The sequence below is a fragment of the Enoplosus armatus genome, chromosome 1 (genome assembly GCF_043641665.1).
Source record: "Enoplosus armatus isolate fEnoArm2 chromosome 1, fEnoArm2.hap1, whole genome shotgun sequence".
NCBI lineage: Eukaryota > Metazoa > Chordata > Actinopteri > Centrarchiformes > Enoplosidae > Enoplosus > Enoplosus armatus.
This window is the reverse complement of record NC_092180.1, coordinates 21,822,855-22,111,212: the sequence shown is the minus strand read 5'-3', so window position 1 is coordinate 22,111,212 and position 288,358 is coordinate 21,822,855. Positions and strand designations below refer to the sequence as shown.

Here is a 288,358-nt window from a genome sequence, read left to right as displayed (position 1 = left end):
TGCCAAGTGAACCAAAACCTGGCACATGCAGAGAAGCGCCTCTCCAAATGAATGTTTCACTTTCCTCCCCAAATTGAGTCTGTGAGTTGTAGAGGGAAACACATGGCCTTCCTGTTGACAGAGTCAGAGAGGGCTACACATGAACGATAAGGAAGGAGAGTTTACATCTCTGAGGAGCTCATCAGGAAGGAAGGGCATGTCCCTCATTACAGCTGTTTGGAGAGAGGTCTCGTTTTGCCAGCACACTCTCCTCTGCGTCCTCCACCTGCAGCAGGTCAGGGAGGGAGGGAGAAGTCTCTGACATGACCTCCAGTGAAGTGAGCATGTCGGGAACCGCTGGAGATTGGGGGCGGAACCAATGCCGAAGAGGGAGAAACACATGCCTCGCAATCAGCCATGAAATGCAACCTGGCACCAATTGGACTGGGCCTGCAGGGAGCCTCAATAGACCTAAGCCTGCCGAACAACAGGGGGGAGGGAGGGACGGGTAGAGGGTGAGGGATGCGGAGGGTATGGAGAGGGTTGTGGGGTGTGAGGTCATTCTACCTCACAGGGTGTTTTATTAATGTAATTAAACATGGGCGAGCTCTCTGGCTCTGCATCATACCTGACCTCCACAGCAGAGGGAAGGGAGGAAAAAGAGGGAGAGGCGGACAGGGAAAGGGAGGGCAAGGGAGGAAGGGGGAGAGAGGGAGGGAGTGTGCCGGGGAGAGAGGTAGGGATAACAAGGACATGAGATTGGCAGGATAAGGCAAGATGAAACAAGAGAGGACAGGGCTAAGCAAGAGGGATAAAAAGAGATAGATGCAGCATGATGCATGAGTGGGAGGGGAAGATGTGAATTTAGTCGGAGAATTAGTGCATGGGACAAGGCAACTGAGCCATGGAGGAGTCAAGGCCAGGGCATCTGAGGAAAGACAGGTCAACATGAGGGCAAACTAAGGCCTCTGGGCCTAGTGCAAAATGTGAGGAATGTCATGTAATCATATTAGACACAGTTCACTGCTCTGTCTAAACACAGGGCTGTGCTCTCTCTCGCTGCATAATGATAATATTGTATAATATCTTTTTTAAGCAGTTTTTTCATTTTCAGAAAATGTGTCCCTTTTTTTCTTATTATACATGTTTTTATTTCTTATTAAACACACTATAAAGGGGTGGACTGAATCATCAGAATAGATAGGGGCTTTAAAGTCTTAAGTATTTGTTTCACTGGATTCAACACTGGATATACATGACTAAATAAGCACCAATCAAAAAAAAACATTATTATATATTGCTAATGAATAGCTAAACTGCTTCATTAGGACTGGGGTGGTGTGGTTTGATCCATTTTGCGACTGTGGCAACATAAGCAAACAACACCACAACCGTCATCACATTTTGATTCAAATGTTTCTAAACTCTGACTTATTGTTTTGTTTGTTTCTATGTTCACATTGCAAAAGCCAAGTAGCTTTAACTATACATTGGCCATACTTAAGTTACAACATAACAATATTATACATTTTTACCTTACCTTTGCAGGTAAATAAAACACTGTAAAATACCATTAGAAAATGTTAATACAGTATCTTTCCGCCAAAACATGAGCTATTGTAGATGTATTCAATCGCATACAGCACACAGGCAGATAGAGGGACGTATGCCTCAAAATACTAACTTGAAGGATGGAGCTCTGTAATAGGTCGGTGAGAATTCACCACTGTATGAGACAGCTTGAAGCACACCCCGTCACAATCCATTTCTCATATCCGCGGCCTGCATTAGACTCCTTGTCACAATAATTACATTTCTCTGTATTAATTGATGACTTATAATGGAAATAAAAGCTGTCGGGGAATGTATCAAACTACAGCAACAATAATAGCAAAGGCAATAACCAAACAAATATCAAATGGACAAGTGAGGGAGAGTATTAGACGTGATTGATGAGGAGAGCGAGCCCAACCACACACTGTGTATGTGGTGAGGAACTTCTGCTGCTGTACATTTGACAGGCTTGTTTGGCTGTGTGTGAGTGTGTGTGAGTGTGTGTGTGTGTGTGTGTGTATATTAAAAACAGAGTTTGGGTGTACTTTATTCATGTGTGTGTGTGTGTCCTTGCATGCATCTGGTATTCACTTTTAATATCGGCCAGAGACTCTGCTTGCAGGGAAATTATAACAACTAATAGAGCAGGAATGGGGAATTTGTAATCCGTGTCAGAATTGAATTACTGTCCAATAATGCTTATTTCAATACACAAAAAGACATAATCCCATTCATCTGTACGCTTTCCTATTGTCATCAGCGTTTACACAGCAGAATATCAATGCAGAAACACACAATCATTACATTATTGATATGAAAGCTCATTCGTCCTTCGCCCTCTAAGTTCAACATAGCTAAATGAGGTATATCTGTTTTTTTCAGGTATAAATATTTACAACTGCTGCATAATGGTTATGCGCAAAATGTCATTAGAATGTATGCTTTCCTCAAGTGTAATGAACTGAGAAACCATCACACATAGTTAACGATGCAAGCACAAAGTGTGGCCATGTATACAATTAGTAATGCTACGATGTACTGTGATCGTTTTGACTTGGCCATTTATCTTTTTTTTTTGTCTTTCTGGGAAATGTCTTGCTACTGACATGAAATGAAGGAGAGAGAGACGTTCTAGTGGTGCAATAGACTGAGAATGAACCAAACACGTTTTATTTATGAAAGCACGTTGACCTTTTGTCATCAGCCACACACCATCCTCCCATATACCTTCTCTTTTCATACTATATTTTCTAAGAAAGCTTGTAACTATGTGAAAAGGCATATGGCATAACATGAAATATTACAGATCCCACAATCATCATGTCAACTATTTAGTGTTCACTAAACTCTGTACCAGTTTTGTTGTTTTCTATGTATTAACACTTGCATTTATTTATCTTTTTTGGACATGTAACTGGAAGATGAATATGTTTACAAATTGACTGAAATTGTGCTGATGATCATCCATGAAATTATATTCTCAATCAAATCAAAAAGTCCCTTGATTTTAACATTGACTCTGGAATAGCCATGAGACCTAAACTGGTAGACCTAAGTTGCCAATGAGGACAGCAAAACTCACTGATATAATCCGGCACCAGGCCATGTAAAGCCTTGTATGTTATAAGTAATACTATAAAAGGGATTATGAAAGAAATTGACAAACAATGCAAAGAAGCTAAAATAAGCGTGATCTGGAAATAGAGGGTTTTGTAAATAGCCTGGCTTTAGAACTCTGCAACATTACTTAAAGTCCAACTGTGTGCAAGAATATAAGATCATAGGATTCAATGTTACTAAAAGACAAAATTGCTCACAAAAATCAGTAAAAGGATGGCTTTTTGTATGCTCTCCAATGGTAAAGGGGGACTGACCAAGCCATGGCAGCATTTGTTTGGAGAAGAGTTAAAAGCCTCTCGTGTCGCACAGACATGGCTTTATTTAACTCTGCATATTTCAGCATCCAAATGCTATCCTATTACCTCACAAAAATGTCCTTGTGGTTAGCACCGTAGCACCACAGCATATCGAAAGAGTCAAAAGTTTTCACCATATATGACAACTTGCTGTGTTTTATGTTACTTTAGCAAATCTGTCTACAGAAGAGTGCAACTTTTCAAACCAAACAAAATAACTTTCCCTAAATAGGTTTCCCATACAGTATACAGAAATGTCTGTAATCAAACGTCACTATTTGTAAGAAAAGATTTTCCAAGAAAAATGTCCATAGACTTTTAACTGTACTTTTTGGTGGACCCTGCTGGAACAAAACTATGCCAGATTAACCTTATCACATGTTGCAAAATAAATCGTTAACTACCCCCTAAAGATGTGCAAACATAAAATGTGTTCATTCGGTCCCTATCTGCCGTGGATGGCATGTGTAGAGGTGGCAACAGTACTGTCTTACCACTGCCTCTTACTGTGTGTTGATGCAGTAAAATATAGTGAAACCACTGCTGGTGTGGACCATCTTTTCTTGGTCTAGTTTCTTGAGGACTGTATTTCCCTGTGTCTGGCGTCTAGCAAAGATAGTTTTTGTCTCTGAATGACTTGTCCGCTGGGACATGGTGAAAGGAGTAAAACATCCAGGATCCTGGGGTAGCCCGATAGATCTGCAGGTAGTTGTCGTGGTTGTGCAGGTTGACTGCAGTTTTCCTCTAGTGAATGATTAAATCGAGTGATGTTCAAATAATGATAGCAGCACCGACTACAAGGGAGCCTATTGTTGTTTTAGTTCTGATCAATCAGAATCCAGTATCAATTCAAGAACTGTTCGTGTTATCCATCCATACTGATACTGAAACTGATATCCGAGATGAACCATAAATGATCTCTGTAGCTGATAAAACAGAACCACCCGTTAAGACAAAGCAAAGAAATTCATATTCGACCAAAATAAGGTGAATCAATTCAAGGTAATCGCAGAAGTACTCACCCACTGTCTTAATCAGTTGATTAGAGTGGCATGATCAATAATGTCAAAGGTTTTGCTGAGGTCATATGGTGCACTCTCCTGAATCAACAACCATCAATAAATCATTGATAACCCTCAGAACAACATGAGAGTACAAAAACAGACTCTGCTATTCAGCACTTCTAAAAGTGTTTCAAAAACAAGCATTTGTCCAGAATTGTAGGAATATAATCTCATTTCAAAATTGGTCTAATTGTTCTTTTTACTAACTGTAAATTTAAAGGCCAGACCATTTCAGACATCATCCTGAAATATCTGGAACACATCCAGATGAAAGCTGTTTTAAATAGAAAGCAAACCAGGGCCTACAGCCCTCATAACCTCTCTGAATAAATTTGTGGGAATACTATCAAGGGGACTGGAGCCTCATATGTGACACAATCTCAGAGAGAGTGTGCAAAGAAATCGGCCCAAAGCGATTCAACAAATTAGGGAATGGGTGAGGGAGGTCCGCAGCAGAAATTAGAGGAGTTGGAGCAGCGATATTAGTCCTTCCTCAGACTGAGCAAACCTGGGGAAAATATTTCAAGACTCTTTTCAACTCCATCAGATAATGCAAACATTTGGAAGCCATTTCAGGGTCCCAGTGATACAGCCAATATTCTGCACTCTCCCTTCTAGGAAATTAAGCTCCATGTGTCATATGTTGGTGGGAACTACAGCTTCCTCTTGGGGTGAGTCTCTACCTCCTCTCAAACTAAAGTAGATAGTGGTGTGAGTTGTTGTAGTGATATCAATTCATGACAATAGCTTAGGCTAAGTATCCTGTGGAGAGACATTTATCTCAGCAAGCCAACAGCTTGTCAGACGCAAATTAATGGCATCAAAAAGGCCAGTTAAACCTTTTAAACCATTTTAAACTTCACTATCCGAAAAGGCAAAAATACCATCTGCAGCTATGCTACAAGAGCACTGATATACATTAACATTTAGAGATCAGCAACTTTGTGGTTTCAGTGTTCAGTTTGAAGACAAATTCTTGTTGTCACACACAAGACCCTCTGTATTTCTGTCCGCAAAGTATCTTGAGGATTTACTGTCCGGTCATATTGGATGAAGCTGCAGAGTACAGTGCAGGTACTTTACTTCAAAACCACTTACATCTGACTTGGATAAAACACGAAATGTATCTTCACTCGTTGCGCCAACATGAGTTCAGCAGCATTTCAGAGACACTGAGACACCATTATGGATACTAGCAACAGTACAGTGCATTATTGTTATTAGGATATACAGAGATGATGTGGCCATTTTTTTTATGTTAGCTGTGCTTGATAGTGGTATGGAACGTTTCTTACAGGTTTTCATAAACTCATTTTATAAATACAAATTAAAGTGCTTTGGAGCAAGGGAGTTAGGTACACATTTTTGACATCTTTAGGAGCACAAACACTATAAACATATTTAAACACAATAATGGCTAATTTGTCAATGCTAATTTGATTTGATTAGAGATTAGCTTGGTGGAAGTCAAGCACAATGTAAACCACTATGACAAGTTGTTATTCATGCTCTTTTTTTTCAGGAGCGGTGGACATGTCATTGAGCAAATATTGGCTAATTCTCATTGGAACACTTAATAGTACGTGTGCTTTTCTTTACTATTGTAATTAAATGTTGATGCCACAGTCTGTGAAACATAAGTCAGTGCCCAACTAGCAATGCATGAAACCCCTACCCTCCTCCTTGCAGGTGGTGAGTTCCATAATAATAAAATGTGCATTGTATAATGTATATTGCTCCATTATTTAATCATCATTCTTACCTTCCCCGCCACATGTCGTTTTCTAAAATTGTTACTGCCTACAGTGCTGCTTAAGTATAAGACTGTTTCATTGCATAAATGTAGTTGTCTGAGTTACCAGGTTGTTGAATGCTTGGATTTCCAGGTTATCAGTACACATGTAATGAATTTTAATAGATGGTGTTGTATTAAAAAAAAGTGACAAACCCACAACCTGTTATTACTGAAATTCTTTAAAGGGGACTTATCATGCTTTTCCTTATTTATTGTTGGATTTGGGCTAAGAATAAGATAAGTATTTTTTTAAATGTGAATCATGCAAAGCTACTCTAGTGGAATCCCAGAATGAAAATATGGAGCCGGAAATGGGCATAATAGGTCACCTTTAAGTCTGCTGTTGTAAATGTATTGTAAGTCAATGATAAATGTACATTTTTCACTCTAAAAGAAGTCATCAAGCCTAGTGAGTCTTTGTTTAGTAGTTTGTGCCCCAAACAAGCGATGGGAGGGTCCTTTGTGATTAATTAAAGATCTACCAAAAGTAACATGGCAAACTATGTTGACAGAGAATATAAACCCTCTCTTAAATCTGGGCTTACAAATTGACAAAGTTTTTCTTTTATTTATACATTAAAAAAGCTTGACACTAGAGCATAAATAAATGATTTATTAACCATCAATTGATGCTAAGTTTTAAAGCCCTGTATGAGTATGTTTTACAGTGGTGTTGAATACATTTGATGCATTGATGTGTTATTTACAACACTATCCTCAATGTACTGTATATTATGAGATGTGTGATGATCAAATGTCTTTTGATTTTGGCACTGTTTCAGATACCTGAGATGGCGGGTTGTCAGGTTACCGGCATGAAAAATTAAGTAGCACAAAACCCCACCATACAATTGGGAGACTGTAAGAATCAATATTTACATCAAGAAAATCAATTCAAAAAGAAAGCAAGACGTTGGCAGGGGATACATAAACCCTCTATTTGTTGTACAGTACAGCAAGTTCACCACAATACAAGAAGGATGTTTATTACAAGGCACTTATTTATATTTCTTTTCTAAATATGAAATCCTAAGTACTGTATCTTTGCCTCTGGTGTTAACTCTGGCCTTGTTTTCCGTCTTGCCAGTTGTATCTGCACATTGCTGGAATGTGAGTTGAAAATATGTTGAGAAAATAACACATTTGAATGGGCTGCATGAATTTCCTCTTGAGACTGTAGGCCAGTACTCCACATAGAAATGGACGATGACAAGTTGAACATCTGGAAGGAGGAAGGTGACAAGGAGACACGTTAGGAGTTATAGGGACATCTGTTTGGCTCTCCTTCTTTCCCCAGCCTCTCTTGGAGCAGAATCTCTCCTTCTTCCTTGTTTCTGGCATCTTTATCCGAGAAAGACAGATGGATTCGCTTCTCCCTGGATACACACTCAATCACACACACACACTCTAGTGCCCATGCATGCATGTACTGTATATACACCCATATATCGAGTAACACACAAGCAAAGGCACAAATAACTTACAGAGCGAAGGCATAGTGACTTTGACAAACAAATAGACTCCAGCGGGCACATACTCATACACTCAGTGCTTGGGAGACGGACAGCTGCGCAAATATGCCCGGCCCTCATTCTTGGGATTTGAATGGAGCTCCAACCACAACAGCAAATATTTCCCCTGCTGTCATCTTCTCTATTTTCTCTCCCTTATTCATCCGAAGCGTGCCCAGGAAGTGGCAGGAGAGGTTCAGCAGCCTCACGGTACGGCCAAGGAACCACCGCATCCCTCTTTTTTTCCCATTCCCCTCTTCTTCCTCCAGGAGCCAGATGCTGATTGGGGGGAAAAGTGGTGGCGAGGTGGGACCCTACCTGTCCCCCGGGGAAGATGAAATGTAAATTTTGCGACGTGGGCTCATTTGCTGCAGTCTGGAGCTGTCTGATAGGACCTGACTGGAGGCTTATTTGATTAGCTTAATTCCATCCTCGTGTGGACCACCGCAGCAATATTCCTGGAACATTTGTTAGAGCATTAGGCCCACAGTTAATGAACAATTTGTTCCGTTGAGCAACGAACCACACGAGCAACCATGAGTCGTCCGCAGTAGTTGTGACACCTGTCCAAGAAATTAGATTGGAGAACTTGTGACTGCCTTATTAATTTTTCTGTGTTCAGATGACATGAAAAAAACAGCTTTGTTAATTTCTCTGTGCTTGGATGATGCCTTAATTTGATAGCTTGCACAGGTTTTGTATTATCCCAGGGCTCTACTGTGAATGTTGTCAACTTGTGAATGTATTACATGTTTTCCACTGCTGTGCATACAAACTGGATTTCCTCCTGGGACAATAAATTGTATTTCATCTTACTGTATTTGTTGCATATAAGGAAGTTTGTTGAAAGATTGAGGCCTCAAAGCTTCTTAGCATGAGCTCTGACATATCTTGTGGCAAAGTCATTACACACTCACCTTACATGGTGCGTCTTTCACACCTCTCTCCATATGTTACATTACAGCGTACATCTCCGTGTGAGAAATAGCAGGAGTCATAATATTATATAAACTGTAGCAAGAACAGTGAATCATGGCTGAGGGAATAGTACATGTCACAGTCCCACACGGATTATGGTGATTAAGTATTTGAAGAAAAAATAGACAAAATATTTAATTTTGTGTTAAGTTTTAAACCTTGTTTTATTTTATCTCAAAATAAGTGCAAACACAGACAAGCAGCAGAATTCTCTTTGCAAAAGGAAGTGACAACCTTTAATGTAAAACAATTAGCACTAATGTCAGAACTGGTATAGGACAATAGACACAATATATGTGTACAGCAATTGTGAGTGTTATAGTGATGACATCTTTTAGGAGGTCATCATACAGTGGATATTTACAGCTAATTTTCAACAGAATATTCACGTTTGGTTTATGATACATAAAAACAAACAAGCTTTGTTGTGAACAAGGCTTATATTCACACATTGTATTCAATAGGTAAAGATTTGTTAAAAGATATAAAGATAACTACAACTATCCTGGGGGGGGCGGTATCCGTTAGAAGAAAGGCACTCCCCAAGTCTTAGTCCAAGTTGCACCTTGCAGGTAATACAAGCCATAGTATTGTCTCATCTTGATTACTGCTAAGTAATCTGGTAAAGTGCTGCCAAAAAAGCTGGAAAAGCTTCAGTTAGTGCAGAATAGAGCAGCACAATTAGCACTCCGCCGTTCAGTAAGAGCAAGTATAGATAAAATGCACGCGGATCTCACGTGGCTGAAGCTTGAGGATAGGTTTAGATATAGTTTATTAACTTAAGAAATATAATAGTTTTGAAACAACCAAATTGTTTATATTCAAAAATAAGATTTTCTGGAAATGCACACAGTTATTTCAGTTACAACCAAAGACAAATGCTATGAAAAAACAGTAATCTATAGAGCCATATCTCTGCTTTATATCTCAAGAATCTGCAATATGAGATTTTAAGAAGCAGCTAGAGAGGTTCTTAAAGACAGGCCTGCAAAATAAATAAACAACAACAAACAATACAATAAACAACAACAGCTGCGTTACAGAATACTCCTACAGAATAACACGCGTGTTAACTACAGGCCTTGTTTTCAAAAATGCTCAAACCAGTAGCTCAAATAGTAATACTCTATTACTTTAATTGAACAGGATTTTGTATGTTTAAAGTTGCAGCATGTATCACTCTTAAGCCAGTGCATTGCTGCATGTAGTCCTGATTCTGCTTTGTTGGCCCTGGAAAAAAGGACAGGGACGCTTTGCAAGGAAAAGAAATCCAATGATATGATGATGATTGTAATGTATATTGCTTGAATTTTCTGAGTGGGAGGCTACATTAATAGTAAAATATGTGGCTAGCTGTTCAGATAATGAATGAAATATGATCCCGAAGGTCCAGGTTGAATAATACATCCATGAATTTGTAGGCTTTTGAGAAGCCAAAACACTGTGATTTCTTACAGTAGAATTGCCTCATTTTATTATTGTCTGTTCCCCTCCAGTGTAAGAAAGCAGAACTCCAGCAAATTGCTTTGTTGATCATCCTATACCCCTTAATATTAGAAATGATACCCTGTAGTTAAAAATACCTACAGTATAAACTCTTGAAGTTCCCAGATTGTTTCCCCCTTATTCCCTAACTTCACACCTTGTTCCCTTGTACCTATATGTATGTATCAGTACGTGCTGTATTGGTACACCCTTACAATGTTAAATACATTGTAAATGGGCAATTATGCTGTACATTGTGGGCTGTAATCTGAATCATTACCCAAACTTTAAATGATAATGTCAATTGCTAGATTTTTATGTTGGCCTTCGCTGCACCGAAACCATACCCAAACCTAAACGTATATAAGTATTTGTGAGATACACTAATTTGCTTTCTTACCAAGAATTACGTTAGAAGATTGATACTACTTGATAACCTGCCACCCATAGTAGCAGAGAGAGTGCAGGGGCAGAGGGGTTGTTTAGTTGAATATGTTTGTCTCTGCCACCACTCATTGATCCTTTATCTCGCTGAGGTTTGTGCAAGTTAGAATCTATGGCCCCGACCATGGCTCCGAAATATCAGTAGAGTGTGCTGTGTATTGATAAATCCATGGCACTGTCCGTGGTGCTGAAGTAGCACATGGATTTGTAATTGCGCCTTTTTCTCTCAGTCCCTCCCTTCTGTCAGTTTCGTCTTTGATCTTTATTATTCTCCAGACTATATACTATGTGTACTCAATTCTATACTATATTGTAGCCTATATACTCTATAGAGTGGTGTCACTTTCATGATCAAAGTGACATGCAACATGTAGTCACAGGAACACATCACCATTACTATTTCCTTACAAAATCAAATAAAACATGTGTCTAATTATTTGATACCTTCCTTGCTTCATCACACAAGCATTCAGTCATATGTATCAACCTTGCCATACCATAACACCATGGTATCTAGCACCAACTAAAAATAAACCTTTCTTTCTCACTCCTGTGCCTTCCTCTCTTTTTGTCCCTCTCTCTCCACCATCTCTGCAACTCCTCCTCCGCTCTCCCTATGCATGTGTGCCTTGCTCTCTCTCTCCTCTTTCTCTCTCTGTCCTTCCTCCTCCGGCCTGCCACGCTCTCATTTGTCACATTTACAATGGAAACATCCAAATTTACAGATGCTATCAATTAATCACCTCCGCTCTAATTACAATCCAATTAACCTCTGTTTCCATGCGCCATGCTGCAGGACAGCCAGCACCCCTCCCTACTCAATCACACTGCTCAGAGAGAGACAGACAGAGAGACGGAGCGGGAGGGAGATTTAATGGAAGAAAAACTAAGTCAGAAGGGGAGAGAGATACCCTAGATAGACAGATAGATATAATATGTGGCCAGAAGTATGTGGACACCTTGTTGGTCTTGGTCTTAGCTGTTTTCGCAGTTTGGGCCAGATCCCTTTTTTACAATTAAAGGAAGTCGTAATGACACAGCATATAAAGACATTTTAGACAACAGTATGACATTAACTTGGTGGCCACAGCTTGGGCACAAAGCGAGATCCATGAAGAAATGGTGTTGCAAGTGAAGTGAACTGGAACACCAACTGTGAGCGCATGATACACATATGTACATACATAGATGGACCAAAAATGAGAGAGAGGGAGATAAGAGAGGAGACAGACAGTCATGGAAAAAATGAGAAATAATGGGAGTGGAAGGAAAAAAATGAAGCTCAACTCAAGAGCTGATGTCTCAGCGGAGGATCACAGGTGTGACTTGTGCGGAGACAAAGGAAGAAGAGAAAGCTAGAGAGAGAGGGAGGGAGAGAGACGGAGGGAAGGAGGGATGAAGAGCTGTTGCTGCTGTTGTCAGGAGGATTGAAGAAAGAGGAAGGATGTGTCCATTACAGACGAGACTGTTCTCCTGGAGCCGTGGGAGACCAGACTGTCACCATGAACCACCTGTATATGAGTGTGTGTAAGTGTGTGTGCGTGTGGTGTCTATGTGCACATGCACACAAACACAAACACGTAATATGCCAATGTATCCACTCGAACACGTACACACTTTTAAATGCATGTGATTATACATACATCCATACAAAAACAGCAGATACACAGAGAGACACGCAGTTCAGGTGTGTTCAAACGCATACACACATTAAGATGCACACACACGTACCATATACATCATGTACGTGTGCACACATACAACAGAACAAGCACATACACATGGACACACACACACACACACACACACACACACACACACACACACACACACACTCATCCAGCTCTAACACAGATGGACATACACCACCACTATTAGCAGCTCTGGATTTACAGTGGCACGTCAGCCTTCAGCTTTTAATGCCACGTGGGGCCTGTTTTACAGCTCTGCCCCAGGGCCCCAATCGGCTTTCAATTAGCAGGTGAGCTGCAGCCCTGTTCCCAATCAATAGCCCAGTACAGGCAGGCTGCAGGCACCCTGGGGCCCCCAGCTTGGAGGGAGGAGAGAGGAGGAGGAGGAGGAGGGGGGAGGGAGGGAGGGGAGCTGGCAAGAAAGGCTGAGGTGGAATCATGCCATGCTACCGGGCCAGAGGGCCGTTTGAAGGGGTTGGATTGTCACTTCCTCTCTTTCTACACACACACACAAACACACAGCAAGAAATGCATCAAGGCACAATTTGTCTGCAAATTCAATCTTCAAATCTTGCTTTCCTTACAAAGTAAAGCGGGCAAATAAAATCGACACACCAAGAGAAGAGTGTTAACGTTGGCAACCTTGGAGGAGGAAGCTGGCCTCCAGTCCAACTTGGGAAATAAAATAATAAAGAAAATTCACTACATACAAGTTAAATTCCATAACTTGGGTTACATAAGTTGGACAAATAGAATACAATTTAAACACTAGTTTTGCTGTCAATAATCTCTCTTTGCTCAGATAGGTTCTAGTACAGAGATAGTTTCACATGTTTCTTCTGCAGTTTTCCCTGGTTGAAGGGTTTTCCTCAAAACAAGTGGCAGTATCTTCAAAGATGGCGATTACTCTGCACTTCTCAAGAAAATGTCAGTTAATTCAAGACGGCACTTAAAAATGACTGGTTTGGAATAGACACAATGAATTTGTCTCACAAAAGCTAGACTGTTTCACTGTGTAAGATGACTGATTTAAAGACAGATAATAGGACGAAATAATACAAGATGGACATTTTTGGCAGTATATCTTTCATCAAGGGGTCTGGGAAATCAGTCTCATGCTTCTTTCCAGGAACATCAATAAAACCAACATCAAGTCAAGTCAAACTCAGCTGATAAACTGCCTGACAAGAGCACCACAATTTCTACACTTTGTGGTCAGGACGTTTTAATGCTCCTGCGTTCGAAGTTAAATTATTTATGACTATAGGACTGAATACAAATTAAGTGACTTATTAAAATTTTTGCAGTGCACACACACACACACACACACACACACACACAAATATGCATCCGCATGCATGCATAGCTGTCAAATCCGCACTCTCATCAAGGCTCAGCTCAGTCCAACTCCACAGAGAGGAGGAACCAAGCGAAACAAAATTAAGTGTTTCAATTCTCATCCACCTCTCTGAGACACCATCGCATGGCAAAATAGCCAAGTCATTTTAATTAGACTCACAGAGCACCACATGCTTTGGTCCCTACCTCCAACACATGAAAAAGAAAAATCCCATTCCCCTTAGTGACAGCAGAGAGAGGGGGGAATCTGCCAAAGCAGGCAGCTTGGCACAGAACTGGCATTCACTGAATAACGGAACAGAGTACCATTTTTACATCATGCTGTACTGATTGTCAGAAGAGCAACCCCCATCAAGTAATTTCCTGTCTCTATTTCTTTTTTATGTATTTATCATTTTCTCCTCTGTGTTTTGTAACCTTGTGAGAAGCTGGCAACAAAGGGAATGTGGTGCACGGAGGAGAGGTGAGAGTAGATTGGAAGGCATTGAGGAAGAAGAGGAGGAGGAGGAGTAGAGGAGCTACAGGGTTACTGGAGTGACATGGGTGCCTTTGAAGACCCTGCAGCAGTGGGGGTAGGAGGGGGTAGATAGGGGAGAGGTGGGAGAGATAACTGGGCCTCCTCCAACACCCTGCTCCTCTGTCTTTCTCCCTGCGCCAGTTTTATCGGAGCGGGGCAATGAGGGTCTTTGAAGGCCTCACAGCAGGAGGTGTATGATTGTGTGTGCATGTGTTTTTCACCTACATGTGCGTAGATTCATGCGTACAGATGTGTGTGTGTGTGAGAACATGAATGAGTGCACATGAGCAATGAGCGCCTGAATAAATGAGGCTAAGTGAATGAGTTCTGGTGTGTGTATACGTACAATTCTGTTCATGTATGTGCATGTGTGCCTGAACGTGTGATGGAAGAGCAGTCCGCTACAGTATACATCTCACTCTGAGTGGTGGAGAGGCAGAGCTAGAGCTGCTGGAAGGCGGAGAGGCAGGCTCTTCCCTCCACACATCTCTGTTCAAAGGCACCATCAAAGTCTGGCAGAAATGTCAGTGCTGCAGGCAGGGGACCGGCCTCTGAATGTCAGTCCTTCTCAGGTCAACACCGAGAGCCAGCCTGCCTCGCACAGACAGAAAGAGAGAGAGTATGGTGGGGGGGGGTGTGGACAGACACGGGGAGTAGATGAAGATAAAAAGAGAAAACACAGGGACAGTGATTAGGGGAACATGATAAAATGGTGGAGAAAGAGAGAGCGAGATGAAGTTATGGAGGGAAGAGAGTGATAAGGAAGGAGAGGTAGATTACCGGGCAAAATAATAAAAGGGAGGATAAGAGAACAAAATGTTGACTTTGGCCGTTTGTGGCAATGCTTAGTTTCTTTCATTCTGTCAGTGTGTGTTTCTGCGGGTGCAGCAAGATGTCAAGTGACTTCAGGCCAGAGATCTAGGGGAGACTTTGAGTGAGAGAAGTAATAAGGAAAGAAACAAGAAAGAAAAGCAAAGCAGACAATGCAAAAAACGTCCTTGCTTCGGCGTGCATCTGAAAAGCAGGAACATACTCGCAGAGACACACATAATGGCAGACAGACAGACAGAAATGGACAGAGAGAAAGAGGGATGTGCACTCATATAGTAGACATTCACACACACACACACACACACACACACACACTAGTGATTGTCCCAGTGCAGGGCATGAGGAGCCTGTCAGATTACAGGAGGGTAATTGAATGGTAAGGGAGCAGACAACACATCTAGCACAGCCGGACTCCAGAGGCGGCCGCCACCATACCAGAGCTCAGGGGAAATTCAGGGCCCACTTAATAGTGAATTGGAGATGGGACATTGCGCGTGTGTGTGTCTGGGTATGAGTGTGAGTGTGAGTGCTTGGTAGGTGTGGGACAAAAGAGAGCGCCAATGGCAGCAACGAAAATGGTCACTAAAAATCTGAAGAAGGCTGATTTGAGAAACTACTTGACATGAGTGGGGGGAAAAAACACCCTCAAAAAACATAGAGAGGCATCGCAAAGCAGAGAGAATGAGACACGGAAAGAAAAAAGGAAAAAAGAAAAACAAAGAAAGAAGAGAGTCAGATGCATACAGAGGCAGAAAGAAAGGCAGAGAAACAGAACGATGCAGATGAATAGAAAAGCACAGAGGGAGATGCAGAGGGGAGAGAGATAAGGCAAGAGAGGAGAGGATGTGAGAAGGGGAGTGAAATGCAGAGGCAGAAAAACATGAAGGGGATGGAGGACAGCGGGGGGAAAAGAAAGGAAAAGCTAGAGAAGCAAGAAATGAAGGCGAAGGAGAGCTGCTATATGATGAGCCCGAGAGTCCATCTGCCAATGAGCATCTAATAGCAGAGGAAAATGACAAGTGAGTGTTGTGCAGGAAGTCAAAGAAAAGCACTGTGGAGGCTACACGAGGAGAGGAAGACAAGTGACAAATTAATGTAGATTTTGTTTTCAGTGGCACTTTAATGCCAATGAACACTCAGTGTCATTTCATTCCCATATGAATAGATCGAGATGAGCAGACATGACATGCACAGTACATATGCACACACATTATGATATAGATTGGATGAGGTGGGAAGATGTGTGTGTGAGACAGGCAGCCGACTTCTGTTGGGTGTCTGTCTTTATAGACGGGAGCCCAGCGGCTGGGTAGAAACTAACAAGTAACTTCACTCTGGTGAGACAGACCAAGTGGGGAGAATGTAGAGAAATTGATAGAAAGAGAGAAAAAAGGGAAAGTGAGAGACATAGGAAAAGCACAGAGAAAGAGAGAGAGAGAAAATGAAGGGAGGCTGTAAGTGAGAAAGGAGGAGGGAGACAGGAAAAGAGAGGAGAAAACAAGAAGGTCTGCTGGGTGTAAAGTTTCCCCTGGATATGATATGTGGATATGGGGATGTCATGAAGCCTGTGAAGTGGAAATAATAAAGAATTAGGATTGTCTCTGAAGACAGGGGAATTAATCCAAAATGAATTACGAAGGGGGAGAGGAGGAGAGGAAAAAAGAAATCAACATCAGCTATTTCCTTTTCCTCTGCTTCGAGGCAGATAGGGGGCGGTTTGTGCGAGTGCTGTGAATCCCATAAAAATTAAATTAATAACAAAGGGAAAACACACACACACACACACACACACACACACACAAATAGAAGCGGAAAAATTAGTAATACGGGGGTGGAGAGATAGTCGTACACAGAGCAAGGGTACAGATGGAAAAAAAAAAAAGAGAAGACAAGAGAGAGATTTGAGGGAACTGAGGGTGGGCACTGTTGCTGCCAGATTGCACTGCTCTTTTGTTCCCCCTCGTCTTTCTGGAAAGGGCTGCCGGTGTTAAAGAGGAGATGCTGCGGAGGCCATTGTAATAAATGCCACTTGTAAATTGCGGAGTGGAATTATACAGCGTGCAGATGGATCCATACGCCTGAGCAAAACGTGGCCAAAAAACCGGGAGCGATAATTAAGACTTAGGGGGTGAATGACAGAGCCATTTGTGACGACGGAATATGGCGTCTCCTAGCTCTCTGGGAAACAGAAGGGCTCGGAGAGGCTCGGTGTCACAAAACATTACCCACACAGCTGTTGGCTTTATGAGCAGCAATGGTGTACTCCCTTCCTCCCTCCCTCTCCCTCTCATCCTCTTCTACACTCTATCTCTTTCTAGCCTCTTCTTCTCCACCCCCAACAACCACCCACCCACACCCGCCTCCCCCTGGTCACCACACAGTGGTGCTGTTCTTTCCCAGTCACCCCCCAACTACCCCCTTCCTCTCCCCCCAAACACTGCCACCATCAGCTCTTCCATCCGTCGCCAACCCCATTCGCCTTCTTCGCCTCACACCACCATCCTTGCCATCTCTGAGGGACTAGACAAGGACTTGTACTCCATCATTCATATCCAGGGAGTAGGAGGAGGAGGAGGAGGCACTCCGCATGCACACAAATATAGAGTAACACCCGGGCTGAAAATTCAATAAAAAGCACTGACACTGACAGTGCTTGGTACTGTTTTGAATGGGAGTTTGGGCTTACTGGGGCTCTGGGCTGACTGTAAAGTAGGAAAATCGAATTCTGTTGTTTTTCTTCTCTCTCTTTGTTAAAAAAAAAACAACATTTTTGTATGCCATCCCTGCTCTCACAATGTCCACACAAGTCCATGCATGCTACACTGCTTGTAAGGTTCAGGAATCATGACTGTGCCTTTGTTCATACTGTAGCTTATTTCCAGCATTTCTCTCTAAAAATCACTAGACACTGGCTCCGTTGCACTCCTGGGAATTCACCACACCTCGTGCTCAACAAGTGCAACTGTCATATACCTGAATACCTCTTTTGTTTTGACTCACTGCATAAATTGCCGTCCTAACTCTGTGCAAACACAACTGAGAGAAACTCCTGCACATTTACCCTCCTTGGCGAATAAAGTGATTCTGATTCTGATGTGTCCCCCAAACTCTGCCCTTTAGTCTCCGTCTCTCTGTTAAGTCCATCTATCTCTCTGCCTGGCTGGCCAGGCTGTCTTCTGGTCTCGTCTACCTCTTTGTCTCTGTCCCGGGGGCCTCCGCAGCGTGCAGAGTAGCCTGCGAAGTCTTAACTCAAACGAGACCCCTTCGCGCCCCGTTAAACCACCGACCTTCTCTGTCACTCCTGTCGCCCGCTGCTGCCGACGACGGGGGCCTGAGCTGCAAGCTAAGAGACCCCAAGCTCAATAAAAGTGTGGGTGATTAAACAACTCCCTGTAATTGCTCCTTTTGTGCAGAAATCAAACGGTCACACTTATTACGGAGGCAGGAGAGAGGGAGGTTGGGAGCAGTTGCTTCCGCCGAGGGCCAGACACCCTCAGTGACCCTGTGCCCTCCCGTCACTACTCCTTTATCTGACCAAACAACCACTGTGTAGTGTGTGTGTGTGTGTGTGTGTGTGTGTGTGTGTGTGTGTGTGTGTTTACCTGCATGTGTGTGTGTGTGTGCTAATACCAAGTGCGTGTGTGCTAAGTATGCAAAGAAAGCAGTTGAAACAGGGCAAAGTAGAATAACACCAGAGCTCCCCTCAGTGGTGGATGATTGAACTACACAAGGAGAAGCCTCGGTAGGATCTAAGCGATGTGCAGTTGTGTGCCACCAGCCAGCTGGCTTTGGTAATGGGGGACAAAGCCAAACCAGGGGACCGTGTCCAACATGAGGGCCAGGTATCAGAGATCATAGTAACACATGAACCATACACATCATCTGCTAGTCACACACACATATACAGATATCAGTACAAGGGCCCAGCCACAGGCCCTGTCAGATGGGTCAGCTCACAAAGGGAGGGGCCCAATTATCAGTAGCCACAAATACACACATAAAAGTGCCTTTCAAGGGTCCAGGAGTGCTTCAGCTTCCCCATGATTAGGCCCACTCTCTACACACCCAGCACTTGTCATACACATACAGGGCCTCCTCTGCCAAAACAGCCATCGGACTGGACTTTTGCAGGGGAGCAGCGATGAGATGTGTTCGGTGGATTTGAAAGAGTAGAGCTTTCTGTGGTCAGAGAGAGAAAGTCAGACAGTGAGAGAGAGGGAGGGCAGACTGAGCAATTGGCTGGTCAACAACTATTAGTGATCTGCTCTTTTTGAGGTGAAAGCATACCCTGCCATATTTAACCAGGAGAGATTAGATTTGAAGAAATCGATGTGAACTTGAATGAATTTGTGATGCAATAGATTGAAAACATTTAGATGTAGTTTTAGCAAGCCTGTAGCTACTGCAGTACATGCCAATGTAATGGTTTGCCCTGCACCACTTCCTCCAGAACCAAATCAATAACTTTTGAAAGGACAATCTGTTTGAATGGGGATGTCATGCTTAAGGACTGTGGTGTTATGTTTCTATAATTTACTTATATTGTTTTAATAGTTTAGTATGATGGGGTGTATAGATAGTATTACCATTTATCTGAACAATTCATAGGTTATATCCCTTTTTCAGGTATCACTAGACCTCTCCTTAAAATTCCCATTTGCACAGTATGTATATTAACAATGTATGTGGTAATAGAATGACATGAGATATTTTGTTTATCATTTTCTATCTTTGTCTTTCTTCAGGGGTAGCATTGAGGTACAGTATTTTCACGAGAATCACGTAAGGAGCATATTTAGTTATGTGTAACCAACACACACAAACCACTCAAATTATATTTATACCAAGCATGTTTCAGTTTTTTATAATGCAGGATATAATGGCTCTATGAATAGAGGTGCTGATTGCAGATAATTGATTTACGTCACCACATGAACTTAAGAGGAAATTTGATTCATATGGAAACCGCAAACTGTAATTACACAAAGCATTATACTTCACCCATTATTACATGAACTTTTTCAAGTAATTATACATGTGAAAGTTATGAATATGAAATAAGTCTGGTTTGATCTTAAGACTAGACTTCAAATAGAATATAGGACTCTGGTGGTCTGCGAATATGTTGGTGGAGTAATGGTGCCCCCATCTGCCCAAAAATGCTAGCACAAAGCCTCAGCCACAAAAGCTGATTCTACATTTAATGGTCACACTATTATCCACAGAGACATCAAAGAAAAGGAGACTGTGTGTAAAACTGTGCAAAATCAGGCTTTATTCTTTTTTTTTTCCTGCATCGTCGCCTTTCATCATCATAATCACCATCATTGTCGTCAACATCATCTTTGAAAACATGACTCACCAGAGACAGACAGCCAGAGAAAAGATTCTCAAAGAGACTCGCAGCTCAAACCTCTTGGCAAAAACAGGCATCAGCTATTAGCACAGTCCCACAACACAATGAGTAAGCTGTACATGTCCACTTCTTTCTGGGCAATACAATTCATCAAGGTCTCCAATGTCCTTATTTACAATTTGCTCTCTTTCGGTGCCTCAAAGTCCATTCAGTAGTCAGAATTTTTTTTAGTTCCTGGAGACACTGAAAGCCCCAGTACAGACATGGTTAGGATGTTGGATATTATAGTCTTGCTGACTCCATAAATACTTTTTTCCCCTTTTTCCTCCATTACCCGTCTACTGCAGGTCCGAGGACAGTCCATTTCTCCAGTTTAGGCAAACGTTGAATAAGTGCAATGTCTAGTATAATGTCAAGAAAATACAAACCCACACGTACGTACATACATACATACATACAGTACATGACTAACTGATAAACTTGATTAGCTATACAAGGTTGCCATTCTCCAAGGTGAAACCATAGAATTGCACATTAATGCAGATCTATAACATCCAGTGTCCATTAGGTAGGGGCGCGCAGGATGTGAACTCCCCTGGACTGGACACTGTCAGTAGATAGTTTGGTAAAATTGTTCATGATTTTCTGTACAGTGGATTTTGTAGGTTGTGGATCCAATGGGGAGTGTAGTTCATACACAAAGAGTGGTAGTTTTTTTGAACATAGAACATAGGCAACACATATAACATGTCCACAGATTAAATCCAATCCACTGTTTTTTATTTCAGCAAGAGAGAGAGGATGGTGATATATGTATAATTAATTGCGATACTGCATCTGTATTGCTGTTGTGAGGGGTAAACCTCACAGCTTCAATTTGAGTTTAAGGTTTTACCCTGATATATCTTCCATTAAGCAATTTTTGACACCTAGGGAGCAGAGAGACATCAAACCAAACTCGCTGCAGATGGGCCTTGATACACTATTAGCAATTATTTTGTTAGCGGTCAAGAAATACATCTCTCATGAGTCTTTAACATAGATGTAGAATCAAAACCTTATTAGCACTGAAGCTGATGAATATGACATATTTGTTTTATCCTCATCAGAACGTCAAGCTGCTCAAGTATAGTGGTAGATACCCATTTTTCTTATATGAACAATTTACTCCAGCACCATATTTCAGCTTTTCAGACAGGCAGATGTAAGAAATATTCAAAAATAATTGTGGAGCGAAGGCTAGAGGAACAGAAGCTAGCCCAAAAAAAAAACCCCACAAACAATGAACTAAAAGCATCTGAAAGTGCAAAAAGCTTCAGACTATTAATTCTCAGAGGGATCCGTAGCAATACAAGCCCTTCTGCATAACAGAGCATCATTTCATTAAATGTCAAAACCAAGAATATCGTTAAACGGAGCTGTAAGGAAATTGTGTGACTCTTGTTGTTGACCCCCCGTTTTTATTCCTGTTGGTTTGACATTTGGGGGCTGTGAGGTTTTGAAAGTGCATCATCAATCAGAACTGTTTTAATACTATTAATGTCTGGATTTTCACATTTCATAAAAACAAAGTGCCTATAGTGTATGCAACTTGAGTTCAAACCACATCTCGCTTATTGGATTCTGGGAGCATCATCCAGGGAACAAGGACAAAATGACAAAGCAGTGCTTGCCCCTCATATAACCATGTCACAGACCTCAATTCATGTCTTTAGTCAATGAATATTAAATAAACAGATCAGAGATAATACCTTTGCAAACACGATAAGAGAACAAACTTCTATTTGCATGTAAATCCATCACTTATTTGCCACAAAGGATTATCATTTGGAATGATTTTTTTTTTACTGTATATTCACAAAGAGAAATGATATATGGAGATAATTAGTCTAAAGGATCAGTAAAAGTGCAGCAAAAAGGAGAAAGCCCAGTCGACCCTGGGTCTGAAAGTGTGTGTATGTGAGTAGAGCCATACCAGTGACTACTTCCTTTTCTCATCAGTGTGTTACGGTTCTGTTGGAAAGTGACATGAACTGAGAAAAGCAGACTGACTTTAACCAGGTTTAACTTAACTGAATGAACATGTAATGTGTAACCACTCAGAGATGAGGAACAAAGGAGACAGAGGAAAATGAGAGGACCAGAACAAAACGACTTTAGAAATAATGTGCTCAAGAGCTCCCTCAGCCTTCAATACCAGGCCTGAGGTCAGCTCGCCCAAACATTCGCTGTCTGCCTGCCTGTGTGCCTCCGCCAGAGAGACGTATGGAGAACCTCCATTAGCTGGAGTAGATCTGGGTCCCAATCACACGCATGATCTCCTTCTGCACCTTAGGCTCCTGGGTGTTGATGTTGGCATCTCCTACTTGGCCATCCTCATACCTGCACATATACATAGATTAGTTCACATATGGTTTCTTTTCATCCTTTCATCAACAGCTGCTTAAGTTTTAATCGTCCTCTCTTGCTCAATCCCTCAATTTTTCTGTTGTACTGTATGCTGCTATGACTTGGTGGTATAAGGGCCCAGTTTAAAGACAAATAGTTTCAGTTTATTCTTGACAAGGCATGATACAAATTATAGAAAAGTAACCTTTCCATAGAAAGATTAGCCTCTGTGAGTTGTTCTTGTCTAGGAAGCAAGTGGATTACAGTAATTTTAGAGGAGGCATTGTTCTGACACAACAAACCATCTTGTTTATATTCCAACAATATCAACCTTTTCTTCAAGCTGAAAAATACAACCATACACTCAGCACAAGTTCAGAATTGAATTACATTTAGCTGCAATTTAAATTTGATTGCAGGCCATCTCAGATCTAATTTCCAACTCAGAAGACAGCAGTGGACATGATAATAGACTTTTCCATCCGGTGAATGCGTGTGTCCAAAGCTTGAACTCGTGAACTCAAAGCGTGGACTCAAAGAAATAACATCAGCAGCCAGAGTGGATGCCATGTTTTATTTGCTGGGCTCCAAAACTTTGTTTTAAACATCATATTGAAAGGCTACAACCTGAGAGGAACCTACTTAACCTTAACCATCAGCACATTTATTCTGTTATTTTGTAATTCTGTGGAAATTAGTTAAAAGTGTTGGGAATACTTACACAAAAAAGAAGCGAGTACAGACGTGGTCGGATACTGGACACACCCAGATGTTACCGTGTTTCTGCAGATCCTTAGATGTGATAACTGTTTAAAAGAGAGAAGCATGTTTCACCAAAATTAATACATTTGTATTGGCAGTTTGTATTTACTGTACTTTCTTGATGTTCTATTATTATTGGTTGTAGTAATAGTGTTGGTGTTGCTTTTGGAATTACATACTGTAATACTACATAAGATATACTGCAGCTTAAGGGCTTAAACTCAGTTATTATCCTCACTAATGCACTTTATTTCTTGTTTATTTATTATGATAATTGCAATGACATTAATACACTAGTCACATTACCCAGGCTTATTTAGATTTTAATGGTCTGACTTTATTGCATTTTCTTCCTGTTCTGCTTTTCTTTTGTGAATGGTTTTCAAGTTGGATAAAGGACAGAATGCATTTACTAAAAAGTGTGTTTTAGGAAATTAATATACACTGTGTTATATTTGTTTTGTTGTTTTAAATGTGTATTTTTTTAGAGAGTTTATTAATCAAACTAATGCCACATATCCACCAATATCTTAGCTTTAACACGTAGTATACCTTCTGCTTGTTATTACCTTCACACAGAGCGATGCAGTTCAGATTTCGACTCTGAAGAAACCTTGATTGTATTGGACGGCTCTATTGAAAAAAGAGACAACAGTTAGGTCCCACCAAGCTGCTACAGTCAGTATCATGATCTAACTCAGCTAATGATGGTGTCCAGAGGACAGTTCAACATTTAATAATTACAAACACTGAAACAGCACAGAGTCTAATAGTCAGAATCAGGACGTAGTGATTGTATGAAACATCTGAAGCATAGAAATTCTAAAATACGTTCTGCCTCTTGAGCAACAGCCCTCATCTATGAATTCAATACATCTGTGAGGCCGTAACATGCCCAGCTCCTTCACCTGTGGTATGGTGTTCATGCGGTTGTAACGCTGCACCAGTTCATCTTTGGTGGGCATGCGGTGCTGTCCTTTCCCCATTCCTGCAAGAAACAGCACACAGAGAGCAAAAAAAGTCCTGAGTCAGAACGACCTTACCTCGAGTCACTCAAGCTGAGAAAAACCTTCCTCTAGTGGTCTTGAACAGAGAAATAATTTCCCACAGTGCTAACCTTCATATGAAGGTTATTGCTCAATAATGCTACTGAATATTTCTACACGAACTGCAACATTCAGTATCAACACAAAAAGATGATACAGCAAGTACCACTGTTATCATTTTTATTAGCAAAACTGTGTGCTTTAGATAGTATCATTAGTTCTGATCATTTGTGCCATCAACCGAAGTATTTTATTATTATTATAATAATATTATTTTATTCATATTTACTGGTTTTGATTGAGCAAAGACACAGTCAGCCAAATGAATATAACAAATGGAATAATGAATTCCATACCCATCCTTAAAACTGGGAAACCATTACTTAGGGGCTTGTTAATAGTAACAAATAACAGGTGGACCCATTTAGCAACCTGCTGTCCACATAACCAGCACCAAAACCAGACCACCATAGTATGGCCTCAAAACCAACCTCAGAAATTGTGTTTCAGCAGAAATACACAAGGGGAAGTAAGGTAAGGACTTATAGTTAAGTTTGAATGGCTCTAAACCCCCACCCTGTGAGAAGAAAACAATATAAAAAGCCAACAAAGTACAAGGTAACACATTCACTGACTGTCCCCGTTTACACAGCCACAGCATAATGTATGGTATGGTAGGCGGCACACAAGCTCAGAGAAAAGGCCCAAGGCCCAGCACCCAAAATGGATACACAACACAGAGCGGGACAACAAGATAGCATGGAAAGCTCCCACATGTGAAAATGAAGTGTTCAGGCCATATTACAAACACAGAGCATACTCAGTCAACGTGGTGGGAAAAAAAAGAGAGAGGGAGGGGGCACAGGGGGCTGGGGAGTGGTGAGGAATGAGCCGTTCCTACCTGAGTATCCAAAAGATATGCTGGAGATGGGGCTCAGATAGATGCCCTTTCCATACGCTGCCCCATGCAGCTTGGGTTTGAAAAGAGCAGGAAGGAAGGAAGGGTCACTGAGCAGTTGCACAGGACAGCCTCTCACTCACACACACACACACACACACACACACACACACACACACGGATGTACTCACACATACAGTGCAATACATACCAGTTCTACTGGAGTTAAATCACATGAAAGCATGTTTAAGTGTTTTATATGTTTCTGTGGCAGTTTACCTGGCAAACCCCACCAACCAAGCATACTAAATACACACACACACACACACACACACACACACACGCACACACACACACGCACACACACACGAAAGTCCAAAGACCGATGGCAAAGAGCCAAAGAAAGAAAAGATAGTTTTATTATTCCAGTGATCTGAGACATCTCCTATAATCCATACAGTGCCAACATATCTTTTTCTTTAACATAATGTAGTCCAGTGAAGATCAGGTGATGCTCTTGAATTTTTTGAATGAAATGTGTATAAAAAAAGTGTTCAGGTAATCAAGCAGTGCTGACATGAGAAATAAGACCATGTATGCTGACTTGAAGGTAAAGATGGTATGAGGATGACTGATGATGATGAGCCTCCACATAAGAATTTCCAGAATGAGAAAAACGAAAGGACCACAGGTGTAACATGGACAATAAGCCACAGTGATACCAAGGGGGAAACGAGAGGAAGAACAAAGAGCAACTTGAGAGTTTCGGAATAAAATGTGAGGGAGATGGAGGTCAGGACGTGGCACATTTGGAAGAAATCAAAAAGGAAGAATAGACGAGAGGTTTTGTGTGATGGCTGGAGCTGGAGGCAGACTCACTCCTGGCCCTCCTGTGAAACACAATGACAGAGGAAGGGGGAGGGTGTCAATGCTCAAGGTGAAAAGGAGAGGAGAAAGAGGAGGCGGGCGAGCACTGAGGCGAGATCAAAGATGGAGAGTTCAAAAAGTTGGAAGAACAAAAAAAGGCATAAATGAAACACATCAGCGTGATAGAGCAATCACGGGCGACGTGGAAGTTTCAAAGATCCTTGAGATTTCTGATTTAATTGTGTTTTATCTATTTTCAGGACATGCCGGTCTGTCTCAGAGCAGTCATTATCGTCCATATTGTGCAAATGAGACAATTATGCGCTCTCTAGTGCTCACTTCTTCTTTTCTTATATTATTATTTATTTATCTTTTGCAGACCTGGGTCACAAAGTGTAACACCAACCTTGGCAGAACAATATGAAGATGGAGATGGCTGCAGAGTAAAACAAGTGTGGTTTTCTGCTTTTGCCTTGAAACCATCTTTATGGTCCTGATTTAGTGAATTGTACCCATCTGGTATCAACTAGGTTTAAATGAACTCTTTAAATGATTTGACCCAAGTCTGAATAGATAATGAGTGGTGCCAGTTACTGACCTTTTATGGAAGCTCTCCTTAATCACCCACAGGAAGTCTATACTCACTACCATGAAGCTTGTCCTTTGCATCCTTCGGGGTCAGACCTAACCTACTCAGTGCTCTAGGTGGTTAACCCCACCAGGGCACACAGGCAGACTCCTGGCATCACAGCCGACACCACAGCCCCCTCCCTTTGTCCCACAACAGGAAGAGGCGTGCCGTCTGCTGCTGCCGGACGCAAAAAAAAGCAGCCGACATTGGCCAGGAAAAATCTCCCAGTGTGCTCTGCTCGCTAAAATGCCAATTGCAAAGCTGACGAAAGGGAAGCTGGCATCCATTAACTGCAAAAATGAATCAGCCGGACAGCGAGCCTGCTCTGTCTGAAAGCAGGTTTACTGTCCGAGAGGAGATGCATCGTAAATTCCAGCCAACTGCAAGGGTTTTACGTACCTGCAGTTTGGTATAAGAGGCATTGACTAGTCCATTTCTCAGAACAGAGTGCCAGTTCTCTATATGGGAACCACTAGAGCAAGTGTAGAGAGAGGGAGAGATAAGAAAGAAGAGATAAAACAAAAGTGCTGTGTGAATATTAACAGCGTGGATCTCAAGGTGCAATCGCTGACGTGTAGTGTCCAGATCCATGCCATGATAAAATAACACTGTGGCGCATTTTGTCTGAGTCCTTTGATTCATTAACAGGGAGTAACAAATTAAATTTTACTATTATATTATAATTATTTATTATTATATTATTTACTGTATTTGAAGATGTCATGAATTAATACAGTAAAAAGCTAGTATTAAAACTAGTATTTTGTAAAACCTACAAATTCATGAGATAAGATTCAAGCTGTCCTCTGCCAACCACAAAAGAGCTACTGTAGTCATCTATTTATACAATTTGTGCAAGGACATTTTGGGACAGTCTGTTACATCATCACAGTCCTCCAAATTTATATAATTGAATACTAAAAAAAATGTTGAAAGTATTGAAGATGAAGATCAAAGCTGACAAGCCATCACTGCTGTCTTTCAGTACAGGGTGGGTTGTATGAAAACATCTCCCATTGTAGGTATCTGGACTGTCTTAAAATAAAATACGACGGTCACAGGAGTGTCATAAGTGCAGTTATTTTTATCTAGTTTTGAAGTAGTACGGAGTTCTTCCCAAGGTCGAATAAATAAACAGGAAAAAGTTCTTACTTCAACTCATCAGCCGTTTATGGATTCCCTTTGAAATCTCATTAAACTGACTCTGAACATGTATTTATATTTTGTCTGTTTCTATTTATGTCAATATAAAACGATGGCAGCCAAGCTAACATACAAATTTGGCGTTTACTGTTGAGAATTATTAAATTTGTAGTACTAACCAGCCTAAAGAGAGACTGTTAGCAGTGCTCATGAGTCGGTTGTACCCTGCGAGTGCCCAGATGGGCCGTGTGTATCTTAAATATTCAGCAAAGCCCCATCTGCTACAGTACAAATCTCTATCTCACAGACGTTGCTGGCTCCATGTGCTGGCTTGGCAAGGTGGTTTCTCTGTCCAAGAGAACGGCCACTGCTCTGTGCTGTTGTTTGTTGTGGTTCCATAAAAATCTGCTAGAGTGGCTCCTCCATCCGCAACATAATGACCAGGTGTTACACTTACACGTGTTCATGTTTGACAGAGTACTGCTGTAATGCTAAATTATGCATGCATATTAGTGACTATGCTTGATTTGAGATCAATTATTTACAGTAAGTGATTTCTCACATTATATATGCCCAACAGCCACAAGCTTCACAATATAACTGCTAATTATTTTATACGTAACAGTCTACATGATTTGAACTCTTAAAAGCTATAAGCTAGTAATTCAGTGACTTTGATTGTATGACTACTGTGTCAGCTAATGGGAGGAACAAAGTGGACTCACTGGAAGGCAAAGGTGCTGCCGTATAGCTTCTTGGCAGTGCGAAAACGAGCCTCCTTGGCCGGGGGGCTGCTGAGCAGCAGGAACTGGTGGGAGGTGTGCATGAATTTCAGTTGCTATCACAATGAGATCATGAGGGACACGTGAGAGCAAGAGAGAGACAAACAGACAGATAGATAGAGAATGAGTATGAACCATGAAATTACATATTGTAGCATTTAAAAAACGAATTTGATATATAGGACACTTGACAGGATGTCACTCTGGTTCCCTACCCTACTCAGAGGCAGCTTGACAATATGAGACCTGTTACTGGAAATAATCCTGCAGGAAGACAGAGAGAGGACCGAAAAAGAAATAAAATAATGAGTAACAGAATTTGCACCCAACATAGTGCTACATTTTGCTTGAACCACAAAGCATACATTTTGACTTGTCAGTATGAAGAGCATAGGTGTTAACTAATAACATTAACGATGGCTCTGTTCTATTCAAGTGTTCCAGTAAGTCATGACAGTGAGCCAACTTGCACAATACCAGGACCCTGAAACCAAAGCAGCTAAATGGAATTCAGCCATCACTTTATTATTTACCGCTGTGCTTTTCCTACTGTGACATGTCAAAATGTCTTCCGTGAAAAAGGCCTATTGGCATAAACTGATAAGCATTATTGTGTTGTCCATGATCATATGATGATGTTTGATACTGCTCTCTACTGATGAGCAGTCCTGCATATTATTTTCTGAAATGAAATCCAACCCTGTTAACATGCAAAGTAAAGTCATTCTTCGAACAGACTGTCTCGACTCACCACTGTAGCAGGGGATGGGCCAAAGGGTCAAGTTTGTCCATCTGTTTCTTGATCTCTAGATATGAGCCCTGGAAGAACCAAACGAGCAAGTGTTAAGATACAGACTTTATGATGTGTTTTATACAAAGTACAGATGCAGTAAGGCCACAGTTGGTAAACAAGCAATAGAGAGAAGAAGAGTAAAAGATAAAAATGTAAAGTGTAACATTTTCAGTCATGGGGTGGACGGGAATAACAATCTGATATAAACTGAAACACTTTAGATTAGACTTTAGATATCGTAAACATTATACATCAAGCTTAACTGTAGCCTTAATCCACTGTGCCCCCCCCCCCACCTCCTTCTTGTACCTGGGTCATTTCCCGAATGGACATGACGCTGTCCAGTGCTTTCTGCAGTCTCTCATAATTCTTCTTCTGTGTTCATCGGTTGAGCCAAACATCCATTGTATGCAATGAGAGAGGGAACAACATACAGGCATCTCAAATCACTTGTACAGGTAGAAATTTGTTTAGTATTTCTAAATTCTTCCTATCCATGAAAAATAATGTTAACTGATACCCACTGCGCTATACTTCAACGATACAACTAATATTATAATCTTAAGCATTACTGTTACAGAACTTCATGCATTGAGTTTGTGAATAACTACAGTGATATTTCCTGGTTTTGTTCTGACAGCAGCAGTGGTTTTAACAGAGTAGGCGTCGTGTTTCACAGATTGATGTGTCATCTTGGAATGAAATTTGTGCATTGAGTTAGTCAGTGATCCTGATTCCAGCAGTGAGGATGCTGACCTTTGGGTTGAAGGCAAGAGTCTTGGGGTCATTGGGGTCGACGACTGATGGGTAGGGCTCAAAGATGATGCTTTTACGGGGAGACTCAAGAGCAGCTCGACACATAGCCACAAGCAGGTCCACCACCTGGGGAGAGAGGTAATCTACCTTTACATTTTATGCCTTTATCCGATGCTGTTATCATTATTATGATGCTTTTATTGAGTCAGTGTAACCTGCTCAATTCCAGTAACATATATATGTTTATATAACTTGTGTTTTTCTTTCATGTGTTTCATACTCTTTGATCTAGATTCCAATGGGATTTTTTGGGAAATAAGAATAAATCATTGCAGGAAAAAAATTATATCGTATATTATGTGTGGTGTTGTTGTCACCTCTGCTCCAGTGGCTACTTCCTCTGCAGCTCCGGACATCACACCCAGAGTGTAGAAGGAGAACACACACAGCTCCCTGGTGCACACAGCCGGCTATATAAACACACACACATGCACATAGACAGAGAGGGATGAAAATACACTTATTTCAATGTGTACTACATATCTACACACTCATGCACGCATATACTGACACACACTCTCTTCTTCACTCTTTGTCTTGCTCCCTCACAACAACCATTAACAGGATCATGATACTAATAGGGAGAGAAAATCTCACGTACATGCTGTTCATAACTTTTTCTTAACCAATATGGAATCATTCAATTATAAATCTATACTGTGTGTTTCTCTCTCTCGTCTCTGATACCTTCAGCATGGATCCGTTCTGAAAGACGTGCTGCTCATCACACACCACGCAGTACTCGTTGAGCGTGGGGATCCTCTGCTCTGAGTACTTCATTATCTGTTTTGGAGAAAAGTACAGTGGAAACCCCAGTTGTCACTCCCACCGCCAGCACTTCCATGTAAAGGAATAAAGACTAGTTTGGCAGCAGAATTGTTACAAAGCTATGATTTTGTACTGCAATTATGGCTGGCTTACCCTGTTACAAGGTCCTAGTACAACAATGCACCCCCTCCCTTGTCACTGTCAGCTACCAGCAGATACACAATCTACCACATAAATAGCTGATACGATAGGGCCCTCACATCCGAACAGATTGTAAGGTGGGCCTTTATTGTTGCTTACATACGAACAGTACGTACCTGAGCCGTTAGGGTTAGGGTTAGGTAAAAAAATATACTGTAAACTATTATATACTATTACATGCTGTGGAAGGACTCTCAAAGGACTGTTTGTAGGCGCCTTGTTAAGGAGACTCAGATCTCCTTGAGGTCTAACCTGCACTAAGAAGCCATACTCCAAGGTGGGGATGTTCTTGCAGTGGCCGCCCGCCTGGGATGAGAAAAACAATTCAATCAGCTGCCTCGTGGTAATCTGCGCTGGGGCCCTGGCCGCCGGGACAGCCACAGTCTGATGAGTCAAGTGAAGACAAAGCATTATGGGAAACCAGCCTCACCAGCCATGTTACGGTGGGGGTAAGGAAAAGGCTCAGGTGGGAACAGTGCAGGTGGTGGGTGACTGAGAAGAGGGTCAGAGTGGGTCACAGTGGATTGAAACAGAAAAGGAAAATACACAGTGCGCCTTTAAAAACAGCCTTCGTCATCAACATTTTGTGGAATTGTGAATGGTTTTGAACTCATTGTGAAAGAATTGTGAGTATAAGGTTTACAAGGACCACAACTTGATATGTGAGCGAGACACATTAAAGACATGTAAGTGGGAGGACAGTGGAAATTAATTTGTTAATTCTACAAATACAACTTTAAAATGAAAGGTATCTGACTCCAAATCTGAAAGATGTATTTGTCCAGACTGGTACTGACCTGGCTGTTTGGTGGGTAGCTGAAGAGCTCCCCTTTAGGGTTCTTCATGGTACATGAGATAGAGCGGTTCATCAGGCGGGTCACTCTCAGCTCAGGGACACTCAGCTTCCCTTTTAGAACTGTGTCTTGGATCAGAGGAAAACTTGGAGACCTAGAAAAAAAGAAAGACACAATTCATGCACGATGAGACAGTGCTAACGTTGTCATTGTCCACGTCTTTGTAAAAATGACTGGTGGAGGGCTTGGCTTCAAAGCTTCAAAGGCCTAATGAATACACTCTTAATTATCAATGACATCATTTGCAACATCTCCTCAGCTGTAATCTTGTATAATAAGACTGCCACGTGTTTACATGGTCAGTACCTGGGTGATGTTCACTCAGCTCTAGACACTTACAGCGTTATACTAGCTTAGACAACAGAAATCTGTTTGGGCAGTAGTTCAGTAAGTCACAAACTGTAAATATACAAGAACCAGTGTTCACTTCCACCATCCCTCTCAGTACATCATCCATGTACTCTCTTGACATGAGACTCCTGTCAAGTCTTGAGGATGTCAAGACAGCCTAGTAGTTAGTGAAGCTGACCTCCATCGAGTGGGCCGGGATTTAATCCCTGTGCACCCATAACTGTCAAAAGCATATCGGAGAAAGACAGAGGCTGAGAAGAGTATTTCCCCCTTGGGGAAATTGGTTGAGTGTGTCAAATTTGGAATTTCAGTCAATCTGCAAGATGCTGTGTCAGAGTTTCTTCTCCCCTGCTTGTCTTCTTTGCTACTGTTCTTTCACAGACAAACACTCATAAAGTATTTCCATCACTGTCTTAACAGCTCGCAGTTTGTTGGCCAGATGGATAGCATTTTAGCCTGATCCCCTCAGAAATCTCCTGATTCACAAAAGAATGAAGGTGGAAAACAAAAGAAAGACATAAAATAGAGATGCAACATAAAAGTAACACGTAAAATAGACATACTGTAGACATCATCCCTGTGAAACAGGATACTTCCTGGTGAAGACATCTCCACAATGAGGTATTAAGAATGTTTTGTGACCATGTACAGGTTGAATCACTAAAACGTAGGGGTGCATAGTGTACCCTACACCTTTATATGATTTATTCTTCAGAATTAAAAGTATATATTATTTATTATTCAATAATAAGCCATTCCAAAATTATAATTACCAACCAATTGTAAATCAATAAAGTTAATCTACAGCTATTTGTTTTTTCCTAAAAACCTTTGTGACAACTGAAATTTGCCCCTTTCTAATATTTATAAGAATTGCTTTCACTTGAGTTACAGGAGAAAGCATATCACAGTATAACAAATATCTACCTGCCGTGGAAACAATGCAAGAACAAACTGTAGATGTTACGCAAAAAAACCCCACTAAAATTGTTTTCTGTACTTGAGGTAAATTAATCTGTGCTCTTCGCTTTGAGTAATTGCACACACTTGGAAACAGTGAAGTGTTTAGAAATAAATCATAACAACAAAAACAGACATCATCATCCAAATCAAGCATCACAATCACAGAAGAATAGGTGAGCTGTACTACTGGAAACAACAGATGTGATGATTTTGCAATGAAATGAAACAATATCTGCAATAGCACTTATCAGATATTGTCAAAAATGTCAATACATGCACATTTGTTTGAAAATGTTGTGAATGATGATTTACAGCTTACATTTATTCTGGATTGGAGTGTCAGTTACTATCCTAAAATGTGCAGCATGCTGTATGTAAAACATGGCAACAAACCATGGTTGTGTAGATGAAAGTGATGCAGAGTGAGAGAGAGAGAGACCTACTTGGGTATGGGGGAGAAGATGCTGAGCCCGGCGCGGAACTTCTTGATGGTTCCTCCAGCTTTGAACCAGCTGTGCCTCTTCTCCTGTTGGGCCTTGAGGAACTCATTACTGAGGTGCTTCCACTGCTGTGAGGTGAACGTACTCAGGATCCTGCCATGTTACAAAAAAAAGGAGAGTCGAGCAGGAAGAAATGTGAGCGAACCTGGCTCTTGTACATTATTATTTTGTGTGAGCGGATTAGTCAACCAAAAGATTACAAACACTAAAGACTACAATGAAATGTTTATGCTTTATTCATCTATTTTGTAGGTCTATTGGTAACTTTAAATTGAAAAATACGGATTTTGTTACTTGTATTTCTGCTGCTGCACATTTGGCTGTGCAAAATGAGGTTAAATTATGAAATCTACAATACACAATTTCACTATAAAACATTATATATAATATAACATAACATAATACAACAGACCACATGACTTACTTTTTGAGTTGCAGGCCCAGGCTGAAGCCTTCTTTATTGGAGGGCTGGAACACTTCTACTGACGGCTCTGAGTAAAGATGACTAACATTATTACACAGATACACACACACTCTCTTTCTTTCACTCTCCCTCTTGTATAGCACATATTGTACTCACCTCCTACGCTCAGTGAGTGGCACAAATACCTAAAGTCCCTCCCAGAAAACCAACATCCACACTGACATCTTTACTCACCAGGCCCATCGAGGTACTGAGAAAGAGAAAAGCGCAGTCTCAGAATAATGGGCTCTGTTCTGATAACTTTCCAAGCTGTCGCAACCTCCTCCTGAGTCAGACACACACACACATACACACATACACACAAATATACAGAGTTAGCATCCTAATTAGGGCCATTTCTCATTACATGAATAAATTATGAGCATGCAATGTATTATAAATGATGTGTTACTTTGCAAAATGTCAACGCTGGAATAGTAATAGGCAAAGACGGAGGAGGTGTGTGCAGAGAGAGAAGAATGCTGACTCACATCTAAGAAACCGATGTTAATATGAAGATCAATGTCCACGTCATCGATGGTTCCATACTCCCTGTTCAGAGACACAACAACAGATTCAGTTCATTTACCATAAGTAATGGGATGCATTACACTCCAACCTTTTCAACTGATTATCCCTTAAGGGAGAAAAATAACAGTTATTTTTTTTCCTATTTTGCCAGACAGTGCCTTGTTATAATTAGTACATATTATCTTTGAATCGTGCCCGTGTACAGCATATGGCAAATTAAGAAGTGGAAGAAGCAAACTGAATCCTACCATCAATTGGTTATCTTGCTTGTTTCAAGATATTTCAAAACAGGTCTCAAACAGTTTGTGTGTGTGTGTGTGTGTGTGTGTGTGTGTGTGTGTGCGTGTGTGTGTGTGTGTGTGTGTGTGTGTGTGTGCGTGTGCGTGTGTGTGTGCTGTACCTAACAGAGACAGCGCTGTCAGTGTAGATATCTTTTACTGCCTCAATATCTGCATCCAGTTGAGGGTGGCGGTACAGGTCAGCAGCACAGCTCCCCTGTAACAAGCAGGGCATTAAGGCCGGTCACAATTACAGCACAGAACACGCTATATAACAGTGGTTCCCAACCTGTTTTGTCTGACGTACCCCCAAAGCCCTGTCAGGTGAATTCAATTACCCTTCCTTGACCCGTCATGATAATCTGAAGTTTAAAATGATTTTGAAGGGGTTGTTGTATAACACATTTGATTATATCAAAGGTACTGTTACAATCATGTTTGCACACAATTGAACTGTCAGTGTTTAGGTCGGTTTGGTCAAGTTTGTATTCATACTACATCCACTTGTAGTCGCAGAAGCTCAAGGTTTCAAGCATTTATCCATTATTTTTAGCTAACTATTTCAACTGTTTATCCATTACTTTTAGTTATCTGTTTAGACCTCTGTGCTCACTTGCTGACATGTTTTTCACACACTCTCAATCGCTACACATAGTGCTTTCAAATCAGCTGAGCTACTCAATCTTTTCAACCCCGCTCCAGACCAGGTTCTCACGGCATTGGCGTGTCATGAAATTAAATCCCAGCTGTAAAATATAAGAATTTGCCTTTAAGCAATTAGGAAGTCCAGTTCAACATGGCTTGTTCCATTTAGTCAGCTTTTCCAAGCTCTGATCCAACATCAAGCACATAAAATCAGACAGTTACATAACATGATGTTTGATAAAAAGGAAGGAACAAAACATTTTGTTCAGGCAATGACAATCTTTATGAATAAGATGTGTGCACCTTATCAAACATTGGTAATTAATTATTGCATTACAAGCAAAGTAAAATTATATATTTCTGGAATTTTTCACTGACCGTTTTATATCCTGTCATTTAATATGTTCTGTGGCTACCTCAGCACATTTGGTATCCTCCATAAATAGCATTTTCAAGTATTAATAATAATAGTTGACCTAAGTTTGTCATAAGTGTCCCTGGTGTCTAGACTTGAAATCAGACTCTCATATCCTTGGCTCTGAGTGTGTAGAACAGATCCAACACTTTCATCCTTATCTTCACTACGCCGCTTTCATGTTCTCAGACTGCATAGAAATGAGCTTTAAGTCCCAGACTGGATTTACATTTCAATCACAAGACTTGGAAGATAACGGTAAAAAAGGACGACTAACAGATTAAGATCGTATATGGAAGTGAAAGCATTGAAGTTTACGAGATGAGATTACATTACATTAAATGACGGCCACGGAAATGAATTTGACAGTGGTGCTTGAGATTGATGCTTAAGGTTGCATAGGGTGATAGTACTAAACCTGCATTGTACTTTAGTGGTAAATGTCATTGTCAGTTTGCAAAAACTCCTAGTGGAGACCAAGCCCAGAACCTTATGAAACATTGACACATGCCTTACATTTTAACAGAATATCTTGCTTCAGATGAATTTAAATGTTTGTTCTGCTAGCAGCGAGGCATTGGGATAAAAAAATTTCAGTCAGCCGGTCCGTCTGTTCTACACTACCAGGGCAAAATATCTCAACAACTATTCACCACATTGCTATGACATTTGGTCTAATCCACAAAAGAATGACTCCCTGACTTATTGTCTGGCGCCACCATCAGGTCAAACAATTGCCCTTGACAAACACCAACAGGTCTATGACAATATCTTGAAAAGTAAGGGCTAGTTTGCAGAGGTTATTCATGGTTAAATGGTCAAATTACTGTGTGTTTTTTACCCTGCCAACATATTACAGCAGTAGAACTTGTACGTCAGGAAAACACATCCTACCTAATTTGAAACAACTAGTTTGACTAGAGTAATTTTTTTTTTTTAAATAACAGTATGGTATTATTTTGATATTAAAAAGCTGGTAATACTGACGTGCATCAGTGTTGAAAACAAAATTTCAGCATCCTGACAAACATATAGATTTACTGTAGGAAGGGTAATGTACCTGAATGCCATACAGGAACTGCTCCGACTCGTTCTCCCCGTCCGACTCCTCGTCTGTCCAACACTGGCCTTTGATGTCCTGTGGGCCGACACATTGTGAAAAGGCCATTATAGTGGAGGGGAAAGAAGATGCAACCTCTTTCTATCATCCTTTCATCTCACATCCTTTCTCACATCTCCCTATTTAGCCTCCCGTTCAAGGGCTTCAAAACACTGCTTTATATAGCATGTCAAAGAGAGAGAAGAAAAAGAGGCGTGATTTATTTCTAAAAGACAGGATATTCTCTGAATTCAACTGACAATTAATACAAATATCTGTCTTTTTTGAGAAAAATAACTATGTCTCGTAATTTCCGGCAAAGCCTGAAACCTGGACGCCCTGTTGCACAAACCTACAGCATTTAATGTATTTAATGTACTTTGAAACTTGAGACTATGGAAAGTCTGGACGTCTGTGAGTAGCCACAGAAATGTCATTTTATTTAATTTACCACTTTCTAAATCTTAAACAAAACCATGAATGGGCGACACAGCTTAATCATATGCAGGGATTACACCAATAGGATTCTATCTGTCTTACCATTGGGTCTGCTGTTCATAGGGCTCACTCAGACAGGTTTAGGCCTTTGAATACTGCCAACCATTGCAGCCTATTTCCAGGTGGAAGGAACGAGAGCAGAAAACCGGAGAGCTTTGACTGACCACCTCTCTTTCTTCTGCACTCCTTGGAACTGCAAAACCTTAGAGAAATAGAAATTCAAATTCAGCACAGGAAGAAAACATGAAACAAAGAGGCCATCTCCAGTGATGCCATGCTTTGTAAATGGTGCCCTCCTCTTCTTTTCTTTAAATGGTCTGCACTTCACCTTGCCATGTATCCTAGCAACAGCCATCTCTGCCTCCTTTCAGAGTGGCATTAATCACTGTGGAGAGAATGTGTGGGAGATATGTGCTGTACGTTCAGTGCCCAGGATGTCTCAATTTCTTTATTTTGTTTGTTTGTTTTTTTGTTTTTTTACCAGGAACTTCATCTATTAATATTGAAGCAGCAAAAGGCTGGCACACTTATAGACACACAGCGGAAACAGCACATCTGCTGATGTTTAGACTGACGTTTTTGATTTGCCTGGCAAACAAAAGGGAGGACATTTTTGAAATGCCACGTAGTTTCCTGGGTTATCATAAGGACAGTACATTGTGGCCACAGGGTGTCAAGTAAAAAAAAATCAAAGACATTTCTTAATGATTTAACATAATAAAATAATAGTATAAAGGAATAGTCACAGCTGTCATGATGAGGAAAAAAAAGATCTTGAATTTTATATGGTCCAATTTTAAAGATAAATTATGATAAAATCAGAAGTAAACCTGCAAGGGTAAGCAACATGACTGATATAACACAGGCAGCTACAGCACACTGTGTCTCTTAGCGGCCCGTCACATTTTGTGTCGGACATGTAAACAATGAACATGGTGTCTTTTTAACAAGTCTTAAAGCTGCAGATGCAGAGTTGCATGTTTCACACTGCAGAATCAGAATACAAATTAAAATGCACATAGTCTAGTGCACATCTAACCAAAATAATAAAGAATTTCTTCTGTTTATTCGGACTGAATCATGAGACATTTGCAGACAAAGACTGGATGGCACTACAGGACAGACTGGCTTTACAAAACCATTAAGCATGACGGCATCTATGATGTATATAGGTCAATATAATTAAATTAACACCAATTGTTCATTTCCTTTTTGTTTGCTGCACCAACATAAGACACTAACCCCATCTCTACCATTATCTGGCTATTATCTACATGTCCACACAAAATAATCATAATACTGTGTTTTTCTCTTGCTGATTATGGATATCCGTCCTTTTTCCTGTTACAGTTTGGCTGCTTTCTTGTCTAAAACACCCTTGCAGACGTCAGCTACACCCCATTAAACACGGCACTCCCGTCATCACCACGTCTTCCACTTCAGATCTTCAGACCTTTTCTCTATGTGTCTGCTACCCTGCCATGTCCTCAACCCAGCTAGCATCTACAGTCCTCCACCGCCCCCACTCCCCGCCATTCCCACAGCCTCTGTCGTCTCACATACCAATAGAGTCACCGACGAACGAACCCCCCCCCACCCCCCACATCCACCACCACTGTCCCCATTCCTCCTTCTGATAATATTAAACACAAACACAGATGCAGTCAGGCGGATTTTCCCCTCCCCCCACCCCATCCATCCACACTTACCTCCACAGAGGATGGAGACTCGGATGCTGTCCTTGCCTCAGCTGCTCCCCCTCTTAAAGGGCACACCTGCCTCTATGTCTCGGCGGCTGTTTTCCACTGAAACGATAGATGACAATAAGCCCATTAAAATAAGATATTAGAGGGGCCAGAGACGCAATCCCCCGATTCTACAGCGTCTGTCTCTCTGCTTGTGGTGTGCGTCTGCGAGCAATCCAGCTGGTGTGTGTTAGTCTGTGTGTTTATCTATTGCAGATCTCTGCTCCTACTGCTGTCTTATATTTTGCCTGACAACACTGATGGGTCTGAGCATGCTCAGTGAGAGCAGGCAAGCTAGTCATGTGACCTGCAGCTGACTGCACTGCTGCTGAGAAATAAGAGGAAAAATGGAGGAAGACTGGCTCTGCTCGTGTATATGCGTCTGCCTGTGTGTTTGTGTGTTGTGTGTGTGGTTGCAAGTCAGTGTCTATTGCTGTGCAATCATACAATCAACATTTGTGCTCTGATCTAATTGAAAAATGTACCTAATATTTAAATTATTATTAACAATTGTAATAGCTATATTTCAGTAACATCTGCAAAAATGAATATAACATTAGAAAAAAATATTACATCTGCTGTATCTATGATAAACTGTGTCATTGTGTGCATGTGTGAGACAATGGCCATTAGGCCTTTGAGCTAATCAGTCTTTACCCTCATTACCTCAAAGTATCTATTTAAGAACTGACCTAAAGAATGGACGGATTAATGAACAGGTGTTAGGCCAACTGTCTGCTCAATGTCTGGCTGTAGTCAGGAGACAAAGAGAAAATGAAGATCTTCACACTTTTACTTGGCACACAATCAGGCTAACTAAAGGGCGCTGACCCCGATGGCACAATATAAATACATTGACATTATGCCATAGTTGCTACGACAACCAAGGTTATACTGCCTAGTATTTCTTTTATATGAGGGGTGGAAGGTATGAAGTGAGGTTATAGGTGTTGCAGGTTCAAATGAAGAGCTCACTATTGTAGTAATCCTAGAACAACCCCCCACCTTCCACTTACAGAGAAACTGTCACTTCACTGTACAACAATAACCAGTACATTATTTCTGAATGCAGCTGAAAATGCAAATTGCAACCAAATGAGAACTTTCTGAAATACAACATCTCTCTTCTTTTGTGAAAGAAATAAACTGTTAAGTCTCTCTTAAATATAAATAAGCTGCACTTATAGTATTTGGTCAGCTAAGAACACACTTTATCTACAGTACTTTAAAATAAAAATTCAATACTTGACAATCAGTAAAGCAAAATTGGTTCCCATTAGAGACATTTCACATCTATTGTGTCCTTTTTCTTTTTTTATCGTTTTATCATCATAAAATAATAAATATGGAATTGTGCTATTTTAGTTCTTCTAAGTGTGCCTTAAAGGAGTTGTGTTTATTTCACTTTTTTTGATTGATTGTTTTTCCCCTTTTATTCATATTCATGTATTCATGGGTAGCAGTTGCTGTACTCATGCAGTAACAATACATTCAGAAGCTTTGGGCATCATATCTGCTCATCTCTGAGATTTATCTGAGACTTTCCCACAGTGTCTTACTGTACCTCGTGGCCCAGGGGTTAGCAGCCATTAATACTGAGTGACAGCCAGGGGCTTGGCCAGTGTACAGGGTGACTGGTCAGCAGATCTGTCCCTCACCTGGACAGGTGTGTCCATTGGCCTCAGGTGGTGGAGTGGAGTGGATCCAGGCAGAGGCTGCCAGCAGCCAGTGAGGCAGCAACATGGGCAGTGGAAGCAGCAATGCTAACACCACCACAGCTGTGAACAGGTGAGGGCAAAATGGGACACAGGGGGAGGAGACATGAAAGTAAATAATAAATGGAAAAAATAATAATATGCTACTAAATAAGTAAATTGTACTTTGAGAAGTATCTTTACCCGGTTAATTTGTCTAATCTCTGTTACAGACTTTGAATGTTTGATTTGAATCTCAGTATGGCTGAGATATGGTTGGCAGTTGTGTCTGTGCCAAGGATTTAGTTTCTGTCTGCATTCTCCTTTGCAGAGCTGATTAACACAACAGTATTAATCATCCTGGGGAACATTTGCGACATAGCCCTCTGCACTGGACAAACAAACATTATATCTGTAGTAACTGTCGGCGACACAGGTAGACAGATACAGATATAACTATGGATGGTGATGGAATTACATGTATAGCAAAACAGTGATGTATTGTGTACCTCCAACAAAGTTTATCTTTCTATGTTCTGTGGATTCCAAATAACTATTATTATTTTTGAGTAGTTGCAGTAGTAGTAGATTTATTTGTATTATTTTATTTTGTATAATGGTATGGTATTAGTTTAGCAGCATTGGTTGTGTACTTAGAATATGTAATTTCGGATTGTGTAGTTAAAATGCTAAATCCATTATATAGAGTAAATTATGTGAAGAACTATTCCTAATATTTATGAAAAAGCATGTTTTTCCAATACTTAATATGATGTACCTAGAAATGTACCTAAATGCCTATAATTGAAAAAAAAATGTAAAAACTGTTATATACTTTTCCAACACTAGATGGAGGTATTGCCTCAAACAATGTACAGTTGTTATTAGCACATCACGAGGGTCCTTGATTCATCCATCAAACATCCATTGATTGGCAGTGAGCTACTAATGCATTTGCAATAAACAATATTTGGCTCTCATTAGTGCACCAGCTTTTAGAAATTAAATAGAGGGGGGCGAACAATATTTTGATAGCTTTCAAGAGAGTTACCGTATATTGCAACACGTTTGATGATGCTTCCCATGAGCCATTTCAGCAGGCGATGATTTGCACATCCGCACGATAATGGAGCCAAAAACATACAGACATAATGACAGATTACTTATTTGAATCTCATATGGGCCCATTTAAACGGGCATGACGGCCATGCTGAGCACTGCGCTTTTCAGGAAACTACAGCACGCCATCCACAGTCACATGTCAGACTCCATGCTGTACTGATGCATTCACACGCACCGATTGGCTCCCCAACTTTACCAAGCACGTACACCGTACGCGTATCTGCGTATCCTTCCGCATCGTTTTTAGTTTTGTATCATTTTCTGACTTTCCATAACAGTAATACTGACATAAAATATATTTTTGACTAGTCAGTTATGAGTGCGATTGGTATTAATGTGTCAAGACGGTGTATTTATTTTCATTTATCTATATTCTCTCGGATGGATATGTCTCAGCATCCCTAGAAAGTAGTACCGCAGAGTAAGTGAGTAGGGAGATCACCTTGAGCTGGTCTCAGTGAAAAGACAGCTACATCGGCCCAAGCAGTTGTCCAGCGAGATAAGGTGGGTGTCCTCAGCAGGGGCTGCAGCTTGGTCGCTTATCGATCCTATGAAGTGACCTGATAACTTGTGGGACACACTGGCTGTCACATGTGTTACCTTCTAAACCTTTTTTTGACTTTTATCGTAACGTTATCTGTAGCGAACTACATCCCGCGAGCTGGTATGTATGAGTAGGTTACTGGTGGCTTGTTTCCACTCTTTATTATGCCGTTTTTTTCGAAATCATGTTTTAAAATACCAATGCTATTAGACAAGCCATTTTTAGTCTCGCTGTGCTGGTTTGGTATTTGTTCAGCAACGTTGTGATCTTAAAATGTAGTTAGGAGATGGATAAACTGAGGGATTTGTCCACGCACTGCGTAAGTTAGATATTTCTATTGCTAACTGTTAACATGATGTAGTCTTGTTTCATCGCAAAACACAGTTATTACATATAAAAAGGTTAAAATTAAATGTGATGTGTGAAGTGTTGAGCGTTGAAGAATCGCTTCCTGTTGCCTCCTGTTGTGGGTGTGGCTGCTCCGTTTTCTCGGCCGCCCCATTGGTCAGTCTCCCGTGACGTCTCTAGATCAGGAAAATGTGACGCAGGATGAGAACGTGACCTTTAGCGCATCGTCTGCACTGTATTTAATCATATTACATTATAATACCGATGCGTTTTAACCAGTGACATAAATGTACCAAAGGTTATATAACCGGCATTATTAAAAGTCTTGTGTTATCGTCGTATTCCTTCACATGGAGGTTAGAGTCATTAGATAAATGAATCACGTTCATCCTTATATTCATCGATCTTTCATATAGTCATATTCACTAGACACACTTGAAACACACCTGAACCTCGTTCGTTATGTTGCAGGAAATAACAATCCTATGATAACTGTAGTTTGAAATGTGTACATTGCCTTAGCAGCTTCACTGCAGTAACTTACTGCAGTGGTGCCACAGGTAATAGGCCTTGTTGATACTGGATACATGGGCAGGAGGGCAGGTCTCACATTATCTGTCTGGGTTGTGTGTTGACTTTTAATTCTCTATATAACCCTTGGTATGTGATTATTATGCCCTGTTTTTCGGCCAGTTCCCATAACAGCAGAAATGATTTGACCGAGGCAGGGCTTTGTTTAAAGGTGCATTTTAAATTGTAATGTCATACTTTGTCCAATACATCCCCTGTGGCATGTGTAGGATACGCATAGGGCCAGTGGTATAGCCTGCGTATACGTTGTCATGTTAAGAGAAATTGTTGTTTTGTGTAGAACAAAATTCTGGAGACACTGTCATTGCTGTGTCCTTCCTGGCTGAAGGCCATGTTGACAAAATGGAGTCTTTATCCCTGGGAACCAGACAGGCCATAATGTCAAGTGACTAGGAGATCTGTTGAAGTTATGAGCTCAACAAAGGGATGTGCTCAGTGTCTGCCTGTTACTTAAATCTAAGCTACAGACTAGGAGCAGACTACTTAGGAAGATTTGTTTTTATTATAATATATATATTGCTCAGGTGGCCTTAAGTCTCAATTGTCATAAATGATCTGCTATATTCCAGTAAAATCACAGTTACTTAACAAATTCCATTGCACTCATGAGTCTATAAACTTTATCTAAAAGAATAACTCTGGGACTTATTCATCCACAGATATGAACTGTTGGTGAAATAAACAACAGCATCTAAGTATATACCGTTAAATTGTAATTTTAGCTGTGGCTGTTGATGTGTTTCTACTTTAAGAAGCACTTTGGCAGATAACTAGCCATTTGCAAAGATGATAATGAATTGTGCAGTGCCAGATACTGCAGTTAATGGATTGCAAAACTGTAATTTTCTGTTCTGGATGGTAGTGTCCTTGACCTGCTGTTGTGGTAAGGTAGTTCAGTTCCAGCTGAGCTGGTGGTCAGTGCAGTGGACAAGGCCTTTCGCAGCTGGCACTGCTCTCATGAAGTCCTTCCTCACCATAGCTGCATGTTTGCTGACTAATGCTACGTAGAGTGAAACACTACCAATTATGGAGATTCCTCTCCCACTGCAGACACACTTGATTATACTGATAAAACTCTATGCACCAAATTTGATTTAAGGTGCTTGGGTTAAAAAAATTGCCAAATGGTTCACATGTGCATTTGAAATGCATTGAATATGGACAGGATTCTGTACCATTCATGAACTTAAACCCATGCAGCACCCCATCTGAGGTTTGTTTTGGAGTTTACAGGCCTGCATAGTGTAAGTACCATTGTACATTCCTAGTATTAGATTTCTACAAACAGACTCTCCGTGCTGTGCGTTATTATTAGCCAAGCCTCTATTTTTAGGCCTGGGGCGTTGTTGTATGACATAGGCTGGTAGAAACATTGGTGTGACACTGCTCTGGTGTGTCGTAGTGGAAGTCTCATGTATGTCCGTTGTATCACGTCGTGGCGATTGCTAGGTCACAGCAGGCGCTCTCCATGTCCTTTATCCTCATTGAAGGGATTTACTCTTGAGCTCCTGAAAGTGTCGTACGTATGCAAGCGCAGTGCAGCGGTCAGTGCTTGGACTGCTGTTGCAGGGAGTAGCACGCTCATTTGTATTGGAAGCTCCAACACACTGGGGTTGTTCTGCAGGTCATTGGTAGTAACGTGTCTGCTTGTCCCCAGGAGGAACAGGAAGATCTACTGGGGGTATGTAGTGCAACCTGCAAATGGTGCCTTGGTTGAGTGAGTGTGACTGATAGAAACCATCTACTGTGTCTGTGAGCCAACTTGGATTAGCCCAGTGTTACGTCAAATCCATGATAGAGATGATACTCATGTCACCCTGACAGCAATGCTACTGTGGCTGATGATGATTGCCCAGGCGTGTTTCACAGATAACTAATAAGGAAATTATTTGGAAAGACTGGAGAAGATAATGACCGTCTAGTATGTTACAACGAGAGTGTATGTTACAAAGGTAGAAGTGGTGGGAAGGGATTGGAGGGGATTATTAGCAGCCAGCTCTAAAGTTAGCCCTGCATCTGTGTCACGGTTACTATGGCTGCTGTTGGCCTGTGGCTATCCTGGGGTCAGACACGCTATCCATGTCTGTCAGCTGGCTATGATGTAATTTTGTCTTTCCTTATCAACCAGGAGCTGACAAGCTGGATCAGACAGACCGAGACATTACTGCACTCGGTGAAGAATAGTCACTACCTGTTTTTTCATGAGGACATGAAGTTATATCATGAGGACATGTTTCATTTGCCAGTTGTATTCCCTCTGATAGGTCCAAAAATATCAGGCATAAGGCTATAATAACACATTTCTACATGTCACAGTTCTAAAACAATGGCATTCGAAGGACTAAACTTTTGATTAATTTCTACTACTGCTATTGGCCATAGCTATTTTTTGGACATGCATCTGATTTGTAGTCCACGTATGTGGTCAAGTAGCAAACGTCTTGTAAGGGGAGCTGCCTGAAACTTAATCTCAACCTTTCCCTCTAAGACAAATGTGCATCCCCTTTCAGTTTTGCAATCGCAACTGTCAGTGTTGCATTGTCTTTCGAATTACGTTAAACTGTGAAGTTGTGATTTCTATATTGGTCATGCTCCAGTAGCAGACCAGTTGAGAAAGATATTTCACCACATGCATGTCTACATAGTTCATTGTCCATTCTTATTCTTCAATGAAATCGTTTATGAAAAGCCCTTCATAAGTTACTATAACCCAAAGTGATTAATAATAAATATACGCAACAGGCCAGGGTAACAGCACATGCTCACTTTTGAGAAGCTTTAACCAACAAACATCTGATATTTAAATAAATAAAACAGGAAATTAAAAACACACAGCACTCTACAGTAACATTTCAGACTCTCTTCTCCCCTCTGTAGTCTTTCCCTGTGGTTCAGCCCACTCGGATGTCGGCTGCCAGCCTTTTCATGGCTGTGTGTGTTGCAGTATTGGGATGTGACTGTGCTCACGTACAGCGCTGGTCTGGCACTGCTCTGCCCCATTGACTTGAGTGTTACATCATCAGTCAGCGGTCTCCTGTTGGTATCGTGGCTCTGCCTGGAATCCCCCACCATGATGCATTTGCAATTAGGATGTGATGAGTAGTCAAACCACTAGTGTTACTTTGAATGCAGCAGATTTTCTTCTCAGTGACTAACTCTTAGAGGCCACCATGAATGTCTTCAGTTGCACCACCCACACTTGCAGCCATCAAAAAATTGCCATCCTCTGTCTATTTTCCAACCCATCCTTTATGAGCACACCATCAGCCTTTGTAGCCTGTTCTGTTACTAAATAGCCACTTTGTAATAGTAACGCAGAACCATCCTTCGTACCGTCAGTGGCTGATATGGAACAAACCTTTGTTTAGCTGGGTCTAGACATATTGTCCCGTGTTTCTACTAGGACCACGTGCTCAGGGTTACCAATTCAGGGCTGGTCTTGCTTCTGTGTAGAGGGGACCAGGAAAGGAGGAGGGGGCAATTCCCTTAAAGAGATCTCACTTTGTTATCTTGTTGTTCTGCCAAAGAAGCAACCAGTGAGTGTTCTTTATTGAAGTGCACTTCAATGTATAATTTACACAGAGGGAAATCTCTCCAGGGCTGGCATTATATTTTTAAGGTAATTGAGTAAAATATACACAGGGCTATGTGTATCGTCTATCAACTCTCTTGTACGTTACCTTTTTATATTATGAATGTTTACCTTTCATTAGCTTTCATCACATCTTGCTATATTTAACTTCAATTTTATTTAATCAGTTTTTTATTGTGGACAGTGTGCACATCCAGCCTCACGCGGGTACAGGTGCATAATCAGTATGGGGGGGGAAAGTAGGTAGTCGGTGGAATTAATTTGTATTTACTGAAACAGCATTTTGTCCAGAATGACCTTGAGGCTCATGTACTTGAATCACACAAATGTCTACTACTTATTATTTCTACTATGTACTGTCACCAGACTATTCAACCAAGCATTTCAGCCTCCGTCAGTTGTGCTGCAGTTATGTAACCACAGCTACCAGAGCCATAGTGGCAGACATTCCTCATCATTGTATTGTAGGGATGCTGCAACCTGCTCAAATACACCCACCTTGTTGGCTGTTTGTTGAAACATGCCTTTACTAGAATGCGTTTATGCAGTGGCTCTCATAATTCTGTCATGGATAGACTGATGAGGGAAAAAAGGAAGTGTCTCAGGCAAGGCTCGCGTCCATGCACCCTGTATGCACATGACCGTATTGAGTCATTCACCAGTGCACAGGATTTGATCTAATATATCTCTTCTGTGCTGCCATGTGCATTATACAGTATGTTTCCCCTGTTTCTGGCTAGAAATGAGTAATTGAAGTGTCAGAATGAAAGCTTGGTAATTCCAGCCCTTTAGAAGAGCTTCGTGATGGTGTCGTTGCCATGGGTGACTTAGGGAGAAGTGGGTGGGGTGAGAACAGAATGTATAATATGGTGTAGCTCCGCAATATGCTATACTACTCTACTGTCAGTGTGGAGTTTGGAGGCAGTGCAGTGCAAACGAATTAGCCTTAACATGTTCCTCAGGATTTCAACATGCCCATATCTGTTATCAAACTGTAAATAATTGCAAGCTACCTGGGTTTTTTTTTCTCCGTTGACATAAGCATACATCTATCCACTGCATAAGCTTGTGCAACACGAAAGGCAAATAGTAACGAAAGAAAAGACAGTCTTGTGCTAAGTAGCTCACAATACTCGGTTATTTAAACAGAATTGCAGTGGCGACGTTTCATAAGCCTAAACTTAGTCTTCATTGTCCTGTGGCTGAGATTAGTCGAAAATAGATGTGCTGTAGGTGAATAACAACAGTTATCAGTCTCTGTAGTATTACACCTGAACATCAGCAATCAGCATGATAAATTGATTCCCACTGGGACGTTCTACTTTCCTTTGACTCCACTACCACAAGGTTAGCTACACTGCAGGATTGGGTACACTGTGTTGCCAAGGACACTCAGCAGGGTGGATACAGTGCCATTAATGGCTGACCTCGGTGGTAAATAAATCCCTAACCCTAGATCTCTCAGCGCAATAAAACACACAGTGTGCAGTTTGTAGTAGCTACCAGCCAAATGCCATTAAGTTTTGACTTTTGGTGTTCTCTAACATCCACCTATTTTGAAAATCAGATTCAGCTTGTCAGTATTTAAAGTGGCTGGTAAAGAGTTGAGGAATCTTGATCCAACAGTGGTCAACCGAAAGAAAGCTGTCAGTTACCTTTGCTGTGTCCTCTGTATTAACCCCCCCCCCTCCCTGCAGGACTCCATTGATTGCCATGCCTCATCCAAAGTCTCTAGACATGGGCTCTGCCTTCATCCAGACACAGCAGCTCAACGCTGCCATGGCTGACACCTTCCTGGAACACATGTGCCTGCTGGACATTGACTCCGAGCCCACCACCGCACGCAACACTGGCATCATCTGCACCATTGGTTGGTTAACGTTTTAGTTGCTGAGATATATGGTTGCTACTAGATAGACACCAATTAGGGCTGCACCATTACGTCTGAATAGTCACAATTATTTCTTTTAAATTCTGAGATCGCAATTGTTAATTATTATCTTTGGGAAAACAGGCCAGTTTTATTGCATTTTATAAACATTTTGAACGGACAATAACCTGTGTTCACTTGCACACTTCATGAAATACTAAATAAAACCTGATTTAAAAAATATACTACTCATTAAATCAAATTGAGTCTTTCATCATCTAAAAACTGTGTCTTTTATAATGTAAATTAATCTGGACATGCATCTAACTGAATAAAGAGATTCCCTACTCGGAAAGTAACATATACCGTACTTGATCTAGTTTACTTAATTACCAGGAGAAGTAAATGAATTTAACATTTAAAAGGTTACGCTATGTCTTAATGCTTTCATTTCAATAACTGTACGCAGGGCCAGCCTCCCGTTCTGTGGATACGCTGAAGGAGATGATCAAGTCAGGAATGAACATTGCTCGCATGAACTTCTCCCATGGCTCACACGAGGTGGGTCTTTCCACACTTCTGTCTACTGTGCAAATGAGTTGGGCAGGTACAGCTAACCAGTCACATTGTCAAGAGTCACGTTTAAACTGCTGATAATTTCCATCAAACATGGTGCTGTGCTTTATCACAGACTGGTATTGGTTTGTATAAAATAACTATGGTGAAAGTAGATGGTCAACAGTGCTCACATTGAACAAGCACGTAATCCATTATGAACTGCAATCAGCTTGGCCCTTTAAGCAAGACTGGGCCAGCCAGCCTGAATTGAAAAAATAGTAGTGCTAACTTACTTAAGATTAGATCGTGGGCTAGCTAACCAAGTTCAGCTCCATAAGTGATGCAGCCTGATTAAGTCTGTGTGTCGCATAATGGCACATGCTCTGTAAAGTATTTATATGTTTGTACGTTTTTTGGGGAAGAGGTGAATAAAGTGTCTTATACCAGCTGAAGATCTCACTTGAACGCAACCAGTTGGTTATTATGTGTGCACAGTAAGAATTGAGCTAAAGTTAAATTAGTTACCATTTAAAAGCAAAAGTAAAAATCCAACAGGTTTCAAAGGTAAAGCGTCCCTCTTGACTATACCTATTTTATCTTAAAAACAGACAAACAAGAATTATCTAATGAATCTGTGATTACAAGTTCTCATCTAAGGCCAGATTATTATTAGGATTGTTATAATGGCACTAATAAAAAGCAAAAAGAAACAAAAAATATTATGGTACAGCAAACAGTAACCAAATAAAACTAAACCAAACAAACCCAAGAGGTGGAGAGAGACACCGACTGACTGCCACCAGGTTATATAGTAAAATCAAGCAAGTTCTATCATTATATAATAGCAGTATTTATCAGCAGGTTATCCAATCCAAATAGAGAATTATCCACTTATGAGTTGAATTCATTTGCACTATTCCATAGTGGCACTTTTGTGGTTGTCATTTGACATTATGGCAAATTTATATATATGACGACCCTGTAGATTAAGATTCTGCAAGATGCCCATAAAATTCTCCTAGCCTTTACATCCATTTCACTGCACTTACAGATGTGAAGCATAAGAAATGATTAATTCTGTCTGTGATATTTTGAAGTCCTCATCAGTGAAAAGTATCTATGGTTTGTGGGTCTAGTTGTTTCAGGAAGATTGAAGGTTAGTCTAGATTCAGAGAACACCAACAGAAACCAGAGCTTTGTTGGCTTGGGGTACTATAAATACGTCATCTGTAGCTTCCTGCCCTGCCTTTATCTCCTCAGCAGGCAGCACGCCTAGACTCTGTAAGTGTGTGTGTGCACAAAGCAAACCCAAGGTCAGTCCACTTTTAATTAAAGTGGGAAGTGAAAAGTAGATTATGTTCCAAATCCAGGAAGTCACATTTTTTACAACCAGTATTAGTAATATCAAATGAAATGAGAACTAATGGAACATTTACTGGAGTTTCACTTTACATTGTCTAAAAAATGAATTACAAATTTATGGACCCTGACCTGTACACACAGTCACCTGTGTCACCTGCTCTAAATTAACTGTGCAACATTGGTCATAAAACATTACACTCTCTACTTTGCCTCCGTCTCTTACTAAAATTCTGCAGCACACTGGAGGTTAACAGATGCCGACGTCACCCATATATTTGCATCTGTGACTATGTTAGACTAGACTTGATCTTAAGTGCAGGTGATAAGACCATCCAGGTTTTGTTTTAGTCACAGTGCTATGAGTGCAGCGTAGCTCAGTGTGTTGTCTGTGTGAAAGGTAGCCAATGTGATTACCTGCCACTTAAGTTATTACTGAAAGCTCTGGTCACCCAGGTGGGCAGCATAAGCCATGTGCAGCAGACACTGCTCTATGTGTTCATTAGCCTGCACCAATGGGCAAAGATGGCTGCATCAGTGATACAACTACTGAACTGAGATGATGGAAGTTCTCTGGGCAAAAGTGCACCTACCTTCATTGTTTCTCTCATCCTTTCAAATAGATTTTTAGTCTGTTTATGGTGTAAACAATATCAGACCACATGAGGAATGACTTTGTCTATTTGAAGTTTGTTTACATTCCTAATCGTAATAGGATTTATATTGTTGGGTTTTATTGTTTCTATTGTTCAACACTGACTTCACTGAGGAATTTCCTTCTGAGAAACACTGCCCTTCCTCAGCTGACTTCCTCATAACTTTGAGGCAAAAGACATTGCAATCCTTGTTTGAGGTTTCATCATAAGAAGGGGAGACGTGTGATCAAGGATACTTTGCTGTGACATTCTGTGTTAGTATATTGCTACGTAACGTGATACTGTATGATATGTAATCTCTTAATTTAAAGGCTCTTTAATTATTTTTTTATTTTACTTGGTGCACCCAGAATCCTCAGTGAAATTTAACATCTAAGTGAGGGTGGTAGAAAGAACTGTGTGACCCCGTAGTGATGCTGACAGTATGACTCATGTTTGTGACTGTGTAAGTTGTCAAACACACCTTATCTTTTAATTGCCCTGGCCTGATAAAACTTACATCTTACAGTAACTCTGATGCAAAAGCCTCTGCCAAACTGTGATTTCTTTTCATTTCAATGTGTATGATAGCAGCAGACATAGGCCAGAGGTCACATGTGTGATCAAAATCAATACCTGTGTAGTTCAGTATCTTGCCTAGTTTTTCCTCTGGAGATATTTTAACGTGTTACATTTCTCTTCCTCTCTGTAGTACCATGCAGAGACCATCAAGAACGTGCGTGAGGCATGTGAGAGCTTCGAGCCGGGCAGCATCCACTATAGGCCTATTGGCATTGCCCTGGACACCAAGGGCCCAGAGATCAGGACTGGCCTCATCCAGGGAGTGAGTTTAGCATCGCCACCAAAAACAGTAGTCTAGTCTTCATAATAGCTTTATTTGCTATTGTTGATGATCAAGAACATTTTGCATGAAAACAAACTTGTAAAAAAGTAAAACTATGTCTGTTATTGATTTGACAGAGCGGCACAGCAGAGGTGGAGCTGAAGAAGGGCAACATGATCAAGATTACCTTGGACGACGCTTACCAGGAGAACTGCAGTGATGAGGTCCTCTGGCTCGACTACAAGAACATTACCAGCGTGGTGGAAATTGGCAGCAAGATCTACATTGACGACGGACTCATATCCCTGCAGGTCAAGGAGATTGGTGAGTGGAGAAATGATCAACATAAATAAGTTATGTCCCCATATAATCTCTTGTATTAATACCCAGTGAAACAAATATATTTTTGTTTCTCCAGGATCTGATTTCCTCATGTGCGAGATTGAGAATGGTGGCACCCTGGGCAGCAAGAAGGGAGTGAACCTCCCCGGTGCTGCTGTAGACCTGCCTGCTGTTTCAGACAAGGACGTCAAAGACCTGCAGTTTGGTGTGCAGCAAGGAGTCGACATGGTCTTTGCCTCCTTCATCCGCAAAGCTGCAGATGTCCACGCTGTCCGAGCAGTGCTGGGAGAGAAAGGCAAAGACATTAAGATCATCAGCAAGCTCGAGAACCACGAGGGCGTACGCAGGTGTGTGTGTCAAGTGTTGTCATCTTATTTAGTGGTTTATGAACCCACCTCTTTCGTATTGCCTTAAAACACCCTATGATTATTTACAGTTACAGTACTTTGTGATTGAAGTGGTTGTAACTTTCTGTCTGCTGTGCAGATTTGATGAGATCATGGAGGCCAGCGATGGCATCATGGTTGCCCGTGGTGACCTGGGAATTGAGATCCCCACAGAAAAGGTCTTTCTAGCCCAGAAGATGATGATCGGTCGCTGCAACAGAGCTGGCAAGCCAATCACATGTGCCACTCAGGTTAGATAAAAGCAAAAACGAGGACATGCTGTATTTCTTCAGCTTCACGACTGTCAGATGACCGGCTGCACTGGGCAGCTTATATGTGTCACAATCTGCAGCTATGTGAATTCATTTGGTTTGCTCTCAGAAGGCTGTTATTTTGAGATTTGTGTATGTTACCTTCTAACACCTCACATGAACACCATTCAGATGTTGGAGAGCATGATCAAGAAGCCCAGACCCACCCGTGCTGAGGGCAGTGACGTAGCCAACGCCGTGTTGGACGGAGCCGACTGCATCATGCTCAGCGGAGAGACCGCCAAGGGAGATTACCCTCTGGAGGCAGTACGCACACAGCACATGGTGAGTTAAAAAATGTAACAACATTAGTGTTATCATTTAAAAAAGTAAGGTTTATTGATTGAGAAATTAATTCTGTTCATGGGATGATCTTGCATGATTTGTCATTTTTATCTTTAAGCACGTTTTAGTCCGACTGGGATATAACTCTTTTTCATTTCCTATTTTTGTGTTCTCGTGAACACATCTTTGACTTCCTCACTCAGCTGCCCCATGACACAGCGTCTTTTTCTCCACTTGGCCTAACAGCTGCTAAAGAAGCTGTCAGCAGGATTGTTAGGCCAACTGGAAGTACCTATCCTTTATTCATTTATCCATCCACGTATTTCTAGTTTAGATATTCACTGCTTCCTAGGTATGTTAATGAACGATTAATCATTATTACAAGCTTGATCAGTTAAAGATATATATATACATATTGATAGTGTTCAAAGTTGGCGCAACCTTATTTGTGCATCCCTGGGACATTAGTGCCAGCTGTGCAGATGTTTTAAATACCCCTGTGCTGTTCTGTATTCTATAAGCTTTTAATGATTAACCAATTATTGATTATTAACAAGGCTGATGATGGATTAAGAAATTTGCTTATAATGGGTATCTGTAATACCTACATTTGTGTTGTCTTTTATTAGGGTTGTCAGTCAGGGACAGACACAAGTTTAACACCTTTTTGAAGTCTTAGACCCAATACTGATAATAATTAATTAAGTCTTAATGAATTCTTACATCAAAATCACAATTGGTATCAATTGCATGGATGAATAATACAATTAATGCTGTCGTGCATGCCCTTTGTTGTTCACGCCTTTCTTGGCTAACCTCCACTGTTCTCGGCTGCATTGCACTTTTTGCACTGCTATGCAGCTGCAGGAGTGACTCAGCAGTACTGCAGCTCCCGCCTTTCAGCTTGCTGCCCTTGTGTTGAAGTTGCATGGTGTGCATCACAATCCAAAGTAAACGACAACTTCTGTTCACCTAAAACAGTACATTTATTGAGAAGACTTTTGAAATCACAATGACTAACTCTGCTTTTAAGCCACTTTTGCTGTCGGACATTGACTTTTTCTCTCTTACTTCAACCTTTCTCATACTCCTATTCTTGTTCATTCCTCCGGACTGTTTTTCACCATGTCTTCACATTTGTGTGCAGTGTGTAGCATTTTAACTCCCAGCTCCCTTTTTTAACTTCCAGTTGACTTTAATTCAGGTTTTTCAATAGTTTTTTCAATAGTCATTTATTTTGTAATTATATTTCATTAGGCTTAGCTCTGAGATTAACAGTGCAGTTGCCTTAACTCCAGACTAACGTGGGTTGTATTGTACTATTTTACATCTAATACCTCATGTAAATGCTTGGTAAACATTGTCTCTTGGATATGTTTTAACGTTGATGTTTCCCTGTTTCCCCCCATTAACTGAACCCCTAAACTCTTCTATTCACTGTCCCTGCTGTCCTTTCCTCCTGTCCCTTCTATTCTTTACTTCTTGTGTGCCTCTAACATTGTCCCCCTCTGTCTCCCATGTTTTCTGTCCTTTCTCTTTTTTTCATCATGTTACGTCTGCGTGTGCCTGGTGTGGGAATGCCTTTGCTTGATGCATCTTGCCCTCACTTGTGCCAGATTGCTCGTGAGGCCGAGGCAGCCATGTTCCACCGGCAGGTGTTTGAGGACCTGCGTCGCTCCACGCCGCACTGCAAAGACCCCGCTGAGGCTATTGCAATTGGCGCTGTTGAGGCCTCCTTTAAGAGCTTAGCCTCTGGGATCATTGTGCTCACTGGCTCTGGAAGGTAGGCAGGTTATCTGGTCCTGGCAGGTTGAGGAGGATAATGACGTTGATATTTGAGAGAGGGAGAGTAGGGCCAGACAGGGACTGACTGAGGAAGTGACTGGGAGAGCCTGGCAAACACCGTAAGTAGACTGCTGGTTGATTTTTTTTTTTTTACCTATGTGAACACATTTAAGCACTTCTCAAAACCCTGTAGCAAAAAGGCACAAATTTACACATTAGCCCAAAATTTTGACTGATGTCTTTTGGCCTCTTTCAATTGAATCATCAAATCATCAATATCAAACCAACAACTAGCGTTGTTTAACCAGGAGTCTAGATACGCATTTGCCCATCACTCCCAGTGGTAGTGTGTGTGTGATTGAGAGTAACCCACCCACCCCCACCCTTCCCTCGTGGTCCCTCTGGGCTCAGATAGCACGAGAGGCCGAGGCGGCCACCTTCCACAGGCAGCTGTTTGAGGAGCTGAGGAGACACTCCCACCTGACCAGAGACCCTTCAGAGGCTGTGGCTGTTGGAGCCGTTGAGGCATCCTTCAAATGCTGCGCTAGTGCCTTCATTGTTCTCACCAAGACTGGGAGGTAAGAAAGCGGGGGATAGAGGCGAAATGATCCTGGTCCTGATGGTAAGGTGTCGCCAAATAAATGACAACCTGTCCAACACAGCTCCTGATTCTCCCTCCAACGCCTGATATGCTCTTACAGATCCCATCTCCTTTGATTGTGTGTGTCTGATGTGTGCTGTTACAGAAGGTGGATGGAGATAGCAACAGATTGCAAGAGTGAGAGTGGGGGTTGTCATTAGCCCAGTCCCAATGTCCCTCCTTCACAGACTTGTTGAGTGCTTCTACATAGCTTCATGTATATGAAATCAAAATTAACTAATCAAATTTAGAAAACATTATTGGAAGTCATTAGTTGTACACACAGTGCTTACTGCTATGTACAGCACTTTTTTGGGATATTTTCTGGCCTTCTGTGTCACCCCTGTTTGTAATAGTATATACTATAATAATATATAATAATAGTCTGCTACAGTTCTGTCTCACAGCACTGAGCCCTCACTGGTTTAATGGGAATGTACATCAAAGTCTGAGTGTGTGAGAGAGGACATTTTGGATTTGGGCCACTGACCGTAACCTGAAGCCTCTGCACACCCATAATACACCATAAGTGTCATCATTTATTTTGGCTGATTAGACTTCTCAGGACTGTTTGGGTGTTTACAGCGTTCCTGACTATCCTGTTTGTCTTGTTGCACATGTGGAGTGCAGAGGAATCCATCTGCATGGAGTTAATTTACATGTACAAAGTATTAAGGCTTGTATAACAGCTAAACTTGTTATTCAACTTAAGGTTTTATACAATATTGATCTTCAAATTCTGTTTCTGAATCTGAATAATCTACGTAAATAATTCAACACACTGCCATGATAACTGAGTCTGTTTCTGACTTTTAAAACCAAGAGTAAACACATTTTGTGCACACTTGAAGTAAGCATAACCTAGTATTTTAGCAATTAACTTGTTCAGCCGTTTGCCTCTCTAATCCTCATTACATGGTCATGTAAAGTGAAGTAATCTTTTATACCTAGCTGTTTGCTTCTGTGTGTGTGTATGTGCAGGTCCGCCCACCTGATCTCCAGGTACAGGCCCCGTGCCCCCATCCTCTCTGTGACCCGTAACGCCCAGACAGCTCGCCAAGCCCACCTGTACCGCGGCATCTTCCCTGTCCTCTACACCAAGCCCGCCAACGACGTGTGGGCAGAGGATGTCGACATGCGTGTCAACTTTGCCATGGATATGGGTAAGTATCTATGTCACATCTTCAGTATGTTGCACAGCTATTTAACAGTGCAGGAAAATAAACATTTATACCTATTGGTGTGAAGCTTTGAGCCAAGACGCTGTGCTAAATACAATGTAAGTAAGGAAAGTTTAGTTAAACTTTTTATGTTTAATTTCCAGGCAAAGCCCGAGGCTTCTTCAAAGAGGGAGATGTTGTCATCGTCTTGACCGGCTGGCGTCCAGGCTCCGGTTACACCAACACCATGCGCGTGGTTCTGGTGGCCTGAACAGCCAACACGGCTGCTCTGCTTTCTCCCTCCACCTTCATCTATCTTTCATAGCTCTCCACTCCAACTCACAGCCCACATCCAACACCCAGGTTCACCGACTCGACCCCTGAACAATTTAGTGGTTTAATTTAGGCAATAATGCAAAGAAATTAATAATAAAAAAAAATTGAGTATAGCCCTACATAGCCAAAGAGCTGTTTTGGGTGGGAGTGGAGGCATGATCCATAAAAATTCCACTTTATGTCTCCATTCCTTTCACATCGATTCTCTCAATCAAACCAGTCTGCAGGGCCTCAGATTAACACACCCTGACCAGAAACTGCTGTATCTATTCACTCAAATACTTGTATTATTAAAAATCGAACCAGTCGGAGAGTGAATGCATCCTGGTCTTGTGTGCATGTGCGTACTGGTTCATGTTTAGGTGGAGTTAGTGGTGGGGGCAGGCTGATCTTTAAACAGAGCACCTTGAGTACGGTGCCAGTTTACCAATCACACTCCTCTGCCGATAGAACGAACAAACTTGTGGGCATCCTAAATCAAAGGGCTCCTTCTACAGCGCAGCCTCAGCTCCACCACTCCACCCAAACAGATCTTCTGTAGTGCTGTCTGTATGAAGTGTCCTCTCTTAACGCCAGCTTTCACTGTATTTAAGTGTATCTGTAAGTGTTGCACTCCTAATCTACTCCAGACAATGTTACATTTGATATTATACTTGACTTTTGTGAATGGTTCAGTTTTATTTAGGGACATCCAATACTACTTATATTTTGTCTGATTATAGAGAAATGTTAGTTTTGGATGTCCACTTCAGAGGTGTTTGAGCTAGTTACTGTATTTGTGTTATTAGATGTGTCATAAAGCCTTTACATTTATTTGCATTTGGATCATATTTGGCACTTGTGAATCATGTATGGTTCACTAAAGTTGACTGATATGAATGAGCACTTTTTAGGGTTTTTTCACAGGGGACCTGGTGTGGGGGATGAAGCCCTGTCCCTCTCAACCCCAGTGGGTGATGGGGTAGAACCCCTCTGCTTGTCTTTTTTCCTTCTATGTTGGTGACCCACTGTAGCTGTCTTCATATGTCTAACATGCTTTGGATTGTAATGCTAGAGTGTAAGAACTAACTACTGTAAATGTAAAGGGGTATTATAATGTTTAGCTGGTGTACTGAGCTGTCCTAAAAGACTGGGTTTCCATCAATAAAAGAGATGAGCACCTATCTTAACTCTGCCTCTCAAGTGTTTTGTTTGACAATGAATAATCATGAATTTAAGTTTTTGGGTGGTACTACAGTCATTTTAAAGTGAAGGAAGCAGTGAAAGATTCTGGAGACTTGAGAAAATGTCATTTTATAAATGATCAAAGGTTTTACAATGTAGTATCCAGTGAGGTTGTAAATAGGTTTGTGATGCATTTAAGAGCTTACAAATATGTCAAGCATCTTCATTAAAACACCTGGATCATACTGAAGCTAATCATGCCTTGCCAAATAAGAAAAAGATAAAAGTTGTCTCAAAAACAATCTTTCTTCATCCTCACAAAAGGTTCACATGTTCCTCATTGATAGTGTATTAATGTAAAGTCAAGTTAATATACAAAGAACAATGTTTTCTCCATCATAAACTTGTTCTATTCAACAAGGGAAAGCCTCCTGTTTAACATTTACTGGCAGTCCTGGCTGTACACCACCCCCACCTGCCTGCGAATCTCATCCTCCACCTCAGCCAGCAGAACAGAGTCAGCATGGGACATGACTGCACTCTCCTTCAGCCCTACATGGGAAAATCGTACTGTTAAGAACATATACAGTGTGCTGTTAAGTCTGCACGTGCAAACGTACTTAGTGGCCATTAAGGTTTCAGCGTTTCTGAGGCCACCTTGTGTTGAGTGTGTGTATAACACGTCTGAACATTCAGAGATCACTGATGATTTATTACCTACTGATGATGCACGTTTTAGTTATGATGTTAGTGCGTTACATCATTCTTATAGTAATATAGATACAGCGTAAAACATGCTGAATGTCACATTACCTTTGAGCAAACACTGTCGAACTTCCTCTGCTTCGTAACGCATCCCTGTGCTGTTCATGAAGTTGAGAGGCAAATAGGGTTCTGGCACTGGGTACTGAGTCTCCTTCCCGTTCACCACCAGTGATGTGGGGCACCACATATGGCCAGGGATCTAAAAGACAGGCAACGGGATATTTTCACAACAATAACAGCACATACACAATTACTGGATGTACAGCATAGTATGTGCAGTGAAAATACTTCCCCATCTTCGTGTTACACAACACACATGTGACTTCCCTCTTGACCTTGGTTCTCTTATGAACCTTTAAGTTTACATTCAACATGCACATGCAAATAGTGCAAATTCATACTGCATTTCAGACTAATCAAATTTTGGTGGTGACCTACCCTGATGGTTCCCTTGGTGCCCACAATAATGGCATCATTGGGCAGCAGCATACCCGAAGAGCAAGTAAATACCGCCATCCTGTTCTTGGAGAACTTCAGAGTGACGACTACAGTCTCGTCCACTCCTGCAACAACATACAAATATATGATTCACATTTGATGAAGAGACAATGAAGCTGAATACATGAATTGAATAACATGGTTTAGTGCAACAGAAATGATTGTTGAAGCGTCCATGTGTCCTCTGACAACAAAAAGTTGAATCAGTTCATTCTACTGTGTTTTATATTGAAGAGGAGTACTAGAAGAATGCAGGGCAACACTATCAAACCTTAACCTTTATTGTGCCAGTTAACACATAAAAAGAAATGACATAACAGAGATAAGAGGTGAAGTCTTATCAGACAGGAACACTCCCTTGGTTAGAAATTCTCAATTCACACACAGCAGGAGTCACATTGGCAATAAAAACTTCACAAACTCCAACTTAAAATCTCCCATCGGTTGTGATATGAGGAGCTGCAAACCGATATAACTGAGGTCGATAGGTAACGCAACCCTTCTCCACATGTTAATGAAGTGAAAAAGCTTCAGAGATCTGTGAGACTCTTTTGTTATTACCTGTCTCCATGCAGACCCCCATGGCCTGGATGCACTCTGGCTTCTCTCCATTATACACCATGCATATGAACTGCAGGCAGTAGATGCCAATATCTAGCATGGCTCCTCCGCCCAGCTCCTTCTGCACCGACCTCGGCACGTGCTTCACCGGCACACCAAACTCCGATCTCACCATCTTCACCTCGCCCACCTCGCCCTGGGCCAGCAGCCGTTTGATCTCCACTGAGGCCGGGAAGAATCGGGTCCAGACAGCCTTGGAGCAAAAGGACAGGAGGAAGTTCATACGGTTACATTTTAGGTGCTTGGTGTTCAAAATGAGCTGAATTTTATTACATTAACAAGCGTCTGCACGCTCACTTGGTTATCACATCATGTCATTTTCAAGGACTTCCAAGGTCTTGACTCATTTTTGACTTGTGATCTTGCCAACTGACAAAATCATGATGAAACCATTTGTTTTAAAATGTCTGCTGCTTTATATTAAGATAGATGATGCAGTAGAAGTCTAACTGGTGGATTCATTTGGATGTTGTATTTTGATTTTAAGAATTGTAATTAAATGCGTATTATTTTAAAAATTGCTGTACATATTTTGCATAGATGCAACATATGATCAACACTATTAATAATTTGTAGTGTGTCAGCTGAAACTCTTTTTCAGTGAATAACAAAGTTGAAGCTGTGGATGAACTCGCTCCGACATCCGGAGCTCAGAATGACTTTGCAGGTGAAAAGTGGAGAAGAAGAAATGAAAGCTATGAAGGTCCGCTTCATCCGTACCTCCATGAAGAAGACGTCATTCCTCTTGGCAGAGGCCAGGATCTCCTGCACCTCCTTGGTGTTCATGGCCAGCGGCTTCTCACACAGCACGTTCTTCTTGGCGTTCGTGAAGAGCAGACAAGTGCTCAGATGGTAGGGGTGGATAACTCCAACATACACCACATCTGCACACACACAAACACACAAACCAGAGAACATACTGTAGGAGGAGAGAGTATTTTTACAGTAAAATATCAACAGGGAATGAAAACAGTTGTGGGTCACACTGAGCTGGAGATTCGGACAGATATTTGGGGTTTGCTGTGTTGTTGAAGTGTCCTGAAGCAGCAGAACCCTTACATCTGGCGCTCAGAGTAATCCAAACAACGAATGCAAAAAGTCATCAGCCAATCAAATCTGACCCAGGCGTGACAGACACTCACCTACGTCTGGATCTCTGGCCAGCTCCTCATAACTGCCGTATGCTCGGGAGATGCTGTGCTTTTTGGCAAACTCCTGCGCATCCTCTGACTTGCGAGCTGCCACCGCCACAACCTGTGAATACAGTTTCAAAACATTTATTTATTGCAACACGGAGCTCCTGTTCCAACTTAATGAAAGGCGCCAAGTTACAGTCTAACTGCTGCTGAAGGCTGATGTTTAGGCAGTCTGACTACTGACGTTTTTTTTCTTCCCAATATGGACTCATATTGGCCATGTTACATTTTCTGCAAAGCTCAATTCATGAATGGCATCTCATGTTAGTATAGTACTCTGCTTTTCTCAGTGTTTGGTGAATGGATATAGAGCAGACGATTTGAGTTTGGAGTAAATATATTTACTCTTCAGTGCTGCACTTTGCTCTTGTTCTTAACTTTAGACAAAAGTTTTGCTCAATTTGATTCCGGCAATAAAAAAAAGGTACCGTAATTCTTGGTTTACAGAGTGCAAAACATTTAAGATGCCCATTTAGTGCGTATTTTACGGTACACAGAAAAGTATGCCAAAGTGCTCGAAACGCTGCAGCCATTAGTTTGCAGTGTATATAACCTCACTGCTGCCCGGTGCCAGTGGCGTTTAGCTCGTAAAAGCTGCAGGCTGCAAATCCACAACATTACATTAAGACCTGATTTAAACAACGTGAGTTTAGTACCGTCAGAGACATACAGAGACATACAGAGACAGTCTGCACGGAGCGACAAGCCTCGCACTGTCCTGACGAGACGTCTCGCATTTGAAACTAGAGCTGTCTTTGAGTCTGCGCATACTGTCATACTGATACCTGGTGGTCTTCGGGAGGAAGAGTCTTCAGGGCCACAGTGAAGTCATGGCTGATCTTCCCCGCGCTGCAGATTCCCCACCTGGTTGCCATATTGGACAGCTGACATCAACAGTGACAGCTCTCTGCCACAAGGTGGAGACACTGCATTAGTTTTGACTGTGTGACGTTGCACAAAATTAACATGAGGATGAGGATGATGATGATGGTGAGAGAACAAAAGCGTGACCTCCAGATAGCGATCATAGACAAGACAAATAACACCACAATAAACAAACGACTTATTTTATTTTTGTTTTGTATTATTTTATCTTCTTCTTTCTTCCCTGCCTCAGAATTTTATTTAGTTCTTTAAATTCTATTTTTAATCATTTTTCTAATCTACTATTAACTCTTTGACTTTTTGTCTTTTATTCTCTATTTCATTTTGTATTGTGCTTCATTGTCACTTCAATTTCCCCTGGGATTAACAAAATAGCTATCGTCTATCTATACATGATGATAATAATAATAATAATTATTATTATTAGATAGATAGATAGATAGATAGATAGATATTTTCACTCTCCAAAGCATCTTTTGTACTACTTTTCCTGAGATTTTTTTTTCTGTAATCACATTGAGTGGTCAGAGGTCAGCCACAAAACAGCCCTCTTAAGAGCTGACATGTACGGGGATATTTGATTTTGTTAGGGCTGATGTTTATCAATATATTGCTTGAGGCTGAGTGGTCCATTTCTTAAACCTCTTTATTAAGTTAGTGAATGTAACGTTGTGGCAAAGAAACAACACAAAAAATATGGAAAATGAGAAATACATATGTAATTGTTTATAATTTCCTCACAAATGATCTTTTTCTCTTCTTGAATAAATATCTGCAGCATTTCAGCCGCACACATCTACCAAGAAAAACAGCAGGCAAAACAATGTTATTGCATCAAAGTGTGCCTTTTTGCGTTCATGGACTGCATCCTGAATCAATGAGAAATCCTCCGATTTTTAGGAGTCCTACCAGCCCAAAAGGTTGGGAACAAGTATGAAATGAGCCATGCTCTTTGCTGACTCATAAAGGCCTTTCTCTGTCCTAACCTTGAAAAGCAGACAGTGCAACCTATTCTGTTCCGGAGAAGAGCACGAGTCTATTTGTACACGGCTGCGGGGGTCAGACATGACAGAACACTTTGATTCAAATGTGCCACTCGAAGTCTCTTCTCCTCTCCGGCGGATGATATTTGAAATGAAACAAGGCTTTCACAATCAGTCCTTTATTGGATTCATCAATCACACACCTCACAGTGACAGCTGGGTTTGTATTTAAAGGCCTGAGACTTGATTACAGGACATTTAGACACAAGACAGTTGCTCTATTTGTTTACATTGGGATTTATCTGCTTTAAGACATGTTTTCTATTTCTTTTTTTTAAACTGACTGTCCTGTACTGTATTATAAGGAACTACAAGTTGTTTACATGGTGACTCTGGGGTAGAAGGACAATGTTTGGTCTAATGGGTGTATAAGATGCAAAAAAAATATATATATATATGTGGAAAACAGACAGTAATAAATGCACCCAAAATTTACATGTTCCAATAATTTGTCGATTGTATTTTTAATTCAGTGGCAGCTCACTACGTTATCTGAGTCACAGTTGCCTCAGTGACACTGCGTCTGCTCAGGCTTTGTCACACGGTGCCATGAGTGATCTGCGTATACCAAAGATCCAAAGCCTGCCCCGAGCGGCTTCCTCTGTTCCATCTGAGTAGGTTTAGGTCAGGTGAAACAGCCCAGCTTTGGATGTGATGTCACTGGCTGTCCTGGCTGAAGGCAACTCCCACCTGTTTCCTGATTTCATCCATGATCTCTGTCAGTAAGACAGAGTCCGCCAGAGGCATCCGTGGGCTCTCCTTAAGTCCTGCGGATGAGGATGAGTTTAACAGGAGAATCAGGCCGACTGAAAGACACGGCTGTTCATAACGACGGTTAAATTATGCACATATGCACAACGAAGCATAAATTATGTCAAAGCAGGGATGTAAAGATTATGTAAATTAATATAGGAGGCAGAACCAATGGCAGTGTAATACTGTATAAGCTAGAGGACTTTCCAAGGACTGATAACATCATTGATTCTAAATCAATCTGATGAGTGCATTCGTGTATTCATCTAAATTCTCACGAGGAGCTCCAGGAAAAAAGCGACTGTTTCACTGAATTGCAGCGTCTTTCTTTCAAGCTCACCTTGCCTTTGAAACGGAGGTTTGACCTACCTTTAAGCAGGCACCGCCTCACTTCCTCCGCCTCGTAGCGAAGCCCAGTGCTGTTGGTGAAATTCAGAGGGAGGCAGGGCTCAGGCAGAGCGTACTCCATCTCCTTGCCATGCACCACGAGCGTGGTGGGGCAGTGCATGGGGCCAAGAACCTGGAGGGTAAGGAGGAAATGCACTTTTGCGTTAATCCAATCATTCAACTCGTAAATCATCAAATGCAGTGGGTCCTTGTCTGAATGCTTCAATTTAATTAAATGTGAAAGTAATTAGCAGTCAACTCAGTTTTCTGCGTGTCTCAATCATTTCTTAATTAAGTAAAATGTTCCTGTACAAGACTAGCATAGCATACTTTAATGGAGCCCTTAGTGCCGCTGATGACAGCGTCATTTGGAAGTTGAGCAGCGATTGAAAAGGCACAGAAGGCCATCCGGTTCCTGGAGAACTTCATCACCACAACCACTGACTCATCCACTCCTGCCAAACATTTCAAAAGTAAAATTAAGTGAGCAGCAAATGAATTTCAAGCTCTATTCAGTTCAGTATGTATATATTCTTCTTCGTATATTCATTAAATTGTAAGGGTGAGTAAAAGATAAGAAATGCTCATTACATGTACAGTGTGTTGGTGGTACATCGAAGGATATCTTGCTGTGAGACATGCAGCTACATATTCCCTTGCCAGTTTTACTGTATTACTGTATTCACCGTGGAGGATTTGGATTAGTCTGACATTTTAAAGATAAGTCTGGGATTTTCCGTGTGAAGAATTCTTCCCTGAGGTGTTTTTTATTTTTTGGACAGTTCATAAAAAAAGCGATTTTCTGCCTAAGTTTCTTCTGTGTTACACAAGGGGTTCTCATTTTCTTCTGCAGTTTCAATAGCCAGTTTGTGATCCGTGATGCATGCTGTGTGGTTGTTAATGATACTAATCTACATCCCACCTCTGCTGCATGACCCCATGTGCTGAATCATACCTGACTCAAGCAGCACCCCTGTGGCCTGGATGGACTCTGGCCTCTCTCCATTGAACACCATCAGCACAAACTGCAGGCAATACACTCCGATATCCAGCAGCGCGCCACCGCCCAGCTCCTTCTTCACCGAGCGGGGGATGTGGAGCTGAGGGGAGCCGAAGTAGGCCTTCACCAGCTTTAGCTCCCCTACTGCCTCCTCCGCCAGCAGCCTGCGCACCTCAGCGTGAACAGGGAAACAGCGGGACCAGATGGCCTGAGAGGGACGAGAGGGACAGAGCAGAAAACCTAGCACCACTGCAGCAGTAAACAGTTTATACTGGAGTTTTACCTGAGCAGCAGTTTATGAGCACAGCTCTCCACTTCCTCCACCTCCCATGCACTGTGGCAGATGTGCTGGTCAAACATGGCATGGCAAGATGTTCTCCTGTACCATGAGTCATACATACTCTCAGGACATTCAGGGTTTGCTGCCTATATAAATCTCCAGCAGCCGGTTAGCTTAGCTTAGTTTAGCTTAGTATGAAGACTGGAAACAGGAGGAAACAGCTAGCCCTATCCTGTCTGTAGGTAAAAAAAAATCCAAGTTGCGGTTTTATGGGGGGTTATGAGCCAGACTATTTCTTGGCAGTACTTCCTTGGATTTTGTCATCACTGAGATTAATACGAGATATAATGCGTTAATAAGTGAGCCTTAGACCTTTGAACAGGTCCAGGATAGCTGTTTCTCCCTGTTTGCAGTCTCTATGCTAAGCTAAGTTAACCGGCTGCTGGCTGTAGCTTCATATTTACCCTACAGACATGACTATGGTATTTTTATTCTCATCCAATTCTTGACAGGAAAGCAAATAACAATTTGCAATATACAGTTAAAATTTTTCTGCATTTGATACATTTGCATTTCACAAGCTACTATGGGGAAGATGGACATGTGTTGACATTATCATTTTATTATTACCAGGTTTCATCTCTAAACTCCTAATTTTTGTGTCTGGTGTTAACACCTAACCTGCAAGTGCAATGACCCCTACTGCCAGCCAGTGGGCCCTAGGAAAAGTTCCACATGATTGACTGTACCCCTTCAACCTTACCTCCATCAGGAACATGTTGTTTTTCTTGGCTGCGTCGACGAGGTCTTTCACCTGTCTGGAGTTCATAGCGAAAGGTTTCTCACACAACACGTTCTTCCCAGCCTCGAGGAACAGCAGACCGACTCGCCAGTGCTCTGTGTGCAGCACTCCCAGGTACACAACATCTGCGAGGACACAGATGCTCCAGGCTCAGCTTCAAAAGGCAACACCAACATGCCATTATCTCTGCCTGTGCAGCCAGGCTCATAGCTCTTAACTCACCAATGTCTGGGTCGTTGGCCAGCTCCTCATAGCTGCCGTAAGCCTTAGGAATACCATGCTTCTTGGCAAACTCTTTGGCATGCTCCAAGCTCCTCGATGCAATGACTGCTATCTGTACGAAAGAGAGAAAAACACACACATTCATCACAGTATTGTTCTGTCAGCAGCTCTGTTCAGTGCAGGGGAGGCATCCTGTGTGACAATGAAGCTTGCTGGGATAGAGTACCTGGTGATCTCCAGGAGGCAGAGTCTTCATGGCCACACTGAAGTCATGGCTGATCTTCCCCGCGCCACAGAGTCCCCATCGGGTTGCCATGTTGAATTGGATGGTAAGTGACAAATGAGCAGGGTGGTGCTTCTGAGATCTGAGCTGCTGGCGAGTTGTGACCTTGGAAAAGGGTGCACGTTCAGGGGAAGGAACGTACTAAACTATCATGCCTTGGAGCCAGCGGCACTTCAGCAAGAAGGCTCCTGCATTTATATGCTGGGGAGGCAGGATGTGTCACCTTCCTTCTGCTCCCACCCTGAGGTAGAGGGTGCGACACACACACACGTAAACACACACTGCTGTGTTGTTGCTGACATAGGCCTTTCAGTCCAGGCAGAAGTGGTTTGTACCAGTCTCTAACAATCTGTAACAGGACTATCAATGGGGCTCTCATCATTAACACGCTGAAGGGGAAAAAGTGCACAGTTTAATGTGCACAAGGCGAGGGCTCACCTTGCCCATAGATCAGCACTCTCCCCTTGCAGTACAGGTCAAGTATTGGATCCAGGAGCGGCTTTGTTTCCCACTGCGAGGGGCACTGATTAGCCTGCGATGGTTTGACAGCTGCACAGAAGCCAATGATTAAACCACAGTCTTGTGGGGGTTGCTGGGATAAATAGATATGCTGGCTTCACAGAATTCTCACGGAGAACCTCAGCAGGGCAATTTAACTGACCAGTAAGCTGAGCCAGGATGACTATGGAAAAGCATCAGCTCAGTTGCCCTTGAGCTAAATATTATCCGTTTAGCCAGACAGGCGGTTGTGTAAACTTCCTGCCACATGCTGCCAGTAGAGGACACTGTGTTGTCAGCGGAGTTTACTTTCTCTCTCAAGCTCTGAGGATTTGGCATGGCTCATTGCAAGAAATTATATAAAGGTTTGCAAAATCAGGTGAACCAAAAAAAGAGGACGGATGAACTTTGGAAAGTGTCTGCCAGAGGTCATACAGAACTTGATAACTTTGGGAAGAAAAAAAACAAGGATTTTCATGTCTGGAAGGTTATACCGACAAGAATTTACCAAGTGTTTTTCTGCAGTAGGGTAAAACATAATGTAGATACATACCCATTTAATATTGCAATCATTTCGACCTACATTCAAGTCATTATCTTGTCCAATAAGTCTTGAGTCTTGAGTTTATGATTTCTTTTTCTCATTTCCTGCAGGTACTGTATGGTGATTGGATTTACATGAGAACATAGTGTCAGTGTCAGCAACGTCTTCATTACAAAAGAAAAGGAATTTCATCAATGACTCCTCGCTGGCTGCTTTCCTTTTGTATTTCACTTCCAAATGAATTCTGGGAGCTGTGTGCCGTTGTCATAACAACAAGGTGCCAGCTGGGCAATTTGTATGCAAATGGCATTGGGCTTGGCCTGATATCCCTGCCTATACCACAGGACCTGGTTGCCATGGGAATGCCCAACTCTTCCTTGAGTAATTTGTACTTTTTTTTTCAGCATTTCTCTGGCAGGGCTACACAGTGACATCACCACAGGTGTTAAGAAAAAAGGTAGAAGTGTGAGGGAGGAGGTGTAACCTGACAGGGCAAGTGCAACTAGATTTTGAATTGGTGTGAAGCGGCCTAACTCGACTACCAGCAGACAGGCACACAGCGCAGAGGCTCAGGTGGTCGTAGAAGGGTGTTTCTGGACAGGACGTGGACAGGGTCGCCTGTCAGCCATGCAATGAGACCCCACCGCTCTCCCCCTCCAGGGTTTCTGAGACTGGCCCAGGGATGGATGGTAAAGAAGGCTCCAAAATGTGAGCAGTGATGAGCCGAGTCATTCAGAAACCTGGCATGCGGAAGGAAGCCGTCGCCTCATTAATTCAGCATGGCCAGGACGATTGCCTTCCACTCCTTTCACTTCTCACTGTCCTTATTTGATTAAGAATTCATGCATCATCTCTAGTCCGCGTCCCTACTCCACCAGGACAGGGAGGAATGGCATCCGATGGGTCACGTGACCGGTCACAACTGTTTCCTTCAAGGGGGTGGATCGTATTTGCCTGTGTAGACGGTTGATCACAGCAGACAGTTTTGTTTCACACATTGTCACGTCATTTCATCTGTGTATCTTGCTGTCAGAAAGACTTTGCCCCCCGATGTCATTGACAATGGCAATGCACCAGTGTTACAATGAAGCCTCCAAACTCATTCTGTTAATGATCATGCCAGTGGCCAAATCGTAAAAACTATTTTGTGGAAGGGCATACAACAACCCAAACAATCAAAACTTGTATAAGCTAGTAGGATTTTTACAAAGCTAGCCTGTTTTTTGGAAAAAGTATTGATGTTGTTGTTTGTCTTTTTAAATGTAATGTATGTATTGAAGATAGTAAAAGCTACACTGTGGCTCTGTAACCCCAGTTACCATTTAACAGCTCCATATTTCATCAGCAACTTCAAGTTAATGGGAAATAAAAAGGACCAGAGAGAGGCAACCTAATCCTATTTTGATTGATGCGGATATGCAGAGGGTTTTTTCCCTCCTCCTCCAGCTGTCAGTGTAAGTGAGAGCCATCTTGCTGCTGTGTATTTTTTTTTTGTGGGGGGAGAGAGGAACTGTATTGCAGCAGTTATGGGAGCACCATCACTCCTTCATCTCTGTCTCAAGGTCACTGCAGAAGAAGGGTGACAGGCTAGACAAGCGCCAGGAGGTGCCAGCCATTTTGAGGTAAGGTTGGGAGCTCGATGAATCCAGGGAGGGAGAGGGGAAGTGTGCAGCGAGGAGTAATAAGTCATTTTGTCAATGCTACAGCATGTTCTGATGTGTGGGCCGGGTTATTTTTTTTCCATTAGAAAAAGTGTGATAGAGGGAGACTGAGAGGAGCAAGCAGAAATGGGAGCCTTTGAGCCGCCCAGCATTGTGCCGGCCCTTTGAGAGTCCTATCTTTGTCTGCAGCACGCACACACTGGGAGGCTGAGCTGTGGAGCAAGAGCAGGCTGGACCGGAGCTGACTTAGCAGCCCTTCATCTGGATGTTAGTGCTGATGAGGAGGGAGAGAGGGATGTAGAGCGAATACAGCCACACATAGAGCTATTACATCAAGTTATCATTCTTCATTTCGACCCACTCTCCATGTGTTTTCATGGTTTTTGTCAGCCAAATCCGCATTTGCCATGGTGAGGCGTGCTCTCTCTCTCGTATGCCTTCATGTAAAACACTCACGTAGTGTAAGTGGACAGGGAAGACACATTAGGCAACATGTCAGCAGGCTGGCTGTTATATGGTTGATAGTTTTATTCTAGTCAGTATTGTGCGTTTAGTCCCTGATGCTTGGTTGCCTGTTTAACATCCAAATTGTCTCACTGTTAATGGCACGATACAGAATGAGCTAGCAGTCACTGGTACCAACTGTGGACATTGCTTCCCAGATGCCCCTGAGCAATGTGATCTAATCCTCACATCTGTGAACCAACACACTCCAAGCACATCTTAAGCTGAATTGACTTCGATGTTACACTTGCAAAGTCTCTTTGTGGTGTAATTTATAAAAACTAAGTAATACCTGATATTACTCTGGAGCAAAGTTACTGGAGAACGAGAAGAGTACAAGGAGAACAGACTTATCAAGGTGAGTTTTCATGTTATCAAATGTGCTAAAATATGTCTCCTCTTTTCTGTGATGTTTACATCTAATGGAGCTGAAAGAGGTTTTTCCAACCAATAAATAAAGCCCTTTGAGAAGAGGTTTTGCCCCTGTGGTGAATGTTTATTTCTGTTTGAGTGCTAAACAAGGAGTCTAGTCTATCAGTGCTGTTGTTCCACTGGAGTAAGTACTATCTGTCTCCATTAACTGCAGCCTGAATCTAGGGAACATGGGACACACGCTGTCACTGTCTTTCTCTTTTTTCTTACAGTATATCTCTCTCATACACTCTCATACACACACACACACACACACACACAACCAAAAGGAAGTTGTGTCTCTATCCAAGTCCATGGTGGAGCCACTTTGTATTGGCTGGCTAAGATTGTGTGAGGCGATACGGAATCCATCAAAGACCCCCCTGCTGAGGTGAGAGTGGTAGACGTGCCAGGAGCCAAGACATGGGGCAGATACCAACCTCTATCACTCAGCTGATAATGTCCATTTGGGTTTGAGGAATGTCCATTATGGAGTGTAGATCCATCGCCTCCGTGATGTTCTGTGTGTCCTGAGGTGAAGCACCATCGGGGGTATCTACATGCGCAAGGAATGCAGCTGAGGTGTAAGTCCATGTGATCTCAGTTTTTCCCCCATAATAAAATGAATGTGTATGAAAGTGTAGTGCTGTGGGGTTGTCCAGGGACATCAGACAGAGCAGCAGCATCAGAGCTGGTGGCGAGTGGTTGGCTGAAGGGCACCTAAGCAGAGCAGATGCCTGCTAACATTCATGGGTCCACTCTCTTTACCCACCTTTCCAAGATAGTAGAAATCTCAGCAGCCAATACCCATAATGACTGTGGTCTATTTATTATATTAAGAGAGAAGAAACAAGGAGCGTCTTTAAGGCATTAATAACTTATTTATTAACAATTAATAAACCCATTAGTTACAACTTACAAACCAAGAGTTACAGAGATGGTTTTGAGGATGAGCATCAGCCAAAAGGATTTTTCACAACCTGGCAAAACAAATGTTGTCCTCATTAATGGCTTATTACTGATACATTAGGCATTACCAAATTATTCATTAACCATTAACTATTTAACTATTTATAAATTCACACTCCCTCACTAAAAAGTTGTACCAACATACTATTGCAATTTCAGTAATATGAAAAATATGTTTATTCATATTGATAACGAATCTCTTAGAATTTCTCACATTTCCTCAGAACATGGTGAGCCCTCCCTGAGCACCCTTCTTCTACCATGTGAGAGAAAAACTGCTCACTGAGACCAAAGTGGCTGCTTCACCCACCTTTTGATTTCCCACTCCATCAGTGGTCCGTATCCCCCCTGTTGGCCAGTCACACTGACTCCTCTGCAGGGAGGCCGAAGCCATTAAGCAGCCAACACACTCTGCTGCTGCGTCTCCCTGTTTAATTGCCTGATAGGGCTTGTGATATTTTTATCAGCCATCCTGTGGCGGATCGCTGCCGAGAGGGGAGATGTGTGTGTGTGTGTGTGTGTGTGTGTGTGTGTCTTAACGTGTCATGCCTCGGTACACCTTTGACAAGAGAGCTGCCTGCTTGCCGCAGGAAACCCTGCGCTTCTGTGCACCTGCATATCAAACTGTGTGACCCAGTCTCTCAGCCGTGACATAGCACAGAACGTCCACACCTAAATTCGGCTTAGGCTTTGACGCCTCACCATCATTGTGCTACAGATAATGAATCATGTCTTCAGCACTTTGGAGCTTTGTTAAATACTATACTTATTTTCCCACAAACATACAGTTGTTCCTCCACTGTGGCCATAGTAGGATGTTTTCATAGGTTTTTGAGATGGATGGATTTATCACTCCAAGCTGCTATCAGTATCAGATATGGTGCTTTTTCCTCCCTAGAGACTTTACATACAGATACAGTACACAGGTTACTCTGGCCCTGTCTCACGCACACACACGCACACATAGGCAACGCTTGCACTTCCCTGCCGGCTGTTAGGTTTATTAACTGGATGCTTGTCCACAGTCAGAGTGATTTAGGGCTTTGGAGGGAGGTGAAGGGAGGAAGAGGTGTCAGTGGGGGAGCCAGAGGGAGAGAGAGAGAGAGAGAAAGAGAGGATCCTTATTGGAGCTCCAGAGGCTACGAACTGCAGACCAACATAAAACCAGGGAAAAACCAATTCCCTCTTTTTTTTCCAGCTGAGTTTTTGGCAGGGGATTAGGAAGTGGATTTCACCTCGCTGGGATCTCTTTGAGTGCAAGCTCTGTCTTATTTGGGAATTATTGAATTCGTTCAGCAACTCCCTCCATGCGGTTTAAGATATTTCACTGCACTCACTCCTCACACTGATTGAATACAGCCAGTTAGTCACACTATCTCACAAAGCGAGCACAATTTCTCTTAAATAGGTTAAGTGTAAAACTCTGAACCCTGGAATAAATAAACCAAAGAATATGTACCATATTTCATGTTTAACTTTGATTTTTCTTTACTACATTTACTGAGTGGACAACAGCATTAGATATCGCATTCAGAGTAGAAATCTGCTGCACTATATAATATATAATATAAGAATAAAAATGAGAATTGAACGTTTGCTTAGATTCTTAGTTACTTAGTTGCTACACCTGTCAAGCTTTCTGTTCTGGCAGATTTACCACTCAAAATTCTTAGTAATAATTGAAAGAATGGATCCTTGATTTCAGACAGAGGAAGACAAAGCTTATTTCAGACCAGTGACCGTTGTTTTTGCAGCCTGAAATTGTGACAGAGTTTATCAGTTGTAGCTAGCAAGCAAATTAAGTTAATGTTAACTCCATGAGTTGGTTAAACACACTGTCTCCAGCTGACAAAAACAAGAATCTTGTGAAAAGGGTCTTGACATAGGCCGAATGCAAAATGACTGAGGCTAAAGCTGCATGTTCCAAATTTCCTTACCCATTGATGATTCATATAGAAGACACCACTTTCAACCAATTAGTCCTGGTATTGATAGGATGATAAATAAAGACATAAGATCAAACTATTATTTCGTTAACATAACCAAGTTTAGCTGCTTAGCTTACATACTTGTTCATATTTTTAAATATTTCTTATTTTATATTGATTTAACTTTTAACATCTAAAGAGAAAATGAAGAGCAGGGTCTTATGTTCCTGGCTATCTTCGCAGTTCCAAATGCAAAAGTACAAAGGGAGATGGACATTTCAAATAAAGGTTGAATGGTAAAAATCCACTGTTGCGATATCAGTGTCTAATATGAGGGACTATAACATCAGTAGGCTTTAAGCTGTAGGTGGGTGACTTCAGCATTGACCCAGGGAAACATACACTGAACATTGACCTTGGGTAAAAACATTGCTGAAAACATAAAACCCTATGAAAGGTCTCCTTAATGTGTCATATTTTGACTTCTACTACTCAAAAATCAAGTGGTGTTGAACAAAACGTGTAAGTATCATAAACTTTTGTTTGCCACAGAGCTTATTTTCTGTGATAATCCAAAAACCCATTAAAAATCCCATTGGCTTTTCGTCGAGGGAACCAGGGCAATGCTAACTTCTGGGTTGGCCTACAAAAATACGTCACCCATGCAACACTCTATTGATGTGCTCCTTGGTCTTGGTAGTGATGCTTGGTTACTACTATGTAACGTAAGATAGCTAGCCAGACATGCTAACGACCTTACGCTCGAGCAGACAAACACACTGTTAAATCCATTCCTTACACTTTACTTACTCTTGTGTTTTTGGTTTTGGAAAGGACAAAAATTCTAAATATCGCTCTTCATGGAGCCCCATGTTATCATCACAGCAGAAAGGAGCATGCTAATAATCTAAATTTCTTTGTGGTTGACACATAAAAATCATGAAATATTCAGAGTTTAACTGCCTCCTCTAATCCCAACGGCTGTGCCAGGATTAGAAAGGAAGCAGAACTGGATGTTCAAAAACACCGCCTCTTTCTCTCCCTGTCTGTCCGTCGCTTCCTCACACTCTTCAGAAACACACACACCTACAGTACACATTCACCCTGGCCACAGACACACTCTGTCGCTCACCCATCACCTCACAGGTCTTTTCCTCTCCCCTGCACAACCCTCTCACATCCTCCTCCTCCTTCCTACACTATCTCTGCTCTGGGTTCTCTCCTTCACCCCCTCCTCCATCCCTCTTATCATGCACAAAACACACACATTTGCACACACTGACATACTTACAGCTTTTGTATCCTGGCACATAGACATATACACAGGCTAAAAAGGCACAGTCATATAAGCATGTGCACACACACACACACACACACACACACACACACACACACACACACGTATTGACACACAATACAATTTTCCCCACTCCTCCCTCTTGATGTTTTTTCTCTGTTTTGCTCTGGGGAAGTTGGCACCGTACTGTAACTGTCTATTGTATCCACTGCTGTGAGCTATGTGGTCACACACACACACACACACACACACACACACACACACACACAGACAATTACATGCAATATAAATCTTGCACATTTTGCTAATAAAAATGATTCCCTGTGACACACCTAAGGAGGAAACATCAAAGGTACAATAGCTCAGAAGGATCCACTTCTGCTAATGAAAGTGAGTCATCCTTTACACAAATTAGCATCTGCTTCCTTCATGTTATGTAAAGCCTCTATAGCCTTTTGAAACCTGCTTTATAGATGGCTGTTGGTAATGATAATGGTAGATCACGTTTTGCAGGACACATCTGACTTTCAAAGGAGGATATTATGTGATGTTGTTATACAGCCATAGGTTGTCGATAGTCAGGAAAAAATGAACTTTGACAGGGAGCTGCTGTTCATTTCCCGTTTCCTACCAACAGTCAATAATGGTTTCTTATAACCACAATCATGATCATCCCCTAAACCTTAATGAAGCAGTAACTTTAACCAAAACCACTGTGTTTCTCTAGCCTCATCTGTGACCTCAACAGTCTAAAGTTATTTTTAATCTGTTATAAGGCAGAGGGTTGCGTCTCCTCATGTACTTTCGTGATCCCTCAGATGTCTCCGGTCTGCCTGGTGAAACCAGTGTTTAAATCCAATCTTTAACACACTGAACGGGTACACTCTACTCTTCTTCTTTGCTGGATGTACGTTAATTCTGCTGTGCTGCAGTCTGTGGAAATATTGTGGATTTGCCCTTGGCAAACGTTTTATCATTCTGGGCAGACACACATAAAACACCTTTGGTGGATAACAGGTAAAAAAAATAATGTTTTGACTTTTACCCCTTGAGTTTAATAGAGAACGCTATTGAGTAAATGTATGGAGTGGTGAGGTCGCAAACGGGACTAGATGTTTCTTTAAAGCAGCTATAATCAATATTTTTAGAATAACAATTTATCAAATGACAATGACAATGTGACAATATGAAAGGGGGTTGGTAGTGATGAACCATAGACTATAATAAAGATGGACAACATGACAGCTCCACAAAAGTGAAGCCAAAACATCTCATTCAGATGCGGATGGGACATGGGCCAAAAATAAAAAGTACACAAATACATTTTTCCCAAAGATAATTTCCATCATTTTAGGTAGTTCTTATCACACTGATGTTTGTTCAAGTATTCATTTTTCTGATAAGTTTGGTTTAATTAGTTATCTGATGCTATAAAAATGGGGTGAGATGTCATGATTGACAGCTGTGATTGACCGTGGTGTGCTTGCGATTGGGTCGAGTGGGTATATGGGTGGGACCTCGACACTGCAGTTCCACTCGCCAGTCTCTACTGCGCAGACTCTGGCTCCAAAAGATGTCACCAGGGCCAGATGGCAGCAGCCGTATATTTTGGCTTCATTTTTGTACAGTGGGAGGAAGTGGAGAAGCATCGTCCATCTTTATATACTGTATATGTGATGAACCTACAGAGAATTATCACCTGAATCTCTGAGTTTCAGCTCATTGAAACCGTGATCTTTCAGTTGTTTTTGTGTCCAAACCTTAACCATAGCTGAAAGCGCCTATTTGTTGCACTTTTAATTGAATTAGTCCTGTTTTGTATGTTCCCCAGCCATGTCACATATCACTTTTTACATATCTAGCTCTGACAGAAATGGTACAACTTTGCAGTGCTGGCAGGCAGAAGGAGAGAATGGCAGCATCCTCAATTGCCTGAATGATCTGCACATCTCCTAAAGCGCTATGTGACTTGATTCTTTCTGAAGTCATATTGGCAAAAGCGCAGAAATCATTTCAAAGTGCCCTTTTGCAGCCAAAAGAGGACCAGACCTGGTCAATAAGGAATGTCAATCAATACACATATGTTTTATAATGTAGAGCATGTAGCCATTGTGTTAAACTTCATTAATTTTGCGCACCTCTCATTTTTCTGTCTCCTCTGCCTCGCGCCTTTCTTCCTCACCCACCCCTCTCCTCCTCTCTCCACAGCCCTCTCTTTGGGAATGTGCTGCTGATAGTTCAACAGTCCATTAGGTCTTACGGTGAGATCTATTTCTGACTCTTAAGCACACCAGAGGTGGTCAGCGACAGGGAAAAATGATGTTCCATAATAAGAAAAAAAGAAATCATTCAGTGAAAGGCGTTTCAGGCTTCCATTGTACTAAGGTCTAACAATCACAGCTGATTCTGCTCTCAGCGCTGGTATATGTAACAGCTCTCCTGGGCTATATGACATGACATTACAGGCCACTTGACATAAGGAGGATGATCGCGATGTTGGCCTTGACTCTTTCACCATGTGTGTTCCATCTGTTATCTGGTTGGTGAGAAGAATTTGGGGCATTCATCAGAGTATAAGATGGCCATTTTTTTGATGGCCAAGATTTGCTTGTTTGTTTGTTTTCAAATGGAAGGGACTCCAGCCCATTCATGTAGTGGATCCAAGTCTACATCTGATATGGGCCTGGAATCCACAACATTAATGGGCTGCGTTTTTTCCCCCTCCCACCAGTATAGCTAAGGCATTCATTTGCAGGTGAAGCATGGAGGTCAGCAGGGACCAGTGTGACATTCAGTGCATTAGCTGGCTGACTCCAAAATTGCCCCTGCTCTGCTCAACATACTGGCTCTTCTGAAAAATTAGAACTACGAGAGTCAGTAATGACACTCAAACCATCTTAATTATTCTGAACAATGGCTATGTCCTGCGCTAGTGTAATTAAGCCTTTCGAGACATATACTGTATGCTGGATGACAATGTGATTGTGGTTCCCCCAGCTCTTCATGGCTGACTCTCACATCGACGTGATTTTACCACGAAATTTCTTGATGCTAATATTTATTTAGCTTTCCTTGCCAAAGAGAAAATGATAGAGGACTGTGTTTTTCTGATCTCTCTCAAGGCTGGAAGAGGAGCCATGGCAGGAACACAAGCCTACCAAGACAGCCAATCAAGACGCTCCATTCTGAAGAAGCCTGGCGATGGTTTAGTACAAGGCCATTTACTGTCAGAATTTAAGCCCACATGATTTATGGTATGGTCGCCCTGGTCTGCTTTCCCTCCTTAGTTCAAAGGATGAGTCTGGCTGCAAAATGCTCAAGGGCGCGGGCTAATATGATAAACAGGGAACAGAGCTAAGGCTGGGGGGAGGGTTGGGCCTTCTCCTCGCTACAGTTTACCCTCACTCTGTGAAATGCGAGCGATGGTGTATGGTGAGGGATGCAGTGTCTCCGGGGCCGAGGGGTGGGGGGGTTGAGGAAGGGAGATCTTTTTCCCCATCAACTCTCACTGGGGGAAAGAGCGAGGAGGAGGAGGAAGTGGAGGAGGATGGTGTTGCAGGGATCACCAGTCATGGAGGATTATAATTGCTAAATATAAGAAAATGGTATTTTCCTCTCTTTCAAATGAGTTCCTCTGGGTTTCTTTTTATATAATTAGGAGAGGAGAAAGAGGTTTTATGAAATATGCAGGAATCCTCCACCGAATGATATAGCATGCTAATATATTGAGATGCATTTGGCTTCTTTGCAAAATGCTATGTTTGTTGTGGAGAGAAAACTGTATCAGCTTACTGTTCAGCATTTCAAAAACCAGCACTAGACATCCCTCTCCTTTAAATTAAAATCCCCCAAAATATCTGCTGGAATACTTTACTCTCATGCCAGCAATCAGTTAAGCAGAGTAGGGGTCATATTTTGGAAATAGCGGATATCACATTTTAGAATTAATCTCTGCAATTCAATCTCAAGGACTGATTCAATAATCAGTATTTTAACATTTTATGAGCATCGCAAGATGGATTTAAGCCTCTCTAGTCAGAAATAGGCAGCTAACTGTAACAGCCCCGGGAGGGTTTGTCTGAAGGGGAGAATGGCTGCGCTTAGAAACGGACATTTAGGATGGACTGTTAGCAGATGGCAGGGTGACAACTTGAGCTGCTGGTTCTCATGTTGACATATCACAGTGGGGTCGCAGCTCAAGGCAGTGCATCATCGCGTCAAAGTCTGTCTGTCTCGGTTCAGATTAACACTCACCCGATGACACAGGAATGGCCAGAAAAGGTTAAAAAAGAGTGGACATCATGTGATATGCTCTCAATGTACACTTTAGTGTGAGCACAATATGAATATAGCAATGGTGGAAAAAGTACTCAGATCCTTTACTTAAGTAAAACTACCAATGTAAGAATACTCAAAAAGTACAAGTCCTTCATTTAAAATGCTTCTTAAGTAAAAGTACAGTTTTATCAGCAAAACATACTAAAATTATCTTTTACTACTACTATACTATATTAACATAGCATACTATATTAACTTTACTGTTGTAGATGGTCGAGGTGGCGCTAGTTTTAACTATTTTAGTTTGATGTAGTTTAGTCCCATGGTTCCCAACCTAGTGGTCGGGCCCCTCTAAAGGGTCACAAGTTAAAGTGCAAATGGAAATGGAGTGCATTTATATGGGGCTTTTATCCAAAGTGCTTTACAATTTGACTCTCACCCAATGGCAGCGGGCTACTAATAACAAAACTGTGCTTAAGTAAATGTACTTAAGTTATTTTCCACCACTGGAATATGGAGTGTCATCAAAGTCCATGAGTCCATGCACAAGAAAATCCAATTTGACACACATACATTCACTCATCATGTTTCACATGTCTTCTTGGTCATGGGAACTACTCTCACAAGCTCATATTATCACTTTCATTTCTGATACTAACCCAGTCATTTTGTCAGCACTTTCCTCTACCTCTAAGTAGGTCACATATGGCCCATTTCTGACCATCGGGATTTTTCAGCAAGGGAGGGAAGGAGCGAGCAGAGGATTGGGTTTTTTTTTGGGGGGGGGGGGGGGGGGGGGGGGGCGTTGGCAGAGAAAGAGGCAGAGTGAGGACATCAGGTTGGCAACCTGTGGCCATCTTTCTGATGTTATCCATGCGTATGCTTTCATGAACTTAATCCCAGGAGGCACACACATACACAAACACAGAGTTACCCACATGCATGGACACACGCACACACACTGACACAAAAAGAAAACTTTCAGCCATGCGCATCAAAAGCTGTAGCGTTGCAAAGTTGGCATTTGGACAATATTTGTGAACAAACTGGCAGATGTCAAAAGGCTTTGACGGCAGGGTTTTAGAGGAAAAAAAGCACTAATACGGATGTGCTGTAGTTACTGTGTGCGTTTTTGAGTGCTCTGCGCCCTGGGCTGCCAAAAAATATAGTGCCAGGCCTGCATGCTATGAGCGTGAGAAGATATGAGTAAAAAGTAAAAGCATTTTCCTTAAAAACAAACTTACAAATACAACAGGTCCGTAAGATAGTGAAAAAGCAAAAAAGAGGATGTTGAAAACAAGATAATGGCACTTTTTATGTACTGAATTTATATAACTATATAACTATACACTATTGCTCTGTAGAGATCTTGGACTTTCAGGACACTCAAGTTTCATCCCTCTGGCCGGCTGAAATCCACCCAAATCCCCATGTCCCTCTCAAATGTTGCTATTAAAACATTTTAATTTATGTAAAAGTCAAGGCATGCTTTCTCCCTGCTCCAGCACCAGCGTGGAGTTGAAAGGGGCTATCTGGAAAGAGAAAAAAACTTGAGACACACACATATACAGCGCTTTAACCCTGAGGCCTGCAGGGTAATGGTAGGATTAATTACTGTTGAGTTTGACCCAAGGAGAACTAGAGCAGATTATCCCAGATGCTGCAGAGGAAGGCATTAGTGCTGGTCGTCCCTCTATGGCAGCAGCGAGACAGCCACCTCAACTGTGAGGATGTCACCATGACCTCGCTGATCTGGCCCGACTGCACAAAATCACACAAGAGGCGTACAGGAGGCTCAGGTGGCAGTAGCGGGCATGCACGGTTTACACCACCACCCTTTTTTTTTTTGGTCGCCGTCAGATGCTGAGCGGGCGTCTGTAAACCAGCTCCTCTCCTTTCAGCAGGCAGGAGGAGAATAATGTGTAATTACAATAGACAATCTAAAACAAAGCCCTTCACTTTCAATGAGTTCCTCTTGGAGAAGGGAAGGTTACCTCAAGGGGGAATTCTAATGAAGCAGATGGCTGAGTGCTCACAGGGGCAGACGCAGACTGTCCTCCTTTTTAGAGTCTGCCAACATTTCCAGCATTCTGAGGAGCTTCACCTGTCTCTTGACCGCTCTTTGTGTGCATCTGTGAGCGAACGTACTGTACGTGTGTGTTTGCATGAAAGACTTTTGCTTATTGACACTTCTCACAAGATGGAGGGGGAAAATAATGAGAGTAACCTCGCAGATTTGCCATCTGAACACACAGGTAGGCAAAAAAGATACAATAAAAATGGTGTCAGAGGTGTGAATATTGCACTGTGCTGTCTCAGAGACTTTGTGAAGTGCAATTGAGAGCATGTGGACAGAGAGAAAAAACAAAAAACACTCCAGGCAGGTGTTCCTTATATTTTATTCTATACCGTTTTATTTCATCCAGTATGTGTGCTTATCGACAATGCAGTTCTTGCCTCACTCCTTTCACTGCCACACAAACTACGAGCCACAAATACTGTGTGTGTGTGGTTGTCGTGTGGGTCAGCACAATGTCCCAGCATGGTACACATCCAGTCACACCATACCTGTACAGTTCCCTTATTGCTTTTTTTCCCCATAGTTCCCGTGTTAAATGCAGAAAAAATAGATATCCATTGATCGATAGCAAAGCGGTCAAAATACTGTCCTCCCCAAAAGGTCACGTGTCCTCATAAGTGTTGAACCAGTCACTGCCTTCATGGAACAAAAAAGGTTGACCCTTCAGGTAGAAAGTCTTGGTCTGTAGCATCATGTAACGAAAATGTCCCACTCCATGCGCCGCATCAAAGAGGAGAGATTATACAATGCAAATGACATGTTTCCTTAAAAATCATGGACATGTTATGAACTCTGTACACATACACAAATTGGTGAACATTGCTTATCATTATATGGTATGGTGATGACATCACTTATTAAGAGAGTCTAAAATAAATACAGAAATATAAATAGGTCCTATGGAAATATATAAATCTGTATAAGTACCTTGTCGACATTATGTTCCCAACATCAGATTAAGTGGAATTATAGTACATACTTCAGCAAATGAAAGACAGCTTCAAGAAGCAGGATTTTTTTACGTAAACCCTCATCTCTCCAAATGTAGTATGAATTTGTCCTTTCTGCCCCCCCCCCCCAACACACACACACACACACACACACACACACACACACAAACACTAATCCAGTGAAGAGCCGCCTCACCTTTGGCTTCAACACAGGATTTTCTGATCAGCTGCAACCCGTAGAAAAACACATGACACCATGTATTTTCATAACCAAATCAGTCAAATTTTCAACATGAACGAGCAGTGAAGCAGGATGCATCGATGACTTTATGCTGACTGCTACAAAGAGAGACTTCTGCCAGTTAGCTGTACAGTGCCGTTACCCTGAAGGATCTTTAGGTAATGCAGTCTTAGAGTGAATTTATTTGCTCCCCACTGTTGCATGGTTTCCCTAAACTGGGTCATATCCAGGTTGCACTGCCCAACAGCCCACTTTGTGGTCAAAATAACATTACTGTCGTGTTATTCCATCTCACCGGAGCAGCAGCAAAAAGAGGTCAGCTGTATTAGACGCTACGATAAACAGAACTTTTCACCACATATAGCAATCTTCATACCATATCCAATCACTCTGAGGTACGTTGTCATACGGAACACCTGATTCTGGTGCTTGTGTACGAAATAAATTGAGCATTTGTTGGAAGGGAATTTGTGGTCATGAATGAATAACGAGGGCCTCGGGGGAAAAAAACATGCATGTCTTTTTCTCCCCCGAGGAATTGCAGGTTCGATTCTGCTGCTGCTACATCTAATCCTCAATCACAGCAAATGATTTCATTAGCGTGCATCGCTGATTCATCAACCCATATTCATGGGCGAGTAGGGCAGCACAAAGAAAGAGGGAGGCTAAGATTAGGCAGCGAAATTGGAAGTGCACCAAACAGAATCTGAGAAATTAGCGTCACAGAAACAACCATGAATTGGAAATGTTACAGAGGTGCCATGTGAAGCTCCACCAAAGCTCTGTGATGGGGTGGTGGTGGTGGTGGTGGTGGGGGGGGTACACCAAAGCAACGTACAAACCTGCTGGCTGCTTCACAACACATCTACCTCGGGCCAACAGCAGGGCCAGAGCCAGGTATGGCCTCAGGCCGAGGAAAAGGAAAAATAATAACTTCTGCCAGGGTCTTTTTTACCCCAAAATACAGTTTCATTCTCAAGACCAGCTAGCCCTGACCTAGATTAGATTCGGTTAAAATAGAGCAACTGATTCATACCAATGCAAGATGTTAAAATGAAACAATACCTTACAGGATCAAACACAGACATGTCAGGTGCTTTTCCAGTATTTCCTCTGAACTGATTTCTGAACATACTAGCTTGGAGCGTTTGGACACAACGCTGGCAGCTGTCGTGATCCTTCATCTGCCCTTCATTGCTGTTTCCTCTGTTGCTCACACACAGCCGTTTTCCTCCCCATGTTTTAGATGGGTGACACAGGGAGACGTAATGAAAATAGTTCCCTGCATGAGTGATGAGTGAGTCACAGTTGTTTTCCTTTATTCGCTTCTCTCCAAAGACAGAAAGTTTCAAAGCCTCCTTATCTAATTCCCAGCTGATTCCTCTAAAAAACACTGTCTCTATACTATATTACGCTACAGATGAGGCTGCAGCAAATAGTCTGGGAGGATGGAAATAGCAAATCACCTAGAAGAATAAACATTGCTGTCAGGTGAAAATCTTGTTACTCTATTTTCATGTCTTTACTGGAATGAAGGATTACATGGTCTTCTGTGAGTTGAGAAAATTATTATGAAACCCCTTTTCATTTCCATTACATCATTTAAAAGCTGCAGGGTCATCGATCAAAAACTGCTTTTCTTAATTTCATAAAAATTGGCAGTTTTCTTGCATAAAAAGCCCTAGACAGGAGATTTTGCAAAGATGTTGGCACAGATGAAACAGACAGGACATCATACAGATTGACAGTGACAGATTCAGCTGATACACTGTGCGCCCACCCAACCCTCCCCTAAACCACTTATCTGTGATGATGGACCAGACTAGGTTCAGGCCAACTAATCAATCCCTGTCCGGTGTCTATCTCTCTGTAAGCTATGACCTGTGCCTCCCCGTCCCACCCTCCTCTGACAGTGTCCAGCCCCAGCCATTGGCCCTGCCAGGCAGCGTGGGAAACACAGTCACCCATACATCCAAACACTAGCAGCTACCTAGATAGCTACGCTCAAAGCTTTCCCTCATATCCTTCCAATCAATACCACACTGGCAAATGTCCACGAGCACTCAGGAACAATCATAAGGAAGGGGGTGACATGCTGAAAGTCCCCGAAGAAACAAGTACCCCGTCAGCATGAGTACCCGTGGGGTACCTGTCTACCTGTCTTCCCTGTGGCTGAAAGTCAGGCTACATCATTCCCTCAGTGCATCAATGTTTCCTCACATCTACGTCTTTGTCTCGCACAAACTGTTTTCCAACTCCACGCCTTCATAAGGTCATATTGTGAGGAAAAAAAGAGGGACTTTTTCCTGATGTACAAGGCACAGCAGTCTGTCTGCTTTTGTACAGTGCAAGGCTAGCAAATACAGGAAGACCAAGGTTTAAACACCTACACTCTTTGTAGAGAATAAGTGTTCCAGAGGTGACACAGTTATATGTGTTTGCTGTCGTTTCTGTCACAGAGTTCTGTCCCTTTCACCCTTTGCCCTTCTGGATGGGGGTCTAAAGAGTCCTGGGCTAGATTTCAGAGCCTTTCAGATAGCTGTTTACTGAATATGTATACAAGGTGTTAAATGTGGGAGAGTAGAACAAAAAGCCATTACAAACGCCTACTCGACCATGAAAAGGTCATGTGTATCCAGGTAAAAGCTATGATCCCTTATTGATTTCACGTCTAATTAAAGAGTGATCCTGTAATGATAAGCCAAATAATCAGAGTTTTTGCTGTGTCCACTTCCCCTCTCTCTCTACCTCGTCTAATTCTAAGTCAGTTGTTGATATTCTATATTGCACATAATGAATAGCAACACATGCCTGGACACATTGCATTCAGGTGCTGGTTTCGCATGTACTTGCAAAACACAAGTAATGTTTTTCGGTTGTGTTGCAGTGGACAAGTGAGGCAATTCTGATTGCTGATATTTGCTGATATTTTCCCATATTCATTTCTTTTGTAGAATTATTTTTGTACTGGAATAATATTGACATCACATAATGATGTCCGACCAGTTATTCAAACAAAAATGAAATAATATTTATGATAGTGTTGCCCCAATACCTTACGAAGCTATTGATGAATTTAGTGATGTACATGTGTGAACATTTCCACATTTCCAGCAAGATACTAATGATCGAAGACTAAAAGATTATTTGAAATGGATGAAAAATAATTAAAACTGTAAATGTTATATTAATATCTTCCATGGGTAACAGTGCATGAGTGTATGTATTCAACAAAAATCATACATTAAATTCCCAATCATGAAGGTGGCCTGGCTGATCTGAATGCAAGTGGAAAATCAATCAGTAATAAATTTGCTTTCTGCAAATACAGTCAAGGATATGCTCAACAACATAAAATTATGTGGATAACAAATATGATTACTGAATATTTCTATTTATTTTTTCCAGGAGCAGTCATTGTGTGATCTTGCGGTTATGTGCATGTCTGCAAATGTGCATTCGCGCAGCTGTGTGTCATGCCATGTGTATTGCTGTACCTTATTATAGGGACTTCTGGGGACTGTAATGAGGGGAAAGCATGGTCACTGTGCACCTCTGTGTGTGAGTCCATGATAGCCTGCGAGGGTCAAGGGATTACAGACATGTCTTGTTAAATTAGGCTGCTGTGGCTGAGTGCTGTGACTGAGTTAGGGACTCAGCTGTCTGAGTGGGACCCGGGTCTGTCTTGGTGATGAGCTACAGATGAACATGTAGAAGCATATCACTGCTCCTCTCCTTTGGGAGTTCAGTGATACCTTCCTCTGCTGTGTATTACATTTTCTTGACCAATGTAAGGCTCTCTGACAGTGCCACCAGATTCAGAATGAATACACATACTGTATATGATGGACCTATTCCCATCTTTAATTTTTGACCCCAAAGAGCTAAATCTAGATTTGCTTCATGTATGTTGTGTATGTTGTATTAATTCAGGAATACCAGCAGCAATGTAATCCAAACTGAAGTCAAAATCTTTCAATAATGCACAGAACATTAAAAAAAAAAAAAAACTCAAACCAATGGTTATCTAAATCTTCCCTGCACCTTCATGTGCTAAAAGAAAGCAAATTTTCTCAGAGTTACAGAAGCAGCGCAGCAGTACGCCAATACTTTATGGTGAATATGCAGTAAAGAGTGGGCTGTTTTAGGAAATGTACTGAGTCATATACTGAGATTGCCTTCCAACAATTTAGTCGGTATTGGTTCTGTGTCTTGCTAAAGGACACTTTGGCAGGAGAAATGGCTGCTGATGAAAATGTCTGTCAAAGAAATTGAACCAATTACCTTTTTAGTTATGTAACAGTCCTTTAACCCCCTGATGCACTGTGCCTTCAGTGCAGCTACCATAGCTACAGTACTTACTTTTCACTTTTGTACATACATTCAACATCTCAAACTCTGTCTCTAGCCTTCAATGAAGAAACATGTCTAGGTTGACCATATAGCAGCTACAGTAGAAGAAATGATGCTCAAATCAAAGTGGCATATTTCCATTTCCAGCACTTTTCGGATATTTCAGCTTGTGTACTGTATTTGCTCAATGACTGACAGTCTAGTTTTGGGGCTATTATATATTGAACTATTTTTGATTTTTGAAAAATCGGAGTGCTACAAAATCCAACACACAAGCTGTGGTTAATGGAAGTACTAGTTTTTGAGTGAAAAAGGCAAGCTTTCTTTTGATCAGTCCAGGGAAAAGTCTTGCCTTGTATCCAACTGTTCCACTGAATCACACACTTATTCTCACTAACACTCACACATTAACAGTTGCACACAGTCGGGAAGAAAAACAACACAAGCTTTCTACACACATTAGCGGCATGAGCTTGGAAGACAAAGTGAGCTTGTTAGGACATGGTTGAGGACTCTGCAGAAAGCCAGTCGCTCACATACTGTTATGTCTCAATATTGAAATGGAGGGTAGCTCGCTGAACCCCTCTCCCCCTGCTTCAAAACACAGTATAATTACAATAAAGTGGTATAAAATAAGATTGACGGGCCAAGAGGAGGTGAATTATTACCCCACAGGAAAAGTCTTTTTGGTTTCCTAAAATTTCTTCTCCATCTCTCGTAAGGTTTTCAAAAGTTTATACAGAGGATAAATAAGTACAATCTAATAGACACATTTAAGGATCAACAATATGTGATCCTGTATGAGATGGTACAAGAGTCAGCCTGTCTTGAATATGTTGTTTTAGCTAAAAATGTAGATATTTTTTTTGAAACACACAAAAAGCCTTTATACATGCAGGTATTAGTGCATAGGTTCCTGCTGAAAAAGAGTATTATTGTGTAGTCCATTGAATCTGTCTACCCAAACATCACCAGATGAATTTGGCATAGTTAAAGAAATAACGAAAATGACTGTCCTTTAAATGGAGATCATTTTTCACACCCTCCTAGTCCCTTGATTAACTTATCATTTAAATATATCTCTATCTATATACAGTATGTATGAATAAAAAAGAGGACAAAGCATAAAACAAATATAGAGTTTTCTAGAGCTCCGAGTTACCCGGTAAAGTGTCTTTTAAATCACAGTAAATTTAAGATCTTGGTAAAATGAGAGGTGGAACACAGTGAAGTCTGAAGACAGAAAGAAAATAATGCCACACATGGAGATAGTTTGTGTGTGTTTCAGTTTGGAGGAGCACAGGAGGGTGTGATCAATCCTCACAAATTGGAAGGGAGTTTAGAGCGGACAGTTTGAGGTTCTAGATCTGATGAATAGGCAGCAGAGCCCCTCCGTAGAGGCAAGGCTGGGGAGGCCCCCGGGGACTGAGTCTGGTGAGGGTGCCCCGGAGACATCTGGATTGGAGGAGTCATGCGCCCTGGCACTGAGCTACAGGGTTTGGGCACAAGAGTGGGTGAGGAAAAGGGTGAGGGGTAATATCCAGTTTCCACAGAGGAGCGAGGAGTATGGTGGCCTAAGGCCTGGGCCACCTCCTGGGGTAGAGATGGGTGCGAGCTGGATAAAAGCATTAGGTCCTCGGAAAAACGGCCCAGTGGAGAATCTCTCCCTGTAGTGTGTGGCTGGCTGGGAAGCTGAGAAGGGAGAGAAGACTGAGGCATGAGGAGAGAACTGTGGGATCCTGTGGCACTGGAGGGGTCACTGTAGTGGAAAGTCCTGCCTGCCACTGGGCTTTGAATAGTAGGACTGGGCGCCACGGGGGTAAGGCAGGGGGAGGCGTTTGCTGAACCATACTGGGCCAGGGAGGCCAGGGCAGACCTCTCCAGGGACAACTGGTGAGGCAGGAAGCCAGACTGGAGGCCTGCCAGGCTAAAATGGCTGAGGGAAGATGGGGAGCCCTCAGCAGGCTGCTGGCTGTGCTGTCCTCTACTGGAGGATGGGGAGCCTTGTGGAGAGGAATGGAAGAGGTTTAAGCCACTGGTAGTCCTGCCGCCCCCAGCAAACTGCTGCAAAGGAGCCACCTGAGGAGGCTTGGGTGGTGGCTGGCTATGGAGAAGCTGACCAGACATAGGGCTGGACGAGCCGGTAGATATAGGACTCTGACAACGGGAGGAACTAATAAGTCCAACTGTAATTACACCAGAAGTCCCTCCTGCAGGACAAGCTGTGGACCCTCCTATATGGCTCCCTATTGCCCCTCCTGCTGATCTGCCAATATGTCCTCCAATCACCCCTCCCCCTGGCCCACTCAAACCTCCTCCTATATGGCTAGTTGTTGGTCCAACAGAAGCCCTTCCTAACGATCCTCCAGGATTCCCTACCATTGAATCACCAGAAACCCCTCCAAGTGGTCCCCCAGTGGCCACTCCGATGGACCCCCCAGAGGCCCCTCCCACTGATCCACCAGAAGCCCTCCCTAATGATCCTACAGTGGTAGTCACTACCAGTGATTCTCCAGAAGATCCTCCCACTGACCCCCCAGAAGCTCTTCCTATTGATCCTCTAGTAGTCCCTCTTATTGATCTCCTGGCTGCATCTCCTATTGGCCCGCAAGTAACACCCCCCACTGATCCACCTGATGCCCCACCTGCTAACCTGCCACAAGCAGCAGCCCCTGATCCTTCAGATATCCCTCCCATTGATTCCCCTGAGATCTCTCCGACTGATCCACCAGTAGCTCCTCCCAACCCAAAGTGCCCCCCAGGAGTCACTTCTGTTATTCCAGTTGTAAAGTCCTCTCCAGCCCAAGCAGTGTCTCCTCCCGTGGCTCCTTCCACAGACCCACCGACTGCTCCACCTGAAGACCACCCTGTAGCACCACCACAGGCTCCAACAGCCCCTCCACTTATTCCTGACCCTGTGCTTCCACCTGTAGATCCTTGGTGGAAGAGGTTTGAGAGAGGTGGGGTGCTGGAGCGAAAGGGCTGTTGATGCTGTGGTTGTGGGTGTAGCTGGGCCATACTAGATGAGGGTGAATCAGAGGAAGAGTATGGAGCAAAGGGGAAGGCAGAGGCCCCTCCTCCACTGGACCCACACCCAGCCCCACTAGGTCCATGCTGGCCTCTGCTACCTGAGGCCTGTTGGCTAGAGCCAGTTGCCCCTATACCTGATGTCATGTGCTGGGCCCGAAAAGAGGCCAGCAATGGCATGTCCACCCCAGTGCGCAGTTTAGAGGGTGTGCTAGAGGGAGAATCCCCAGCAGAGTCAGGTGCTGTGGATGGAGGAACAAATGTGTGGAACTTTTTAAGCCGGCTGGAAGGGTCCTTCAGGGATCCCAGAACAGAAACCGGAGGCCTGAAGAGAGTTGGTGGAAGGTGGGGATGGTGTGTCAGGGCAATGGCTACTGAGGTGGTTGCGGCTGCTGCCTGGAGAGGGGCCTGGATGAGGGGGGCCCAGATGACAGGGGTAGGTGAGGGAGGTGTCTGAGGTGGGGCGTTCTGCATTAGGTGGGCGCAGTGGGCCATGTCCCTGTCATGCTGCACAATCTGCTGGATGATCTCATTCTCCTGGTAGTTGAGTACACCAGAGCTGAGGTCGTGTTGTACCTTGTGTTGCAGGATGGAGTTTTTCTTGCCTGTAAAAGCACACGCACACACAAACACAAAAACAGACACATAGAGAGTGACAGGTGAGAGAAGAAAGAGATAAAAGGAGAATGAGCATAAATCTTGTCGGCAGTTAGAACCAGGTTGACATTTGGGTGTACTCGAGTAACCATCCTATTTTCCAACAGCCCTTTCCAATAGAAGAAAATAGCACAGGAACAGCTATGACGGGAGAAAATAAAGAAAAAATGTGTGCCTGAAAATCACAAGTGGGAAAAGGACGGAAAAGAGACTGAGGGATGGAGCAGAAAGGGAAAGACAAAGCATAAAAGAACACAGAATAAGAAAAACAACAAAAGATATGTGGGAGATACCCAGAGACAGAAGCTCAGGATGCATGACAGCCTAAGGTGTAGGTGGTGTATGTTTGACTAGCTCTTACTGTGATTCCACAGGGGAAAAACATTTTACCACAATTTGCAGGTCCAGCCTGTGATAGAATAGGAGCTGCACTGAGATAAAGGGTCAAGTCTACAGCTATCTCTTTGGTGTCATATTTTCTTTCTTGTTATTAATTATAATATCAAAGGTCAGCATCTTAAAAATCCAAGATAAACTTGAAATTTGATTGTTCTAAAATGCTGCAACTTCTGTGTCATGCTGTGAAAAAACAGTAATGACAAAATGTGACATTCAGTATAAGTCTCTTTTCACAAATGCTTGCTCCTAGTTGTTTGTGCTCCTTCACTTTCCACCCTAGGAACACATGCACTGAAGTCCCTGTGAGCTGTGCGCAAGGTCAAAGAGACAAGTTGGAGGTGTGTCACTATGGCAGGCATACTAACTGCTGACCCAACCTCTCAGATAAATGTGTGCAACTCTGACCGCAAAGTCCATTAGTCATTGTTGAATGGTCGCACTAGGAGTGACAGGGTTAATTCACATGACTGCCATTTTCAATTTGGTGCTAACAAAAGGCTATGAAATCCGAAGATATTGTAAATGCAATTAGGCCCAGATCAATCCCTCCATTTTCTTTTATGACTGGTGGTAGTTAAGTAAAGGTGTTGCACTGAAGTATTGTATCTGCATCCAGCTTGACCCTGGCACCACCTGACCCTTTATCACCTGCAGACCTCCAATCAGATTGTGGAAAGTCCATCAAGACAGTAATTCATTTGTGGATCATTGCTGTGTGAGTGATATTATTAAGGAAGAAGGGTGTACATGAGCATCAAGCCCAGGAGAAAGAACATATGCAGGAGACCATCTCATAGAAACATCACTATCAGCCCACCACATCTTCTCAAAGCAGCCATTTTCTACAAACAGACCCCCTAAAGCAATTTCTCTATCTTCCATTCTAAACATAGCTGAGGATAAAACAGAGCATGCAGCGATGGCTGAGTGATGATACAGGCGTGCCTTTCATTGTGAATTTTTCATCTGCTCAGGCTGAGCCTGGGAACAGTGATGGATACGGAGAGAATATCAATTGTATGCGTAAGAGAAGTCACGCAGGGATTTCAAAACCAGAGCTCTATCTGCATGTTTATATGCAGATGACTTTGAAAGTAATTTCAGTCATTGAGTATCAGTGTGAACATTTTTTATAGCCCTAAAGTTTTGTCTGAGAGCTTTGGCTGTGGTTTGAAATATTTTTTGTTTTTCAGTTTCAGTGTGCCATGCTGAACATACACACTCATGAGTAAATAAAAGCAGAGAGTAAAACAGATATGCAGTGATACTCTCCTAACCCAGTAATGAAGTATACTCATTGATGTGCTGACTGGTTAATACGAGATTAATAATAAGCTTTATTTACTAATACTAACAATGCACACTGAAGGGTTGGTAAGTTTTAATTTCCATTATAGCATCTTGTTTATGGTAATAAATCATCTTCAAGAATACCTTCTGAATTTGTTTAAATTTTACTTTCTTACCAATACGATCCAGCCTGTCCAGGGCAACAGTCTCAAAGGCCCGTCTCATCATAGGATACTCCTCCAGCACCTCATTGAAGTTGTCAACAGACAGCGAATACAGACGACAGTACGTGTCTGCTCGGACACTGGCTGTCCTTCTCCCCCGCGTCAGCAAACAAATCTCTGCAACAAAACACAGCATAAAAGAGACATGGAGTTAAACCCAGAATCTCACCTGTCTTTGAGTTTAATTGGCATTTAAATCAGTTATACTAGTGTTACTACTATAGATTTCTCTATCTGTGTCAGACAACCCCTCTATCATATACAGTCACTTCAAAAATGCTAACATTTTTTGCTAAAGGCTATCCCAGTTTAGCTGGATCAGTCCCAGATTTGAGAGGAGTGTCCATAATCACTACAAATCTCTAAAATGTAGAAATATGGCCTGGTTTTAACTGCCCCTCCACACGACACACTCACATTTCATTTTAATTATTTTTCACACACAACTCAGCTTACACATAAAATCAAATTTCACGTAAGTTTTTGTATATTATACAAAGAAAAGTATCCATATATATGGAGCCAAAGTTAACGCCACTGGGAAATTACCCTGGTTCTTTGCTTTGGTGGACAAATATGTTACACATAGTGACACCAACCATTTCTCCACCAACTGTAACACCTCTGTGATTTACCTTTACCTCTTTCATGACCTAATGTGTAGGATTTTAAGGCTTTTTAATTTTCCCCAGCAGATACTGTATGCAGAGCAACAAAGTAAAACACAACACACTCTGTCAGCAAAATGTGAATGCAAAGTTGTTTTGTTTTCTTTTTTTTTTTAGCATTAAAAACTACAACTTTTTCTGTAATCTATCTGTGCAGCACTTAATGCCATTTTCGGAGCTCAGAGTTCCACCAGCCCTCATCTGCCATGCCCTCTCAGGAAAATAATGCTCCACTCAGCTGCACTGGTGTGGAGCTCTGGCACAGAGAGTGGGTGTGGGTGCAAGTGTGTCTGTACTGTATGCAGATGTTGCATGTGGGGTGGGATGTGTTTATGTTAGAGCCTTTGTCTGCACAGGGTGTGTGTGTGTGTGTACGTACACAAATGTATGTGAATGTACATTATGTCTGTGTATGCATGCCAGTGTTTTATTCATGAGAGCAAGGCAGTATGTGAGAGTAAAGTATGGTGAAAATACAGGCTATATATTTTGTATACAAATGTATACAAATACAATTTATATACATATATACCTATATGAATGTGCTGTATACATCTATAAAATGCTATGTATTGTTTGTATGCATGTATTTATATGGACAGGGGTTAGGTGACTTTGACATACATATTTGTTAGTGTGCCATGTGTTTGTACACATTCCCTAATGTCTTTTCTCTTTAGCTTTCATCTCATCCTCCGCCCTCCCTTCCTGTGTTTGCTATCACACCCCCTCTTTCTCAGAAACCCATTTCCAGCTCATCCACACACACACACACACACACACACACACACACACACATGCTCTCAATTCTCCCACATAATACACTTTCCTACTTTCCCCCCTTAGCCTACATCAAATGAAATTCTCAAAGAATCCAACTTATCTCAAGAAATCTCATGCATAGTTTGATTCTCTACCATAACGGTCTTTCTCTCCATTTTCCTTTGCTTCTGTTTCCATAAAATGTTGGTTTTTCTGGGTTTTGTATTCACATTTCTCTAACCTGCAGCCACACATGCACAGCAGCAGCCTCCTTGTATAGTATGAGGCAATGTCTGCTTTAATCAAAAACATGTGTAGCCCTGTTTGTTGTGTATGTTTTTGTGTGTGGATATGATGATGGTGATGGTGAGCTGCATGTGGGTGCGTGATAAAAAAAAATGATGCTGTCATTGAGCCGGGGTATGTTAGGGGCTAGTAACAATCACAACCAATCACGACAGCTCCTCTTATCTCCTGTAAAAGCAGTGGTTGTGTTTACATATTAACAAAACCTACACATTTATCTGCACAATGTCTACTGCCATGTTTTTTTGACGATACATTCATACTCAACCTATTTGCAAAATATTCATACTGAAAATGTTCACTGACAATTTTTATTTGTTGTACATACATACATCCCACATTGTATATATATATCCTTTTATGGCAATTAAAGCAAGTATAAGGTGTTTCTGGTTATGTCTAGTCAAATAAAATAATTTCATCAAAGTAGCCAATGCACACCACTCACATTAGGAACTGCGTATGGAAAACTTTCTGTATAGGATAGCTGTATCAGGCAGCTGCATAAGGAGTTAATTAACTGAAAGGAAAAACCTTTCAGTTAATTAACCACAGCAAGCTAGTTGTTGTCGCTGACAGATGCAGCTAAGCGTCAGATATTTAATCTTCACTCTGCCTACCTGGCAACATTGAAATAATCTGATTTTTTTCTGTGCAATGTGATATGAACAGGTGACATGGAGGGATCTTTAAGGGGGCGCCATGTGCAGTGCATTGCATAGTTCACTGACTCCAAGCAGGCAGATGGCACAAAATGCTGTCAATGTTGACTCCAAAATTGCAGTGCGCTGCTTGATTGCCAATGACACTCCCCCTACTGCACTTCTCCTCCCACTGGCAAGGTACCAAAATATGCTCCACAGAAAGTGAAATAAGCCATGGATGGCACCTCTACACTCACACTCACACTCACACACACACACACACACACACACTCACACACACACACACACACACACACACACACACACACACACACACACACACACACACCACAAACTGTCAACGTTATGGGATTGCTAAACAAGAGCTGATTCAGTGTGTAAATGCTTCTTTTCTTTATTGTTGTGATTTATCAATTAATAAACACAGAAACTGGACCTCGCATTAGAGCTGCTGTACATCTGGATGAGTGAATACATCCTATGTGGACAGAAAAATACAAACACCTGTACTATGCAAAGCAATTTTAAACAGCCCTACAATAAAAATATTCCCTATGTGACACTTAGACTGGCATTTTGTCCACCCTATTTACATACTGTATATGGAAGGACACCTCTCAATATGATAAAAGCCAATAAAACAAAAAACATTCCCCCAAAACTGCCATGGAGCCCAGTGCACAAAATGTCAACATTACCTGTTTCACATATGTAGCATTCACTACACAGCTACTGTATTGGATTACATTAGATTGTGCAGGACTTTATATTTTTCTGCTCACTGAGTGTAAAGTGGTTATGATTGTGTGTGATGGTTTGAAAAATGAGATAGGGAAACAGATGAAGGGGAAAATGCACGATTTGACAGGACAGTGAATGAGGAATATGTACTCTATATGAAGCATAAGAACCTCATCTGTAGTGTGATGCTGTTTGTGTGTGAGAGAGAGCATGGGTGAACGGACATTGGCCAAGTTAGCAAGGGAGCTGTGTGAATGTGAAAGAGTGAAAATACCATGCTCGTCTGTCTGTGTGCATGTGTATACACTGTTTGCACATGTGTGGCAGCCCTGGCTGTAGCTGTGCTGGGGGTCCATTTCCCACAGCACTGCTCCAGTAATCCCCTCTGGAGAGGAGCATTGCAGCTCTGTATTAAATCCTCTTGTCCCGTGGCTTTCTGGATGAAGCCAATACTGCCAAGATGAGGCGGTGAGCTGCAGTGAGCCCTCTGGCCTCCTCTAACTGTCTTTGCAGAGAGCAAGTGAAGCCCAGACACTTAACGGTGCCATCTGAACTACAAGTGCGCAAAAAAAAAAATCTATGGCAGTGTTTGGGTCTGGTGCAACATGCTCTGAGCTAAACAATAAGAGATTAGCAGAGAGCTGCGGGGTTAACGCAGGCGCCTGAAGCTCAATAATGTCCTGAATATCAGGAACTAGGAATTAGGAGTTAAGATAAATGTGATAGCTGTTTGCAAAAACTTGATTTACTGTTAGTAGAAAATATATATGATGGGTTTCACACAAAAGGGTAAATATATATTTGGAGAGAAATAAGTAAAAAATGAAAAAGCTCAAACCTAAAATGAATTGTTCAGTGGTGGGCTCCACAGACTGCACCTAAAACTGGTCTGACAAACAGTCATTGCACATACTCACCGAATTTTAGCTGACACAAAAGCAAAATATTTATTTTTTGGGAGAAATAAATCACATCTACTATTCATCTGCCTATTCATTTTCATTTCAATCATTATTTCTCTCCAAAAATACATGAATCATTTTTGTATGATCATGTCTATTTACTTATAGTACTATGGAGACCCAAAATGTTCAAAATGAACCAATACATTGTGAAATATTTGTATGGATTCTTAGCTCAATATTACGAAATGTTATGTCATAATTCATATTTTGGCAGGTTTATTATTTTTTTTAATTCAAAAATGCCCGTTTTCAAATGTCTGTTTTTATCTCATTAAATTCTTTTTTCTTTCATGTCATTTTTTGCGACAGTGGTGTTGTCACCTCCCAACAACTCAGCCAATCACATGCCCCCTGACTCTTAAGCAAACAAGCTCATCAACAGCACATTTAGCTAGTTAACTCCTGTGAGCAAGAGCCATAGCAATGTCAAAGTAATTCTGAATCATCAAACTGGAGGCTGCTGCTGCAAATAAACAGCACACAGACAGACTGTAGTAACTAACATCTCCTTTGTTGTTTTAGCTTAACAAAGCTGTACATGTTTCCTTCCTAGCCAGCGAACAAGCCAGGCTGACATCAAAGTGGAGAGACAGTGTTATCGGCAGCAGACAACTGGTTAATTCACAGTTTCCTCAGCTGTGTTTTGGCTCTGAAGATGTTTCTCAGAAAATGACACAAAACTGTGAAGAGCACAAAATTAGATTCTTGTGGGTGACCGAGCCAACAGGGGCTAGCATCTCGCTAAGTGGCTAGTGCTGGACAGCTGGGGCATGTGATTGGCTGAAAGTCATTAAAAGTGACATGATGTGACATGAAATACAAGCGTCTAAAAATGCCATTTTAAAATACAACCAAAAAAGGGAATTTCTGAATTTAAATAAAAAATAAACTCCAATTTGAAAATTTTACATTATTTTACATTTTATTGGTTCATTAACATATTTTACTTTATATTATTTTATTATTTATTTCATATTTATTTACATCATACTACATAAAGACAGCAGCCTAATCTACAATGTAAAACATTAAATTTGTCATACTGCTGAGTGACATGTGAACTTCTGCACTGTTCAACTCTATATGGCTTTTGCGGATTGTTGGTGATTTACATTCAATTTATTTTATGAATGCTCTACTCCCACTGCTTACTCACATCTCCTGTGACTCATCGCAATGCTCCCCAAATCCTGCATGAAATCATAGAGCAGGCTTAGTGTTAACACTAAGATATGGTACACAAAAATGTGAGTAGATACTCAGGAACAAGAGAGGAACGAATCAGGAACGACCTGATAATTAATGAATCGTCAATGAGTAGGTCCTGAATAACTCTGAATTGAGGACTATATAGTAGAAAATGATGAGTTACTAGAGAACAGACTGGGAGATACTATATTAATGAATCATTAGGTAATGATTAGTTCGGAAGTGTCTGTGAATTAGAATATTGACCACTTTCTTCATAAGTTCCAAATTAGTTCTTATAGTTCATAAGAACTATTAGCCACTCATTCATTACTAATTACTTAATAATTAGTTACTATGTTTGTGCACCACCAATTAAAGTACATACTGAGTAGTTACAATATAGTTCTTTGTTACTTCATGATTATCTGACCATTACATTATGGAAGTTTTGATTGGACTTTAATAGTTTTAAGAGTTGAAAGTCGTTTTTTTTTTCTCCAGGAACTACTCATTAATGATTCATTCAATCAGGTCATTCCTGATTCGTTCCTTAGTAACAAAACACATTTTTATGTTCTGTATCGTTAAGTGTTACTGGCTTCGTTGGTGTAGCTAGTGTAGCCTATATTCTGCAAGGCACGTTGTGTTTTCCCCTCAAAGTGACTGCCGCTTCTATGATTACCCATTTCTGGGTGGTCCACACTAACAATCAGCCCAAAATTGTGGGCTTTGTTAGCTCATATTAGCAAAGCTGTAATTTCATCATGAGACAATATAACTGATTAGACATGAATTAAATGTCATTGTACTCAATATCTTTGATTCTAAAAACAGCATTTAAGAAATAGAATGGGTAAAAAAGGAAAAACAAAGATGCAGCTCTGAGAATAAACTCTGGAGGCCTACTTGATAAATCTTCCTGTCCTGTCCCCCTGCTGTCCTGTTCACTTTATCTGGCCCAGCAGTGATTATTCTCAAAACTGTGTTTGGCAAGAAAGTGCTACAGACACAAAGATGCCTCAGTTTCACGGAGGAAGACTAAATCTGTTCACTAGAAAATGTTACTTTGCCATAGCCATGATGTTTCATTTTCACACTTAAGTGACAAAGCATTCATCAAAATTGAATGACACCAATTAAAATTGGATGTTGCTCTGGGAAAGGAGGACTAAGACGTCATGTGCTGTGACCTTGATGAAACCACACATGACTGGTCTTTTGTTGGATGGTGCAGCCCACGTGTCCTGGGCTCTTACTGTAAAGATGCTTCCCCCGAGTCCCTGCAGCAGCTCTCAAAGTGGAGAGCAGACTGCATGCCACGCAAGATGTCAGTGTGTGTGAGTCTGTGTGTGGACATGTGGGAGAGATAGCAAGATAGGGAGAAAAACTGAGACATCTTGTGTTACTGTCTTTACATGTCTTCATTTTTGAATACCATACGCTACATACATGCGCAAACTATGCTCTATATGAGTTTTTATTGACTTTCTCTTGGCTTACATCCGCCAAAATTAACAAATTAGTGAAGTGAGTATGTTTGTTTCTAACAGAGTGAAAGCAGACACAGCACAACATACATGTACTGTATGCAGGCATGGCTGCACCTGCAAACTACTGTGCATTAATCTGCTGTGAGTGAATGCAAATGCTGGCCTTTGAATGTGCTTTTAAATAAGTCTCAGTGTGCATATATCTGCATGTGATTCTATGTGTGTACCTGCCTTCCTCTTTGCTTACAAGTGTGCATGGATGTGAATTAATGAGTATGAGCAGGACTGCTTGGTCTGTGATAAAGTATCTGTGTCCTGCAGCCTGGTCTGGCAAAGCTCACCTGGACTCTGAGTCCCGCTGTCAGCTCCCATCTCCCTCCCCGACACTGCCCCCAGCCCACGGAGCGGACATTCTCTAACCTTTGAAACATCCGCAGTGGGCCGCCTGATTCCCCGTGACATGCCATGCTCACTCCCTCACAGCATTAGCATAGCTACGCAAACACCTTCCGTTTGGCTTGCATGCATAGACAGGTAGGGGATATCTGGTGTTTTTCATGCATCTTGGCTGATGCTGGGGTTCCGTCACATCTCATTGTCTCTTTTTCACCCCCTGAACAGAGGATGGTTACGTTGGTGAGGTACAAAAGACACAATAAAACAACATTCAAGGACCAGAAGATGTTTGTGTGTATGTACAGATGCAACTCCATCAAGTTATATTTGGTTTAATAAGCGTAAAGTTACAAAGGCCCATACTCTACTTTCTGAAATATAAACAATCTAAACAAACAAAAATATAGTCAATACTGGCATTTCTATTATCCTATTAGTAATATTTATCCATGCCGGCAGCATGGCTCTAGGGATGGCAATGGCAGTCTGTCGGTTGGTCAGCCACTTTGGCCCCGACTGAAATATCTCAACAATTATTGGATGGATTGGCACACACGTTTACACATACATTCATGATCCCCGGAGGATAAAACTTAATGACTTTGGTGATCCCCTGACCTCTAGTGCCACCACAAGGTTCACATTTGTAGTTTTGAGAGAAATGTCTGAACTATGTCATGAAATTTGGTACACACATTCAAGTTCTCCTCAAGATGAATTGTACTTTGGTGATCCCTTAACTTTTCAACTAGCACCGTAATCAGGTCAAACTTTCATTTTGTCCAATATGTTGCTCTATGAGTAAGCATGCTAACATGCAAAACTGTTTACATGATGAACATGGTAAACAATACACCTGCTACACATCAGTTAGCACTGTCTTTGTGAGCATGTTAGCATGCGGACACAGAGCTGCTAGCATGGCTGAAAAAAATTTCAATCATTTATTGAAAATTTGACGTGAGACAAAAGAAACAAAATCCCAATAATAATAATGTCTCTCTTTGAAATTGCTTTGTGCAAAATTAGAATTGCATGTGAAATGCCTTTGACTTTGATTTTGTTAAACAGATTGTCTGACAAAAATCCTCAGAGTTGGATGAGTTTATCAACACAGCTCCAGGATGGAAGCTGGTAAAGTATTTGCTACTGTAAGTATCACTTTGACCAGTAAATTATCAATTTTGATAATTATCCTCCTATTGTAAGCATTTTGTTTTATTGTATGACAACCTTGTCCTATCCAATAACACCATACATACTTATATGTATATGTATAATGTTGTGTATTATGTGGGATCACATCGTATTTCCTATCCAATTGACTGCGTTGCACCCTCACATTGTGTGACGCAGCCTGACCAAAAGACTACTTTAAATATCATCATATCCCCTATTCTCGTCATCAGTCAACTGATGCAGTGCCTCAATCTTCAACTGATGCTGCTCCAAAATAGGTGGATTGGTGTTAACTGGGTTAAGGACCAGGAGGATTACCTGGGACTCTGCTGCTGCCAGGCGCTCTCACTGACTCACTCAGTCAAGGTGGTCATTTGGCAGTTGTATAGCACAGCCAGTCTGAGCTCAGATATGGAAAAAAAGGCAAAAAAAGTGAAAGAGAGGGGGCAATGGGAGGAGTATTAGTTCCCTGACCCTGGACTTCACAAGACTACAGATTAAGAGAGCACCATTCACAGAAAACCAGTCAGAGGCTGAGTAAAGCCAAAAAGATGACACAGGAGATTGCAAACTGTGCAGTCAACTTACTCCTCCCCTAGACCCCCTCCCACTCTCTGTCTCGCTTTCTTTTTTCACCCCCACTCACAGAGCTGCTACGAGCCACTCACTCAGAGGCAAAGTGAGCCATCTTAGAGGTCTAATCAAAGGCAGCTTTTGATAAGCACCTCTGACTGGCATGCAGGGCCACCACAATGTCACTGAGCTCTACTCCAACCAAGAGAGAGGCGCACTGGCAACACATCAATTACTGCAGGCAACAAAGGATGAACTATAACAACACAATAACCTGCTCTGTCTGGGCACTGAGAGGGCAGCGGAGATGCTGTTCTGATAAGTGTTTCAATACTGAACTATAAGGAGAGAAAGAGGGAAGTGGAGGGTGCATGTTTTCTTTCTGAGCCCAGAGCAGCGTCCAGAGAACGGGCTTGGCAGCGATCCATGTGTCCCTTGGCGTTAGTACTGCAGTCACATTACATTTCCCCTCCACTGGATTGCTGTGTGCCCAGCCGACGCTCCCATCCAGGACATGTCGTGTCCACTTTAGACTTTAGGCTCTCTGGCTCGAGCTAATCCAACAGCTAACAAACTGGAGCAGACTGCTGAGTATATAATTGAGTAAATAATTCAGGTCGTCTATGAATGAAAGAGTTACGAGTTTGCTGAGATGTTGATGAGCATATACGCATGCCATTTGCTGTACTGTAAACCAGAGCCTGCTGACACTGAGTGTGTTTGACAAAAATGAAAGCTCTTCAAAGAGTGGACGGCGGCTGCTCTCCATTCACATGCTCATACATCCATGTGCACAATAGAGAGTGAAAACCTAGCAATTCACGTGGAGATCTCCATGTTCTGCACATAATATATATAAAAAACAACAACTTATTGCTTTGACTTCCTGCTTGCTGATACTGACAGCCACATTGAGATCCACATGTGCCACATACTCCCTGTGCTGATCCTGCACCAATTAATTTCATGAATGACTAACTCGTGTTTGGTAACAAACTCCCAGTGGCTCTAGGCTTACCTCACTAGCCCCCACCCTTACCCCCCCCAGAGGAGTGGCACTGCCAGGAATAGTCACAGGATAATGGAGTCAAAAGCCTTGTGCCTATAATGCGCAAAAGGGGAAAATAATTACAGATCCAAGGCTTAAGATTAAAGCGAGCAAGCCAGTTTCAATTCCAAACCAGTGCATTTGCACTTCTGTGGGTTACACTACTCATGTTTACTCAAGGAAAAAAAAAAAACTAAAACGTAGATGCATTCACTCTAATGCATTTAGATGACATTGTCGTCAAGAGTACACTCAGTTCAGCGTCTTTGAGTGGCAGAATGTCCAAGTGGTATTACCACAATGCATGTGCTAGAAATGTGCCTGTAAGCTCACTGAACCTCTCTTTGAAAGTGAGTTCTGCCTCGCTGAGGAGGGACGGAAGCAAGGAACATTTTGGACAACATTTGAGACAACATGGCCTTAGAGAGAGCTGGGGCCATGTTGTCTAAAATGTTGATTAGTTTTGGCATGTGTAGAGATAGATTGCCTGCCATCTTTTCATTATTTCTCTGGAACCCCCCGGAGAGAGGGCATGGAGATGGACTTGAGCAGGCAAGGCGTAATTAAACTTCCACAGGCAGGTCATGTGCTGTTAAACGCTTTGCCACCATTTCTCATTACTTAACAGTGTAGTCTAAATGATACGCTGTCACTGGGCAAATTAATTGGTATTTGGTGAGGGCAGTATGACAGCATTGTCTCCTACATGTGTCATGGGCTCTGTGGGACCATGAGAGGGCTACGCATTATCTGACCCTGATTAAGAACATAACATGAGTTGAGTACATAACAACTCTGGGTTATCGCACAAGTCTCAAGCATTCATATAGTATGTAATTTCACAGCTTTCTGACCCCTTTGACCTTTAAATGCATATTTCTTAAGTACTGTTTTCTTAATTTGGGTTTGCCCTACATTTAAGAGACAGCTCATGATGTGAATTAAGGGAAAAGTCCTGCATAAACCATGAAGCAGAATTTTAAGTGGGGTGACAAGCACTGCACAACATACCACACCACTTCATGCTTGTGACGAGCTAATATCAGGGCCAGAACAGCATTATCCAAATGCTGAATCAAAATTCAAACCCAGGCCAAGCTCTTAAGGTGCTGAAGGACAGTATTATTAATATCAAAACAGAGCAGATTTAAGCTCCACAGAAAGATGTGTGTGTATGTGACCTTTGAGTTTGTGATTCTAGTGCAGCACCAGCTTGTCTTACCTCCAAAGTAGGAGCCATCTGAAAGCTTGGTCTCTTTATTGCCTTTGGTTAGTACGCTGACAACCCCATGCTGTATGAAGTACATTTTTTTGCCGATGGTGCCCTCCCTGATGATATAATCCCCAGGCTGGAAAACCTCAAACTTCAGCTTGGTGAGCATGGAGGTGACAAAGTTGGGGTCAGCGTTGGCAAACAGAGGCATGGACGCCACCAGCTTTCGACAGTTAAAGTTGATGATTTCCTGTGCAAGCACACAGAGAAAGCAGTTAGCAAGAACAGCAGAAAAGAGGTGGTGCTTTACAAAATGCATTGACCTGTCACAACTGCAGACAAGAGGGATATTAGAGTAATAACAGGAAAAATGTCAGCTGTGCAGACATTTGTAGTTTTTTTTTCTGAGCTCCTCTCAGTTTTACTCTTACTTAAATTTAGCCTCAAGAAAAGAAAACTGAACTGAGGGAAATGTCAAGCAGCACACAAGCTTTTGAATGCAACACATCGGCATGTGCAGGAGATTCAAATGCAGACAGGGAACACTAATCCCACCTCTCGGAGCGGCTCGTTCAACTCTCCCAGGATGCTCTCCTCGTCGAACATCTTGCCCTGGTAACGGTGCTCGTAGTAGTCGTGGATTCTCTGCCTCATGTCTGCTGGCAGCTTGTGGAAGGACATGTACTGCTCCACCTGTTTGTACTGCGGGGACACAGAGACACACAACAATCAGGTTACTCAAAGGCCATAGTGCTGTAGCACAGATACACAGCCACAGGGAACAGCTGGCACCGAGGTTAGACACACAAGGAAAAATAGAAGGAATACACACAGGCCAACAAGATAACACTTTTCCAGTGTCTGATCATGCCTCTCACAGTCTGTCTGTCTTTCTCAAAAGACAAAATGCAATCTGACATAATGTACTAACTCCATATTTGTTGGAAGCACATTAAATCATTTTAACTATCATACCGCTTCTCTAAAGATACTGGAGAATTGAGGTGTGATCATTGTCGAGAAGTGTTTAGTCATGCTGGCAGTTCGCTGGAGCTTGTAAAGCATTCACCATTGTGGCTAATCTGGATCTGCATTGCCACTGAAACACTCTCAGAGTAAAGTAAATGTGTCACTTCAATTTCAAGTTGGAGTTTCAACCAACTTCTGTCCGTTCCGTTGTCATGTGTGTGTGCGTTTCTTTGCCAAATTACATTTAGTAACAACTGATATGACAAGTATTTCTTCAGCAGAAGATCAGAGTCGACAATTTTAATAATTTGCATCCACATATACTTTCTTAAGATATATAAGTCACATAAGTGGTTGCAGGATACTACTGTATAATCTATTGAGTTTAGTGTGTGTTTGGAGGCTACAGTGAAAGGAAGAGAGTGTGAGAAAGAAGGAATGTGACTATGTGAGTGTTCACCGAAAGGTGTGATGTGATTATAAATTCAAATCATGGCTTTAACCCAGTGACAGGAGAGAAATAAAACAGTAGGGAAAACAAGGAAACCACAAAAGATGAAAGTGTGTGAATGCATGTACTGTACGTGTGTGTAATTATATGTTTCTGTGTGTGCGTATGCATGTGAAAGGTTTAACATCATAAATTGTAAGTACATTTTAGCTTACATACAAATTATAATATGTGAGAAATGACTAATACACATACACACATGTTTTGTAGGTGTTACATACATACAGTACATTAGAACTATTAAAAATAGAATAAAACTAAACTAAAGATGAAATAATCACAAACATTGCACAATATAATACAGTTGTAAATAAATTCCAAAGCCACTAAAATCCCATCAAAAAAAAAACTAATGAAAACTCTAAATCTGTATGATGATCAAGCTATGATCTTATTGATGTGTCCTGCTGATAATGCCTATTTATAGTGTACACGTGAGTGCAGTTAGTAATAAACAAACCCCTGTGGCTCCTCAAACACACAGAAAGCAAAACACTTTGCGGTGTATTTATGATGTGATGATGATGATGATGATGTTGATGATGATGATGATGATGAATAATTTCACATCTTTCACAGAGAACTGTTGAACTCTGCTAAACCTCTTGTTCACATGATCTCTGGGTCCCAAAACATGCCCTGCATTTCATTTGCTTTTTTTTCATTACAAACAATAAAGTCAGTTTAACAATTTGAGTGAAAAGTTAAATCTTTGAAAAACAAAAAACAAAACCCTAGAGTTTAATATTCCCACCACCATGTTTCATTGTTGGTTTGATACACTGGTTTGTTTTCTCCTGGTTTGTCTCCTTACATACACCCTTCTGTTAGTGCCATGAATCTCAAACTTGGATTCTACAGCACAGTCATCCACAGTAAAATGCTGGTATTTCTTAGCCCACCCCAAGCGTTTGGCCTTGTTTTCACTTCTGAGAAGTGGTTTAAAAACTGCTACTCGTTTTCTGAGACCACTACAAGACAGCCATCTTTCGATGCGTTAAAAGTAGAGTTCCATGCACCGCCCCCTTAGAAAGCTTTAGTCTTGCCATGATTTGACACTGAGCCAGCCCGTCTTTGCTTAGAATAACAATTTGACTTCTGACACTTTCCCGTAGCTCTGATGCCATGTTTCCCACTATCACAATGCTACGGCACATCCATATTTATAACAGGTTAACACTGGCTGCAAGCTGAGTTAATTGAGCCTCCGATGAGTAGATCAAATCCACGTCATTTGAACACATGCTTCGATGGAAAGGATACAACTCAAGGAAATCTGACTTTTTGTATAAAGGAGTTAAGTTGGTCAATGACACAAATTTGCTTAAATTTGATTACTGACCTAGAAATGGTGCAGAATCAAAATATTTCTTCTTCATTTTAAATTCTGCTCATTTAAAGTGCTGTGCATGTATGTACACATAGGCATATACATGCACATATATACGTAGTTAATCAATTATTTTCCACCACGTAAGTAATACAGTTAATGTAAGCCTAACATTGCTACACACTCTTGAACGTCTAGCGTCTATATAACTGGTGCCCCAAGGTCAATTTAACTTAAATTCTGTGATTTAGTATAAATATTTGTTGAGTGTCACCCCTCTACTTCATTTGTATTGAGGCCTGTGCTACATATTTTGTTAAAAACAAAAGTATTGAAATGTGTTAGATGGCTTTCATTGATTCTACAGTATAGGAAGCAAAGATGCAGATCAAAGCACACTGAGAGCACCTCGGGAATAATAACAGGTAGAATCCTTGACCCTCAGTGAAAGAAAAACAAAGAGAAATTAACCATTCATAGGGCGACGCTGGAGGTGCTCTTTGATCACCATTTCTACAGTGCCAACGGCCTTACCACTCAACGACATGGCTGACCTCAGATGTCCCTCTTTGTTATCCGGCTCTAATGCCCTAGTCACCACTAATCTTGGAGGAGATCATCAAAAGGCCAATCTTTTGGAAATATAGCACAGTAAATAAGGACAGCTGTCTCATGCAAGTCAGATTGTTTTTTGTGGAAGCAGAAAAGCTGTCAGGCTTCCTGAAAATCAGGAGATGAGAGTGGAGAATCCAGTACTATTAAACATGTAGGCAGACTAAACTACTGTATAGCCATCTTCTACGCTTGCACTGACCCACTGACACCCTGTTGTGTTTGAAATCCTCCTTTCTGCAGCCCCCTCTATCCCCCTCTACAATGTTCAGGTCTGCAATGTTCTCTTTTTTTCCTGTGATTCCCTCTTTGCCAAACTTAGATGGATTTTAGTTTGTCTGTGTTTGAGCAGAGCCTTTCGAGTCCCTCATAGACAAAGAAAACAGTCTGGAGTCAGTCTGCGCATATCGATGACACAGCTCCCTCGACCACTTTCTGTTGCATGCATTGTTAGCTGCCCAAAGATGATCATAAACACAACAATGTACACATACATCTGCAAGTGCCATATATATAAATATAAATTGCTATATATATAGAAATTGCTCATCTGATATACTTGAAATATTAATTCAAGTGAAATATTTGGCAAATATGTGTGTCGATGATGTGTAAAGTGACCTGGAAAATTAAATAGCACAAGCAAGAATAAGATGTGGAAAGAAGCTTTTAGATATCCAGCCTCTGTGCATCTGCAGGGAGATGGATGAGCTCTGTCATGGGGTAAGGGTTTGAGTCTTTATCCCCACAATCCCTTTTGGCATAAAATTGAGCATTTACTGATCTGATGATGAAACAGAATCCTCGCACAGAGAAAGAACTTTTGCTCCTCTACTCCGAGAGACGGAAAGCTCTAGAAAACAATCGCAGGCATCTCCCGCTGCAGTCCCATTGGCTGCCGAGCATTTCAGCGAAGATGGCTTGTCTGCGTGTGACGCCAGGGTGAAGATGACAGGTGTAACCCACATTCAGCATCTTGTCTAATGTCTTTATGTCTCCTGCATTAGACATGCCACAGCATGGCGCTCTGTTTCAAAGGCGTGTATTATCATCACCTTCAGAATGTCTGCCAACCCCTTTCTTTAACATTCATAAAAAAACAACAACAAAACACTGTCAACATGTAATAGAACCATTTATCCTCAGCTTTGGAGTATGTTACAATTTGATTCTTCCAGCATGAAAGGGCATTAGTCAAGTGAACAAACGCACGATAATGTCCTATTGCCTTTTTATTGTAATGAGTAGAACTGTACTATACAGAGTAGCTCAGTGTCTCACTCGAAGGCATTTCATATTTACGAATCACTGTTGAGTCTCACAGGAGGAGGTGACAGGATGTAAAGACACCGACCATGGGGTGACGGCGTTCTCCTGACGCTGTGATGGGCTGATAACACCCCCTGTGACAGGAAATTATCTTATTGCTGCACAGCCGTCATCGCACTGCCACCAGGAAGATCCCTGCTCTCCTGCTCTACTTGGCTAAATCAAATCATAGTCAACATTAAGGAGGTAATCATTCCACCATCAGCCTCCCCCGCTGCACTCTGAAAACCAGGGGTTTCAGGCTGCAGGCTGTTCAAAATGTAAGAGTAGCTGATGAGATCCATAGGACTGATTCTTTCTTTCTTGCTTTAGTTCAGCCAACTCATTGGATGAAAAAATTTAAACAATTTTCAAATCTGTACAGTAACCCTTTAGCTCAGGGCGAAAGGGAGCGAAACAGCTAGTCCGGCTTTGTCCAGAAGGTGACAAAATCCACCTACCTACCAAAAGCTCCGGGAAGTTACTATGCCCGGCGGAAAAATAGTTACATAACCATTCATTCGTTTTTACACTTTGGTTTTGGTACAGAATAAAGAAAAAAGATATGATGTGTAAATTAGTAAGCTTTAGAGGAGCTGGTAGGTGGATTTTGTTATCTTTGGACAAAGTCAGGCTAGCTGTTACCCCCTTTTTCCAGCCCTTGTGCTAAGCTAAGCTAATGGGCTGCTGGCTATAGTTTCATATTTAACGGACAGATATGAGATTGGTAACAATCTTCTTATCTAACTCTTGGCAATACGTTGGAGTCTGACAAACCTTCGTCCAGCTTTGGTGGTTTTAGCAGAGCAATGTTTGGCTATTGATGTTGAATTTCTGTGATATTTACATTTTCTAGCATAATAAAATGCAAAAATACAAAGAATGCTGCTTTGTTCAACATGTTTTGCTCCTTAAATGACACAGCCAATTAAGTAAAAAAGTTGTATTTTCCATCTCTATGCCATTGGACTGTTTAACTAAGGTTAGTACAAAGTGTCCCTGCTAACCTAATATGTACAGACTTGACAATGTCAAGAGTGAAGCGTGCCTCTGTATATAGTGTAACTTACTGTCTTCTAAGTACATTAAAGTAGAGCTTTGTGTGTGTGTATGTGTGTGTGTGGGTGGGTGAGCCTATTAACGTCCAGGCTTGGCAATGTTACAGTAGAAGCATACTATGCCCACTGAGCTATACAGAACTGCATGTTCATGCTATTTCATTTCACAAATCCTTTCCCCCTCATTCTCAGTTTTGATCTTTCTCCACATGGCCATTCTTTGGTCTGTTACCCACTTGTACTTTCCTTTTTCCTTCTGTCCCTCTACTCTTTTATCACGCTTTTAATTTTTTCGCCCCAAATTCCCTTCTCTCTCATGCAGCTCTCCAAGCAGATGCAAATTTTTACCAAATAAAATATGAATAATTTATTTCCCAAAAGAGATGTCAGCCACTTAATTATACTTTCTAAACATTTTCTCCACTGCTCTCCATCTCCTTCTCCATATCATTTTATAAAAGACATTCATGGTGCCCAGAGGATGAAGCCAACTAATTTGGTGATCCACTGACTTTTCCTCTAGCGCCACCTTGAAGTTCACATTTGTGTCTTGACAACTATGGATTGATTGCCAAGAAATTTGGCACATTTGACATTCATAATCCGCCTTAGGATGAATTGTAATAACTGGTCATCCTGACTTTTCCTCTAGCTCAGTCATTGTAATTTTGTCGTATACTTTGCTTTATGACCAAATACATGCAAAGCTAATGACAAAACTAATTTCTATCGACTAAACTAAGATAGCGAACATGGCAAACATTATACCTGCTTAACATCAGCATGTAAGCACTGTCATGGTGAACATGGCATTTAATTAACGTTTTTATCATTTAGCTTAAAGTGCAGCCTCACAGAGAGCTGCTAGCATGGCTGTAGACTCTTCTTCATTAGACTCACTATTTGTTAATCTGCGGGCTAACCAAGACTTCTTCATTGGTAAGGGGAGTTAGTATATAATTTATTGATAATTTCATCAATTAGGCCTTAGTTAGTTAAGATGGTGTGATTAGTTAATGGTCACTATAGTGCATCCTAGCCTACTCAAGCAAGGACATTCCCTTGGAAACACCATGTTGCTACTGTATATCTAATAAAATGCTGTACATCTGTAGGAGTGAAAATAATATTTTTATTTGTTTAACACTTTTCAAGCTAGGACCACAAATTGCTAATTTACAAGCACGCAATTAAAAGATTGTATAAAAGACATTTACAGACAAATCATCCAAATATAGAGTATATTGACATTGGTGTCACCTTTGATTTGGTTTTGGTTATACACTCAGAGAGCGGGTGTTTCATTGAGTACCTCTGGGGCATGTCAACAGTCCTTGACTCAGCAGTGAAAGTTGTGTGGCAGACAGAGGAAAAGGGAATGTAACAGGGTTTAGATTAATGCCATCAGTCAGGTCCCAACTAATGAGAACGACTCTTACTGTAAGGCAGAATCAGACTTAAGCTCCTCAACTTGTTGACAGCTGTGCCCTTGGGTTTGATTGTATGGGGAAATCATGACTTAACCTCTACAAGGCGCCACAAAGTTATTGCTATTGTTGGATGAAACCTACATCTTTTCCATACAAGGGTTGTTTAAGGTCTTCAAAAATCAACCAACACAGAGACGACTGGGTATATATTAGTATATAATACTAAAATTGCATGTTTTACTACATCCCTGACAGCATTAATCCATTTCTCTCCCTGTAAAGAAAGGGACAACTTTGTAAGTGCAAATATAGTCCTCCTCTGATGACTATTTACTGTATTTCCAAAGGTCTTGATTGGGGGATTGAAGTGGGGGGAACAAATGATCTCTAGAGCCTCTTCGCCCACAAATAATCAGCTTTGGGCCTCTTATTAACTATTCCCCAAAGAGCCATGTTTAATTGCCAAGTGTTAATTAGAGATTTAGAGGGGAGGGGCTGCAGCACCCCATTGCCATTTCCTTCTAAAGCCATTTGGGACTGGCATGCCACAACACGCTACTCATGTACCCTCCTGGGCATCCCTGATTTCATCGGTAACTACCAACAAGCAGAACATCACTCAGTTATCCCACGCTGAATAATATTAATAATATACTGTTAAACCTGAGAGGAGAAATGCTCAAAAGGATCAGAGCTTCTATAAAGTAAATAAGACAACATGGATCACAAGTCACTTACAAATGAATGAGATTATCTCTTTTGCTTTAGCGTCCCGATCCCTCTGTACTGTATACATGTCCACTGTAGAGGGCCACAGTGACAGATAAGCAGTGGCTTACAGAGAGCTGGAGTGGCAGGCATACCCTGTATTCACAGTCACATGTGCAGCCATCTTGTGCCCCCAATCTGAGGAGATGTAATTCTCTTTGTGTGATAATGGTTCTCAACATGCCTGAGACAAGAGGGAAGAATCCTTGGGGGAATTCGGCAGATGCTAAAGCCATTCCAGCTCGTAATGTTTTAGACTGTGCTGTAGCAGAACAGCTCGCTGGGTAATACAGGGGTACAATGTGGGGATGAGAGACCCCAACAGATTATTGAATAATACTCTTAATAATACCACAGGAGTCTATACTACAGTACAAAACTAAAAACTACAGTATTGTACTATTCTGTACTACCTTGTAGTACTACAGGACTAACGTTCTACTCCTGTAGACAGTTACAGTATATCAAATTAAGGCTGGTACAGAAAATCACCAAACAATCAACAAATTGAGTCTTTTGTCATATTTTACTAATAGATATTCAATGCTGACTCGGTTAGTTAATTTGACATTCGACTAATCTATGAAATCATTTATGGAGCAACAAACGGCAAACAATAAATGGTTTCAGGTTATCAAATGAGGGTATTTGCTGCGTGTTCTGTTTACAGTCATTGTTTGAATATCTTTGTCACAACGGTGAGGGAGAGTGGCAACAACGGAACATGGCGGGGTGGTGTCAGTGGTTTAATGACCAAAATAGCTTATAGGCAGGTACAGGTAGGCGAGCAGGTAGACAGGTAACAGGCAGGCAAGTTGAGGTCTGGGTTCGGGCGAGAGAAAGACAAAAGGGCAGACAGCAACATAACAACTAGGACGAACTGACAAAGAATCTAGGCCGGTATATGGAGAGAGTGGCTGATTAGGAAATAAGATGCAGGTGAGGAAGTGGGTGGGGAAGGCCAGGCAATTGCAGAGCAGATGAGGGAAACGGGAACAAGTGTGAAGATGGGAAAGGAGGGAAAGTCTGAGGGCACATGGTGGAAGGAAGGAAAACGCAGATGAAGGGGCCTGGGGAAATAGAAATGTGGTTGGAGAGGAGGGACAGGGAGACGGACTGTGACACTTTGGGTTTTGGACTGTTGTCTGGACAAAACAAGCAATGTGAACATTTCATCTTGGGATATGGGGACATCTTTCACTCCCCCCCTCCCATTTTATAGATTAACAATTGATCTTTTAATTTGAATTTGAGTTTTACAAAAGTTAAACATGTCTGATCACCATTAAGTACAATTAAACTCAGCTCATCTAGCAGGGTGTACAGAGTTCAAATAAAGATACCACAATGTGTAACACTACTTGAAAATGTAAGTAAAATCCCATGACTAGAGCACTCAGTAACTAGAACTCTGCACCTCTAGCACATGGGAGTCACTGAGTAGAAAAGGTAGCGCTCAGAAAAAGCTTACACCATGCCCACTTTCCACTTGTCACTTTTCCATTCAGATCTGACATGGACCCAACCTAATCCATGCAGTCAGATGCATCTGCAACAAATCGAGTTGCAAACGGTTAGAAAATGCACACGTTTTTATTATACTGCACCCACAGGCTCTGTTTACACACAGACACAACAGACTGGCATCAGGCATATATTTTTAGCTTTGAGTGAAAATGAATCTAATAAAGCTATTTTTCATCTCAGTGGGGGCCACACTTCAACCCCTAGTATTTAGTGTGATTGTTGGGATCTTGACTTTGTGTAACAGTTAACAGGCTGCCTGATTCCCATTTAAGAGCTCATTTAAGTCTGCTTGCTAGCTTCTGACAGCCCAGGCATTTATCACATGGTGCCACATTGTAATAGAATTCTATTCAGAAAAGATTATACTTGGGCTTTCTGATGATAATTTTCACCATCTTTGATGGCAAAGCTTTTTCCCCCCTCCTTTCATATTTCCCGTCTACACTTCTAATAGACCGGTTTTCTTCTTCATAGTCCCCCAGAGGGTTTTCACTGATTTGTTTCCCATCTAAATTTAACGGTTACCTGGACAGGGTTAGGGTTACATCTCTGCATGCCAACTGGACAGATGGCCTCTCATCTCGGCCATAATGCTATGTGTATGAGGGCTCCATGTTCTACTTTTTACAGCTCATTTACACTGGATGAATGCAGAGCCTGTGTCACATCAAAGTCAGCATGAGGCAGTTGAATGTGGCCATGGTGCTGCTTGGCTCAACATCGATCAACATTTGACTTCTTTCACTAACTAAACAGTAGTCAGTATCTACCCTCCATCCCACTGTGACAGTAAAGGGTGGGTATTGGTGTTGTGGCCCATTGGGTGTTTACCTACTAGCCAGCTCAGGTCAAAAGCCATAGTACAGTTCCATGTTAGCTAATGGTCATTTGAATTTATACTCCCATCCACATTTGAATTTTGTAACTACTTTGTTATAACCACAACTATCGAAACACATACCAGTGATTCATGGGGCTGCATAGCGTCTACATTGCAGATAAGTCAGTCACAATTCATGTTACAGACTAGTGGTGTATGCAAATTATTATGCAGTTTTGTCATCTTGCTGACAACATCTTTGGAATATCAACATGGGCACGTTTGGCATCCGAACACAAAAAACTCCAAACTGCAAACTACAGACATCCATTTCAGCTTGCCAACAGAAAAGAGACCGTGGCATTTTCAGCATTTACTAATGAGTCAAAACGTCTAATTCTTCACATTTCACGGTCTGTAATCTGCAACATCAGCTATGCAGGTGATGAGTCAGCACGCTAAATGAAGTATTAAAGAGTGTCTCTGAACACTGAGATGTTGTTCAGAAACCAACAAAGGCAGTGAGCACAAGATGAAAACCTTTCTGGCAGAACTGTGGTAAACATATTTATGTGAGTTGAAAGTTGTTTTTTTCCCTTAATTTTCATGACAAACCAAAAACACGAATAACCACTTAATGTAATTCTGTTTCATATAATGTGTTACAAACACACACTGGTTTTGATGAGAATTAAAACTTCTCAGTGTCCTTGTACTTTGAGCACCCACTCTGAGGCTGAGTTTGGGAGTTCAATAACACTCATAAAAGTGCCCTGACAGGAGAGCACAGATTAATATGAACACATATAATATTATTTAAAGTATCCACCATATAATATGCAAATATTTATGTAAAGAGAGACATTTTTTTCCTTTGAACAGTGTTTCAATTTCATATTTCAAAGCAGTGGACTAAGTGTTTTTTTCTTGGTGCACCATTCATTTTTACACAGTGTGTGTCATTTCCTTCTTGGGTTAGAGAAGAAAGAATTATATCTCTTATATGCTGCTTTGGATTTTCATCAGTTCGTAATCATCAAGTATTTCATATTTACCTAATTTCTGTGACATTACCATCCTCACCTTGTGCATGTGCTGCAACTTACTTTAACTAATGAGACAGCATAGAATCACCCAGTCTAACAGACATGTGTGTAGAATAGCTTGGTGTATGATGGCAGGTTGGACACAGACTGCTATGTTGGTGGTGTCTCAGTTAGCAGATGTCTCTCCAGGCTGAGTCCCAGCAGTCAGGAACAGCTGTCCCTGTCATGGCGGCCCAGTGGCCATCTGAAAACAGCCACCTGCCTTCTCAACACTCCAGGGATTGACCCATGGATTGTCCACTTCTTGAGTGCCTGGATTATTGTATTAGTGTAACACGGTAAAAGCAGAGTGAAATCTCCAGGAAGCAGATCCCATTGTCACACAACCAATGCAAGGGCCAATGACAAAAAGGTTTATGTCTTTGAAGGAACTAACCCTGATAAGCATGAAGGAGGAGTGGGTATAGTACAGTGTCATTGAAATGACTACTATCTGGCTCACACAGCCAGATGAGCACGTAGTGACAGTGCACCCAGAGAGTGCCTTATCACTGAGGCATGTGGAAAGATAAATGAGAGAATCTGCACTCTTTAAAATTAATTGCAGTCTGCAGTAATAACCTTTCTGCAGGCAGGCACCGTGGGAAGCTGTGGTAGCACAGGGGAGCCTTTTTAGCTGGCTGGGGGATTCTTAAGGTGCCTTAGGGGGTGATCCCAGAAACGGCAGCAAATGGCTTTGGTAGCACATGCTGACTGGTGCTGAGGCAGGCCAGCTGTTCAGTCTACTTGGCAGCAAGGTATCTCTAAAGCAGAGCAGCAGACGAGTTGAGAGTGCTGAGCTGGGAGATGGTTTGCTCCCCTTTCATTAAAGACCTACTCACATCAGCAGCATTAGTCATGCACCTACCTGCATGGTTCACATGGTTTTTCACCGTTTTAGCTGATGAGAATCTGGTGGAAAACTAGTCTCTTACTCACCCCTAGATTCGTGAGGTGTTAAGTTATCCAGTGTACTTTTTCTCCTTTTGAAGATGTAGCAACACACACCCATTACATCAGCTAATCCATTCCCTGGGTCTTTTTCTCTGCCCTCTTTCACTCCCACTCTCCCTCTCTCATTCGGGTGGGGTCTCTCGAGCCTCTGCCTCCATTCCCCGGAGGTCATCCTCTCCTGTCTCCTCCTTGCCACAGAGGAGCTGTGGCAGCCTCGCAGTTCAGCTCATTATCGCCCATGCTGGGCCCACAGAGGGCAAGGCACTGTGGAACACGGCTCGGCCTTCACAGCCAGCTGTCAGGGCTTTCCTTTCACTGAACTGGGGAGGCTGGGGTTCCTGTCTCTATATGGATGGCTCCACAGCAAAAACCTATCCATCCAAAGATAAAAAGTCGGCTTGCAGGAGCTGAGAAGATGTTGACACTTACCTCTGTATGCCCTAATGGGTTAGCTGAAAAATGCACTGAATCACACACCTGAAAAAAACGCTGATTTACAGATACATGGTTTTCACAGGACAGCCATGTGCCATCCTCTACTAGCTGGACAGAATAAACGTAAACTTCCTGACAGGCAGACCCTAGGCTGTAGGCACCACCACAACCTCCACCCTAACTCTCAATACCGACGCCACTCAGGGCTGCGTGCTTAGCCCTCTCCTGTACTCCCTGTTCACGCATGACTGCGTGGCCACCCAGAGCTCCAACATCATCATCAGTTCTCTGATGACATGACCGTCATCGGCCTGATCACCGGAAATGATGAGACGGCCTACAGAGAGGAGGTCAGAGCCCTGACATCACCAGGCTCAGGCTTTGTCTTAGATTCTTTTTTTCTCATTTTACTTGTGTGATTTTCTATTGTACATTTTGTGTGAGCATTGTTGGAGGGAGCCTGAGAACAAGAATTTCATTGCCAACGACTGCTTCACTGTAATTGTTGTGCACATGACAAATACAGAACTTAAACTTAAATGTAAGTAAATCAGCTTAGAAATCATAGAAAGAAGACACTTGCCTAAGAATCATCAGTTTTTAAGTTTTCTTCAGCATCAACTGAATCCAGTGATAGTTGTCCGTACATCCATGGCTACACTGAAACAGAAACTGCTAATAGGTAATTCTGTAAACTTTTAATGGTGTCAATTTGCCAAAATGTAGACAAATATAAGTTAAAAAGAACGGGGCTCAGCCCACAGCTAACTGACTGACTCCATGGCAACATTATACTTCCTTTTTAACTGTGGTTCCCATAATGCTTTGAGAGATGTAGTCAAAATTTGGATTGTGATTATCCCCAAAACAAAGTAAGACAAATAATAATAACAGGAGTGACTAAAGCTGTTCATATAACATTTTGTCATGTTGCACTATTTACTATCTTTTGACAGTAGAGTAGACTGGGGATGTTTGGGGGCGCAGTTGTCTCAATTTTGTCTGAGGGGCCCCCACTGTGTCAGACTTGGAAAACCCCTGGTTTAGAGGATGATGGTGCGTGTTTTCCCTTTTTGAAAGAGTTATGATGGACCTGCAATGCCTAGATGTCAGTGTGTGTTTAGTGGCTGTACAAACATCAAACAAATGGAACGAGAAAACAAAAACCAAGCTTCAAGCTGAGGACAAGCCAGCATCCTACCTTACCACCACTGTCCTCTCTTCAAAACAAATCAAGACAACACGGCTGTCAGCGACACGTCATCTTGACTCACCTTCTCCTGGTACTGCCGCCGAGATGAGTCCAGAGATTGGATTAGCGCGGTGGCGTGGCCCACAAACATGGCGTAGCAGGTAGCGCCCACAATCATGCTGAGGATGGTCAGCCACACGTCTGTCATGCCCACCGGGGGGTACATGCCATACCCAATACACAGCATGTGGCTCATAGCTTTGAAAAGTGCGTAGGAGTACTGCTGTCCCCATGTGTCATTCTGGATGAAACAGAGGAGATGGGGTGAGTTAGGGTGAGTACATTGGAACACTTCTATCTTCCTCTCTCTCTCTCCCTCTCTCATCAGGGTGTTGGTGGCACATTAAAGGTCAATGAGCACCCTGACAGCTCACACACATACACGCACACATCCAATTACTTAAGACAAAACTAATGGCAGACGTCGACTTCTTACTTCAATACAGAGCAGATGGCAGGGCAAAAACACAGTTTTCAATATGCAAACATTTGGAGCAAGCAGACATTTAGGCAGGAGTGTAAAACAGAGCCCTAAGAATGGGCGGATGGAGCGTGAGACACTAGAGGTTTGCATGACAGAAAGTAGGTCAGCTATTTAGAAAAATGTGATTTCTCTTTGAGTTTTCTCATTTGTAGATAAATTGCCCCTTTTCCTTTAGATTCCGGTGGTAGTTCATGGCAAATCAATATCAACTCTCTCCTGGGGGTGACATGTCTAAATTGCTTTCAAACTCATTTCCACGGCGGAAAAGCCGAGAGAGATAGCAATTTTATTAGTGCCCTCCTGAAAAGGTAAGGAGCGATGACCCAGCACAATAATGGGACAGCTACTGTAAAAGAAGGCAAAAAATGCCTCCTAATGATACTAATCAGGACCAAACCCACCGTGACAGAGTCAATACTAACACACTCTTTGTCTACCAGGTAATGTGAGCAAAACATGAGGAGCTTTCCATCAGAGAGGTGCCTGCCCCCGAGGCTTGAATTAATTCAGAAAGATATATTTGTTATTCTGTCACATTGAGAACCATTCTTCTACGTAATGCAATTAATTAGACAGTGTTTACTGTGTGAAACAAAACAAACTCCATTTTGATGTTAATGAGAGACTACATCCCTCACACGGGATTTTAAACTAAGTACATTATGAGTGTTCTTCCTCACATCTCAGGGCCTCTGCACTCCTAGATGTAGAGGGCTGTGTTTGGACGCAGGAATCTGAGTAAGGAAGCCAGTGCAACCTCTGTGGAAGTTTTGGAAACACAACTCTGAGCTGTAACTACATGAGAAGTAGAAAATGCTTAACTATACTCCAGTCAAAACTGCATGAAATCATCCTGTGACAAGGCATTTGGCATGTGAGCCCATATTCCAGAGTCGCTGAGATGGAGGTATTAAAAAATTTAAGAAATAGAGGACTGGATTTTTAGATTTTAATGGTGGTAAGTAAAGGTAAAAGTAGGTTTTTTTTTTTATTAAGAACATACGAGGAAAGGCAATATTTCTCTGAAAAAGTCAACACATCACAGGAAATTTTGATTTTTTGTTTAAAAAACGCAAAATGGCTAAGGTCTCATATTGCTCTGCAGGACTATTTAAATCTGCCTTTGTTTGTTGTGGCTTTGTGTATCATGCAGTATTATTTCTGCATCTGCAACGAACATGAGGTTCAAATACAGTATGTTTTTCAGAATAAAACAAAGAGATTACTACAGCAATCATGCCCTTGCTTTCAGTGCTGCAGGGAAAGACATCAAATCAAATCTTAATCCATGCATACTGTACTGCACCTTAATGATGAGCCACAGTTTACATTATGTTGCCTGACAGCTCAGCCTTATGCAACTTAAAATAATCCCCTTGCAACTTGGCTCCATGCATATCGAACTAGTGGTAAAATGCATCTTTCATTGCGGTTAAGGGAAGGAGGAAATAGTCATGGTTGCATGGATGTAACCATATGCAACATAGAAGTCTGTATGTATATCTTTATCTTTTGTGTTAATCCAGATAAGTGAAAGACAAAGAGGCTGGTTAAACTGGAAGGTTGCTCAAAGAGGCTGTCTACTGGTTCCTGGTTTGATCCCCAGTACTGACGCTGTCCCTGAGCAGGACCCACTCACCTGCGTGTGTGTATCTCTGCACAGACAGGTATGGAAAACGAGCTAAAATTAGCTAAAGTGTGAAACATCTCATGGGACAGTGGTTTGCAACATCTGTCGTTTCTTATGATTAAATATAACAAGTGAGCACGTCAGGGAGGCAGCGAGGCATGATGAACCAAATACATCATACCTTGAGCGATGTAACTACTCATGTGACTTCTGTTCTGGCACGGAGAGCTGAACATACAGCTGAGTGGAAGCTGGTTTATGTAAAACTCAAACTTGGCTTTCTTGAACGTGTTGTTTTGTTGTTTGTTGTCACAGTTTAAAAATGCATTTATTCTGGGCTCTTTATCTGTCATCTTTCTGTTAATAAATGTAGTATTCTGTCTGTGACTTAAATTATTAAATAAAGTCAGCCTTAGCCTGCCATATGTACAACATGCACTGTAAGTATTCAATTCTAATGAAAATAATGTGTTTTTTACAAGAATGAATAAGATAATTGTGATCATTATAATGGATACTAAATGGCTGAATGCAATAAGCTGACAAAGGAAAACCTACTTGGTTGAAACATTGCCAATGAACCTATTCAATCCAGGCTTTACAACATGTGGACATCTTTCAATTTTTCCCAACATTGCCCTATTGACACTTATATCGACGTGTATATTGATAAGCCATCAGTTAGGGAACCACTCTCCTCAGCTGCATTCCTTAAGGGTTAAGTACATGTTGATTTATTGGTATGGTTATACTGAAGAGAGGAGCATTCATTGATGTCAGATCAATCCCTATTGAGGGCCCCACCACAAAACGTGACTGACTAACTCAGATTCCTTCGGAGCCGCACTCTTTCATAACATGCGAAGTAAACATGAGGCCATCAGCTGCGGGTGATTCAGACATGCACATCAGGTGTGACACAGTCCGCTTCCATAAGCAAATAAAAGGAGAACTCTATTATGAGTCAGGCTTAAACAGAGACTCTACTCCAGCAGCTGTTTTAACAATAGAGCAAAATTAAAGCACAGCATGAGTGCTCACTGGAAACTGTCAATATTCAACCAATATTGAAGAAGGGCTGTCTGTCCTCCTCAGAAAATCAATGTTCCCTGCACAGCCTCAGTGTTTCTCTCCTCTCGCAAAATGGACAGATGTCCAGAGCACCAAATAAATACAAATAATCAGCAAATTGAAAAAATGTGGGCAAATGCAGCAGATAAATATATTTGATTTAGGGCTTAAAATGACAGATATTCAAGGCGATCTTTCCCAGGATGCTACAGGGTTTTAGTACAGTAATTACTGAAGCTGATGGATGAGATAAGACAGGCCATAATCTGATTCGAACAGGCAGGAGGACTCGGTGCAGGAGAAGCACTTACCACCATCTTATTTTTGGACACCCAGCAGTCGGCGGGGAAGTCCTGCAGCATGGGCACCAGGAACTGCAGGCAGCCGTCCCAGTGGCACAGCAGCAGCATCATGCCGATCAGGTTGACTATCCTCACCATGGCGCTGGCTAGGTCATAGGTCATGTGGAAGATCTGAGGGGTGGGACAGGAAGGAAGCAGGAAACAGGTTAGGGGAGGATGACTCAACACGCTGATGGTCAAATTCTTGAAATCTCTCTAGATTGCAGAGCACACACACACACACACGTCCTCAAGGGAGATTTTCCTCCTCTGCAAGCAGTTCAATGACTTCTGGGTCTATTCTTTGATCACGTCATGCACAGGGTTTGTGGTTTAAGAATTAGACGACAATGTACTTATCTTGTAGAGACCACAGCTTTTTACAGTGCACACAGATGAGCTGGTGGATGCAGATGCTGCTGTTCTGAGAACTGTCCAGCGGGGATGGTCAGCAGACTGGGACCAGAGCTTTACCTCCCCTGCTGCTGAATCGCTCTTATCATCAGCAACGCAGCCAAACACAATAATGGTACGAGGGTAGAGGTGGCTGCGCTCCTGGGGTGAGAGCGTTCACAGGCTGGGTTTGTTAATCCTAATGATAAATATACTCATAAGGCGCTCCAGGACTTCTGGGCTGGTGTAGATTTTAATGGCCTCAACCATTCAAAGCCTCTTAATCCCATTGAAGACCGCAGTGTGCACTGCTAACCACTCCACTCCTTATTAAAACCCACTCAGTGCCTTTTAAGGGCTTGTGACTGAGAGGGGATATTCCATCTTCTCTTTGTTGTTCAGCAGTAGGTGATGATGAGGAGGAAGATGAAGACATCAACACATTTGTCACTCAAAGTTTCATCTTCCTGAAGCACCGGGCTTGTTTATTTTTCTTGTTTCCATCTGAATGCATACAAATGTGAGTGCGTATCTGAGTATTTTTTCTGTGTGCGTGTTAAGAGGGAGGCTGGCAGGGACCAGTGTGGTGTTTGTCCGGGACAGTGTGGGTGCTGCTGCACCATCAAATCACATCAGTTTAGCTCCGACGACAGGCTAGCATGAAGCCAGGGGTATGCCCGGGAAAATGTGCCCGGGCGAGGAGCGGAGCCAGTCTCTCTCAGAGTGGATGGAGACATTCCCCCTCTCACGCACTCTCTGTCCACACATACACACACACACACACACACTGAGACTCGACGTGTCTCTCTCCCACTCTGTCCCTCTCCGCCTTTCTTTGGGCTCTTGTTCAAAATGTTTAGCCTTGGGCACTTTTACATCACCTAAGCCGAATCATTCGCACAGCTGCACCTTTTCTCGCTCAACCCACCAAATCGCCTAATTTTCTACACTTCTGTTCACAGCTGCACGTCAAATGTGAGCTATTGTTTGCTGTTTAGGGAGCTTATAATGATACATATAATGGTGATAAATAAGTTATGTTATCTAATATGCAGTGTTGTGTGATGTCAAATTTCCTGCTGGAGCCGTAATGGCATTCCATAACATTAAAGTGTTAAATTCACTCTGTGACGAATGAATAAATCATGACTTGCTCCTTTCCATCTCCAACATTGAGCCTGATATATTTTTCATTTGCGAAATCGTATTTTCAGACAGGAAAGGGAAGCTTTATAAAACAGAGGTCGCTTTTAAATCTATAAAAACACTTGCTAAGTAATATGTGAATTCAAATACAGCAATTCCTGGGACATTAGGGGTTGACAAAGATATAAAGCGTACAAGCGCACAGTGTATTGTTTACATTTCCAATTATTATTTTTAAATTAGTTATTTGAGATTCAAGCATAATTACCATTCCAATATTACATTTACCCTCAGGCTATCAGCAAGAGGGAGCTGCATATTTAGTCAAAGGAGAAGAATAAAGCTGTGTAGCTACCTCTTTATGCATAATGCTACACGAGATATGAAATGTCAAATGTCTTAATGGATTTGTTTTAACAATTCTGTTTTATTTTTCAGATTGCTTCGATTAAGGATGAAAATTAAAGGAGCGGTACACCGATTTCACACATCAAAATTAGCTTACTGGCCATTGGTACTACTGAGCATGTGAACAGTTGTATAATTTCTTCTGTGGCTCTGGGGGAGTCTGAGAAAATAACCCTGACGATGTTGCAGTGATGTCATTGAGGTTATCTCACCTCATGCTTGGAGAACTTTTTAACAGAAAGCCTGTTTTACAAACTGGGGGCTTTGAGTTTGAAAGATGTGAATGTTTACCAGGCAGGGGAGGATCTAAAGAAATGTAGGATCAAGCATTTAAGCATGTAAAACTCTGCTGCATCGATTTTGACCATTCTTATTTTAAATGTGTCTCTTTTAGTCCCCCAAAATGTATGGAAATACAATACTAAATTGCTGGAGTATAAGAACTACATGTACATTTCTATTATTCTACTATTATTACTTCTGAGTTTGATAAACAGGTGTTACCTCTATCATCTGAAATGGTGCCTAGCACTGGCTCATTTTGGGACAAAACTCTTCTTAAGGAGCATGAAATGATCTACTGTCTTTAGGGTGTCATGCACATCGTGTGGGTTGTCCTTGAACCTGTAAATACACTGAATACTATCAAACTCTCTACAGTGTCAGCATATTTCTGAAGCAGGATAAATTCCTTTCAATATCTTGTGGCGCAGCCTGAATGACTCATTAGTGTTCAACAATAACTCCTGCTACATTCCTACTGTAGATGTGCCCTCAAAAGACCTCTGGCACTTAACCACTGTGTTGAGAATAAAGTCTATGAGAACTGTCACGGGTAATGCCATGCAAATCTCCAGTTTGTAACCCGAACTGTACTGTCACTGGAGGAAGGTGATTCCTCTATCTCTCTTCACAGCTGTAATCAATTCAAATACACCCATGCCAAGCAGGAACAGACTTTCCAGTTACGAAAAATTGTTCCCAAGATTGGTTCTGTTAGAAGGTTGGATCATTATTAAAGGATCATTATTCTGAGGCAAAGGAATGAGGTCTCTGTATCTCCTCTCCCTCTCCTTTCATTTCTGTCGCCTCTTTGTAAATGAGAATATAGCGACATACAGCCGGGCGTCTGTGTACTGTACAGTAAACATGCACACGTACAGTATTTAACAAAAACACACACATGTGAATGCATGCACTGTTTGCACACATGGCATTCCACAACATGGCGTGTTACATGGAGGATGATGGATTGCTGACCACTTTCTCTTAATTGATAGGGACACAGAGTGAGCCTGGCAGCATGAGCACCAGCATAAACAAGTGAGCTTTGATTGATGAGCGCAGGGAGACGCAACACAACAGTTTCTTAGGGGGGGCTTGTTGTTACTTTCACTAGCCTCATTAGACATTTCCATATGAGAGGCCATGCTGATATCTGCTTGCCTTTTTTTTTAAATCAAAAACATGGGTCAGATCACGTAACCTATAATAAGTTAATGGAGTGGTTTCATGAAGGAAACTAGCGAAACGGCAACAACATTGTTGTAAGCAGTTTGAGGTGGAGGCTGTCTTTTATAAACAGTAATCGTGTGGGAAAAGGCGCCTTAACCTCAGTCAATGTTACAAGGCAAAAAATAAAAAAGGAACACTGATAATAAAACTAGTACCATCACTAAATTACTACTAGAAATACTATGATTACTATAATCTCTGGCCAACTAAAACTATACAACTACTACCAGTACTTCTACTACTCTACTCTAAATACCAGCATCCTAACACATTGCAAAACATGCAGTATTGCATATAAATGCTACTAAGTTTAACACAAATTGACTTTTTTCTATACTCCTACTATGAATGGAAGCGATAGACCGAAGATATTCACAGCGTTTCACGGATAAATAAAACTAGTAAATAAAGACCAATAAACATGACAGGGGTCAAAAGCAGGGTCATGTGCTAAAGTCATAAACTAATCGGTATCCCTGTGAGCCGGCGATCGGGCCCAGGCAGGCACAGAGTGGAGGGAGGCAGCTGCCGAGTCATCTCTAACAGATGGAGTGAGAAGAGCGTGATCCAGGTGAGAGAATAGATGCATATGTCCCATGGTGGTGACAGTGGCTGCCCAGACACAGCCGATGTAGCGCTATACCGAGGCATCTGGTGTTTGCTGCCCGCGCTGCTAATGATGATGAATGTGTGGCGTGATGGCGTCTCGACACATAAGAGAAAACAAAAAATTCTTCACCCATACTGTTTTTCTGATGCCATTTTGCTGACTGAACCTCCACACATGTCCTGTCGAGCTGCTCACACCGAGTGATATGCTAAGAAAAGCTGTTTGATTTACTTTAATTGGTTTTGCATAATTCATGTAATGATTAAGTTTAATTGCACAAGCTACATTTCTGCAGCAGTTATTTAATAATTGACAACAGAGTGGTCAAAATCATCAACAGGACAGCTCTCCAATTAGATAATTTATTATTGTGTTTAATGCACTAATTTAGTCATTTAGTAATAATCATGTTAGTGAATTAGTTATTTTAGTTCAAAACACATGCAACATAAAGAGATTTGTTTTTAACAACTGTTGCATAGTTTTAGCTTCATACTTGAAAATATACATTTCAACATTTTAAATCATAAATACACAAGTAAAGTATTTTTGAGGAATATACTGGTTATTTAATGACATCTGCCTTTTCTCTAGAAGCAGAGCTAATTTTGGAGAAGTACTGTATTGTATGTTTACTAGATTTAGTGAGCTGATTGCCACATGCCACATCTTCCTGTGTTTGAGCGAGACACGATTTCCCTTTGATGAGTAATGAAGTTTATCATCTGAATCAATCCACGCATGTCTCAGTGCTATTTTTAATCATCCAGCACGATGGCAGATTCTGGGAGCAGGCTGTGGGCAGAGGTTAGATTTCTCACTATAAATGCCTCAACCAAAATGTCACGCTCATGCACGCTGTCATGGTAGACGAAGCACACGTGGAGAATGAGAAGTAGGCCTGGGAGTGGACCACTGGGAACACCCTTCCATCATCTGTCTAAACAGGCCTGGAGGCCTCGGATCACAAAACCCACTCTCGCTCTGCTCCCTACCAAGATGCGCACTTGGGTTTGTGCAGGATTACACATTTCTGTGTAATAGTTTTTTAAGCAAATCCACTGTGGGTATTGATATCACACAAGGCTCATTCAGGATGTTGAGGACCTGTCACTGTTGCTGGCAAGCCTCATTGTGCACTCAATAATAGCCTATTAAATCTATTCTTCCTGCTCTTCTTATCACTGAAAGACCGGTCCTTGGCTAAGGTATAGGGTCAGTGAGTGGGGGGCTGATTAGCTGATTTACCTTATTTAAATATTTTTGTATGGATTTACTGAGTGGAAATGAAAGGCGCCTCATTCCCTCTCTGGACCCACGGGGCAGCCACATGGCTAACTTCTATCACAGCACCTGAGCATTTCACTGACGGATCATTTTGTTTCTCCCTAACTGCAGCACACAGCCACTTGGACGGGCAGAGCCATCAATCTCAACAATCCAAGATGCCAATATAAATAGAGATGGACGTTCTGTCACCTTGCAATAAATAAACACAGGTGGTGTGGTTTAGCTCCTTGCACCTTAAGTCATTTGACTACACACCTCACCATAAAATATCCTCTTCTTCATCTTTCAAACCCCCTGCCCCCTTCAGTAAAGGCCTCGACTCTGCTCTCATAAATTCATCTCCATCCATGGTAAAAGCAACGTTTACTGGGTCGGCCAGTCGAGACTGGCATGTTGTAGGCATCAGGCACGATGAGAGGAAGCCCTCAGAGCTTAGTCATTAGTGCACTGCCTTGAATCTGATTTAACAGGATGACTAATCTCATCCAAGTCACCGGTTCGTCAACAGGAGACAACTCCAATGAGGAGAATATCCGGTCACAGTCTTATTTTTATCCCGATGAAAAGTGACAAGAGGAAGCTGACAAGAGGGAGACAGGGGAGACGCCATAACGGCAGCCTGCTCTGCGTGTGTGTGTGTGTGATGGATATCTGCACACCATGTTGAACGTCATTATGCATGACAGTGTTATCACTGGCATGTAGCCATCCTCGCAAAAAAACCCTTGTTTGTAAACAACATACTGTCAACATGGGGCAATTGTAAAAACAACCTTAAATCTGGAGTGTTTGGAGAGGAAATGGAAGGAATCAGAGCTAATTTATGACAGCTGTGACAAAAAAAAGGACATTGAAGAAGAAGATTCATGAGCTGGTGGGGGGATCAGGACATTGCCTTATTTATGCAAAAGGATATTGATGGTGTTAGTAGTGTTCGGATTAGAGTCTTTGAGGAGGTGCAGATGATATGATTGCATTATTTGTTGATTAGATTTTGTATTAATAATCTGAATCTGTAAAGTAACTAGTAAATAAAGCTTTATAATAAATGTAGTGGAGGAAACAGTTAACAGTAAGTTATTTATTACTACTGTAGCTACACTCATACTTTACTACAATTCATAAAAGAATACCATTCTACTTTGACCCATAATCCTGCTGACTTCAGAGAAGCCCCACTGGAGCAGTTTGGGGGTCAAGCATCGCGCTCAAGGACACTTAAACCAACATGTCTGAGCTTCAGGCTACTAGCACAGTATGCTCTCCAAAGGACACACAGTTATAGTCTATATCAACGAAGCCAGAAAAAGCATGCATACACTCACGCAGGACAACGCAACTGACATACATACATATGTTACAATGAATGGACACGTGTATTGATCGCAATGCACTCTACGATTAATTATTTGCCATTGCAGTTTCATAAAACCGAAGCTGAGGGGACTCTAAAGATAGTATCCTGTTTTTGGCTCTAAGGAGGCATCTGTAGATTCAGCACCTTTAGGTTTCTCAGACATGTTATTTCACTTATAAAATAATGACGCAATGGCCGAGGACGATACTACGTGTGGGAGTTAGCTAACTGTCCCCAAAGGATTATGAAACATTTATGACGTGTTGGACCGGCCTATTGCTGTGAAAGCGCAGGTCACACAGGGGCAATTTGAGTGAGGATGTGAGGCAGCAAATGATTAGCTTAGTCACCTTATGACAAAGGATTCTATATGTTCTCTATGGTAAGCATGCTGCTATGATTTTATGAATCTATTTTTGAACACATTCAGTTTTTAGTTTTGTCCTTGCTTTTGGTATAAATTACTTTTCCATCTCTTCAGCACACATGTTATATTCCCTTGTCTTGACCTGAATTCCTAAAGAGCTTTATTCACTGCAGCGAGTACATGTGAAAAGATTCTAATTTTAAAATTTGTTCCCAACAGTATTGCTCTACGAGGCATTAAACCATGCAATACAGTTCACTGAGCTGTATTCAACACTTCCCGGAAGAAGTGTCCTCTGTGTGACTTCTTACTGGGGAGGAAATGAAACTCAAACAATAACAAACCAAATTAATTCTTGCAGGACTATTTATAGCTTGGGATACTTGTGAAATATGAGTAAAATAAATCAGCTTTGCCTTTTGGAGGACATCGGGACATCACAGTGTCAGAGAAGTGCACCTCTTCACGGCACCGTATTTAGAGTGGCAAGCAGCGCTGAATGGCATTCAGTGATCTTACAGGGCTAAAATTGCAGTGTCATGGATCACAAGGACGCCTGCCTGTGAAAGTCTGTGAAAACCACAGGAAATAACAACGTTTGTATGTACTTGTGTATTACTGTGTGTTTTTCTATGGAAAAGAACACACATTTGTAGGACAGTATAGTATAAAAGTATAGGTTAGGTAAGTGCAACCACGTAATTACTATGTAGTTCCAGTTTCTCTCCCAAGCTCAACATGCAGGTGAGTAGACCAAAGTACGGTCACTGTAAAGTGTTACCAAAATATTCAAATGGCGATGAGATACATACACGTTGTCTGAAGTGTAGCTGTCAATAGTAAAAAGTCAAAAAGTCAGTCAGGTGGTGAGATCTCGGCGACAAGTTATTCTGCTGTGACAGATGACATTTCTGTGAGGTTGCATCTGGAGTACTCTGGCGCTGAGGCAAAGCTGGCCTTTCACTCTGTCTGCCTAGCTAGCATTCATCAGCAAACCTCACACACATACACACACACACCACCCACACAGGCATAAAACATGTAAATGGCAGCTGGCTCCGTGAGTGTAATGTACCCTCTCTTTGTCGTATTGTCTTGGTGGATTTTAGATGCTGCGGTCATCACTGTCCTGCAAAGTTTTTTTTACTCCTCATATTACTGCCTTCCTTTCTTAGGCAGATCACTATTATGGGGTGGTGGTGGATTACAACCAAAACAATAACTCATGTCTATAAGCTAGTTCAGCAAGCGATACTGCTTTTTCTTTTTTTCTCCCCTTTCGTGTCTCTCCTGCCTTTGTTGCCTCATTGCTCCGACTGAACACGTGACAGCACCCTGTCTGTGTGTCCACTCCATTCAAATGATGGCTGGCCTCAACTGGATGCATGTATCCCTGCCTTCATTTTGGGCTCAGAAGTAGAGCAGCAGGCATGCATGGAGGCACAGGGTGGCAAAGGGAGTCTCCCCCAGTGATTCATTTGAACTTTTCCTCTCTTTGAAATGGCATCACAGGGGCCCTGCATGATTAATGTCACCACACTTATATACACTGTTCTACCCAGAGTGCCAGCTGAATATTTGAAAACCAGGAACTTTTCAGAACGCCCGTGGGCAGGTCTTGGGATATTGTAGTTTGATTGGCAATCAGCCTGCTATTCAACCTTTCCAATTATCCATGTAATATCACGCACTCAGGTGAACACACCCACCAACTGACTGAGTGGCGCTGCATTGTGACAACAGTGTGCAAACGGGCTAATTAATGGATATCAATACAGTGTTGTTAGTATGTGAATGTGAAACTAAAAGAAAATAACCACACACTCTTCATGTGACCTTGAGCAACCCACTGTGCATTTTCTAAAACAGTCCAATTTAAAGCACAAAACACAGCTGAGCCAAGGATCTCATTTCTGAAGATGTCCCTGATTGAATGAATTCTTCCATTATCATTTTAAAATGTGCTAGTATTTGTCTATAAGAACCAAAATGATGTGTACTTGTGTGTCTTTCATAAATAAAATTAAAGGACTCAATCAGTGGTGCCACAGAGAGAGACACACATAACAGAGACTCATGTTGAAATTATTGTTTTGTTGACTGTGATTGTTTTGATGACGACAAACAGCACTTTCCGTCTGTAAGACAGAAGCCACAGAGCTCTTTGGGATGAAGCTGCAGCAAACACATTTTCCTATTTATTGCCCTTTTCATATAGAAAATAAATAAAAAAGTAATTTGTGATTGGATGAAATGTATCTGGACACGAAAGTCATTACTGAGTAATAAACACACACAAAAATTCAATACTGTGGGGACAAGTTACATTTCAGTGTGTCACAGAGATGTATGGATTTACATTTACTGCAAGACCCATCTGACCAGTAACTGAAAATGTTGCTTTGCTCCCTGACATCAACAACAGTGTAAACTGCAACAATGCAATATAACCACTATGCACACAGACTGTGTACTCTTCATAGAGACACTAAACCCTGAACTGAAGCCTCCACCATGCACCGCCATCGCCTTAAAGAAGTACAAGCTAGTAGGGGGCTTTGGTTATTTTTAGGAAGGATATGTGGAATGAAAAACTGCAGTTTATTATGATGCACAGAGCCTCTGAAAATAGTCCTACTCGTGGGTTGCATTTATTAAATTATCCAGTGTTTTCTCCTATTTTGTGGTTGACCAACATGGCAGCAATGACATGTCCCATGTTATCCTCCTAGTGTCTTCTCGTTGACTCCACCCTGAGACTCTGATGCTTCACTTTGCACCTTTTACCTCTGAGACTAAACAACAAGATCCATCCAGTGAGAGAATGGGAAGTTTTCTAATTATTGCCGCAATTATAATCCTGCTCGCATGGCAGCAATGCCTCTCTGGGCTCTGTGCCCCCACCCCCCCTAGCTGGATGGGCACACAGAGAGAAAATGCTAATCAGCAATCCCGGCTTCATCAACTTATTGGTGACTGGGATACACCAAAAGAGCCTCTTCACTCTGTTTAAGGGTGGATGTAATCAGAAGCAGCATCTATCCATATTTCCTTCCCAGGGGAAACGGAAAGGTACAGTGCTCTGCAAACATACTTGCAGTAGCTCCACAGCATGGGAATAGCATTTGGATTATAATTGGATTTAGGAAGTGAAGCCCTATGTGTTTGACTAGCTTCATCAAATAGTATGCTTGTACAATTCTCAATCATTGCGATTTCCTTGGAATATTCTCTGCATCTCTGTCTTTGTGTCTCAGTGTGAATCCACTTGTCGACATCCAGGGAATCCAGTTTGCCAAGGACAACTCAAAATCGCACACATTATACACACCATACAACAATCAGCACAACTATACACATACAGTAAACACGCTGAGGTGCACTTTCCTACCTCTTCCCACTGGTGGATGTAGCGAATGAGTCTAGAGAGGCGCAGGAGTCGCAGCAAGCTGAGGATCTTTGTGAAGCGGACAATCCGCAAGGCGCGCGCTGTCTTGTAGAAATCTGAGTCGATGCGCGTCTCCACGATGAGGAAGATATAGTCCACAGGGATGGAGGAGATGAAGTCCACCACAAACCAACTCCGCAAGTACTTGATCTTGATCTGTTGCGGATCCAGGATGATCTCCGTGTTGTCCTCCTTGACGATGCCCGTCCTGAAGTTGAGGACCAGGTCCATGAGGAAGAAGGTGTCAGAGACCACGTTGAACACGATCCAGGGGGGCGTGTGCTCATCCTTGAAGAACGTGATACCCACAGGGATGATGATGAGGTTGCCCACCATCAGCAGCAGCATGGTCAAGTCCCAGTAAAACCTTGTTGGAGAGAGACATGGAAAGGGCAGAGATGGGATGGTGAAAGAGAGACATTATTCTTCTGTGCCCTTTACAAGCTCATTCCATAGGGGCTGCATGATGTATGATATACATACTGTATGTACATCCCTTTACATCATGCAGAGTATAATGTATAGCAAAACCATTTGCCATTTTTTTAAGGCTTTAAAACTGAGATGCACCAGAAACTATACAAGGCACCTTGTCTGTAACTCACACTCTTAGACTCACCATACAAAAGACAGACAAAAAATACATAACAAAATAAACAGAATTCATTTGTAAATATCAAAAGAGAAATATCTTATTGTGACATGTATGTGTAACATCTATAGTTTAGGCCTTTTTCACAGAAGACACTGACATGTCACTGTAGGGAAAGTGAAAATAATAAAATAAATGATGGCTGAATTCCATGTAGCTGCTTCAGTATCAGGGTCTTGGTATCGTGCATGCTGGCTCACAGTCGCACTGTCATGGCTTACTGACACATCTGAATAGAACAGAGCCATCATTAATATTATTAGTTTATTTGTTATTTGTTGTTTATTAACACCTGTGCTTTTCCTGCAATGACAAGTTGAATGTCTGCCATGATGTTATCTCATCTTTCGAGAGTGACTTTTTGGAAAAAGGCCTAACCACAAAACACCAGCACACATTGCAGAAGTATATTGTTTATCTAATTAACCACAGATATACGGACTGATGTGTTGTTTTTCTCTATGAGCAACAAGTGATGGGAACCCACTCTGTGTCTCATCATAGGCCTGTTTTAACCTTAAGTACCCTTAGGTGTTGAGCATGTGTGGTGGAAGCGAGATTATACACACAGGGAGTAATGATGGCGTAATAACCTATACGTGTAACCTCCCCACCATGCCAGAAGGCAGCTATTTGTGTTTGGACTGTAAATCACAACTGAAAGGTCAATGAGGGTTAACTGATAATTACAAACTGTACTGTGACCTCGTCCATCTTCCAAGCCTGAGAGTGAATGGCAATCTTTGCTGGCTCGGTAATTGAATCCAGATTGGCCCTTTTGTGTTAAGGGGTGATATATCCTGGATACTCCACAGATTGCACCATGGGGCGTTCTGCATTGTGCACTGGCCCAGTGAGCCTGTATGATTTACCCACCCAACTTTAACTGGGCCACAAAGATCGGTCTCTGTGCAAAACCAATTTCAAGAGCAGGGCCATAAGAAATAAGGAAGAAAGGATACCACATACATAACCAGGGTAGCAGATCCATTTTTACTGCAAGCGAGGCAGACCACAGCAAGTAATTACTGATATTTCACTTCCTTGTTGCAGCTGATGTCTATTGATTTCATGGTTGATTCACAGTGTGTTGAAGTAAATAACTCATCCGTTTTCAATGAACTGCTGCTCTACAGGATCACACGGCCTGATCCAAGTCAAGTTGAGTAAAAATTCAGTTATCATTTTTTTGGTTTAGTTTGGTACTTACTCTCAGCCTCACAGAGCAAAAGCATAAAAATAACCCGGCACATACCAGGTGTTTTCCATTTCTTTTCCTTGTGTGATTTTCCTCGGGAGTCTCGTGTTTTTTCTTTGCTTCCCTGTGTTTGCTTTGATGGATGATGTACAGTTTATCATTTCATTGATGATTAGTTAGATCTCAAATGGCCTTCTCTCTTTAAAGTCCTTTGAGACATGCTTGTGATGAACGCTACAAAAGCTTGCACTTAAAGTAGTCTTACCCTTGTACCTTGATATCCCCATTGATGCCACTACTATCGTGGATGTTCCACATTGCTATAAAAGAAACTTTATCATTTAAATGGTGCAGACTTGGTCCCAGCAAATAATGTGAAGGGGTTTTTTGCTAGCAATGTTCTATTTTCTTCTACTTTCTGTGAGCATGACTAAACTTGATTACTGATGCATTATGGAGGCAAAACAAGGGACTTCAATGATGGCCAGCAGTGACTTCTCCATGTTACTGTTTGTCATGGTTACCACTGGGGACAAGAGGTCTCATTGCCTTGTAACACCTAAATCTGTGGACCGACTTTACCCTTGGAATAAATAATTACTGTAAAATACTGCACACAGGCGGCTATGTGGCAGACGCTCGAGTTGTAATGTGCTCAAATTACAGTTTACAAGAGCATCTTGCACTTACTTACACATGCATACATAAATACACAGTATGCACAGACACACATCTCAGTTTCATGTCTGTTGCACACACAGACACATATACACACACACGGGGGGGAAACAGTGACAGTAATTGGAATTCTTCAAAGTAAAAGGGTATCTACTGTTCCAGCTTGTTGTCAAGTGGAGTTATATTTAGACAGACCTTGCCACCACTGTGTTTGGAAATGTTAAGACTGAAAGCCCAAGAGGACAACAAAAACTTCAAAGGGAGAAATGCAAACATAGGTAATGACATTTGTTCCTCCTGTTGCCACGTTCCCTCATATTACAAACTTTAGATAGCCTGTGCATTTGTTTAATCTACACAGCTTACTAATAGGATGTAAGTGTGCTTCCAGCACTTGAAAGACAGGGTTTCCGTTTCTGTTGTTTCTCTCAGTAACTGTAACAACGACATATCAACTGTTAGGACTCAACCACACATGATATGTCAGTGTTTCTGTATTTCTGCAGATTCTTTACTTTTTACTTTACAAATTACAAAATACTATCACAAATAGCAACCAAAAGCATACCACAACATTTTACATAGTCAAATGTGTTTTTCCATTCTTCCAGGCAGACATTGGTTTCGCCACACAAAATCATTGTGACTTTGACAAAGTAAGGTACATACGATGCATCTAAAACATTATATGGAATACCTTGGTTAACACGTTCACCATCTTTAGCGCGTTAGTATGGTAACGTTTGTTAATTACCACTAAACATAAAGTACACCTGAGGCTGAAGAGAATGTCATTCATTTTGCAGGTATTTGGTCATAAAACAAAGTATTGGACAAATTGACTTTGATTGGAGGATGCAGACAAACCAACATTGCCATACCTAGAGCCGCACTGATAGCCCAGCTAATAAAAATAAATGCACTCTGAGTGCAAAAACGGGGTATCTTTAGGCACCAGAAAAAAACAAAAACAAGACAAGCCATAGAGGTGGGGGCTTGACAAAGATGTCTAGCTTGTAAAAAAGATACAAACCTTACAGAAAAATCTCAGCCAGCAGTTAGATGATGTTGTATGAATAACAAAGTGAAATAAATAAAGAAGTAGTGCCACAGGAGAGCTCCTCAACATCTTTGTAGAAAGAATAACAAGACAGAATGCAGTTTAAGACCTCTGGACGTCACTCTGGCACACAGCTACTGCTGCCACCTGTTTGAGCACGCCTCACTTGTTATAGGAGTGTGGGGATTGGTATAATTAACAGTAGCTGCTGTACACTCATTGTGAAAATGCATCTTTTCAAATATAAAGGAAAAGCAACACATGTTCCAACATCAAAAGAGAAAAACAAATCAGATCATGGTATTTTTTCATGGCACTTTTTTCAAATAAATCTACCAGTGGAAGACATCCTATGACCATTAGTCAGATATTCAGGACACCCTAAAACAACTATCATTGTGATTAACCACTACAATTTTCTGGGTTAAGGAAATACTCACTACGCAAAATTTAAAGACCTGTGTAGGAATCCCTGTGCATTCTGTGCGTTTTTACGTGTAGACTGTGTTTTTACATGCACACGTTTGTGTGTGCAGGTGTGCGCGCATGCATGCACGTGTAGAGTAAATGCTCACAATTTCTCCTTTTCACTCTTGTGGTTGCCTCCTAATGGAGGTCAGGCCACCTAAACATAGCAGGGATCCATTTACTGTGTTTTATTATGCACCGGGACCCTGACATAGAAGAACATTGTTCTATAAATACAGTTAGGCAAGTGCGGGATGTTGGGCGGACATTTCAAAGGCATTAAACAATCCCATATCTCTGTGAGCATCTCAAATCACAGACTCATACTGTGTGGTGGCATACCACCTGTATTGAAATAAAATGAAAGCAGAGGTGATATTCCCAGCTGTCTGAGGAGAGAGAAACATCTCATTTGAAACAAATATATTGTTTTATCCATTTTATTTTTTATCGTATTTTATTAGACAGTTGTTATAGGCATCTATATTGACGCCTAAGCTATTCTGGTCACAACTCCAGTACACAAAAAATTGCCAATATGTTAAACCAAACATAAATGTATAGTGAAAAGTCCAGCTTATTTTATTTTAATACTTCTTTTATATATTAATTTCTTTCTACATAAATCAATCTTTTGGCTTGGACTTGGTAATAAACAAAAAGCCCAAAATAGACATGTGACAGAGTGACATGACGCGAGTGGCAGACTGAGCTGAAGAGAAAGTAAAGGCCGACACGGCGGTAGGTTTCCATGATGTGTGTGAAACAAACTTTTAAAAATGAGGCCTGGCAAAGCAGAGAAACATTGGAGACATTGAGAAAAAGGAGCAGCAGAATGGCTCACACCTAACTTGTCATGGTGCTGAGAGTTCAACGTACTGATGAAGGGAGCCCTTACATTTTGCTGTCTGTAGGGACAGGGCCACAGCCCACTCTGCTCTCCGGTGGGGTGACCAGGGACAGCAGGAACATGTTGTCACCCTCAGAGTGCATCTGACTACACGATAAGCCTCTCTCATTCTCCTCACCCTGCCAGCCAGGCTACCTGAAAGAGATTGTGAGAGCCACCACAAACAGCCCGAGATGGACACACACTTACCTTTCAGAGTAGCCTATATTTAAATTGAGGAGGCACAGGGGATACAAGAATTGGGTGTATATATAGTCCTGCATATAAAGGCAGTATATGTTTGTATTTGTGCATGCATGCGTTTGTGCACTTGTTTTCATTCCCTTTGTAGAGGTGTCTATCTGTTGGCTACCATGCTGGGAGAGTGATGGCATAGCATGCAGGCAGATCATCTGTCATGTCAGGTACAAGTGGTAGACAGCATTTAACAGTGTCTCCCTTTATTCTGCACCACACTGACTGAATGGGAACAGCAGAAGAACAGTGAGTGCTCCCAGCCTACACTTCCACAAGGGCACCAGCCAACATTGTGTGCAATGTAAATGTGATTTGGGCTGATTAACTGATTGAAATGTATGTTTTTGCATGAAAAAGCAGTTTCCCTTTTGAATAATTAATTTGTGTGTGTGTGTGTGTGTGTGTGTGTGTGTGTGTGTTTGCTCTCATTTTCTCTCTGAAGATTTGGTCGGGTTATCAGGGGTCCTGCTCAGAATTTCTGACTCACTATATGCCTGAGAATTTTGGCTCATGTTATGTTAAATATCAATAGCACAAACACCCTGTTTCATTTGACCACCACATGCCTACACACAGTTCTGCCTTTTTCTCTCCCAAAAAATGATTTCTATACCTAAAGTCCAGGTTTTGGCTGACACCAAGCAGTTTTCTATTTAAAGTTTGAATAGCTGACTGTTTGGAACTGATCGGGCTTGAATGAGTAAGGTAACTTGAGGGTCTTGAAGTGGAGATGTTTGTGCAAATTTCAGTAAATACTGTTCTAGAAGGTTCATAAAATTGTTACAATTATAAAATGGTCATGATTAAAAAAATATTTAAGGTAAATCATGTGGATTGATCACATTTGGCTAATACCCGACCTGTTTGTTGGATTAGTGCATCATTACTAATAGGACTACCTAATCTCAGTTTGTGTGTGTGTGTGTGTGTGTGTGTGTGTGTGTGTGGGTGTGTGTTTATTCATGTGTATTCATGTGTCGGTGTGTAAATATGAGTTATTCCACTGGAATGGTTGCTCTGTTTTTAGTTTGTATAAGTTGTAGATACAGAGGTTAAACAACTAGTGGTCATACCTAAACAACAAAGCAGGTCATTCTTCAGAGACATCTGAAGCCTCTAAAAAATGACACAGTGCCCCAAAACCTTCTCATGGGAGTGTTTTCTGATATGTCACATCTATGGTTCTGGTTTGGTTAAATTTGGTCAGCAAAAATGACTTGGATAAGTTTAGAGAGATGCTACTTTCATAGTTAAGAGAAACCAACATTGACTGTTTGTAAGTTAAACCTGATACACACATTGTTTAAGGTATTGTGGTTTAAGGGCACAGAATCTAAATCTCTGTTTGAAGTGTCTACTGCCCAGGTCATTTTAATATTGCATATTGTATTTTACCATGTATGATGTTTAATAGGCTACTCTAAGCTGATGTAATATTCTATAATATAATGTGTCCATCAGTTTTAAAGCCAGAGTGAGGGTAATTTATTTATTTATTTTATTATTTTACTGTTCATGCTATCAAAATAATTTCTGTTTATGAGAATCATAAGTGCAAAAAAATCCAAAGTCAAAATCACACATTTTCAGATTTTACGATTTGCTGGGAGAAATGACAACACAGCACAGATAATAAACATAAGGCATTTGGTGTTCCTGTTTGGTGTAGCTGTATTTTAGCTGCAAACAGCTGTTTCAGCACCAATTTAACTGAACTAGTTCTAAATTGCAGGTAAACTCAAATGCTAACTGACAGAACAACCACCTCATTAAGTCTATTGCCATTTTTAAATGAATAAATGAGGAGGATTGAATGGAAATTAAGCATAAAAGGCTCTTGTGAGTAAAAAAAATCATATCATTTTCTACACTTAGCCACAGGGAGAGGCAGTCTATGATAAAGCCTGTCACTCTTAACAGGAGAACAACATCTGTAACAACAACAACAACAACAAAACCCTGTGTATTACCCATAAAAGAGCAGCCCATTGGTTTCAAACAAGCCAGTTGGCAAACACAGTAAGATTTAAGTGTCTAGAAGAACAAAAATCAGGTTAAAAGGGTTAATCCTATTTTTGTTGTCACCCGCTCCAATGAACTGTCATAACGGTGCTGTCTTTGCTGAGCACAGCCAGCAGGCACACTGCAAGCACATCACTGACACTGGGGCTGTGCAGTCGCAGGTGGCTATATTTAGGTGAGGCAGGCTGTTTTATCAAACCTAGGCTAAGAAGATTTCATCAGAGCGAGAGGCAAATCTCCCCAACCTTAGGCTACGAGAAAACAGAGGGATTTACTAAATACCTACAGAGGGGAGAGGAGAAGCAAAATCAGCTGAAAGGAGCCAACCTTACCTAACGCTGCTAAAAGAGGCCCATAAATAAGATTACAAGTAGTTTCTACTGGTAGGACATCAAGGTAAGGGTACAGCGTATGATTTTTCATTCACCTCTAAAGCTCTGTCTAGGACTGTTATTCAATGCAGCCAAGAGAAAGACAATGCTAAAGACAATGTCACATCGGCTGCAGTAGAACATTTTCTAACAGAGGTCTGACCCCTTAAAGGTAAGCACTGACAAATGTAACAGAAGGATGCACAACCACCAAAATTCAAAAGACGAGCGGAGCCTGCTATCACTCTTGATTGATGGCCAAACTCTGGTTATGTCTGTGAGTAGATTTCACATACACATAGTCAAAATGTACTTCTCATTTGACAAAACCTTCCTCACCTCATTCTGCCAGTGAGGACTGATAGTCTGTATGTATGTCATTTTAGTGGGTCATTTAAGTGCATTATATTGCTCATATCATAATGCCAAAATGTGTACAGTGTGGTCCCTGTACAGTTGGCTTTCGATTGAAATGATCTAAAATAGACATGTTACTGCTACAAGTCCTTTCAGTTGTTCAGACGGTGTATTTACAAAAGAAACACAGCACATTCCTTTCATGATGATTCTCTATTATTGGTTTCAAGGGAATTTAAACCATTCAATGGTGTAATAATCACTGAATTGCTTGTTTCTTTTCATTTCATCTTCATTCAGAATTAGAGATGTGGGCAGAGATTCAGAGGTCCAGGATCCAGACTAACCATCTTAGGGAAACTGTCTAAATGCCGCAGCGTCAGTCCCAGACATTTAAGAATATGCCCCAGATCCACTCATTGAAATAAGTCCAGCCTAAACTCACTCTGATGTTTGAATAGCTCAGAAGTGGGCACTTAAAGAACTCTGACTGAATCATGAAATTACCAAAGCTACTTTGCAAACTGACCAGATGTAATCAGGGAGCCCGCTGAGAAGAATGCTCTGAAGTAGCCAAGTCTGTTTCCTGTCCCCTTTTCATACCAGTGGGAATCTTTATTATTATTATTTTTTATCTGTTTCTGGAGAGTCTCTGCCTGGCTACTCAGTATCCCTTGTCCTTGTCTCTGCAGCCCTGAGGAGTCCTTCACAGCTTCCCTGAGCGCAACCTGCTACCTATCTGGCCAGACCAAGAAAAACTGTACATGGGTCATCTGCAGTCAGCAAATAAATGTGCCCTCTGTAGGGAAAACATGGAGAGGCAGTGAGTGGCAGGGCTGACGACACGGAGAGGACAGAAAGCTCTCCAGCTGGTGCCATCAGCATGCACTTATCCTACTAGCATATGCCAGTATCTGCACTCCAGCTCCGTGGACTGTCAGCCTGCCACTAATTGCATCTGTGTTTTATCATGATGCCTTGTTATCTCCCACAAGGTCCTTAGGGTCATGTCAAAGGGGTCCCCTGTCAGCCAGCCACAGAGTGTGGCAGAGGAAACACTGGCCAGTGACCCCCCGCCCCCTGCCCATCCCCCGTCCCCCCGCTCTGTTGGACAGGAGAGAGCCAGAGACAGAGATGGAACAACGGACTTTCTTTTAACATAGATTAAGTGCAAAGATAATGTACTGTCTGTAATACCAGGAGGAGCTGGTCACACTGTACACCATCACCTCATGCCCTTGCTCCGGGCTGCACCAGCACTGGGCCATTATCTTCACCACTTCAGGTGCTGCAATCAGCAAATGGAACAGCCACAATGAAAGCCTTTTCTATTCATCTCCAAATGATGATGATCTGAGGTCAAAGGGCGACAAAGACAGAAGGGGCATGAAAAGAGAAAATATGGGGAGAGAAAATGTGGAGAGGTGAGAGAAAATGAGACTGTGCAACATATTAAGACTAAAGGGCAGGGATAACCAAGAGAGGGAGTGTATGAGGAGAGATCCATGTCAGCATGGTCTTCTGGACGTATGGGTCACCACTTTTCCACAATGTTGTTTTGAGCAACATTACACAAAAGCAGAGGTAAATAAACCTAAAAATTAACAAAGCTTAAAAGCTGATGGAAAACCCTCAGTAAGAAGACACTCGGAGCATGAAATCAAATCAAATCGGAGAGTAGATGCAGTTTATCTGATTTTTGCTGGTCTGCGTGAGTAAGCAACAGTGGAGGCTTATCTGACTGTTAAACCAAACAGGGCAGGATTTATCATGTTTATTTGTTAGCGCTATGATTTCTCGATTGTACACGCTAAACAGGGTCAGGGATTGGATTTATACGCACCAACTTTGCTGCTGTCTCTATTCAATCAAACACCAGGTAAGTTGGTACAGCCAAAATTGGTGTGGGAAAAGAGGACATGCTAGCGGGTATGGAGATGGTGAAGATAAATCAGGAGTTGCCCCCCCCCCCACCCAATCTGTCTCTCACCACTGCATGTCTCATAATCCAACCATTTGTCTGACTCTTCTAGACACCCAGCGTGTGGCAGGGCCAGGCCAAACACATTGATCCAGGGAAGTATTTCCTGTGAATCACGCCAGCCACACACAGAGTTCTTTATTCAGGGCACTGGACTCAGCTCCTATCTGAGTGGAAACCCCGCTGTTTCCAAAGCACTTCAGCCTTCTATACATTCTTATAGAGTAAACCGTGGAGAGGTCCTCTAAGGAAATGCCTTCCTCCTGCCATGTCTGTTCTGCACAGATGGCTGGGGAGAGAGTGATATTAGCAATGGAATAATGGCAGTGACAGGTGAATTATGAGCAAGCTGTGCGAATGATTATTATTTGAACTGGCATTCGCACTTTTCATGATATGCTGAATTACTGTTGCACCTTAACTCCCTTACGAAGATGTACTGTATTGTGTTTTTTATATTTGCTGCCATCGTTCCATCTGTTATAACTTACAATTGAAAGTGCTTTGAGCAAATGAAATGGGACCACTAATAAAATGTGGAAGCTACGCACAACACATGGGGCTGGGCAGTATGGTTCAAAACAATATCACAATATTAATAGGACTTTTTTGCCATATAGCAACATATATATATATATATATTTTTTTTACATTACATTACATCTTTCTTTTTTTTACGGTCCACTTACCATCTTTCTTCTGAAATCTAGCAACTGATTTTTTTGGCACATTATAAAATGACAACAGCTCATAAAAGCTATGTAGTATGTGAGTTAAGGTTCAATGCAATGAACTCTGTTCTACTGTTATGCATTACATCAGACAAAACTCTCAAAAAATGCTTTCTACAGTTTGAATTTGATAATTTTGTAAAACCCAATATGATCTTATTATCATTCCATGGTTCCACTGAAAGTCCATAAATATTACTATTGAATTAATGACCAGCCGCAGCACATAGTAACACCTTGTAAAAGCCATACACTGTTTAGATAAACCTCCCACAAGCAAGACAAAAAAGAGAAAAAACTGAAGGTCAAAAGGTAAGTTAGACAGAAAGGTAATGGAGATGTAGAAGGATCAGATGTAGAGGAATGACACAATTCTATCTTTGTTACATGAACCATGGTCGTCCACCTGAGTCACCTGCAGGTGGAACTGATTATTGTTTCTGGCACATTCTGCTAATTGGCTCTGAACTAAACAGAACTTCTCTGTCTGAAGCTGACTTGGTGTGAATGGTGACTGTCTTACATTAAATATTGACTGCTGTTTAAAATGTTTCTCATATTGTGTCCATCCCCTGGAGCAGACTATCATTGCCAGTTTGACATCTTGGCCATTTCCTATCTAGGCTTATAGGAAAAAGGCAATCCAATTTCAGAGAGACAAGGGGTGTGGGAATCCACCTGGGACACAGGCAGGGCTGGAAAGGTCAACCTGTACTAGATACAGCAGAATCTGTGTGAGGAGGAATGAACAGGCCTCGGGCTGCAGCGTGCATGCAGAGGTCAACACAAGGGAGGGGTGATTTGGTTACTTTACTATACCAACTATGCACAACAATATAGGGTCATTTTTGGGGGAAACTGAAACACTAACCATTCTCTCAGCATACCACTTCTCTCCATCTGAAGGACAAATCAGGGTCAAAATATAGTTTGCAATTAATACTTATTTATTTACTTATTCAAACCTGCATGGGGTGCAAAAGAATGCTGTCATATCAAAAACATTTTATGTCTCAGGTCAAAAAAAGTGCTGTACTCAGTGGCCTTATACTGTGAGCATTTGTGTTTTGGACCCTCATAGCATTGTTAAATTTAGTAAATCCTGCCATCTGGTCCCTAAGTAGACAAGAACAAACCCAGAAAAGTAGTTTCAAACAGTATTTCACCCAGCTCTGTGTGAATAGCGTGCCTGGACGCTGAATGGAAGACATCAGAGAGAATCGATAGCATACAGGAGGTATTTTAACCCAAGCAATCTTAATTATTCATTCCAACCATGCTGACAATTCCCATAAAATACAGCGTGCTGTGCTTGCTTGATTCCTGCCAACCAGGTGATTTCTTGTTTTGAAAGTTTTCATTTTTCTTATGTGCAATAAATTATTCAGTCATTACACATGGGTTAGTAAAAGCAATAATATCAAAAAGGATATATATTCTTTAGTATGGTTTTCAATTAGGTGATGATGCAGAAAGCTGAGTCACTGCAGTATCCGTAATCAAAGTAAAGAATGCCCTCTTGGGTATCATTGGAAGATTACACCTATATAATCTGTGTTGATGTTGATTGCTTTTTTGACCAGCACTGATTATATGTCAAATGTCAGATTGAAATTAAAACTAAATGTGTAAAATGGGATTTATAACCAGAGCCACTGTCAAATTCAGTGTTTACCTCCACAGAGTTACAATCAGCTGCAGTCCCCAGCACAATTCATATGTTAAGTGTCACAAGGCTCACAAATCCTGCTGTAACCTGTTTCCTCCCCCTTCTCAACCTCTCCCCTGCATGAGCCAAGTGGACAGGGAAGTCAACAAGGGAGAAGTGTCAGTCTATTTTACAGAGAGAGCAAGCACTCTTCATATTTTTTTTTGTACTCCTCTCTTTTCCAAACAGGAAGTGGGGCTAAAATAATGCCGTAACCAGAAGCAGAATGCGTCAACAGGAATACAGAAAGGTCTACAGAGGTCTCGGTCACACACAGCGCACTTCAAAAATGACTTGACTAGGGGATGACAACTTGTTAAAAAAAAAAATGAATACACATTTTCTCCATCAACCACCCTGCAATGTTGAGATAAGTGAAGCTGACATATTTACATCAGGTCAGTGGGACAATAATCACATCTGTCCAGTGGTGAGAGAAATAAAATGACACTGAAATGTGTTAAAAGAGGGAAAACTCAAGAATGGGTCTAGGCTGACTGGTGTTGTGTATCCACCTGGAGAGATTATAAATTGATGTTGCAGTGCAGGAGATGGTGGAGCGGGAAGGACACACAACATTACATTTGTCAGGTGATGAAAATACATTAAGCATACCAGCTGGGTGACAAGCAGCACTTAACAGAAAATGCTCGCCAGCAGGCTTTTCCCATTTTGAAAATGTATATGATGTCCAATCAATCAATATAATCTCACCTCGAGATTACCATCACTTTGCCAAGGTTAAACTCAGCTTTCTGCATAATACGTAAAGCTTATATTAAATGACATATCAGGAGGGAGAAAGAAAAACAGCACACATGCAAAAAAAGGGGGGGGGGGGCATTATTTTGCAGTTGTGATCACATGTCCTGATTCCACACTCCCACACAAGTGTGCCTGGCGAGGTCACACGGTACCGTTCAATCATTCTGCCACTATGACAGGCAACCTTCCACCCACCGGCCACGCACATCCTCCCTGGGCTCCCTCCATTAAATAAATTGTGCTGTAATAATCTCTTGGCTCCTAATAGTGGTGGATGAGCACAGCAGCCTATTTTGATTACCCCACTTTCAGGCCCAGCCAAAACCATCTGTAATCCCCATGTTTTACCCTCACTAAATTAAAGGAGGAATTATTTAATGGAGACCGAGAGGAATAGAGTGTCATTCATCCTATGTGGTGTCAAAACACCCTTTTCTCCACCTTCCCATGCAGATTAGCACTATAAAACAAGAAGACATGAGGTCCATGAGGGCGCACGCTCACACTCTACAGTCTGGATTCAGTCTTTTATTAAAAACATTTTGATCTCTTATGGATCTTTCAATGGTCAGCATTAAGACTTACTGTGCTGAAATGCTGTCAAAAACTGTTTAAATGATGCTCTTAACATCCAGGCTTTCCATTCGTCTACAGCATCTTCAGCACCTCACCTTGTCCTGTATGTAATTCTCACCCAGACTATGACTCCAGCAGCCACAAGCAGGGGAATCACCCTCACTGTAGCCGTGTATGTTTCTCCATCTCATTTTTCAATAACTCTACCGATGGCAAGCTAGAGGCCCCACGAGACCCAAACAAATCAATGGCAAAACGCACTCTCCAATCAACTATAATCAACCTGACTGAAATAGAGAATGCTGTTATTTAATCTGATCCCATACACTCACAAACACAATACACACAGACACATAGGTACACATGCGCACACTCAGGTACAGTGAGAGTACTATATCTTCAACCAATAGCCTGTAGCTGTTAGTGGCTGCTAATGATTGATAAGGACTATAAAGCCAAGGTGTATAATTTGTGTAGTATTTGAAATATATCAAAAGTCATCAAGGGAATAATAACCATGGAATTTATTTCCCCCAGATTTCCAACAAAATACAAGGGCAGTCTAAGTACAGGTAGCACAGCTACCATTCTCTCTTTATTCTATCAAGTCATTCTTACCATTTTAGTCTTTTGAAGATTGAGATATGCAAACATGCAAAAGTCAACATAGCCATGCTAATATTGTGAGAATCTGTCTGAAAAACATTTTTCTATTTGGGCTAATGGAGGACATTAAAAATACTACAACTCACTTCAGCAAGAGAATGAAAACATCAAAGTAGAAACTGGTTGAATGATTAGGTAACATAAATGCCTTCAGGAACACAGTGCACATTTTAATTTAGTCAACACTTTGCCTAAAAGTTACTTCCCTTTAACTATATCACGGCCTTAATGTGCACATCGGTGACTACATCTGCTCTACTTTTCTTTAATGAATTCTCTGCAAAAAAGTAACAGAAGCAAAATTGTAAGATGTCTTTTCAGAGGATTTATTTTTGCCACTGTCTAGGTAAGTGTCTTTTGGGAAACAGAGCTGGGTGTACAGGAGGAATAAAAGGCTGTGGAAAAGTGGACTTTGCAGAGGGGATGGAAGGATTCGCCTGACTGTTGCAAAGGGATTTAACTGATTGACAGAAACTGCAGGACGGCCGACCCCACTTTCTGATAGTGTTGGCAACACGGTTCTAAAGGAAAAAGGGTGGATTTAATAGAGCAATGCAAAAAAAAAGTTCTAATGTGTGACATCTTCTTTTCTATCTCTCCAGGGAAATGTGATAGACTTTCCAACAGATGTGTCCTCTGGGCTCTGAATCACAAGATAATTAAAAGGCACTTGACGATCAGAGGGCTGCATTCTAATATTGCGCCGCATCGTTTGTCTAGAACTCTGCACAATGCTGCTGCATTGATAGAATCCACTCAAAGGGCTCTATGCAAACAGGCAAGAAAAAAATCATCACCTGGTTTTCTTCATGCAAAGATAGAGGATCCATTCTGTGAGAGGGGTATCATTTTGTCAATCAAGCACTGGAATGTTCTATCATCCTTAAAAAGACCAAGGACATGCAGCACCGATAGGCCTCAGTTTATGTTACAGCAGCTTCTAAATAACAAACGTAAAGTCACATTTTCACGACTGAGACAAGTAAGCTGGCAGAGCAGAGCAAATATCCAACAGAAGCATCCAGTGAGCAGCAGGGTAGAGGGAGCAACAATCCTATCAAACCCACACAGATATTTTATGGTCATCGTGTGCTTAAGGACAGTGATAATCATCCTTATTCAAAAGACCCGAATGAGAGACGAATCTTTCATTTTGGACGACCACTTGTCCCCTTTTTTGGAGGGGGGGGGGGTTGTAGATGTCACTCTCTGGTTAACTGACCACATCGGCTCACTGAAAGATGCTTGTTCAGAATCGAAGGAGGCTGTTCAGCTTTGGATCTGGAAATGAGGCTGTAGATTGGATTATGATGCCATTTTTAATCCGTCTTTTTCCCTTGCAAGATATTGCTCCTCCCTTGCTTCTTAGCGTTATACAATACTTGACGAGAGGAGATTTTGCTGAATTCCGGCGCAGTGATGACTATGTGATTCCTTGTGACACTCTAATTTGAGCTTATAGTGCCAAAGCTTTGATGCAGACATGGGAATAAAACTTTTAGTCACAGAGACCCTTCTCTTCTCCGGGCCCATTAAAAGGTCCCACTCATCTCCTTGTGTACTTTAATTACAGCCATCGTGTCCTGTCTCTGATCCTGATTTTGGAGGAAGTAGGCGTCCAAGTATCATGTTTCTCGTTCAGTTCATTAAAAATAAAATACTGGCTGTAACTCATCTCACTATGCTGTGTTAACTCACTGACATGATGTACTATTTTTCTTCATCTCACACGATGATGGGTTTCAATTATTATTTGAAGCATTTGAATACTGATAAAAGGTGTCATATATGTTGACTTCCCTCAGTTAAGGGCTAAAGAGTTTATGTATGCTTTTTCCATGTTAGTCACAAAGAAATGCACAATAATGTTTTCCCATACAGAGTTAGCCGAAGCACAGGCTCATTTTTTTACTCTCCTGATTGAGTTCCACATCTGTGGTTTTAATTGTAGAGTTGAGTGATTACGTAATCATAGTGTCGAGTGATTGAACCTCAAGCAAACTGCTCTCAGATCGCCAAAATGTTTAATTATGGTAATATACAGTATCCCCCTCAAACCTCGAACAAGTGGGTGGCTAACCTCATCTTTTTAGAGCCCTTCTCCGTCAGTGCGTTTTAATTTATCTATTTTATTTTGTACATCTCACTGAGAGAGTCACACAGTGTGGAGCCCCTGTTTCAGTGTCTTGCTCAAAGACACTTCAAAACTGATGGCTGGTGCCAAATCTCTGACCTTTCAGTATCAGGACAGTCTCTCCAAGCCCCAGATCACCCTTCCTCATGACATTTAACACAGTGAGTAAGAGAGCAAAGGGGGTCAGAGGAAACACAGCTGTGAGGAGCATAACGAAAACAACAAACTGTCTAACACGTCTCACTTCCTGATGATGACCTGTGTAAAGTGTGTGGATTTGGAAACAAGAATTGCTAATAAGTGTAGTGTTTTAGTATACCTGCAAATAGTTCCCGAACAACCTTGTGCTTGAGATGCCTGTGACAGGCCTGTGATTGTTTACAGTTTTTGACTGAGCAGACAACAGAGTTGATCACCTGGGTCTGGTTGTACCCGAATCAAGTGTACTTTGCATTTTCCTTTAATGCACCAAAAAAGTCTATCTTTGTCATTCATTTATCTCTTTCTGTGTGCGTCTCACTAACACGCACATACACAGAAACAGTTCACCTAAAATATACTTTTCATGACGGCTTAAGACAGCTGTTGTATGAGACCATCTTAAATACAAAATTCAACAGAAAACATCCAGTGATGTTAGCCACCCCAGAGTATTTGTCAGTTCTCTCAGGATAAACAGGCAGATAAATGTGTCTGTTCGCTATTCTGGGAAGAGTCTTATTTAGCCTTTCCCACTGACACCCCAGGCCTGTGAGAAACTCGCGCAACAACTCACATGTCTCTCAAAGTCAGACATCTTGTTCTTGAGGTGAAAAACCACACTTATGTGGTAAGTGAGTTTCTATATCACATGACATGACACCATCATAGCCTATCAAACACCAGACAGATCAGACAACATTCAATGTCACAGACAAGGAGAAATACAGTGTGACGATCTTGCTCTATGTGCTTTTACAGCAACACAAATGTCTCCACATAATTTAAATGATGGTGCATATGTGAACTAAATGCCAAGGCTGACACAGCTTCAAATGACATAGTTTCACCTGAATTATTAAACTAGAGGAAAATGTGTTCAATTAAAAAAATACATTACAATACAAAAAAAGATACATTCCCTACTTACACACAAGCTATGAAGTAGTCAAAGTAGATGAATTTTTCTTTTCTAATTTGATTTAATTGGATAGGTTGAAGGAACTTTTCAATCAAAACCATATAATTGTACAGGGCCCATCTAATAATATCACGATCATATGCACACTTTTGTGTACTATAGTGTCTATAGTGCGTATGTAATTCAAGCCACGGTGTTAGTGTTTTAGCAATAAATAACAAGTGAAGACAGACAGCTCACTGGCACTTCTATCTGAGGTGCTGAAAGACTCTGTATGCATTTGAGTTAAACTGTTTAATTTCACCAATCGTGTAGGACAACCATTCTAAAATCCTAGAAGCAATGGTGAAAGACCTTAAATCTAATCTTTCTTAGCAGTTAAGAGCCTCCATGAGGCCTCCACAGATCAGATGCATATGGCCAATAACAAACTCAAGGGCACTAATAACAGAGAGGAATCCAACAAAAGAGTGCTCATGGAGTTTCTCTATTCAGTTCTGCAGCTGTTGTTTGTCACTAGAGGAGACAACACTATTAAATGCGCTGATCTTTTCAAAATTAATTCAAATAACATGACTTAACCTTGTTGCTTTTCAAAATACCATGCATAAAAGAATAAGAAAGTCCATGTGTAAGCCTGTAAAGACAATGTGAATTGAAGTCATCCCTAACCCTAATCAATGATAAATGATGTCCCCTGAGTGCAGGTTTTCTCAAATAAAGGAGAAGGAACCACTAAAGGACTTCAATTATGTATCCACTTGGATAGCATCTGCCCAAGATAGGTAAATTGGCTTAATTAGCAAAGGTCTTGTTATCTGTGGGTTGTTCCATAACACAACACAGTGTATCTACAGGCCTCCTGAGTAATATGAGCATACCCTGAAACTAATGAAGATAATTCCTCTACTGTGTTATGGCACTGAAAAATCCCTCATTAATCTATAAACGAATTAGTAAATTGTAAGGATTTGTATAAAGCACTAAAGCCAATTTATTAGAATTATGGCTTTTGGTGAAATGTCATCTTTTAATGTGAAGGAGTAGGCTGAGAGAAGTGATGAAGGTGCTGTAAAGCTGAATAAAACAATGAATGGGCAGCTCTTATGCTGATGAATGCCCTGACAAATGGTACACCCACTGAGAACAACATCTGGGCCTGCGCAAGACATCGACATTAATGCTGCACTCTAAACCTTTCGTTGTTTGGAAAGCGTGTGTATAAGGTGTTTTAAATTTACCTGAAATCACTGTACGGGTGAATTATCCAAAATCCGGCGGATTTAACCCGCTCTTGTTCCCGCTCTACCGCCTTCTCACTTCCAAACATCCTCAGGGAGAACTTGTTGACCCCTGGTTGAAGCATTGCTCCAAACTGTCTGTGTATGAACCCAGCTTGATATAACCTCTCGTCGTCCGGCAGAATTTGATCAATGCCGTCCAACTTTATAAAGCCTGACTGCTGTTCAGGGGAATCTTTTTGGGTGCCACCGCCACCGCTGGCCCCTTGCGCGCCTTGATCCGGCGGCCCATCACCGATGGCTCCGGGGGGGCTCTCCTCGCTCGGGGTGACATCCCCCTCGGTGATGAGGCGCCTCTCCTCCGCCGAGTCAGAGTCGTGCACATGCCGACTTGTGATGGACGAGAGGCTGCCTCGAAATCGCCGACAATCTCCGTTTGAGCTGGTCTTCATCGGTCTCCCTATGTCCGTCTCCATGATCACAGACTCCCCACTTTTGGTCTCCCCGATGCCTTTGCAGCTTCCCCCAGAGGTCGGCGACGGTGACGGTAGAGGCTTCATCCTGATACTCTTCCTCCGGGTGTCCTTGTCTGCGTCTTCTCCTTCGCCCATTATAGATGCTTTCTGTCCAATGTGCTGTGGCAAACTGTAGAGCCTTTTACGCATGGAGGAGTGCAGCCTGTCCATTATGACATTGAGACACAGTGGAGAAAATTAGCCTCAATAAATCCAGATTGTTGGGCTGTATTGAAACGATTATTGCCACCAGCCCCACGCTCCCTATCTGTTTGTGAGAGCGATCAGTCTGGAGCTAATCTGAATCCCTGAAAGCCTGCTGCACATGACATGGACCGCCGTGGCTCTACTGAAACAGATGAGAGATACTCTTTTTCATAATTAGACTACCTGGCAGTTTGCATATGTCCTCACGCGCAGCCTGGGCGGTCCGCTTGGCCACTGCGTCCCCGATGTGCATCTTTGTGCCGCTCCGACATTGTGCGCAAAAGTGGAAAAAACTGCTTGAAAGTCACCTTAGCGTGACATGTGAGGGACGTGCCGACGGACGGTGATACGGAGACGAGGGAAAGGTCATGCACGACGAAGGATGCTCTTTTCACCAGATGTCTTACCAGCTGCCATCATACAACGCGACACAATCGTGCAAAATAGAGTAGAGCATTCTAGGCACCGCTGACATCCCTGATCCATAGTCATGGTGCGTTTTGGCGAATTGTGAATATTCATGATGCTGATCTATTGGGTTGCCATAGGAGCGAGAACTGCAAATAAGCTCAGCCCACCTTGTTTAAAGGGGAATGCTCTTCCCATTCTTAAAACGCTCTCCTGTTCTCTTAAGTTAAGGCTACAGGTCGCAAACCCATTGTTCAGCCCCGCTGAGCTCCACTTGAGAGGACCGAGTAGCCTGTTTGCCGTCCCTGTTATCAGTCCAATCCACTGCGTAATTTGCGCACAAATACAGTTGAAGCTGGAATAGGCTCCTCTATAATTTGGTGAAAGGTGCTTTATCAAACAGGCTCCCATGTAGAATTGTTGGTAAGCGACTGACCTCTCAAATGGCAATAGATATAAATAGTGCATGCATGCATTGTAATTTGATATATTTGTCCAATCATGGATTCATAACTCACAATATATCCTTCTTAGATTTGGTGCCACCACACATACTGAATGAACAAATAGGAATATTTTCGTAATTAATTTTTCTGATAAACAACACACAAGGCATACTATCTTGAGAATAACAAAATGAAGTAAGACTAATGATCTTATGAGTAAACCCTTTCTGTTTGTTGTATTTCCTTGTCATTCCTGCGGGCTATATGGCTCAAATTTAAACAATTCTGTAATATCTATATATCTATAATATTATGTGTAATGGCCATTCAATCCCCCATCATTTCCATTTACCATATATATGTGAAAAGCACCTTCATTGAACAGTCTACAGGTATCCTGAATTCTGTGTTTATTCGATCTCAATGCCCAAAGTAGGAGCATGACAGTTTCATTGCAGATCCTTTTATTTCTGTAATAAATGTCAATATGGTCATGACAAAAACTCTAATTAGTCAAAGCTCATTTTGTCAATGGTCTTCTGGAGCCAGATGCTTGACAAAATGTCACTGATTGATAAATCCTACAAAACGGGAGTAAGTGGAGAAAGGATTCCAGGATTTGTATAAATGTAATGCTCAGTACATATCTTGGTCACAATGCTTAAAAAATGTATAATTTTCGATGATTGTTCTGTTCTTATAAAAAAATGAATATAAGCATATACTGTAGGTGGATTTTTAAAACTACTACATCTGTATCAGCCTCAAAAAGCCAGCGTTTGATTAACGCCATGTCCATCATCAAACACTTGGTGTTCAAATATATATATTTAAAAAACAAAAAACCCTGTTAACTTTTGAGAGATTTCAGCTCCGTTATATCAGTCTCAGTATCATTCAAGACAGGATCCATGTAGCACACACTCCTTGCAGACCTTTTAATTTTAGACAAAGAGAGACATAAAAGCCTGACTGCCATTCTAAACACACATCACAGAAATGAATGCTCAATAAATGCTCAACTGTCCTACATGTCAGAAATGCTATCAATATTTGACCTGAATGTAGAGCAAACATTTAAACCGTGAATCCACATGGCCACACACTTTAGCACATTCACCCTGGTTCTTAAAAATGTTTGACTTTGTATTACTGCTTTACCAAATATGAATTTTAAGACAATTATGCATAACACAATTTTTATCATATAATTATGACACAGCTGCTTAGGGACAATGTTGTAGTAGGGTACTGTGAGTGATGACAAATTGAATTCAGTTTATTGTGAAATTCTTTGAGAGCCACCATCCCTTTTCTTTCCTTCTGTCTTATGTCCTATCTTTGCTGTCTCTCTTGTTAGCGAAGTTGACAGCTGGATCTGTGAAGAAAAAAATAAAGTGGGGAGATCAGACTGCATGTTGACTAGGCAGACATCAAACAAAGCTGGACCAATAAATCGGCGAGGCCGATATATCGGCTGATTCTAGCTTAAAGCAGATATATTGGTATTGCTGTTGGTATTGCTTACATGTAACAAGAAATTGCAGAACTGAAATACCAAACTACAGGTTTGAGGTAATTTTAGAGTGTCATCTTTACATAGTTTGTCCACCAGACAGGAGATGGACAAGTTGATTTAACTGTAAAATGTCCCACTCAGTAGGAATCTTGGTCACCATACAAAAATAAAATACAAATCTAAGGGATCCATATCAAGTTTGTTCATGTTATGTTTTTACAGTATGTTATGGGCTTCTTATTACATGTAATCATATTTGTATATTTGCTACTTCATTGACGACTACATTAGAGTCACAGAGGAACACCTCTGTGGTTCTCAAAAATAAATACAAACTAAACTTTGAAAAAACCCATAGGTCATTTGAAGACATTCAAGGAGGATCTATCCAGCTGGAAACAAAAATATTCAGTTGTTTCCAAAGTTGGCAGCTGGTTGCTTGTTTTGTACACAAATATGAATGTAGAATATGTTAAAAATGTATTAAATGAACATGGTACTGCACTTAAGATGGAATTATGCTTCTCCGAAGATAAACGGAAACATCTCTGCGAAAGAAGGGTGTTATGGGTAGCCGTAGGTCGCAAAGGCTTGCAAAGAAACCAACGCGCACATCTTCCGAATCTCAACTATACGTGATGTGAGCAGGCAGGTTCTAAATAGAGATGAAAATAAACATAAACATACTACATACAAGTATAAAAGAAAACAGCCAAGCGGACAATCTTTGAGACCCCCGTGCACATTCACCTACGCGCAGCCCAGAGAAGCATAATTCCAGTTTAAGGACATGTCCCAGTGAACCATGCCAGTGAGCCAGAATTCACAATACCAGAGACCTGGAATTGGTACACCTACATGAAATGCAGCCATTTTCAATCAGCCATTATAATTAACAATGCTGAAACATCTATCAAGAGCCTTCAGGTCACAATGAGACAGTACCACGAACTATCAAACATCATTAGATTTTTGCTGGTACACCCTAAAGGTAGGTCCATGTTGCAAAATTGTTCCTGCAATAAGAGGGCTACTTATACTGTATCATCCATTACATATGCAAAAAAAATCATATAATCGATTATTTTGACAGATATTATGATTGCAATATGAGTCATGACTGCTAAAAAAAACCCCAAACGTGTTCCCTTACATCTGGAGAATATGATTTGTAGGCTGGGGCATCTCTGTAGCACCACAATGCTTCATTTATTATGGCATGTTGACACATTTTACCATTATCAAAAAATTGCAGCTCCTGCAACTGGGATATTGCACTTGGCCAAATTACGATTTTGATAATATTTTGATTAATTGTTCAGCCATATCATCCATACAATGTGTATTCCAGCATTCCTTGCACTGTCATGCACTCTTGCAAGACTTGTGTAGCACAGTACCAACCAGACCCCAAATTCTTTGTATAACTTCATGTCATCAGTACTTTAGTACATACAGTACTTCCATGTGCAAAATAGCTCTATGTTTGCTTACCTTTGTCTGGGTCAAACAGGAGTGTGCTCACGCCGCGTGCCAGCACATAGACAGGTTCCCTCACGCTCACTGTAAGTTAGCACGTCGGGTGATGGTTAGCCAGAAAAATAGCGACAATAAACTTGTTTAGCGTTACTGGAAATGGCCACCAGGCAGACGTGGAGGTTGAAACGCTATGGGCGTTTCGTTCCAGGCCATATAGAAACAAAGAGGAAGCCTTGGAAGGTAACTGACGTGTAGTATAGTTATTGAACTACATTACACTAGCTAGCTAAGATTAGCTAGGGTTTCTATTAAGCTATCGTTCGCATATATTTAGCGTTGCATAGTCTGAATATTACCTGCCATTTGTACCAATTAACCATTGCAGGTGTATTGGCTCATTATACTGTGCACACATATGAATTAAAACTCACTTCATACTAGCGTTAGCTTACCTGCTAGCTAGGATACTCACCTCAGTTTGTGCCTCTCATGTAACGCGGGTCATTACAGCCCATTGACCCCAATCATAGAGCAAAGTTACTTGGGATCTATTTTTTTCTGCATCATGAACCCCTGGCGTTATTTCAAAATCCAAAATTCAAAATTTCAAAGATTGTCTAACATCTTAACCCGCTGTTTAAAAGATATTTCCACAATCCTTAAAAGAAGAGAAAAAATGTTCCCTTCCTGCAAAATGAAAACTACTCTAACTCGGTGCTCTGATTAAAACTCAATTTTTATTCTAAAGATTGTAGCCCAAAGTGACACATGTCCTTGTACAAAAAAATATATGTTTTGTTATTATTGTTATTTCTACGCATATTAGTACTATTTTTCCATTAATATTATGATGCTTTGTTATTGTTATTTTCTTGTCATGCCCAAAAGAAAAAAAAACGGGACCAGCATGACATGACCAGACTAAATTCCTGTATTCTACTTGTACTTAATTGTTTCAACAACGTCCACTAAAGTTTATTGAAAAATACATTTCATCAATAGAAATCAATACATTTACTGTAAACATAACCACTGTTGTGCTGCATTCATTTAAAATAAGTCTTATAATACATTAGGTTTGCTACCCCAAATTATTCCTGGTTCAAAAGTACAAAAGTAAAGTGAGCAAAAAAACATTTTAGGATGTTGCCATTTGGATGTACAAGTAGATATTTTCAGTATTGTTTAATCTGTCTTTTTCATCAATCAACATCAAAGTGTATAAAATGTCTAAAATAAGAAATCCTTCTCAGTCATGTTATTAGAGATTAAATTGATGACCTGAAAAAGCTTATTTTGCCTGAGCAACAGTCATAAAACATAAAGATATTCAGTTAACTATGATGTGAAAAAGAGAAAATCAGCTTTTACTGCAGACAGCCTTCATTTGGGAAGCTGTAAAAAGGAATTTAGAGTCTTTCCAGTTTATGTTGCTGAGTATTCATGTTGACTGATAAGACCTTTGTTTGAAGCTTTACTCTCAAGTAAAACACAGTTCTGCAGTGATTCCCATCCCTGTTTTAAATTCAGTCTTGGTACTCACGTGGTGAATGTGAATATGAAAACAAAATACTCACATGCACTTGAAAACAGATCTCCAGTAATAGATGGGAAATTCAACAATAGCTTAATCAGAGTTATGTGAAAGGAATCCATATCTGTAAAACTATCAGTAGCAAAAAAGCTCAACATATATTACTGTACGTCATAATATATAGACCTGGAAGAAAACATAAACCTCAGTTGGTCTCCACAGTGCAAAAAAAGATGTCAGTTTTCAGAGTAGTGTATACACACATATATAGGCTATATATATTTATATATGTGTGTTTGTAATTTATATGTGTTGTGATTATGATAATGTAATCACCACAATGTAAGTTATTTTTAATATCTAGCATAGTCGTATATATGTGCTGAAATCATAGGCTTTTTTTTGTACAGCAGAAGGCATTTTTACTTCTCACAGTAGGAAAAGCACAGGTCTTACTAATAACATGAACGATGGCTCTGTTCTATTAAAGTGTTCCACTAAGCAACAGTGTGAGTGAGCCAACATACACAAAACCAGGACGCTGAAAACCTGTGCTTTTCCTGAAATGACATGTCAAAATGTCTTTGATGAAAAAGGCCTGTTGTACCTTTGGGTCTGTTGGCTGTGGGTCACACAGAGTGAGCAATGTCACTTTGGGCCTTTTGGACATTAATTAATAGTACTTTTTAGTTGCATTCCTTATTGACGTGCAGTATCTCCTCTTGGTCAAAGACACATGTTTCAAGTGGCTTTGTCTTTCATTAGCTGCATCAGACTCTAGATGGCAAGCTAGAGCAGTATATTTAGTGTGAGGACGTATAGATGGCCGTGGAACCAAAATCTACCTACATTATACAGTATACTGTGTGACAACTCTGAGAATAAATTCAAAGTATTTGTTTAAACTGAGTTTAGGTGCATTTACACTCCACCCATAGAACTCATTGCACTCACATTGAAGGGTGTAATATACAGTTCACAGCAATTGGTGAGCATGGAATTACAAGATTTTATCTGACTGATTCTGTAATAAAAAGTTATTATTCTAGACATTTATGATCTACATTGGCTAGTGCAACTTTTTAAGGAAAATGATATCAAGTACATGGTGATTTACCAAATAGGCTGCCAAATGGTGTGCTCAGAATCTCGTAGACAGAAAGAACAGTATAATTCAATGTTCATGAACTGCCTTGTTTACCTTCATTTGAAAAAAAACACATCTTTTTTAACTTAACACCCTCTAAAATGTATAGATAGATCCATCTATTGATCAGAAAAAACAAATCACTCACTATAACTTTGCACTGGCTAATATTGTCTTCTCTTCAACAGGTATTTGAGGCAAATGATAATAAGCCGGAAATTATCCTCACAATTGTGGAAGCTGGATACTTGCTGGTATTGCAAGGACAGGAAAGCTTGGTAAGATTGACTGTTTTTGTTTTGTGTTGTTTTGCTTTTCATGCATTGTCCCTTATGAGTTGCACACAACACCTGAAGATTAAGCCTTGTTTTCCAGACCCTGGTAGACTGTACGTTTAGATCCAGCCTCATGGGTATGCTTGTTGGTGGTGAGAAGGCCTATTTTTTTAGCGTGTTTCTTTACAGCTTTCTAAAACTTGTGATATGATTTAATACCATAGATTTGATTCACTTCATTGCTGATTCCAATTCTTCGAATTCACTTTCAATGAACTGTTTTAACTGTGAATCCTACCCTTCAGGAAAAAAAGGAAAGAAACATGCAAAAAATACCTATTGTGGGTATGATATGTTTTCTAAAAGATCAGTAATTATTGACTGAAATATGCTTGTGGTTCAAAACATCACAAGCAAAGGTTATTCAAATGTTGAAAAAAATGAAAATATGCTCTCTTTCAAGATAGACTTCCGTCTGTATCATGAATACAGAGAAATCATCAGTTTAAAAGTGGTGTAGCAGTTCTGTGGTTTACATCAATTAATTTTGATATTCACATACAGGCTTGCAGCTCATAAGACCTTGACATTTCGACTCTAGACTGCAGCAGGTGTCAGTGCATGAAGCACTGTATTGCATAGGTGTTGCAATGTACCTGTACTTGAAGCTCGGTAATTCAAAAAATAAATTGTGGCTATAGGGGAATTGCTTGAAATCATTTAAGGCTGCAGCTGCGATTGTCATGCTCTGACACTGGCAATCTGTAGTACGTCACAGTTGTTATTACTGGTTGCCCACCCCCATATGGCGGGAACATTGAATATGAATTCTATTAATTATTAGTAATGCTACTCCAAAATGACATTCCTGGATGGGACATGAATGCTATGCCACTTTTCTCAAAGATGTATCATGTTCCACTACACTGTAGCTTTTGTGTTTATTTGTATGCTTTATTTTTACCAAGAATTCTCTGTGAATATGAAGAAAAGAACAGTCATCTTTATGTTAATGTGGAGATGGTATAATTAAGTAGTATATAGTAGCATTTTTGAATTACACCTTTGACAAAATGGTTAAAGAAAAAGTGCACCATTCTCTCAGCAAATTTTCTGGGATGTAAATTTGTAACAGAAATCTGCTTTCCAGATAAAAGGCTTTGGGGAAGGCCATATGAAATATTCTGCTGAAGAGCTTGACATTTCTGCTCAAATCTGATGGGATTTAACTGGATTGTTTTGGTTGGGTCAAGCCAAATGTCCCTCAGAACTTTTTGGGTACAGGTTCAAAATCAGTTAAAGAATATTATTGGGAAAACTTTCAGTATCAGGCTCACATAAAGCTCAAACCCACTTCAGGCATGGTTCAGATTTTTATAAAAACATTTTACACGGTAGTCAAGTTGGGCGTGAATTTACATGCCTTGATTGAATTTCTATTTTATATGCCTCATAGAGCATGGACTTGACATTTGTTATCCTGTCCGTGCATTGGTTTGTTGCCAACCTTGGCACAGCAGAGTGACATGTACATCTTAATTTCACAAGTAGGCCAATACCAGTTGCGGACAATCAGGGCAAGGAATTACCACCACAAATAATGGTAAACACAGTGTGTTAAACCAACTTTATCAGCAGGTAACCCTTATCTACAGATGTGTTACACTGCAGAAGTCTGGTTAAGCATGTAAAATAGTAAAAGCAGAACATGAATATGGGGCTTTTACCAGTTATTGTGGCCTTTAGACATAAAAAGTTAACTTCCTGCCCTGCAGACAACAGAAATTTGAGGGACTACTCAATGTCTCATTAATGGAGTTCTGGCAGGTGACACAGCTATCTTGCTGCGCCAGGGTGCAGAGCCAGACAGATATTCAGGTCAGACTGCAGAGAGCTTTCACCGAGGATGATAGACTGGTCTATTATAGATTGGTGCAGTGAATGCTCAGGAACTTTCAATACAGAGCTTCGGCCTATAGGCTACATGGTAAGGTCTGAAGGAAACTTTTGGAATTGTCTTTGAACACATTTATTTGGTGTGTTGAAGAGAATCAAGGGGTTACTGAGGAGCTTCAGTGCTCTCTATAAATATGGACACTGCTGGCTTAACTGGCATCACCCATCAAAGTAAAATCAGTCATCTGTAAATGCATATGTATCTGGCATTCATTCACACTGAACATGGAACAGATGATGACAATTTAAAGGAAAAACCAACAAAGTGTTTTAGTAAACCGTTGGCCCACTACGAGCCACAAGAGCAGCCTCAGTGCTCCTTGGCATAGATAGTTTTTGGAACACTACTGGAGGTATGAAACACAAATAAATATTCCCTCATTTGGTGTTTTGATGAGCACTGTCTCATATGCCGGTCCAAAATCTCCCATAGTTTTTCTACTGGGTTGGGAGCTGGTGACTGTGAAGGCCGTAGAATATGATTCACATCATTTTCCTACTCATCACACCATTTAGTGACCTGCATGGAAACATCTGCATTTTTTACACACATTTATTCTGTTTGTTGTTGTTTTTTCATTAATGAATTGCAAACTGTACAGTTGGTCACTTAAGTGTGCATTTGAATACATTCATATCCAATAAGGTGTTTCCCTAATTGGTTTGTAATAAAGCATTTGAATATCAACAAAAAACAAGTGTATCCACAAATATCACAAGCCTGTTTTAATTACATATTCACTTATATGTTTATTTCCAGAATTTCCACAACAACTTTCTTTTCCAGAAATAGATTTTTTTGCACTATAGCCAGAGATACTTGATTGGTTTATTATTGCTAAATTACTAAGCACGATAGTCCTATCAGTTTCAAAAATGTGTATTATTAACATTGGATGTGAAATGATGGCGCTACAGTACACAAGAGCACCTACTCCCTGGTGCAGTGCCATTGTTCCAAGGAAAACCCTGTTGATATACCTGCCTTATTATTTTAAAATTCAAAACAAATGTATTTGTAAAGCACTTTTAACAAAATAGGCTGATCACAGTATTAGGCTATTGTATTTATCTGCTTGTTTGATTCCGTGTGTAAAAAAGCTTATCATAAGCCTCAAAGCTGAGGTTACTGAGTAAACAGAGACCCCTGCAGACAGATTTAGGTAACTATTTTTTCCCCAGTCAGCTTGATACAACCACAATACTCTCTTTTGTCCTTTAATTTCATCCAGTAATATTTGAGTGAATGGGTGGATATCAAGCTTCTTTTACTTGGCGTGGTTCAAAAGAACATTCTTAAAATTTACCAAAATGTTTTTTGTATATGTTATCCTTGAGTTAATGGAGCCCGTGGTTGAAACAGTGTCCTGTCCTTGCTGCTGAAGATGTGTATTCTCTTTTCTCAGGATACAATCCCTTTGCTCTGTGGCTCCGAGTTTCTCAAAGTACACCAGAAATCTGATAACCTGATGTTTCGATTTACCGTGGAGGTGAGTCGTGAGATGCATTGCAATCCGACGATGGTTGGTTTTTTTCTCAAGGTCTGTCCTAATACCTTAATTCCCTTTCAAGATCATTGTATTAATTACACTATAAAAAATTAAAAGGAAAACTAATAATACTTTTTTAATATACTGTTTATTCAGGTGCTGTGATGAACGGCCTCCTCATACTGAAATTATTATTATTTTCTGTTTCATCTTATTTTTCAGACATGAGTTGCCTGAACTTCAAATTTAACAGTCTCCTTGTTTACCAAACTCTTTCTTTTAACTTAATGAGATGCTGATTTCACAAAAGCAACATACAGTACAAACACAGGGTATGTTTTCATTGGCACAGTTTAGATTGACAGATACAGATTGAATGTTTTTGTGGATTTCTGCAGGGACAGAGCCGCATGATAAGGATGCAGTTTGATGGAAGTAGCAGGGCAGAGGCTATAAATGAGTGCTCAAGTGCTGTGGAAAAACTGATGGAGTACATGCCTGTTGCCACTCAGGATGATGCCCCACCGCCCTCCAATCAGTCCCCCACTGAGGTCTCTACACCAGTGATACAGGTTGGCTAATTTACAATTCAGTAAATAAAACCTCTGTATTGTAACAATACTGGCGCACATAGCAGATGTTTGTACATTTAAAATGTGTTGCCCATAGAATTCCTCAAAATAGGCCTATGACCTAAGTAGTAATTTGAAGGATAATTCAATTAAATTTATTTATATAATGCCAAATGATAACAGAAGTTATCTCACGGCACTTTTCATATAGAGCAGGTCTAGAACGTACTCTTTATAAAGTGAGTCTGGTTCGTGGCTGTACAGTATCAAAGAGGAACTGCTTTTTTCTTCCTGGCATAGTCTCTGTTTGGTAGAAATGAGACACTCATCTCCTATGTCACCATTTATTGCACAGTATTTTGTAAATTATATCAGCGTAATTTAAATTGCCATAATTAAAGTTATCATATAGTCATTACTCATTGCTTAATCAACAGTATTGTCACAATGCTATGGTCAGCTTCATGAACAGTGGCCATATTGTACTCACTAGATGGTGCTATACACAATACTGTCTTATTCTTAGAGGTGACACGACAGCTACAGTGGGTGGACTGAGATAGAGAATATACTGCACATTAGCCAATCACTGTACAATATGTGGTGTAGAATACAGTACACACACACACACACACACAGACAGGAATGTAGAACAATAATATAATTAATTTATAAATACAACCATCAAAGTGACCACTGAAGACATTAGTTCTTAATATTGTCGCCTTTAACAGTTGTTGATTATGAAAACAATTCTCTGTCCCAAACCTAAAAAACCAACAACAACAATATAACATGCCAGCAAAGCATTTAAGCTGTTGAAATTCACACTCTACGAATGACATACTGTATTGATGACATTGTTGGTGCTCTATTATTCAGTTTTCAGTAGTGACTTTTTATTTACTGTCAAACTTGAAAACACCTGAAGAGCAGAATGGTTAATTAGAAATTGGATTCTGAGTAAAACTCAGATGCAGTTGTCTGGCTTACAACATTTAACACAGAGGACTGAGAAAGGAATGGACTCTGTCATGGGTTTGAATGTGACCTTTAGCGAACAGAAACCCTGAAGGAGTTCACAGTGAAGATGAAAGGGCTTGGAGGGGTGGATATCTTTCAATTAGTAATGAAGCCATTGATTGGCCTCTTAACCCTGTGGTGTCGTGCCGCAGTCCTCAAATCTTATTTTCTTCTGTTGTGTGTAACCCTGTGTCAGCAGACTTGGCAGGGAAAGGCTGTGGGAGCTGAGCCTGATTTTGTCCAAGGATCATTGTCCATCAAGCGCCTTACACAGGTATTGATCTTTAACAGTGAGAGCTAGCAAATAACAAAATGTAACATCCATATCTGATACATATTAATTGTAATTTTGTGTTAAATTCAACTAATGAGCAGGGTGCTCAGTTAATTTACTTCCTTAAATTTTGAATGCTAACATAAGATACTCAATTAACTATTTCTTCTTTTTAAATTCACTGAAATATTTGTTGGACCTTCCACAGCACTTCTTGGGAGAGACTGCTGTGACTCTGCCTCAAGTATATCGCTATGGTTCTTTGCCACAACATGACTTGGAGCCCATTGTGCGCATTTGTCTGCTGGATCCCAGCTTTCATGCATTTGTGGAGAAGGTGGAGGGGGAGCTGAGGAAACTGCTTCAGGAGTGAAGAACAACAGCTGGAGGCAGAAAGGTCAAGTCAGTGTAATGTGCTTTTTCTTATACAGTTTGTGTAGGCAGTGCCTGGTGGTGGTGGAGTGTTCCTTGCTGTGCTGCCGATGTTGTTTGAAATGTTGTTACACATTAGTTGTTATGGTATATACCTCGAAGAGGATGCTTTGAATGGTATTGAATTCAGGTGGTTAGAGGAAGAACTTGCCAAAAAGAATTCTGCATTCATTTTCAAACTTTTTATTCAGAAAGAAATATTGGTCTCACTCATATGTTTGATCGTGGCTATATACTCTGGTCCCTCTGTTCCACCTTAATGCAGGTCCATTTCCACCGCAACACACATGGATACATTGTATTGAAAGAGGAGTCATGCAGCTACAGCAGTGAATTTTGCTATGCCAGCTTCCAAGTGATCCCACAATATTAAAGCTTCACTGAGTAAAACAAACTGCCCTCCATATATCTATTTAAGAATACATATTGCATAGGATTATAGCCATGCTATACAGTTAAAGAGAGAAAAAATAGAAAATAAAAATCAATAAATGAAATTGGGAAATATAAAAAAAATATTTTTTTTTTTACAGATTTCCTATCATTTGAACACTCATACTTCAACATATACAAGACACCTAAGTTACTCTGGAAAGAAAATAAAAATAATACACATATCATTTTTGTTTAGATAGTTAAACACACAGTAGTCATTTTCTGTAATCACTCTCAGTTAAATTTAAATACTGCCAGTCATTGAAGCCCTTGCTTCACAATAAAAGTTCTGTTAAAAGTGGACTTTTTGTCACAAAATCAAACATAGTTAAATGACCATGATATGCTGTACAAATGTTCAAGAATATAACTAACTATATGTATACATATATATGTATATATATATATATATATATATATACTAAAAGGATGACTCCATAAAAAACATAGGTCATTTTAGATGCAAAAAAAGCCACACGAGGGATAACAACAGAAATGTCTATTCTGAGTATCCTATTGCGTAATTATCTTGCATGCAATGTACATGATATGTAATACAAAAGGGATCACCTCATTTGAGGATATGATAAAATTAATAAAGGAGACACCAACAGCACATTAAAAATGTGTACACCTTTGTGGTGGTTTTAGTCATTATTCGTCATCCTGAAATCTCCACGTAAGACTGAATAAGGCATGCTTAAGACAGCCATTATGTTCTTTTTGTTGCCAGTGTTATGCTGATATTGTTTCTCATAAAATGAGACAAGATATGCTTTTTTGAAAACTGCCCGGAGCTCTATCCACCTCTGATACCTTCATGTAGTCAAAAAATGCAGTTTAGCCATCTCATCTGTGAAGAGAAAATCAAGAGAAGGCGTGACTATGGATAATCCTCACAGTGAGTTCTATATTTAGCCCCCATCCCCTTCAACAGTGTCTTACTTGAGTAAATTTCTTATTTTGTATTCCTCTGGCGAATGTTTTTGTCCTTGTGGTTGTTTGTTGAATTAGTTTTCCTAGGAAAGAAGCAGTTATGATTTAGTGACCTAAAGGTAATAGCAATTCAAAAAATCATAGTACTCAGTATTTCCATATGAATTATATGGGTAGAAATAAGAATATTTATATACTTACATTGGTCCAACTGGTTCATCATCTTTGTCACAAGAAGAGAACAGGACAAAAACAGAACACAGAAGTCATATGAGATATGCTGGAAAATACCAGTGTTGCATGTTTCAGCACATTTACTGCAAATAATATGTACTTTGCTGACAGTTTTGACAAACAAGCCATTAGTTTACCTATTAGCGATAGTTTACCAAATCCTTCAGTGAACAATAATATTGTGTGATGGTGCAGCTGAAAGCACAGATTGAATACTGGTGTGGCAGAGTCGTGCACTGGTGGGAAGCTCTGACATCACATGGGAGTCAGCTGCTGAACAGCTTTGTATGCACAAGCTGATCAGACTCAGAAGAAAAAACACAAAGCAAACACAGAAGTGTGAATTTGGTAGCTTCTTGAATTAAAAAAGGTTTTTGAACACTAAAGGCTGCTAAAGGCTCCTTGGTGGTGGCAAAAACCCATTGAGATTGTCTTTGGAAAATGGTCAGCAGTGACATATTTGTAGTAGAAGGGCTGAAATGTGAAAACAACCACATCTTTAACGCCAAGCATTGCAAACTTAACCTCACATGCCATCTGAATCTCATGGGGTTCCTGTTCATTTCAAACTGAGCATATGTGTAGGAGGGTTACAGATGGCTCACTTAAAGCCATCTTTTAATTACACTCATAGTGATTTTGAAAGAGCCTAGTACATGGGTGTGATATTGTGACTGACTTGGCATAAAAACACGAATCTCTTCAAAGCTTTCTCTTAGCATCTAGAGGTTGTATCAATTCCCTGTAATACACAGTGGTTAATGTCTCTCTATTTAAGGTTAATTGCATTGATATTATCAACATAAAGATAATTAAAAAATTTTTTTTTAATAACTTTGTCAGTGAAACCAACATACACAATTGTCATTCTTTATCACCATAGAAGTGTGCAATAAACAACACACATTCAAATGTGACAGCAAGAAACACTGCAGGAAGAGGAAGTGGTGAGCAATAGTGAATTTTGTTGCATTGAGTGACAAGTTAGTTCAAAAACCCACAGCCTTGGGGTTGAAATGGTGGTTGGTGTTTGGCAAACAAATGAAAACAGGTAAGTAACCAGTCACAGTGAGATATTTTCCATGCAGTTATAAGTCTGAGATAAGCAGCATAGCAGCATTCCATGGCATTAATATGGAGCACATTATGGCAGTTATAATGTTAGACGAAAAAACATGGTTCTGTGATCATTGAAGGAGGAACATCTGTCGGCATATCCCACCATTTTCACACCTCATATGTATACACCACAAAAGCTATGTTTACTATAATGGCTTTGCAAGCACAAAACAGAAAACAGATTTGTACTGTGTGAGATTGGCAATTGAACATTATAATACTGATAATAATGATGTAGCATAATCATTGAAGCACATCACGTTTGATTGCATTGTTTATAGTTAGCTTTTTATGTAACTTCAAAAACACAGTGTGTGGGTTAAAATCCGTCTTATTACATAAAGTGAGCTTTTTTTTATCTAGCAAATCATCACACAGCAAAATCTGTAATTTTAGCAACTGGTTTTGAAACACAGGATAGAAATGTCAGCCTCTGCCTCAGAGCCTTTGGCTGTGAAGTATAAAAGTGTTCAAACACAGCTAAGCCATCAAGAGACCAGAATTCATAATGCACGCAGACAGGGGCCAAAACCTCCGGGAATACGGGCTGCTAAAAGGAGATTTTAGAGAGGCTGTGCATCGTGAGCAGGGAGTCCTCATTCCTGATTTGAATGGCATAAACATGGCAAATATAATCCACTGTAATCGCTTCATTTTTCCGGTAGATGAAACCAAACTAGAGGCCATGCACAGAGCTGACTTGAGCAGTGTGGTTTGTGTCTGGGTTGTGTGCATGTATTTTAAGCAAGTATTGTAGTACAGTGTTTTTGTTAGTTTGATTTTTTTCTAATTATCAAGTAATTAACTATTTTAACAGGTCACAAACAAATACTGTTTCATGATTAAATAATATAATTTGAATAAAAATTAGCCCTGAGTAAACTGAAAACAATCATTTGAAACATCAGTTAATATGTTTATATTTTGTAATCACACCACGACTGATGTTTATACTCATGAGTGGATTGTGAAGCATCGATAAACACTATTTTGGACCCCATTAAATGATTAATGTATTTTCAGTCTTACTGTGTGAAAACGTGTATGTGTATATGAGTTAAGAGGAAGAAAATGGAAGACAGATGCAGCATCACATCTGATGAACACCTTAAGACACTGAAGCCAAAAACAAGTTTACCTTCTTAACATCCTTTACACATTTGAGTATTATTTTGTTTGGGCTGAGTAAATGAAAAGCAGGATGTACCCGGAAGCTCTATTTGTGTAGTCTGTAACTGTTGCCCACTTGGAGTGATTCATATTAGTGGGGCGACTGTTGTGGTCTGTATTTTGCTTGTGTTCATGTTTTATTCCAAAAAAAGAAGACAAAACCACACGAGTAGAGGTCAGACAGAACCTTTGGTGACTGGAAATGCCTCTGGGCTTTCTCGACATTTTGATCTTGTCACATTCTTATCATGTGATTTCGTCTGCCCCCTAAAGCACAGGCCATTTCTTTCTTAAATGGAAAAGCTGATCTTATGCAGGGGACAAAACTTAAACTAAAAATAAGTTGAAATAAATGCATAAATTGGTAACATATGTTCATAAAATCGACCAAGGAATGAGTAAACGGATTCAGAATTAAAGAAACAAACACTTTACACTATTTATTTCCCTGTTCCATATTTCTTTATTTCTGTGTTTTTTCATTCCTGTGTACCTTTGCATATCTTTATCCACATTAGATGTGGTTTTGATATTTTGGCTTAACGTTCAGACCCAGACTGCAGATGCTTTGAGGGTGTAACCTCAAATGGCCACCAGAGGCCCTTGAGGGCCCTTGGAAGTTTTTTTTTTACTCTTAACAGTCAAGAAGCTCTGTAATACTACAACTGTACTGAATACAGTGGGTTTTTTTATTCTGTAGATCACATTGAAAAACAAGGTAGGCCTGTATCAGAGGACTAGACATTTAAGTATTCATAACAGTAGATGTTCTTATTGAATGGAGCAAGATTATTATATTAATATTAATAATATATTAGTATAAGAAAGTGCTATGGGTGGTTTACAGCCGCAATATTGCTAGGTTGGATGGATCTACCTGCCCATCTACAGTGTGTCTGCTTGAGTGACTCAGTCCAAAAGGTGTCCAGTAGGCAGTAACATGGAATGCTTGAAAATGTTTAGGGAGGATGTCATAAAAATGAGCAATGCTGAGTACACCAAACAATGTTTTATTTTGTGTCCTGGCCTGCATTGGCTAACTAAAACTAAAAACTATTTGCTCCACAGCGCAATAGTCATAGTCACATTTAGTACCATTGTAGTTTGAATATGTAAAAGTACAATTTAATATTATCGTCTGTATTTGATAACGTAGTCAAAGTAGATTTTAGTTGAGTATTTTAGTTTTTTAGTATGACTAAAGATTATGGTTCTTTGGAGATATACAATTTAACCAATGTCACCTGTCACAAATGGAAACATGTCAGACTTTATGGGTTCAACCTAATGAAAAGGGAAATGAATGGATTTTACCGTAACTGGTATAAAAATAAAATGTATTTACTGTGTTAATATCTCAACAAAAATTGTAGTGTTTTTGGATGGACTGTAGGCTCATAAAAACATAAAAATTGACAAAAAGAAAAGAATCTTCGAAACCATGCAGGATCTCTCACTTACCACCCATTTAGAATATGTTGCCATTAGGGAAGAAGGGGGAAGGGGAAAGAATAGTAACCAATTAAGTTATTATTGGGACTGATGTGTTTTATAGCTACAGGCTGATAACCCCACTGTTATTTTTCTATCAACAAGGAAACAAAGGTGCTGTTACCATTGCCATTAGCACAGCACACAAAGAGCCAGCTCTTGGAAAGGTCAGCTGTGCGTCCTCTGTTGTTTACCTTATGTGCATGTATAAAGGTCATATTTTCATGCATTTAATATGTGGCTTATATGTGACAATGTCCTTCCTTTCTCCATTAGCCACATCAGTCGAGAGGCAAGTCCTTTGATAGTCAGGTAGCCACTACAGATCTCCTCAGGTGCAACTTCGTGGTTCAATAGTTTACTTGCATTTGTAAACATCTCTGTAGCTTAAGATCGGATGCGCTCCTCAGTTGATGACATTTGACCTTACAGCCATTGTACTTTTGGAAAAGAAAGTTACTGGATAATATCTGTACTTACTGAAGTGTCTTATCTCACAATTCAAAGCAAACCTTAACTGAATTAAAACTCTACCTCAAAGTCTCAGTTTCAGGGCAGTATGTACATAAAATATTGCAATACCTTTATAGCAACGGTCAGACACCAGATGAAAAAAGAACTTGAATGTCTCAAAGGTTTCGCATTGCAATGTTGTAATTTGAACAAAAAATACATCTACTTTCATAGTTTATTATTTATTAGTGCCTACTGCTAGTCACAGAGAAAAAGATTTCTTACCATCAATAATGTCGTCTGGCCTCTTGCGTTTCTCATACACAACGATGATGACTACTAGGATTATAATTTCTGCGAGCACACCCAGGAAAGGCCAAAGCGGCGCAAGGTGGCTGCGCACCCGTAGTATAGTGGTCTCAGCAGTGTTTCCAATCACGTTAGTGGCATTGCATTCGTATATTCCAGGATCTGTGTTTATATCCAGGTTTAGTATGTTGAGCTCTGTGTAGTTGTCTCTATTAGTGATGAAGAAGCGTCCAGTGGAGTTGTCAATGTCCTGAAACACAATGACCGTTACTCAGTTAAAAAATCTGTCTCTCTGTCTCTCAGTTTATATATATGTGTGTGTGTGTGTGTGTGTGTGTGTGTGTGTGAGAGTGTGTGTGTGTGTGTGTGTGTGTGTGTGTATACATATACCATGTAGGATGTTCCGTCCCCTCTACGCCATGTCCAGGTGGGATGTGGGTAACCAACAGACTTGCAGTAAAGCATTGCATTTTCCCCCTCGTTTTTATTTTCACTTCGCTTGTGTCCAGTGATGTCAGGTTTTGCTGGAAAGGTAAAATAAATAAATAAAATTGATCATTAGCTGAGTTGGCAGAAGCAAGACATTCAAAGGAACGTTTTAACTCCTACCAGATGGCATGAATAAGGAAAGCATGATTGGCTGTTCTGACTATGGTAATAATTGGTGTTATTCAGATGTCTATGTAAGAGAGAGGAGTGTAATTAAAAGTCTCTATAGCAGGGTTGATTCACTGAAGCTGCTCAGTTTCCTTTGAAATTTTCATAACTTCAAGCTAATGCAGTCAAGAAAAAGCATAGTTAGTGGGCTCTTAAGATATTTTAAAAAATGATATGCATTGCATTGCATCATTTAGTTTAAGTCATGCCCTTACTTAATTCAGTATTGCACATAGAGGTTACTGAATTTGTGTTTTATCATGTTTTCTACATTTCCAGGCTATCCTCTTTTCCACTTGACTCCACAATCTACTCGTTTGTTTTATCATTCTGAAAAGAAAAAAAAAGAATCTAAAACCTGATACAGGGGTATTGGTCTTGTATTCTAAGGTATCTACTACTATACTAGCAAATGCAGTTTTAACACTCATTAAAAAAGAAGCAGTAATTATTTTGTTAGCTTTCAAAAACTACAGCTCCAGTGAGTCTGTGACACACCGGTAGGCATGTAGTCAAAACCTAATGGGGGCTGTAGTTGTTGAATGCTTACAAAATAACTGTCATGACTTCTAAAATAAAGAGATATTCTCTAATGATTTTTATATCTATTTTTTTTTTAGTGGTAGATGCCTATTTAGCTGAAAATATAGACAAAATAGAAAGAAAGAAACTCTATATGTAAAACTGCATTGTGCAACATAGTCTAATAGAACAGAGTCTTGCCCAGAAGTAGGGGTAGAGCTCTCAATAAAATGTATTGTTTTGGGTGTGCAGTTATTCTGTGAGCATGTATATTCCCATCACCAAACCCCAGCAATGGGGACTATCACTCTGGAAGAGATAAAAGCATTTCAATACAATTCATAATGAGGTCATGGAAGAGGGGGATCAGTATGATATGAGAGCCTCCAGATGTTCCTATTCAAAATAATTCCACAGTGAATTCCACAAAAGAGATTTTGAGCCAAAGGAAAACGGTGTGAATTGGCCCTGATTAATGAATGAACTGATAATAAAAATGCAACACAAAGGTTATGAATTTAATAAATTCAGGCATGTGTCATAAAGCACTGCAACAGATGCCAAGTCAAACCGATCCATCAATAGAACAGTCTTTCCCAAAGGTGAGACACAGACTCTCCATGTAACTCTGCAAAGCATCAGGAAGATAACTGTTCCTGCTTTTCCACTAATCCTCAAAATTACAATAATTCCTTCCATGCAATTAAGCAGGATGAGGGAGAGGCCTGGAGTGAGCATTTTTCAGCTGCGCATGGATAATGGAGCAGGAGGGGTCTGAGCTCTTTGGTGACATCACCCCACTCTAATTATGGTGCACACGTGCTCCCTGAGCAGGGGGAGTGGCCAAAGCTCATTTGTGCCTTATCCTGACTGTGTTATGTCAGTGACTGACAGCACAGAGACAGCCCTCAGAGTGGCGCCAAAACAGGCAGAGACCTCCATTTCACACTTCCGACTACTGTGATTATTAATCTGTGTGTGCTAAACAGAGGTAAAGTGTCGTGTGAATGTGAGAGGCATGTGTGAGGAGGAGCAAGGTCAAAGCTGTCAGGAAGAATAGAAAAAAGCTGATTAAGATGACACCAGATGTTAAAGATGCTTTCCACATTTTATCTGACATCTAACATTTTTATATTAGATTTTGAGAATTTGTGCAAAATTGTAAAAAAAAAAAAATCAATTATTTTTCTTGAGGAAAATGATCAATTATCAGTATGCATGTTAAAATATTTTCATAGAGAAGTGTCCTTAACATTTACTAAAATTTGAGAAGTATGAGGCACCAAATATGTATCTGTGGTAAGCTTAGTATCACAGACAATAAACTCTACTCCTGCCACAGAGATGGCTGGGACCGGATTCAGAGCCTTAATCCTACAACATCACAGAACCCTCCATCTGTTGCCTCTGAGCTGAGTCCTGCAAGGATGAGTGTGCCAAGGACACTGTAGGCGAGGGATCTCAGTGAACTGCTGCCAGAAGCGCAGTGCAAAGCTGGCTAGCATAACAGTGGGCTTGCTACCTGGGTCACAAAAAAGCTCAAACACCTCTAGAAAATCACAAGAGCATTTAAGAACAGAAGAAAATGCTTTGTTTAGATCCAGCAATGGTACCTACTGTTAGCATCAAAACATCCTGTAATTTTAATATTTTGTAGACATTTAATGTGGGCCTATTTAAAGGACAAAATGATGCATCATCAGTTTAGTTAAAAGACTGACTTTTTCTCCAGGGGACAGATAGCAAGCCTCAACAGTCACAGGCCTGTAGTCTAGTGATGGCTAGGACACTTCAGTTTGAATGGCGATGAGTCCCATCATCTCACAATCCAGTGAAAGCAGAACACACACGGTCATCATCCATGTTACGCAATCAGGCAGTGCTTTAAGACAGCCGCGGAAATAAGAGAGGCAGGGCATGCTCAGTATGCACCATAGCCATGCCACAGCAAATTGGCTTAAGCACTACACACAGGCAAGCTTCTCTTGAACAGGGTTTCACTTGCCCTTACTCGGATAAGATTCCTTATTCAAGTTGAAGGCTTCGCTGTCAGCTTGAATGAAACCAACACAGTTGTTCTTTGGTTAGGTTTTCTAGCTATTACATAGACCATCCTAGTTAACTTTCTCTACTTAAACCACTTCTATTAAATAAAAACCTTAAAATCATCTGTTTAATTCAGTTTTTATGAGTGTATAAGTGCTCTTAAGGAGGGCTTTGTGTTTGCATGCTTTAGTGACTAGCATGTGCAGTGCCTTTCCATTTTGCTAGACTGCTGGCTCAGTGAAAGCCAAGAGTGACAACAGCCTCAGGACTGCCCCCTGTCAACACCACTGCACTGGATGAATTCAAACATCTTTGTCAACAAGGACTCTCTTCACACAGCTTAGGGTGGTTACTTTTCTAGGACACCTTTTCTCAGTAGAAAACCACAGAAAGTAAAGCTCAAATTAAAGCCAGTGCTTTTTCAGAACTTCATGTGATATTTGTGTCGTTCATGTAACAAAGGTTCAGTTGTTGCTATGTCACAAAGGAATCTTACCTTTTACTTCAATTGTAGCATTTGCATTTGGCGCCATTTCAAATGTGTAAACACACATGTATTCCCCAGAATCATCTGCCCGTGGTTTAGTGATTCTGCAACAAAATACAAAACACCAACTTATTCCATATCTTTAATTTACCAGTCACTTACACTGTAAGTAGTCAACTAAATAAAGTCAACTAATTTCAGTTTAAGTCTAGTAATTAATTTGGACTACAGCAGTGAAAGCTCAAGGCCACAGGAGACAAAATGTTGGCATTATGTTGTTATATTAGGGAACAGCAGCTCTGGATTCTGCAGAGAAGGGCACCATAGGCATTTTAGCTGTAATCTTCAGAGTATCACTGATGTAATGTGACAAGGAAGTGACCAATTGGTCTTATCTTGTGGCTAGGGAGAGTCTGTGGTATGTCTACAGGGGCGACAGTAGCTTTGTGCTCCAATGGTTATCCTGTGTGACAGCAGGAACTAACAACTAGTTGTTACTTTAGGCAATGATAGTTTTTCTTCTAGTTAGATGCATAGGTATATTTCAATATTTGGCTTAAGGCAGTGATATGCTGTGTACTTTTTTTGAGAATCAAATGGCAAGCATTGGTCTCAAAAAATGGTGGTTTGGAGATATTTAAAACGAATCGGGTACCAAATTCAGCAGCGTTCTTAACAAGTTCACTTATGTCTATTTCAGTACATCACTGATTACTTAAAGCCAAAAAAACTATAAACCATACACATACATGTAAAAATTGCAGTGTACTGATATTTATAGTGGCTTGCTAGTAAACCTAGCAGCATATCGTAATGAAATGTGCTATGCATGTAAACTTGTCTAAAGTGCACCATGACATTTGAATAGCCATTGATTGTACACCGTCAGCCGCAACAAGAACAAGGTACAAGTATTGTATGCTTCTTGCGATCAAGAGCTGTGTTTTCATCATAAAGAATACAACTCGCTAGCAAATATGTATTCATTGCCTCAGTAACTGCTTGAAGATGACCGTACATACAATCTAGCTTTGATGAGTGGTTGTCTCTCTTGTGTCTGTGGGCAGAACATGCACACAGACTACTTATTGTAGAATACAAAATGTCTGCTATACTGTGGTCTGACCCATTTACAAGCAAGTACTGATAGTTAGCCAAGCTCAACAAAAAACCTGAGTGACCCTTTCTCAAAATGTGAGCCGCACTCCTATTTCTAACTTAAAGCCAATCAGTATACTGCCTTTGTCTCAGCGAGGTCCTGCTCTCCAACTTCTTCTGACAAGAATTTCTCCAGACCCCCACTGAGACTAAGATGTGACTATGCAAGATTACCTCAGCATTGTTTTTTGCTCGCATAGCCACTTCCATTTTACAACATGGAACATTTCTTTTTCATTTCTCAATTGTAGATACATTCTCATTCTCTTTGCATTGCTGGGAGCACTTATTGTCTGCATTGTCCTCTCTCCCAAAATTTGTCCTACTTACTATGTAGAGGCGAAGCTGTTTGTCACCTGTATGCTGTGTTCCTGTGCTCTGTTCGTGTATTGAGGATCTCCTTTCCATTCTTCATCCAGAAGCTTTCTGTGTGGGGGGTGTGGGCAGTGGTGAGGTTACACTGCAGGGTAACTGGTTTGCCAGAGGTGTCCGCTGACAGGATGGTCTGATCGGAGGCATTGATCTTTGGTTCTGGAAGACAGAGACAGTCAACCCTTATCACAGAACTGGGGCTCAACACTGTTTTAATGCTTCCTCTTTTGCTGTTGTAGCTGTAGGCTGTATGCTGTTTTTATACGATCTGTGTAGGAGGGTGTCTATGAAGTGAAGACAAAAGTGCACGCAACAGATAAACAAAAGACATAAGTACATGAAACAGCTGGAATGCCTTTTATCAGCCATTTATCTTTAGATTAAAAAAGTAGTAATTAAGTAGTGTTTTTGGATGAAACTAATTTGTAACAACAGTAACACTCTTAAATGCTACATCAACATTAAGAGTATAAGAGAAACTGATAACAAAGCGTCATTCTGATATTTAGATAAACAGAAGATTAATCAAATACTAATTGTATTGATTATACCTCTCAAACCTATCTCTTGTCATTGCAATGCATTTATGAATACTTTTCTGAATACTCTTAATGTACAGCCACACAGTCTCCAGGAGGATGTTTGACAAAGAGAAGACATACTGTAACTGTATCTCTCAAATATTACCTACTCTAAGCTTGCAGTAAGTGTCATTAGAATATAGAAGTAAATCTGGGAGATCTGGGCTGAAGATTTATATAACACTGAACAGTCCATTGACATTACACACTACTGCTGAATGACTACCTGAATTACTTCACTCTTTAAATTCCTAAGCACACTGGTTACTACACAATACCAGGGTCCATTTCTCAAGGACGTCAGGGAAGCAGGAGGTGTCATCTGAGAGCGAGGCGCCCTTTGCTCTGCCTTGAGTAGTGAGCAGAAAGCCTCCTCCTTTCTGTCCCCCCTCCTCCTCCTCCTCCTCCTCCTTCTCCTCCTCCTCCTCCAGGGCGGGCCAACCATGGCAACGATGGAGCCCCCGAGGGGAGGAGCAGAGAGTAGAAGCATCATAATCTTACTACTGGCTGCTGCTGCAAGGCCACTAGCAAAGCAAAAGGGAGGAGAGGGGAAAGGAGGGCGACTGTGACGGGCAAGTGACTTCTATTAGCATTCATGGCACCTTCTTCTCGCAATTCTGTATACTCAATAGCTAAGGGGATATCTCTCCCCTCCCCCCTTACATCCCCCACCAAGCAGAACCACATGTACTATTTATAGTATCTTCGAGACATGCATACACACACACAACATGAGTTACATAAATTAACATTTAGCAAACACGGCACAGTGGTCCACAGGCAATTTAACCAGAGGTTGTTTGTAGGACACCTTGTCACAACTTAAAATGTGGTAACTGCTGGATTAAGTATCACCATATCAGAATGTAACCAAATATAAAATGTTGCTCTAAATGAGTCAAGATGTAGTGAAACCTGTCCCCCACTTTCCTCTTGCTCTTACTAATACAGTGTTGCATTTAGATTAATATTATACCTAAGTAACTGACAGATATTATATGAATAGTATTGCTTTTTTAAATTATTGCATTATTAGCACAAATAGGTTTTCTTCTCATCATTTCTACATCATGATTGAATGTCGAGTAGAGCTCCATTCTGTTACATTTTGCCAAGATGTATTAAATCAATTATACTAAATAGCTGACATCGTAACCAACTTGGAAAGGTCTATATTTAGGGGGGCATTGTATCATTGTAAAAAGCCTGTACAGAGAGAATAGTGGGCCTCTTGAGCACGTGGTTGAGCTAAATGGTTTGAACCACTCATTCTTGATAATGCAATTTTCAATCAATTCTTGTGTCTAATTTAGAACAACACACATTTGTGTTACTTTGCAACAGAACTTTGTGACTGTTTTAAAAAGTCTCGCAAACATGTGCTTACTTTGAAATAGCTAATAGTGTATGTATTTGAGGATGAAACACTCACCCCTTGTGGGTTTGAAAAGTGGCTGCAAAAGATTTGAGGTTTAGTGTCTCACAGAGAAACAGATGTGTTCAGCTTAAATTCACTTGGACCACAATGAAAAAAGTGGAAAGCCACTCCTGCACCACAATCTACTTCTCCTAGCCATTTCACCAAAATACAGCTAAATAAATTACTTTCATGCAAACTTCAGAATTTCAAGGAAGGGCACAGAAGTACTGTATTTAGCCATATTTTGGTTTAACAATCAACAATGATGCAGGAGTGGTTAGAGAAGTTTCCAGAGACGTTTTGATACTTTTTCTGAAAACTTTTCACAGTCTGTGTCAGTTGTAATTGACATGAATCAAAGCAGACCACAGCTGCTCTTTGTTAAAGCAATAGTACGACATTTTGGGAAATATACTTATTTGCTTTCTTGCTGAGAGTTAGATGAGAAGATCAATAACACTCTCATGTCTGTGCACTAAATATGAAGCAGCAGCCTAGCAGCTTAGCTTAGCATAAAGAGCGGAAAACAGCTAGCCTGGCTTTAAAAACTCACTGCTCCCAGCCAAGAAATAGTCTGCCACATAGCCCCCATTAAAACCACAATGTGTCATTTGTACACTTCGGTTTTCGTACAGATTTAACAAACAAGATATAACATGTTAATTAAAGAGGATTTTAGCCTTGGACATAGCTAGCTGTTTCCAGTCTGTATGCTAAGCTAAGCTAACCAGCTGCTGGCTGTAGCTTCATATTTACTGTATAGCCACGGTAGTTTGAGTCTAACTATTATACTAAAAGTTTTTTGAGAGTTTCATTCCAAAAATATAGATTTGGGTTGAGTATCACATAAAGCACATGTAGATAGTACATGTTAAAAAGATGTATTTCCAGTAGATTTTATTCCTTCATGCATGTTTTTAACTTCAAAATCCAAATCCTAAAGTAGTAGTGATTGAAAAGTTTCGTAATGGGAATGAATTACTACATAAATACACTGATTCAGGGTATATTTAGAGTGATTCACATTCGCAAACTAAATTAAGCAAAAGGCTAAAACAAGACAATCCGATTTCAACATGTTTCCCCAGCTACAAACTATACATTCATATCAATGGGCTATTATGTATAGCCTGTTATATACATGTAATAACTTGGATATTACATGTATATGCAACGAACATTTACTCCTCAGTAATGACAGAATATATTTAGTGAGTATTTAGTGAATTGCAGGTTTTATAGATGACATTGTGGCAGGAAAGTAGGAAACAAGTAAATGTGAGAAGTGAACAGCTGCTGTCCATTGCACTTCTTATAATAGCTTAAATTGCACCAGTCCTACACCTAATCAAATAGTGCTCACAAAGAAATCAAAATTTGTCAGTCCAATCAGAAGAGCCAGCAAGGATCAAACTCCTCTACGCTTGTCAGACAGCTTCACTATGACTAACAACATTCCACATCTCCCTGTGCTCCAGTGGGCAGAGCACTGAAGCATGTACAGATTAGAAGGGTCCAGTTGAAATTCAGTTTGTTTGAATGTTTGTGTGCATAGAGCAGAGGGTTAAAGGATATAATGTCATTACTGATTCACACTCACATGCTTAATGGCTGAGAAGGCACAAGGTTACACAGTGCACAGGCAAGTCCAGAGACTGTTTTGTAGAAGTGCAATCTCTGTCTCATCTGAGCAAGAAATGAGACACTCAAGGCCCTCACGTGGTCTTATCCTTTATTGGATTACCACGCACGAATTTGAAAGCAGAAAATATTTGCTTTTATCAGGAAAGAATTGACAGCAGGAATCACTCTTTCACACCTTAACGGATCCCTCCTTGTGTCTTCTTACAGTCCCTTTTACACTGTGCCCAGAGTGAGAAAGCCAAATCAAAAGCACCATTACTTCAAAGCACCACTAGGTTTCCACTGCATTTAGCAGGCAGGGCTTTGAAGTAAATAAAACAATCCACACAACGCAAGAGACACATCATAATGTTAAGGGAATAAGTATCACAAATAAATCCAGGAATAGGAAATGGGTGAAATTAGGATACAGAGAAAAAGATAATGATCAGAATATTGTAAAAGGACACATGAAACAGTAAGAACAAAGGTTTGGTGTGGGAGGAAAGAGGGAAATGTAGATAGAGACTGAGTAAAGTTCCTGGGTTTGTGGTCATATACAACAAGATGCTCAAAGGATTTTGGAAGAGACAGGGAGTTCACTGAGTTCAGTATAAACTAAATTTAATATGAATGAAAACAAAACAAAAAAGGCAACCACTGGCATAAGGGATTTAGACAATTAGAATATGTGTTCATATGTGTCTATTAATACAAAAAAAACAATTAAAAAAAAGATGAAAATTAACAAATAACTTTGGTGATTGTTCTATTTTGGCCTGGCCAGTGACCACTGTGGGCAGGGAGGGCTCTTGAGAGGTTTTTACGGGTTGGAGTGGTTAGGAAAGGGGATTGGTAGTTCGTTCACCATCTAGGTACTACAGGACATAGACCACTCACTCTGTAGCACCGAAATGGTGGCCTGGGCGCGGATCCAGGTGATGGCAGGGTTTTGTCGGAGGTCATTGCGTCTGGGGTCGTTGCTGGCCCGGCACTCATACGTCCCAGAGTCCTCCAGTGTGAGGCGCGTGATGCCGAGCACACTGACCCCATTGGTGCCGTAGGCTGTGTTGATGGATACCCGACGTTTGCGGGCTCCGTCCCACAGCTGCTTGAAGGAGTCAGCTCGGTTGATCTCAGCATACCACCACTGGATCTCTGGAGTGGGGTTACCAACCACGTCGCAGTACAGCTCAAAGGTGTCCCCCGTAAGCTTAGTCTCAGACATTGGCGACTTCACAAACCCAGCTGGAGAGGAAAAGTGTATCGGGATGGCAGGGAAGGAAAGGGTAGAAGAGGGTTAGAGCAGTAGGAAGTGTGGAAAGGTCAAGGGATGGAGAAGGAAATTAAATAGGATCAGAGTATATACAAACAAAAGAGAAGATGATTAACGGTAAATGAAAAAGAAGCAAGCCTCAAATCATTGATAGGTGGGAAAAGAAAAGATTAATGATTGTCTAAATCCAGTCTGTCAACGTCAGGGTTCCCTGGCCTTCTAAGGCCGTACAACTGTTTCACAAAGTCATAGTCAACCAGTCCCAAGTCCATACCAGCATGTAGTGCTAATATCTTGTGTATTGTCTTTACTTTTTCCCTTTGCCTCGTTCTCTCTCGTGTTCAACCTTATAAAAATGAGTGCAACAGGATTTTTGAAGTGCACCTTTTATGTGCTTATGCTTGAGCGAACAGTGTAAGCATTAGTTACAGTACATTGACCGCAGTACATGTAAAGCACACCTTACCTTAAACTTTTACAAAAGTATATGGTGAAGTGGAGAACTATTTATACATTCTCACTGAGTTTAATCAGTGATGTTTGTTCATCAGAGAGCGTTGTCAAGTAGGTGAACAATCACACAAGCCTTTTCTACACTCACTGTGTCGCAGCAATCAGTGGCACCACTCCCACTTGACCCCATTGACAAGAAAACTTCTTACAAGTGTACCATACATTTGTCACTCCTGAATAAGAACACTGCATAGAAAACCATGTGATTTGTCAAAATCAGTGGCTTGGAAATGTTCCCCTTGAACTTAAGTCTAACTGACACCACTCTGTCAAGGGAATGAATGTCACTTAGTTTAATAACTAAGTGAAATTAAAAGGTACATTAATATGGATTCCTGGGTATAGTGAGCTTCGTCAGTCATAAAATTCTCTGGTTATTGCCTCCACCAAAGATATTAGTTAGTTTGTTAGTTAGAAGAATCATCTCATCAATAAAACCTTGAAAGTTGGGCCACAGGCAAAGGAACAGTTAATTTGTTTAATGGTTCTGAAAATGCCATAATGTGGCAATTTATAAAGCAATAAAGCAAATGTTTTTTATTTTGCAAAAATTAGATTTCGCCAGTTCTCGAAATTAATCTGAATACTATACTGTATATAAGCTTCCATGAGTTTTCCATTAACTTTTTTGATATGCTACACCAATTTCCTATCAGCCATCATCATCATCCATTTTCTCAACCCACTTATCCTGTTCAGAATCACAGGGTGCTGGAGTCTATCCCAGCACACATGGGTTAAGAGGTAGGGTACACCCTGGACATGTCGCCAGTCTGTCACAAGGCTAACACATTCAGACAGACGAACGTTCACACTCTCATTCACACCTACGGGCAATTTAGAGGCACCGGTTCACATAACCTGCATGTCATTGAACTGTGGTTGGAAAGTCCTGAAGGAAACCCGTGCAGACACAGATTCAAACCCATGGCCTTCTTATTTACCTATAATTCTTGTAGGTGATATTGTAGCATGTTAAATATTTTATTTTTTTTAAACATACTGAATGAACATACTCACATCAGTTTTAAATGTTTGCATTCTTATGTTATTTTACTTGCACCATAATTAATTAATTAATGTTTAAATATTGATGCCAATTCTCATGGTTTATCTTTTTCTCTCAAAGCTTGAAACGCCTATTAAAAGCAATTCATGTCAATCGTCACAAATAGATGTAACTATATGTATGTATATATGTATAAAGCTAATCTCTTCATCCATATCAGCTCTTGCTGGTAATGCCAGAAATTAGGTCAGCCAGCTTTCATTTTGGATAAGCTGGACTTTAAGAGAAGGTTTTTAAAATTCACATATGGTCACACCGGAATACGATAGTTCAACCAGCTTCTCCGTAAACACTGAATGACTGACTGATTTTGGAATCACAAACAGTTGATTGATTGACACATTTGTGCTTTTAAAGCAAAATCAACTTCATTGAAGTAACACATGGAACCTGAATATGCACCCACAACCCCAATATCTCCCACCACTGGCCTTTAATCTCAGGGAGTTGGACACATAACCCCCATTTTTTCTAACTACCTTACTGCCATCTGGGATAGGAAACACATTTCAAATCTGAAATGCAGTGGAATTCATAATAAAATGTGATCCATGAGCATTATTACCACACCGTGAGTGTACCATGGTGTGTCTGTGCCTGATTCATGACCCTGTTTCACATCAGTAGTTAGCCCAACGATACACTGCCAGCCTTAATGAACCTCATCTAATGACAAATCACCAGGACCACAGACACAGTTCTCTGCCGCCCCTGCAGCCTGTCAGCTGTAATCCACATGTGCTTAAATAAATCAGAAAAAAACAGTGCCTTAACTCTGCCCTGAATTGTTGTAGAGGAAATGGGAACAAAGAGCCTGTGGTCTCTTGAGTGTTAGACTGTGTATTGTGTCTAAATACAACAGCTTACAGGCCCTCCCAGATCTGTCTGCCCTGCTCTAAGTAATGTATCATAAGCACATGAACAGATAAGCCTGTGGAAGCCCGAGGAAGGAGTGTAAACAACTACAGTATTCAGCTCACCCCCACAATGACGCCAGTTACATTTCATTTAAATAATTTCATTGAAAGTTTAACTTCCAGGTGAAAATAACTAGCATTCTCAAAGTTTACATGGTGTATGTAGTCCTTTTCCACTATGATATAATGCACAGTGTTTGCAAAGCTTGAGAACAGTATTCTCTGTGCACTGGACTCAAACAGGCTGTTGAAGTACAGCCAAAATATTTCACATACTTAACAATACAGGGATTTTAGTTAGTACCATGGTAACGAGTCTGTTGCCCAACACCAGTTTGTGACTCACAGCCATATGAAAACAAATTAGATGATAGGAAAGAAAAATTGTTCAGAGAATTTAGCAAATAAATAAATCACAGTATTTTCCTGCTAGATGTGTCTGAGGATATTTGATGCTTACAACTTGTGTTTCTATGTGCGATGCCTAGAGATATACAGAGTAATTAGCATTTGTTTCTTTTCTCTGGAAACATCTGGACCCATCAAGCTCACCACATAATCCCAGAGGGTGAATCCAAGCCTGTCCGCCTACACTGTTAAAGCAATATTTCAATTTGACAGAACATTTACCATGGCATTCTTTGCTATGATTATGGAAAAGACAGTAAATTGGCGTGGCACATGGCACAGATAACTATTGTCAGCCATGCATAAGTGCTCATAATCACAGTATAGTATCTGCTTAAACAAAGTAATGAATGTCCTCCAAGGTGATGGCAAATTAAATCACAAAAAGGAACAGATGACTTAATTTAAATTCAGGCTCAGGGAGGCTTCTGTGGAGAAATACGCACAGAACAAACTACAGACAACACTCGGCCAATGAGCAGACCAATTTTCGTGTTGTTTAAACAAGGAGCTTACACTGGCAGTGAAAACAAAACACAAAGCAGCCAGCCGGTACTCATTCATTTCAAAGGCGTGTTGGGAGACAAGAAGTGACAAAGAAAGGAGCAATGGATGGTGGACAGATCTCAGCAACTTGGTGACAGAAGAATGATGAGCAGAGTTCATCTTTATGCATGTTATCACCTTATGTTATGCTAACACTTTCACTATTGCATGGTGCATTTATACAGGGACATCTTGCTGTCTATGTACTGTACATGGACATCAGTAAAAGGTTTTTAGGGCTGCGATGTACAGTAAGTCTTAATTATTGATGAATCTGTTAATTGTTTTTTTAATTTATCAATATATTGTTTAGTCTAAAATGTCAGTAAACTGTTACAAATGCCCTTCAGTATTTCACAAGGCCTAAGATGATGTCTTCAAATTGATATTTCTGTCTGGCCAACAGTCTAAACACAAAAAGATGTTCAATTTATGGCAATATAAAACTGAGAAATGCAGAAATTCACGTCACCTTAAAGCTCTGTGGAGCCAGTAGAAATGTAAATCAGGCCTCCGTCCACTGTTTACTCCACCTAAAATATATCCTTCGAGTATCAAATACTAGCTGTCTGTAGGCTTTAAAGGTAGCTCTGAAATTGAGTGTCTTGGTACTTCACTGTTATACTTGCAACATTACATTGCTATTTCCATAGTTGCTAAAGGTGGCCAAGGCTTGCAGAGCTAACACGGAGATGTTCTGTTTCAACTAATGGCTGCTCTAGTTGTTCTGTATTGTAATGTTCCATGTGTATATTGTATTTGCACATTTGTAAGATCAACATAATGCTTTATCGACACAAATGAATACAAACCAAAATATTAGCCTCGCAGACCTAGCTGTGATGGGGGTTTGTTGTTGGTCAGTGTCACAGTTAATTGGTTACATCACTAAAAGCAGCATTTTATAGGATAGAAACAAATGAGAGCTTCACAGCAAGAAGAGATTGTGTTTCTCTCTATTTGAATTGACTATAAGGCTAACATCTACACTTTAATGCATGCAGAGGTGTAGTTGCTATGGCAGCTTGTGCGTAATCTAACCAAGGAGGTCAAACGTTTATATGAGTAGATGGTTTAACAGAAATTAACTCAGCACGAAATAATGAAGTGGCTCAGAGTGCCATGTCTTACTTACACGCTTTAGCTCACTTTACTCCCATATGACATGTGCACAATAGTATCACAAAATAACCTGTAGTTTTCTGTGACAAGCTCTGTCTAAGGCTGCATGGAAGTCACAGTCATTACAGCCTACATACTCCACTGATGTAGGCAGAGAAGAGAGCTCCCCTGAGGACTGACAGCAAGCCACACACCACCATGCAGCCTGAGAGTGAGTCAGCTGCCTTCCTACAACCTGGATCCCCATCCGCATCCCACAACACAGACAGAGAAAGCAGAGAGTAGGAAACCCCCAAGGGCCACTGGACTGGTTATGTGCTAGGCAGTGTGTGTGTGTTTGAGTTTGTGAGTGCATCTCTGTTGTACCTGCATGGTACTGTGCCTTTACAGGTCATCTGTATGACACAATAGATCATAGTTGTGACAATTGTTTATATTTTAATATCATTCACTCACTGTTGTTAGATGAGGACATTGGAAGCAGTTGTGGTATATGTTACAATATTACCTACAGTATTGTAAGTCGCATGGTAAAAAGTATAAGGTTTTTTTTGTTTTACTCAAACAAAATCAAGCAATTGGGATCTAACTCACTGACAGATTTTGGTAAAACTTTAGGCCACCCATATTCATGCAGGTGATTTCAGCTGATTTAGAGCTCATTTTGTGTTGCAGTTGGGCAAAGCTATTCTGCAAGTTTGTCAAGGTCACCATTATCCAAATACCTAAAAGAATCAAAGGACTGCGGTAACTGGTGCCACCAAACAAATAAGGTGAGTCAGGAAGTTGTCAGTCAAGCAGAGTCTGCAAACACCCACACAATTCTGATAGAAGGTCAAATTAAACATAGGTGAGAGCACCTGTGTGAGTGTACTATGGGTGTCTAAATCAAAAGTCTAAATCAGCCACAATAACTTCATATTTTGGCACAATACGTACATATGAAACGAGCCTTATAGATCTCTTTTACTTTTTCTTTTTTCCTTTATCCTTTCTTTACTTTTTATCCACCCGAGGGTCATTAACTCTTTTTGACACAGCCTAAAGTTAATATCCTAATATCATATCCTCCTTGATGTGTCAAAATGTTAAATATTGTTAAAGTTTAAAGGGCCATATTGGTGGTTTTGCATGTTATAGCCCATGAACTACAAGTCACATTTTCTTCACATTACATTATAGAGGGTTACAGAGAAAAGAGCTACCTACCAAACATCCAGTGGTCTCTATTCACTTCAGTTAAGTATTAGAAACCATTGTTCCTGAACCTGAACTGTTTTTGCCGTCATTTTACAGTTTGTCTTGTTTGTGCATACACAAAACAGGTTGAAGAGTTGGCTGTTGAAAAAAACATGCATTCACATTCATTCTTTGCTGCTGGAAAAGCAAACCCATAAGCCAAACAATACTTCTGTACACTGAGTCTGGTGGATACTTTGTTTACTATGAAGTTTCAACTCTCTGCAAGTCGTTATTCATATATGCTAAACCGAAAACAACGTATGCATAGACAGTTAGTATTTGCTAAATGGTCAGTAGTAACATCAGCAGTAATGTGAAGTGCATGTCATAGTGTTTGGTTAAGAGGCTAATACATGCAAAAACTACCATTAAATATGTCATGTAATATAATGTTTCCACCTCAAGATTTATTACTGATCTTCTCTTAGAATAATAGTTTTAAAAAACTGCTTATTTGCTTAAATGTTCATGAAGTATTCACTTAAGAACTTCCAATACACTTTGTAGGTGTGATATGTAGTGTGCAGCTAAATTTGTGTCAGAGAGGCTGTGATGATGTATAGCCCTGAACACATTCCTAACAGAGTCGTTATGGTTTACATCCTGACTTTTATACCTTATTTCATGACACTGCTATGGAGACTGCAGAATATTGCCATTATTTACAAAGCTGAAATTCCAGAAAAAGAAAGGCATTGGGCCGGCCATTTCCATTTTACTGGTAATACTTGAGTCTGTCATTCAGATCACAGAAGAGAGGCAACAGTTTAATGAGATTTAAATCCCAATAACCCTTGTGCTGGGTAGAAATGCTCTAATCCCATCCTCTAATCACAACCAGAGAGCACTTCCTATTTCTCTTTCAGAGGTCAAAACAAGGGAATTCAAATGATTTGATGTAAAATCCGAGAAGCACGGAGCAGAGACTGATGCATCACAGGACGCTGATTCTCATCATCGAAATAACACCATAATTCTAAAATTAGAAGAAGTGCACCTCCAGGAGAGTCTCCTCCACTACTAATTGTTTTCTGCAGGGGTGACGAATGCTATTCCATCAACTTGTATGACTTATATGAGTATGAGCTGGCACGAGCCTCTAGGTAAAAAAAAAGCAACCTTGTGTCTGCTAGGTCACCTGTTAAAATACCCTGGCCGATGGGAAAAATCAGGCCAGGTATAAATGAAACTAACCTCTTTGAGTATTCTGTGTCTGAGCTGCCCTTGTGAAGCACACTCAACCAGAGTTGTTCCGGCAGAACAGCCAGTACTACAGGGCTGTGGCTAAATTGGGGAACTTCCAGCTGTGAATGTGTGTAACTGTATGAATGTGAAGCAGAGTGGTGCTGAAACAAAACAGCATGCATGCTCAGCAAAAACCTTCCCTGGACAAATCGCTATTTAAAAAAACATCATCTTACAGTTGTGCATTAGTATAAACCTGCAGTGTGTTTTATACAATGTGATGCTGCTCCGAATCAGTGCAGTCCATATCAGGTTTCACAGTGGGCAAGCATGACTCAGTGTAGCTGGCTCGAGTCCGACAGCATATTTTCCAGACTCACAAATGTACCTTTGTCCAGAGCCTGGACAGAAACATGCTAATGGACAAGCTGCTGCATCATATAGGTTTATTGATTGAATGATATGCAGCTGTAAAATGCAATGTCAGCCTCTGTTGATGATAATGCACAAGTGGCATAAAGACAAATTTGAGGTCCACATATTGACAAAAACTGCATTTTGTCATCGCAGCACATATTGTGACACATGTGTGCGTAGCTTTCTCTAGATTATGTCTAAATACTTTGATTGTGTAATATTAACAATTGCTAATGAAAGAAAACAAATAGTTATTTTTTAACATGGCAGTATTTATTAGTAATTATATCAGCTCATTAAAGGTATCTAAAGGTTGTCTTGACATGATCTGTTTTGATTCACACAGGCAGTGATAATGCAACAACAAAGTTGGCAGTAGGAGCAGGGTGCATGCTTTGTAGGGAGAAATTATGTAAGACGCAAATGTACTTCCCCGGGTCAGCCCCAGCCACCTTCTCAACAGCCTTTATTTTCTTTGCATAAAGATCACATCATCTCTCGGCTTAAATAGTTCACAGCCACCTAGCGAGTCTTTAGAAGGCTGTGCAGCTGTGCACAAGGAGGCCGTCCATTAAGAGTTAATGAATTCACTTTCACAAAAGGACCTTAAAGCCACAGTTCTCAGTGCTGTGTCTCGGTTGTAAAAATAGAAACGAGGCAGAATGGACGGATGCTATTTACAGTCCTCCGAATATCTGTCGCAGAAACTGGCCACCTATAGTAGACCTACTTTTCCCTGAACATGAGGGAATAATGGCATGAATTCCCTCTGTTTCCCAGACACAGTGATTACATCTCATGCACTTATAATTATTATTCTCCCCACGCCGCTGCCTGAACTCTGTAATATCACAGGAAAATCTAGGATTGCATAAGAAGCCATGCACCGATTACCCTTAATCTGAACTGTGAGAGAGAAATGAAATGGCTTTCAGATGCATGCGATGTGAGCAAATATCACAATATTACCACGGGTGTTAAACACTAACTGTAGCTTATTGCCTGCAATGAATGTAGGGTGCCTGTAGATTAGCTGTGACTTTAGGATTTCTACATTAAACAGATAAAGCACAGACACATTTAGTGACTGGGTGGCACCAGTCTGTCTCCCAATGACCCCTGGTTGTGTGTGTGTCTTTGTGTGTGTGTGTTTCTGTGGTGTGAACTGGGCCTCAGTGAGTGGGCACTAACACTGGGCAAAGACCACAGGAAGTGTTTGGAATGCCTTTGCTTGAGCTTTATCAAACAATAGAGGGCTTATTGGGTATTTGATTTTCCAGATAGCAAGATCAGAGAACGCCTCACTGTGTGCGTGCACACACTTCAAGCACCTTCGAGAAATTAGCAAAGAAGAAAGAAAAGAATTCAGAGGATGATAGTTTGTTATATAACTGCCGTGGTAGCTTAGTTTTTTTTTTTGTCTCCTTACAAGCTCAAGACGTAGACCACGTCTGTGCTTTCTTGTAAAGTGATCTACGTATTGTTCGTCTTTCATTTCTGCATATTGTTTTTTACTAATATTACACAAACATAGTACAAACTGTTGCAATATATGACACTTGTTTAGTTGTTTGGACTTGAATAATCTTGAACATTTTCCATTTAAAATTTCTGCAAAAATAAATCCTTAAAAGGTAGGAAGGTAGTGGTGGCATGAGATTGTTCACAACCTTCTCATCCTATCATCAAAATACATGTCTTATTAAGTCTTGCATAGTGGGTGTCCGATTATCCCTCAGAAAAGAAGCTGGACATTAAGCATTTAATATTATAAGTATGCGGAGTAATTCTCTGCCTTATTTTTCTCTGAACGGGGATTAGATCATATCAGTGATATTGATTGGTCAACCCCAGGGGCCTTGATATGATATGATATGAATACAGGCAGTGATTATATTGTTACCAACAACTGAAATAGATTGGCTCCATTTGTATATTAAAGCACCAACACCTTCATAATCATGCCAGGGTCGCTCAAGGGACCTATTTAGGTTATCTTCAAAATTGAAAAAGTAAAGATTCAAAAGATTCCACTTTCATGTCATGAATGGCCGTTGATTTGTGTGTCCCTCTGGGTGATGTGATTCAACACAATTTGAAGTCAGGACATGCTGTATCAGAGGACAGCCTGGAACACCCAACAGCATGTTGCTGACATTTACTTCAACCAAATCATGTCACTTTTGTTATGATTAATGCACAGTGAACTTTTGAATTTAAAGTCACACATGAACATCCTTTGTGGCATTGAATCTCTCTCTCATCCAAATCTCTTTGAACATTTGGAAAGAAGAAACATCTGGTGCTCAAACATAATCACAAAAGGAAATAAGGATGTCATTTGTTTATGCATTTAGTTTAGCAAATAACTGCAGACTGAACAAGTTTGGACAAGAAAGAAATAAAGACCCACTTAAGCTGGCATGACAGGAAATGTGGTATAATAGGGGAGGAATTCTGTCAATCAAATAGATGCATAGGCCCAGAAACTGTGACACACAAGGGCCTTGTATTTACAGTGTTTGCAGCACACACTGGGCTAACCTGTGTTTGGTGTTGAAAATATGTTACTTGATCAGCATCCAGAGCAGGTTAGTCCTGCTTGACACACTCTGCTACCCAACAGCCTTTGAAGAAACAAACAGCACACTGGCAGCCTAAGGCTACGCATAGGCTACTTCTGTGTGTAAATATCCAGAACTAATTCCATGAAGGGTCCCAGTAACACTACCCCTTGTCTATTTTATAACATTCGAAAGTGGCAATTAATTCCTCATACAGACACACCTACACTACACCCAGCTGGCAGTAACCTTGCAGAAAATGTCACAACAGCGTCAGGTTTCTTCCAGGTTTCTTAGTTAAGAGTTCCGTTAAGGTCACATCTTCAGGTCAGTTCTTGAATCAGATGTGTTGGTCCCTAACTCTGGCCTTGTTGTCGAGATGCGTGAAACTATAGTAGTAGCTTTAAACGCAGTCATTCTCAAAATCCTCTAGAAACATTTCGCTCGGGCGTCCTCGCACAAGTCAAGTCACTTTCCCTCAATGCGATGTTTACAATTGTGCCATAGTCACATCTGCTTTCTTACCGTTTTGAGCCGAGACGAAAGGCAGCATCAAGTTCCCCAAGAGGACCACCGCCAGCATCACTGCGTTAGGATGCATCGATGAGAGTACCAGGGTTTCGGTCGGACGAATGTGGGAGGAGAGATCGTGTATTAATCACAAGATCTAGAGAGATGGGCCCAGCATAGCACCGGGTTCTTCAAAAATAGCCAGCCGAGGATGATTAAAAAAAATGTCTCCCTGATTCAAAGACCTTCCGAGGACAGCGATGGGTGAAAGGTCCGGGACGAGGCCAGCGGCTCAGGGATGCCGATGTGCGGCCATAGGCGGTGAAGAAGCCTCGTCGGATTGCGGAGGAGAGGTCTTTGGATGTCAGGGAGATTGTCCACAGTGTAGTTCTGAAGATTCAAAGATGCGCAGAGCGATGCGCATTTGTGCTCTCGCGGTCACGGTTCGGTGATTAAAATGAAAGTATAGCGCACAAATTATTCCCGACGGGAAGTGATGTAGCCGAAACATAAGTCTGCTCCAAAAAAGAGGAACAGATGCTGGTAGGACACCAACGGTAGCAACGACAAGCTGCGCGTGCCCTATGCGCTCATGACCGTGGATAAACACACACACACACACACACACACACACACACAACCACACACACATATAACACGAATGTAATTGATGTTGTTTGTGAACTCAGGCAGTTATCATGTGCCTCCTCACCCTTCATTTCCTTGTCCGTATATATATATATATGATGACAGGTGCACATTTGCATCATCTGCCATTTGGATGTTGTTCCTGCTCATGCAGTATTTACTGAACTGTAGGCGACTACAGTAATAGCCTGGCCAATATGATTCCCCAACTCTTTTCAACAGCTCTTGCAATATTAATGTGACTATAAATTGTCAGCTCGTTTATCACCAGCAGCCACGTCAGATTTGTCACAAACTATGCAGAACAAATGACAGATATTTTCACAGGCAAGATTTGGGCAGTAAAAATAAAAAAAAACTTGCAGTGGCTATTTAGATGAACTGAAAGCCATCCAGCTGCAGCTTCCACCAGTCACATCCTTCCAAGCCTATTTCACAGTGCCTAAATACTTTCTCTCGTCAGGTTTTAATGTGAGGAGATTATGGCGATGCTCTTGAGCTCACTGAGGTCATTTATAAATTATGTCATCACATCGGTGGCCTGGGTGTTCTCAAGCTGTATGTACCACATCCCCTTGAAAGTTCAACATGGCCTCCTGTAATCCTCTCTATCCTTAATCTGCGCTGCTACATGGGCGGCCTCATGTGGCCAGTCGGGGTAAACTGAGACTGAAACTAAGACTCAGCATGCATCTCATTTGTTTAACTGCAGACTATTGCAACAAATGAACCGAAAACACCTGAGCACTTGGTTGCATTTATAACTAGGCTTGTAGTTTTATTAGACAAACTCAGGGACCTTTCTTTAGTTGGATATCTTTGTAATTGTGACGTTTCCTTCTTTTGTTTAGCTTGAGTGAGAATGTGGGCCTGTAATTTGATTCTTCAATGTAAACCCGTGCCCTTTGGTATATGCCTACACCCCCATTGCATGTTTTTTTGCTGTTCTATTGCAAATGGCCAGTCTGTGCTCAACTGCAGAACAAACTTCCCTCCACTTTACAGCCCTCCCTCCAGTTTGTCCATGGGAGACCACATTTAAAATGTAACCCCACCTGAAACCTCGCACAGACCAATCCGCTGGAGAAATGTCAGAGCAGACGGCACACCCTCCTTTGTTCAAAACCAATCAGAGTGGAAGTGTGGCATTTTGCCCGAGGGGAAAACTTACCCCTGGATGAGTTAATTACGCATCACTTAGCTGTTGCCAATGTGTTCACAACGGTGGACCCTCTTTTGGGCTTTTTACAACGATTGTCTTCATTTTTCGGTCAATCTAGTATGGAAAGTAGACAACAATGGCTTACCAGGCTGAAAAATGAACTTAGCAACAGTCCTCTGGTATCAAATGTGGCTTTTGGCTTTATCCTCATGGGACTAGAGAAGCTGGTGGAGCTGGAGTTTGAGTGTCCTTGCAACCCTACATGGAACGGAGTGTTTTCATCAGCATTCTTCATCATTCCTGCCGTCATGGCCTTCACCTTGATGCTGATCATTCAAGGATGCAGATGTGATACGTGGTGCAGGAAAACTGTGTCCCTCTCCAGTTTCGTTCCCGCTATCGTGTGGCTGATTTTGTTGTTCCTCGATGGCCAATACTTTGCTTGTGCTATGACAGACTGGGAGGGTAGATTTGTACTAGTTGACAAGGCAGCTCCGCAGAAGTGGTGTGAGCCAATTAGTGAGGGAGATGTCACCCCACAAGAACTAATGCTCCGCTCACAGCAGCTGTTTGTTTTTTCTCAGGTGAGTTGAATATTTTCTACTTTACGGAAGATTATGGAGGATGATTGGAGTGAAAATACCTCCCCCTCACAGTATGCACTGCAGATAATATATCCATAATGTAATGTAACCCTTTAGAAACTAATCATGTAGATCTCTTAATAGATTTTGCTGATCCAAAAACACACAGTTTCCTTGGATGTTTACTAAACGAAGTGCTGCTTCACTCTTTTGCACCCCAGGTTATAGGCATAGTCCTCCTCATATTCATCTGTGTGGGTCTCGTAGTGTATGTAATCAGAGAAAGCTGCCAACAAGAGGTGGAGATGCAGGATGCAGATGTAGCCGAGCTAACCGTGCTCAGGATGAGCTCTCTACGGACCAGGACATCATGAGAGGACTTACACCGCCCACCACACCTGCCCTGCTGGCATGGACACTTTGTAAATACCTTGAACAGACATTACTATGAGTTTCATAACTGTTGGCAATAAGTGCTGTTTGAAAGTATTTTCCCACAATACAAATAGGACATGGGTCTTGAATGGTCAATGATGCTGCCTTATGAATTTGCCGTAAATATGGATATAATTGAAAACAGTGTTTCTGTTTTTTCTGTATTATCAGTGAATATGTAACCAGTGTTGTGCCTGTGTTCATCTCATGCTTCAGTACACCGACTTATTAGTTTTTACCTGTCTTTAAAGGAACAGTTTGATAATTTGGGAAATAAACTTATTCGCTTTTAGAGTTCGATGAGAAGATCGATACCACTCTCGTGTCTGGTAAATATGAAGCTATAACCTGCGGCCGGTTAGCTTAGCATAGCATAAAGACTGGAGACGGGGAAACAGCCAGTCTGGCACTGCCCAAAGGTAAGAGCTTACCAGCATCTCTAAATGTCAGTAATTCATCTATTATATCTTGTTTGTTTGATCAGTACAAAAACCAAAGCACAATAATTTGCTTTTTTATAGGGGGTTATGTGCCGGACTATTTCTTGTATGGGAGCGGTAGCCAGGCAACCAGCGGAGACTCTAGGAAGTTACTGCAAGATTTAGTACAGTAGCACACAGCCACTCATAAAATGAATTACCTGTTTACCCCTTTTCCAGTCTTTATGCTAAGTTTAGCTAAGTGGCTGCTGACTCCAGCTTCATATTTATTGGAAAGACATGAGAGTGGTATCAATCATCTCAGCTAGCTCTCGGCATATTTGCCAAACAATTCCTTAAAAGTGACATTTCACTTTGGCACATTTTGTGAATGTTTAGTGGACATGAACTGTCAGCAAGCAGCTCTGAGAAACTCAGTAAGTGCTGATCTCTGACTTTCAACTTTTTATACCTTGAAAATAGTATTTCTTTTTTTTTAACCTGGAAGTTTTTTCATGCCTTTTGTATTAGCTATATTGACACAAATGGAATCCACCAGGCAGCTAATATCGATCTGACTAATATTAGTTGAGGTGTGTTTGAGGTGAATATGTTCTATCAGACTGAATTTGTGTTTTCCCACCTGGGTAGCAAATGTCTCCAGCCTTATGTAGGGTCGGACCCACATCATGCCTGCTCCTACCTGATAATTCAGACTGAACTGATATTCCTAATGATTTACCTGTTTGACTGCTAGAGATGTAAAACCATGTACGTGATGATTTGTATCATGGCTGCAACCAGCCAATAGTAGGATGTAGACACAAATTCTATAACAGTATTTGCAGTATGTTTTTTGTTATTGTTTTGTAATAAAATAATTTATTTATTGAAGTAAAACCATCAGGGATTTTGTACAGTCATGTCATAATAGCATATTCATTTCCACAGTCCTCACAAACCTACAGTCTTGAATTTGAGTTTGTCTTAGTGTGAGTGTGATCAACTCAGCTGTGAAACTAGGGTTTTACTGAAAGTGAATTTTGCAAATACCAATACACTGTTGGACAACACGATCATTTGAAATACTGCTGTTTTGACATTCACAGCAACACATGGTAACATTGGGAATATCCTTTCAACTTTTAGTGGCCTTATATTAAATACCATACATTCAGAGCCTTAACACAACTGAAACAGGAGCCCTTCACAAAAGAAAATCAGCAGAATAATCAGATATCTACAGAGGAATACAAAAACTGTCTGTACATTCTCAGGCGAGCAGCAACTTTGTGTCTCAGGACAACCTTTATCCAGAAGAGACTGTGGTTCAATGGGTTTTTTGGCTGATCTGTGCAGCCTGGAGATTCTTTGCAGGTCGGCCAAAACTGATACATGCAGCAGGAGTATAGTTCCGACTTGGATTTCTTGTTATTCACAACATTGCCCAAGTGCCAGTTAAACCCATTAAGTGAAGAAATTGGGGCAGACCCTGCATGTTCATCCTGTGGGAGGGCTTATTCGGGACTTCCTGGATGGCCCTGAGGAAGTTGTTGTCTTTATCCACTCCGCTCCCCTCACTTTTAGACACAGCGTGGTGTCATATTCTTCAGCAAACAAATGTAAACCCACAACTGGGACTCAAAGGAGTCTTGAACTACTTTACTTTCTTTCATGAGAAATAAACTGTTTTATTTTGGATGACCTTGAAGGTAAACTGTTCTTGCCCAGAGTAGCTGGTCTATCACTCTTATGACTTAGAGGTAATTTGGCAAATGCTGCAGCTATCTCTCGTTTTTGTAACAGGAGTTTCAAGTCTCCAGAGACATATCCACATCCAGGTATTAAGGGGCAGCTTTAGGGACTATGGGACAGGGATACTTAAACACAATGGCAACTCTCCTAAACCACAGATACTATATTATCAGAACTCACCCTGAGCCTTCACTTGTAAATAGGAGCATTTTTAAAACCTTTAGTGCAAAATGTGTTGTGTGTGCGACAAGTCCTGTTCTGTGTGAGAGTCAGCAGTTCCATTGTTACATACATTTTCTCAGACATAGTATATTATGAGCTAAAATTATACCAACACCCCATACTGGTTAAGTAAAGATCAGCACACATCCAGTCTTTTACACTATTAATGAAGTTGACTCTAAACATCTTATAACTATTTTGCACACTTTTGTGAAATGTTGCAGTAAACATCCCCACTTGTGAACTTGCAAAAATCATAACCGAGATCTACTCTCTATATCAAGTATCTTTCATACATCAAAGTCAAGATGAATCTTTTAGTAATGGCAATGGTGATAATATTGTAATGTCATGAGAGGACAAAAGTGAAATGGTTGTTTTTTATAGCGTTCATGCCATTCCAGACCATAGTGAGAAAAATGAATAGTATTGAATAGTGAATAGTATTAAAAATCATCTCTTGAACATATTTTTATGATCTCAACACTAAAATATTTATGTTGATCAAACATTTCAAATTGTTTGACTCAGCTCAGAGTCAGATGATCAGACTAAAATGGGAGAGGCTTCCCATCAACACTAAAATTTTATGTTATGTGTAAAAAAACAGATTGAGCTGTCAAAAATAGTCCATAATTCAAAATCCTAGAGGTAGAAAACACACTAAAAGGCTTATATAAACTTAGGGCTTAAGAATATAAGGGCCCAGTATAGACCTGGTGTGTCACTCTAATCTTAGTGTGAAATTGGATATGTTTAAATCCATACAAGCCTACACTTGACTTGGATGAGATAAGACCATGAATCTTCAGTACTGTGGAACTTTGAGGAAAAAATGTAGTCATTTAAAAATGCAATATTTAAGTATATTGTTCTACAATCTAAGAGTGAATTTGAAAAAGAGCAAAAACATGCAAATGTTCTTTCCACTGCATAGTTAAAGAGGACAAACTCATGAACAGTACCCACATGTTTTGGAAAATTTGAAAAAGCTTTTATTTTGTTCCATTTTACACTCGTACATTTTATTACACGTTCTGTCTGTGTGGACTCTGATCTGAGGTTACAGATATCAAGGGGCCACATATCACAGTGCCTTGAATGTGGCATGTGAAACCATGACTAGCCATGACTTTTTTTAAAATAATGTACTTACTGTGAAGTACTGTGAAATAATAATAATTGTGTAAGTATAGGTGTTAGAATATAGTGAATCAAGTATAGAGCCATAAACATATATGTTTATCCTTGTTTATAAAATAAATAATTACAAAGCACTGAATGATTTGGATGTGTTGTATTTTTTAATAGAATCAGACCAACTTTATGCAACTCATCGGAAATGTTTTTCTATTATCCCCATCAAATCACATTACACATAGCTAAGCCAACATTTTCATCATTCATTTATTCATGTTTTACATACGTAAATGATATATTCTAAACATATTTGTGGTTTAGATTTCATTTTGATTGCTACTTTGATTTTTTTAAATCACATTTACTTTTTCTTCTCAGACACACAGAGCATAAACACCATATTAAGCCGGTAAAGGTGCCCAGAATAATCAGGACAACTCCAACTAAGAAGAGCATAACATCAACAGAGTGGTAGGAGTACCAGGGCAGTCTGTAGGACTCTGTTCTCAGGTGAGCTGCACCTTTATGTCTCATGACAAACTCTATCCAGAAGAGGGCGGTATCGAGCGGCTTCATCGGCTGATCTCTGTGCAGCCTGGAGAGTCTCTGCATGTTCATCCTGTAGGAGGGCTCGTTCAGGACTTCCTGTATGCCCTGAAAGAAGATGTCTTCATTCATAGTAAAGATATCAATTATCTTCCCAGCTCCTCTTACTTCAATTCTGAATAGATTATCACGTTGATCAAAAATCAATGGAAGTCCTAGTATAGGAACTGCGTGGTAGATTGCCTCTTGAACCCCATTTGTTCCTCCATGAGCCACGAATAGTTTTATCTTGGGATGTCCTAAAAGGTCACTCTGTGGCATCCAGTCGACTAGCAAAGTGTTGTTGCCCAGAGTGGCTGGTCTGTCACCTTTATATCTCCAAATGACTTTCTGGGGTAACTTAGCAAAAGCTGCAGCGATCTCATCAGCTAGGTCATGAGGAAGCTCTCCGATCAAAGTGCCCAGAGACATGATGATGACTCCATGCTCTCCAGAACTCTGCACAAAGTCCTCCAGGTGTTGAGGCAGAGGTTTTGCAGGTCTACACTGGAACCCTCCCATATAAACAACATTAGGCATGGTGGGACGAGGGAACTCAAACACAAAGTCCACTCTCATCAGCCATAAATCTGCTGCTTGAAACAGTGATAAGTAATCGGTGCCTGGACCTAAGTATTTTTCAATTGCGCCTTCATAATTTGGTAAAACATACTGTGCTATTTGATATTCTGTGAAGCCAAAAATGATTACGTTGAGAAGTCTCTCAAGAAAGCTCATTTTATCTGAAAGCTCGGTCCCCGTCATTGGAACATAAGAAAGAGGGGAAGGCGCAATTGAAAAATGCCCTTCACCTTGACTAGTCCATCTGGCATTGAAAACAAGAGGCAACTTGAGATAGTGGGCGAGTATAACACCACCTGGTATGGCAGGGTCTGTAAGGACAAGGTCATATTTGGCATCCAGTAGCGACTGGATCAGATCTTTGTTTTCAAAAAGCACCTCAAGCATTTTGCACGTTTTCTCATGCAGCTCAGAGGCCTTTTGTGCTTGTTCCATTTCCAGTTTAAAACGCATCCAGGCAGACTTCCCTTCCCTCTGGATTTTCAGTAACTGGGCCACCAACTTAGTTGCAAAGTCTTCATCGAATCCAGACTCCATATCGAATGTAATTGAAGTATAGAATGGGGAGGTTTCTTTGATGTACCAGCTGTCTGATGGTCGCACAACAGAAACCTGATGGCCCCTTGAATGTAGTGCCTCAATAATGACTTTCATGTTCACCCAGTGGCTCCCATCCACTGGATGAACAAGAACTTTCCCACCATAAACCACAGTTGGACAGAACAAGCAGAGAGTGATCCAGACCCAGGGCCAATGCATTTTAATTCTGAAGTTGGGAAGAAAGCATATTATATCTTATCAAATGCATGCTTTTTAACACACGTAGCGTTTTTATCAAAACACTATATTTACTTAAATATAGAGGATGCAGTTTATATCACTGAACTTTTAAAAATTTTACGTGTTTACATTAATAATTTAGCAGTTCTGTTAGTTTCATCACAGAAAATCAAATGTCAGATTAATAACAAACTAAAAAAGGAGTTTGCATTCTTATTTAACCTAATTGATGTATGATGCGACATAGGGTAACTCAACTTTTGTCCATATGAAAGCCTTTTTAACATATACAGTAAGAGCAAACTAGCAAGCATTCAGCACACCTGAAAGAATCTAAACCTCAGGAACAAGAAAATGTATTGCATGCCAGGTAAAAAATTAACTGTGCTGTAATTCAAACCCCAAGATCAGTCATTCATATTGGCAAAAGATAAAGAAAATGGAAATTTTACTTTTCTCGGCGTCCAATGTATTGTTTTTCAATATTTTCCTTTGACAGAGAGCAGAACATGTGCTTGTCCCTTCAGGTTCCAACTTGAGCAGGACTTTGGTACTGCCATTTCATATTCTTGAACGCTCAGGTAATAAGGAAGTACAAAGGGGAGTAAAAGTCGTCCATGGTGTTGACTCTTGAGCAAATATCAGTGACGAAACTAAATGACTAGAACACTGAACACTTTTGAAAACTGCTGGGTCATGTTCCTCTGTTACAATTGTTTAGTCATATAAAAAGGTTCAGATTGTGATAACATTTCAGTTTAAATTGCAAATTTTATTGCAATTCCATAATTCAATCTCCCACAAAAAAGCTAGAGCAACATGACCTGATGGTGTGACCAACTCGTTTTGTTATTTGCCTTTCAATGCTGAGGTGCATATTCTGCTGTCTTCTAAAAATGTACTTTTTCTTAATAACTGGTGTTTTACTTTAACAGTCTAGGAAAATACTATACTGTAAATGACTGAACAACACCACCTGCTGGCTGGTAAAGGTATCAACAAACCCTCATTTAGATCAGATATTTTTTAATGCATCTATTTCAACAAATTTTCAGCAGGACAATCCTATAGTGGTTGGAAAAAAAGACATTACATTGTTTTTCTTCAGTGTTATAATCTACATAGTTTTTTTTTATTGACATTGTGAGGTTTTCTATTTTTCAGGATCCAGAATGTAGTATACAATAACAGAGTATAGAGAGTTGAAATTTGTATCTTGGCTGATTTCATCAAGTTAGTCTACTAGTCTTGTAGTAGTTGGCATTCGCTGTGAGTTTTCACACTTTCATTTGGTTAAATCCAAAACTAAATGTTAAACTGACGCATACATAGAAATCTATTAAAATGACAAAGTAATCAAACAGACTCTTAGCAGTCAAAACTGGCAGTTAAATGTTCTTTTTACTGTAGATATTTTTAGTAACTCAGGAGCTCACAGTTCAAAGGTAAAACATCGACTCCTTTCAATTTTCAACTGATCACAGCCATATTGACTGTCATATAACAATATATTAAACAATATGAAAATGATCAATCCATCTTTCTTGCTTAGTCAGATTTCACTTTTCTTTTCAAACACAGTCTAAAGCATGACCTTACTAACCCAGCTAAAAATAACAAAATAAGTAGTGTGATTGTTAGTAAAAATAATATGACATCAACAGAGTGGTAGGAGTACCAGGGCAGTCTGTAGGACTCTGTTCTCAGGTGAGCTGCACCTTTGTGTCTCATGACAAACTCTATCCAGAAGAGGGCGGTATCCAGAGGCTTCATCGGCTGATCTCTGTGCAGCCTGGAGAGTCTCTGCATGTTCATCCTGTAGGAGGGCTCGTTCAGGACTTCCTGTATGCCCTGAAAGAAGATGTCTTCATTCATAGTAAAGATATCAATTATCTTCCCAGCTCCTTTTACTTCAATTCTGAATAGATTATCACGTTGATCAAAAATCAATGGAAGTCCTAGTATAGGAACTGCGTGGTAGATTGCCTCTTGAACCCCATTTATTCCTCCATGAGCCACGAATAGTTTTATCTTGGGATGTCCTAAAAGGTCATTCTGTGGCATCCAGTCAACTAGCAAAGTGTTGTTGCCCAGAGTGGCTGGTCTGTCACCTTTATATCTCCAGATGACTTTCTGGGGTAACTTAGCAAAAGCTGCAGCGATCTCATCAGCTAGGTCATGAGGAAGCTCTCCGATCAAAGTGCCCAGAGACATGATGATGACTCCATGCTCTCCAGAACTCTGCACAAAGTCCTCCAGGTGTTGAGGCAGAGGTTTTGCAGGTCTACACTGGAACCCTCCCGTATAGATAACATTAGGCATGGTGGGACGAGGGAACTCAAACACAAAGTCCACTCTCATCAGCCATAAATCTGCTGCTTGAAACAGTGATAAGTAATCGGTGCCTGGACCTAAGTATTTTTCAATTGCGCCTTCATAATTTGGTGAAACATACTGTGCTGTTTGATATTCTGTGAAGCCAAAAATGATTACGTTGAGAAGTCTCTCAAGAAAGCTCATTTTATCTGAATGATCGGTCCCCGTCATTGGAACATAAGAAAGAGGGGAAGGCGCAATTGAAAAATGCCCTTCACCTTGACTAGTCCATCTGGCATTGAAAACAAGAGGCAACTTGAGATAGTGGGCGAGTATAACACCACCTGGTATGGTAGGGTCTGTAAGGACAAGGTCATATTTGGCATCCAGTAGCGACTGGATCAGATCTTTGTTTTCAAAAAGCCCCTCAAGCATTTTGCACGTTTTCTCATGCAGCTCAGAGGCCTTTTGTGCTAATTCCATTTCCAGTTTAAAACGCATCCAGGCAGACTTCCCTTCCCTCTGGATTTTCAGCAACAGGGCCACCAACTTAGTTGCAAAGTCTTCATCGAATCCAGACTCCATATCGAGTGTAATTGAAGTATAGAATGGGGAGGTTTCTTTGATGTACCAGCTGTCTGATGGTCGCACAACAGAAACCTGATGGCCCCTTGAATGTAATGCCTCAATAATGACTTTCATGTTCACCCATTGGCTCCCATCCACTGGATGAACAAGAACTTTCCCACCATAAACCACAGTTGGACAGAGCAAGCAGAGAGTGATCCAGACCCAGGGCCAATGCATTTTAATTCTGAAGTTGGGAAGAAAGCATATTATATCTTATCAAATGCATGCTTTTTAACACACGTAGCGTTTTTATCAAAACACTATGTTTACTTAAATATAGAGGATGCAGTTTATATCACTGAACTTTTAAAAATTTTACGTGTTTACATTAATAATTTAGCAGTTCTGTTAGTTTCATCACAGAAAATCAAATGTCAGATTAATAACAAACTAAAAAAGGAGTTTGCATTCTTATTTAACCTAATTGATGTATGATGTGACATAGGGTAACTCAACTTTTGTCCATATGAAAGCCTTTTTAACATATACAGTAAGAGCAAACTAGCAAGCATTCAGCACACCTGAGAGAATCTAAACCTCAGGAACAAGAAAATGTATTGCATGCCAGGTAAAAAATTAACTGTGCTGTAATTCAAACCCCAACATCAGTCATTCATATTGGCAAAAGATAAAGAAAATGGAAATTTTACTTTTCTCGGCGTCCAATGTATTGTTTTTCAATATTTTCCTTTGACAGAGAGCAGAACATGTGCTTGTCCCTTCAGGTTCCAACTTGAGCAGTACTTTGGTACTGCCATTTCATGTTCTTAAACGCTCAGGTAATAAGGAAGTACAAAGGGGAGTAAAAGTCGTCCATGGTGTTGACTCTTGAGCAAATATCAGTGACAAAACTAAATGACTAGAACACTGAACAGTTTTGAAAACTGCTGGGTCATGTTCCTCTGTTACAATTGTTTAGTCATATAAAAAGGTTCAGATTGTGATAACATTTCAGTTTAAATTGCAAATTTTATTGCAATTCCATAATTCAATCTCCCACAAAAAAGCTAGAGCAACATGACCTGATGGTGTGACCAACTCGTTTTGTTATTTGCCTTTCAATGCTGAGGTGCATATTCTGCTGTCTTCTAAAAATGTACTTTTTCTTAATAACTGGTGTTTTACTTTAACAGTCTAGGAAAATACTATACTGTAAATGACTGAACAACACCACCTGCTGGCTGGTAAAGGTATCAACAAACCCTCATTTAGATCAGATATTTTTTAATGCATCTATTTCAACAAACTTTCAGCAGGACAAACCTATAGTGGTTGGAAAAAAAGACATTACATTGTTTTTCTTCAGTGTTATAATCTACATAGTTTTTTTTTATTGACATTGTGAGGTTTTCTATTTTTCAGGATCCAGAATGTAGTATACAATAACGAGTATAGAGAGTTGAAATTTGTATCTTGGCTGATTTCATCAAGTTAGTCTACTAGTCTTGTAGTAGTTGGCATTCGCTGTGAGTTTTCACACTTTCATTTGGTTAAATCCAAAACTAAATGTTAAACTGACGCATACATAGAAATCTATTAAAATGACAAAGTAATCAAACAGACTCTTAGCAGTCAAAACTGGCAGTTAAATGTTCTTTTTACTGTAGATATTTTTAGTAACTCAGGAGCTCACAGTTCAAAGGTAAAACATCGACTCCTTTCAATTTTCAACTGATCACAGCCATATTGACTGTCATATAACAATATATTAAACAATATGAAAATGATCAATCCATCTTTCTTGCTTAGTCAGATTTCACTTTTCTTTTCAAACACAGTCTAAAGCATGACCTTACTAACCCAGCTAAAAATAACAAAATAAGTAGTGTGATTGTTAGTAAAAATAATATGACATCAACAGAGTGGTAGGAGTACCAGGGCAGTCTGTAGGACTCTGTTCTCAGGTGAGCTGCACCTTTGTGTCTCATGACAAACTCTATCCAGAAGAGGGCGGTATCCAGAGGCTTCATCGGCTGATCTCTGTGCAGCCTGGAGAGTCTCTGCATGTTCATCCTGTAGGAGGGCTCGTTCAGGACTTCCTGTATGGCCTTCTGAAATATTTCCCCCTCCAATTCAGAAACATCCATAACCTTTGCAACTCTCTTTGCTCTCAGCCTGGAGAGGTTGTCTGCTTGATCGAACACAATGGGAATGCCTACAATTGGAACTCCATGATATATAGCTTCATAGATTCCGTTTGTTCCTCCATGACTTACAAATAGCTTAATATTTGGATGTCCTAGGAGGTCATTCTGTGGCATCCAGTCAACTAGCAAAGTGTTGTTGCCCAGAGTGGCTGGTCTGTCACCTTTATATCTCCAGATGACTTTCTGGGGTAACTTAGCAAAAGCTGCAGCGATCTCATCAGCTAGGTCATGAGGAAGCTCTCCAATCAAAGTGCCCAGAGACATGATGATGACTCCATGCTCTCCAGAACTCTGCACAAAGTCCTCCAGGTGTTGAGGCAGAGGTTTTGCAGGTTTACACTGGAACCCTCCCATATAAACAACATTAGGCATGGTGGGACGAGGGAACTCAAACACAAAGTCCACTCTCATCAGCCATAAATCTGCTGCTTGAAACAGGGAGAAGTAATCCACGTCTGGGCCCAAGTAGCGGCTGGACAATGCAGAATAATGTGGCCCAGCTACCTGCTTGTACAGATGCATCCTCATGGTGTAAAAAAGCAAATTTTTGACCCTCTCAAAGAAAGTCATTTGATCTGTTAATTCTGAAGGTGGGAGTGGAACATAGGAAAGCGGAGAGGGTGCAATAGCGAAATGGGCTTCGCCATGAACAGTCCATCGAGCATTAAACACTAACGGCAATCCGAAGTAGCTAGCCAGCATCACTCCTCCTCCATTAGCAGGGTCCGTCAAAACCACATCATACTTGGCGTCTTGGAAGGACTTTATTAACTCTTTATTTTCAAATATATACATGACAACTTCACAGACTTTCCTGTGTAACTCAAAGAACTTGTCTTTTAACTCCATGTCTAAAGCAAAACGGGCCCACGCAGAGCCCTTGCTTCGTTTAATTCTAATAACCTCAGAGACAAAAAGACGGAAAAAATCCTCATTTGCACCACCAGCAACATCCACTGTGACAGTATTGTAACATGGAGATGATTCACTGATGTACCAGCTGTCTGCAACCCGAATGACAGTCACAGCATGTCCCCTTGAATGCAGCTCCTCCACAAGTACCCTCATGTTCACCCAGTGGCTGCCGTCATGTGGAAATACCAGGACCTTCCCACAGTGGGCAGGTGGAGTAATGACTGCCAAAAGAGAGATGATGGTAGCCAATGACAAAAACATCTTCATATTTTCTCAAACGGTGCAGTCTGAAATACAAAAGCAGATAGCTGTTACTAAAGTATTCCAGGAAACGTTTACACAAAGGTGGATGATATGACAGGATGCCCAAAACAGAGAGCTACAATTCAATTGTCTCTCTATTTGTGTGGAAGAATTCCTTCTGAACGCCCTCACGTGGATGTAGCACATGGAGCCTCTCTCAGGAAATTAGAGTGGTGTTTGGTGCCAAGAGCTCTGCATGCATTTTATGCTGAACCCCAATGTCCCTGAGCAGAAGTGTTTTTTAAAACCGCAACTGTGTTCATTCTGCATAAAAGAAAACATTCAAGAGCTTCCAGCTAAGAAAACACATAATCTCTGTGTAACAAATCCCATGCACCTATTTTCCTATTGATCAAATGTCTAATCCTTCAACAATGGACTTCAATCCAATAAAATCTCCATTCCATTTCCACATTGGCTGGCAAAAGCTAGAAACAAATGTTCCCCTTTCAGTACTGAACGGCTGCTTACAGCTCTCTTGACAAAGACCACTTACTCTTTTCTTGTAAACCGAAAACAAAATCTTTAAATGTCAAGCTTACAATGAAAACTCTCTCGCCAGATAGTTCAGACCAAACAACACGATGCAGACCAGTAAATAGCTAAAGTCAAACCAGTGTAAAATACTCCCTGGTTCCTTTTGTCCCACCCACAAGACAGTTGTTGCAAGAGATTCTTGTCTCTTACCGGGAAAGCTTAGCTCACATAGTGCAATGAGCCAGAGCTGCAGTGTTATCAACAGGAAAGAGTTACTGTCCAAAGCTACACATTGTGGTATACTTCATATTTTTGCCAATCACACAGTCACAGCACCATATTCTTTTCAAATGCAGTGGGGCCTTGTGCATTAGACCTACTGATCTTTAAATACAGAGACAAAATAGAAAAACATGTTTCTGTTTATTTATGCTGCAATATGTGTCCCTCATACATACAGTATCATTTGGATGGTACACTAACTGATTGAGAAGTCCAAAAAAGAACAATTGATTAAACCAGTAGAGCAGTGTAAGTTCAATGTAAAATGAGGACTCTAAATCACATGAATATACTGCATGCTTTACATATCAAACGCACACAGCAGTAATACAGAAAAAAAGAACACATTAACATTTACACATCTTATGACAAGATTACTGACATGCTAGAAACAAATCTATAAACAGCAAACTTACATTGAAACTTCCTTGGCTTTGCTAAACGTCTGCTTCATATTGTTGAGGCAGGACTGTGGAGGGCTGAATCCAAACCAGAGGCCCTGAAAAAACACTTCCTGATTTTTTTTTTTTGTTGCAACGTTTGCCTCACCCCTGACAACAGTTTTGCTAAATTCTGATCTCTTTCAGGGAAGTTCACTCATTATACTACAATGAGGCTCCAAAGTAATCTACAGGAAAGGGTTTCTTTACCAGGATTGTACTTAGACATTATGTTAGAATCAAAGTAATCTGAAACTACAAGACAACATTAACAAGCTGTAAAACTCCTAAAAATGAAAAGAACTCGCTCAGCTAAATCTTCAGTCTGCAGTCAAAACATTGACCCACACTTGGATCTGAGATTACATTATCATGAGCTTTGGATCTGTAATAACAGGCAGACACTAATCAAGCCTATATAATCAAGGCACCCACATAGACCTGTACACACCCTCGAGATAGAGACTCCAGCTCTTGGGAAACATGTTTATTGTACTCAAATGAGTCATGTTAAATGAAGTGGAACATGCAACTCACAACAGGTACAGCAGAGTGTTGCACCTATTTGCTACTCTTAAAAAGCCACTGAGAAGCTGCTGCTGTGAAATTTTGTAGTGAAAGTGTGCCCAGTTTGTAGATAAACAGTTCAGATTTATTGTACGGTTCTTTACAGCTCACCATTTGCTGTCTCAGTATTGCCAAATGTTTCCTTTTCAAATGTTCCATGAAAAGTGCAAACCACGAAATTGGACATAAACAAGGGCTATGGCTCGCTGTGGCATGAGCACATTCAAAAAATGTCTGCTTCTCACACAACACACAGCAGCGACACCTGAAGCGGATTGCATTTTAGATGCAAGTACATCTACATCAGTTATGTCAAAAGAAAGATGCACCACCTGGTGGTTGGAGGTGTAAACACAAGTGAACATAAATATGTCCATATAACTGAAAATGGTTCACTACACACGCAAGTAATGAATGAGTCAGAAAACATATTTGAGCCTCTCCAGGATGAATCAGACCTAAACAATCAAAGCTTGATGAATCTCTTTCAGAGACTAGTTTTTCATAGACCTACATTTTTGCCACATTTAAAAAGATCACATTTAGATAAGGTACTAAACCACAACTGTAGTCTTTCTTTGTTCCCATAAGCCCCTGCTTTATCAGAATACCTAAAGACATTAGTTATTAGGAGCACTAATCCCTAATGTATATAGGCCTAACTTGATTTATATTAATTCCTAGGTTTTTATTTGTACAGTGTCGGTTATGAAAAAGCCACAACATCAATTTTGTTCATATAAATGCCTTATTAAAATATGAATATCAAACAAAATAACTATTTAAAAAAATAAAATATTTTTACAAAATAATGCCATTGCTTAGCAAATGTCAAAATGTTAATGCTTAAATGGGCAGCGAAACAAATCTTACATTCATCTCAAAATTAGCAAAATCCATCTTCATATTGATTTAATGGACAAAATGTTTAACCCTTGAATGATTAGTCACGTTTCACTTTCTGTTTACACACTGCGCTGTATAAACACCTCAACAAAATAAAAATGGTTAAAAGCACGAGCAGCACAGCTCCAGCCAGGAACAAAAACACATCAACAGAGTGGTAGGAGTACCAGGGCAGTCTGTAGGACTCTGCTCTCAGGTGAGCTGCACCTTTGTGTCTCATGACAAACTCTATCCAGAAGAGGGCGGTATCCAGCGGCTTCATCGGCTGATCTCTGTGCAGCCTGGAGAGTCTCTGCATGTACATCCTGTAGGAGGGCTCATTCAGGACTTCCTGTATGGCCTTCAGAAAGTTGTCGTCTTTGTCCACCGTATTAATGGTTAGAAGCTTCGCCGCTCCTCTCTCCTTCAGCCGCAGCAGGTTGTCGTATTGGTCAAAAAACAAGGGCAGACCCACAACCGGGACTCCGTGATAAATAGCTTCTTGAACTCCGTTTGTTCCTCCGTGAGCCACAAATAGTTTTGTCTTGGGATGTCCTAAAAGATCATTCTGCGGCATCCAGTCGACTATTAGAGTGTTGTTGCCCAGAGTGGCTGGTCTGTCACCTTTATGCCTCCAGATGACTTTCTGAGGCAATTTGGCAAAAGCTGCAGCGATCTCGTTTGTCATGTCAGCAGGAAGCTCACTCACAAAAGCCCCCAGAGACATGATGATGACTCCGTGCTCTCCAGAGCTCTGCACAAACTCCTCCAGGTGTTCAGGTAAAGGTTGGGCCGGTTTACACTGGAAGCCTCCCATATAGACAACATTAGGCATGGAGGGACGAGGGAACTCAAACACAAAGTCCACTCTCATGAGCCAAATGTCTGCATCAAGCATTAACTGCTTAAAATCATTATCAGGCCCGAGATATTTGTCACATATTTTCTGGTATACTTGCTTAACCACCAGTTGATGCTGTGTTTGGCCTATTAGATGTAAAACCACGTTGTTAACTCTCTGAAAAAAGCTCATCTTATCAGTGTAGCCAGATCCTGTTATAGGTATATATGATAAAGGTGAAGGGGAAATAGCAAGATGACCATCTCCAACTATTATCCAACGAACATTATAAACCAAAGGGAGGTTCAAATATTTGGCCAAAATGACTCCACCACCCCAGCAAGGGTCTGTGAGCATCAGGTCAAACTTGCTGTCCTTCATCTTTCTCATCAATTCTTGGTCATCTAACATCGCCGATACAAATTCACCCACAGCTGAGTGAGCATCTAAAAACGTGCTGAACATTCCCACAGTCATGTGGAGAAAACTCGTCAAGGGAAGGGACCCCCTTTCAAATTCAATGATTTTAGATACCATTTTTGTGATTAACTTCTGGTCCAAGCTCCTCTCCACTTCAACTGTAAAGGTATTGTAATAAGGTTTATCCTTGATGTACCAGCTTTTGCTGGAACGCAAGATAGTTACACTGTGTCCTCTCGAGTGCAAAGCTTGAAGTAGGATGTCCATGTTAATCCAGTGGCTGCCTTCAATAGGAAAGACCAAGATGTTGCCACCTTGGCAGGCCCTGGGAATGAGGACGAGCAGCAGCACAGCACTGCAGCAACAGATCAGCCTCATCTGACATGAAGACAATGGAAAAACAATTACAGTGGAAATGCACTGTGATCACTTCAAACTCACTTTTAAAAAAACAACAACACAAAACGTTAACACGTAGGATGCAGTTGCAAGCTGCCCATTTAAAAAAAAAAAAATCCTTTGAATTGATTGCACGTGTCTATGAGACTGTGGTCACATTGGGTCTGACTGCTCATGCCACACACTGTTGATCGATATTTGAAACTAATTTGCATAAAATCGTTACATTTCGCAAAACACTACAGCAAGACTCGACGTGATTAACATACTGCCGCGGGAGTTTGAGCACCAGCGTTCACTTCCCCATTGACTGACTGAGCAGCAGCAAAGTTAGCGTCTGAATTCAGTCACATACAACAGCCTAGTATATACGAACATATCTAAACTTTCCTAACACGAAGCGCTCTCAACTTACTGTAGTCTTAACTCTCCAGCAAAAGTCACGGTGTTAGGGAACCGCTTGATACAGCGCCAGTAAGCCAAAACCCAGGCGAGTCCAGATTTATGTAGTCCGGAAGAGAGGAGTAGTTTCTGGATGTCGCCCCAGTGGAGATGAAGGGCAACAGCTAGGAACAACGTGTGCGGAAACACTGCTGGCAGGGCTGTCACTGACTGACAGGCCATGAACTTTGAAATACACAGGATCATAACCGTTTATTAGATTCAAAGTGCGTGCGTTAACACGTGCCCGTGGCCCTTTTTGTCCTGTGTCTATTTATTTAAGCCCGACTATAACCTCATTAGACCAGCCAAACACAAGATGACAAGATGGCGATCTTGTCTGCGTACTGTCATTCGGCAATGATGAAAGGATTGCACATGAAATTACATTTAAATCGCGCTAAAGTCAGTCTGCTCTGGCTTTGGTCCAATGCAGTCTTTGTGCTGACAGCTATAATTTGCGAGCACAACCCAAATTCATTCATTGAGTGATGACAATAACATGTAATTAGCATTATTGATAGACACAAATTGTTATTGCCTTACTGCAGAATTGTGGCTAGAAGGTAAAAGTAATCAGAATTCCTCGTGTAGACTAGATAGATGCTTATGCATATGACATCATCATGCTACTGAGATTAAGTGATCCCAACTCAAATAGCAATCAAAAGAGATTAACCTATTGAAAAAAAGGGATGATTTGTGCGAGGTAGGCCTATGGTGTGTAAATGTCAACATGTTTCCCTGTTTTCAAACTCTTTTTTATTAAAATCAACATATTTTCAGCAATTCCCTTCTTTGAAAGCAGCATTCTTTACTGGTCATTGTATGTCTTATGTTTGTATGATATTAAGTATTAAATTGAATGAATGTCAGATGGGTTTGATGTATAGTTTGGTCAAGCTTTATCGATGAAAATACAAGCGTTGCTCCCATTGTAGGAAGATAGCATAACAACAAATTCAGATTTTTTTGCATGTATTTGCTCACATCCATTTTCATATTTTATAAAACATACAGTAGGTAAAATTGCACATTGTTTCATGCATGCAATATTGAAAACTGAGTTTTTCACACACAGCCTCTGAAACTTGTAAAGGTGAAGGGATACTTCAGGAACTGGTCATGAAATCATCTTTGATTTCTTAATAGCAGTAGCCTCCAGAATCCTTCAAGGCTTTTAACTATTATTAATTCCATGTCAGCCTTGCTGGCCATTCTCAGCCATTAGTTTAACACTGAACTCCCTTGTATCAGTCATTAAACAATATGTTTATTCTAAGAGAGATTAGAAAAAATATGTACAAAATCATAGGATAATAAGAAGATACGATTTTTCTTAAGACTAAAAAGTTTAAATAAAAAACGAATCACACATGAAGGCAAAGATAAAAAATAAATGTAAAAAATATGATATTGATTTTTTTTTTCTCATCCCATATCTCTGGGTGCCACAATATGCTGTCGCCATGGAAGCACACACACTCACACATACAGAGAGATACAGAGAGGAACTAGAGGTACAAAATGTTGCATCACTGTGTCTGTGGACACCAGATAACAACCTGGAAACTGAAGCAGAATCTCAGTGGCTGAGCTGCCCTTGCTATTCCCTGATGCTGCTGCTGGAAAGGCAGTGAGGTGGCTGCATGGAGGGGGCGACTCTCCCTGCCTATGATTAGTGACCACGAGAATGGTAGGAGAAGGGGAGGGTGGAGGTTGATGGTGGTGGTGGGGGAAACGGGGCGGGCTCTCTGAAGGAAGAAGAGGAGGAGGAGGCGGAGGAGATGAGGATGCGTTGCCTGTGCACAATTGGAGGCAGCAGGGAGTGAAGCAGCATCTGTGTGAGGCGAGAAAAAGGAACCTGCATGGAATGGAGGAGCGCTAGAGCAGCACCACCGCAGTCGTCAAGACTCCCACCGCCTCCACCAACACTGCCACTCTGGATCGTGTGTTGATGGAAGAGACTCAGAGCAGGTATGTATGCAGCCTTTGCATGCTGGCTATGTGAAATGTAATAATTACCTTGGAGAGGGTCAGGTTAGCAAGGTGAGGGTAGGGTGCATTCTTGGCTTAAGCAGGATGCTATTAAAGGTGTGTGATTAACACAGTTTGTTATTTAACGTGTATGACATCAGGATGTTTTGTTTGTTTTTTAGTTTGACACAGTCTATTCACTGAAATGTGTAACTGTGATTGAATGTAGCTTTACCAAAGGGGAGCAGGAGTGACTGCCTTGAGATCTGAACCCGTAACCCGAGGCATGATTAAAGCCGTACCCTAATAGCTCAGTTTGCCCTGTGTGCAAAAAAAGCTACTGTTTTTGATAGCCCCTGTTTTTAATATTTATTTTCCAGCTCTGTGATGCTTGAGGGACCAGCTGTATTAGATCCAGTGCCACCTCTGATATGATGCTGAGAGCAGGAGGGGCAGCCACCTCTCTCGCACTGCTGCTGCTGCTGCCGTTGCTGTGCTGCTGCCACCTGTGCCATTCACTGCGTAAGTTTCCCAAGGACCAGGGATGCCTCATCAAATTACCATGGTGGAATGTAACAGCCTCAGTATGACAGATGGTATAGTCGAAGATAAGTTGGACTCTAGTGGATATGTAGAAACAGAGAAAGAAGACATAGAAATTGGCAGATGGTCGAAGAGGAAGGAAGGGAGCTTGCCAAGTTAGAGTCAAACAAAGTATTGGTGTCAGTGTGACCACTTACCTTCTCATATCAAATTTTACAGTTTGATTTCCATTTTTTAGCAGTTAATGATTATAGCTGCATGGAAGTCATGATAATTGAGCTCAGAATATTGCAAATGAAGTAATAGCTAATAAGTGAAAGACCACCTAAAACTTTAACCAACCATTTCTCAGAATGACCAGAAACCCAGTAACCAAAAAGGAGACAAAAGTTGGACGTCATCCTGGCTGATTTTGTGGGTATTTTCCAATTCATTTTTCCCTTGCTACATAACGTAGAATTAATAACGCAGAAAACCAAGAAAGCAATGAGTTAATGCTGCAGCGTTCAGGTCATGCCAGGAAAGATTCCCATGATTACAACTCGTTTGTGTCACATGACAACCCAGGATAGTTGTGTGATGGTAGAGTAACACCAACATAACACCATATCCACTAAATTTGGGTTTAATTTAACTGAACGAGGCACTCTGGCTGACATGACGCATCCATGTCAAGTACCTAGCTTGGAGCTTTCAGACAAAACAGACTTTCCCAGTCAAATGTATGACTTGGATGTTAATGTGAACGCTATCTACAAGTTGGAAACTTGTAATTACGATATGAAAGTAACATGAGGCATGCAAGTAGTAGTTAAATGGTCATCAAAACAGGGACAACAACAGGCAGGAACAAGTCAAATAAACATTTTTCAGTCCAATGTCACAAATCACAAATTTGCTTCAAGGGGCTTTACAATCTGTACAGCATAGGACATCTTCTGTCCCCCCCCCCTTTAACAGGGAAAAAAATGGGAGAAACCTCAGGAAAAGCAGCAGAGGAGGGACCCCTCTCCAAGGACGAACAGACATGAATAGATGCCGAGTTTATAGAATAGACCAACGTTGTAGAATCAGAGTATGGACAAACAGGGTGACAAAATTATAGATAGATTGTAAACATATGTGAAGAATACAGACCAGAGCCACATGGCCTCCCCTCCACCATGGAGACCTGGAAGAGGACAGACTACACAAATACACAAGAGGCAAAGCTCAGGTCCACCAGTCACACTGCTGGGAGAAACGAAACAAACACACACACAGAGTGAGAGTGAGAGAGAGACAAGAGGAGAGGCTGAATCACCTGGAGGATAAAAATCATTCCAGATCCAGAACATCTGGAATGAGACACCAACAGCCAGGGGAGAGAGAAGGAGGTCCCAGGACGGCCCATAGCCTGAGTGAAAAGAGAGGACACGGAGTAGAAACCAGGGAGAAGAGAGAAAGAGAGGCTCATGTGCTTGTGGGACAACAAACAAACAGTGGATTAGAGAGATGCAGTGGTTTTCAGAAAGTTCACAGTATTCTCATCGGCAGGACAAACATGGACTAGAAGTACTAGGCTTAATAGATAAATTGAGACTGACACCCGCCGGGAGGAATGGTATCAGGTACAAGGGCTGAAGTACTCAAAGAATAAGCTACTAACTGAAAGTCAAGAATCAAATGTGTCGAGCTAAAATAACGAGGCAACTGACAGCTGTCCTTTATGTTGCGTGTGCTGAGGTGAATCAGGTGGTGAGCTGAGGCAGTAAACTCTGTAGTGACAGCTTGTGGGCAGCTAAGGAACAAGGGGTGAGGTTAGTATGTACAACACAGACATTAACTGTATGTACTAGCAGGAGAGGGGGTAAGAAAGGAGCTGCTGTTGCCATGACAATGTATATATATATATTTGTGTGCATATATGTATCTACAGTACATATACTTGTATGCATGTATACAGTATATCCTGTGTATGTACAGTATGTTTCGGCATATGTTTGTATGTGTATGAACCTTATGGGGGTGTTTTTGCCTTCTTCTATACATTTTATTGGCTTCTCTTTCTCTCTTGATGTTTCGCATATTTGGCTGGTTATAGTGACAAGTCATCTCACTTTGATCACCACACATGCATTATATATTCCATGTTTAATTTATATTGATTTACTTATTGTCATGCTGCCCACGGGCCCCTAGCAGACAGCAGCTAGCACTGACTCGGATCTCCTTGAAAATGCAAGAATGAGTTAACATTGAATATTAATTGTACTCAGCATGAGGTATAAATGAGCTTTGCCTTTTCCATATAGCAGGTACATTATATTTGTGTATTAGTGCATTTCTGATACAGACACTAAACAGATTCATGTAGCATCCAGCAGACTCTGTAGCCTGCTTTTCAGAGGAGCAAGATGCTGGTGATAGTGGGGAGAGGGAGGCTGAAGAGATGATGAATTTGCTTAACACAGTCATTGATTGAGGGTGTTGCAGCCTTGTCTTTATCGATCCACACACACTGAAAGGGTGACAGCACACATTTATGGTCAGTCTGTGGTCAGCCACATTCTCCGTCCATAATTGAGTTTTTAACTGCGTTGGTGAATGATTTAAAGAGAGCGGGATGGAAGGAATTGTACGTAATTCAAAATGAAATCAGTACATTCTACACTGTAGATGAGTCCTGCTTCAGCAAAACAATGCACCAGTTTGACTGATGAAAACAGTGTCACTGCTACATAAAACTCAGAAAGTCTTGTCAGTCCCACTCATCTTCCTGTACTTAACACCATTACTACATGTCTTGACACCTGGTCAGTACATGCTTTTAATGTATGGATAGATAATTTGAGAATCCCTGCATTATTTACAATCACTGACGCACATGAGTCATAGTGCAAAACAGGTAAATAGACATGCCAGTTTCTCACTGTGGCGAATCAAGGAAGGACATACACTCCATAAATGGGAAGTGGGCCAAATCTCTGCAATGCTATCTCCAATCATATTTAAAATGGCTTAGCTGGTATACATTCCCTATACTCTGGAATAATAAAAAGTGACAACATCAACACGAGACTGTAAATCCTTTGAGACTCATACTGTATACTGTTAGCTGGAGTACAGCACTAAGAGAGAACAGAATTATGTTTAAATGTATTGGCTCTAGTTGACAGACAAGCAGCCGAATGCTATAAAAATATTTTAACACTGTATACACTCCACTGATGACTGCTGCACTGAATATAATCCTTTTTGACATTTGCTCCAAACTGAACTGAGTCAAGAACACCTGCTATCACTGTTGCTGACAGACAGCAGGCAGGTGTCAAATCTAGTCATTTTGGCATTGATTTTCAGGCTTTCATACATTATATGTTTTAAGGACTCTCAACGCCATTGTGTATTCAGTGTGTATTTGGGTCAAAGCTCTGTCTCTTGAAACAAAAGCTTTACCATGGAGGTCATATCCAGAAACTCTAGACATAAACACTGTAGTAAGGTCAGAGAGGTGAATACAGTGCTGTTTGAGAGCAATGTTAGTAACAGAGTTCTTATCAAGCAAGGAGTCTCCTACTGGGACTACTGAATAAATCAAAGGTGCTGTTGTATTTGTGCATATAAACCTAATGTTTGTCTTTTAGGGGTCCCAAAACTCTCCTCTTATGCAAAAGCAGAGGACAAGCTGTTCAAATACCTCTTTGGAAACTACCAGAAATGGGTTCGTCCAGTGGAGTACCTAAACCAGACGATCCGTGTCAAGTTTGGACTGGCCATCTCCCAGCTCGTTGATGTGGTGAGAATAGAAGAGCACTGATTATTGATATTGTTTATGATTGTGTGTCACTGAGGCGTTAACTACACTACATGAATGTAAAACATAGGATTAAAAGACAGAATGCTTTTTGAACTGTTGCTCTAAAAAAATGTATTTAAAGAGAAATTTTAACTTTGACTGTTGTTTCACCGTTGTAGGATGAGAAAAATCAGAGAATGACAACCAATGTGTGGATGAAACAGGCAAGTAGAGCTATACATCTAACTAAACAATGGATGCAGTATTACATGTCACCATCATCAGTGAACACGCAGGTAAAGTCGTTAGGGTATGGCTGTTAGTGTTACTTTATGGTCATGGAAATTTCTTAAATTCTTAAACAACCTCTGGCTTACATGGCATACAGAGACATCAAGTCAGCCTCTCCAGACCCCTTTTTTAATCTGGTCTGGTGGCATTTCACTGACAGTCCTCATCTGTATGAGTCCTTTCGGCCCTGTGCCCATGCACCTTTCCTCCTCCCCACTCCTGCTCCTGTCAGCCTTATTCATGATCTTGGGTGTCCTGTCTGTCATGCATGTTATGAATTATCCCCACCGACCAGGCTCTGCCATTCAGGTCACTTGCTCCCTTTCACAGTGATGGATTTCATCATGCAAAAAGAGAGCAGTGGCCCCTGTAGGGATGTCTATCTATCATGATGTCAGGATGTCATTTGCAAAGTGGAAAGGATGTCAGATTTTGTAATTGTATCTTTTCTCCTTCATATGACGCTCACCTTTTTGGTTTAGAAAATGAACACACTGGTTTACCGTAAAAATGATTCTATCACAAGGTACTTACCATCTACCTAATCTAATATAATCTAACAAAATGGATGTACTAAAACAGTGCATTTTGCTATGTTTACTAGTAAATATACCCTTCTCTGTGGCCTGGAGCTGGGCAAAATATTACATGCTAGCAAAATACTATAGCACACACACACAGAATAGCAATTTATAGGAAATGTTTGACATTTTGGAAAATGTGCATATTTGCCTTCTTGCCGAGAGTTAGATGAGAAGATTGTCTGTACAGTAAATATGAAGTGACTGTCAGCAGTCAGTTAGCTTAGTTTAGCACAAAGACTGGAAACGGGGAAACTATTGGCCTGGCTCTCCTTTCCTTTAAAGCCCCCTATGTGTAAATTATTTTGATGAGACATCACACATTTCCCAATGTTTCCTTTATGCAGGAGTGGATTGATATGAAACTCAGATGGAACCCTGATGACTATCTGGGCATCACAACTATCCGAGTCCCCTCTGACAGGATCTGGCTCCCTGACGTTGTACTGTATGATAAGTATGTGTCATTATATATGGAAGAAAAATGTCTAATAAAACTAACTTTCTAAAATACTTAATTTCTAAGTATAGTAAAATAAGAATTACTCACAACGATGCAATCATGTTAACCTTAATAGAAACATGCTATGAAATAAACTAATCTAGCTATCAGGTAACCTTTTAGATGGCAAAATGTTATTTCTTTCGACAGTTCAGATGGCCGTTTTGAGGGTACTGTCACCAAGGCTGTTGTAAAGTATGATGGAACCATACTATGGACACCACCAGCCAATTACAAGTCAGCCTGCACCATTGATGTCACCTTCTTCCCTTTTGACCTCCAGAACTGTTCAATGAAGTTTGGCTCCTGGACATATGATGGCTCCCAGGTGAGCCTCTACTCCACAGTGCATTAGTGTTAGTTATTAACCAGCCATTGACATGAGGTTTCACTCTGTATTTAACAGGTGGACATCATTCTGGAGGACTTTCATGTGGACAAGCAGGACTATTTTGACAACGGTGAATGGGAGATAGTGAAGGCCACGGGCAGCCGTGGTCTGAGGACAGACGGCAGCTCTTCCTACCCCACCATAACCTACTTCTTCATCATCCGCAGGCTGCCTCTATTCTACACCCTCTTCCTCATCATCCCCTGCATTGGCCTGTCCTTCCTCACCATCCTCGTCTTTTACCTGCCCTCCAACGGCGGCGAGAAGATCTCTCTCTGCACCTCAGTGCTGGTGTCGCTCACAGTTTTCCTCCTGGTTATTGAGGAGATCATCCCCTCCTCTTCGAAGGCTATCCCTCTCATCGGGGAGTACCTGGTTTTCACCATGATCTTCGTCACGCTCTCCATCATCATCACCGTCTTTGCCATCAACATCCACCACCGCTCCTCGTCTACGCATCACGGCATGGCACCCTGGGTGAGAAAGATTTTCCTGCATCGACTGCCGAAGCTGCTGTGCATGCGTGGCCATGTGGACCGTTATGCCGCAACAGGAGTGGCCAGTGCAAGAGGAGCAGTAGGACTGGGTATGATGAAGGACTCAAGGCCTGAACTGACACCTCTCCTCTACACCCGACATAACCTACAAGCAGCTTTGGATTCAATTCGCTACATAACCATGCATGTGGTTAAAGAAAATGAGGTCAGAGAGGTGAGTATGTTGGATTTCTTGTATTTGTACATCCATAGGTAATAATAAAAATGGTTAATAGCAATGTAAACAATCATGTTTGGCCACATCCTTTTTCTGCTATAACAACAAATTATGACAAAGGCTGTAATAAACCTCACAAGATGGAATACTGTATGGTACTCACTCACCACATAGATTATCAAAATCTGGTTTGTACATGTCTCTACGCATAACTATTGACTATATGTCTGTGTATGTATGTTTGTTGTTTCAGGTGGTACAAGACTGGAAGTTTGTAGCCCAGGTCCTAGATCGAATGTTTCTTTGGGCCTTCCTCCTGGTGTCGATCCTAGGTTCTGCACTCCTCTTCATCCCGGTCATTTACAAATGGGCCAACATCATAGTCCCTAACCATGCCGGAAGTACCCTCTAAGAACCCCAGTTCAACCCACCACAAACGGAGGCAAAGCACATTAACAGCTCGTTATGGGTCTTATTTGAGATTTGAAAGACGGAGATAGTGAGATTACCACTCAGATACGGTCCTGCTCCGCTCATCCACAGTCATTCAGTAAGCCACAGCTGTGCCAGAGATCAAGCTGCAGATTTTGGGGGCCTCGTTTGCTGAATATATCTCACAGAGACATTTTGTTTCAAAAAGATTTTGAATCCTGTATTTGAGTTTAAAGATAGATGAAAAGACTCAATTGATATAGTGCATATGCATTTTTGTCAATATCTCATACATCACTAAATTTCAGTACATTGATTTCACCCACTGTACTTGCTGGCATTCACAGAGTGGAAATTTGTTATTGGGTCTGGTGGAGATTAGTAGATAGTAGGCAAGAAAACATGTCCTGACAGGGTCATTTAAGTCTCACTAATGGCCCTTATGTTTATGCAGGTTACAAGACACAGCGATGAATACCGATTTTATTTATCTCTGTAAGGGCAATGATATGCCAACAGATACACGCACACAAGAGATAGGAGAAAACCTCCTACTCCTCTATGTGTGCCTATCCGCTATCTATAGTGTTTGGAAGGATGACCGATTTATCTGCGGGACATAATTCAAATAAAAGTGATGGTTCAGCCTTGCTTTTCTGTAATTCTGGTTTCCTGTACATATCCTGGCATCAGTGACAGTGACAGTCTGGAGAACAGTCTTGTAGGTAAACATGTGAAATGTGATAAAGTGCAAGTACAAGGAACTGAGAGAGAACCACATATTCATTCTAATAAAAGACCTGTATCTCTACCAAAAGACATGTAAAGACTATATCATGATTCAGTGCATGCAGGTCAGACACTCCTTTTTAGGGACACATAATAAATAGTTTCTCTATTCAGTGTATTTAACTGTGCATGGGAAAGAGAGGTGGTCTTGCAAGGACATGAATTTGGCAGGCGGCACTTCCTTTCAGCCTGAGGACAAATACCACATTCTTTACAAGGACTGTTAGAGGATCCTTGGTAACAGATCAGCACAAAGATACTGAGGGTCCAATATGTTTTTAGCCTACTGTAGCTCAGCACCAGCTTTTGCTCCATCAAAAGTGAAAACTCTAAGCCTGTCTTGTTATTTGGTTGATGTTGAATGCAGATACCTCACATGATGTCATTTAGAGACATGTATTACAGGGCCAGAAAAGGGTTCACTATGCCACCACATCTCCAAGAACCAGGAAGACCCTCTGTGCGCCAGCAGCTGAGCAGCTCAGCCTTAGCTGGGCCTGCAGTGCCTCTGCATGGCCATGTCTTCACATTACAGCTGAAAAAAAGCAACAAAGCCAACAGTGATGAAATCTGTGACGTTCCAGTTCTAGTCACAACTACACTAAATATAGAGACTGTAAATAACAATGAAAAACAAAAACAAGCACAGGTACAGAATGTAAGGCATGTTTTGTCTTTTTATTTAAACCAAACAAAGATGGATGAGACGAAGAAAGGGGGAAGAGATCCAGAAGAGTCCTGCAGAAAGTGAGGGCTCCTAAACTGAGTTGGTCAGTTTAACAGTTTAACATTAGCTAAGAAAAAAAAGTTTTTTCATGGAATTCAAATGTTGGAAAACTTCTAAGGTTGAAATAAAAAACAAAACATGCCATGCATGTCTGATGAGCCATTGAATCTGCGGCAAAAATAAATGTATGAATTCTATGCTGCTCAATTTATTAAAGCGCAGCGTTGCACATTGTGGAACCACAAGTGAGTTGATTGGATTATTTCTTGCTAATAGTAAGTAAATCTACCCACAAGTTAGATTGGTCTGGGTCCCTGAGGGTAAAAATAGAGTGAGAAAACCCTGAATAAAACCAACTTATGTGGACTTTGACACGTTAAACTAGAAAGGCAGACCTGGGCAGCTGCTATTATGCATTGCTTTTGGTTTGTCAGTGCCATTGGCTGCTGATTTTGATCTGAGGCACACAACATTATTTGGGTCACCTTGGCTCTTTCCCAAAGGATCAAATGCTTTGTTTGTTAATGGTTTTGTATGAGCATACCTTTGAAAGTCCTCCTCTAAGAAGACCATGTACAACAGGAGGTACAAATAAGCAGCTGTAGGACATTTCTGCCCACAGCTTTCACAAAGAGGCCACATTGTTTGTCCATTCCTGAAGAAAAAAACCCAAAGAAGAGCTTAGCCATAATCCACTTATGTAAGCTTTTCTGGAATTTCTAGTTATGTATTCAGTGGTACCTTTGGTGTTTCACTCCAGTATCTAAGCACATGCATGCCCAGAGCTACTACATGTAAAACAGGTACGTTACAGATCAATCTTGCATGTAATTTAATATCACTGAATTTGCCTTTGTTAAAGGAAATTAATTAATGTAGAATGCAGAAAGTACGTTATTTAAATTCATATTTTATGGCATTTATAGAGAGTTTTCTTTTCCAGAAGGGATTAAGAATTATGTTTTATTTATTTCTTCCCTTTCAGGTTAAAAATGCCCCCCTACAGAAATGCAACATTTCTTCTCTTGTTATCTATCGTGTTCTTGTCATGGAGAATTTGCCATGGAGGCAAGATTTTGATCGTTCCTTTAGAGGGAAGCCACTGGGTGAACATGGACATCATGATCAAAGCTCTCCACTCTCGAGGACACTTTGTCGATGTGGTACGTACCAATAAAAGCTGGTACATCCAGGATGACTCTCCGCACTACAAGACAATCACAGTTCCTGTCACTGAAGCCTTTAATCATGACTTCATCAACCCCATCCTGGAAGAGATTATTGATATAGAAAGGGGGGAGAGCTCCGTTTTGAGCTTTGCAAGTTTGCAGCTTGAGATGTTTACTGCGATGTTTAACATGCATAGAATAATGTGCAAGATGGCTACCCGTATGTTTAAAGATAAAGACTTAATGAATGCTTTAAAGGAGAGACAGTATGACCTGGTCCTCACTGACCCAGCATGGGGTGCAGGTATAATGTTGGCTCACGCTCTTAAGCTACCTTTGGTCTATAATGTGCGGTGGACAACCAGCGGAGAGGGACACTTGGCCATAGCGCCTTCTCCTTTATCTTACATCCCAATGACCGGCTCAGGACTGTCTGACAAAATGACTTTTATACAAAGAGTCAAAAATCTCCTTTTCTATGTCATTTGGCAAGCTCAGGATGGATTTTTAATACGCCCTCAGTATCAAGCTGTTTGTGATCAGTTCTTTGGCCCAGAAGTCAGATATAGTGACTTATTACAGGGAGCAGATCTGTGGCTCATGAGAGTGGACTTTGTGTTTGAGTTCCCTCGTCCCACCATGCCTAATGTTGTCTATATGGGAGGCTTCCAGTGTAAACCCGCCCAACCTTTACCTGAATACCTGGAGGAGTTTGTGCAGAGCTCTGGAGAGCACGGAGTCATCATCATGTCTCTGGGGACTTTTGTGAGTGAGCTTCCTGCTGACATGACAAACGAGATCGCTGCAGCTTTTGCCAAATTGCCTCAGAAAGTCATCTGGAGGCATAAAGGTGACAGACCAGCCACTCTGGGCAACAACACTCTAATAGTCGACTGGATGCCGCAGAATGATCTTTTAGGACATCCCAAGACAAAACTATTTGTGGCTCACGGAGGAACAAACGGAGTTCAAGAAGCTATTTATCACGGAGTCCCGGTTGTGGGTCTGCCTGTGTTTTTCGACCAATACGACAACCTGCTGCGGCTGAAGGAGAGAGGAGCGGCGAAGCTTCTAACCATTAATACGGTGGACAAAGACGACAACTTCCTGAAGGCCATACAGGAAGTCCTGAACGAGCCCTCCTACAGGATGAACATGCAGAGACTCTCCAGGCTGCACAGAGATCAGCCGATGAAGCCGCTGGATACCGCCCTCTTCTGGATAGAGTTTGTCATGAGACACAAAGGTGCAGCTCACCTGAGAACAGAGTCCTACAGACTGCCCTGGTACTCCTACCACTCTGTTGATGTACTTCTGTCTTTGCTGGCTACTGCTGTGGTGATCATCTTTCTCCCTCTTGTGACTTTCAGATTTATATGCTTGAAAATAAAAACAAATAAAAAATGACAAGACACCCAACTCTATCCTGCTCCTTCTACAAAGATATTATACACAATCATGTTGTTTGGGATTTTAGCTCAATTAGCTGAAAAGAGAGGTTATCTAAATCACTCTCTCATGACTCTTGATTATTAAATAAATATGTAAAGCCGTCATAGCATCAATTTCCTGAAACAAAAATGCAACCATAAAACAGGTTCCCCCATGTCCATTGGCTATAGGCCCCCTTGAGGTGCAGCAGGGGAATTGTGGTTGGAATTTGTTCCATTAATGGTCGGTTGTGTGAGGCTTTTTCCAAAGCAACAATGAGAATGGGCCAACCCTTTCCAAGGAAGGACAGGGTGAATACCAGTGTGACTCAACCCAGATTCAGGTTTAGCAGGCACAGCGAGCGCCTAGAAATGCTGATTAGAAGTTAACTGAGATATTTGCTATCTGATTAGAAGTGTATTTTTAGTGCAGGCTGCTAACACTGCTGTCACTCATTATAAGAAGCTATTTGGCTCACTGTTGAAGCCTCTTCTGTATGCACAGAAGTTATTCACAGCAATGCGCACAGCTGCTCCCCATTTATTGATGACAAAGTAGAAACTCTCTTTCCATCAGCCCCTTCGTTGTATTTCCCTCAGGAGCTGCAGCCGTAATGAGAGAGGGGAGGAAAGCAGCAGTGACAAATATGTTGGATGCTCCTCCTGATTGGTAGCTCATGAGTTGAAGAACATGGTAAACCATCACAGTCAGTGCTGCTGAGGGACGGCCTTTCTTATCAGATAAGGTCACTGAAGCTTCAGTTGAACCTTCATAAGGTCACACTCCGGTAATGGTGGATGCAGACAGCTACTGTGGATTACTGATTAGACAATGTCTAATCATTACAAAAAGAGAAAACAAGTGCGTCTGAAGTGCAATTCATTATCTGTGTGTTTAGTTACGCATGCACTTCATACACAGACCCGAATCCCTGTACCTAAACCCAGAGCCTAAATACAAAAACATCTATTTAAACCTCACTCTTTGAAGAAGGTTTTGCTATTACGAGTTATTACTAGAAGCACTAATGTCCCACATCAAGATAATATAGCACAATAAGATTAACACATGAAAACTAGCTGTTTGGATAATGGCAAGATTTAATATTTCTATTTATGGCTTCGGAGGTAAAACGGCACAAGTAGTCAGGCTTTGATTCTGTAGCTGTAGTCATCACTCAACACTGAGATCAGGTTCAGCAAGGAAGTAACTAAATACATTTACTCAAGTACTGTACTTAAATACAATTTATTTCCATTTTCCTCTATGTATACTTCTCAGTAGGTATAATAAAATAAAATAAAAATGTTTTTGGCCCAGGGAAGTAAACTTATTCAATGTTTCACAAATTACAATACAATACATAGCAATAAATAAATAAATAGATAAATAATACAGATTAGTGTAGTAGAACTTTCCTTCTTTTCTATCCCATTAATCATCTCACGACCCTGCAGCTTTATCTTGTGACCTCTGCAAGGGGTCACAAGATACCAACCTAAGGCCCAATCCTTAGGTTGGTAACCACTGGGCCAAAGCTAACTGTATATCAGGTAGTTAAAATGAGCTCCACCTCAGAGTAAATGTTGTTTCTGTATTAATGCATCAGAATTAACAATCTAGTCATGAAATATGTAATATACACAGAACCAGTACATTTACCATTTATACTTAAAGTACATTTTGTTGAGAATGGTTTTTAATACAGGGCCTTTATTTGTGTACTTTTTACTTGAGTATTTTTATATTGTACAACTGGTACTTTTACTTTACTTTACTTTTTAAGTATTTCACTTAAGTAAAGGATATTCTTCCACCACTGATAAGGTTCTTGGTATGCATACACAGTATGTTCTCATACAATCCCAATGTCCCAATGTGACTTAAAAATGAAGTTGGTGTCAAAATCAGGTTTTAATAATGCATATGCTTTACCTGATTGCACAATGGAACCAACCAAGAACAAAGGTGTCTGATTAAATGTGAGACAAAGAAAGGCGTATTTTCTATACAGTTTAATACAAAGTAAAACCAATCAACGCAATTTACACCACCTGCAGTGTTTATTATTGAAAACAAACTGTAGTATATTACATAAAGCACTGATTGTACACAATGGATTGAACAAAAAACGAGGGCAACACAGGCCGGTGTTCCAGTTATGCATTTAGGTGAAATTAGTCCCGGATCTGGCACTTTACTCAGTGGGAGGTCGAGGCATACAGACATGCTGGATTAGTTCTTGCAGTTCTATCATCTGTGGTTGAGAAGTTCACAGTTAAATAGCGAGGTCATCTGTTTTAGGCGCTTCATGCATTTATTCTTGGTTCACCAGTTGTCGTAACAGAATTAGCTCTTGAGAGTCGAAAGCTTGCTGCAGCTACAAATGAAGATGTGGTTTTCCTGTAAGATGCACTAACCTCACTGACAGAAAAACCTGCTCGACTGAATTGACAAGGCAGCATACAGTCGCTCCTGTTTGTTTCCTTCTTTTTCTTACTTTTTCTCCTTTATTTCTTTATTTAACTCAGAACTTTTTTAAGTAAATGTGTATATTTTTTATTTCATATTTCTTATTTTATATTTTGTACATACTTTTAGTCCTAAATTATGCTACTTTCTACTCTTGAATGGGAGCACCGGTACTGTACAATTTCCCCCCGGGGATCAATAAAGTATTTCTGATTCTGATTCTGATTCTGATTCTGATCTTACTGTACAATGCCTTCTAAGCTGATGGTGCTATTGATGAGTGACTGTACTTCTAATGTAGAATATTGCATTATAATGATTTTTTTACAGTACGTTTAACACTCAAAACTTGTCAGTTGGCACACATCATCGTACTCATCATCACTCTCATCTGCACGTCAGAAATCAAAGCTATCTGTGGTACCTTCAATAGGAAACAAAAAACTACTTCTGTAATAGCACAAAGTAAGTTATCACTTACTTGCAACACTGTACACTCCCTCATAATCTTCAGAGTAAGAGTTAGAGTCCACAGCATCCACGACATTCTGATACCTGAGACAGTGTTGCCAATGAATAATTAGGATAATAATAATGAAAATAATAATAGTATGTCTATATATTAAGAATTGTAGAAACCATAAAATGTGTTTCAACATTTATTCTGAGAAATTTCAAGTTGTATGTATCAGTCAGTCAGTTTCATTTAACATTATTTCTCATGTGGTTTAAACCTTTATTATGTAACATAATAAAGCATATCTTACTAAAAGAAACACTGAAGTAATAATTTGTATTAAAACATATTTATATTCTTACCCTTCCTCCTCCTCCATGCTGAAAGATTCTTCTGATAATTGAAAAATAAAAGATTGTAAAATGTATAAAGCAGAGACAAATTAAAGAGAGAAATAAATGGGTTCATTTAACTATCACTTTATAACTTTGTATCTGTCATGCTAATAAACAATTAATCTTAATTTGCTGCTCCTCTTCATGCATGTAAAAGCCATAATCTTTCATGCATGTTAGGTTTTGATCTACGTTTGGAGATAGTTGGACAAAATTTTAGTCCTCAAAAAAAAATTACCAATGTTTGATACACGAAGTGTTGCATTTAAATAGACCAGAATGTGACTATAGTGTTTTCTTTCTAAACCATCATAGATCATTTCATTACAAACTCCCAAGAGTATGCCTTTACTGTAATTTAATTTTCAACATACCATCTTGTTCTTCGAGATCCTCTCCCTCTGTCTGCTCCTGCTGTTCCTCCAACATGTCTGTATTTGCCTGCTGACTCACCACACTATAAGAAAACACAATTCAAAGTATATTCAAGCCCTTTAGTCAACTCAACATTGTTTGACGCAGACATCAGTGGGAGATTCAGCTATGTATCCTGTATATTTTCAGTTCACTGTAAACATCCTACATCGGAAAAGCACAAATTTGAGCACAGATGAGCACAGAAATGGAAACCTCCAATTGACTCCCTGTTTATGTTGTTGTTATCTGTTAATAAGTTTGGGAAATTAAATTAAATTAAATTATTATTTTCTTTACAGAATTTAATATGAAACAAAATTGAACTCATACTCCACTTTCATCAGACAGCATCGATCAAATTGGATTCACACCCACCGTAGATTGCGCAAAGCTGAGGACTCTGTTGAAATAGAAAGCAATTTTGAGTGTGTCAGTTTTGTTCGCTGTCATACAGAACAAAACTTATATCAAAATGCTAAGAAACGTTCATTTTATTTTTATTTTTAACATTTCTTTTGTCAGTCAATAATAGTAGAACAGATGGACATTAACTACAAAATTTGAACTCTAAAATGTGTATTCATATTTGCCTTTTGATTTCCCTCCGATCCTTTTGTTGATGCAACACAGACACAGGCCCAGTAATAACATCAGGGTTATCATTCCACCAGAGATAATCACTCGGAGAAACAAACTCCCTGGAAAACAAAACATGTCAGCCCCAACATGATGAACATTATTGTATTGTAAAAGAAAAATCTGAATAACTTCTGTAAAACTTCTTTTTTTCCTTTGTAACCACGAGCAGCTGACGCCCTCACCTCTGACCTCGAGTAACACTGCGTTATTTCCATAGAGTGTTTTCTCACGCTCTTGAATGCATTTAGATGGCAGCACCACGCAGCTGTAATGACCCGAATCCCTCACAGCGGCACCTTCGATGGTGAATGTAGCCTCCATCCGCATGACATTAAATGCTCGTACTTGGAGGACGGTCTCGTTTCTCCTCAGGTAAGAGTGGATGAGCTGACATTCACCCAGTGTTTGCAGGGTGTCAGAAACAGTACATCTGAACACAACATCGTCTCCCTCACTGACAGAGGACGGCCCAACCACTGAAATATCTGCAGGGAGAAAATTGGCTGTGCGGCAGGAGGACAAAATAAGTAGAGGGAAATACCATTAACGTGATGCTTTCATAGGAATGACAGTCCTTACCTATAACCAGAATCTGAATGATGTTGTCTCCGCTCTTGTCTACTTTGGAAAGCGAAATATTCCTGATGGAGTAAACACAGCTGTAATTCCCACTGTGATGAAGACCAGCTCTGGGTATGATGAAGGGGGTATCATTTTGATCTTGCTTCTGGATCCTTTTCTGGATTACAATGTTATCCTTACATAAATAAACATGAACCATGGTTTCTTTCTTGGACCCAAATGTGCTGCAGGTCACATAAAGGTCGCTGTTCTCGCTTATAGTTTTCTGTTGGGCCAGGATCCTCGTGGGAAAAACATCTGTACCATTGATTTGTTTGAAATAGAGACAGACATTGATAAATGACACAATACAAAACAGTCATACTGAGAAAGCAACACACAGATGTCTTCTCATGATCGAAAGCTCACCGTTAGTTTGGCCTGTGACCTGATTTGCGAGAGCACCTTGAAGAAAAAATGAATAAAATTAGTCCTCTCTCCTTATACCAATTCACTCAATTATAAATACAAACAACTAGATAGTTAAATATATCACTTGTCGATGTACTTACACAAAAGAGCGGCAATTATATTCATGATTAGAAGCAATGTGACACCCATAGACTGTCTCCACAGCACCTTGTGAAACCTATTAGGTTCTATGTCTACACCTACAGACAGCTTATAAACATGCAGAAAACATAGTGAACCACTTCCTGTGCAGTCTGTGGAGTCTTGTGACATCTGAACACTTTTTTACTGAGCGATAGCTGGCAAGTACTTGTACGTCTTTTCATTGTTGTTCTTTTCCTCCCAGTTCATAGTCAGTTTTTGCAAGACGTGACTTAAAAGGACACGTCAGAAAATATTCACTGATACCCTTAGAGGTTCATTCATTTCATACATCACACGGCATCTGTTTGGGAGATCTCCAGCCCTCCTGCAGATCAGCCACCCATGCATTCTGAGTGAGCTTTAATTAAATTCATTTGCCAGGGTTTCTTATCAGATGTGACAGGGAGCTAATACAGTGTCTGTCTGTGCTTCCCTGCCAGCATTCAATTAATATGGGCTGGATTTTTCTGTAATCACATAGCTCACCATCTGCTTTGATTTTTAATTGTATGATAAGAATCAGTGACATGCTGACAGTCAGAAACCATGCACAGATAATCACAGCACATGTAGGAGTCATCAGAATTTGACTTTTTGCATATCAACTGATGAAATACAAAACAAAGGTTTACATGAAAATATTTGAGATTTTCAATGTGGTCTCAGACTTTTGGACCCCACTATATTTTTAACTACATGTGAGAATTTGACCCTTGACCCCTGACGGCATCAGACCTGTGGTGTTAGCACTGAGCTATTAAGAGGCAGTGAGGACCTCGAGTAGAAAGAGTAGAAAATTGTATTTTGGCCAGGAAGAATGGGTAGATGAAGAAAAGAGAATCCAATAAGGTCCTTCATCACTTGCTATTGCTATATTGATTGTGATCCAATAAGCTGAGTTAGCTCAGAGGGGGCGCAGAGGATGTGGCACACAGTAATAAACAGAGTCTCCGTGGCCTCTTTGAAATTGCATCTACATCCCACAGCTTTTGTTTCCAGGGTCAGAAATCCAGGTAGTTCAGAGAAACCACAGAGACAATAGGTCCACCTTACACCTTTATATAACTGTTTTTAAGATTTATTTACAGAAATATGTGAGTAAAACAGAACTAAAACGTGTATTTATCGATGCTTATTCTCTTTGCACATCAGACACTTTGAGGGTAATAGCCAATTCGCATGGTCAAAAAAATTCTAGATGACATTTTCTCAAGTCACCCTGTCCAGAAGGTCATGCTATACAGATCAAACAGCAGCTCTCGTTATGCATTTAAGGCATAAAGTTCCTGTATAACTTTTCACAACATTTTACAACTAGGAATATGTTAAAACAGATTATGACAAACTGAGTGACATATCCCTTTAACTTACTTGTAGTAGCAAAGAATTACCACATGATGTCACTCTTTGAACACAGTCAACGTCATTGCTTGGTTCTCAGAAACATGGATCTCCAGAAACACATATACATTTTTGGCATGGCACTCAGTATGGACTTAACATTTTATAGAAGGAAATATTAGAGAATTTCTAGGTATAGAACATAATGGTAATTGCCATTGCGTTTGTGAATGTATGTACAGACTTGCTTAATGTGAAATTTGGTCAGTAAATGTTTTCACTGTGCCCATTATGTACTCACCTAAATAAAAATTACATTACATAATTATATATTTGATTCTGCAAGGGTGTTGCCTTGGCATTATAGATTACATTGCAATATACTGTAGAACTATTTTGTACACAATGAAATGACTAACCACCATTGTTTGTTAGCCATGGTCTCAGCATGGGAGAATCCTTAAACCACTTCGTCAAAAAAAAATCATCAACTCTGAAAAAGCATCACTAAACCATTTGCATCAACATTTGGCGGACACGTCCTGTCTTTTCTTCTTGACTCTGGATCCCCTCTGTATTTTCTTGGTCCGAGCCATGGCAAGAAACCTATATGTAAAGAATGCTGTACAGTTCAACAGTCTGGAGTATTAGTTTTATCAAACTGATTCAAATGTCTTCTACAAGTAATAAAGGCTGCAGGAAGAGGCCAGCTGTTCCCAGGATGCACACAAGGACAAAGACCCACAGGAATATCCTGTCGATAACCATGGCAACGTACTTCCAGTCATCCTGGACCTGTGGATCACACCGAAAACATTTTCAATGATATGGTGAAATTGTCATAGTTTCCTTGAAAGCACATTTCTTATAAAGGTTTAAAAGCTGTAGTTTAAAATGTTTTTATGATTGTGAGCACTCACCTCCTTTGCTTCATTCTGTAGCCTCATGTTCTCCGCAATGTATTTAACACTCTCGATAGCCTCTCTGACCTCAGGGGAGAGTGGCAACATAGACATTATTCCTCCATCTAGAGAGTCTGAGCTGGAGCACTGACTCCCACCTCCAGCCCCAACAGCACTGCCTCCAGTCAGCACCCCGAGGCTGTCCAGTCCCCCGCTCCCTCCCCCAGAGTCTGCAGGCAGTTTGCTGGATCTCTGGTGCCAACAGCAGTTGCAACGGCCCTCGCAGCACAAAAGCGCAGAGCCTGCACCTTTGGCCAGGTCTCCACTTAAGTTATTGAGGTTGGAGAGCTCTGTGTTGTTGAAAAGCCGTTGGCGGTTAGACAGGCTAGACACCACGCTGGAGGCCAAGGCCTGAGGTTTGTGCTGCTTCTGCAAAGTACTTGACGAATGAATGGCACAGGGCCTTGAATGCATGGTCTGAACACCACCAGGCACCGTCACCTGTTCGGGGTCCCTCTCTGGCCTAGTCATGAACATCACCCTGGGCAGCAGTCCTAGAAACACAGTCCGCACCCAGCAGGGCATGGTGTGGGTCTTTGGTGTGCGGTAGTGGACATTCAACACAAAGACAGTGATGACAATAGAGAGAGTGACGAAGATCATGGTGAAGAGGAGGTACTCGCCAATCAGGGGGATGACGAGCGAGGTGGAGGGGATGGTCTCTGTTATGACGAGGAGGAAGACAGTTAAAGACAGCAGGACGGATATGCACAGAGTGACTTTCTCACCACAATCTGACGGCAGGTAGAAGACGAGCACGGTGAGGAAGGAGATGAGGAGGCAGGGGATGATCATGTTGATGGTGTAAAAAAGTGGCAGACGGCGGATGTACAAAGAGTATGTGATATCCGTGTAGATTTCCTCGCAGCAGTTGTACTTTATGTCATGTTTGTAACCGGGGGCATCGATGATCGTCCACTCGCCACTCTCCCAGAAGTCCTTGAGGTTGATGGTCGAGCCAATTAGCACCAGATCGATCTTGGCCTTGTCGTATGTCCAGGAGCCAAACTTCATGGTGCAGTTTTGGTAGTCAAAGGGAAAGTAAGTGACGTCAATCTTGCAGGAGCTCTTGAATATTGCTGGAGGGATCCAGGTAACATCACCATTATAACGAAGCAGGGCCTTCGTTTTGTCATCAACCTGGAAATCTCCAACTGCACTGTAGAGAGAGAAAGACAGAAAGAGCGAGAGAACAAAAGAGGAAGACAGAGTGAAAGTTGGATATAGATGAAGATTAATGTGAAGGATATAATCAATTGACTATTGTGTCATGGAGATATTAAGCAAGTAATGGAGACTGATATAGCTTGTCATTGTTCGGCAATGCCTTAATTTAAATGCAGCCAACAATCAATGGAAATGTTGAGCCAGGTTTTTAATTTGTTGTTACACTCACTTGTTGTACAGCACAATGTCTGGCTTCCATATCCTGTTGGACGGCACTCGGATAAATTCGACGCCTCCAAATTCTTTTGGATTCCATCTGAGTTTGTAGTCATTCCAGATCTGAAAAACAAAATCGAGTGATTAATTTACACTAAAAACAAGTCAGAAAAATGACAATGTCAAACAAAACTTTGCAACTGCTAATAACAAATCCTTATCCTCTGTATACACGATGAAATTGGTTCTTAATCTGTTTCCTGCAAGGCACTATTTATTCATACTAAAAATCATAGATGTCAATACTCATGGACTTATCATCAAATGCATAAAATATAAGATATATACAATGTAAATACCTAATTGTAAAATACAATCTAAGCAGCAGTCCATATAACAAGACTAAGAGTCTATAGCCATGCTAGTGTCTCTGTGAGGCTGTACTTGGGTGGTTTGAGCTACATACTTACATGCATCTCAGCTTGTGATAGCAATAAACACAAAGTACCATGAGGCTGAGGCAAGTATTGGAAGAAAGGTTAAGAGATCACCACAGTTGTTACAATACATCACTAGAGGGACATGAATGTCTATACCAAATTTCATGGTAATCCTCCGTCGTTTCAGACATTTCACTCAAAACCACAAATATCCACCTCATGATGGCGCCAGAGGAAATGTCAGGGGATCACCAAAGTCATTAAGGTGCATCCTCTCAGGACCATGCATGTCTGTACAAAATTTCATGGCAATACAAAGTGGTGGCCCAACTGACTGACTGACATTGCCATTCCTAGGGCAAAATGTCCTTTCCAAACCAGCCCAATAGCAAGTGCCATAATTATAGCAAGTGTGTTCTTTCAATCTAACAATCGTAATCAGCTTTATAAAGCTACAAAACAGATATAAAAGCAAGAGGGTAACAGTTTCCTCCTGGTCATTATCTTTTAGAATACAAATCTACTCTGACTGATTTTAAACACAATCTCTTGTAAAACGGTCCTCATAAAAGCATTGCCAAACAACATTTCCAACTGTGGCATATAAACAGAGTTTATCCTGTATGTAGCCTGAGTGGAGATATAATGGATCACAGTTTACAGTACGTTTTACAGACCTTTTGGCCACTGCTTTTGTCCCTCTCTTGAGGACAGCTAGTGACCCTTTAAGACTCATAAAGCTACAATAGTAAAGCGATCTCAGAGAGCTGTAAATAATGTCACTTTAATAATTAAAAAACAATACGTATCTAGAGTGTATTATAAGATTTGGAAGGCCAGCAGGGGAAATGTACCTCACCCTGTAGTTTGTGCATTGCTTAGAGAGACTCCAAAACAACAGATGACATTAGAATAAGTGAAACAGTGCTTCAGCTCTCAGCACCAAAGAGCAATTACAGCTCAACCCTTTAGCATGAACATCGCTCCAGCACAGATGAGTATTTACTCAGCACCTGCCCTGCCTTGTTTGATTCAAACTGGTTCAATGCACTATGCATCAACTACACAGAGAAACCATGCGGGATGAAGTAAATGACAAAACCATCAAGCTGCACAGCATGTATGGACACTGCTTTATTTTTATTTTAAACTATGTGATTATAAAATAGATTCAAAGTTAAATCTGGTTCAACCTTTGAGGTTCAGTATGCTGCGGGATGTTTAGAGGTTTTTGTCAATGGGACTATTAGGGACCACTGTCAAATTGTTTCAAAAACATTATAAAGTTGACCATGAAATCTCAGTGCATTTGGTTTATAGGATTATAAGATTTAAAAACTAAATTATTAGAAGGATCAATGTGTTTATGAAGTTTCCATCTATGAATAATTCAACTTGTCAGTCACGCCCCAAATAATCATGTATGACAGAAAGCTGGATCCATACCCTATGTCCTTGCTCAAGGTCTATTTGCACAGCCATGCACCATAAACTTACATGTCTCAACCACAGATTTGTCTCCATGATCTGATTGACTTCATCCTGAGAACAGAGCAGAATTGTTAGTGAAGACATTCAACCAATAAATGTTAACATTTTAAAGTTAAAACAGGAAGAACACTGTCACAGGCACTCATCCATTTCGCCACTGAGGATTGTTTGTGTGCTGTCTGCAGGGTCAGACCTCTTCGAATCCCAGACAAGAGGATTAAGAGAGGCACACCTGAGTCCTCCACGCCTGGAGCGTAACACACGACAGCTGGAGCCAGGGGAGGTCGCGATTTTTGGCATTGTCGAAATGCATGTGAGAAATTAGTTGTACCATTTCACCAGGTACTGTAAATACACTCCAAACATGGCTGATCACATGATCTGATGTGGTGATCGAACCTAAGACTAAAAGGAATAGTTTAAAATTCTGGGAACTACGCTTATTCGCTTTCTTGCCGAGAGTTGATGAGAAGATTGATACTGCTCTTGTCTGTCATGTCTGTGCTTTAAATATGAAGCTACAGCCAGTTGTCGGTTAGCTTAGCTTAGCACAAAAACAGCTAGCTTGTCTTCTTGTTTTTGTATGGACTAAACTAACGAGATTCAAGATGTCAATTAACAAGCTTTAGGGTTGCTGGTATGCAGATTTCGTTACCTTTGGATAGAGCCAGACTAGTAGGGGTTAGGGTTAGGCTAGTTTCCAGTCCAATGCTAAGCCAAGCTTACTGGCTTACCTGGCTATAGCTTCATCCATTATAGTAAATAAGCGCAAAATGTCAAACTAGTTCTTTAAAGAACTAGGCAAAGAGCGTGTGATGTCATCCCTGATTGTGAGATGATGACTGAGCCAGCTAAGCCAATGAGCTATTGATGGTCTAAATGAGCTCATATAGCGCTGCTGTAATTGGTGGAGGCTGACCAATACCAATTGCATCTTGGTTAGAGGCACCAGGTGTTGGGGGGCAATAATAGTCATCCATCAGCACAGGGAGCTCCGCAGCCTGCTACATCACCTTAATTAAGGAGAATCTGACAAAATATCCTTTATTCTTTTGTCCTCTCTAGATCCAGACAGGTCCTCAATATTTATCTAACTCTTCAGCGAAAGAAAAAAAAAAATAAGATTGTCGGTAGGCAGGCAAAGGAAAACAGATTGAGATGGGCTATGATGTGTCAGACCCCACATTATCCATTCAAACTGTCTAGAACAAACCTTGTGTATAGGCTACTACTGAAAACATGGTGACATACTTTTATATTATTGGCTGCTATTGGCTGATAACATGTTTTATGCAATATCACAATTTAAAGAAATTGTTCAACATTTTAGGAAATACCCTTTTTCGCTCTTGCCTGTCCAACACAAGTCTTTTTGCTAAATTATTTACATCCACTCTGGACCTGTCCGAGTCAAGTGAGAGAGCCGTCTGTCTGCCCCACCAGTCTGCAGTCAACAAGCTCCAGCACAACCTGCCGCTAAATCCAGAGCTGCTCATCTGAGGTGGCAGTGATTGAGAGTGCCTAAACAGAGAGGCACTCAGACAGCTGACATTTCCCATCTTGTCTTGACCAGACAAACAGCCACACCGCCCCTCTTTTCATCTTGCTCCCTCCTCAGGATTATAAACCAGGGGCTACTGTGCACTGGCAGGCAGAGTATCTCAGGCGTCTCCGATGGCATCCTCTAGAACTTTGTTGTCCAACAAATTGACACATGACCTATTTCTTCTCATGCTCCTCCACATTTAATTCTGTCTTCTTGTTACTCCTTGTTTTTTTTCTCTCTCAGGTCCTGACTGCTCATTGAGCCCATAACTCACAGGTACTATAGACATCAGCACTTGTCACAGAAGGCTACTTACCACTTTGACCAGCTGTGACATGGACACCTCAAACTGCACAATGACTGGGTCGGTCACATTTTCCACCGGTCGTATGTACTGGTTGTAGCTGGAGAATATCACAGAGAAGAGCTTGTGCTCTGCATCTGAACTGGAGCCTCCTGGATAAGAGCAGAGGGTCAGACATGGATGTGTCACTGCAATGTGCTTTAGTTGGTCATATAGCACAGCTTGGTTACAAGGTGACAAACAGCCAGATGATTGTTAGTTCTCATCAATCCAGAGGAGCAGTGTATGTCTTCATATTTCACCTATTTCAGTGCACTGATTAGAATCAGATTGTTACCTTCAAGTTATCGTGCTGTGTTGGTCTGATTTATTATTATTTTATTTTCCTCAGTGTAAACAATACTAATTTGCACCAATACAAATGCATGCATACATTTTAGATCAATAAACAACAACAGCCTGAAGTCATCATTTATCATCTTGATTTCCAAAAATGTTTGCCCTATATAAAATGTAGGATTTGAATGTAAGCATATTTGTGTTCAGGGATGAGGTTATTTCAAAATGTCTATTTTTAATTGCTAATTTTGTACAGGTCCAGAATTACAATGAAAACACTGCTGCCATGTTATTGTATAGCAACAAGTAAGTAACAAGATGTTATGCTAAAGAAGTGGCTTAGTACTCACCTGGCAGAAGAAACAGAAGGAAGGAACATGTCGGCAAAACTATGCAAAAAATGGCTTTCATCCTGTTTCAAATGACGAACACGGAATGAATCCCGGGTCAGTGGCAGCGGCGCTGCGCGGAGCAGACAGCAGGAGAAAGTGTGAAGAGTGAAAGCGCGTCCGCAGCTGCAGAGAGAGAGGGAGGTAGAGCCGCACTGACACACACTGTCACGGATGGGAGGCACACTGCACTGCAAAAAGTGGCGACCTGGCGTGATAAAACAAGGACCAAACTTGGTCAGTGGTGCGAAGTCTTCACTTAAAGATCACAATAGGCTACAAAATCAGCCCTTTCATTGATTTTATCTATAATTTCCCCAGACAGGATGTATCTGCTTTGTTATAATTGTCTACACACTGTGTCATCACAGTTTCCTCTTTAAGTCTTTGAATTGGAAAAACGGCAATGACACCTACCTACTGAAATTACATTTTAAAAAGTATTTTTCCAGCACATATTCCTAAAGTGGGGGGTTTCAGGGAAAGAAAAATATTCCGTCATTTTAAAGACCCTTAAAACATATTTTCTCAATCAGCTTCTAACTATGAGCAATGGGATCGTACATGAAACACATTATTTTCCGGCAAAGTGTTTGGTTATTTGACATGAGAGATTTCTGTATTTCTGTTTCTCTCTGTGGTTTTCTCACTGGTCTGAAGTGGGTGGGGCTCCGTTAGAAAAAGGTGATGTCACATATGTCCATGCACCAATCAGGATTTAGCAGCATGTGAATCAGAATCTGATGACAGGTGATCAGCTGTTTGGTTAGAGTCAATCAAGTCTGATGAAACCACACCCAGTCGTGATGAAGAAGTACTTAATCATGTTTTTAACTGTGATTAAGTTCAGTTTTTCAGGTGCTTTAACTTGAATCCATTTGGATCTCTTGCGTGACGACATTTTGGCACAGAGGTTGTGCAGAGCGAACATTTCCCATGGACAGTGATCATGGACCCAGGTGGTGTTCGCACACATTTTTCCCTCTCAGTGCAGACGTCCATATTAAATCACCAAATAACCTTCGGTTGATCTAAACAAGATTAATAGCCACTGTTTGCCACTGGGTTGGGTGGCCCTCAGTGGCAGTTTAAGAACATAACAGAATTTTCCTTAATTGATTGATTGATTCTTTATTGATTTTGGTTTTTACATAATATCCTGTGTTTTTATTTTCAAAAATATGTCAATATCTGCCAGGAAACCCACTTTTAATTTGGAAAATGCTCTGTCTTTGTCTCTGGCTTTCCTTTTTTCTTTCTTTCTTGTCAGTTCAGAGTAGCATTTCTCTTTTCTTTGGCCCGAAGGGTGGCCCAGTGGTTTGACAGCTCTGTCCTTCAGCTGGATGAAGGGGAGGTCCAAGTGCTTTTCTGCAAACACCCACCCTGCTGAAGTGCCCTCCAACAATAAATAAATCCCCACCAGCACCAGAGATGCTGTTTGGTGTCTGACCCTGCACTCTCAACTCCTTTAAGTGGGGCAAGTGAAAAGAGGAAATGTTAATTTGACCTTCAGAGAGTTTTCATTCTCCCAGACAGCACAGAATTAAATTGTAGGTTGTTTGAACACTTCACCATCTTCAGTGCCAAACAGCTTCCAAACATCTCATGCTGCAGAGGTTATCCAGTAGATTTAAAAAGACTCAGAGTGAAACATGTAATTTCGACTGAACAGTCACACATATGGTATGGTATGTATCATAGTAGATGTTTGTTGGAAATATATGAATGCTTGCTTATGAGGCATAATGTGTGCATGTATATCTTATTGGAGACTAATGACAAAAGGCTGCTGACATACGGCTTGTGATTTATGGGACCTTCCACTGAGTGTTGAATGACAGCTCCTCCCGCTTTGTTTGGATTGAAACAGATGATGGACTGTTGATGGACGTGCTGTGGCACTGCGCTGTCTCTCTCCACTAATGACAGGGAGCTAACAGGTGAATGAAAAAGTCATTACTGATCTTGAAAACCGTAAACAGCGATTTAAGTAAAGCAGGCCCGTCCATTAGCATGGATGCTGATTGCTATCTCTTTAAATGAAGGTCTCGCTAAAGAACCAACAGTCTGCAGAATCTCTAACGAGCCCACTCAGCACTGTTTATTGAGCAGTAACTGTTGTGTGTGTGGGTGAAGGTTGAGTTCAGCATGTGCGTTTTGTAAAGCATCATTTATGTGTGTGCCTGCACCTGCCAGTCTGTACCAATGAGCACATAACAGAGATCAACTCTGGTGTAAGGCACAAATGAGCAATAAAAGGTAATAAGGTCACAGAGTCTGAAACAAACACATTTTCACTGTTTTCTTCTTCACAGATTTAAAAGCTTAAAGATGTTTCTGCTTGAAGATATGTGTCAGGGCTGTGGCTATATCTATGGCAAAAGCACTGGTCCTCAATCAATATCATCTCCATCTCCAATGGTTTTGTTGTATCAACATTTTTCTTTTTTTTTTGCCTGGTCACACTTTCTCACATTTCAAGTGAACAGCTGTCCTATCTATGTGATGAAATGTTCTAATTGGCACATCTTCAGAGAATGTATTGGCTCTGAGGAGAAACTTTATCACCTGCAACATAGATTAACTGAGCACTTTGGCAAGACCCCTGACAATTTCAAGACTTTATTGGAGATTTCATACATTTAATCAAACTGAAAGAGGACACACATTTATCTTTATTATTCATCCTTTAAGCACACATCACATTTCCATGACATGGTAATATAACTTAAACGCAAATAAGGAGTCAAACAACATCTGACAGCAGACCTCATATCTCTGTCACATTGGGTATATTTCTGCAACAGTTCAGCATACTTCAGTACAGTGAAAGCTACATTCAGTCCAGCTCTGCAGCTGTCCTTAGTAGACATGACGGGAAATGACCTCAGTGTAATGATGCCACATTAGGTCCCTTGCAGATGTACCATTTCCTCAAAATATTGGGCGCTGTAGAGAGTTGTATTGCAGTAGACCACGTGGTTTTGATTATTAGGAGACATTTTATCCATGTTCTGTCTTGCACAAAGATCTTGTCTGTTCCACTGATGTACACAATGAGTGGTTGCAAGTACATTTTTGTCTGGTTTAACCCTGTCAGGTGCCTTATTGGTGGGGTTTGGCACAGACAATGTTGCTTTTTGACTTCACCAATATGCTACTACAGACTTTAAGTGAATGCCAAAAAAGACATTGCAACTATGACTGGCCTGCCATCTGCTTATAAGAATGCTTATCCTGACAGATTAATTGCTGGAAAAAATGTAAACTTGTCTTCTTCGTTGCTCATCATATGCGAGGGGTTTCTGAGCTGGGATGCTGGTTGGGAGTAATCTGAGTCTGGAAGAGAGGCTGGAGAAATAAGCCCAGAGTGCCCACCACACACACTATCACAAAGATCCACAGGAACATACGATCCACCACCATAGCCACATACTTCCAATCCTCTATCACCTGCAAAAATCCAGAAATGAAATTTGAATTAGTCAATGTGCATGTTTCTGTCACAAGAAACTTTACACAGGCATGCATTATAATAAATCAGCACTATTGCAGAGCGTTGAGATGACCAAATAATCCTTCATGCTTCAGTGTGTTGTCTGTGGACGTTGCCATGCCTCTGTGCAGCCACTCGGGGGCAGAGAGTGTAACTGAGTGAATGAATGAGTGAATAAGTGTGAGAGTGATTCAAACTGTAAAACCCTCATGACCTCATCTCACATACATCATGTAAATATGTCTTGTAGTCTACTGTGTTTGCTAGCATTCTGTAATATACTGTGTTACAAACACTCCTACTAATATTATTGCTTTGTACAGGTAGGCTTATTCTTATGCTGGTGACTAAGTGTGTTATATCCCCGTATGGACCGTTTCCATATTGCTGAGACCTACACTGAAATAGCTATTGACCCTTTCACCCCATTTTCAACCCTGTCCTTGGTAGTTTTTGAAACGAGTCATTTCTCATTCCTGGTTCCCTCCTCATTTTATTGATTTATCAGAAAAAGCGATTGATTACACAAAGTCTGCCTTCAATTTGCTCAGACACAGTCACTACTTAAGGTTAGCAGTATTCTGTCCTGCGCCTCAGGGGTCACAGACTGTACAGTAAATGTTATCACATCAATACAAACACCTTTGATCCAGTTTATTGGGATCAGGATAGATGGAGGAGGAGGGCACTGACAGTGGGGTCTAAAATTCTGTGAAATACACCTAATTAGCTATAGCTTTGATGACAAAATGCTGTATAAAATAATGATAATACTGTTTACTTTAACGATCCATCAAGTGGAATTTTTTATAGCACTGTCTAGATTAAATAACAAATGCGTATACATACACTCTGATCATCATCGTCTCCCATCATGTGCTCAGCCACAAAGCGCACCCCGTTCACCGCCTCCTGGACATCAGCAGCCCAATCTGAGTTGCTTCTCTGCTGGAGATCCTGTTTAGAAGTGAAACCACTGGGAAGGTAATCAGGGGAGTGCAAGTCTCCTTTCCTGATGGAGTGGCCGTAGCCCAGTGGAGGAGCTACATTTTTGTGTCCTGGGGTGGAGAAGGCAGAGTCAGAGGACAGTAAGGCAGAAGACGACATAGTGATACCTGTTTTGGATGTAACTGGATAACCCAAACCCAAAATGGCTCTCCTTGCCCGTAGACACCGCTGTTGGCGAAGTCTCTGGCTTGAAGAGTTATTGTGAGGGCGTCTCATGAAGAGTAAGGCAGGCAGTTTGACAAGAAATATCATCTTGACCCAGGAAGGCATGGTGTGGGTGCTGGGAGAGCGATGGTGCACGTTGAGCACGCACACACTGGTGATGATAGAGAAGGTCACCAGCACCATGGTGAACATCAGGTACTTGCCAATCAGGGGCACATCCAGTGACGTGGGAGGAACAATCTTTGAGATTAAGAGCAAGAACACAGTGAGAGCCAAGAGGACGGAGATGCAGAGGGTCATCTTCTCCCCACAGTCTGAAGGTAAGTAGAAGACCAGAATGGCCAGAGAGGTGATCAGAACACAGGGGATGATGAGGTTTATGGTGTAGAAAAGGGGCTTCCTCTTGATGATGAAGTCATATGTGAGGTCCACATAGGTGGGATCCAGAGGGTTGACAGTCCGTCTGCCTGGCAGCGCCAAGATATCCCACTCGCCGCTTGGAGTAAAATCATCCATACTAGCCACTTCAGACTTCAAGATCAGGTCGATCTCTGTGTGGTCATACGTCCAAGAGCGGAACTTGAGGGTGCAGTTCTGCTGGTCGAAGGGAAAATGCTTGACTTCGATCTTGCAGGCGCTTTTGTAGATGGCTGGGGGAAGCCAGTTTATGCTGCCATTGAAAAGGACAATAGCGTTGGTGAAGACTGTTACCTCATAGGTACCATCAGCGCTGCGAGAAGAGGAAGAGAGTGAAAGAAAACTTTAAAGAGCCCGTGGATCAATCTCTGAGGATTGTGTTATCAACCCAGCAATCATAGTGAAGATAAGAGGAAAGCAAGTCATACTGAAGATTTGTACCGTTTTTTTTCCCACAGCCAAGGACAGTCAAATCAATATCAAAATCAAAATCCACAGAGGACAGACTAAAACCGTCACAGTATTTAAATTGGAGAGGCTTCAGACAATCGATTGGGAAAGATTTAATGATGAAGAGAACAGAAAACTCTCTTTCTTTTTCTCATGTCTAGAGAGTTTCCCCTTCCCATCCAAAAATATAGATTGAACGTTATAGTGAAAACATAGACAAATTCTTCTGTTTAAACATAACATAACACTGACATTCCAGTGGTGCTTACTTGTTGTACAGGACAATATCTGGGAGCCAGATGTGTCTGGAGGGAATACGCAACTTGTCGATACCTTCATACTTTGCAGGGTCCCATGATAACCTGTAATCCACCCAGTGCTGGAGAGACAGAGAGAGCTGGCTGTCATATATGACTTCCACACACTTTTTCAAGACCAGCTCATTTCTAATTACATGCTTCATTATCAGTGGAATATATTTGAAGCACAATTACAGAAGCAGTTTGCTCCACATTGACAAAGGAATAATGGATATGGTTTAATTCAAGTTCAGGGGAAAGGATATTAAATAAGACACAGATGTACTGAGAGTATATGACTCTGAGCTTCATCACATTTACCTGAGTGAGCCAGACGTTCGTGGTCATGATCTGTTCTCTTTCATTCTGGAAATATATACAAGTGAAGTGGAAATTACTCTCAGAACAGTTATCGTGCACAAACAATTGCCTCAGAAAGAATAATGATGTGGTTGTGACATTTTGTTTTTGCAAATGTTATAATTGCATATTAGCTAGACCTTGAACGCTGATTTCAGCCATGGATTGTTCAGGGCACTCTCATAGTGATTCCAGGGGTGCTTGTACCCCAGGGGGTGCAGTTGCCATGGGGCAGTGGAAAGATTGTAGCTGATTTGAAAAAAATGATGACTGGATTGAAAAACAAATTGTGTGAAGGAGCAAAATAAATGGCCAAATAGGAGTACAATCTGTGGTGCGCTTCTTTAGTATCTACAATAACCAGTAATAGAATAGAAAATAACCTACCAACCACCAACCTGAGTCAGTTTAACTTTGAATATAACCTATCGTGTTATAACATCCAGTTTAAAATCCATTCAAAAGAACATTTTGGAACATGATGGGTGGTGTTGATCAAGGGTTAAGTGTGTTCGAGTAGGGGGGGCTGTGGGGACGTCAGACAACAAAGGCTGGGAACCACGGTAAGACGTGAACAGAAGTAGCTAACAGCAGAACATTTTCACTAAATATTTCCATTAAATATTAAATAAAGACGAAACTCAATACGCCCTTATTCATGGTCTGTTACATTGTAGCCTCAACTAACTAAACCTCAGCCTCCATAATGCAGATGATACAGGTGCTTCCACTATAAGAAACTCATTGAAGATGCTAAGGGCCAATAGAAGAAGGTAGTCTCTGTTGCTGCAAGTAGGCTAGGCTACACAACACACAGAATGAATTACCACCTCGATTAGACAGTGTCAACGTCTAAGCAGCTACTTTCTCCTACAGCAACTTTCATTGCAAAGAAAAGTTATCAAGATTTGAGGGCAGAGTTGTTGTAACAATAAATAACTTCAGATGAACCTTCCTCTTTGCTCTGGCATCTAGTTTGAAGTGAAGTAAAAAATAACTGCATTTAAACCATCCTCTCTTCTAAGATTGCTTGTTAGCATGTTTGTTGGTGGCATTGTCATCACCCCTGCCCTGACATGACATACACTTACAATTAAGTGATACCAAATGCCAATTACTCCAAGGGGTACAATGCAAACTCATAAACTGTGCTGTGGGGTGGGCTGTGAATGAGCCTTGCTGCCTTAGTCTGCAGCTGGGAGGAGCCTCCACTGTAAATCAGAGGAGAGCCTCTATCACTGTGGCTAAAACAGCTTTATAGCCCCTTTTAATCCAATGTGCTGAAGTTTCAATCTGGACATGACAGAGGCAGAGATCACAGATGACCAGATCTATCCTCTACTTCATCCATCCATTTAGAGCTACGGCCCCTGCACAGGTTTGTAATTTTGTTTGTTTTTGTTTTGTCTTTCTCTTTCTGTCTTCCTCTTTTGTCTCCCAAGCACACATTCTCTCCCTCACACACACAGACACACACCCACACACATACTAATGAATACACACACATCCTAATGGTGGGTAGGAGTATTTGGTGCCTTACCACACTGATGAGCTGAGCCAGAGACACTTGCAGCTTCACTGGGACTCTCTCGGTCCTGTTGACAGCCGGGCGGATGAGCGGATTGTAGCGAGTCTTTCCCAGCAACCAGTTCATGAGACGCTCCTCTGAGTCAGCACAGCTGCTACCTGGTGGCACAATTTTATAATGATGATTTTATATGTACAGGTAGTGTATACAGATCCAAAATACCAGACAAAACCTTGAGAACAGTAGACCTAGTGTTCCATGGAGAGAGACAATATGGTCAGACAAAGCTCATGAACCCATTAGGCCATGGACACGCTGTAACTCTGTACAAGTTGATGGATACGGTTGACTGCTGTAGGAAGATACTGATAAGATATGGTTTGCATGGAAGTTAAGGCCCATGCTACTTGTTTTCATTTGGCATGCTGGTATTTTCCTTACTGATTTTCAATCCATTAGGACCAACAATTACAGATTGGCTCCACTTATTTGCATAAGCGTGTCTCTTAACTGCTGAGTTGGTTGTTTACAACCACTACATTCAGCTGTCACACTGAACTATTTTTGAAATTGAGGATGGAGCTATCTGGAATAAATTGAGTGGGATGTCATTGGCTAAGTGTACTGCAGTGGTTTCCCACTATGGTCCAAAAAAAAAAAAAACTGCTGTTATGCTTCTGGCCATTCTGGGGATTCAGACCTGAGACTCCTTTATAACAACTTAAAAACAAGGTCAGCTTAAGTTTGCTATAAAAGGGTTATTTTAGTGTAGTGTTTAGTGAATGTCAACATTGGACAATTTTGCAAAAGCCCACATTGCATTCAGTGCTGATGTTTTACAGTATTACAGTATTATTAGGTAGCCTATTATTAAGTTTAAAGTCACAGTGAAATGGAAGTTGCAGCATCTTCAGCTTCTGTTATGTATTTCTGAGTGAAACGTGCTCTGTGGACAGGGTACAATTGTGTGCGAAATTCAAATCAGATTCTTCAGATTTGATTGGCTCACTCAGAATGGGTGTGGCTTAGCAAATATGTTGGTACAGCCCACTCACTAACGGCCATTTGGCAATGAAGGTTGGCAATGTATGATACTGGTTCAATATCTATGTCATTTCATAGAGATACAGAGCTACACGGAGACAGGTATAGGTTAGCTGTTGAGTCTGGGATATACACAACACCTGCTCTCGTCCACTGTCCTCACATCCATGCCTGATTTCAACAAAATAAAGTATTGCAAGAAGAGAGTGTAACAGAAGTGAACACATCTGTTTAGCAAAATACTGTTCCCTCTAAATCTGTTCTCCTGAAAGTGCCAGACTGCTTCACACAAACTGCATGTATAACTTTTTCTTCAGGGAAACAGCAGCTGTCAATTAAAAAATGCCAGGGATGGCTGTGTTGTGGAAATTATATTGAAATGTTATGAAGGCCCCAAAGTAATTTCCAAACAAGTAATTACATTTGGGAGGAGGGCAGATAATTTCAGAGCATGTTCTGCTTTTGCCTACAGCCAATCCCCTGGATATATCTTTCAAATGAGAATAAGCTATGAATACCAACACTTACATTGCACCTCCTTCCCTCCATCCCTGATAAATGATGACCATGTCGGGGGTGAAGACAAGCCTGATTGAAACTGATCATCAGTGCTTCTCATCTGGAGCAGAATGAATACATGTAGTACTATCTCTTCCCTTTTCTTTGCATGCAGCTGGTTATTAATGGCCCCCACATGGTGTGGAGTAGCTGAGTCGACTTACTCACGGGAAACACTCCAATAAGGTGAGACTCTTACTGATGGGCCCGTTGACGAAGAATCGCTGCCATTGTCAGTATTCAGCAGAGTGGTATTCATGGCCGCAGAACCACAGAGATTCATCTCATGTGCCTTTTCTGAAGCTATGTGACGATGCAGTGTACTATAACTAAGAACAATGTTAGACTTCCAACTCCAATGCTTCTCCTCTTGCAGAGTATCAAACTGTGCGTGTCATTATCGCCCCACAGACTCCTGGAGCTTTGCAGGGCGTGGCATACCGACAGTCTAGCCCCACGGGTCAGCTCGTACTGCCATGACTGTGCCTTTTGTCAGTCATTTGGCTGAGGTCCCATCCAACACAGCCGGACATCCACAGCACTCCTTAACAGATGGTGTGTTGTCGAAGCCCTCGGAGATCAGAGTCAAACAAGCTCTGCCTTCCCCAGAGGTGAAGGCCACCGGCAAGCCACCCGAACTTGTGATTACCTGCTGCGAGCTGCCACTGCCGGGTGTATGTGTGTGTAGGTTTTAATGTGTAAAATGAACAGCGTCTCATAAGTGTTGTGTTGGCATTACGTTGATTGAGAGTGAGGTCAGGCGTGTTAATACAATGCTAGAGTCAGCCGTTGAGTTGATAAGGTCACTCCACACAGCACACTGAAAAACATTATTCTACCAAAATGCAATACAGTTGGAGACCCAAGAGCATAATGAAGTGTGTGAATGAACCAAAATACTGGGCAAAGGTTGAGTGTAAGTATAAACACAGATTTCTTTTCTTCTTCTATTCCTTTGTATTCCCTCTCCTAGTGATATGAAACAGAATTAATAAGATTAGGGCATTATCAAATCTTCTTTGTTGTCCTTTTGCTTCCTCCCTTTTATATGGAGAACAAAGTAGAAGCAGTAGAAAGCTTTGTCTCTGTGACATACATGAGCACTTAAATGCAACGAAACTCTCTCCCATTGAATAGACTCATCCTGAAAGTGTAAACTTTGAGTCCCACTGATCTCACCAAGTAAACCCACTTTGGTCATGTGAAATAGTGATGGTGGGATGGTGACACTAGGTTTTCCTGAAATTGTTAATGTCATTTTATAGGTTTAGGAAGCTGTTTCTAATATTGTGTCCACTTCTCAGTTGTGTATGTTGTAGATATCCCGAACTTTCATATGAGTGCTGATTGCTGATTTGGTGACTGCAGGCCACATTTGATAGCAGGACTGACCCTGATGGGATACTGTGTTGAAATACAGTAGTATCATATATCAGCTGAACTTGCAAAAATGTTTATGCTATTCATGCATGTGTTTTTAATTAATATCAATGTACTTTGAAATTTCAGATGAATTTAAGACATTTGGGGTTTTTTTTTTAAAGTTCAAGCTGCAACTGAGCCACTACACTGAACACTTAAAAGCTGCGATTCGACTTTGGGACACTAAAAGAAAGGCAATCACTTCTCAGCAGAGAGACACTTAAATAATATTTATAAATAAAATAAATTTGGAGCTGACACTCAGACTCAGAAAACAGTAGCCTAGGTTTTGTCACAGAACGTAAAGAAAGACACACTTACAGTAAATCACAGCGAGGACGTAAGCGAGGATGGAGAGAGCCCGAGTCATTTTTTCGGCACCATCTGATCCGTGGGAGTAGTCAGGGATGAAGCCTCCAAGCTGCGGTGTTCAGCGCTCCTCCTCTCGGACATGCCGGACTCTACGCGCTCACGGTTTGGACCCTTAACCAGCACTGTGCTGATGCCTGAAAAGGAAGATCCTTTACCGAAGAGCGAGATCTATTGATTCTTCTTGGGGTTACTTTCCAACAACCCGTCCCCGTAAAATTCACCGTATCTCCTCTTCTCTGGGCAAAAGGGTCTTTACGCTCCAGCGACGCGCAGCAGCCTGACCTGGTACGTCCCCAGCAAACCCTGCAGGTCCTGTACCCGGTCTGCGATCAGCTACTGCAAGTTTACACCAGCTATGCTGTATGTAGCCTACCACTGAACACGTTATTCGCTGTATTTTGCAAATTGAAAGGTAAAAGGGGGGTTACTTATAGTTTTGCTCTTGTATTTGGTAAAGATACGCCTGAATGTTAAGTGGAAGTAATACTACGCAGTCAGCGCACTGAGTATGACCCATATTTATTCATCTGACCTATGTTGCCCCCACACCCTAATAAATGATTGTATATGGATATGTATGGATTCATCATCTTCCATCACAGAAAAGACACGCAATACTCATAATTACAACATGTATACCTTTATACCCTCCAATAAATTATTCTTAAAAGATCATATCTAAGGATTTTCTACAGATTTAAAAGACGTTTTATGCTATTTCATGTACTTCACATGTCAGCATTAAGGCTCCTGTTCACACAGCTTTTGTCAAACAGCATCCTCAATAAGACATCTCAGTACAGATGTTGATATACACATCTGGGCCTCATTCTCTTCCCACCAACAAACATTACTCGACGATCCTGGTGACTCTTGCGATCATTTGCTGACTCTGCTGTGGCGAGTGCGCTCAGGAGAGGACGATAAATTATTCTCTGGTCCTGGATGTGAGATTTAGTGAGGTGAGGTCCAGTCAGACCAGGAGCAGAGCAATCTTAGCGTAGCAAATTTACAATCGCCATGCTGCTTAAAGCCTCATTATAATGGCCAGTAAAGGAACTGTATCAGGCATGAAGAGCAGCCCCAAGGACTCATCCAGTGTTATAAATTTGACTTCTATTCTGGATTATTGAGAGCAGATCAATGGGGACTGATTAGGTTTTGACCCTCACATGTTATTCTATCAGGTCGAAGGGGACAGGGCCATGAACTGCACAATTTGTTTGTTTGTTTGACATGTGTCAAACATGTAGTTTATACCCTGGACAAACGTTTTCATAATCATCACACGTTCAAAGCAACACTGTATTTTTAAAATCCAGATCCCACTCAAAAATTAATTCTATAGAGAAGACTGGTGCTTACTGGTGCTTTTGCTTTTTTGGTCTATCTACTACAAAAGATATATATTTTAATTACTGCAGATCATTTCCCAAAGCATATGACAGTGTTCCAGATTCCTAAGTGGGTTTTTCCTACCTTACAATCAGTGGCTGGTTTTCATCCCTGTATGATATCACTGCATATCCACTTGCAGAGACTTGAAACTTGTTTGAGTTAAAGGATGCATCACAGTGAACATTGTGTCTGCTTTATTTCCAAGTTATGCAATTGAGCGTTATTCAGTGCAGACTTGTGTTGTAACTGAATTGCATCTCAATGACAGCATGACTTTGAGAAAAGTAAAAGCAGACATGACGTACATGACTTAAGTTTCAAGTGTCCGCAAGTTTATTTTCCTACTGTAGGGAAATTAATGAATAGCAAAGGCTGTTTGGAAATTAAATTCATATGCAACTTCAGTATTTTGCATCAGCAAAATATGTTTTGGTGGAAACAGAATGGCAGCTTGATAGCTTTTTCCTTCAACATATCATCTACAAAATGTTCTTTGTCATCATCAGAAATCGCTTTATTATCTGAGCGTAGTATCCAAAGTATGGTTAAAGATCCCCTCCAAACATGCCTAACATGACATGACATGATATAAAAATATGGACTAATGATTTGTGTGAGTCCATTCTCAGTGTTTGTGCACTGGAGGTTTCAAGTTTCCACAGGACATCACATTCGCATGTTGGACCCTGATTGGTTTCCAAACTAGTTTTGAAAATCCTGCTTGTAAGCAAACGCCTTAAACTCAGATTTAGCTCACAGGTGAGCACTGTCTCTGAGAAACTCTCCTGCTTCAGTCGAAAAATATGACAACAGTCCTCTGACTCTGCGCATCCGTCATTCTGCACAGTGAAGCTCAAACATCCAAGTGAAGTCACAAAAAGTAAAACACATTTATGAGTGGAGGGGGTCTTTAAGGTATATAGTAGTTAAGGTAGTAGTTAAGATGCTAATACAGTCATCATAACCCTGACCTCTCTGACCTTATTTCTAACTGCATTATATGAACATCACTTCCTGCACTGGCACTGAGTGCTGTCATAAAAATAGCTAATACAGTATAATATATATAATAATTAGTAGGAAATAGGGTTCAGAATATATTTAATAAGAATCTAAATCAGCATGTTTTTAAAAAGTACAGTAAAATGAACTATTGTAATAAAACATGCAAAAACACTGGTATGGTCCTTTAAGGAATCTATAAATATTTGCAGCTAATTGTAAATTGTGATGATAAGATTGCTCTGCTATGGCCTGACACCTCAGTAAAACTAATATTTCCTCCAGTTTCTTTTTTTCATAATGAAATCAGAGAAAAGTAGTGAAGACATTGTCTTTGAAACCCCGAGTGATACCCTACACCTTTGTGTTTTATGTGAGTCATACTTGTGAATCATATTTTCTATCACACTCTTTTCATTATTACAAACCTAACTGTGACGAATGTGCAAAACTGCTTGAAATACACTCAGATTTGAACTTTGATCCCATAAGCACCGGCCTCAACAGTGTACTTTGAATATGCAATGAACTGCAGTACAGTCATGAGTGGTGAAACTTGACTGCTCAGAAATGAACAACGTGCCAGTTCATTTCGTAAATGGCCGCCTACTTCATCCTATTAAACAGTGATGACAATGTACAGGGACACATTCTGTGAAATACTCAATATCTACAATATAATTTCTGATTTGAGAGTAGGAAGGTTGTTTGGATCTTGGATTAAATCCAAGGATCCCATCACTAATAGGATCAAATCCCTAATATCTCAATGGATAGATGTATAAATACTTCATTAACTCCAAAAAGGGGGCGTGCAGACGGCATGTTACAGGTCTTTGGCACCGTTCTGGTTTTGTTTTTCTTAACTTCTTGACAAAGAGAGAGACTTGTTGATTCAGAAAGAGTGAACGGAATTTGAGGGGGTTATTACAACTGCTCAGTATGCAAGTTACATTAAGCAGCTCCCAGGAGTGAATGCGTGCAAATGTCAAACAAGAAATTTGATAAGATCAGCTCGTCAAACATCCCAGGATAAATAAAGGTTAAATAATGTACTTTTGGTCATTTGTTTGATGTGATGCTGCAAACTGATTTTTATGTTTCAATTGCCTAAGCTGCTCCCCTCCCTGATAATATCTTCTTAATGGTTGTATATATTCACACGCGTTGCATTTTATGGTAAGCAGGCACACTATATTTGAGAGAATCAGGTGAGATTTTGGCGGTTCCCTTTTACTAACCCCAGTAACGAGGGCCTGGGGACAAATTCTCTCTGGAGCTTCTGAATCATGAAGTGCAAGCTTTCCTTTCTCATCAGGGAGGTGCAACATTTTAAAGGTTTAAGTGCCACTAAATAAAAGCCCAGTCACAAAAAGCAAAGCTTTGTCGCCACTCAGTCCACTACCATAGCACTTTAATGCCTTTAATATAAACATATATAAGCCATTTTCTGTCTTTTAACCATCCCAATGGCGTGGCTTTGGTCCACACTGAAATATCTCAACAACTGGATGGGTTGCCATTAAATTTGGTGCAGACATTCATGTACCCGTCACGATGAATTGTAATCATTTTGAAGATTTTGACTTTTCATCTAGCAGCAACATCAGATCATGACTTTAATTTGTCCAACAATTTGTTTTATGACCAAATACCTCCGAAACCACGTTAGCATTGTCACTGTGATGTTAGCATTTAGCACAAAGAACCGCTTTGCCTATGTACAGCCTCACGGAGCCACTAGCAATGCTGTAGACTTGTAGCCTTGTTAAAACATTAAAAAATTACCTAATATATCATGTAATTTAGGCTTGTTAAAAACTTCTTTAACCTATCATATGTGCATAAAGTATACAACAAAGAAAAGTTCATGAAAGATACACACAATGGAATCTATAAAGCCCCCCTCCACTCAAAAAATTTGTTTTTCTTTTTGTTATTTCACTGGGATGTTTGAGGTTCATGTGCAGAATGATGTATGTGCAGAGTTTAGAGCTAGAGGGCTGTTTTTACATTCATCTGCTGGGGGGGGGGGGGGGGGGTGCTCTATGATCTCTTTAAGTTTGAGATGTGACAGTTTGAGATGATACACTGACAATGGACAAATTCAGTGAAGTAGGAGACATTTGAAACATAAACGATTTGCATATTGATAGATTGTGGATTTGTAAATGAGGGGGGAGGAGTAGGTGTAATTTTAAGCAATATATTTAACGAGGTAATTGCACTTTTTTGTGGAAAAAGACACAAATCATTATTCCAAACTGAGTATTTTTAAATGTCTTAAATGTTTGGAAGGGGTCTCATAGCAGCTGCTAAACATAAAAGGATAGAACCATGAAAAATAAGATCACTTGTGTAAAGCATAACATACCAGGGTCAAATAATCTCAATGAATATATTTTATGCTCTGTATTAACTTAACTAATTGGTGGATCTCCCTGTATATAGTTACACAATGTGTGCAAGAAATGTCAATCATGATTATGGCAAGAAAAAAGTCCCCAGTTTGAAAATGTTTTTTCTGACACTCTTATCCAGAGCCACTTACACACAATAAGTGAAACAATAGAATAAAATCCAGCACTGTGTTAAGTTCAGCAACATGGCATGCAGCCAATAATAATATCAAGGGTCACAGTATATCATCTAAAGCATATGTTGTAGGTCTGAAATTGAGTGCTTGCATGTCTGCAGAGGCCGTGTTGTTTTGTTGTTGCTGTAACCAGCCTAAACTGCCTTTTGCTCACGTCCCTAAATCATCTTAATCAAGTTCACTGCAGTGGGAGGCCTGTCTGGATTCTCAGTGGACACAATAAAAACAGGAAACAGCTCTGAGGATCCAAACATATCTGGCAGATTGGTGACCTCTGAGTGCTTTACATTTTAGTAAAGTTGAATGGAGTTAAGTAATAAAAAGCTGCTAACAGTATTTAACTGCTCATTTTGCATCCATTGATGATTTAGACCGTTTAATTACCACTAGCCTGGTGTGGTTACAAATCGTCTGCATTGGCATTTTGAAAAGAGAGACCAAAACCCCCTAAACTCTCAGTTTGGCTCCACATACAAAGCCTCATTCTCTTTTTTTTTAATTCATTTTTGTATTTGCTGATCCAAAATAACATAACCCAGTTAAAAAGTGCTTTTGTAAAACATCTCACACCAAGGCTAAACCTCAACAAACAAAACCGAGCAGCACAGCTGAAAAAGTGAAATATACCTGGAAACAAATCAGATATGAAATGATGCTACACTCTGAAGAGTTGTTTGACTTCTGTCTCTGCTGTGTGAAGGGTGGTATGAACTCTGTGAGCATCCTGCAGCAGCCACAAGACAGTTTAACATCGAACATGTGGACACATCGACAGTCAGTGTGTGCCAGGGACGCGTGATGGAAGAGAGATGGCTAATCAAAGAATTGCTGCTGTTGCAGTACCATGTTGCACCACAGCAGTCCCACCCTGTGAGGGATATACAGTATATCAAGCAGGCAGTTCATTACCTGGAGTGCTTGGCTCCTGTACCAGAGAGTCGCAGCCTCGTGTGAAGATATCGATCACTCACCGTCCACTGCCTGCAGGGGGATCAACCCATCTCATTGGTTCATGCAATATGTTCTAGTGTTGTGATGATAATCTATGGATACAACTGAGATTGTTTGTCTTTGTGTGTATGCATAAATAAAAATAATGTGTGTGTTGATACCTTTCTATCATTTTTTTATGAACATTGCTTCACTCAAGCACATGAGGTTTAACATAACATTCACAGGGCCATTCATAGTACTGTTCTTTAAGCAAAACTACAATTTTGAGGTACAGTATTTGTACTCAACCTGAGGATTTCCATTTAAAGGTTCTACAAGGCACTACATTTTTGACAGCTGTAATTACTAGTTACTTTGCAGATTAAGATTAATTAACATATACATATTTTAACGAGTAATTACAATTAGCTCCACAAGAGTACAATACCAGTTACACATTAATGAATCAGTATTAACAGTCCAATAGTGCAGTTTTCTGCATGTGTTACTTTTACTTTTACTAATAATTTTGTACTTCTATTTATGTAATGTAAAAAAAAATCGCAGGACTTTTTCTTGTAATGGAGTTTTTTACATTGTGGTATGGCTTCTTTTACTTGTAAGTAAAGGATCTGAATACTTCACACCACTACACTACTGGTCAGACGTGAGCAAGCGGTGCAGGTTACCAAATGTAAATATAGTTGTATTTACTATATAAATATACTGACATCTCTACTATGCTGATATCACTGGGAGCTCTGATTGTTTGAGGCCTGTCACTGGAACTGCTCATCAGTGGCACAAAAGTGCATTATATACTGACCACAAAAATAATTACTTATTGTTCATTGATTCATATTTCTGCAAGCAAACCATTTTCATAGGCATTTATTTAAAAGGCAGTGTGGTGGGACTTCAAGAAGGACTGATATTGGGAGGCGTCAGCTGAATCTCTGCTACACATGCATACGTTGCATATGCACTGCATTTGTAATATTTCTGGGGGATGAAAAGTATTATTGAGGAGGAATGCCTCATGGCAGGCCTTTTTTCTCCAAAAAAACCCCAAAACAGGAACAGAAATTTGAAGGGAGAGAACGCAAAATGCAATAGTCAGACAGTGACAGCTTTTATGTCAGCAGTCTGTTGCGTCAGACTGAGCGGTCAGTCTCTGGAGAAGACAGATTAGCCTGTTCATTAATGTATTCAGCTTCTCAGTGATAGACAGGAAGGTGAGACTGCTCCAGAGTGTGGTGTCCAGTATATCATATCAGCAAGCGTAAGGAAGATAAATGGTCTTATGTGACACCCGCAGATAGAGCAGGACTTAATGTGACCCTCCATTTTTTTTTACAGCTCAGGACTTGGTATTAAACCACACCTGTCTTGAGGCGCAGCCCCACAAATCCTGAAGGGACTGATTGTTCTGGGCCATCCCTGATCTCCTCTTCCCTCCCATAAGTCTGATATAGAGGTGGCCTTCTCCTAATGTCCACAGTCAAGGAGCTTGTCAGGTCGTTTTAGCCATCAAAGCCTTCGCTGAAGTGGACTGAAAGTTGAAAGGCTGGTTTACCAAATTGTATGTCACAGATAAGAAACGGAGCAGCTGACAGACCAGGAACTGGAATACAGAGGTGTCATACTTTGCTGGTTGTTATATTGAAAGAAATTCAAGCTTTTTAAATGGTGATCTGGAGACAGAATAAATAAAAAAAATGGAAAGCTCTCACTGTACACCCAAAAGTCAGTGTATGTGTAGGAGAGCGTGTACACATACATGTGTACGTGTAGTGCACATGCACAGGTTTGTGTATGTGCAGGTGTATTTTTGTCTGGCTGCACACGTTTTTCAGCAAGTGTGTAATTTAAATGACGAAAGACCTCAATGGTCCACAAAATGGATCCCATTTGTCACTGTGAGGTCTCTTACATACGCTCTTTACTTTACTGACATGCATCCCCACAGTCACAGCTGACTGGAATCAATTCTCTCTGCCCTAGATGAGATCTTAATGTGCTTAGAAAGGTGTGTCTAAGAGCTCCTAGACAAGAGCCCGATCGAAGCAAAGCCATGCAAACTGTGTCTATCTGTAAATCTTTTCTTTCCGCCTCTTTGGCCACATTGGAGTTAGACATTGGTAACAAAATGGATGCTGGGAGAGACACAGACAAAGCGAGCAGCCAGTAAAAGACAAAGTTAAAAAGTAGGTAGGTTGGTAGGTAAATAGATAGATGGTGCTGCTAAAGAACCCAAGTCATCACTGCATTACCTCAGCAGTCTGAGGGACTGTGACTGCCTCATAAAATTGATGATTTAAAATCCTCACCGTCAATGTCCTCAGACATTGTGAGTTAAAGAACAAATCATGGAAAGAGAAAATGTCTGACACCTTGAGAGAGAATGCTGTCATGGTTATAAAATAAGGCCAAATCTGTTACATAATTTACACATCTTAAAAATATTTGTGATATATTCCTCATGCAAGACAATGTGGTGAAATGTTAAAGAAGTCAGTTCACTTTACAGTCTGTTTTAGTCTTTGCCTGTAGTAGCCACGCAGGGAACAAAATGCAATACACACAAAAGGTAAACCTTTACCCCAAACTGTAGAGGTAGTTTATGACTAACTAATGATTATAACCGTAAATATAACCTGTTACCAATATCCTTGAACAGTAAAGAATCCAAATCCCCACTAACATGATAAACTTCTTACAATATTATAACATGAATTGGAAGTCATTCATTTTGGCATTTAGTTTTATCATAACAAATGCAATACCCAGTTCTCCAAAGGTACATACAATTCCAACATGGAAGATGTTAGTCTTTAAGCACATTCCAGTAATGTTTTGCACACAGTCATGTTGTCCACTCTGATCATTTTGGAAATAAAATTTGTCTGTCATTGAAATTGCAGCATGAAGAATCCTAATGCTACATTCAATCATCTGAAAGTAATTTGTGTAAAACAGGAAGAACTGGAGACATTGGTCCCAGCTGGACATGATTATGATGGAGTAGGACTGACAGCGCAACTCTGGTTTTATTGGACTATGGAAGCCGAACTCCTCTCCTGGGGCTCATAGTAGGGTCAGAGCTGTGTGTGCAGGTGGAATCAATGTCTATTAACGCTGGACATGGAAATGACCTTAACCAAGAGTGTGAGATGGGTAGTACACCACTGTGAGGGTGGTCCCAGTGGGAGGAGGCATCTTTGGGAGCACAACATCTAGTCCACTGTTGGATGAGGTGGGAAACTCATTATCCATTAGCTCGACATAGTTGGAAAATAGCAAATATGATTTGAATCTAACTGGTAGAAAGGTGAACTAGTTTTGAAGAAATAGTTTAGGTTGCTATTACAAATTATATTTTCATGTTTGAATTTCATGTGAGTTCATTGGTGTGACCGCCATTACAGTCACTAAAACAGAGAGTGGAAGTCATTAGGAGTGCCTGGAAACTTTATTATAGAATGAACAGATGTGTGATTGATGTTACCAACCTGTATGTGACTGGAGCTTTTATGATGCAACTATATCCTTTTAGCCATTGCTCAGTGGCTACAGTATCTTGGGTTAATGATGTCTGTACATTTGGCAGGGATTATGTCTGTGTGATTCAATTCAGTGTCTGTGTTACCATCAAATCAACTCTCTGGGGAGAGGGATGGAGAGGATGAAGCCTCCCTGTCATCCATGGTACCCAAGAGACCACAGAGGCCCTCATCATCGCAGAGAGCTCATCCTGGGGGGCTGGGTTCAGATGGCCAAGCTGACTGATTGCTGTGTGTCTGTCTGGACTGGCTGTTAACGATGCAGGGCAGAGATAATCAACTAACCACAGGCAGCATGGCTGGTAGTTGCTCCAAAATAAGTGAAACAGATTGGACCCAAATCTGCATTTCCCACATGGAAATCCGACCATCCATCAATTAGCTGAAAGCAAATACTATCAGGCCGAATGGGATAGCTTGTTACTGGTGGAGGGACTCTAAAGTGTACCCATATAGGTGCTTTCCATCCTGTGTCTGTCTTGCATATCGCACCAGATACTGTGATCTTGAATTATGGGGTGATATCATTTTTGTCAAAAATGAGACGGGATGCACAGAGCAAAATTGAACTACAGGTTGTCTCAAAAGACAAAAGATGCATACGCTGCTTGGGCAGTCAGTAACAAGTAAATATTGTTGCATACCCAGTCCAGTCATCCACCCAGCACTGCAATATTCAAAGCAATGGTGGATACAGCAGTGTTGTGCTACCATTATATCGACACACTGTAGAGATAACAAAAGTGAGGGATACATTCACCACAAGTGGACTGTTCAGATTACAATGCTGATGTTGGCTAGAAGTCACGAGAAAATAAATTGCACATCTTATGTCCTTGAGTGTTAATTAGACATTTTCAGACATCTAATGTAATTCAAGGGTGATTTATTTCAACAATGTGGCATTTTATTGCCTTCGTTTCCTTTTGTTTGTTTAATATGAAGACATTTGTTCATCGCTTAATGATTTATTCGATAGAAATCTTAGCTGCTATAAAATGTGACTTATGACTTTTCATCCCCAGTTTAACGATCAAGTTACGTGACGGTATGAATGAAAAAGCCTTTCCTTGGCATTAGACCAGAGAGCGAGGTTAGGGCAATGTCCTTGGCTTGATTATATGTATGTTGTAATCCTAGCATTGCATAATTTAGTCTGGACTGCTAATCTTAAAATGAATTAAGCTCCTGTTCACTTGCAGCATGGACGCTGATGTAGAGGACATCCAAAGTTAGACATCAAAAGTTTGACAACCTCAGGCTAATAAGAACCTTAACAAACACTGTTTTCAATCTTTGCATACAGTAGACTAATGTACTAAATGTGCCTCAAGACATTGGGGTTTTGTGAATACATTAATTCATTCTGCTATGCAGAAGCAGATAAAAATGGCTTGCTGTTTTATTCTGAAAATCTTAAATCTGCTCAGCTCCACTGTAGACTTTTGATCTGAAAAGTGTGTCTTGTCAGGTCTGACTACATCTAATCTCTGTGGCTGCTGGCCTGGTGAGCACTACAGAGAGGTTACTGACTGGTCCACAGGTAGAGGTAAATTGGATGTGTCACAGCTAGCAGGATTCCAGATGGTATGTTGCTCCCCTTGAGACCCTCTCCTTCTTGAACTCTCCACTGTGATCAGAATCATTGGTGGAAAATGTTATCTGCCACATACAGCTTCTCAGCACAGCCACCATATGTCCCCATCTTTTCTCATTGTATGATGTCCCGCCCATACTCACAGGAAAAGACGGGCAGACAGTTAGACAGGTGGAAGACAGTCTTCAAAACTTTCCAGATTGTCTCGCTCCTCAGTCACGATTCGCCTGTGAAAGAAAGTGAAATGATCAAGCAGCCTGTCTCACAGGATTTGTTGGGCTGAGTCACAAAACTAACAATTTCTAGCAAATTGTTAAGCAGATTTTGTTGGAAAAATATCTTTGAGGGAGTTTTCAAGCACTAACGGAGATTCTGCTTGGAGAACTAATCCCCACTTAACATGACACATGACATGAGATCCTATTTACAGTAGTAAATGATACCAAGAGTGCAGCACATACAGTAAGGAGGAGGTTGGGGTGGTGGAGCACATATTCACAAATCACATATACAGTTTGAGATACAGTTTCACGACTCTCAACACAAATTTGCAAATAATGTTGCCTCAATAATAGCCGCATACCCAAGGTGAGATGTTTAGCCCATAAAGGCCTTAGTTCGATTTGGACAAAATACGTTTTACAAAATGTCCTTAAAGGAATTCAAGGCTCTGCATTTGGTTGTACACAAGAGAAGTGACAAAAAATAGTTGTGTGAAGGATGAAAAGAGAGCTTGAGAGAGACCTTCAAACCTGCATACTGGACTTAAAGTGGGCAGGATTGTCGGATTATCTGTTTTGGAAAGTTAAAAAAATTGTCAGAAGACAACCGTTGCAATTCTACTGAGATACTTAAACATGATCCTGATGACAACTATAAACGTCTGGCTTAGTTTCACAAAGTCAAAAGGTTTAGTGGACATACTGTAGACTCACTCTAATGCAGCAGAAATCAACAGTGTCTTCATTGATGGGCCAAATTATTTATTCAAAGTTTGATTCGACTTTTGGTGCCTGCTTAGTCCTGAGCTAGTTGATACAGTAAGCGTGTGCTTAACTGTCAGCACCTCTATCATAACTCTGGCAGGGACTGAGTAAGTGCTGCTCTCTGCTTGCATGTGCCTTCCATTTCAGGCCCGTTGCCCAGGGCCAGGCAGGGTATGATTTAGATGATATTTGTCCTCTTAGCTAATTGATTTAAGCTGGACCTCCTTCCCCCATTGTCAGCCTGTCAGGGTCTCTCACTGGCCCTGTAAACTGTGTTAGCATTAGGACGGATAGATTGGCAATGGTGCACTCATTTACGAGACCCCTTCCACCAGCCCCATTTTGCCTCTTGTCAGAGCAGCAGCGCCCCACAAAGCAAATAGACTTCGGCTTGAATGTGATTAGGCGGCAGTTTACGTGGTTAGACCTACATGAGGAACAACAGATCCCACTGAACAGCGATGCCCCACAGATAACCCTTATCCAATTAGATTGGCACAAAACAGTCCATTTATCCATTACACTGTAAAACCTATGAAAAATGCATGACTTTACAAAATATTAGGACTGCAGACTCTTTTTCTTTGTGTCATTTCATGCTTTGATATTGCGGTTCACAATATAGTTCTTATTTACCCTGCCTCTTCCCACACTGTTACTCTATATATCGATGTGTAGAATGGCTTTAATCTAGATTCTTGCTTGGCATTTTATTATAGAAAGAGCGAGATGTGGACACCACACTGTCCTGATCTCACAGCATCATTGATGAGAAGTGTTAACATTATTGAAGTTGATAGTGTCGTAGATGCTGTTTCTCTCATTGTTCTTTTGCTGCTGTTTCATATAATATGCTTTTGAATACAAAGTGTCATACCTGTACACTTCTCCTTCAAACCTGACTCCATCTGTAGCTATAACTTTTTACTAGTGAAGTGAAGGGACTGCTGAGACACTTCTGGTGATACCACTGCAGTTCAAGGTGACATTTACTCTTTATTCTGTACTATTTGAGAGTAATGGCCCTCTGTGGGCTCATTGGAGAAACACTTAAGTCGACTAAGGCCCATGGAATTGATAAGTGCCTTTTTAATGTAATTGTGTTTTGGAAGACACTGGTGTAAAAAGTGTATGAAACCGATTGGTATAATACACTGTATACCTACTCTACAATACACCTAATCTTTTAATTTGCCTTTTTTCTTCTTTCTTTCTTGAAAGAAATACTAAACAGGTCTTTTTTCCCCTGAGTAGATTTTCTCAGCGGATTTAAAGAGATTTAAACATTTTGGCCCCAAAATGATTTCTTTTGTTGAGCTTGTACGTTATTCCACATTGCCTGCTGTCTCATCATATCAGCATTTCAGTTCATTTTCTAGCCAGTGTTCAGGATGCAGTGTTCTCATATGGTCTTGAGAATACCTCAGTGAAAACCTATCATGGTCCTCTGGGGGATAATTTCCCAAGATTCTTGTCAATATCAGGAGGACACCTCCCATTAGCTATTGGAAAGAAGCCTGCAGGGGTGTGCACAGGTGCACTCCTGCTATAAAGAGTGTAGACTGAGAAGACTGCAGCTGATGCTGTTGGACTTTGCTCCATACTGGTCAAGTTAATGTCAGTATTTCATCTTATACATTGATGAATTGGGTTTGCAATATTGTTTGTTTCTTCTTTACTGCCACTGCAGCAATTCCAGCTTTTGGATTGACTGTTTAGAAATTTTCAAAGAGACAGGTAAGAACATAGAAGGGTTTCATCGCTCCACCACACAGAAATGTGACTCTTTTTACATTTTCCTGAGGTGAAAAATGCTTGCTGCCCTCACAAAATAAAGCAATCAGAATGATTCACATTCATCGGACCATGCACAGACTGAAGAACATCTGTCAGCAGGTCAAATGTAGATCCCTTAATCTTTTGGTCTCAAAGACAGCTCCCACATTATGGTATATTGGACTAACGTATGTCATCAATCCTTGCAGCATAAACATGTAAAAGCCAACAGGAGAGATAATTTTAAGAAAGGCTTTACTGATGTATCATATAGTTTAATGTAGCTTTTGGTGGCTACTCTCCAGCACTGGGTGTGAGAGGTAAAGATTCTGAGCCACCATCTCTGTTAGTTGTGTGGGTGTTGCAGGAACATATGCTACACTCACTATAAAGGCTCTGTGTGCTGGATGTGAACTGCCCTCTCCGTCGCTGCTCGTATACTCACTGTTCTCCAGAAGAAAATTGAATATCGCTCCTCCTTGGTGCGAATGGTGCAGTCTGCTCTGACAAACGGCCCTGCTGTATGTGGTGAATCAGCAGTCGGCCGGTTGAGGAATGGCTTCAGGTATCCAAAGCTAAACATCTAAACACCTCCAAATCCCTAAAAGACATTGGCTTAGATGCAGCTGTTTTTTTTAACACTTCTCCTAACCAACTCTTGATAAAGACAGTTTTCGAGCTGAACTCACTGTCACAATACACTCTTCTACGAAGTACAGCTTTTTAACAGAAAGAGCAAGGAGGATCGGTTGGTTCAGTTTCACTTCTGCTGTACTATTTATTCTGTGTAACTACAGTAGCCAGGCAATTTAGGAAGGTGCAACCTCTTATTCACGTACAACAATATGCAATAGCGCACCTAAATGGGATCATGAGAATAAAACATGCTAGCAGTCGTGCATTTAGGTCTTATAATGAGGTTTAAGTTCAAGCCTTTATTCTGCCGGTTTTGACTTCATCTCCGGTGTTCATAAAGAAATAATAAAGGTTGTAAATGGTTGGAGATGATTTGCTCTTGCTGTCTGGGATGGAATGAGGAGACAAGGCAGGGTTTTAATTAACTTCTGGTCCAGTGCAGATGGAGGGCAGAAGAGCAGGATAAATCACAAAGGACAACAGCAATCTGCCTCTTTATTAGTGCATACACAGGCGAGCTGTGACAAACCACACGTCAGCCGCTCAATCATAAAACAAGGCCGAAAAGACAATCAGGATTCAACCCAAGACATTTGTTTTAGTTTGTTCTGACCCTTGGCAAGCTAAGCACTCGCTTTTTGTGACATCCCTGAAGATAGGCTCTGCCAAGAACGTTTTATATACATCCAGCCTAAAAAATGTGAAATATAATTCAAGCATTGAGGTCTACAATCCATTCCTCAGTCGTCCGCCTCCTCCCCCTCATTTGCATGTCCTCTTCAAGAGTGAAATGGATGTAACACCGTAGGTGCAATCATTAAGGAACATCATACAATATCTTTTCCCTAGCGGCCCTATTTAATTTACACACAGAGTATGAAAAACAACATGAAATATAATATATTTCCATTCAAAAATATGTATGCATAGTGTATTTTATTTAAGACTTTCATTAATGACTTGTCAAGATTTAAGAGGACTTATTCTGGTATAATTAATATGTCTAAGAGTGTGAAGTCAATCTCTCAGTGGCTGTCAGCTGTGGGAGGATGCAATGCAACACGTTAAGCGTGGTGGGTTAATTGCTTTTGGCAGGATGTTATACAACTGCTATCTTCTATAACATGACATCCCAACGGTAGACACGTGTAGAGGACAAGTCCCTCAACACAGTCTCCTCAATAAGCAATCAATGCAGAGTCATTACGCACCAACAAGAATGTGTACTCATTTATTTAACCGGCTAGTGAAAATCTGGCAGTTAAATGAAGTAAGGCGACCAGGTGGAAGTGCTGAAAGTATATGTGAAACAGTGAGAGAGTAACTATAAGACCCAACACTCAAAGGGACATTTCTCTTCATACTTACCAGGTCTGGCAGGTCTAGAATTAAACTTTAGAATAGAAAAAAACAGACTTATATTTATTTTTTTTTATCAAGAAGTGATCTATCTTGCTAAGCGTATTATTACTTCCAGCTTGTGTGATATCTTTTGCTGCTCGTGACAGATACAGTAAATTATATTTCCTTATTTTTGAAACCCATCCAGCCAACTTATCTTCGTATCTGGAAGTAGGCTTTGATATTATAATTTGAACAGGGAACTAAATGATATCCCTGCTTAATTACTCAAACCTTTGTGGCCTACCCAGAATAAATTACTATTATCATAGCCAGACTTCTGAATGTCATTATTCATTGCACAAACCAACACACACACCCATTAATACAGACGCAGACATAACCAAACAACAATAATGCAAAAGAAAGGTTAGCCACAGTGTGTGTTCTCCACATCTACCCTTGTTGATATTACACCTCTACCTCTGCAACCCCCCAGAAAATGAATTACAGTGTTTGCTAGACTGGAACCTTGACCTTTCCTGAGGAACCATTACATTAACAAAACCCCTGACCTCACTCAGTCAGGTAGCTTGTTAGAGTTTATTGCACACAGTTGCAATATTCTACACAGTGAATTTAAGTTTAACTTGTCAATTCACAGTACTTTGTAGACGAGGACAAATATGGGCGGCAGGGCGGCTTAAGTCTGCGTTTGACCCATATCACGATGTTGTCAAGGGTAATCTCTGGTCATCGCTGCTCACTCTAAGCCCGGGTCTGCAGCAGCACATCACCGGTGGTGTGCACAGGTTTGGATAAGAGGGTCAACCACCCCTGCCCTTTTAGTTTACGGGCCTTTAAAATGGCAAATCAATATGCTGTTCCTCAACACTGACACCTCAAACTGCAATATAGCTCAAGACCTGAAAATACAGTAGCTAACAACAACATACTGATTACTGGGTTACTTAGCTACATTTGCATTGCTCTGCTCAATCCACTGAATGTCAGAGGAATGACTGAGGTAATATATAACATATGACTAAATTAGACACCAAGCACCAAACTTCTACCAGTAATGTTCGAGGGAGTTGCCTGTGTCCTCCACTGTCTATCACGGAATATTAATTTGGAGAGGGTCAAATAAAAGAAAGGTTATCCCTGTTGAAAGGCATGATAGCATAATTAGAGGCGACAGAACAGCTCTATTCTGGGCCAGTCAGCTACTTCCAAATCTCTCCCTAACAAAGGGAAATGGCTTTTAAAGTTTGCTTTTAAGGTTTGGTGTGCTCCCCGAAACACACCCTATCTGTCTAATTAAATTCAAGGACTAAAAGGACCGCTTCCTGAAGACTTTCTGCCATATTCCTGGTATTGAACCTTGCTGGCTCTCAACCTGAAAGTCAAAATATTTCCATATTATTTTTTCTAGAGATAGCGATCAAAGAGTAACTTCCTGGCAAACAAGCAAATAATCTAGACATTTTTTCCATTTATTATTTTCCATTTATTAAACCATCAAAATCATGTCAATATTTAGAATACACAAATATAAACAGTATAGCTATTCATATTGCCTGAAACACAGTAACCACCAGTTAGTAGAGAGTAGGACCAACAACAGAGTATGATTTCGTAAACTTACCCCCAACCCAACCCTCGTTGTTCAAATCATGAGCCAACACTATCCTCTAGTGGGCACTAGGTATTACTACAGACATGACTTGATACACAAGTATACTGTTTATGGCTTCTATTAGGGAAAGATACTATCTTCCATATTATGGACCATATTATGGACTACGACATGTTATTTTCCTGGATCCTTGAAAGCAGAGTAGACTGGCTTAGCAGCCATTAAAATACAAATCTAAGCTCAATATCTTATTATATGATATTATTATATTCTATGCTCTTTAAGACATAATATTTTATAGATAATCTTCTATAAATTGTGATCAATCCTGGTTAGTTAGACAAAACACCGGAACACACACACACACACACACACACACACACACAGGTTTTGAATATGATTGGTAATTGGCTTCTATTAATAAAAGAAGAACATGTGCTTATTATCCTCAAACAAATCAGATAGCTGGATACACGAGTCGTAATGAATTAACTTTGGAGGTGGAGTATTCATATCACACCTGTTTATTGTTCCTACTTACTCTCTAGACTATTTTGTACTAGCTGGCCATCCTTAGACGTGATCCTCATTCTCCTTGTGCATGTCTATGTTGCATATGTATATATATATATATGAACATATATGAGATAATTCAATCTTCATATATTAAGTGTAGTCACTGTTACACACATTCTTCTTAAGTCAAGGTAGCCTTTTGAAAACAAAATGATTCCCCGTTCTTGTGACCAGTCTGTTAAGACATTAAATAAAGAACAGATTAGGACTTTGATTAAAATGGGTTGTGCTGTGCTGCTTCCCTCCTGATTTCTTCTATTTTTGCACATTTGTCACTCTTAATGACTCTTCAGATATTCAAAAACAATTGAACATAGGACAAAGACAACACAAAATACTGTTTTAAATGATAATTTCATTTATTGAAGGAAAAACGTTATCCAACACCTACATCACCCATGTGAGAAAGTAATTGCCCTCCTAAACTTAATAACTGGTCCTGCCACCATTAGCAGCAACAACTGCAACCAAACACTTCTGACAACTAGAGATCAGTCTTTCACATCATTGTGGAGAAATTTTGGCCCACTCTTCTTTGCAGAATCGCTTTAATGCTGTGATAGCTTTACGACAGATGTAACAGGACCCATGTCTTCCAAAAAGTTCAACTTTCGACTCATCAGTCCACAGGACATTAACCTAAAATCTTTTGATCGCGGCATACTGTGCTGCTTGTTGAGACCTTTTAGCCAACTTCACATTGCTGGAAAGATTTTATTTAAGTGATGTTTAGATTTGACAGGACTGGCAGTAATCAAGTTGAGTCTAATTGGACCCAAGTGTCAATTCAGTTTGGTTCAATAATTGAATGAGTAACTAAGCTGGCAATATTTTTTTCACACAGGGCCAGTTGGTGTTGGTTGACTTATATTCAATTTTGTTTGAAGATCTGAAACAATTACGTGTGACCAATATGCAAAAATAGAAGAAACCAGGAAGGGGGCAAATGCTTTTTCACAGCACTGTAGCTTAATTCAGGCCGAAGCAGACTATGAGCAAGTCAGTAAGAATAGTGTGTAGGACATACTGATGTATAGTGATGTTAGATTCATGAACAAATCGTTCTTTTTGAACAACTCTTAAAGAGGAACGAGTTAGCCCGAGTCGCAAGTGGGAGTGAATCAAAAATCCTGCTTCTCTATTGGGCATGCGTTGTTGTGCATACGAGACAGCTAACTTCCGACTCAGAGAGTCTCTCTGAGTTAACTCGTTCGTTCTGCAAACACACCTTGAGCCGTAGAACGAGTGAGAGCCGCGACTCAGTGCTGAACCAAAGACCGGGTGAGAGAGCCGCGGCTCAGTGAGCTAACCCAGTAGCACAAAGCACACTCACTGAGCTGAAGAACGAGTGAGGCGCTGCTCAGTGACAATGAACGGAATAAACGGAGGGCAAGAACACTTGATTAATATATAATATATATGCGGCTATTTTGCTTGTATTTAAATCATTGTGGCATTTGTTTGTGTTTATTTATTAGACTAAAAGAGCTAAGTGAGTTTGTTGAACGTAGCGAATTTGCCGCTCGGACAGATCTCTGAGCTGGAGCTGGGGGGGAAATAAGATAAAGAACCAAAGGAGTCGTTCATGAGTCGGTCAGCTGGTGGCAGGTGAGTGACATGAACCGGATTACTACTAAGAACAGGTCTTCTCATCACTACTGACGTACAATCAAATGATCAATTGCTCAAATTGTCAAACAAAGCCTAGCTAATCAATTTACGTAACAACTGCCTATTTTAGATACATTTCTATGAGTAAACACAATATTTGAAATGATGACTGCTTGTCATTATGTTGCTATTATTGAGCACTAATGCTGAGTCATAATACCAAATAAGTCCAATTTGCTGATTGACACTGCATCAAACCAAATTTCTATGGAAACGTAATCTAAATTATTTCAGCCATTTGTGTGGTCCCAAAGCAAAATTAGATTTCTGTACACTAGCTTTACTCTGGTATGTGTTATCTGAAGCAGATGATATGTTTTTTTCTCCTTCAAACAAATGAATACCAAATTGAAGTTATTGCCCCAAATTAATGTTTGACTATATAATGAACTGTTGTAAACTTTCCCTTATTTTCTTACCCTCAAATAAATTGAAGACGCGCTGAATGCTGGGATTCTGCGGGAACGACGAGATTGCAGAACGCCATCTTTAAACCCCACAAGAGGCCAGCTACAGTTGTACACCGGGATGAAAAACACTATCCCTACAGCGGGATATAAGTTCAGATCGTGGCGATGGTGTGATTGTTCCCCGGTTAAATAACCAATAAGGAACTGTCCGACGGGACTGTGAGGAGAGGGTCACGGGACACTGCGAGAGGCTTAAACTGTTGTTATCATAGACAGACAACAACAATAGACGGAAAGACAACAACAACGGACTAGCTCGCTAGCTAGCATCTTGCCAAGCGCTGCGCTGTTTTCAAATGCTAACTGAAAGCTAGCTAACGTTAGCTACTTCATCAGCAAATCTGTCCGTTTGCGCTGAAATTTGTCCGGACTCTGTTTTTAGCTGGTACTGGGTATCCAGCTACATCCACAGGGCAGTCCGTCAGCTCTTTGCCACTTTTAAAACCAATTTTGGACTGAAATTTGCGTTGTGGCTTTAGCTAGCTAAAAGCTAAGTCCCGACTTCTCCCCCTCCCCAGCGGCCCAGCCGGAGATGCGTGGAAGATGTCGGTGTCGGGGCTGAAGGCCGAACTGAAGTTTTTGGAGTCCATTTTTGATCCAAACCACGAACGCTTCAGGATCATTGACTGGAAGCCTGACGAGCTGAGCTGCCAGTTTAATGTAACTGGGGAAAAGCTGTTAATTATCCACTGTAACATAACGGTAAGGGGACAGCAAAACAAGTGCCGGGATTTATACACTTCCCTTGTTGGCCATTAGCGAGCTAAAGTTAGCTGGTTAACTTGCTAGCCAGGTAGCAGGCTACCTCCACAACTGTACAATCTGATGCTATGCGGGACATGTTTTGCGTAGCTTCATAAGCCAATGTCAGTGGGAGTTACGCAGTCTTGGTAGGGGGTTTGTTAGTCTGGCAATCTGACATTACATAGTGTTGATAAGCAACCTTAGCTGTTAGCTAACGCTGCACTGTGAATGCTAATGTCGTCAACCTACATTTACGTGATTTAGTGACTATGTTTAACCCCGCGACACGCAAGTTAATAGCGTTAGGTCAAATGTATTGATGTAACTGTCTCGTTTTTGCTGTGTTCCACTGTCTTTAGGAATCTTATCCATCTACGCCGCCAATATGGTTTGTGGACTCTGATGACCCGAGCTTGACGCAAGTTTTGGAGAGGTTGGAAGATGTGAGAAAAGGCAGCACTCTGGTACTTATCCTAACTCGCTTGTTCCACGATGTGTCACAGAGGGATAACATAACCATTGTACAATTTGTGAGAGTCTGCTGACAATTTTATTATTCATAGTGAAGGTTAACCTTAAAACCACTGTCCTCCAAAATATGTGTCGTAGTGGGAATGCTACTACAACCCAGAGAGTATCTTGTGATGCAGCAGTCAAGTTAACAAAATAAAAAATGAGCAGATCATTTTGATAATGTCAGGATACTTCTGTCTTGATATGTCAAAAAAGAGTTGATGTATCCACAGCCAAAATGCTTTCATGGTATGTTTGAGGTATTTGACTAAATTATAAGACTACACTTGATTTGACTTAAATGAAATGCTTGACTAAAGTGTGGCTGCCCCTCAGGAGGAGCATTTTCTTTGCATTATTGTGACACAATAATTGGCACTTCTCCTATATTTTGGATTTGGATTTGGATTTAATGTGAAAACTATTGTTTAGATGTTCAATACTAAGTTATTAACTTATTATTGGATGTTAGTATTTTAGACTACATTTCATAGTCACATATAGAGTGTTTGGCCTTAAACGTATTTTGCATCATTCTTTTTTGCTATGTTGAACTGGTTAAAAGAGTGTTCACTGATGCAGATTTAGTTTTTGCCATTTTAGTGATAAATTGGCTTTAAGCGTCTCATGGTCTTTCAAGCATAAACAAACTACTTGCATGTGCTGCATAAATGTGTGTGATTTTGTACTTTGGGGATGGGATGAATGTGTTTAACTGGCAAGTATTGACTGACAGGTTTTCAGCAGACCAAATGGCCGTGTCATTAGATCATTGGGACAGCCTTTGAGGTCAAAATGTCTGTAACTGACAGGTTCTTACGTAATCCTACGTGTGGTGTGACATCCCAAGCTTAGTTAGCCTACTTATTCATGCTGCTGTTTGTAGGACACAAAATATGCTTTTTATAGAAGTGCTGTCAGCTTTTTTGGACACAAGATTTTTTTTTGTTTGCAGTTTGCACCATAACTTAGTCTACATTCAGATGAAGAATACAACATTGTTAATGTTGTGTGTTAGGTAAGGGGCAAACTGTGCCTTCCTCTGGATAGATAAGATCAATCTATTTTCTTGCTGTTGCACAGATGTTTTAGCAGTACCCTATATTTGAAGTGCACCAAATTTGCAAAGACAGAAGACACTAGCTGATGGCAGCTTAATGACTGTGTTGCCTAACTCTTTGTATGAATACAGTGTCAGTCTTCCTGCATTTATTTGCAGTGCTACTACAATAAGTGTTTCATGTTTAAATTCTTACTTTGAAGTCATATGTGAGTAATTGGCTCTAACTTTATTCATATTTTAACAATGCACCACTTGCATAATATACTATTGTTCATGCCTCTGATAGTGTTTCTGTCACATGTCTGCCATGTCGCATAACTGTGTAGCTGCATTTGCAATCTTGAATGGTTTATCTAACTCTGTATCCTCTCCTCTTTGTGGGTTGCCTTTCCTAGCTTTTGCAGCAGTTGAAGAAACTAATTTGTGACCTTTGTCGGCTGTACAACCTTCCCCAACATCCAGATGTGGAGATGCTGGACCAGCCCCTACCTGCAGGCCCTGTGGGACAAGACCGAAAGGCAAGGCTGCCTAGTTTGCTCTTGTCAAATACTTCCCTATGGCATGGCATGGCATGGCACAGCCAGTATTTGATTACTTTTAAGGAATTTATTTTTAAAGTAGGTGTTTAATTATGCATTTCCAAACTACTTTTGCTCAGTAATCAAATAGCAGCCTACATTACAGAGGACCTTGGTGATTTATATGGTGTTGCTCTCTAAGCTGATCAATAGGCTCTTCCTGTGGTCATGGTCAGTAAAAGGTGGTCTTGTGTCAAATACAAAGACCAGCCAGCTCAGTGAGTCTCTTTCAGACCACTTTATTCAGCATGACTTAATGCCTTGTTTGTGGTGTGTGTGTATAGCATGGGACAGAGGAGGTCACATCTGAAGAAGAAGAGGAGGAGGAGATGGGAGAGGTAAGTTATCATCTTTGGTCATAACAACAATTGTATTGCTCTTAGGAGGTTGTGCTTGATGCTCAGTCATGATACACTTGTGTATTTTCCTACCATGTTATTCACACGTTATTTGAAAGAGGAGTATTTAGGATGTTGATATTGCATGCTAGTACAGTATGCGGTTTGGGAAAGCATATCGTTTAATAAAGATGCCAATGTTGCACATGATTATACATGATTATTGTCTTTAGGTTTGAGTTGATTATGATAGATTCACTCTGGATATTTACAAGCTGATGTTCATGTTTTTTTTTGTTTACAGTGTTATTTTAGAGAACAAGCACGTTTTATCACGTTTTGACTTGGCTCCCTGAGCTGATTTTTTATGTTGCATGTATTTCTGGATGGAGAACCAGAAAATATTTCAAATGTCAAAAATATCAAATACGAACCGACAGGACATAGAAGATCTGGACCACTATGAAATGAAAGAGGAGGAGCCTGTGGATGGGAAGAAGTCTGAGGATGATGGCATTGAGAAGGAGAATCTGGCCATCCTGGAGAAGATCCGAAAGAACCAGAGGCAGGACCACTTGAATGTAAGTCTTTATTCACTTGCATTTATTTAGAAGTGCAAGGAGGAGGCTTATAGTTGATGATATAGTTTGTCTAGGACCTAACTTCATACCTTGGGAGGTAACGTTGAAGCTTACATGTATATATCATTTATATATGGCTATTTTGTCAGTAATAAGTTAGTGATAAGACATTTTACACATCTGACAGAAGGGTATGTGATCCATTTCTCAATGTGCTCCTATATGCAGCTCATCTTCAGGTTTCTCTTAGCGTCTGCTCCTCCAGGCAGCATAAACTTACATAAAGATTTGTTTTTCTTCTGGGAAGGGCTCTCAGCTTGCTCATCATCCTGTTCAATGGCTCAGCTGTGGGGCTGTCTTTGTATCTGAATTGCGTTGAAAATACAATTATAGCCTAACTATGGAACCGATGTGGCATGCTTTTTGTGCACTTATTTTACAATTTTTTAAAAAATATTTTCAGGATCAGTGGCACATTTTCTCAAGGGATGTACTGATATAAATATCAAGGTCTGGTAGAATAAAGCTTTCTCTTTGATGTTGGCCCATGTTAAGTACAGATGATGGGTTTACTGTCACGATGAATTGCAAAGCACTATGTTCTTTGTCTGTATTGTTACAGTTGTTGTTTTGTGATTTGCAGGGAGCTGTGTCTGGTTCAGTGCAAGCCTCTGACCGCCTGATGAAGGAGCTTAGAGAGATCTACAGGTCTCAGAGTTACAAGACAGGTATGCACGCTGTACAAAGGTCTGCTCTTTGTTGCAGATCCGAGTGAAAATAACACTTGCAAATAACTCTACCCGCAAACTAGTACATACCCTCACACATAATAATCATCAATTCTATCCTCTTGATATAATAGATGAGTATTGGTGACCATTATGAGCCATGGTGTTTACGTGATCAGAGATAAACATACTCTTTACTCTTGTAATGGATATAAGCACATTCACACACTTTCCACAGAAGCTTAATAAGAAAAAATTGTACTCTTGAAAATTGTGGCAAAACACAAAGAAATTAGGCCCATTTTGAAATCTTTTTTGTTTGTAGAAATGCCTCACTAACTTTTGAACATGGCTTCAAATAAAAGTTGCAGAATTAGCTGACAGTGGTATGAGAGTGGAGGTGGCACTTGAAATGCATTTTATGCTTTACCTCACTGCATTACCCTTTTAAGTTTATAGAATGAAAAGGGAGATTAAATCATTACAGTTTTTATTACCAGCGGCGACAGCGTGTGACGTGACAGTGTGTGGCTGGTATTGTTTTCACCTTGTGAGCCTGTGTGTGGTGTTTATATCTGTCTGTCTATGGACAGATTTTGTCAACGCCTTAGCATCACAGTGCAAGATGCATTCGTGAAACTTTACAGGTCTGTAGTTGAGATCAAAATGAAGGCCAGGTTCACTCCCCTGGCCCACATTCGTTTTAAGTCGCGGATCACATTATGTGTGGTCCAACCCATGACCACTGAATACTCATGTAGTAATGACTACTGAGTACAGTAGTTGACGGGCGTCACGGCTGGTGTGATCCCATCTCAAGATGGTCTCTAGTTAGACCTTGCATTGGGAGACATAGACTCATATTTAATAATTTTCTTTTGCAGGTATCTATTCAGTGGAGCTTGTTAACGACAGCCTGTATGAATGGCACGTCAAACTAAGGACGTAAGTAACTTTGGGATCTTGTGTCGTGTATTTTTTTCTGTATGTCAGCATAAACACTGATTGCACAATCCAATGACCAACAGGGTGGATCCAGATAGCCCCTTACACAGCGACTTACAAGTCCTAAAGGAAAAGGAAGGAATGGATTACATTTTACTAAACTTCTCATATAAAGTGAGTAAAATTGACTCTGCAGTAATGAAAACAAACAATACACCATTTAGGAGTCTTTGAAGTCTGTAAATTAACAATTTTTGCTTGTTGTCTCTACAGGATAATTTCCCCTTTGATCCGCCATTTGTCCGGGTGGTTTCACCTGTGCTTTCTGGAGGGTGAGTTCATTTAGCTGGTACACGGTTTCCTTCACCCCCACTGACCAGTTTCAAGTTGAGGCTGAGTTAGTGAACTAACTGTTTTAAAGATTAAAAAGTGTCTTTTTAATTTGAAAGAGGACTTCAGTATGTTGTCCTAATACTCTTTTCTCTGATCATTTTTTTCTGTCCTTGCTTTAGTTATGTTCTTGGAGGAGGTGCCCTGTGCATGGAGCTTCTCACCAAACAGGTATGTCCAATGTATTTTTTAAAGCCTTAAATTAATGTAAATTTGCATTGCATAATATTAAATATTACTTTGGATTGTATTTGCATCTGTTTTACATATTTAAAACCTATTCCTATTGACATTGGGTTTCCTGATTGCAGGGTTGGAGCAGTGCCTATTCCATTGAATCTGTCATCATGCAGATCAATGCCACTTTAGTCAAAGGAAAAGCCAGAGTGCAGTTTGGAGCCAATAAAGTAAGTGTGGAAGGGCTAGAGGTTTCATTTCAAGTCAGGAAATGTCCTATGATAATGTTGGCATCACTTAATGAATGATGTGGACCATGATGACTGTGCTTGAGGCCAGGTTCCCTGGCTCTTAGCGGTGGCCTGTTGTGCTGTGTGAGAATCTCCTGTTTCTGCAGCCAAAGCTGGTTATGTGGTATTTTTTTAATCCACTTGGAGTGGGGTGGGAGGTGCAACATAGATGCTTATCATTTTTGCTGCAGTCTGCAGTTGCTGTCACTTGTACTTGTTACTAGCCGCTAATTAGCTGACAACTGAATGTCTCTCACAACAGCTAATACATTTAGCCGACATTTTTTATTGCATAATGTTAGCATTATAATGAGCATTGAAGTTTTTTTGTTTTTTTTATCAGACATCAATCTTTATTTCTATTTGCCAACCATTATGTCCTGAAATTGGACCCCTAACAGTTTTCACTTAAGGCCTAACAGGGTTTAGGTGAAAGAAAAGGGGAAAAATGTATACATTGTACAAATTCCACTTTCAGATTTATGCAGTGACCTGGGATAAATTAGTGTTTGCTGTCAGTGTGAATAGGTCAACACATGTTAGACTGCCTGGTGTCATGACCTGTCTGAACCTGGGGTTAAGCACTTAATCTTAAACCACTTCACTCTAGTATGAAAAGGTGAACAAGGACTTCGTTAACTATAAAATTACCATAAGGTATTACACAAATGTCTACACAGCATGCATAGCGAAAGCAACCTGTAAGCAGAGCAGCTTCAGTCCTCCTTCTGCGTCTACACACAATGCATTAAGGCACAGCATTGAGTTTAGGTCACCAACGTTTTTGCAGCACTCACACATAACCACTGAAGTTACTTGCGTTACCCTGCTAAATGCCCCCTGTGTAGGCAAGCTGTTACTGTAGATATTGTCAGCAACGTTTAGCCTTCTTGGCCATGGATTACATATTACTTGGCTACTTAAGGCTGGTTTCACAAAAAGATTTTAGACTGGTCTGTAGTATTAGGCCAGTCTTCATTTTGTTCTTAGATCAGCCTTATGCAAGTTAGACAATTTCCCAAAAAGAAAGACTGACTTAATGTAAGTATTGTAACCATGGTAACAATTAGTGACACCTGCTAACCAGTGGCACCAAATGATAAAAAAAGAGGAAAACATAGCTCACAATTTGTGGTTTGCTGTCAATGTTGTGTAGTGAGTAATAAGGTAGGAAAGCGTTTTAAGAGACTGCAGTACATTTCTTTGTTGGAGTGAAGGGAGCTGAGCAGTCAGCCATGTTTTTTAGTTTTAAAAATGTCTTAATTTACCCAGAATTCACGGCAAATTAATCCTACCTAACATAGTCAAAAACTAGACGGCATTGTGCAATGGATGAATTTAGACGTCTATCTGAAGTCTGACTATTGGTTTGATCAAAGCCATAGTCAAAGTCCGTCTTTATGAAACTGACCGCAGGTATGAAACTATAAACATTGCCACACTCTTAATGAAGTGAACCTTTATCATATAGATTCGTACAAAGTCTTGTGTAATTCTGTGGTTTAGCAGTCATGTGTGTGTGGAACTACAGGTGCAGAGCCATGTGCTCATTATGTGAATGGTGATGGCCAGGTGTGCGTGAAAGCAGTCTGGTATGAATGGTCAAACAAGGGGAGAATGTGTGTTCATTATCCTGCACCACATACTGCGTTTTGTTCTTGAAATCGCAGAAAGTATAGAGATAGGCTTTTTTTTTTTTTGTTTGAAGAAAACAGCTGTCATTGCTGTTTCCTGTTCTGTACTGTCATCATAAACCCAGTGCACATTCTTAAGGTTGTTTTCATTTTCATCTTTTAATGCAGAACCAGTACAATCTTGCCAGAGCACAGCAGTCCTACAAATCCCTGGTTCAGATCCATGAAAAGAACGGTGAGTGTTTTTGTCTCCAGTTTCATACAGAGTGCATTACTGACCTTGTTTACTGAAACCAAATCCCTCACATGCATCAAAGCTGAGGAAAATCAGTGCTTGTTCTGTTGTTTGCACCAAACATGGACAACATTTACATGCATGTAGTCCACATTATTACACTCAATATGTACTGATATAGTGGTTTTAGGAATTTGCAGTAGCAGGATATAGATAACGGTAATACACATACAAAGTACAACATGCTTCTGATTCAATGCCATTTATTCACTCTAGATTTATATTAAGCAATAACCATGTCACTTTGTTAAAGTCTGTTAATGACAACACCTGATTTTACAGGTGTAACAGTAGCGTGCAGTTCATTTATTGGAGCCTAAAAGCAAAAATACAACAGCTAGTGTCCAGCAAGTTGTTGTCACAGCAGATGGATACTCGAGTGTCTGTTGTCTAAATGTTAAGTGTGCTGCTAAAAATGGCCTTCCAAAGCAGATGGAAAGATTGAGTAGAAAGTATCTCTTCTGCTTGTTTGAGATTAATGCTTTTGTACACGACTCTTGACAAATAGTTTTTTGGTTTATTAAAATTTATCATAGATATACAAACATAAACAAACTCGATTATTCAGACCTTTAGCTTTTAGCAGAGAATTTGTTGGAGAAAAATCAGTCAAACTGTGTGTGTGTTTTTAAACTGCAAATTTGAACTAAACTACACAATGAGAGCTAAAAAGCTTAACAACTGGTATAATATAAATACAGAAAATAGACTCAACAAGATAAGAATCAACATTCACTTGAAAGTTAATTTTATTGGAGAAACAGCAGTGGTAAGTCTGTTGCTCAAAGATGACCATTAATGAAATTGTTCATTCCTTGACTTCTGTAAAAACACCACGCTGCATTTTAAAACCCGAAGTGCAGTTGAAAATATGTAAATTACTTTGACTCCGTTGGGCTACATTGAGCTATATTTAAGTTGAAAGTTGAGAGCTGAAAGCCTGGCCGAACCTTTTAAAATTCTGAAGCGTACGTGCCCTGGGTCTCACCACTGAACACTTTGTACCTGGTGATTTGGTTGCACTAACCAGACATGGTTGATAATGCTCTGAGAAAACATCCTCTGCATGTAACCCTGATACTATTGGTGGTGGAGACCTGGTGACTGTAAGTTGTTGCTTTTGTTGACTGTGTAGTCATTCTTTGTTATTGTGTGTTTTTCGCCCCCTAGGCTGGTACACACCCCCTAAGGAGGATGGCTAAAACAGACTCTAGCCTTTCCTGCACTGGGACCACATGTCTTCGTCTTTTTTTCCCTTTGCGACCAATTTTTTTTTTTATCCTGCGACCCATTTTGTTCTCTACATGAGAGTTTGAACTCCAAACCAAATTCCTCATTCAGTGACTCTGATACTAGCACATAAAACACACAGAGACACACACCCCCACCTGAAATTTACATTCAAGCTCATCAGCTACTCGCAGGGGTGTCCTCTTTTCAGATATTTATCTCTCTGTACATCTGTTGTCTTATACAATCTTCATTTTTTTCCATCGTGACATTCATCCCGTACTCCAGGAAAATGGTGGACTAAATATTGCATAAAGTCACCCTTTGGTTTTGGCGTCGAGCATGCCAAGGTTACTTGCTGGCTGTGAGTTGAAAGGTGCGGCATGGCTTTATCCAGCAGTGTGATGCTCCAGTCGCTGAACACTGCCTCTCTGGCCACAGACTGGATATGAGAATGGCATGCGACATACCCTGATGTGATGCAGTGGTGGCCGGGAAGGACATTTACTGTAAATGCTGGTGGTGGGAAGTACCACTGCCTTTTCTCTCCATGGACGGCCTCTGTAATATTGTGCTCATGTATTATCTTTGTAATGCCAAGGTCCTTCCCTGGGAATAACGTGCTTCTGAGGCTAGCTTGCTTTCAAACCTCTTATGTTTTAAAGCTTGAAGCCCTGAGGTGGGGGAGGAAGATGAAGAGACTTTTGCAGCCTTGGTGGGACAGCCCATAATGAAGAACAGCATCCTGCTGAGCTCCAGAATTGGAGACCACTGTCATCATCACAACCAGCAACTGGACAACTCCCCGCAGGAGAGGTTTGGTGTGTGTGGCTAGGCTGGCAACACAAGAAACATGACCAGGCGAAGCAGGGGCGTGTTTGGATTTGATCACACTGTAATGTAGTTGATTTTAACTCCACGTGTAAACATGTAAATTTGTATTTCTGCAAAAGGATTTAATTGTTTATAATGTAACCTTGTCTGGGTCTTTCGCTGGGCAGAGACTGTATTACTATATACCCTTGACTATTAACAGCAAGGGCACTGCAACTTCTCAAGACCCATTTAGAATAAGAAAAAGTTGCTTAATGGATGCTCTTGCAGAAGGAAACAAAAGTACGCCATGTTCTTATGTAAGCTTAATGACTACTGCGGTTTTGTTCTTTTTTTTTTTATATTGATTTGTAATCTTCATGTTATTGGCAACATTGACAGCACCATTCCCCCTTATTTGATGGCACCTCTTAACTACAATGGCCGTGACAATAATGGCTTAGACACAGCTGTTTCTGGCATTCCAGAGGTTTGGCTTTTCATATCTAATCACTCAAACCGGATGAACCTCAGTAAGGCTATGCAGTGAAGACACAGTCTTGTGGAGTTTTGTCGTACTGGAGAAAATAAGTCTTAACAGCTTAACAACAGTAGTCACCTGCTTAGTTCTTGAAGCTGGTTCACATCCTGAGCACTTTGCCAGTCCTGCAGTTGTTAACAGTCTGGGGGGGGTGAAAAAAGTGACCTTTTACCTTTCTGACTTTTCCTTGACCTCACGGCTGGTTTTAAAATGCAGCCAGAGTTTCAAATTCACAGCAATAGTCTTGACCATATACCCTCTGGCTTCACACCTGGGAAGATCGACTGGAGTCCATTTCCAGAATATTTGTGTAGGTTTGATAAATATTTGTTCAGATTTGCCACAGGAGGGACCCAGCTCTTCCCATTACCACCTCTCTGGTTACTATTCATAACCACTCTCAGCGCCCGCTGTACCCCTCAGCGTGCTGGGTCTTTGATGTAATGTGAATAATATGCAGAAAACTGTGTGGAGCATTCCAATTAATGCAGTTACACGTTTGTTGTGGGTGTTCTATTGTGTGGTTACTTGCATTGTTTTAAGTATATTGTCCTGAAAACCAGCATAGAAAGCTTAGTTATGCTAATTCATACAGTCATTCCTCATGTTTGAGTTGATTTAGAATTTTCTCAGTGATATTAACCTCAGTCAGAACACCAATATCTTCAAAACTGGTTGAGATGGGTATAAAACACACAGCTTGTTCATGTTCAGCACACGTCTGAAATCGGTTTAGACTTGCAGGATGTGTGTAACGAGTGTCCACCCTCCGTTCTTGTTTCACCACAAGCAGAATCTCAACATCACTATGGATCATCGGCATGGTTGTTAGCTGTTGTGATGCCATTGGTAACGTACTAATCACTTCATTCTGGTCACATTGTCGAGCCCACCCCTGCATTCTCTGGAGAAGCAAACTCAGGAATACATACTGCACACTCGACTTTGCAAAGGATTGCTTCAGAATATCGTCATGAAATGCAAGATTGAATGTGTCAATCTTTTTTGGGTCCGTTTTTAAAAATGACGCCCCCGCCTTTTACCAATAGGCATTGCAGTGTGTTTTGCTGTCGAATTGCACACACTTAGATTTTCCGAATGCCATTGAGGTTAATAAATAATTACTAAGCAAGTTTTTTGGAATGATCACGTGTGGAGCAGGGATTTGCTCCCACCCTCACATTATCCTGCGCTTGATGAGGGGTTCAGAACATGTCTACCCTGTCTCTTTGATATTGCTGTATTTTGCATGTCAATATATCAATGGGTGTTTTTCCCAAAGCTACTGAAGGCAAAGAGTGGTTGGGTAGGGTGGTTAAAAAGACTAGATGTATCCATTTTTCATGAATTGTTTACTTGCTACATCAGAGCACAGGATCATTTCTCCCTGTGTTGTCGCTTATTGAACCAGGTCAGATACTATATGAGACACATGGACTTACAAGACATCCTACCTGCTTGGATTACCTTTTTAAAGATGCCAGGATTCCCAACAAAAGTAGCAGTTCAGACTCGTGCCATCAGAACAATTGTAAGCCCACATCTTTAAGCTGACCTTTGGAATAATGGTGTACTGAAGTCTGTTGTGTGCTGAATAACAGCTTCTCTCACACCGACTCATGTTGTCTGACTAACAAAAAAAACCTTCTCTGCTTTGGCAAGCGACATATTGGTCTGAGGTCTGACTTAGCCTGATTCTGGGTTCTTTACCTTGCTTCATTAACTGCAGTGGCCGGGTTATAAAGTTATGCACTGTTAGCATGCTTTGGTTTGGTTTCATTTTTTTTTTCCATTGCAAGGGTGATTTTGACCATGTAAAATAATTTGTAAACTTGCATCAAGTTTATGAATAAAGAATTTTATGAAATATCTCTTTATTCTGTTCTAATGGAAATTGTTCATCAGTAGCAAATGCAAAAAGTTTGTTTCCTGGAAGAGTAATCCATCCAAAATCCCCCTGGTATTGAATGAAAGTGTATCGCCCCTAAATAGGAACAGGTAATAGTATTGATTAGCTTACTGATTTTGGCATTAAAACTCATCGAAGTCATATTGGACCTTTGGGTACAGTGAAATGTAACTTGAGGTTCAGTGTCTTGCTCAGGGACACATGGGCACGTGGGCAGGAGGTGCCTGGTATCGAACCGCCAACCTACAATGAATTAAGGAGCACTATACCTGAGCAGCACTGGCTTTCCAGGTAATGTATTTCTTGTGTTTTCCAGTAGATGGTGGTATTTGCCAAAACATTCAGGTGTCAGTTTTTGTCGAGCACTGCAGGCGGGGGGGCAACTGCTCTTGTCCGTTTTGCCCCGGGGAACAGAGCTAGTACAGGCAGAGCCCCTCTGGTTTGCCTCCTTGACTTTTTAATTCTTTCCCTTGAGAAAATGTATGCCCACATCATGTTGCTAAATGAAAATATTCAATTCAATTCATTTGATGACCACACAGCAAAGCAGGTGCAATTTGTTTCCTGTGTGTAGCAGCACGGCTCCATCAACACCATCACACACTCAAAATGTTGAATAGCCTAACAGGACGTGCAGCATATGGCCACAATATACATGACATATCACCTTTAAACATCTGACAACAAGACAACAGTTCTGCTAGTGCAGTTTGCCCAGAGCGTAGAGGATGGGGTAAGCCTGAGGAGTTCAGGGTCCGTATTGCAGTGGGTAAAAATCTGTTTGTCATGGTGGGCTGTGATTTATAGCAGCATCCTGAGGGCAACGGCTGGAACAGGTGGTGTGCTGGGTGAGTGGGATGAAAAGATTTTCTACTCGCTAGTTTTTGTACAAATAGATTTCCTTCTGTCATTTCCCACCACTTACTCAAGGTTCGTTGGCTTTCCACTTTGTGTGCGTGTGCGTGTGCGTGCATGTGTGTGCTAGAAGTCACCACTAGATGGTATTGGAGCACTCTTGTAACTTCAGGCTATTGTGTTTTAGTCACTGCTAACAGAAATCAAGAACTCCTGTCAGTCAGCGGTTGCTCCACCACAACGCTCATCTCTGCAGCTCATTTCAAGGTCGAATAAATGGATAAAAAGGTCATTTGTTTCAGCTATTGATGGGACACGGTCTGGTATGGACAGCTCATATTCTCCCGTCAGTGTGTTTGAGTCAGATTTTGTTATGGTGGGTTGGCAAGCACTGCTCTCATAGAAGTCAGGGTTGTGATAAATAGCCAAATCAATCCCCATCAGCTCTTACCAGAAGCAGGAGGGCTGTAGTAGATAACAGGGTGACCTATTGAGTCTGTGGTCGATCATGTTGTCGCAGCCTGGATAGTTACGGATATTAGACATCACTCAAACCCCGAACCAGAATGCACTTTTTCACGATATCAAATTCAAATCAAGGGCAGATTGTAGTAAGGAGGAGGGGAGCGAGAAGTTGAACTCAGCAGTTGGCCAAACCAAAGGCTAATTGCCTATTATTGCAGCAGTTTGTATTTTTGTTTACGTGTGGGTTTGTCTGGCTGGGCTCTTGGCTGGAGTGGAGCAGGGCCTCATTATCCATCTCCAGCCGATCTTTTTGTCCAGCCTGTCGCTCGCCTAAGACACAACACTGCGAGGAGGCCGTTGAGGCTCTGGGCCCCCGAGGAAAGAGGCTGTGAATCTCTGTGATTAACTTGCCAGTGCCCACACTGAGACAGCAAGAAATAGCTGACTTTTCCTCCTTCACCCAGGGCCAGAGCACGGCGCACGGTGGCCCGCATTCAGAATCAGCTGGAGTTGATTGATAGCCTGAGGCTCAACGGCTGCGTTCATTGGAGCCTGACTGTCACTGCTTTGCCTTCCATCAGTAACATACTCAAGCGTAAACCCAGATGCAGGTTGAATGTGTCAGAGAAGCTGCGAGCATTTTAGCCTTTTGCCTCTCTGATCACCCTCCTCCCGCCGACCAGTCTGATGGGTCAAATGCTATATTACAGATAAATAAGCCAATACATTAGCCTTTTTTATTTGCTGCATACAATAAGGATTTGATTCCCAAGAATTCCACCCTATCAACAAGTTTTGCAGCTATGTTGAAGGAGTTATTCACTTTCATTCTGAGAGTTAGATGACATCTCACATTTATTTGTTAAATATAAGGCTACTGCCAGCAGACGGTTATCTTAGCTTAGCATACAGACTGGAAACAGGGGGAACAGCTAGCCTGCCTCTGTCCAAAGGTGACAAAATCTGCCTACTAGCACCTCTAAGCTCAAAACACAATATTGTGCGCCCCCCAAAGTTTGACAAACTTTTTGCAGATGAAACATTCTTGGTATAATATGCTTGGCTAGCTGTTTCCCCCTGTTTCCAGTTTCTGTGCTAAGCTAACCTAACCGGCTGCTGGCTGGAGCTATATATTTACCGTAAAGACGTGAGAGTGGTATCGATCTTCTCATCTAACTCTCATCAAGAAAGCAAAGATGCTGATTTCGAGCATTTTAAACGTAAACGTTAAATTCAGATCCTTGAAGAAAAAACACAAGTTTGACATTTATACAACATTTATCCTAAACCACCAATATTGTATCCATCCAACAATAATCAGCATAATGGTGAGAAGAAAAGGCCTTTTCCATTTATGATATGACTCCAACACTTATGATACGTACAGACTGTACAGTACACACACATTATCTTGGGTTTCTCGCCTCTTTAAGGACGCTTGGACTAAGAATAAATCTACACTATACAGTCTCATTAGTATGTAACTAACAGCAAGAGCCTGCAGTTATCTTTTTTTCCAGATTCATTTAATGAATGTAATCTGTTCCTGCCAACTCCTTCGGTCAGTGTCCCAAAGATGCTTTAAACAGTGCAGCAGCACAGAAACAAAACCAGATGCTTTCCCAGACAGCAGGTGATCACTGACATTAATAGACAGCCAACACTTTTATAGTGGTCTGTGTGAGCCTTGTTAGAGTAAATTGAGAACACAGGCACAGAGCTGCAGTAATGAAGTCTGGCTCTGGAAGACGAGGCCGAATCCCCGGCTGAAGAAGAACCAGTCCCATTGTGATCTGATGTTAGAGCAGAGCATCTGGAGAGCAATAAGACTGGTGTCATACCCACAGACACTGTTACTATACAGCCATAAAGGTCTCCACAGCTCCCACTTTGTTGCTGTTGGATCAGCCAATCTTTCTTTTGAAATTTAGGCCTATGGCCATGATATTTTCCACATATTGGGAAGGAAAAAGGATATATTTAAAATTGGAGTTTCTCCACAATAGGTATAAGACTTTTCAAAAACAGGTTACAGTGCTGGGGAAATGGGTAATCAGGGTAGATCGTGAATGGGGAAGGTATAATGTATTCTGATTCTCTGTTGGGGGTGAATGGCAATGTGGGGTGTATTGTAATTGTTCATGGGGAGAGCACTGTGAATGGCTACTGAATAAAATATTCTGTATGTGTGTTTACTCTTTAAGTATTCCAGGGTTTCTGCTGGATGGACTGTTGAATCAACAGCAAACCGCATTTGCACTGTGGACTGTTTTTATGAGAAAGAACTCCAAAATCCTGCACACTGTTGATTACTTGTGCACCCTTCATCAACAACGTTCCAGTCCTCACACCTTCATCAGGAAGAATTCATACAAACAGCACTGTCATGTTTACAGTCCATAAACAAAACCCTGTACTGAGCTTTTCCAATTGTAAAAATACAAACCACATAAGTACATATTATCATGGAACATAAATACCATAGAAAAATACAGTGTCAAAGAATCTATCTATCTACAGTGCATCCGGAAAGTATTCACAGTGCTTCACTTTTTCCACATTTTGTTATGTTGCAGCCTTATACCAAAATGGATTAAATTCATTTTTTCCTCAAAATTCTAGATTTTTGCAAATTTATTAAAAATAAAAAACCTGAGAAATCACATGTACATAAGTATTCACAGCCTTTGCTCAATACTTTGTTGATGCACCTTTGGCAGCAATTACAGCCTCAAGTCTTTTTGAATATGATGCCACAAGCTTGGCACACCTATCTTTGGGCAGTTTCACCCATTCCTCTTTGCAGCACCTCTCAAGCTCCATCAGGTTGGATGGGAAGCGTCGGTGCACAGCCATTTTCAGATCTCTCCAGAGATGTTCAATCGGATTCAAGTCTGGGCTCTGGCTGGGCCACTCAAGGACATTCACAGAGTTGTCCTGAAGCCACTCCTTTGATATCTTGGCTGTGTGCTTAGGGTCGTTGTCCTGCTGAAAGATAAACCGTCGCCCCAGTCTGAGGTCAAGAGCGCTCTGGAGCAGGTTTTCATCCAGGATGTCTCTGTACTTCGCTGCATTCATCTTTCCCTCTATCCTGACTAGTCTCCCAGTTCCTGCCGCTGAAAAACATCCCCACAGCATGATGCTGCCACCACCATGCTTCACTGTAGGGATGGTATTGGCCTGGTGATGAGCGGTGCCTGGTTTCCTCCAAACGTGACGCCTGGCATTCACACCAAAGAGTTCAATCTTTGTCTCATCAGACCAGAGAATTTTGTTTCTCATGGTCTGAGAGTCCTTCAGGTGCCTTTTGGCAAACTCCAGGCGGGCTGCTATGTGCCTTTTACTAAGGAGTGGCTTCCGTCTGGCTACTCTACCATACAGGCCTGATTGGTGGATTGCTGCAGAGATGGTTGTCCTTCTGGAAGGTTCTCCTCTCTCCACAGAGGAACTCTGGAGCTCTGACAGAGTGACCATCGGGTTCTTGGTCACCTCCCTGACTAAGGCCCTTCTCCCCCGATTACTCAGTTTAGATGGCCGGCCAGCTCTAGGAAGAGTCCTGGTGGTTCCGAACTTCTTCCACTTACGGATGATGGAGGCCACTGTGCTCATTGGGACCTTCAAAGCAGCAGAAATTTTTCTGTAACCTTCCCCAGATTTGTGCCTCGAGACAATCCTGTCTCGGAGGTCTACAGACAATTCCTTTGACTTCATGCTTGGTTTGTGCTCTGACATGCACTGTCAACTGTGGGACCTTATATAGACAGGTGTGTGCCTTTCCAAATCATGTCCAATCAACTGAATTTACCACAGGTGGACTCCAATTAAGCTGCAGAAACATCTCAAGGATGATCAGTGGAAACAGGATGCACCTGAGCTCAATTTTGAGCTTCATGGCAAAGGCTGTGAATACTTATGTACATGTGATTTCTTAGTTTTTTATTTTTAATAAATTTGCAAAAATTTCAAAAAAACTTTTTTCACATTGTCATTATGGGGTGTTGTGTGTAGAATTTTGAGGAAAAAATTAATTTAATCCATTTTGGAATAAGGGTGTAACATAACAAAATGTGGAAAAAGTGAAGCGCCGTGAATACTTTCCGGATGCACTGTATCTATCTATCTCTCTCTCTCTCTCTATCTATCTCTCTATCTATCTATCTATCTATCTATCTATTTTATCTCTCTAATTGCCACTCTGTCCTTGGAAGGGAATGTCTCAATGCACATCACCAGTCAGTGACAGATTTACCTTCAAGGACTTGAAAATAAATTGGTGGCTGAGATAGGGCACAGAATTGTAAATTAATCATAAAATCTTTTAAACCAACACACACAGAGAGAAAGAGCGAACAAAATGATAAAAGTTGAAGAGAGGAATGAACAAAGAGATGAAAAAAGTGATGGAGCTCATTACTCATTCAGCAGTTGTGTTGTCACTTTAATAAGGACACTAACTCCACCTCTGCTGGAGAAAATGGAATATCAAAATGATGGCACACATCACCTTGCAACTTAACTCTCTTAACACTCTCGTGTTTTACTTGATTGATTTATATGTTGCAGAATAAGTTCCATAAATCTACCTTACTGAAATCATGACTGTTAAAACATTTATGATTAACATTTTATGTTATAAGTTACAGAATATTAGTGCATGTTTCTATTCCTGAGAAGAGCTTTTAGAGATTCAGTGCTTTTATCCACCAGAAGCTTTACAATGAGGATCAACACTAAGC

The 288,358-nt window shown here is 40.9% G+C and overlaps 14 protein-coding genes and 2 pseudogenes across 22 annotated transcripts; 5 read left to right on the top strand and 11 right to left on the bottom strand.

The window, feature by feature from the left end:
- Positions 1-22,759: 22,759 nt before the first annotated feature.
- On the bottom strand, positions 22,760-37,743 carry LOC139282918 (protein mono-ADP-ribosyltransferase PARP6). Its single transcript, XM_070902830.1, has 21 exons — positions 37,636-37,743; positions 35,638-35,732; positions 35,198-35,258; positions 34,902-34,992; positions 34,668-34,734; positions 34,187-34,336; positions 32,373-32,523; positions 31,828-31,959; positions 31,294-31,389; positions 30,924-31,016; positions 30,547-30,672; positions 30,100-30,165; positions 29,749-29,816; positions 29,213-29,261; positions 28,941-29,053; positions 27,472-27,544; positions 25,578-25,647; positions 24,539-24,618; positions 24,200-24,263; positions 23,590-23,674; positions 22,760-22,862 (listed from the first exon to the last, which is right to left on the bottom strand). The coding sequence occupies exons 1-21, from the start codon at positions 37,741-37,743 to the stop codon at positions 22,760-22,762; spliced, it is 1,941 nt and encodes a 646-aa protein (XP_070758931.1).
- A 5,433-nt stretch (positions 37,744-43,176) lies between these two features.
- Positions 43,177-59,488, top strand: pkma (pyruvate kinase M1/2a). Of its 3 annotated transcripts, none has more exons than XM_070912622.1 (11): positions 43,177-43,237; positions 49,506-49,678; positions 50,148-50,239; positions 52,943-53,074; positions 53,212-53,398; positions 53,493-53,763; positions 53,903-54,053; positions 54,246-54,398; positions 56,595-56,761; positions 57,805-57,986; positions 58,148-59,488. In XM_070912622.1, exons 2-11 carry the CDS (start codon positions 49,522-49,524, stop codon positions 58,252-58,254), a joined length of 1,599 nt encoding a protein of 532 aa, XP_070768723.1. In that variant the 5' UTR covers positions 43,177-43,237; positions 49,506-49,521; the 3' UTR covers positions 58,255-59,488. The 3 variants fall into 3 exon arrangements, with proteins under 3 accessions (XP_070768723.1, XP_070768793.1, XP_070768644.1); XM_070912543.1 differs by lacking the exons at positions 43,177-43,237; positions 56,595-56,761 and adding exons at positions 45,629-45,897; positions 56,015-56,181; XM_070912692.1 differs by lacking the exons at positions 56,595-56,761; positions 57,805-57,986; positions 58,148-59,488 and adding an exon at positions 56,015-56,185.
- Positions 59,489-59,596: 108 nt separating this feature from the next.
- On the bottom strand, positions 59,597-63,446 carry dhdh.2 (dihydrodiol dehydrogenase, tandem duplicate 2). The gene is made up of 7 exons (XM_070901823.1): positions 63,349-63,446; positions 62,510-62,621; positions 62,088-62,251; positions 61,308-61,560; positions 60,687-60,811; positions 60,297-60,447; positions 59,597-60,035 (listed from the first exon to the last, which is right to left on the bottom strand). The coding sequence occupies exons 1-7, from the start codon at positions 63,436-63,438 to the stop codon at positions 59,926-59,928; spliced, it is 1,005 nt and encodes a 334-aa protein (XP_070757924.1). The 5' UTR covers positions 63,439-63,446; the 3' UTR covers positions 59,597-59,925.
- A 1,702-nt stretch (positions 63,447-65,148) lies between these two features.
- LOC139284633 (trans-1,2-dihydrobenzene-1,2-diol dehydrogenase-like) lies at positions 65,149-68,251 on the bottom strand. Its single transcript, XM_070904971.1, has 7 exons — positions 68,162-68,251; positions 67,936-68,047; positions 67,675-67,838; positions 66,587-66,839; positions 65,962-66,086; positions 65,614-65,764; positions 65,149-65,258 (listed from the first exon to the last, which is right to left on the bottom strand). The coding sequence occupies exons 1-7, from the start codon at positions 68,249-68,251 to the stop codon at positions 65,149-65,151; spliced, it is 1,005 nt and encodes a 334-aa protein (XP_070761072.1).
- Positions 68,252-89,252: 21,001 nt separating this feature from the next.
- On the bottom strand, positions 89,253-152,639 carry hcn4 (hyperpolarization activated cyclic nucleotide-gated potassium channel 4). The gene is made up of 9 exons (XM_070930615.1): positions 152,626-152,639; positions 151,721-152,398; positions 132,789-133,212; positions 122,282-122,443; positions 118,808-119,026; positions 105,282-105,428; positions 104,736-104,976; positions 93,482-93,646; positions 89,253-91,564 (listed from the first exon to the last, which is right to left on the bottom strand). Exons 1-9 carry the CDS (start codon positions 152,637-152,639, stop codon positions 89,253-89,255), a joined length of 4,362 nt encoding a protein of 1,453 aa, XP_070786716.1.
- A 3,811-nt stretch (positions 152,640-156,450) lies between these two features.
- rec114 (REC114 meiotic recombination protein) lies at positions 156,451-164,938 on the top strand. The gene is made up of 6 exons (XM_070910670.1): positions 156,451-156,534; positions 159,164-159,253; positions 162,613-162,696; positions 163,095-163,268; positions 164,488-164,565; positions 164,774-164,938. The coding sequence occupies exons 1-6, from the start codon at positions 156,451-156,453 to the stop codon at positions 164,936-164,938; spliced, it is 675 nt and encodes a 224-aa protein (XP_070766771.1).
- Positions 164,939-165,940: 1,002 nt separating this feature from the next.
- On the bottom strand, positions 165,941-191,887 carry LOC139284137 (neuroplastin-like). 2 transcript variants are annotated; one of them, XM_070904320.1, is made up of 9 exons: positions 191,795-191,881; positions 180,911-181,258; positions 176,371-176,545; positions 174,866-174,960; positions 171,535-171,668; positions 171,121-171,394; positions 166,570-166,591; positions 166,378-166,451; positions 165,941-166,285 (listed from the first exon to the last, which is right to left on the bottom strand). In XM_070904320.1, exons 1-8 carry the CDS (start codon positions 191,868-191,870, stop codon positions 166,391-166,393), a joined length of 1,185 nt encoding a protein of 394 aa, XP_070760421.1. In that variant the 5' UTR covers positions 191,871-191,881; the 3' UTR covers positions 165,941-166,285; positions 166,378-166,390. The 2 variants fall into 2 exon arrangements, with proteins under 2 accessions (XP_070760421.1, XP_070760428.1); XM_070904327.1 differs by lacking the exon at positions 180,911-181,258 and having other exon boundaries at positions 191,795-191,887.
- A 6,593-nt stretch (positions 191,888-198,480) lies between these two features.
- LOC139288155 (UDP-glucuronosyltransferase 2C1 pseudogene) lies at positions 198,481-200,070 on the bottom strand (annotated as a pseudogene).
- Positions 200,071-201,223: 1,153 nt separating this feature from the next.
- Positions 201,224-203,214, bottom strand: LOC139288165 (UDP-glucuronosyltransferase 2C1-like). Its single transcript, XM_070909433.1, has one exon. It carries the CDS (start codon positions 203,212-203,214, stop codon positions 201,640-201,642), a length of 1,575 nt encoding a protein of 524 aa, XP_070765534.1. The 3' UTR covers positions 201,224-201,639.
- Positions 203,215-204,256: 1,042 nt separating this feature from the next.
- LOC139285103 (UDP-glucuronosyltransferase 2B15-like) lies at positions 204,257-206,267 on the bottom strand. Of its 2 annotated transcripts, XM_070905568.1 has the most exons (2): positions 205,726-205,769; positions 204,257-205,656 (listed from the first exon to the last, which is right to left on the bottom strand). In XM_070905568.1, exons 1-2 carry the CDS (start codon positions 205,752-205,754, stop codon positions 204,783-204,785), a joined length of 903 nt encoding a protein of 300 aa, XP_070761669.1. In that variant the 5' UTR covers positions 205,755-205,769; the 3' UTR covers positions 204,257-204,782. The 2 variants fall into 2 exon arrangements, with proteins under 2 accessions (XP_070761669.1, XP_070761660.1); XM_070905559.1 differs by having other exon boundaries at positions 204,257-206,267.
- A 2,815-nt stretch (positions 206,268-209,082) lies between these two features.
- On the bottom strand, positions 209,083-211,215 carry LOC139285095 (UDP-glucuronosyltransferase 2C1 pseudogene; annotated as a pseudogene).
- A 2,347-nt stretch (positions 211,216-213,562) lies between these two features.
- chrna5 (cholinergic receptor, nicotinic, alpha 5) lies at positions 213,563-220,343 on the top strand. The gene is made up of 7 exons (XM_070909159.1): positions 213,563-213,653; positions 217,301-217,452; positions 217,632-217,676; positions 218,672-218,781; positions 218,977-219,154; positions 219,233-219,928; positions 220,185-220,343. Exons 1-7 carry the CDS (start codon positions 213,563-213,565, stop codon positions 220,341-220,343), a joined length of 1,431 nt encoding a protein of 476 aa, XP_070765260.1.
- Positions 220,344-222,991: 2,648 nt separating this feature from the next.
- Positions 222,992-224,455, top strand: LOC139285870 (UDP-glucuronosyltransferase 2B14-like). The gene has a single exon (XM_070906545.1). The coding sequence runs from the start codon at positions 222,992-222,994 to the stop codon at positions 224,453-224,455; it is 1,464 nt and encodes a 487-aa protein (XP_070762646.1).
- A 7,587-nt stretch (positions 224,456-232,042) lies between these two features.
- On the bottom strand, positions 232,043-238,252 carry chrna3 (cholinergic receptor, nicotinic, alpha 3). The gene is made up of 6 exons (XM_070907951.1): positions 238,192-238,252; positions 237,515-237,654; positions 235,659-235,703; positions 233,735-233,844; positions 232,297-233,497; positions 232,043-232,171 (listed from the first exon to the last, which is right to left on the bottom strand). The coding sequence occupies exons 1-6, from the start codon at positions 238,250-238,252 to the stop codon at positions 232,043-232,045; spliced, it is 1,686 nt and encodes a 561-aa protein (XP_070764052.1).
- Positions 238,253-241,518: 3,266 nt separating this feature from the next.
- On the bottom strand, positions 241,519-249,430 carry LOC139287161 (neuronal acetylcholine receptor subunit beta-4-like). The gene is given in 7 exon segments (XM_070908158.1): positions 241,519-241,683; positions 242,576-243,629; positions 244,036-244,145; positions 244,387-244,431; positions 245,966-246,111; positions 249,299-249,370; positions 249,373-249,430. Coding segments are annotated over 7 exon segments (1,650 nt in total).
- A 20,568-nt stretch (positions 249,431-269,998) lies between these two features.
- On the top strand, positions 269,999-280,894 carry LOC139285790 (ubiquitin-conjugating enzyme E2 Q2). 5 transcript variants are annotated; one of them, XM_070906466.1, is made up of 13 exons: positions 269,999-270,235; positions 270,637-270,741; positions 272,249-272,353; positions 272,716-272,769; positions 273,210-273,350; positions 273,994-274,078; positions 274,963-275,023; positions 275,107-275,197; positions 275,297-275,355; positions 275,536-275,584; positions 275,725-275,820; positions 277,683-277,749; positions 278,980-280,894. In XM_070906466.1, the coding sequence occupies exons 1-13, from the start codon at positions 270,077-270,079 to the stop codon at positions 279,009-279,011; spliced, it is 1,104 nt and encodes a 367-aa protein (XP_070762567.1). In that variant the 5' UTR covers positions 269,999-270,076; the 3' UTR covers positions 279,012-280,894. The 5 variants fall into 5 exon arrangements, with proteins under 5 accessions (XP_070762567.1, XP_070762542.1, XP_070762551.1 ...); XM_070906441.1 differs by having other exon boundaries at positions 272,249-272,371; XM_070906450.1 differs by having other exon boundaries at positions 272,249-272,371; positions 273,210-273,368.
- Positions 280,895-288,358: the final 7,464 nt, after the last annotated feature.

Coding starts and splice junctions, on each gene's coding strand:
- dhdh.2 (XM_070901823.1), bottom strand. CDS start 63,438: ATGGCAACCAGGTGGGGAATCTGCAGCGCGGGGAAGATCAGCCATGAC. Junction 62,252..62,509: donor GGCCAGAGATCCAGACGTAG/GTGAGTGTCTGT, acceptor GTGTGTGTGCAG/ATGTGGTGTATGTTGGAGTT. Junction 60,448..60,686: donor GCACCAAGGGAACCATCAGG/GTAGGTCACCAC, acceptor CCTGTCTTTTAG/ATCCCTGGCCATATGTGGTG.
- LOC139285870 (XM_070906545.1), top strand. CDS start 222,992: ATGGACATCATGATCAAAGCTCTCCACTCTCGAGGACACTTTGTCGAT.
- rec114 (XM_070910670.1), top strand. CDS start 156,451: ATGGCCACCAGGCAGACGTGGAGGTTGAAACGCTATGGGCGTTTCGTT. Junction 159,254..162,612: donor TGCAAGGACAGGAAAGCTTG/GTAAGATTGACT, acceptor CTCTTTTCTCAG/GATACAATCCCTTTGCTCTG. Junction 163,269..164,487: donor TCTCTACACCAGTGATACAG/GTTGGCTAATTT, acceptor ACCCTGTGTCAG/CAGACTTGGCAGGGAAAGGC.
- LOC139284633 (XM_070904971.1), bottom strand. CDS start 68,251: ATGGCAACCCGATGGGGACTCTGTGGCGCGGGGAAGATCAGCCATGAC. Junction 68,048..68,161: donor TGCCTCCTGGAGATCACCAG/GTACTCTATCCC, acceptor TCTTTCGTACAG/ATAGCAGTCATTGCATCGAG. Junction 65,765..65,961: donor GCACTAAGGGCTCCATTAAA/GTATGCTATGCT, acceptor CTTACCCTCCAG/GTTCTTGGCCCCATGCACTG.
- hcn4 (XM_070930615.1), bottom strand. Junction 105,429..118,807: donor GGCGGCAGTACCAGGAGAAG/GTGAGTCAAGAT, acceptor GTGTCCCCGCAG/TACAAACAGGTGGAGCAGTA. Junction 91,565..93,481: donor GGACAGGCTGGATCGTATTG/GTAAGAAAGTAA, acceptor GTGCTTTTACAG/GCAAGAAAAACTCCATCCTG.
- chrna5 (XM_070909159.1), top strand. CDS start 213,563: ATGATGCTGAGAGCAGGAGGGGCAGCCACCTCTCTCGCACTGCTGCTG. Junction 213,654..217,300: donor CCACCTGTGCCATTCACTGC/GTAAGTTTCCCA, acceptor TTTGTCTTTTAG/GGGTCCCAAAACTCTCCTCT. Junction 217,453..217,631: donor TCTCCCAGCTCGTTGATGTG/GTGAGAATAGAA, acceptor TCACCGTTGTAG/GATGAGAAAAATCAGAGAAT.
- LOC139284137 (XM_070904320.1), bottom strand. CDS start 191,870: ATGCATCCTAACGCAGTGATGCTGGCGGTGGTCCTCTTGGGGAACTTG. Junction 176,546..180,910: donor CACCATTTCGGTGCTACAGA/GTGAGTGGTCTA, acceptor TCTGTCTTCCAG/AACCAAAGATCAATGCCTCC. Junction 166,592..171,120: donor GCCAGACGACATTATTGATG/GTAAGAAATCTT, acceptor CTTGTGACAAAG/ATGATGAACCAGTTGGACCA.
- pkma (XM_070912543.1), top strand. CDS start 45,629: ATGTATGTCCGTTGTATCACGTCGTGGCGATTGCTAGGTCACAGCAGG. Junction 45,898..49,505: donor AACAGGAAGATCTACTGGGG/GTATGTAGTGCA, acceptor CCCTCCCTGCAG/GACTCCATTGATTGCCATGC. Junction 53,764..53,902: donor AACCACGAGGGCGTACGCAG/GTGTGTGTGTCA, acceptor TCTGCTGTGCAG/ATTTGATGAGATCATGGAGG.
- LOC139285790 (XM_070906450.1), top strand. CDS start 270,077: ATGTCGGTGTCGGGGCTGAAGGCCGAACTGAAGTTTTTGGAGTCCATT. Junction 272,770..273,209: donor AGGAGGAGGAGATGGGAGAG/GTAAGTTATCAT, acceptor ACGAACCGACAG/GACATAGAAGATCTGGACCA. Junction 273,369..273,993: donor ATGTAAGTCTTTATTCACTT/GCATTTATTTAG, acceptor TGTGATTTGCAG/GGAGCTGTGTCTGGTTCAGT.
- LOC139282918 (XM_070902830.1), bottom strand. CDS start 37,743: ATGGCCTTTTCACAATGTGTCGGCCCACAGGACATCAAAGGCCAGTGT. Junction 35,259..35,637: donor GACAGCGCTGTCTCTGTTAG/GTACAGCACACA, acceptor GTCTCTGAACAG/GGAGTATGGAACCATCGATG. Junction 31,960..32,372: donor GCTACCCACCAAACAGCCAG/GTCAGTACCAGT, acceptor TTGACTCATCAG/ACTGTGGCTGTCCCGGCGGC.
- chrna3 (XM_070907951.1), bottom strand. CDS start 238,252: ATGAAAGCCATTTTTTGCATAGTTTTGCCGACATGTTCCTTCCTTCTG. Junction 237,655..238,191: donor CCTTCTGTTTCTTCTGCCAG/GTGAGTACTAAG, acceptor GCTCTTATCCAG/GAGGCTCCAGTTCAGATGCA. Junction 235,704..237,514: donor TGTCACAGCTGGTCAAAGTG/GTAAGTAGCCTT, acceptor CTCTGTTCTCAG/GATGAAGTCAATCAGATCAT.
- LOC139288165 (XM_070909433.1), bottom strand. CDS start 203,214: ATGCATTGGCCCTGGGTCTGGATCACTCTCTGCTTGCTCTGTCCAACT.
- LOC139285103 (XM_070905559.1), bottom strand. CDS start 206,252: ATGAGGGTACTTGTGGAGGAGCTGCATTCAAGGGGACATGCTGTGACT.